At 43.7% G+C, this 288358-nt stretch overlaps 3 protein-coding genes across 6 annotated transcripts; 1 reads left to right on the top strand and 2 right to left on the bottom strand.

Moving 5' to 3' along the window:
* Positions 1 to 11467: 11467 nt before the first annotated feature.
* On the bottom strand, positions 11468 to 78231 carry Edem3 (ER degradation enhancing alpha-mannosidase like protein 3). 4 transcript variants are annotated; one of them, XM_052737172.1, is made up of 21 exons: positions 77845 to 78231; positions 73877 to 73922; positions 61339 to 61439; positions 60528 to 60567; positions 56471 to 56583; positions 54769 to 54922; positions 50039 to 50173; positions 47465 to 47570; positions 42226 to 42323; positions 39563 to 39688; positions 39309 to 39392; positions 36641 to 36724; positions 35877 to 36001; positions 31507 to 31672; positions 31113 to 31267; positions 30038 to 30134; positions 27959 to 28150; positions 27150 to 27315; positions 21289 to 21474; positions 20135 to 20182; positions 11468 to 15375 (listed from the first exon to the last, which is right to left on the bottom strand). In XM_052737172.1, exons 1-21 carry the CDS (start codon positions 78012 to 78014, stop codon positions 14969 to 14971), a joined length of 2799 nt encoding a protein of 932 aa, XP_052593132.1. In that variant the 5' UTR covers positions 78015 to 78231; the 3' UTR covers positions 11468 to 14968. The 4 variants fall into 4 exon arrangements, with proteins under 4 accessions (XP_052593132.1, XP_052593129.1, XP_052593133.1 ...); XM_052737169.1 differs by having other exon boundaries at positions 29981 to 30134; positions 77845 to 78230; XM_052737173.1 differs by lacking the exon at positions 20135 to 20182 and having other exon boundaries at positions 77845 to 78230.
* A 31799-nt stretch (positions 78232 to 110030) lies between these two features.
* LOC128109416 (transcription factor BTF3-like) lies at positions 110031 to 110426 on the top strand. Its single transcript, XM_052736583.1, has one exon. It carries the CDS (start codon positions 110046 to 110048, stop codon positions 110409 to 110411), a length of 366 nt encoding a protein of 121 aa, XP_052592543.1. The 5' UTR covers positions 110031 to 110045; the 3' UTR covers positions 110412 to 110426.
* Positions 110427 to 112581: 2155 nt separating this feature from the next.
* On the bottom strand, positions 112582 to 266590 carry Niban1 (niban apoptosis regulator 1). Its single transcript, XM_052737168.1, has 14 exons — positions 265112 to 266590; positions 194672 to 194802; positions 190496 to 190627; positions 187132 to 187246; positions 182482 to 182646; positions 143794 to 143909; positions 137335 to 137439; positions 136894 to 137056; positions 132612 to 132799; positions 128807 to 128968; positions 126913 to 127023; positions 123572 to 123679; positions 118473 to 118584; positions 112582 to 117010 (listed from the first exon to the last, which is right to left on the bottom strand). The coding sequence occupies exons 1-14, from the start codon at positions 265164 to 265166 to the stop codon at positions 115875 to 115877; spliced, it is 2799 nt and encodes a 932-aa protein (XP_052593128.1). The 5' UTR covers positions 265167 to 266590; the 3' UTR covers positions 112582 to 115874.
* Positions 266591 to 288358: the final 21768 nt, after the last annotated feature.

The following is a 288358-nucleotide window of genomic DNA, read 5'->3' as shown; positions in this document are numbered from 1 at the left end:
TAGGTCAATATTTAATAAAACTAATTTTATGTCTATATTTAAGCATTGGACAATTTGAAAATAAAAGGGATCAACTCACCAAAAGACATGTGAAAATTCTACACCAAAAGTTTCTAAATATTGTTGATAAACATCAAAGAAGGCATTTTTTGTTTGTTTGTTTGTTTTGGTTTTTTGTTGTTGTTAGGGTTTTTTTTGTTTTTTGGTTGTTGGAGCAGAAGACTTGTTTTTTTAAATGAACAAACATGCCATGATTATAGAATGTACAGTGTGGTATTGTCTGAGATATCCATTCCTCCCCCATTTAATGTCTAGAGTCAACATTTCCATATTCCAAAGCTAACCAGGCATTTTTATAGCCCCTCCCTTTTTTTTTTTTACAGTTTCTTGAGACAGGGTCTCTCTGTGTCACTGCCATGGCTGCCCTGGAACTCGCTCTGTAGACCAGACTGGCCTCAAACTCATGGAGATCTGCCTGCCTCTGCCTCCTGAGAGCTGGGATTAAATGTAGCCAGAAGTTTCCCTGTGTCCTGCCTGGCCTGCAGCAGCTTATAAAATAATCATCCAGAGGCTTAATATTAATTACAAACTGTTTGGTCTATGGCTCAGACTTCTTGCTAGCTAGCTCTTTCATCTTAAATTAACCCATTTCTATTAATCTATTAATCAAAAAGGAACAGTTATCAAGCAAGAATTACAGTTACAATATCTAGTATATTTGTATTTGACAAAATTAAAGAAAATACTCTATCATCTATGCTATATTTATGAATCTAAATTTTATATCTAATTTACCTTTTATCATAACTAAGGAAAACTATAACTATCTAGTCTTCAACTCCATCAAAGACCCCAGGAGAATATGGTATTGCCCTAGTAAACAGGAAGTGCATCGTAAGCAACTTCCAAAATTCTAGAAATGACAGAGACATCTGGCTGCCTGGACAGCCATCCAAAGTTCCTCTGTAACATTGGGGCATCTGTCTTCAGCCTACAGGCCTAGAGTCTCTGGCAGACATTTTAGTGAAGCAGGAAACTTGAAGGATTGTTCCACCTATTGGCAAAGTTCATCAGTCGCTTTTCTCTGCAGAATATCTGGCAGTTTCTTCTGTGAAGCACTAGGCAGGGAGAGGCAGAGATCCATGCGAATTTCTTTGAGTTCAAGGCTTCACTGGACTACATGAGATTAATCCAGTCTAAAAGAGAAACAGAGCCAGGCAGTGGTGGCACACGCCTTTAATTGCAGCACTTGGGATCACACACCTTTAGTCTCGGCACTAGGAAGGTTGAGACCGGAAGTGATATGACTGAGCAGAGAAAGGAAGATAAGGCAGGAAGGGACAGGAACTTTGACTTTTTCAGGCTGAGAAGTTGGTGAGGTAAGAGGTGGTGGCTGTGGCTTGCTCTGCTTCTCTGATCTTTCAGCTTTCACCCTGATATCTGGCTCTGGGTTTTTATTATAAGACCATTTAGGATTTGTGCTACACTAAAGGCATGTGCCACCACTACCCGGTACTAACCAGGCATTTTTGAAGTAACTGACAAGTCTATTCTAAGATTTATATAAAAAACATGAAGGATGTAGAACAGGCTGGAAAAAAGGCATAAGATTGAAAATAACACCTTGAAATAACAAGATCAGCTCACACTACCTGACTTCAATTCTTGCTAGGAGACTATGGCAATCAACACAGAGGAATACTTGAATAATTTACATGAGAATTTGTTCATTTGATGTAACTAAGTATTGTTTGGGGTTCCTTTCAATTTGGTCAATAGCTTCTTACTTTGGGACAATAATCAGCTATGTCTGCCAACAAACAAGACAGCTCATATGGCGTGTGTTCATTTCCAAATAAAACTCAGGCCTCCTGGCCTGAGGAAGAGTTACGTAGAACACAGAGACATGTGTCTGATTTTTAAAACAATCGTGTTTTTAAAGGTTACTCCACATTTGCTCTTTCTAAGACCTTGTTTCTTTTAAAGATGATCCTGTAGGAGTTAGTTGGCGAGAGCGGCTGGTAAAGTGTTTGCTATACAAATATGCAGACTTGAGCCTTGAGCACCATTAACAACATTAAAAGCAACAGGCGGCACATGCCTTTAATCCCAGCACTGGGAGGCAGAGCCAGGTGGATCTCTGTGAGTTCAAGGCCAGCCTGGTCTACAGAGCGAGATCCAGGACAGGCACCAAAACTACACAGAGAAAACCTGTCTCAAAACACCCCCCCCAAACCCACCCCCAAACAGGCATGGTTGTGTATACTTGCAATCCATGCTGAGGAGGCAGAGGCAAGGGAATTCCTGGGGTTGGCCGGCTAAGCTAGCCAAATCAGTAAACTCCAGGTTCAGAGAGAGAGACCCTGTCCCCAAAATTAAGGTGGAGGGTGTGCAAAGTGACTTTGGAGCACTCAGTGCTAAATGAGTCTTTACCAAACCCTTCCCCTCGAGGCTCGGGGATCAGCGAGGAGGAGGAGGAGGAGGAGAAGGAGGCAGAAAGATTTTAAGAGCCAAAGGTGGTGGATGACTCCAAGGATACATCGTCTTCTAGACACGAGGCTGATGAACATCGGAACTCAGAGGCTGTAAGAGTGTGTACCATACTTACACAAGTTTAAATCAGACACAATCCCGGCACAGAGAGGGGGAAGCAGACACAAAATGCCACCCTCAACCAGGAACTATTTGCAACTGATACCTTCCGAGAAAGGGAAAATTGGTTTTCTTCGATGGAGTTTCCCTGGGTACATCAACCCCGCCCCAGGGCAGGTCCCGTGCTGAGGAGTAACTGGGCCAGCACAAGATGCACTCTGAATTTTTTGTGTGTGCTTTTTGTTTTGGTATTTTTTTTTTTTTGGTTTTTCGAGACAGGGTTTCTCTGTGTAGCTTTGCGCCTTTCCTGGAACTCGCTTTGGAGACCAGGCTGGCCTCGAACTCACAGAGATCCGCCTGGCTCTGCCTCCCGAGTGCTGGGATTAAAGGCGTGCACCACCACCGCCCGGCTTGTTTTGGTATTTTTGTCTTATTGGGTTTTGCTGGCTTTGACCTTTTAAAATGGGTTTTTGTTTGTTTTTGAGAGGGAAAGAGCGTGAAGTTGGCTATGTAGGGAGGATCTGGCAGGAGTTGGGGGAAAGAATATGATTAAAATACATTGTATGCGACAGTGTTTTTAAACGTATACTTTTTAAAAGGTGAAAGGTTACTGAGACAGACACTCATCGCTGACTCTTACCTCCAAATGTCACATAAACACGCATGCTGGATGTTTACAAACACACACACACACAATACTATATCCGATGTCCTTCTGAAGTAAAGTGTGTTTTTTTGAAGACTCCGGATGCATAGACAAATCCAAGAGTGTTAACACACCGTTCTGGCATCAGGTAGATCCCTCTTCAGCCCCTACTCCGACACTGGAATGACAGAACACCCCGCCCTCTCTCACCCTCTTACCCTTCCCCTCGAGGGCTGAGACTCCATTTACCAGGCAGTGGGAAGTAAATCATGAGCAGTATTCTCTGCAGATGAGGAGGCTGGCTGGTGGAGAGGCAAGTGAGGCGTCATCTTAGAGAGGACCGGGTCCCTGTGGGAAATGGGGAGTAAGAAGTAAATGTCGCATATGCATACCACACATAGGCACAGACACCCACACCGAGAGCCTTCTTCACCACCATAGTATTCCTCCCAGAAGATGGAAGACAGTGTGCCCAACTGAAATAATTCACTTTCCATAAGGAGAAAACCAAGCCTCAGAGATAGAGGGTAACTTGCTGGGGCAGCACAAGCTATTCTGCTTCTAAAAATCAAATACTTTGTAAGAGATTCTGGGAATAAGACACACCAGGAATTTTATGTTTTATGCAGCAGAGGGGGAAAGACTGTAACAAGAGAAAAAACAGCAAAAATAAACAAGAAAGTATAGATAGCCCTTGGTAACTAAAGGGAGAGGCTGTCCCGTTGGGAATCATCGTCTCTGTGTGACCACATTCTCCAGGGAGACTAGCGACAACATCCACTTTTGATGGTGAGGTGAGAACCCCTTGGAAAGCTGTCTCGTTGGATTCTCTCGCGAAGCCAAAGCTTTATTCAAGTAACCGCCTTGAACTCCTCTCCTTTGCTTGTGTGTGGCTCTTAGCCAATTTTGAGCTTTCTCTGGTTTTAAAGAGTGTGCAAGAAACTCTCTCTCTGGACATGGGTTCAACACACCAAATACTGTGCGCCCTTTCCAAAGTGGAGCGTCTTCCCTGGGTGAATGCCGCTTTGCTCATCTGTACAAAACGGTGAGGCAGCAGCCTGAGGTACGGCCTTGGAGAGCTAACTGGTGTCCTTGCTTGGCTAGCTCATCCTGGGGACTCTAGGGATGACAGTTAAGGCCAGGAATGAAGCCTGCTGTCCTGAGGATTGGCCCACCTTCGGGTGGACCTTGTTTTATGCTGAGATTCAATTCATTGCTGTGGCCTCACGTTACTTCCCCGACGCCTGGCTTCCGGAAAGCTCCTCATTGTTTCGAGGGATCTTTTCCTGCCGTTCGATGAGAGTTCCAGACGGCAAGGCTGGTTCCAACTGGCGGGTTCCCCCCTACCCCTCTACTTGGTCCTGTTAGAAGTCAGGGGATCTGTCCCCCTGCCAAAGGCCACTGGTGGTGACACAGGACTGAAGATACAGTTAGGGTTTAGAGGCCACGCCCACGAGCAGATCTGCAGGGAGGAGGGAGCGAAGCCCGGTCCAGGGCTTTGCAGTGGCTAGTGCAGCCGCAACTGTACCGGGTACCGCAGCGGGGCCAACAGCTTGAAGACAGCCGTCCTGTGAAACCGGTTCTCTTAGCATGCCCACTTCACCGGTGAGGAAGCTGAGAGGCCCAGTTCAAGAAGAGTTAGTTAGAAGCTGGCCTGAGATTCTTACATCAGCAGTCTGGCTCCTGGGGCTGGATTTCTACTTTATAAATAATGAATATGGAGAACATCTCAAAACCCCCGCCCCTACCCTAAGTTCCATTGGTGCCTTCACTGGGATTCTCCAAGAAACGTCTCTCTTTCCATTACCAGTCTACTGTGTCTACTAACAAGCGAAACAGATCATATGGCATGTGTTAGTTCCCAAATGACTGTTCTGAGGATGAGTTTAAAAGCACACAGAGAAACATGTTTGATTTTTAAAAGAATTGTGCACGTAAATGTTACCCTACATGTAACATTACTAAGACTCGTTTTCCTTTGCAGATGGTCCTATAGGCTGGGGAGACTGCTCACCTGGGAGACTGCTCACCTGGGAGACTGCTCACCTGGGAGACTGTTTGCTGCACAGATACAGGCCTGAACTGGAATCTCAACAACCCTGCAAAGGCCAAGCACGATGGCACACACATTTGTGCTCTCAGAGCTGGGGAGGCAGAAACAGCAGGGTCCCTGGGGCTGCCTGGTGAGCCAGCCTATCCAAATCAGTCAGCTTCCAGGTTCAGTGACAGAACCCATCTCCCAGGCCCCAGGCCCAAGAATAGCCAGGCAACACAAAGCAAATTCAGTGGGATTCTTGGGAACTTTTTGTCTTATTTTGCTTTGTTTTGACATTTTGTTGTCTAATTGGTCTTTTGCTTGTTTCTTTGTGTGTGTGTGTGTGTGTGTGTGTGTGTGTGTGTGTGTGTGTGTGTGAGAGAGAGAGACAGAGAGAGAGAGAGAGAGAGAGGAAGGACAAAGTTTGGTGAGTAGGGAGGTGGGGAGGGTCTGGGAGGAATTGGGGGAGGGGAAATACGATCAAAATACATTGTGTGAAAATTTTTTCCAATAAAAAAAATACAGAGAAGGAAAAAAATGGTTGGCATTAGAATCCCAGCTATTAGCCTTCTATTTTTCTCATTGGTAAAATGAGAATAGCAAAGGTCTGGATCCTGTACACACCCCATAAATGAGCATCATTATTACAAGACATTCCAGAGCTTCCCAGAGATCTGTGCATTGGGAGGCTGGGAACGCAGGTCACTGCCGGAGTACAAGGAGCTGTGTTCTACCTCCAATACACACACGCTCTCACACACACATGTGCACAGGGTTTGTGGGAGGTATTACTATTCTTTCCTGCATCTGCTTTCTGTGTTATCCACAGTTTCAAATTTAGAAATGCCGCATTCAGTGATTTGAGTCTAAAGAGAACGGATTCTGCCATCCCCGCAAAGCCCCTGAGTTTGAGACCCACCCAGCTGAGAGTCTGAACCTCGCTCTTTCCACTGAACTCCGCCCACACATGAGTTAATGGGGATGAATGGCAGCACACAAAAAAAGCACAGAATGTATCTTTTATGAATGGATTTATTCATCAGGAAAGGAAGAACAGATACTTCCAGCGAGGAGAGCCAGTTTCTAAGGAATTAAATGACATTTCTGTTCGAATATGCTGTAAGTTTAAATAGTGAGCAACGCTGTCTACGTCGGTAGATGTTATGGCAAGGCGGTGGAGCCCGGCCTGGAAGGGCAGCTCGGAGCAGCTTTGAAGTTGGTAATGATCTCACTAGCTGGATGCTAACTTGCGAAGGAGGAATGAGCAAGCCGAGTCTGCCCAGTGAAGCCATGACCCCAAGGCACATGCGCAGAGCCGTCCTGCTGCAGAAAGCTTAGAAGGGGTGGGTTCCAGATGCGCGTGTCACTTCCCACATCTGGCCTCTGTGTTCAGCCCGTTGAAGAAGAGACCGGATGATAGGATGTTCTCAGGAACGTTCTGGCTCTGAAATCCCAAGGCTCCCATGTGAGCCATGTTCTCTTCCAGGGGAAAAAAACGCTGAAGCTTCTTCAGGGTTGTCGTGACACAAAGTTGTTGCATCATCTCTTTGACATTTCCCAGGGATTTCGAGCCCTTGTTCATTCAGGACAAATGTCACTCCCACATTCCAGACTGAGCACTCCAGTAGTGACTGCCCGCTCCTGGATGCCCCCGACTGGCCCAGACCAACCGGAAGCCAGTTGGCCAGGGCTCCCGGTCTAGTGGCAAGACAGAAAAACTGACTGCCGGCCGGATTTGTTTATAGCTTGAAGATGTCCCTTAGGTCTGGCGGTGTGGACCCCAGAGGACGAAAGAGCCAAAGATCGGTGAGATTGGCAGTTTCCTAGGAAACGAGGAGAGCTAGCTCGCTTGTTCACCATGTGAAGGGTCTGATAAATATCCCGACTCGGCAACCAGAGGCCCTAGTCTGTGAGCAGTGCCTTTCTCCATTCCCACCCTTTCAGCAAGAGCGAGGACCCTCAGGCCCCAGGTCCCCTCAGCAGCTGACTAGCTGGCCTTAGAGGCGCTTGTGAAGCATCCCTGTAAACTACAGTACAGCTTGCCATGCCACCACGCATGCTCGGTGTGTGTGGATGCCTGCTAAAAGGTACCAAAAAAAAAAAAAAAAAAAAAAAAAAAATGGCAGTCCTTTTTACCAGGCCTCTACGGAGGACCTCATTCACCATGCTGGATTAGCACTCAACCTGTTTGGGCCTCTCTGAGAAGTTGCTGGGACTGGAAGGAACCACTGTTGAGCTGAGCAGAGAATTATAAATGTACCCACCTGGGTTTGTAGCTCTCATAAGGCTGCTGGAGACTGTGAACCCCCAGGAACCAGAGAAGGAAGATGGTGGGTGAAACTGAGTCATCAGTCTGGCCAGACCAACTGGTAGAGGCACGATCTGAACTCAACTCGGGAGAGACATTTTCATGGCTTCCGATAGAAGAGCAGCTCTGATTGACAGAAACTTGTGGGAAAGTGAAAGGACAAGGAACAGTTTCCATTGACCTACCTGGCTGAACTGGAGCTCTGAATTAGAAAGCCACATAATCACTGACAGTGAGGGTGACTGATAGACCAGGGGAAAATCTCAACCTTGGAGGACGCCTTTGGTGTAGATAACTGATCTTGAACTGAAGCATCGTGACTGGTCCTCTAACAATGGGTTGGTGAATATGTAACTTGATGTCGTTGTTGGGAGGTGATGAAAACGTTGGGAAGTGGGACCACCTGATTGGAGGAATGTGCCTGTTCCCGGCACCTTCCTTCCCCTCCAGTACGCTGCTTTCTAACTACCCTGGGGCGAACAGCAGCATCACATGGCCTGTGAAGCTGATGCTCTGTCTCACAACAGCCTTAGCAGTGCAGTAAGATAGCCAAGGACCGAAGCCTTGAACACTGTGGGCCAAAATAAATCATCCCCCTTTAATTGTTTCTCTTGGTATTTGCCACTTTGAAATAGTCTAATACATTAAATGCCACCCAGGGGCCTATATGCCACCGTCTAGGTGACTAACTTGTAACACTATGTGTATGGGGGGGGGGCAGTGGAACCTTTAAATGGGACCCCAGGAGGAAAGTTATGTCACTAGGAGTGTGTCCTTGAAGGAGATATTGGGGCCTGGCCTTCTTTCTTTCTTTTTCTGCTCCTTGGTTACAACGGAGACAGTAGTTTTCCTGATCGCATGCTACCACGATGCTCTGCTTCACACAGGTCCAAGAACCACACAGCCAAACAACCCTGGATTCAAACCCCTCAAATATGAGCCAAAAGCAATGCAGTCTTCTCTTAAGTTGCTTATCTCAGGAATTTTGTCTTCACACAGAAAGCTAATTTAAAGGATGTTTTAAAATGAGAAGAATTCACCTGGGTTTCCTGCTTTTCTCAAAGCGTAGCCAGTGTATCCACTCTGTATCTGCTATCTGCCTGGCAGTCACTTAGTACCTGTATCAACTATTAGATGAATTAGTACTGTGGAGCAGTGCTTGTGTTTAAGTAAGCCTTACACAGTAGTATAACACTGTCTCCCAGTGCCAACTTCATCCTCCTCACCCTCACCTCACGTCTCTCATGGGTGTTACATCACTGCACATCACCACAAGAAAGGAACATGCAGTACAGGATTTTGAGAGACAAAGAGAAAGACTATATTCACACAACCTTTATTATAACCAAAATTATTGTTATACTTTTACTATGATTGGCTTAGAAATGAAATCTTATCCTAAGATACCTGTGTATGCAAAGAAAAGCACAGTTTATGTAAGGTTAATATCCTCTCATGTTTCAGGTATTCACTGAAGTGTTGGAAAATAGTCCCCATGGATTATGGGAGACTACTACACACGATAAGAAAAGAGCAATTGTCTATAATGCAGAGATAACCACAGATATTTTAATGTGTTAATATCTGTTATTTAAAATAGAATCTCAGCCCATATTGATTTTCACCATTCTCTAAGCACTTAACACACGTTCCCCATAAACTCTATTATTTGTTTATTCATTCATTTATTTATGTCTCTTCTATGGCCTTTCAGTTCATTGCTATACTCTCAGGTTTTGAATGTCCTGTTAGTTAAATGAGTTAAGATCATGACTATCTATATGTGCATTTGTGTGTGTGTGTGTGTGTTTAATTATTCATCAGAGTCAAGTTCACATATGATAGATAATTCTAGATTTTTCATTATTTATATTGAAGAATATTTTTATTATATCTAATATATGTATAATATATATTATACACACATAACACATGTATAATATACATTATTATATCTATTATAATTATATCATATTAATATTTATATATTATATTTATTATTTATTAATATATTTATTATTATATACATATAATACATTCACTTTTTTATCAAATGGTATTTTTTTTAACTTTTTATTCATTCTCTGTGGATTTCACTGTGGATCATGCACTCCAATCCCATTCAACTCCCTGTCACCTCGCTTCTGCCCTCTGCCCTCTGCCCTTGCAAACCTCCCCCACCAAAAAAAATTAAAACAAAACAAAACAAAATAAATCTTGGCGTGGAAGCGATAGTGTGGTCTGGTGAGTCATACAGTATACGCTTTCATCCATATACCTTTACTTGCAAGTGTTTACTGCAATGAGCCCTTGGTCTGGTTCAAGACCTCTGGCTTCTGCTGCACTGTGGGTGCTGGCCCCTCACTGGGACTCCTCTTGGATATCCTGTTGTTGATCTGTGTCATGGAGATCTTGGAGCTTTGAATCTGCAGGTCTGGCTCCTTCACGTGCTCCAGCAGACCATAGATGAGGTGAATGTTGGGGTAGGCTAACTCATAGCCTTGGTTCTGGGCCTGGGTGGTGGGTTGGTGAGCCTGCCAGCTTTCCCTCATTGACACCACCTGGGTGAGCTCTCTAGCATGCCCCCCCCCCCCCCAACTCACCCAATGTAGCCTGCAGCAGAGAGTGGGGCCAGTTCTCTTGCTCTCAGACCTTCGGGTCCAGCTCACCCACACTCACACCACCAGGGCAAGCTCTACTGTGTTGTCCAGGCGAGGTGCAGGGCCCACTCTCCCAAGTGCTGCAGTTGGTGAGGGGCAGGGCCAGTTCCCCCTAGTGTTTCAGCTAGTGAGGGGTGGGGCCAACTCTGTGCAGCCCTGTCCTCGTTGCTTTTGGGGGGACATATTAAGGCTGGACTAATTGCCCAGACACCCTCAGGACAGATGCTGTCACTCCTAACCCCCAATTTCAGAGGGGGAGACATGCCAAGCAGGAAGTGGGTGTGATTGATCAAAAAGCAAGCAGGAACTGGAGAGAATCAGGGCTGAGGAAGCCAGAAGCGGGTGACCCACTGGACCGATCTCAGGTTGGCCTCTGGAATTGAACCAGCGCTGCCCTCCACTGCCCAGTCACTAAATTTGGCACTGTAAGACGCTTGGAACTTGTTCGGGTCTTACAAACGATAAGGGTCATTATGTAGCTTTTAATGCATCTGCTCAGATCCTGGGAGAGCGAGGGGATCGGGGGCCACTGCCGAGTGCCACTGAAAGGAAATGGCCTCCTCGGACGAGCAGAGAAGGGCCACGGCTACTGTGGTGGTTTTAATAATGTGCCACCGCCACTCTCTGGCCGCCATAGGCTCTGGCATTTGAATACTTGATCCCATCGATCTGCAGTTGGTGACACTGCTTGGGGAGGTACAGGGGGTGTGGCCTTACTAGAGGAAGTGCCTCTGGGGACACGCTTTGAGGTTTCAAGAGCTTCCCGCCACCCCAGTTTCCTCTTCCCGTCTGCAGCGCTGGATGTGTGCTCTCTGCCGCTTGTCACTACATCCGATGGCCGCCACTCCCTGCCGTGATGGTGGTGACTCCGAGCCCCCAGAAACCAAAGCTGCTTTTGGCCACAGTCTTCAATACAGCAATAGAAAAGTAACTAACAGAGCTACTTTTGATGATAATATTAAAAGAGGGCAAGTCACTTTATTAAATGTAAGTAAATTCAAGACATAAATGTTACCAATATTGATGCAGAATTATTAGCATTTATTTTTAACTCTAGTTTGAACTAGGCACTATGAGTTTTAGAACTGATGTATGTCTCGGTTTCTATACCCCAAATGCCCCCAATTCACTGCCCTGCAGTAAAGAGAAACAAAAAGAAAAGAAAGATACCAAATTCTAGATATTTGCACAATGATTTTAAAAATTCAAAATTTAAAACTAGACCAGAATATTTACATGTTTTATTAAATTTACAATCAGTAATATAATCAATACACAATTATATACAAGGATTATATACATTTTGCCCAGACTTTGACATCACAGTACATAGTTTCCATTAGAAATATTGTATACATTTATCACCAAACGATAAAACCCAACAACAGTAGTGTTACAGCACCTGTTAGTACAGACGGCTTTTTCATAAATTACATCATAAGAAAATATACGGCTGTAAATTGGGCTTTAAAAATGTCTTTTATAAAATCTGAACATACAATGTTTCATTCACAGAATGTTTTTTTTTTTCTATGTTCTGACTGTAGCCTTGCGCATAAAACAACCAGTTGGAGTATTTCCTAAATGCTGCCCACCCTCTAAAATGATAAGCACTATCTGAATTACTTAGGCTGAGCTTCTTTATGATGAACCTGGCAGGGGTTTGGTGAGGGAACAAAGCTGGCTTTGCTGTAAGAAAGGTTTATCTGATGGTAATTTGAAACTAAAAGAATTCCCAAGAAAATCATTACATCAGTGAAATTAAAGTCAGAGAGTGCATAATTTTTCATTTAAAAATATCTAACACTGTAAAGAAAAAGGGAAAGGAAAATTACAAAATAATTTGTTCTGAAACAATTATACTCTTTTTGGAAGCTTATTACATAGGTTAAAAAGAAAAAAGGAAACCTAACAAAATATCCCACCTGAAACATATCTAGTAAACTACAGTTCTTTCACACTTAAATTTTATGGGGAAAACATTGCAAATTAGGGAATATAATTTCAATGGACTTTCTATGTGAGGAAAAAAAAAAACTATACCTAATTTTACTAGGCAAACAAGTTTTAAAACTTGAAAATACCTGAATTAAATACTTGCTCTAACAGGTAACTTTTAACTTTCAGGTAAGATCCATACTTGATTCCAGGTTTGTAAACATTATATAAATCTTTCTTAGTCAAACAATTTTATGGCTGTGGTGATCATTTCAGCTCGATTTCTAAGCAGTCAACATTTAACTGAGGTAGACCAGATGTTTCTAAACTCAGGGTCTCAGAATTCCCTGAATCTTCAGCAAGTAAATAAAATATCTATGAAAAATTTTTAACAAACAACAACAAAAAAAAAAACATTTAAAAAATCTATGCTGTTAAAATTTTCTAATGAACTTAAAGACTACCTGCGGCAGTTAAGTCAAATAAGAAAATGAATGTGGAATTAGCTAGAATGTGTTCATTCAGCTGTGTTCTGAAGTGGAACATATACCTCCTTCTTACGGGAAAAACTGAGGATTATTCCTTCTAGATAGTAAGAAAAACATTTTAAATTTATTTCTTTAAAGGATTTGGTTTTCTAAACAAATCAATAAGCTCATCTAAACCTTACTGAAGGGCAACAGCGCCTCCTAGTGGCCACAGGAACAGCAAGTGGCAGAAAGCTGGCCTTTCCTTGTATGTCATGGGATCCTTCATGCCATTAAGTTCTTGAGAGAAAAAAATGATGCTGCTTTGATAACTTAAAAGAGTTAGATTTAGACAACAACGGCTTTGAGCTACAAATCCAAAATCAATGCACGTAAGGCTTCTGCAATCAAAGCCTCAGAAGAAGAGTGTTCCTTTTCTCCAAGCCCCAGTCCTGTAAATCAAGTCAAGCGGTTAAGCTCCAGCTACCTGGGCAGCTTTGTAATTAGGACAACAAAGCACATCTGCCCTCTGTATGCACTACATACTACAGTTCTAGCCCCTGCACCAAACCGCACATGCAGAGAGACTAAAACTACCCACTTCGGTGACAGGTTCAACTACGAGCCAACAAAGGACTTGCTATACTACCCCGTCCCCAGTGAATTCTCTAAGAGTTATTACTCACTGACCCAATTATGCTTAGTCGGAATTTTTGAAAGCAGGTATTCATCCCCTTATGAAAGGGCATGTTTACCCTTTCATAAGGGACCTAAGACAAACTGTACACGAATATACACAACTACGATACAGCACTACTGTCTTTAACAGCTCCGTGTATAGTCTAAGTTATTCAGTACCTCAAAACCATGTTTTAGAAAAAGATTATGGTGTAATGCCATGGTAAAAAGGAATGAAGTCTCTCAAATATTCCTTTAGAAGTAATTAAAATAAGTTTAAAAATAAATAAAATGAAGAAAACCATGATTCCAATGTAGAACTATCAATAAGCAAAACCAAACATAATAAATGTGGCCAGCCCAGACTGCCGAAAGAAAGAAAGAAAGAAAGAAAGAAAGAAAGAAGGAAGGAAGGAAGGAAGGAAGGAAGGAAGGAAGGAAAGAAAGAAAGAAAGAAAGAAAGAAAGAAAGAAGGAAGGAAGAACTTTTTTTTTACTTATATGGCTATATAGTTTGTTTGTTTTTTTTACACAGGTCACCAAGGGCTAATTTTCAAGTCCACATCAGAAGGAGTATTTGTTAAAACAAAATTAAATAAACCTAAATCCATGATTCAACAGAAAATGTGACAGACTCCTTAGGTGTGATATTAGAGACCAGTTTCAAAGGATAAAGGTGGTGTCACCCCGGGATTGCAGACCACTACTATGGGTTCTAATGGCTCCATAAGGCTTGGGAGGAGCCTTCTGGCTCAAACTGGATACTAAACATGGGATGGAGTAAGGCTGATGGCTAGAGTAACCACCTTAAGAGAAATGAACTGGAAAAGACATAAATCCACCCCCCAAGGATCTACTGCTGATTCCCACTTAAAGTAGTCATAGCTTCCCCTATGGCCCAATGGGAAGTTGATATTGCAACATTATAGTTTCTCTTTCTCTCTATTTACCCCTGGTATCAAGCAACCAGTTCCCACTCTATCTATATGACCCTCTTCCTGGCCCCACAGTAGGTCTTTATAGGAAAACTCACTGAAAAAAGTACACTGGCTTCACCTTTGGTTTAAATGCAAGGACATTGTTGGGAGAGAAAAAGCAATCAAGTCATCTTTGACCATTTCTCACTGAATGAAGCAGGTGAAAGCGATGAGCAGAAACAGTTGTTACTATGGATGCCTCTGCTTCATAACCTGCAGGTCACTTAAAGTGTTCTTGTGAAGGCAGCAAGGCCAGAATACCACAGCACTCATTCAAATCTCAGCAGAGCTTCTGACCCCAAACCCAAGGCAGTGAAGCTCCCTTCAATTAGAAAGCTGCACTGGCCCGAGTCCCCACTTCCCATCAGTGGAATTCATTTCCTGTCTACCCAGGAATGGCCAGTCATCCTCCCCGGTCTGGGAGCTGCAGGGGACACAATACCATCATTTGAGGGGTTGTGAGTTTCCACTTTGGACAGGACAGTTTTGGTGAGGTCAGCTCTAACACAGCATGCTCCAGATTCCTACGGTAACTACTTACCCCAGTCAGAACGTGCTTTGAGCACTGCTCAGAGCCTCCCAGGAGCGCCTGCTTGGTATAGGGTGTCAAAAACCACAGTTTACCTCTTCTTTTTAAATGTCTACCACCAGAGAGAGTCCTTACAGAGTCAGAGTTCATCCTTCTCCATCATTTCAAATGCTTCTATATCTTCATTCCAGTCTGCTAATATGGAGTCTATAGGCTGGACCTTTTTACCCCAGCTAACATTAGGATTGGAATCTTCCTCAGTTTCTGATTGTTCTTGAAGTTGGTTATCTAAATCTGTACATTCACCATCAAGACTTGTAGTCTCAAGGCTTTCTGTGGAACTAGATATCTGTTCAGAAGGGGCAAAGCCAGCAGCCTCTTCAATGTCTGCTGGAGACGAAGACTCTGAGTGAGAATCGAGGGGGTCTTCAGGGGTCTCCTGATCAACCAGGTCAACTGTCTGAGGAAGGGACAGTATCTGTTCTGTACTTTGATTCTGAGAGTCCTTTTCAGAAGATGGCTGGTCTTCATTCTCCATTTCAGGATCTGCACAGGAAAAGAACAAATGAATCACTCTCCCTCTTAAAAAGCACACCTCAGCCGGGCGGTGGTGGCGCATGCCTTTAATCCCAGCACTCGGGAGGCAGAGGCAGGCGGATCTCTGTGAGTTCGAGGCCAGCCTGGGCTATCAAATGAGTTCCAGGAAAGGCGCAAAGCTACACAGAGAACCCTGTCTCGAAAAACCAAAAAAAAAAAAAAAAAAAAAAAAGCACACCTCACTTACAACTTTGCAACAAGATTAAGAAATAAAGCAGTCCTATCAAGCAGTAAACAGTGGCCCTGAAGTCAAGGTCTTACAATCCCATTTGCTGTGGAGTTAGTTGTGGAGAGAATGTGCTGGCAGGAAAGTAAACATCACTCCAAATGGAAAGGAATAATAATAACTCATAGCATAACGCTGACTTGGATGAATATTAGTGACAAAAGCACCAAACAGAAATGTTAAAATGCATACAAAATTTCAACATGACTAAAATGCATTAAACATCATGGCTAGAGATGGCTCAGGGGCTGAGTGTGCCTGCTGCACAATCATTAGAACAAGAGTTTGAATCCCAGCATCCATGTAACAAGGTGGTGTCTCAGAGATACTTCTAACTCCAATTCTGAAGCTTCTGACCCCAAACCCAAGGCAGTGTGTCACTGAGGGTGGGCTTTGAGGTTTCAGATGCTGAAGCCAGGACCAGTGTCTCACACTCTCCTGCTGCCTGCAGATCAAGATGTAGAACTCTCAGCTCCTTCTCCAGCACCATGTCTGCCTGCATGCTGCCATTTCCTGCCATGATGATAATGGACTAAACCTATGAACTGTAAGCCAGCCCCAGTTAAATGTTTTCCTTTATAAGAGTTGCCATGGTCATGGTGTCTCTTCACAACAATAGAAACCCTAAGTAAGACATAAAGCAACTCTAATTTTAAGAACTACTACCAAGACTGATAAAAAAATTGGTAAAGAAAATTCTAACTGCAAGTACAGTAACTCAATAGAAGCACCGACAGCTAAAAGTGAAATCACACATTTTTCATAATATAATAAAAACTACAAAACTAAATTATGACAGGTATAAGGCTCATATTACTTAATACTATATAATTATAATAAAAAGAAAAAAATAAGAGCTGATTAAATTTAGATATGTTCCAGAACAGGAAGTTGTCACATTTAACAGTTTTCTACTCTCTATTAAAAAATACGCAAATATATGATTCCAAAAAGAATCTCATTTCTCCTTCTTTTAATTTTTGAACTATACAAAATTGAATTCTAAAAAGATTCAGTAAGGGAAGAGCTATCATGTGAAATGTATTCCAAACAAAGCGTCTACATTACTGGTATGGGAATAAACAAATGGGTTAGAAGTACAGAAGTGCCAAGTGCTGCCCACTGGGCTTGTAAAGCTTGTGAACCCACAGAACAAGAAACAAAGGCGGCCGCAGCCAAGTCAGCCTGGGCTTTGAGAGAAACAAAGATTCAAAGGAGCCGAGGTTAGCCATCTTGTTACGTCTCCACTCTCAGGCACCTGTTGCCAATCTAAAGGTTCTAACACTGATCCAGATATGGCAAATCAGAAGAAACACAGAAACAAAAAGACTGGACAAGGGTCCAAAGAACCAGTGGGTCTTCCTAATCAAAGGGAAGATAACGTTGGTGAAGACTTAAGAGTCTGAATGTTATACAATCATTCATTCACCAGCACATTCTATGGTAAATGAAAGCAAAGCTCACAGGGTTAAGAAGAGCTATGTAATAAACAATCATGCAATAATCACTAAATAAATTGAAGACAAAAACTTACACTCTGTCAAGAATGGAAAAAAGTCATTCAGAAGGGGCATTTGAACTGGGTATAGAATGGCTGAACTTCTCAAAAAGGAAAAGAGCCACAGGGATGTGAAACAGAAGGTAAATCCACACAGAAACACAGCTGTTTAGAGAAGGGAGGGCAGGCAAGCATGGCTTCCTGACCACAACTGTGGTGGTATTTTACTTGTACTGAAATGTGATTTTAATTGTATGTTAATAAATAAAGTTGTCTGGGGGTCAGAGCTATTAGAGTCATAGCAAGTGCATGGCGGCGGTGGCGCACGCCTCTAAGGACCTGGAGGGCGGTACATTCAGGCAGTGACGAGGCAGTCACATGTTTGGGTTTACAACCAATGAGAAGGCAGAACAGGAAGACTTTAAAGACAGACACACAGGAAGTAGGTCCTTTTCGGAGAGCTCTCTTGGCTGGAGAGGATCCCTGAATCAGGGGCTGGAGAGATGGCTCAGTGGTTAAGAGCACTGACTGCTCTTCCAGAGGTCCTGAGTTCAATTCCCAACAACCAGTGGTGGCTTACAACCATCTGTAATGAGATCTGGTGCCGGCACTGTTGTCCTGTTCTGCCTTCTCATCCACTGGTTGTTGGGAATTGAACTCAGGAAAACCTCAAATTTTGAAGCAATGAGACACTAAGAGACACAGTGTTAAAAGTTTTGTTCAAGAACAGAGCGTGTGTTATAGCAGTGGCAGCCACCGCTGCTACTGTTTCTGGGATTGCCATTTCATAATTGGTTACTACAGCTGGCACAGTGGAGACCCTGGCAGCAAAAGTAGCTACCACAGTTAATTAATCTTTCATTCTATTGGGCATGATAAATTTAATTCAATAGTTATATACATTTCGATTGGCTTTGAAAGTTATAAATTTATAAACTCAAGTTCCATTTGCTTTGGGGATACCATCTTACAGGGACTCCAATTTGCAGTAAGGCTCGCTAAGGAAGGGAATGGCTCAGTTGCCTTTAGCCTACCGTCTATGGGTGGGATAGGACTTCTGTTGCTCTTTTCTGTGTCGAACACACAGATTGCAAGCCCAGTGCCACTTTGAGATCTTTGGCAGCAGTTAACTCTGCAGCTCACACATGATTGAGCCTGTATGATAATGAGTATTCAGAGACGGGTAATGCCTGGGGGGCGCTCACCAACCTAAGACAGAGCACCTGTGCGGCCTGGGCAGGTGTCTCCATGACCGGCAAGGCGACCTGCTGACGTCCCACACAACCCAAGTCAGAAGTTCATTATTTAATAAAAGGGGGACCTGTAGGGCCCTAGCCCCCGTTTTGGATAACTGTTGCCTTGCTTGCTGACATTGACCTTGATGTCCTTCCTCCCTGTGCTAAATCCCTCCCGGGTTCCACCCTCCTGAATGCTTAAGGGAAGTTACTTGTCTGTGTATCCTGCATATTGGGCATTAACAGCTTAGATGCAAGATTGTAAAACATCAGTAGCGAACTTCTGCCTTCCGGGGTTCTCCCATTATGCTGTAAGCCTGTATTTAAGACCTCCTCCCTCCTTCAATAAATGGCATTTGGCATTCAAAAAAAAAAAAAAAACACTAGAAAAACAAGCAGAGTCTAAGTTAAACACTGGAGAGAAAAAAAAAAAACAGAGCGTGGACAACTGAACTTTTACAAGTGTCGGTGGTTTCCCCAAGGAAGCACCTTTTCCGCTCAATAAACTTCTCGAGTTTCAGCTTCTGAAGGATGTGTAATATCTGAACACTGTTGCTAGCAGGTAGGAGGACAGTGTCAGGTATACAGATCCTAACAGTCACACTTATCAGACAAAAGGTGGGTACAGGAGGGAGCTTGTCTGGGGTTTCTATCTCCTGTACTGAAAGTGCAAAGGCCTTCTCCATCAGCAAGCAATGTGACATCATTGGAAGGATGGTCTGAAGACATTCTGCTGCCTGGATTAGGGGCTTATTACTGAGGGAAATTCCACAATTCTAATGCACGAGCCAGAGCTAGGAGACAGAAAGGGCTTCTGCGTCCGTCCCCTTCCATGTCTCTCAAAGTGCAGGTGAAGAGTCGCTGTGCTACAATGCCTGAGAGTGTGTCTAAATGTGGAATTCTGATCCCTGCTGCAGACTCTAACTCAGTACAGTGGAGAATGCGGGCGCCTCCTCCACTTCCTGATGCAGGTGAAGGGCATGATAAGGTGATGGTATGGGACACGTTAATGGTGACCAATACAGAGTCTAACTCCTTAGACTATTATCCTAAGTGAATAAAGTGGGTGATCTGATTGGACTAGTATCACTCATTTCTCTTACTGTGATAGATATTAATTATCATAACTTGTTGGCTTGGCTAACACAATTGTACATTTCTCAAAGTGCTATTCCATACACAAACCCTTCTATTAAAGGAGTACTGTAACATTAACAGCTTAACAAAGTTATGGACCATCAAAGTGTCATTTACAGAATGTCTTTTTACTGCAGTTTTTAAGGGAATGCTGCTCCTTAGCAACTTCTTTCTGGTAGAACTGTTTTTCCTACCCTTTTCCTGGTGTGGGGAGCAGGTTCTTTACTACTACCACAGTCTTGATCAACCCATGTGTGCCCCTCACCTCCACAGGAGCTTATACAACAAGCCAATGTGTTGAATATTTTACTTTGTATATAAACAACAAATGATTCAAAGGAATAATTTCTTATATAACAATGCTGCTGTTCAAGTGACTCCTGCAGGGGCCTGGACTAGTGAATTCATCTAGAGTATGGAATATATAATTAATAGAATTAGTTATAGCAGGATCAATAAAGAATATTATGGGACAACTGACTGAATATGGAAGTTATTAATTACATTAAGTCATATATTATCATGATACTCAGCGAAACAAAATTATATATGTATGTGTGTGCAATACACACACATACATATATAATTGATTTATGAATGCAAGATACTTACTACTGTTAATAATGTAGCTTGGAATCATTTTACCTTTTAATATTGCTGCTGAAATTCCAATGGTAGCAGAAAACAGGGAAAGCAAAGGCATTAAAGTGTTATACAGATTAATATTAATTTGCCTGTGTTGATGCACAGCAGAGTGGGAAAGATGGGAATTTTGAAAAAGGGCCCCAGGAATAAAGAAATCAAGTCACAGGCAGGTTTAAGAAGATCAGGACCTCCCTGTATTCTGTTCCAACTACACATCCTTCCACACGTGCCTCATTCACTCCACTGCTCTTACATAACTGACAGTTCAAAGACTCTCACAGAGCAAAGCCATACAAGAAGAGAGAGCACTGGCTGGGAGAGCACTGTACTGTTAGCCTTTTTCAAACACCCTGAGGGCGGGCGGGCAGGTGGGCAGTAACAACCCCACACAGATTATCCAGTGCCATTCAGTAAGGGGATGGGAGACACAGCTCCCTCTACAGGGCCTCCTCCTAAAAAGACTGCTGCCAGGAGCAGGACTGGAGCCTCTACCCCTCAGCTTTCCCAAATGCTCAGGCGTGAAAATGGCAGCCTTCACACAGTGGTCTCAAATAAACTTTCAAATTCCTAACACTTTAGCCTCGGGAAGATTATATATTCTTATGAGTTAAGGTCTCCTGCTCATCAGGCAAAGCCATTTGTAACTCCTGGAGTATAAAAATCCACGTGATAAACGCAGAGAAGCACCTACATTTCTAATGTCTTCGTCAAGAGCGGCCTGGAGTAGATGCTGATGAGACTGCTACTACCATATTGTATACAACACCCCATAGGTAAAAAACAGAGTTCTAAAAGCATTCTAATTCAGCCATCAAAGCAAATATTTTACTATTTACAATAAATTACTACTAATATTTTATAATATTAATAGTAAATTAAAAACAATTTATTATATATAATTTAATTTAATAAAAATAGTAAAAAAACCCAATAAATGCTAATAATAATAAAAAAATAATAAATTACTATTATTTCCAAAAGAAAAATTCTAAACAAGCTTCTAAAATTTTTACTTGTTTTACCAGCAAACCAAAACTAAAAAACAAAAGGAAGCCTACGTCACTTGGCGGCATCTTCGGCTACTGAGCTAATATGACTAGCACAGCAACCCCGGCTCTTACCTCGGTCTCTTGCTTTGTCAGAAAGGAGCACCTCCACCTCCTCATGCTCCCGGATGGCATCCAGGATGATGCTGCCTTCTTTACTGAACAGGAAGAGCATAGGGATCTTGATGTCGTCCGTGTCCTTGCCGTCGCCTGCCATCTGGAACAGGGGGGCGGTGTCGCTGCTGCTCCCCTCGTTGTCATCTGTCAGGAAACAGACAGACGTCAGGGGCCGTCCACGCAGAGACGGTCAGGAAACGGACAGACGTCAGGGGCCGTCCACTGCAGAGACGGTCAGGAAACGGACAGACAGAAGGGCCGTCCACGCAGAGACGGTCAGGAAACAGACGTCAGGGGCCGTCCACGCAGAGACGGTCAGGAAACGGACAGACGTCAGGGGCCGTCCACGCAGAGACGGTCAGGAAACAGACAGACGTCAGGGACCGTCCACGCAGAGACGGTCAGGAAACAGACGTCAGGGGCCGTCCACGCAGAGACGGTCAGGAAACAGACAGACGTCAGGGGCCGTCCACTGCAGAGATGGTCAGGAAACAGACAGACGTCAGGGGCCGTCCACTGCAGAGAAGGTCAGGAAACAGACGTCAGGGGCCGTCCACTGCAGAGACGGTCAGGAAACAGACAGACGTCAGGGGCCGTCCACGCAGAGACGGTCAGGAAACAGACAGACGTCAGGGGCCGTCCACTGCAGAGACGGTCAGGAAACGGACAGACGTCAGGGGCCGTCCACTGCAGAGACGGTCAGGAAACAGACAGACAGAAGGGCCGTCCACTGCAGAGACGGTCAGGAAACAGACAGACGTCAGGGGCCGTCCACTGCAGAGACAGTCAGGAAACAGACAGACGTCAGGGGCCGTCCACTGCAGAGACGGTCAGGAAACAGACAGACAGAAGGGCCGTCCACTGCAGAGACGGTCAGGAAACGGACAGACGTCAGGGGCCGTCCACTGCAGAGACGGTCAGGAAACGGACAGACGTCAGGGGCCGTCCACTGCAGAGACGGTCAGGAAACGGACAGACGTCAGGGGCCGTCCACTGCAGAGACGGTCAGGAAACAGACAGACAGAAGGGCCATCCACTGCAGAGACGGTCAGGAAACAGACAGACGTCAGGGGCCGTCCACTGCAGAGACGGTCAGGAAACGGACAGACAGAAGGGCCGTCCACTGCAGAGACGGTCAGGAAACAGACAGACAGAAGGGCCGTCCACGCAGAGACGGTCAGGAAACAGACAGACAGACAGAAGGGCCGTCCACTGCAGAGACGGTCAGGAAACAGACAGACGTCAGGGGCCGTCCACTGCAGAGACGGTCAGGAAACAGACAGACAGAAGGGCCGTCCACGCAGAGACGGTCAGGAAACAGACAGACAGACAGAAGGGCTGTCCACTGCAGAGACGGTCAGGAAACAGACAGACGTCAGGGGCCGTCCACTGCAGAGACGGTCAGGAAACGGACAGACGTCAGGGGCTGTCCACTGCAGAGACGGTCAGGAAACAGACAGACAGAAGGGCCGTCCACTGCAGAGACGGTCAGGAAACAGACAGACGTCAGGGGCCGTCCACTGCAGAGACGGTCAGGAAACGGACAGACGTCAGGGGCTGTCCACTGCAGAGACGGTCAGGAAACGGACAGACGTCAGGGGCCGTCCACTGCAGAGATGGTCAGGAAACGGACAGACGTCAGGGGCCGTCCACTGCAGAGACGGTCAGGAAACAGACAGACAGAAGGGCCGTCCACTGCAGAGACGGTCAGGAAACAGACAGATGTCAGGGGCCGTCCACTGCAGAGACGGTCAGGAAACAGACAGACAGAAGGGCCGTCCACTGCAGAGACGGTCAGGAAACAGACAGACAGACAGAAGGGCCATCCACTGCAGAGACGGTCAGGAAACAGACAGACGTCAGGGGCCGTCCACTGCAGAGACGGTCAGGAAACAGACAGACAGAAGGGCCGTCCACTGCAGAGACGGTCAGGAAACAGACAGACAGAAGGGCCGTCCACGCAGAGACGGTCAGGAAACGGACAGACGTCAGGGGCCGTCCACTGCAGAGACGGTCAGGAAACAGACAGACAGAAGGGCCGTCCACTGCAGAGACGCACTGTTGCCTCCCTATTGATGGAAATGACTTTATGTACTAGACAAATGAGTTAAATCTTCGGATCAACTATTTTTATGACTTAGCCTAAGGAAATAACTGAAAGCAGCAAAAAAACTAAACTCAAAAAAATTTGCTGGACTACACTATTATAAACGGCTCTCAATAAATTATAGCAAACTACTTGCACACAGGAAACAGTATATGAAAACCACAGAATACAAGTCTCTATGATTATGACTGGGATATTTTCATGTTTAAGGAAAAGCCTACAAACAAAAGATTTTAATAACCTGGATCACACAGCCAGAACTATGAATGAACTTTTAAATTTCCTCTAATGTATTTGTTAGCGTTTGAGTGTTCCTTTTCTCTCTTTTTATTAAACTTTTTCATTTACTTTACATATCAACCAGTTTCCCCTCTGTCCTCTCTTCCCGTTTCCTCCCCCTATCCCCCATCTGTCCCCCCATCTGCTCCTCCTCTGTTCAGAAGTGGGCAGGTCTGTCATGGGAGTCAACAAAGCATGTCATGTCATGTTGAGGTAGGACTAAGCTCCTCCCCCTGTATCAAGAATGGGCAAGGCATCCCTGCATGAGGAATAGGTTCCAAAAAGTCAGCTCATGTGCCAGGAACAGGACCTGGTCCCATTGCTAGGGGCCTCACAAACAGACCAAGCCACCCAACTGTCATTCATATGCAGAAGACCGAGGTAGGTCCCATGCAAGCTCCCTAGCTGTCGGTTCAGAGTCTGTGAGCTCCCACGAGCTTGGGTCCCCGTCATGATCTTGACCTCCCTTGGTGTTTGAGCATTCCTAATTAAAAAACTTAAAATGCGCTGGGCGGTGGGGGTGCACGCCTTTAATCCCAGCACTCGGGAGGCAGAGGCAGGCGGATCTCTGTGAGTTCGAGGCCAGTCTGGTCTACAGAGCAAGATCCAGGACAGGCACCAAAACTACACAGAGAAACCCTGTCTCAAAAAAAAACAACAAACAAACAAACAAAAAAAACCCACAAAAAACAAAAAACTTAAAATGCTCTGAAATCACAAATGTTTAGATCAAGGATTACTTAGCTGGTACTAAGCTGAATTAAACAGTACTATTTCACACTGTTTAAGCATCAGTTAAATCTCTGATAGAGTGTCAATCACACCCACTCGCAGTATCACACACCATCTCGTGAGGAAATGAAAATGCCGTCTCACAGCACTTGCTTCACAGGCCCAACAAGTGGCGAACACAGTGTGTCCTCTCAGTAAGGGATCAGACAGAGGACGGCTGTCTGACCCCAGTCCCCTAGGATCCTAGAACTGCCACCCAGAAAGACTGCTTCTGCCCGTGGTGGGGGACAGTCCATGCAAGTGACTCAGGCTGAGGGCTTGGCTGCCTTTGGGGAGCTAGGAACAGAGAGGGAGAGGGAGCAGGTGCACGAGGGGCTGAAGAGGAGGTGCAGCTGTAAAACACCCAAAGACTAGACAGCACTAGATGAAGAGAAATGTGGAACCTGGCAGCTCCGGCAGCTCACAGCTCACATGTACCCTGGGTCAACTCCGGCTGTACGACTACTCTTGAGCTGAATGAAAATTATCCCTTTCCATATAGTAAACACCCTCCCTTCTTAAAATAACAAGTAAATCATTACCTCCTGCAGTCTTTGTAATAAAAAAAGAAAGAAAAGAAACCCAAATTTATTCAAAGGGAAAAAAAATGCTTCATCAGAAAAAAAAAATTTACAAGTCTCACACACATGTTAAATTTCTTTTTAAAATAAATTTTCTGACAACAAAAAACATCATCTCATTCTTTTCTTTTCTTTTCGTTTTTGTTTTTGGAGACAGGGTTTCTCTGTGTAGTTTTGGTGCCTGTCCTGGATCTCACTCTGTAGACCAGGCTGGCCTCAATCAAACTCATAGAGATCTGCCTGGCTCTGCTTCCTGAGTGCTGGGATTAAAGGCGTGCGCCACCACCGCCCGACCATCATTTCATTCTTGTTCCACAGAATCCAGTGTAGGGTTCTGCATCAACAGATACTAGAGAAAATGTCTGACCTGACAGTCTTTATAAATCAGAGCCTCACAAAGACTCTTCCCAGAAACTGGGAAAATCTTAACACAGAACGGTATTTTCTAAGACTGATGTACACATCCACACTATATTTTACACTTTAAATCTCTGTTTCTAAGTCTTGGTAAGTAAGAAATGCTCAGAATCATAGTGACAATAAGATATAAAGTTCTTCAGTAAGAGTAGCCTCAATGTGAAAATAGCCAAAGATACGCAGGATGACTCAAGGAGCCGGGAAATGGCTCAGTTGGTACAATGCCCAGCACAGAGCAAAGGATCCAAATATGGATCCCCAGTAACCACAAAAAAGCTGGGCATGGTGACGCTCACCTGTAACCCTAGCACCGGGAGTTAGGGGGACAGGTAGACCCTCTAGTTCACCGGCCAGTCAAAGTTCTGGGCTCAGTGAAAGACCATTTCAAAAATAAGGTGAACAGCTGGGAAGACACTAATGTTGACCTGTGGCCTCCACACACGTGTACATGAATGTGCACACACGCACATATCTGTACACATACACATTTAAAAGGACTGAAGTCAGGAGTCAGCAAACATGTCCTGTAACTGGCCACACAGCGAACGCTGTCAGCGTTGTGTTCTCTGTTGGAACTATCCAACTCCGCATCTCGGAGTACTTGAGACATGTACACGAGTCGGTGTGGCTCTGTCCCAGCGACACCTACACTGAAGGACCTGATAGTTTGCTACATGTGGGTTTACACTATTAAACACAATTTCTCCTAAAACTCTCTAATTAGTGAAATCGATTCACTTAAACCAACATTTTAGTATTCGTATAGAATAAACAAAGGGAACAAATCCTAATACTTAAGTGTTCACGTCTTCTGTTTTTCATGATGCTAGAGTCAAAAGCAGGGTCACTGAGTGATCCTCTAAATGTCTTATGCATTCTCAATGTAGAAATGAATACTAATTAAGGAAATGGAAAAGAGAAGATAGACTTTCCTGGTCAATTCACAACTTTCTTTCTAGATGCAAATGCCTTTTTACCTTAAACATAGAAAAAATTTAAATTTCTGCTGCTAGTCATGGCTTGTTATGAGGGAAAAAGGTGGGGATTGGGAATAGCAAAACTCAGAGATTGAAATGCATGGATAAAGCTGGTAATTTGTAATTTCAGTGGAATAAAATGCCCTGGGATAAAATGTTCTAATAACCAGTTCTTATGTGTTGTCCAGTATTTGCAGCTTAAGGCATCGTTTTCAGAGAGAAAAGGTAACAAGGAGCTGAAGGTGGGCCAAGGCGGCACTGCCATTCTGTGGCAGGGCCACTAACTGCTCCCACATGGCTGCTGTGGTCCCAAAGCCTGCCACCCTGTGGAGGAATGGCGTCTCTAAAGGCTGCACACTAGAGGTGGCTGAGTGCAATTCTTACCTGGAGACTTCAGGTCTCAAGGGCACAGTTTCTTTCCCAGAGTGTGGGGTATTTTCACAACACTCCAACTCTACCCTCAGACCTTATCTCAAATATCTCCACTGACATTAATATGCAGACACCAGTTTCTGGGTTTTAGAGATAGATAAATATATAGAAATCATGTCATTGATCATCTCTATCCTTTATGTTGTCATAATAAAAATAACCTGACAAACCCTTGGATAAGATTTTAAAACATAAAGGGAAAATCCCCCAAATCACCTCCTCCTGATCAATACACTGAGACAGAAAATTACTCACCAATAACGATGCCGCCAATGGCTCCGGCATTCTGGATGTTGCGTGCCTTTTCTGCAAACATGCACTGTCCTCTTTGTATCAAGGCAATCTTTCCCATCACTGCCTCAGGGTTAGTGAGCTCTGAACAACCATTGTAGGGTTTACTGCTTGCCACAAATCCTCTTGTCTGTCGGAAAAAAAGGTAAACAAAATCATCTTTTATCTTCTTCAATTACAATCGAATCATTTCACTTTAGTATCAAGAGCTTTCAGGGAACTAGAATCCTCTCTCTCTCTCTCTCTCTCTCTCTCTCTCTCTCTCTCTGTACATGCAGAAGCTAGAGATCAATCATCAATCTCATCTATCATTCATCAAGAGCCATTCACCTCATTTTTTGAGACTGGGTCTCTCACTAGAAACTGGGGACCATAAATTAGGCTAGGCTGGCCAGCCAGGGCTCCTTGGGGATGCTCCTGTCTCTGCCTCCTCAGGGCTGGGATTAGAAGGGCACACTGACACGCCTGGCTCTTCTGTGGCTGCTCGGGGCTGAACTCAGGTGTGTGTACAGCAGCAAGCACTCGAATGACGGGGACATCCTGCCAGGCACTGTACACAAATTTAAGGACGCTTTCACTTCAATGCAGGAGGCTGAATGCTAAAGTAATGTTTTCTTGTGGGGACTGAAGCCAGAGTTTCAGCTGAGTGTGTGTTTCTACCACGGAAATGTACACTCAGACCCCAACTTCTAAACATAAAGCTACTTAATTAGAGACAAAGACATCAAATACTTACTATTTTAATTTCAGTAAGCTTACTGGAGTGCACATACCTCTTTATGTTTAGATAGATCCAGCCCAAACTGAGCTGGTCCAGCGGTTAAGACTACCCTGCCAAAAAACGGGTGGGAGATAATTTGTACAGCTCGTGGAGGCAGCTGCTGCTCTTTCTGTTGCTGACTCGACAGCTCAATCATCTCCTGCATGAACCGCAGCCCATCTTCAGCATCAATGGAACTAGCAGCCTACAGAGAAACACGAGTCAATTTACTTGGCTTTTCTTCCTGCAAACTCCCCTATCTTTCTGACTCTCTAAATTACAGACATCTGCATGGAATTTCTCCTTTTAGTTTAGGTCCCCACTAAATATTTTCCATCTAACTTGCCCTCAATACACTACTTTCGGGCATTGAATTTTCTGAAAAGCATTATCTGTAACTTTGATCAGTGTCTTTTTCCCACATATAAATACCTTTGATGGGGATCTGAAACTGTGCTGTATCAAATGCTCAAGTACCCTTGGCTGTTTACCTCTACTGGCTTCCCCTTTGAAGGAAAAGAAGCTTCTTGCCTGACCCCTGTATTTCCTCTTTGAAACTCCAAACTAGCAAGCAGATTCAGGGAGATTCGAAACATGTATTAAGAACTTATCCTCTCCCCACAGTGAGCTGAAGCACTGGGAGACAGTCTTTAGGTTTGTCTAGTGGAAAAAGACACGCAAACATTAACAATGTTTAAAAAAAGTCAGCACAAGGGAATAATTAATTCTGCTTGTGTATAACTAAGAACTAAGTCTCAACCTAGGAGAAACTGAAGATGTCCATCATAGGAAAAAGTTGCCAAAAAAAAAAAAAATAGGATTTGCTGTAGGGGGTTGGAGGACAGAGAGATACCAAGAGTTCAATCCCACTCTGAAATTTCTAGCGCTAGAAGAGCTCAGATAATGATGTGAGTTTACTGAATGGAAAACAGAGAAGAGAGCTGAGGTAAGGACAGGAAAGCAACAGAGAAGGAAAACATCATTCAATTCAGGGCAGATGGATGCTGAGATGTACAAATGCATAGTAGATATATGAAAGCTGGGCTTAGAATTTTTGGAATGAGTGCTATATTCATATGTCCAAGAAGTCACCTGTTAAAGCTAGTGTCAGAGGCAGAAGACCGGGGAGGAGGAGAACAGAGAGAAAAGACCATGATCTAGAGTCGTAGACCACCCTACACTGAGTGGGAGTGCCAGGGAAGCAGAGCTACAGAGGACTCTACAAGGCGCAGAGCGAGAACTGCAAAGGCACTACGTTGCTGGAACTCCCTTGGAGCCAAAAAGAAGGACATGTTTTTAGAAGAGGAAAATCAAGGGTTACAGAAAAGTTCAATTGTATTAAAGATTAAGAGGCCACTTGGTGGCCACTACTTCACGGGTAGCCTAAATAAAAATATGAGCCACGCTCACAATTCAGGACCATAAGGACACAAGGATACTCTTAAATGGAAGATGGAGATGGCAAGAAAATAGATACAAATCTTAAAGGAAAAGTAAGGTTGTGGGGTTGTGGGAAAGCTGAATTTGAGAGTAAATGGTGTTTGAGTGTGCATACAGTTTATAACTATTCAGAATATTCCGTTGTTCAGAATCAATGTGCTAATAAAGTAAATAACTTAGAGGTTTCATGTTATAAAATCTTTAGAGTAAAAACCAATAAAAAATGATCTAAAAGATATGTTATCTTTTTCAGGTAAAAACATACTCAAAGCTTGATTTCTGTGACGAATAAAATACCTAGATTTAGTACTTATTGAAAACTAAAATAGTGTGGAGTATTATCATATAAATATTAAAATTAACCACTAACTTGAATTAAAATAGTGGAAAGACAATAAACTGAGAGAAAAATTTAGATTTAAGTCCTATCTTTGACGGTATTAATATAAACGAGTTACCCAAATGATTATAGGGAATTAGGAGCTTTCCCAAGAGCTCTGTGTATGTCTACTCTAAAGTTTACACGGTCAAATGCCAGCACCCTCTTCGCACTAAACAGCAAAGACAGCATCTAGCCCATCCAGCAATGTCTTACTTGGATTGCATGTTGGACCAGCTGGACTCGCCCATCTTTGAGGTGAATCAAACTCACCCCCATCTTCTTCAGGATTTCTAAATGTTCAGGGTTAGTGGCCATAAAATCTCTGGCTCTCAGAGGAGGTTTAGCTCCACTTCTGAAACTCTCCTCTCTGCAGAAAGGAACCAGAAACAAGGCTTACAACTAACTATACATTACAAGCAGTGAAATATAAAAACCAAATAAGAATAATCTTAGTAGATATTGGAAATTGCTGATTTTAGAAATGGTGAAGCTGGAGTAATGTATTTTCCTACGCATGACTCTGATTACTAACAAACTGTGTCACTTTGTGTGTGTGCCTGTGTGTGTGTGTGTGTATGTGTATTTCAAAAACTAGATCATGTATGCTGTCTTTCTCTAAAAACGTATTTTTCTCACTTTTTTTCAGTTTTAATTTTTAAAAATTGTATGTGTATGAGTGTTTTGTCTGCTTGTATGTCTGTGCACCATGTTCATGCAGTACCCTTGGAAGCCAGAAGAGGGCATCAGATCCCCTGGGACTGGCATTACAGAGGGTTGTGAACTGCCATTTGGGTAGAGAAGGGACCCTGGGTCTCTGGAAGAGCAGCCAGTGCTTTCAACCGCTGAGCCACCTCTCCAGCCCTCACAGTATTTAAAAGCAAAACAATACTTTCATCAGTGGATAAAAATGCCCACTTCATTTTTTTAGCTCCCTTGTAGTCAATGGCCTTTCTAACAACTATATAGAAAAAATGAGCTCATTCTAAAAACAATAAAGCACAAACAAAACCAAGCAAAAACTGCCTTTCCACTATGCAGAAACTACAGACATACGGAGTAAAGTATTTTCTTATACATACAAGACATAATGAAATAGTTGACTCTTTTGTGCCTAAAAATGAGCTAGAGAAAATAAAAAACTGTTATATACTATCTGCTATTAAACAAAAATAGATAAAAGGTAACATAATTTTTATTCAATAAAAACTACATACCCCAGGATCTGGTTTAGGTGGAAGTCTTTCTGACTACTGTTACAGCTCCTTAAGTGCTCTGTTATTTATTGTGAATTAACTTAGTATAATTAGTAAAATTATAGTAACAAATAGAAAATAACATGTCTTACACTCTGATGATGCCTCTTGGACAGCTCTTATCCACCACATTTTTCAAGGGTTCACGGATGCTCTGAGCATACAATGGATCATTAGGAAAAAGAATCTGAGTGTTTGGACAAGTCCAATCAAAATTACTATCATCCAGTTCTGTGTATTCTGAGGTCTGAAACATAAAAAAAAAAAAAATGTAACTAATAATAATAGTGCTACTTAATATTATGAGTAAAAAGGAAATATTGTTTATAAACAAGAGTGACAACCTAAAAGAAAATGAGATACTATTACAAGCACTTTCCACTCACCGTGTACACATTACATGAATTCTAATTATGGGTTTCTACTTAGAAAAGGGAAGTGGATCATGGAAGTGGAAAGATGAGGAGGCATGAACTGAAATCTCACCGTGTTCTTCTTGGAGATGCTGCGATTTGTGGTGGAGAGCCAGAGGGGCAACAGATGAGCTTCTGTTGTAAAGATGTAATCTTCTATGTCAAAAATAATGTCCTCTTTGTCAGCAAATAACAGGTAGAGATACTTAAACATCTCGGCCAAGAAGAATGAATCCATTCTAAATCGAAAAGTCACAAATAAACATTTAAAAATCTAATACAATTAAAAAATAATATTAAAAATATTTTTAAATGTTAAAAATATTAATATTAAAAATAATATTTAAAAAGCCAATACAATTCGAACAGGTGTCTCAATCCTCCACTGTCAAAATAACCTGGACTCAAGTACATCACAATGGCATAGAATACCCGAGGGGTTGCCTCCCTCACAGGTACATTAATCTTATCAAAACTTCACACTAGACTTTCTGCTATGGAGAATCAACAGCAAGGAGGCAGTTCAGATGAAGTTGTTAATGAGTCCCACAGAAGAGTCTTCAAGTCATGTTAACACATGGATAAGGCACATCACTTTGATGACATTTGCTACACAGGCATTAAAGTGATGAGGAAGGCTTTAAAAGTAAAAGAAATCATTTATAAAAAGTTCCATGGAAATGAACACACAGCCACAGGACTGTAAACACAGTTCTGTAAATATTTATCTCCCGGACTGTAAGCATTTATCTATTTATCCACGTGGTTGAAGAGAGAAATAAAAGGGAAGGAGTGCCCATGCCTTTACCAATAGTTTAAATAAAATTACCTGTCAGACAAAGAGTATAGGGAGCAGCTGGAATTATAACATCAAATTTAAGTAAGCTGACTACCTCCCACAACAAAGCGCCCAAGGTTTTGATGGTAATAAATGGCTGCAGTTTACTTAACAGGTCTGCAGTAGGTACCACGCTTCCAGCCTAGCCCAATTCCTGGCACATCAGAGATCCTCAACAGAGGTTCACCAAATTGAATGCAGGCTGAAAGGATATTACTGAAAATTGATGGGAGTGGTAAGGGACGGACGTTGAAGACAAAGCTCCTCTGCTACAGAGGTCTCTGGCCACTGGGACATTACCTAAAGAGTGTTTCCTGTTCTGCAAGAGGAACAAAACGGTACGCTTATGTATGAGACTGAAACCACAGCTCTACTTTCCCCTATATCTGAACACTGTGGGTGTGCATGGGCTACACAGATGTGTGCTGTGTGTACATGTGGAGTTGATGTTGACCTCAGGTGCCTTCTATCAGTCTCCACGTAATTTCTTCAGACAGTCTTTCACTGCACCTGGAACTAGTCAATCTGTTACACCAGGTGCCCAGTGAGCTCTGGGCATCCTGCTTCTGCCCCTGTACCTCTGGGGTTACAGCCACATGTTGACATGCCTGGCTTCTTAAGTGGGGGCTGGGAATCACACTCGAGTCCTCATGCTGTGCCAAAAGCACCTGACCCACTGAGCCATCTCCTGCTATAACATCTGGAAACTCTGTGGCCCATGTTAGAAGTAAATCTTGTTAGAAAAAACAAAACCTGTCCTGTTAGTCTACAATACACTTATAGTTCATTTTCTGAATGCCACTTTGAGAACTGCAGACTGGTGGGTTGATTAGTGAGTAAGAAGAGTGATACTGAGCAAATCTGTTTCATAAACGTTTACAAAAGAAGAAGGCATAGTTGGATCACACATCTATAAGCTGTAGGTGATCTAGCTGTAGGTAAAGCCATAAACGCATACACACATGCAAATGTAAAGGTATTGTTACCATGTCTGATATGACCTCCAAATTGTTCAGCGTTATCTTAAGCACATTATGGCAGGATCTTAAGAAGATTTTCAGTTTTTCAGTCATTTGAATTATTTTTAGTAATCATATAGTATTAAGAAAATACAAATATTTTCCTCTTGAAAACGTATGTTTGTATGTGTGTTGCATGTGGATGCTTGTGACCTACAGGACCATGTCAGTAGATCTGTAGGGGAATATGCACCCCAAAACAGTCTGTCACTAAAAGTTCTCAAGTGCCATATATGCGGCACTGGTCACAATCCCAATCCAAAATTCTCCCTCATAATTTGGATGGAAAGAAATTATATTTTTCTAAGCTGCAGGATACTGAAAATTGGTGGTTTAGCAAAAAAAATTCCTGAGATGATATTTAACCCCACAATTTTGTCCAGGAACAAAAATGAAAATTCCTTAGGATAAATATAAAGTTCTAAATTTATGCTTTAAAAATTAGCTTCTCAAGATGAAGACAGAGAATATTTTTATTAGCAGCCTAGAGTTAAGTATCTGAGACTAGTGGGATCAGTCACAAATTCAATGTGAGTTGAACATAACAGAGCTAAAAACCAACAAACCTTAAGGGCAGTTAATAATACAACACAATGAAGACCAGAGTTTGGGCGAAATGCATGTGAGAGGTAAAAGGGTAAAAGGCTCCCATGTGACACACGAAGTTAATGAAACAGTCGTCTTCAGTCGGCTAGAAGGTACACACATATCAGCCCCTTGCTCCATCAGCAACACCCTGCCTGACTCCAGATGACTCCAGGGCTATTGTGCTGGGAACATCTTGAGCATAATGAGTGCGCTCTCTCTCTCTCTCTCTCTCTCTCTCTCTCTCTCTCTCTCTCTCTCTCTCTCTCTCTCTCTGTGTGTGTGTGTGTGTGTGTGTGTGTGTGTGCTGAGGATGAAATTCAGTACTTAACACAAGCTAGGTTAGGTGTTCTACCACCAAACTACATCCCAATCCACAGAATTGAAGAGACAGTCTATACACTGGAATACAGTCAGAAAGGAGCAAAGGCCGTGGGAAGAAGCCCAGCAACAATGCCATGAAAGAAGTAAGTACCTGGGAGTGAGGGAGAAAAGAAGGTTGGTAAATCCTGAGGGATGAAACCTTTGAACAGACTGAATCACCGACACCTCTAATTCCTCAACGTGTCCATTCTGTACTATAGCACCTATCATGTCTGCTCATTTCTTTACACAGCTACCTGCTCACCGACTGCAAAGCATGGCAGGGCCAGGGGTGGGTCTCATCTATCAACCCTAACACTTAGGGCAGCACCTGGCATAAAGTAGTGCTTTAACTACTGTTCACTGAATAAACTGCAGCTATATCATGGTTCTCTATGCCAATGTCCTGATTAGGATTCTCAACTAGCCTCATCAGATGCCTTTGAACAAGTCCTCCAATTACTTCTCCTTGGGTTCTTCATCTCTAAAATGAGGATTGGAATGGAATTATACTCCCAAGGGCTGCTGGATCAAACGAGGTAAACATATAAAGTGCTCAGAGGAGCACCTGGAGAGCAGAAGTGTCAGACAGGCTTGGCTTTCCTTTTCTGCTGTTATCTGTAGGTCCACTTCCAAAAGTCCAGCTTTTCCTCATCAGCTGCAGTCAGGGGAGGGGTCCCAGGCCTAAGGAGCTCTCTCTGAAACACTCTGAGAGAAGGACTGAGGCCAGTCTTGTGAGGTTATGAGTACTGTGCTCCTCACGTCTTCAGTGCTTTTGTCTAAGACCATTTTTACCTTCTCTTACTCATCTGTGAGGACTCAGGATTCTCCAGAAACATTTCAGTGAGCATACCAGCTTACATGGTTGCAGCACATTTGAAAAGTCTGTTTATATATGCTTGTCTTCACTAATTCAGTAGCTCAAAGGACACGACTTCATGTCTAATCTTTAAAACTAGTATAATGTCAGTGCATAACGGGCCTCGTGAATATTTACAAAACGGATGTTTGCTAGCCAAGTGCAAAAACAAGCTTTAGTGGTCATTCAGAAATGTGAAGACTACATAAGTGATCTTTGGATAGCAGAAACGTTAGTGACGACCACACTGATCAATGTGTGTGCCCTTCATCACGTGAGCACTTCATGGTACCCACATTTATCTAGTATCCAGTGAAATAGAAACCACCACTGCTAGGGACAGAATCAGCACACACACTGATTATGATAAGGTTGTTGAAGAATTATTGACTGAATACAAACTACAATCCAGTTCTTTCATTATTTTGATAAGTTCTCTTACATAATGTTTAAAAAACCATTACAGCTCAGGAGACAATGTTTCTAATGTCCCTAATAACAGGTTCTGATATATAATATTCACATATCTACTTAAAAATCATTGGAGTACCTACTACACACCAAGCATTATGACAAAAACAACAACAACAAAAATACACACACACACACACATCACTTTTCAAACAATTCAAATGCAGTGGATCCGAGAGTGTTTACAAACAAGCACAGTGAACTAAGGATTGCACCCTCCAGTACACTACACTGTTTCTCTGAAGCCTCCCAAGCGGCTGTACCTTGTGCTGTGTGGTGGCTGAGGAAAGGGAGTAGTGCTTGTTTACCTGTCCTCATGGCTCCCAGTGCGAACATCCTTCATGGCAGCAAATCCACAAGGCACTCGAGCATACTTATTCAAATTCTCAATAAGTGTTTTTCCTACTTCAAGGTAGTAAGGGTCTCCTGTAGCCTATTAAAAGGAGAATATAGACATAACACATGCTGCCTCACACCCATTCACTTCTCCAGGAATTCCTGAGTGCTGACCAGGTGCCAGGCCTTGTGCTAGGCACAGGAATATATGATATACAGGACATAAATCTGAAAATACACTACAGCTTTGATCACAGAATTCCTTAAACAATTGAAACCATAGACCTCGGCCTTTAAGTTACATTTCTAAGTGCTCAAAAGAGCTCCCTGACTGAAGGGAGGCGGCTGCTTTAGGACGCAGATCCATAAACAAAGCCTCCCTTTAGAGAAATCTTCACAGAAGTGGTTGTTTTGGTTTGGTTTTTTTGTTCGTCACCCCTTTTCCTTACAGCAGAGTGTTCACAGTGGTCAGGAGGGGCCTTACTTATAGAACAGTCAGGATCTCAATTTCCTGTGTCTGCTGCTTGGAGCTGCACCCTCTATCTAGATCTTCAGAAGCACTTTGGAAAAGGCATCAGCTTACAACAAATCTTCCATCTTTCTATAATTTCATGGGCTAGATGAGTGCAAATAATGATATATCCAACCATTATAACAGTAAATACTCATTTTTATTATAAAAAAGCAAGAGAGCCAACACAAAGTAGGGGAAAGCCAAGAACGTAAGTTATCTTACTTTATATAAGAAGTAGGTACTTTCTGCAAACTCTGGCCTTAGAGGGTGCTGAGCCCAATGGACCCTGAAATCTGTAGTAAATGCCTGTAGAGAAATCATATAAGAAAGCATAAAAATGTGACTGGGAATCACACAAGCAGTTCTAGACTAGAAAGCAGTATATGTAAGAGGGAAAAATCATTAACATGAGCCATGGTAAATTTTCATTCCCAATATACCGACTATTGTTGCTAAAACACCAGCTCATTTTTAGGAAGACCGTTTAACCAAGCTTATGAGGTACTGTTACTGTGTGTCCATGTTCATGTACGTGTGTGTGTTCACACATGTCCGTGTGGAGGTCAACCCCGAGTGTTGTCCCTTGGTGCTGTCCACTTTGCCTTTTGAGACAGAGGGTCTCGCTGGCCTGGGGCCTGCCGAGTAGGTTAGGGTGCCTGGCCAGGGAGTCTCTGTCTCCCCAGCTCTGGATTACAGGGGTGTACTAATATAGGGTCTAGGGACTGAACTCAGGGCCTCAGAGATGCAGAGCCAGCACTTGGCCAACTGAACCAGCTCCCCAGCCCTACATTACCTTTCAAATCACCAACTGGACCAACAATAAAACCAGAAAAACCCAGTAATGGCACTGAGTGATGCCAATAAACCCATCCTACATTGTCTGATAACTGCGTTTTCTGTTTGGTTCTTTCCTTTTCTCTCTGAATTAGTACCTCTCTGGTGTTCTGATTTCCTTTTCGTTTATTTAATTGACAACACTGTGTTTATGGACAGTCTACTGTTTTCATGTACCTACACACAGTGAAATGTTAAATCAAGTCAATTAATATATATTTTATCTAACACCATTTTTTGAGGATATTTAAAATTTACTCTCTTCTATTTATTTCCTATTCTATTTTCATCTATGCATTTTCTACTCTATGTATTTTCAAGTATGTATATTTTATTGTAGTCTGTTTACTTTTATAATAATGTCAAATCCTCAGTAACATAAATCAAGAAATTACTTAAAATTAAAATTTGTCTATCTAAAATTTAGTCAGGAACAGCCAAGAATGTTCTTCTTAAATTTTTTATTTAAGTGTATGGGTGTTTTGCCTATGTGTATGTCTGTGTTGAATCCCCTGGCACTGGAGTTAAAGATGGCTGTGAATGGTCATGTGGTGCTGGAATGAAACCTAGGTCCTCTGGAAAAGCAGCCAGCCAGTGCATTAAGCATTGAGCCATCTCTTCAGTTCCAACAGCTTTTTTCTTTAAAAAAAAAAAAAAAAAGAATAAAAGAAAACATCTGTGATCAGTGTATCTAGTTGAAACCTCATGTGATTCAACATGAACATAAGTTGTTCATAATGCACAGCCTTGCACTTGAAAGTTAATAAAACTACACTTTCCAGAGTTAACGCCTTAGGAAACACCTGTGTTAACAGAAAGCTTAGGTACTGCACTGAGAACAGAAAGAAGGTGGCTATCAACATGTTACAAAATTTGTAAAGGTATATTTCTGGAAAGCCAAAAAGCATGCTATCAGTAACTTTTCAAGTCAGTGTAGCAAAGACATCTATTATGAATGTAATATTGTTTTAAAAGAAAAGTAATTTTCAGTCAGTATGAAGACATTCTCAAAATTTTTAGGATGAGTGTATGATAACCAAAATTATATCTAATGTGCATAACTTTCATCAAACAAGCTTCCGATTATAAATGATAACAAGATCTCCCTAGATGGTGTGCATCGTCAGTTAAAATGAGGGCCAGCAAGATGGCTCAGCACGTCAGGAGGCTTGCCGTGCAGGCTGACCACCTGAGTTCAATCCCTGGAACTCACATAAAAGTAAAGGAGAAAAGAGACCACACAAATGTAGTCCTCTGAGCTCCACACGGGCATTGTGGTATACACACACTCCCCCAGTCACCCGCTCTGCACACGCACATTGCACACAATCGTAAGAAAGTCACACAAATGTAGTCCTCTGAGTTCCACACGGGCATTGTGGTATACACACACTCCCCTAGTCACCCGCTCTGCACACGCACATTGCACACAATCGTAAGAAAGTCACACAAATGTAGTCCTCTGAGCTCCACACGGGCACTGTGGTACACACACTCCCCCAGTCACCCGCTCTGCACACGCACATCGCACACAATCGTAAGAAAGTCACACAAATGTAGTCCTCTGAGCTCCACAGGGCACTGTGGTATACACACTCCCCCAGTCACCCGCTCTGCACAGGCACATTCGCACACAATCACAAGAAAGTCACAGCTGTTCTGAAAGTCAGAATGAGACAGGTTGGGGCTGGGAATACAGGTCAGTGGCAGAGCACTTCCTGGCCTGCACAAGGGCCTCCGTTTGTTCCCCAGGGATGCACAACTGTCTAAAAGAAGCCAAACCACAAGGGGTGGTGGTGACGAATACTACAACGGCCGGAGTTGAAACAGGCTGAGAAACAGTAAGCTTGGACTTTTATAGCAGTATCATCGTTATCCTAAACTAGACCTCTCAACACAAAAAGAAAAGCAAGAAGATACAATATCTATAATAAAAAAAAATCAATCTAAAGGAGTAGCCAACATCTTCAGGACAACACTTTCTATCTTTAAATTAGAAATTATAAATACATACAGATGATATAGATAGATATATAAAAATATATTATTTGCTTACCTCTGGTAGAAAATTGTGTTTTTTAATCACCTGGTATAACATTTCATGAGTTTCAATAGCAGGTCTAATATCACCCTTTAAAACCTAGATGTCAACAATAAAATCACTTAGTAAAGCATGAGCTAATTTCATCTATAACCATCACATTACAAGTTAGTACAACCTTGAAATGATAACTTTATCATTCGATTTTAGAGATCACAAACGCACTTAATTAAAATAATTTTATCCTAATATTAAGAAAATGGGTTTACCTGCAAACCTGGAAAAAAGGCAAGCAACGAATCCATCCAGGTCCGAGCATTCAGCATGGGTTTATGGATATGCACATCAAGTAGGAGAGGTGGCTGGCTAATATACCTCATTATGGCATCATAATGCTGAAAGATCACAACAAAGTGTTCGTGAAAGTATGTAAAAAAATACTATGTGGCACAGTAAAGAAATTAAGTCTGAATATAGATAGGTATGTAAATTCCTTATATGTCAATTGATTATGTAAATATTTAGATGGAAAGAAATTATATATACTGCTATAGATTTTCTCAGTCAGATGCAGAAGTATGAGTTTAGTTCAGTGGAAGAACATTTGTCTAGAATGCCCAAGGTTTCAAACCTAGGGCATGTGCACACACCATACATGGGTGCAGAGAGAGAGAAGGAGAGAGAGGGAGAGAGAGACGGAGAGAGACAGGGAGAGAGAGACAGAGACAGGGAGAGAGAGAGAGACAGAGACAGAGAGACAGAGAGATCGACCAAATATCTACTAAATGCTGAACGGATTTAAAGGAAACGAGACTAGGTGCAGCGGCATGTGTCCACAATGCCAGCACTGAGGCTGAGGTAGGAGGAAAGAGTTCAAAGGTGTCCTAGCTACATACAAGATCCTCTATCTTTAGAAGGCCGCATATTAGAGACAACAATTAATAAGAGACCTTCTGGAGCCAGGCAGATCCCTCATTCAGTAAAGTGCTTGCTGCAAGGAATGAGAACCTGAGTTCGGACACCCAGGCCCACAGAAGAAGCCAGGTGCAGCAGCACTCTCCAATCCCAGTGCTCAGGAGGCAGAGACAGAAGACCCCCAGGGCTTGCCGGCCTGGCAGTCTAGCCAAACTGGGGGGCTCTAGGTCTGATGAAGAGATTCCATCTCAATAAAGTAAGGCATACAGCAACTGAAGACAACATTCAACATCAGCTTCTGGCCTCCACACACATGCACACACACGTGTGCACATATATGAACACATACACATAGTAAAAGCAGGGGTAGAGTGTTCTGAGAAACAGATCTGAGCACCTCTACCATTAGGTCAGGATGGTTAGGATGCCTGTGTGGCCCAGTGATGTTCTCTGGTCCCCTCAGAACAAAATCACAGCTTCCATCTTACAGAGTTTAGTTTTTTTTTTTCTTTTATCTAGGGAATACGGTCCCTTCTCAGCTAACACACTATTCTGGTACTCATAACTACCCAAACTAATGCACACAATCATATTACCACTCTTATGGTCTGCTAGCTCTGCTTTTTCTGTTCTTGGAATCTCCCTTTTCCCTTCGTTTAACTGCTTTTCTTATATATGTCTCAGCTTTGAAAACAGGACAAGTTGTATTAATTAATGACCCATCAAAGAGTTACCTGTCCTACTTCATCTCTAAAAAGGAAAAAAAAAATCGTACTATCAGCAAATATATAGACAGTTTTCTTCTTCTTCTTCTTCTTCTTCTTCTTCTTCTTCTTCTTCTTCTTCTTCTTCTTCTTCTTCTTCTTTTTAGTATTCAAAAATTTACTAGGACTTAAAATGTTTTATTTACTTTTACTTTATGTGCATGTGAGTGCCTATACGCATATTTTTGTACCACACACCCATCTGGTGCCTAGAAAGGCCAGAAGACATTGGATCGCCTGGAACTGGAGTTAAGGGGGTTGCGAGCTGCCATGTGAGTACTGGGAACTGAACCCAGGTCCTCTGCAAAAGCAGCCAGTGCTCTTAACCACGACGACGACATCTCTCCAGCCCCAATTTAACAGGACTTTAAATAAGCTGTTTTGCTGGCTCATCTGGTATTTAATCCCTATTACTGACAATCTGTCACCTGTTTAGCTATGCTCTGATCACTCTGTACATAAAAACTCCTGTAGTCTCCCCACACACCTGGGAATAAAAGCACTGGTATTCCCATTTTGTAGATGAGAAAAAGGCAACCAGAGATGCTCACCCATCCCACAGTGACACAACCGGTATGCTGTCCAAACAGGATGTAAACTAAGGTCTCTTTCCTACTTTTAACTACAAGATCAAAACATATCACATATGTAATGTGGGTGAACTGATGGGTGGGGAAAACAAACCCAAAAAGGTAAATTGCTGAAATGAGTATAGTGACAGCTGATGAGTTTGCTACGCTAATCTTAGCTTGCTTCAAATCACAAAAGCAACCCGAGGATGAGTCCGACCATCTCCTTTCCCAAAGCTTCTATCTGTGCTTCTTGTGGTCCAGTCTTAGGACACCCACCTTTGAAATGAATACACACTACCCAAACCTGCTTGTCTGGTATGATCAAAGACGAGGTCAAACTTCCAACCTTTCAAATAGAATTGGAACCCCAAAGTGAAAGCTAGCTCTATCTCATTCCAGTAATTGTCTTCTGTGTCCAAAACAAGAATAGGTAAAACCCAAATGTACCCGTATCATACACTGCCCGATTTACAAATTTTCTGATAAAAGATGAAGAGGAAACTTTTTTGGAGTGTATTTCACTTACCTATTGCCCTGTCCAACATCAGAGAGTGTTGACAAAACACTACGACACATTTAAAGACAGACTTTTAAGAATATCATTTAGGTTGTTAAGTTTTCACCAATCTTGGACTCAAATGAAATTAGCTATCAAATTAATAGAAAAATAAATCAACTTACTGTATTAAATCTTTCCAGAAAACTGTCATCTCCAAGCAAGACATAGGCTTTCAACAGATACTCATAATATGAATCAATCCCTGCTCCAACTCCACTATCTAGAGGAAACACACATAAATGTGGTCCTTTATTAATCATGTCTGAAAATTCATATGGTACAAATGAGGACCCCAGTAAAGCAGAGTGTAAATTACATTGTCAACATGAAACCTGAACATAAAAACTACACCTACAGAACTATAACCTTGTCTGCTATACGGATAACAGTTAGTTCCCTTGCTGCAAATAGTTTGTTTTTAAAAGTTACTATATGAAACTGGTTATAATTTTTTCTTATTTAGAAAAATTATATCAGCATGTCTAAGCTATATGGAGGACAAGTTAACAGTGATTTAGCCAACCCAAACTGAAAAACTGAAATCTCTAAACAATAAAAATAAAAAAATAGAAATCAAGTTTTAGCAATTAAAAGCAACCATTTTAAATTTAAAAGACCCAAAAACTGCTGAAAGGAAAAAAGAAAACTTATACCTAAAATTGTAACAACATTTTTCTAAGCTTTTCTTTGTCTTTGATATTTATAATCTTCCAGAAAGAAAAAACAGATCACATATTAGGACATAGAAATAAGAACAATATCACATTTTTAACAGGATGTTTGAAAACAAAGAGTCGTCTTTTAAAAACTTGATGGAAAGTAATTTAAACCAAGAATCATGTACAGCTAAACCATCACTCCAATGGTAAAACAATGAACTATTAGGGAAATACAGCTTCGATACCCAGGGAAAACTCCTGCAAATAGTTTGGTATGAAGTATATTATCTCTGTTATCTGCACAACACTACTTTCAAGACTCCTAGAGATGCCAGAATGCAAAGATGCCCAAGTACCATTTTAATGGTGTAAACTAGCACAGCCTCATGTGCTTTAAGCCATCTCCAAATTCATTTTAATACAGAGCACAATGTACAAGCTATATATATGTTTATTATACTGTATTTTTTAGAGACAATAAGTCTATATATGTTTAGAATGAATGCAACACCCCCCACCCGCAAAACTTCTCCATGTGCAGGTGATTGAGGAAGCAGAACCCATACATACAGAGACTAGTTAATTAAGCGACAATCTATTGAAGTGATATGCAAAGTCCAAGCAAGCAAATACCTCAATGAAGTTTGCTGTTACTGCAACAATGAGGGAGTGAGCAAAAGAGAGGAGAGGTGGGGAAAGTGGGGAAAGAACAAGACCGAGACTCCAGACAGTCAGTCAGTCAGAAATACTGAGGTAGTAATATTGATTAACAGAAAAGGGTCGGAGAGGAGCAAACAAAGGGATAAGAAAGCACACTGAGTGTTTTTAGAGACATAGGTATCAATCAAAAACAAAAGGATGAAAAAGAACAGAAAAGATGCAACACACTGAAATAACATAAATAGTACAAACTACATGCATAAAACAACCCACAGATTAAAATATGAAAACCAATCCAATCCATCTAGATATGTGCAGATACAAGCACCTGCAGGAAGCGAGAGGAGGAGGATGGGGAGGTGTATCCGCAAGCCCCATGAGGTAAGTGCAGACAGCGCACTGGACTAAGAGAGAGGGTCACTACCCAGTGTGACCGAGGGCTCAGTGCACCTGCCATACCCAACACAATAGATATAAAGCAAAAATGGAATGATAGAAGAAGCATTGCTAGAAACCATCTACTTTAATTCTTGACAGGTCAAGCAAACAGAAAATCAGTAGGGTCTCTACATTATTGATAATTGAGTAGAAATGGAAATTAGCTCAACCACTGTGAAACTCAGTATGGATTTTAAAATTTTAAAGATTCCGTTCTTCTGACCAGAATATCTTTCCCTTAATAGGCCCCCAATACCACCGTTAACATTCTCCTCTCTAAAGAGGTAACCCTAAAATCATTTAGTAGACAGTTGAAATTGGGGAGCCCATTTTCACCATGAAAACTCAGAGATACAGTTCCAAAGCTGTTCACAGAAGGGATGAGTGTCTGGACTGGAGTTCCAGCCCCACTCTTGTGTATAGTCTATAGACAGAGCTCCCTTCTGACACGTCCCAGCCAGAAAAACAAGGGTGTTACTGGAAATGCTGCCTCTGGGTTGGTTTCCTGTCCTGAGCTGCCTGGGCACAGTCTGCTCCCTTAAGAGTTAATCCAGTTGGGTAGGTCAATCACCCAGGGAAGGCGCCATCCCTTAGGAAGGCTGATTTGCCCTAAGTCATGCTAAAGAGATGGGAGGGATAATTATCCCTTTAATGAGATAATGTGCCCTTCCCAGAATTCCTGCCTTCTGTACAGCGCCACAGCCATGGAGCTGTGTGAGTGTGCCTGCTTTTTTGAGTTCCTTTTCTTCTGTCTCTTTTTTTTTTTTTTTCGTTTTTCGAGACAGGGTTTCTCTGTGTAGCTTTGCGCCTTTCCTGGGACTCGCTTGGTAGCCCAGGCTGGCCTCGAACTCACAGAGATCCACCTGGCTCTGCCTCCCGAGTGCTGGGATTAAAGAAGTGCGCCACCACCGCCCGGCTCTTCTGTCTCTTTTAAGCATGCTTTCCCTAACACTTTGGACTTCATTCTATCTCCGAAGCTCCCCTCCCCACCATGTGGCTGACCTCCATGCTGGCTTAACTTAAATGGCATAGCTTTTTCTCTTTCCCTTCAAAAATCTTCCTCCCCAGGCAGGTGCTAAGATTTATAGCTCGCCTGCCCTGGGGTGTGGTGATATTTTCTTTGTGCTCTAACAAATAAAACTTGCTTGAAGATCAGAGGGCAAAGCCTGCCACTAGTTAACCATAGAGGCCAGGCAGTGGTGGCACACACCTTTAATCCCAGCACTTGGGATCTCATGCCTTTGCTCCCAGTACTTGGGAGGCACACACGCCTTTAATCCCTGCACTAGAGAGGTTGAGACAAGAAGTGTTATGGCTAGGTGGAGAAAAGGAATATAAGGTGGGAGGAGACAGGAGAGCTCCTCTCCCTTCCAGGTTGAGGATCTGGTAGAGGTAAGAACTCTAGGGGCTGGCTGCTCTGCTTCTCCGATCTTTCAGCTTTCACCCTGATATCTTACTATGGGTTTTTATTATTAAGACCAATTAGGGTTTGTGCAATACTGGGGTTTTTCTTTTAAAAACTCTAAATTGTCTACAAGTAAAAGAAAGAAAGAGAAAGGGGGGGGAGAAAGGAAGGAGACAGAGAGAAAGAAGAAAAGAAAGAAAGAAAGGAAGGAAGGAGAGATAGAGAAAGAAAGCAAGCCTTAAAATTACATTTATTTTAGCTGTCAGATTAATAATTATATTTTTATTTATTTAAATGCAGGTAATTCCTTTTTTTGTACACAAACAAGATAAGTCTGGGTATATCAACCACTCAGGGCAGGTCCCAGATGTTCAGGAGTAGCTGATCAACAAATAATGGACTACACAGCTTTTGTGTACTCCGATCTGGCTACAGTTCTCCTTCTTTCTTTCTTTTTGAGTGCTGTTGTATTTTGTTTTCTAGCTTTTGTTCTAGTCTTGGACTTCTGGTTTGCTTTTTGAGAAAGAACTTAAAGTTGGGTGGGTAGGAAGGAGAGAGGAGCTGGAAGAACTTGGGGGAGGGGAAGAGTATGATTAAAATATATTAAAACTTAAAAACTGTTTCTAATATTAAAAAAGAAAACACATCTAGAAAAAAAAAATCATTCAAGCCCAACAGTGCAAAGATACACATTATAAATGTTAACACAGGAATAACAATGGCATATTTGTATGTGGGTGCACACTTCCATAACTGCTTCCTGCCACCTGTCTTTGGGTTCTAGGAGATCAACAATGCGGAGTCTGCTAGCTCTTGCTACAGCCTGCTGATGCAGCATTTCTATGCTAACAATCATTTACAGCTCTCAGGAGGGAGTTTATGAGACACCTCTCTGCTTTCACAGCCCCCAGGAGCTCTCCAGGCATGGGACCCTGGCACCACTCTATAAAATATTACAGTGTGCATATTCTGTATACATTTTGTTATTAATTATTCTTCACAATAAAAAAGTCATCTGAATGAGGTAACCAGTCTTGAAAACATCAAATGGAAATATGGTTTGTGTTCACTTAGATATGGATGTTAGCTGCCAAGTCTTCCACAGCAGGCTGCAATCATATAACCACTGTGGTTGAGCACCGAGTAAGGGACTGGGGGAAGAACTGGATCACCCCATTAAGGGGAAACGGAATAGGTAGTTATGGGGGAGGGGGAGATGCAGGAGGCTGAAATGGGAGGACCAAATGGGGAGGGGGACAGAAGAGGGGAAGACAGAAAAGAACAAAGAAAGAAAATGTGTATAATAGTAAGTATAAATATTACATTTATTTTAATTGTCATAGATTGATAATTACATAATTTTATTTATTTAAATACAGGTAACTCTTTTTCATTTATATACAAGATAAGTCTTTTGGAAAACAGGAACATAAAAGATAACCTCATTAGGAACATTTCAGTGTACGTCCATCCTTCAGTGCTTGTCTTAAAGGGGAGTTTTAAAACATAAAATATTCTTTATGATACCCTACATTATCCACTCATAACAATGTTATATTTCTTTCCCTAATTCTAACTATTTTTAAAAACTTAATGCCACAACACTTAGAATATAATTTTCCCAGCTATTATGTTATTATCACTTAATTCTGTTTTCCAGTATTGTCAATAAATATATGATGATATCTTAGAAACAAATTTCCCGTGGTTCACACTATTTCCTCAGGCTAGAATCCATGAGTAAAGTCATTAATCAGGAGGACTAATAGCACTAGCAGTGACATTTCATAGTAAGTATGCACTGCACGCAGCCAGGGCTGTCCTCAGGACTCCAGTCAACTCATGGAACCCTCACAGTAACTCTGAAGCAGTCCTAATGCCTCATCTTTAGACATGGAGCAGATACAAACATAGGCTACACACACACACACACACACACACACACGGAGAGAGAGCAGACTGTGACAACATTATTAAATATATGTGATAACATTATTAAAAATATAAACTGTGAAGTGAAATGAAGTACTCTGATCCCTAGTCCTCAGAGAAATCAACCCTGGGGTCTTGTCTCTCTATACCTGCTAACGCTACATGACTAAGGCATGAAACAATCTAGCCCGGTGGTCTTCACAAACGCTGGATTCCCAACCATCCCAGGGATGTGACGGTCTGGGTTGTAAAGCCCAGCTGGCATACCTTTGCGCACCCAGTCTCCAGTGTGGATATTGATAGTCACGCCTACTAAATTGCTACTTCGTTGTCTTTTTTCCCAGAGAAAATCAAGAGCTTTTCTTGCATATTCCTATAATTAAAAAAAAAAAAAAGCATATTTGAAGAACTTTGTCTCTGGCAAAGGGGGAAACTACAAATCTAAGATCCATAGGATCTTTTAAGAACTAAGCAAAATTCTTAAGACAACCACTTATAAATTTCCTTAAAATCTTGCCTTGGCTCTTTTCAGCCACTTCATAGTAAGAGATTTCACCAGAGAATATCCATGGCCATTTACTCTTGCAGCATGGTTCACATCCATACACAGATTATTATATTAACTGACATAATTAATGCACTTGTTAAAACAATTATTACCACCGAAGTGCAAAGTGGGTATCTCCTAAAGTATTCTTATTTTGCAAACTTGAAGAGAATTCACAGCTGACATGCTATCTTTGAAAGTCATTTCAGATATTTTTTTAAGTGACACATAATTTTATCAGTGAAAAATTAGCAAATAACTAGGCTACTGAGGACTTATTTGTATATTAATGCACATATACATATATACATACATATGTATATATAAAATTATAACCTTATGACCACTTCTTTATTTTTATCCACTGGATATTAAATTGAAATTATTTCTGACAAAATTCTTAGCTTTGAGCCAGGCGGCGGTGGTGCACGCCTTAATCCCAGCACTCAGGAGGCAGAGCCAGGCGGATCTCTGTGAGTTCGAGGCCAGCATGGTCTACAGAGTGAGATCCAGGACAGGCACCAAAAGCTACACAGAGAAACCCTGTCTTGAAAAATAAACAAACAAACAAACAAACCAAAACCAATATTCTTAGCTTTAGATAAAAAGATGTTATAAATGGAATAGCAAATGATATCTACTGGTAAAATTCTAAATTTTAAGGCATGAACTTATTTAGTAATGCAAGCAAAAATAAATCATTAAACCTAATTTGTTACTTTGTAGGTTTGGCAATAGAGTGCAAAATCATTTACGTTCTTGATGCAAATGATGAATGGTAATTATACTGCAACAAAGTAGACCACAGCTATAATTATATGGTGAATTTTCAAATCTGTAAAGTGTGATGCTGATTATATTTCCCTACTTCTATTTTACAGCTTAAAAAAATAGGAACAGTAAAATTACAAACTTAATCAAAGCTTAAAATTGAATTATAGGACACTAATACAAGTATTCTTATTTCTTTGTATACTGGTCTCCATATTCTAGGGTCAGCAAAATTTTTCTGACAAGGGACAGATAGAAAATAGTTCAGGCATTGTGGGTCATACTGTCACTGGTCACAATTTCTCATGAAGTAGAGAGAGAGACAGAAGTAAGTCACTGAGCAGAGCTGTGGTTTCACATCAACCTTTAGACGGCAACAGACAGCAGCTCAAAACCTGTGACAGCCAGCGATGCCCTGTCAAAGGCATCCTAGAAGTTTTTAGATCATGATTTTTTTCAATAGATTTATTCAGAAAAACAAAACAGGCCAATGGAAAGAGTAAAGACATGGACTCTAAATCCAACTCCATTCGTTCACCCACAGACTGCAGATTTACCTCATTGAGACTCATTTTCACCTATAAATGCATCAATATTTCAGAATATTAAGAATTTAATATTTAATTACATGTAATATATTAAAATATTTAATATTTAATTAATATTATATTAAAACATGTACAAGTACCTGTACTGTTTAATGAAGGGAAACTACTAGACAATAAGGTATTTTGAAATGTAAGTTTAAACCATTAACCGATCACACCTGATAAATCTGTCCTCAAGGCATAAGAATGTATCCTCCATTGAGACCCAGACGAGCACAGCACAGGATCTTCTTGCTGGCTTCGTTCACATCCTTATCCAGTATCTGTATGGTGCTTGCTATGTGTTCCCTACTTCCGCTCTGTCCATGTGACCATCTTATGACTTTAAAAAAAGTCACCTAAGTCATGTGTCTAACAAAGTGGACACCTAAGTAACTTTGGCATTCCAATGATAATTATAGCACCATATATACTTACATCAGACTTCTTTAATGAAAGACAAAGATAGACCCCAATAAAATATGCAGAGTGATATAAGTCTTTTGAATAACAAATAACTTTTTCCTTGAAGTAAACAGATTATTCTTGTTCAAGCTTATATACAAAAATTTCACGATGGGTTTAAGCGATCTGTGAAGGTTTCAGAGATATAACCAACCATTTGGAAGTCTAACAAATAAAACACAGATGCATGGACATCTGTGCTATAAAGGAGTCATCAAATTTACCTAATGTAGCTAAACACTCCTCTAAGGAGAAAGCTAAAATGATCCTTGATGGTCTGTGAACAAAAGGCAAACTTGTATTTAATACAGCTGCTTCACAATGACTTCCATGCCTGTAACACTAAAATTTGATTACAGGACATCAAAGTAACAGTAATCCTACAAGGGCGAGTCCTAATCCTTAGCCAAAGGAGACAAACAGAAACTTAGCTCTTCCCAAACCCCAGATGAAAAGCCATGAGAATCACACCTCAAATATTGTCGCTCCTGTGAACCGACTCAGTGCAGCGAACTCCAGGATCAAGGTCCCCGCACAGGCTGTACAGGTGTCTGTCTCAGTTCCTGTCCGGGCTTCTGGCTTTCTGATGCCAAACTTCAAATTAATCTAAATACAATGGGAATGTTATCATGAGCAACGACCAAGAGACAAGTGAGTTTCTGATCAATCACTGTCACAAGACTATCAGATTATGAAAAGAAGTCATGAAGTATATGAACACTGAACTCAATCTGAGGATCTCTGTAGCTTACCAATGAACTTCTAGAAAAACATATTCTGAGCATATAGGATTTATGGGGTAAATAAGTTCTCATTTTTTCTTGATGATGTAATAATACAACATCATTATAACAATAAATCGTTAAAAAGGTAGATCAGCCTTAGGAGAAATTAAGTTTGAGAATTTATGAAACTAGTACAATGTTAAGTAGTTCATAGAGAAAAACTTGATTGTAATGGTATATATTTAGAAGAGATTAAAACTTTGTTTTATAAGTTTTTATAAATTAATTTATTCTTTGGCAATTTGATACATGCACACTCATTACTCCACCCTGATCCTCCCTCCCCCCATAAAGTCCTCTCCCCACTATCACTCTTTCTTTTATTACATTCATTATTTATCTGTGGAGGCATGTGCATGCCACATCATGCATGGGGCAGTCACAAGACAACTTGGGAGAGTCAGCTCTTTCCTTCCGCCAAGTACACCCTGGGGACCAAACTCAGATACTCAGGCTTAACGGCAGGGGCCTTTATGTGTCCCGAATCATCACGAGTCCACACGTCCTTTTAATTTTGCTCTGTGACTCACTGAGTTTAACTAGGGCTGCCCACGTGAGTGTGAACTATCCAGCGGAGCAGGGGACTCCCTTGTGACTACATCACCGAGGACACTGACTCCCCACCTCCAGTTCCTGATCAATATTTGTTATCTAATGTAGAGTAGATATCATAATAAGATACAAGGAAGTAGACCTTTGCCTTCAAGGAGTTTAAAAGCCAGACAGAATAAATAGGATAGGTATGAAAACAGAGAATAAATAATAATGAAAGTCACAAATAAGTGCAAAAAAATCGAGGAACTGATAAAAATAATGCTAAAACCAAGGAAATAAACTATCACGGGGTTGGGAGTAGCTGCAAATTAAGAAAGGTGGCTGATCAGGTCATGGACCCTAAAGGAGAACCTATGACTGCCACTTTGCTAAACCAATATAAGTCCCAGCTGCATTCTAAATGCTTATGATTCTTCTGAGCAAATGGAGACCATGACAGGAGCCACAACTGGTCAAAACGCAGAGAACAACTGACCGTGGGGTGCCCAGCCCCAGTGGGTACATCTACAACACAAGCCTACACCAAAGAAGGTTCAGGGAACATCACGGAAGAAAGGCTGGAAAGACTGTAAGAGCCAGAGGACGAGGGTGTCTGCTGTGAGATAGTGTCTTCATATATGACAGGGAAAGGCAGCTATGAAATCTCAAAAATACAGCTGACTAAACAAGACCCACATATCTGCTGACATTCCAACAAAGATGGGAAAACTCTGCCAAGGCTATATCCCTGGATGAAGAACTCTAGAAATTAATACCTGCTGATGGCGGTTATTCAATCCAAGTGGTCAGCCCTAACCAAACACACATAGGAACAACACTAAAGGGACTCCACAGGCTCTCTCTAGACATGTAAGAATAGTTTAAAAGGTCACGAATTTGAGAGGGCGTAGAGGGCCATGAGAGGAGTTGAAGAGGGCAGAAGAGAGGTGGAAATGATGCAAAAAGAGTACTCGTGTATGAAATTCTCAAAACAATTAAATTAAGAGAAAGGTGATTAGCCAGCAGTGGTGGCACACGCCTTTAATCCCAGCACTCTGGAGGCAGAGGCAGGCGGATCTCTGTGAGTGCAAGGCCAGCCTGGTCAACAGAGTAAGTTCCAGGACAGCCAGCAAAACTACACAGAGGGAACCCTGTCTCAGGAAGAAAAGAAAAAAGAAAAAGAAAAAAAATGATTAAATCCAAGTCATAGTCAAACAATGAGATTTATCTGAGAATTAGCTTTGAAGATTTAAGAAGTGTTATTACAAAGTATGAATAAGGTTTATATATGAGATTTTAATATGACCATGACCACCATTGCACTCAGGAACTCACAGCAGCTGTAGTTACCTGTACAAGACTGGGCCTGTCAACATTTCATCATGGGGATGCTGACAGGTCCACACTCCAATAAATAACCTCCTACCCATGCTCATAGAAGCTACCTTAATTAAACCTAGTGGGACACACACACACACACACACACACACACACACACACACACACACACACGCACACACACGCACACACACACTCAATCATATGCATACGGGCATGTGCTCACACTAACATACACACAATGTGCATACAGAAGAAAAAAAGGAAAAATAGCCAAACTGGAAATTTAAATAATAAAGGGATTAATTCTAGTCTTCAGTAAAGAAAGAGTTTGAGTCATGATATACTAACATGGTCGGGAAATCAATGGATATGACCTCTGCTTTGAAAAGCACCTACCTGTGTCATGCTGCTGAACAACTACCCAGTCAACAATGACTTCCTAACTACAAAAAAATGAGCCTAGCTTGCCTTAAACTCTCAGAGAAGTTATGCCAGGCAGTAGAGATGGTAGGCCTGAAAAAAAAAGCAATTAAAAATGTCCCTATCGGTTTGTGAGAGCACTATCTACTGTTTGGGGTGGAAAAGTCGTTTCACTGGGGTAGAGGAGTGTGGTTGTTTGAATGAGAACAGCCCCATAGGCTCACATTTGAATACTTGGTCCCCAATTGCAGGCCTTATCTGGGAAGGATTAGGAGGTGTGGCCTTGTTGGAGGAGGCACGTCACAGGGCCGAGCTTTGAAGAGTCCAAAGCCTCCTGCCATCCCAGTGTGCTCTCTGCTGCCCGCCTGCAGTGCGGGATGGACGTGGGCTCTCGGCTGTTCCTGCTGTCTTCCCTCAGACATCATGGGCCACGCACGACCCTTTGAAACCATAAGCACGGACCTCTTTCTTTATGTTACCCTGGCCAGGGCGTTTGTCACAGCAACAGAAAAGTAACTAAGGACTGTCAGAGGACACTAGATAGTCTACTGCCACACTGAAGATTTCTCAATGTTAAGGAACAGTCAGTGAGGCAGGGAGAATGCACGAGTTTTGAAAGTAATTCAATATAAAATATGTTTTAGTAATACTAAAATAATAATAAGCCTGAGCAAAGAATAACCACACTAAGACACTGTAGTCTGCAAATGAAATGAAATTGGCTTGAACATCAAAGCAGCAAATGAAAGGAAAGGTGGCAGACCTCGTGTCTGACTTGGACAAACAGGACAGAAACAGTGTTACTATAGAATGAGGTGGTCAGGAGAAAGCTCACTCCGTCCTCCACAGTCTCCTTCCCTCTGCTTTAGAGATAAACTTTTCTGGGAGGACAGAACAATCGCAAAGCTCCTTCGACCAACTACTGCCAGGTCTCCTTAGAACCAGCAACGAAAGAACCCCAGGGCCAGTGACCCACACCGCAGCCTCCTCCCTCAGTCTGCCCCACTGAGGCTGTAAGGGTCACACGGAACCCCAGGGCCAGTGACCCACACCGCAGCCTCCTCCCTCAGTCTGCCCCACTGAGGCTGTAAGGGTCACACGGAACCCCAGGGCCAGTGACCCACACCACAGCCTCCTCCCTCAGTCTGCCCCACTGAGGCTGTAAAGGTCACACGGAACCCCAGGGCCAGTGACCCACACCGCAGCCTCCTCCCTCAGTCTGCCCCACTGAGGCTGTAAGGGTCACACGGAACCCCAGGGCCAGTGACCCACACCGCAGCCTCCTCCCTCAGTCTGCCCCACTGAGGCTGTAAGGGTCACACGGAACCCCAGGGCCAGTGACCCACACCGCAGCCTCCTCCCTCAGTCTGCCCCACTACAGACTGTAAGGGTCACACGGAACCCCAGGGCCAGTGACCCACACCGCAGCCTCCTCCCTCAGTCTGCCCCACTACAGACTGTAAGGGTCACATGGAACCCCAGGGCCAGTGACCCACACCGCAGCCTCCTCCCTCAGTCTGCCCCACTGAGGCTGTAAGGGTCACACGGAACCCCAGGGCCAGTGACCCACACCACAGCCTCCTCCCTCAGTCTGCCCCACTGAGGCTGTAAGGGTCACACGGAACCCCAGGGCCAGTGACCCACACCGCAGCCTCCTCCCTCAGTCTGCCCCACTAAGGCTGTAAGGGTCACACCCAGACACATCCCTCCTTCTGGAGCGTCTCTTAGATTTATCACTCTGCCCACCGCATGACAACCGCTCCTGAATGTCTGAATGCTTTCTCCTCAGCAGCTCCACTTCCTCCTCAGCCGCTCTGGGAGAGTAACACCTTCCTACTCACAGCTACTTCAGCACCAACAGCTCGGGCCCACGCTGCAGTCTGTCTCCTCCTTCTGCAGCAGAATCTAGTCTGACACACTGAGGCTGAGGAGAGCTTATGCTAATCTAATTTCCATGTCGCTCAAATCTAAGTTAGCCACCACATTAATATAACTTTGCTGTCAGCTCTGACACATCTCTTTCCAGGCTCATGAGGGAGAGGAACACCTCTGATCACAAGAACTCATCCTGCAAACAATAAGGAAGTGTCAACAAAGTCGTCCTCGTTCACAGTGACTTACTCGGGGATAAGGAAGGCCGCTGGTAGTGTTGAAAGCTGGCAAGAGCTTGTAGCCCAGCTGCTTTGCCATTTGGAGAAGTTCATCATTGTACCACTGCATGTATTCACCTTTTTCCTTCAGCATGATCGCCAGTGAGTGTCCACCTAAAAGACCCCTAGGATCACAGAGACAAAACATTACCTGAAATTTAATTAAACACTTATTTACAATTTATTTACAAGCTATACACGAGAGGGTATGAGCATTTACCCCCCACAATTTGTAAACATAAGGAAAGGCTACAGAATAATTTCTGTGATGAATAATAATAATAATAACAGAATAATTTTGTGATGAATTCTTTTTTACTGGCTACTCATTTTATAACAAACTATTATAATCACATAGCCAACATATTAAAAATAACAACAACAACAAAAAAACCCATCAGGGACTAGAAAGAAGGCCCAGTGGGTAAAGGCACTGGCTGCCAAGGCTGCAGGTCAGAGCTTGAACTCCAAAACACACTCAGTAGAAGTAGAGAACTGACTCCTTCCTACAAGTTGACCTACATGTCCTTCCCCCATATATACAACAAATAAATAAATGCAAAAATACACAATCTATTGTAAAGTACTTGACATTCTTAAGTATCTTAAATTTTCTTAAACCAGGGATCATCCTAGATCATGTATTCTAACAAATGAGCTAAATGTTTTTAAAATAAATTTAAACTTTTAATTTTATCACCATGAAATCTTTGACTCTTATTATAACATTTAAAAATTAAAAACATCTTTTATCTCATTAAAGGATTAATAATCTCTAAGAGCTATCAAGGACTTCTTGCATTTAATTGAAGAGTAACTGACTTTGACAAGAAAATGGAACAGAGAATTACAAAAGCTATTAAACATAAACTTACCTAACGTTGTGATGAATTATTTTTATAATCTCACACTTTTAGCCCTCCAGGGTATTTCTGACTGTCTGAGGAGCAAGCCTGTTAACTGAGTCTCATCTGGCTTCTTTCTCTACAGAGGCTCCTAGCTAATGCTGGCTGACTGTGGAGGGTCCTGGAAACCTCTGATGTAACTAGCAGTAAAGTCACTCAACCTTTCCATTTTCACTCAGGGATCACCTGTAGTCTGGGTCTCTCTCCAAGACTGCTGTGTGTGTGTTACAGCATAATCCAAGGTCATCCCCATGGCTGTTTCAAAACACCCCAACTTTTATCTTCTTCACAGGGGAGGGTGTTGAGACAGGGCCTCCCCCTAGCTCAGGCCTGCATGGGACTTACTGTGTGGCCAGGCTGCTCTTAAGACTACTTACTCCTACCCCATCTTTCCAGGATCACAAGCCTCAGCCACCATGCCCTGACTCCAAATTTTATCCTCTTTTTTTTTCTTTTTTAAAAACTGTAACTTTTGGGTGTTTCGGCTGCATGACTGTCTGTCCACACATACATGCAGTGTCCTCAAATGCCAGCAGAAGGCATTAGATCCTCTTGCACTAGACTTCCAGTGGTAGTGAGAGGCCATGTGGGAGCTGGGAATTGCACTTGGGTCTTCTGCAAGAGTAGCCAGTGCTCTTAACTGTTGAGCCATCTCTCCAGCTCCCAGATTTTATCTTTTAAGCATAAGAAACTCCTTTACCGCCTTCAGTAAACAATCAGCCTGAAGCTCTTCTACGTTAACACTGCAGCTTTGTGCTGCATACTTACCCAAGAACTCTGATGTTTGTTTCAAAGACTGACACAACCACATCATTATCTAAATTAACATCTCGTAAGACTTTTCTCACGGCATCTTCAAATTCCTTAGTTTTGTTTAAAACCTAGGAGAAGAAAAGAATGAGATAAAAGTCTTTTCTACCATGCCAAGAAAAAAAAACTATACTCAGAATGAGACACTAAATCAATGTTAGCATACTTTAAGACTCAGAAAAATGATGCACACAAAATAATATAACCCTTAAGTATATTATAAAAAATATGATAATGTCTAAAACTGAAAAGTTAAGTGCAGACAACAGAGCATCTTTGCACACTGATGTACGTTCAGGGCTTTAAAAGACCCATCAAAGGAATTCAGAGTAGACTCAATACAGGCTGAAAATCTCTAAGCCCAAAATCTGAAATCCAAAATGCATCTATCTAATATTTTGTTGGCACCACTCAAAATGTTACAGATTTCAAGTATTTTAAGTATTCAAGTATTTTGGATTGCTGGATTAGGAATGCACAGCTTGTAAAGCCTAGGTCACGTTCCAAAATACAAACTTCCAGAACTGAGTGATTCAGGTAAAAAGATTCTTTTTCATACTTCGATGACAGACAGGGCTACATAGAGAACTTCTCCTTTTGCTACTTCTAGTCCTTCTTCCTCCAGTACTGTACATGTCTGTATACATGCATACACTGTCCATGACCGGCAGCTAGAGCCACGTCAGTGAGGTGTACTCTACTGGGATCTGGCTTCTCAGTCAGAACAAAGTAAACAGCCATCCTGCTCCTCAAGCACCATCTTAGAAACTAAGCTCTCTTGGGCTGTGAGATGGCTCAGTGGGTAGAGGCACCCGCTGCCAACCCTGGGTGCCTGAATTTAATCCCTGAGACCATAGGACAGAAAGAGAGAACCAACTCCTGCAAGTTGTACCACATACATACACAGAATAAACAAATACATAAATACGTAATATAAGAAATTGCCGCCGGGCGGTGGTGGCGCATGCCTTTAATCCCAGCACTCGGGAGGCAGAGCCAGGCGGATCTCTGTGAGTTCGAGGCCAGCCTGGTCTACAGAGTGAGTTCCAGGAAAGGCGCAAAGCTACACAGAGAAACCCTGTCTCGAAAAACCAAAAAAAAAAAAAAAAGAAATTGCCCACTCCAGAAGAAATCACAGTCTTCACCCGACTGAGCCCAAGCCTTCACCCTATGCCACCCTTACCCCCTTGGTGGCAAAACAGGCAGTGTACTATTATGGTAATATTAGGGTGTAAAACAGGTCCTGGTTTAGTTCTGGCTCTTTCCCTTTGGTCCCTTGTGATTCAAGTCAAGTTACTTCAACTCTGAGCACATTCCTTCATCTATAAAGGAAGGAGGACCGACTCTGTAGCACTGTTTTCTCGAATGTGATCATGTGTGTAAAGTACTTTAACCAGAGTGTCTGACTTAAGTGCTGACTGTCAAGTGTTTAATATCATTACTGTTATAATCATGCAAATCTCTACTCGTGACTCAACTGAAACCTCAGTGAGTTCTTGGAATGAGCTCTATGAAGAGGGGTCACTGTCATTACAAAGGAGGCTTTCTTCTTTCCATCTAGGGACATGATTAAATGTTATTTAGAGACTAGATGAGTAAAAGAAGTTTGCCTTTGACTGTTCAATCTTTTTGTTTGATAATACTTTGCAGTACTTTCTGAAATTTGATCTGATCCTAAGTATGAGAGATTCCCTAAGGGTGTGTGTATATGTGTGTGTGTGTGTGTGTGTGTGTGTGTGTGTGTGTGTGTGTGTGTGTGTGTGTGTCTAAAATTCAAGTAAAATTTAGGGCAGCCTGAAATCAAAGTCAATGGGAACCTGATTCTGAACTGACCAGTTTCCCTTCCCAGTCTCATAATGCACAGAAGTCCTACAGCAGCAAAAGCCGAGTATATGCCCTCCCATCCCTTGGGAAGGAGACACAACTGCTCTCTCCCACTGGCGATCCTTTTTCTTATCACCTTGTTAATCTCTGCGGTCTCCTCTTGAGAACTCTTCTAATTCACAGCCACACTTCCCTCCTGAGAGGCCCAGAAGCTTCTCCAAACACACCACAGGAGCACCAATGCCAAACTTCCAAAAAGTGGCTATCGTTGCCCATGATCAGCTACAGAATGAATTCTAACAGACTCACCATTTTATCTGTCTCTTTATCTCCTACCAAGTAACAAAAGGGCCTCTCCTTCCCTCCATTGCTTCTAATCTGTTTCGATAACTATTGCCTGTTCAGATTTCAGACTTAAAGGGGCCTGATTCTACAACAATAGGTCGAAACTAGTGTTTTGAACAATATGCATTTAAAAATCAAACTACAACAAGAAAAACTGACTTAACATATTATGTTACAAACAAAATAAAAATGGTTGGGTTCTATAAACTAATCACTATAAGTGATATGCTATGTTAGTATTTTCAAATTGCTAAATCATGAAAAATTTTTTAAAAACCCACCATTTAAAAGGCAAATTTATACTTGCATTGATTAAAAAAACATGCAAAATAATATCCCCACACTAAATGCAGGAAAACCTTTGAAAGTTCTCTGTTTCTCCAACTCTTCTGCTTAAAATCAAAAGAAAATATTTAAGATAATGATTAAAAATTCAAAATGAATTTGCTCATTTCCAATGCTATGGTGATCTGTAGCTACTTTGGTTATTCCCACTTGAAAAGACTGAAATTAAATATTTTATAAAATGGTATTTCATTTCTGGTGCATGCCTGTGCTTGTGTGTAGGCACACTTCGGCCGCAGTGCCCACGTCCAGGGCAGAGGACAATCTGCATAAGTCGTTCTCCCCTCTTCTACCAGGTGGGGCCTGCTCGTCAGGGTGTCCCGCTCGGTGAGCAACGCATCTCCTGGGCCATCTCACCAGCCCTCAAAACTCTGTGTTTCTAACAAGATCCCAAAGAATGCTGTTATTACTAGTCTAGGCTTCTTACCTTGAGAACTAATGCCAAACTCTTTAAAAAGATACAACCTAAAAAATATTACCTTGATAATAATCTGTGTTTACCCAATAAGAGAAGTTGACAGATTTCTAAATGTAGGAACATTATGCAGCCTAGAACCACCTTAGCTCTTTATGTTTGAGAGTATTTTATAAAACAGTAATGATAACTAAAGTCCATAGTCATGAAAATAAATTAAGAACCTAAGAGAGAACTGAGAGGGACTCTGCTATCTGAAGGAATAAAGCCAGAGTGAGGGAGAAATGCCAGCGCTCCTCCAGAGCTGTCACTCACTGCTCCTGGTCCTCCTCTCCCCATCCCAAAGTAGCCCTGTGGCTCATTCAGTTAGTTACACATAAACCGCATCCTTCCGTCTCCTAGGTGACAGCTGTACCTTCCCAGAGACTGTACAGCTCCAGAACATAAGCTTATGTCTGCCAGGATATTTTGTGTATCTTTTCTCTTTCTTCCCTTATGATATGCAAAAAACCAGGGACCACTAAATCAGAAATACGACATCTAACAGTATCTTTTTCATGGTTCTCATATAGCATACTATCATGGAATAAGAAAAGCAAAGCATTTTTCCAAATTACCTTCTTTAAAAGCTTCAACCACCTTACTCAAAGGCAGGGCAGACATCTGAGCCGACATCTTGAGAAGTCATTTGAGTAGCTCTATTATGCTACATGATTGTATTTGACAATAATTTGACATAACTCAGCAATATAAAGTTCAAGCTTTATCGAGAAGCAAAGATTTGAACATCTTAAATTCTTTCTTTCTCTTTTTTTTGGTTTTTTGAGATAAGGTTTCTCTGTGTAGTTTTTGGAGCCTGTCCTGAAACTCACTTTGTAGACCAAGCTGGCCTTGAACTCACAGAGATTCATCTGCCTCTGCGTCCCGACTGCTAGGATTAAAGGCGTGCGCAACCACCACCTGGCAAACATCTTAAATTCTTACGGCTTCTACTCTGTACATAGTATGCTGATTGCATTTATATTACTTGAGCGTGGATATCATTAAACTTATAAAATAAGCAATTCCAGGAAAAATGGAACTTACCACAAGAGTATCCAAAGAATCGATCAGTGTTAGGGAAAACCTAGGAAACAAGTGTAACAAGATATATAACACTAGAGCTTGAAATGCTCATCCATGAATGTGTAAGCAGAATGATCTACAGCCTACTGTAGTGTCTAATAAGCAGCTCCTCCATGGATCTACAGTGTCACGTGATATGTAAGACAACCTAACAATCTGAAACATCCTAGGTATCTTTGAGGATGCATAGAAACTTCATTGGCTCCTTTTAAAAGAAACAAAACATTAAAGCCCAATGCTAGGGGGCCAATCTCAGCATCATGAATAAATTAGTAATTATCAATCAAAATATATCACATCCATGCATATGCCGTGGCACCTTAGAACATGGTGATGCCCTCAGGTACAATTTAAAGACTACATCAAAGTTAAATAGTTTTTTAATGTCACATCCAGTTTAATAAGCTAATTTTTCTCAGATATAAGAAATAAGTTACTTTTTTAGAACAGGGAAGAATAAAAGACCTAATAGAACATTGAAGGCAGACTTCTTTGTCTTTCTTTTTTAAGGCATTCTTTAAAATCTTGTCCACTGTGCCTGTGAGAGGACTCAGTAGGTAAAAGTGCTTCAATTCCCAGGACCCACAGGGTCAACAGAGAGAACTGACTCCTGCAAATTGTCCTCTGACCTCCACCTGCACCACGGCACATATGTGAACACGCACACACAATAAACAAATACATGAAAAAAAGAATGGAAAGTTGGCAAAGCCTCTCCCAGTGGGACCTGGCTACTCTGAAATGCCATGCTATGCCTTATGCTCATACTCACTTTCCCAAGGCATCGTCTACATCACCCCGGCTCGGCTCCTGGCCTCTGACGCGGCCTCTACAGGTTAAAGGCATGAGTTCGTCAGCTGGGTAAGCATGTTCCTGCAGAAAAACCTTAATAAGTCACTAAAGAAAGTGAGAGAAAGCAGATACCATTTAGAGAATAGGACTGGTACTTAATAGGTGGACTAGTTACACAATTTGTAGACAATTTAAAGTGTAATTCATACTTGAAAAAAAACATACTAAAATTTCTTTTAAAAACTGATAATCTGACTTCCCTCCTCGAATCTCACTCTCTAGAAGTTACCACCATTAAAACCAGCCTTTAGCCTTTCAGATTTATTCATGTATTAATATACTAAAATACAAGCACATTTATCATTTAAAACATTTCTTTTGAGAGAGTCTCACTATATAGCCTAGGCTGGCCCATTACCCACAATTCTTCTGCCTTAGCCTTTTGAGAACTGGTATTATAAGTACATACTGCCATGCCCAGACAAGAGCTGGGACTTGAACAAAACTCAGATCAGTTTAATGGATCTTACGGAACACAGTCTTTTCTCCTGGTAATGAACAATAGTAGGGATGATATTCCAGTTTCTCATGCATATATGTGCACATACTGTTTTGTGTGCCAACCCGGGGCCTGAGGCATAGAGGCAAGCCAGCACTCTACCAGTGACTGACCTACATTCAGAAACTGTATTGCCATCTATACTCACTGGTCTCTGCTGTGGGATGGTCTGTATGTAAAATTGCTCTGATTGGTCAATAAAAAAAAACACTGATTGGCCAGTGGCTAGGCAGGAAGTATAGGCAGGACTAACAGAGAGGAGAAAAGAAAGAACAGGAAGGCGGAAGGAGACACTGCCAGCTGTCACTACGACAAGCAGCATGTGAAGATGCTGGTAAGCCACAAGCCATGTGGCAAGGTATAGATTTATAGAAATGGGTTAATTTAAGATATAAGAACAGTTAGCAAGAAGCCTGCCACAGCCATACAGTTTGTAAGCAATATAAGTCTCTGTGTTTCTTGGTTGGGTCTGAGTGGCTGTGGGACTGGTGGGTGACAGAGATTTGTCCGGACTGTGGGCAAGGCAGGAAAACTCTAGCTACAGGTCTCAATTTTGTTTTATATTTTACTCAAAACACAAGGTACCCCTGTGGTGGTCTGAATGGGAATGGTCCCATAGGCTCATATATTTGAATGTTTGGTCCCCAGTTAGTGAAACTGGGAAAGATTAGGAGGTGTGACCTTGTTGGAGGAGGTGTGTCACTGGGGTGTGCTTTGTGTCTCAAAAGCTCACATCAGGCTTGGTCTGTCTTGGTTTCTGTCTGCATAAAACTTTCAGAAAACATGTGAACTCTCAGCTACTGCTCAAGCCCCATGACTGTCTGCCTGCCTGCCACCATACTCTCTGCCATGATAATAACCCTCTGAAACTGTAAGCAAGTCCCAATTAAATGCTTCCTTTTATAAGTTGTCTTGGCCACAGTGTTTCATCACGGCAATACAACAGTAACTAAGATAACCTCACCACTCCAGCATGTTGGAATGCTTTAGAAATACTTTAATAACAAAGTGAAATTATAACTCATACTTACTGAGTACTTATTTTTCTACCCTCTATTCTATACATCAAAAAGTTTAATTATTTCAACAATCCTCTGAAGGAGATTCAATTGTCTTCATTTCACAGGGAAAATTAGGACCCAGGAAATCAAGTAAACCTATATTGAGCAGCTAACATGATGAATTCAGAATTGAAAGCCTGGTCACCTGACTTAGGAGCCCATACCCATATAACCAGGACTGACTCCTCAAAAGGTTGCATAGTATGGATACACTTATTTATTCTGGTATGGATGAACATGACGAGTGATCTAAAAACATCTGCAGAAATATTCACCTTTCATACATGTGTTATCTCTATGGATGACTTAACAATAGATATGAGTCAAGGAGATACTGAATTTTTTGACAGTTACTACCAAACAGGGTATCAATTTACAATTTACTTTACTCTTAGCATTTGAGATGATTGATGCTTTGTATTTTGCCAATCTCCTGGGTTAAAAAAAAAAGTCTCAAGCTCCAGCACTAATAAGGACACAGGCCTTCTTACATTAGCCACTCTGGAAAAAGGCCTGTTTATATTGCTTATTGTTCTAATGGCTACTTCTATTGCCAAAAGAGACTCATTAAGTATGGTCTGTAATATATAAGTAAATATCTTTTATCCTTTCTCTGTTTAGTTTTTAATTTCTGTTTGTAGTGTTTTCATTATAAGTTTTAAGTATGTAGGTAAATCTATTCATTTCTTCCTTCATGGTTTCTGGTTTTCAGGAATGCTGCACCAGGCTGCTCTGGGCCCTAGAAACATCTCGCGCACGCGCGCACGCACGCACGCACGCACTCGCACGCACCCTATAATTGTTTTTTTCTATTTGGAATTTATTTTGTTTCTAATGTTTAATGCTTTTTGTTCCCCAAAGGCCAATTTCCTAAAAGTCCACTTTTTAGAGAACTCATTCTTTCCCAATTATATGAAATACTGGCCAAATTATTGACGTAACTTAAGAAACTGGTTGTGACATAAGGGCCAAAGATGTCACAGAGAAAGTAATCCTGCAAAGGAAATTCTGGACATATTTCACGACACTAAAAGAACGAAGTATCAAATGCCTGCCGTTCATCCAGAATTAGAAAGGAATGCGAGGCCTCCGCACGCCCAGGAAGGTGCTTGTCCTGTGTTTTCAGAAACCCAGCACTGTCCATATCTCCTGGCCGCTCTTCATACAAACCACAAAGGCCTCAGTTTCCATTTTCAATACTTTAAACATTACACATACTAAATATTAGATCTACTATTTTTCATTTTTATCCATAGCCAGATAATTTTGATAAAGACTGTGTGCTCGGTGTTTCTGATCTCTAGCTTTTTCTTCTGCTACATGATGTGAGTTTGGAGTCTAAGTAACTGAGTTGTATGAGAGGTGTACAGAGACTCACACATGCAGCTGGGAATATTTCTGATGAACTTTAAGAATTAAGAACTAGCCGGGCGGTGGCCTTTAATCCCAGCACTCGGGAGGCAGAGCCAGGCGGATCTCTGTGAGTTCGAGGCCAGCCTGGGCTACCAAGTGAGTTCCAGGAAAGGCTCAAAGCTACACAGAGAAACCCTGTCTCGAAAAACCAAAAAAAAAAAAAAAAAAAAAAGAATTAAGAACTATATGGGCGCTGGGCAGTGGTGACGAACACCTTTAATCCCAGCATTTGGGAGGCAGAGGCAGGTGGATTTCTTTGAGTTTGAGGCCAGCCTGGTCTACAGATCTAGTTCCTGGACAGCCAGGCTATTACACAGAGAAACCCTGTCTTGAGAAAACAACAACAACAACAACAACAACAAAAAGAACTATGGGCAACTGAGTAAAAAACAAGTCACACAGCACACACATCAGACTACTCCTGGAACTCTGCACAGGAACACCCAGCAAGTGCAAGAAGACTGCAGAACCGTGCCTTCAAGTTTCTGAAGGAGAGAAAACATGGCTGTCTTAAGCATTCCAGGCTGCTCAGATGTTCTCCAAGGAGACAACGCAGCAGAGAAATAGGACACCTCTGAGGTTTTCAAACCCAGGAAACTTCCTGAGGAAATCAGCCACCAAGATGAGACTCAAAATCAAACTCAAGAATGAAGGACTGAGGCACCAATCAAAACTCAGGGGAGAGGGAGAGAAAAACGACGTGCTCAATCCCCTTGAGTAGAGCTAACACTGACCACAACACAAGTGTTAGGAACCTTCAACGCTCCTTGTCAAGAGTCTCCATTTTGGGAGATGGAAAGACCGATCAGCAGTTAAAGAGCACTTGCTGTTTGTCCTGCTTAGTTTTCTGTCAACATGACACAGTCTGGAGTCATTTGGTAAGAGGGATTCTCAACTGAGTAAATGTCTCCCGAAGATTGCCTGTAGCAAGACTGTAGTACACTTTCTTGATTACTGATTGATGAGTGGGCCCAGTTCACTAGGGACAGTACCACCCATGGGCAGGTGGTCCTGGATGGTATAAGGAAGCAGGCTGAGCAGGCCAGGGGAGAAGAAGTCAGTAAGTAGCACTCCTCTGTGACTTCTGCATTGGTTCCTCCCTCCAGTTCCTGCCCTGACTTCCCTGGATGACAGACCACTCTGTTAGGATTAAATAAATCCTTTCCTCTACAAATGGCTCTTGGTCATAGTGGTTGTTTGTTTGTTTGTTTGTTCGTTTGTTTGTTCGTTTGTTTGTTTGTTTGGCTGGATTTCAAGACAGGATTTCTCTGTTTTAGCCTTGGCTGTCCTGGAACTCGCTCTGTAGACCAGGCTGGCCTCGAACTCAGAGATCCCCCTACCTCTGCCTCCTGAGTGCTGGGATTAAAGGCATGCGCCACCACCGCCCGGCTTGATCATAGTGTTTTATTACAGCAATAGAACCGGCCTAAACGGCTGCTCTTCCAAAGGACCCAGGTTCAGTTCCTAGTTTGTAGAAGGAGGCTTACCACTACCTCTAACGCCAGTTCCAGGGTTTGACACCCTCTTCTGGCCTCAGAGGACACTGCATGCACGTGGTGCATTTAAATATACGCAGGAAAAACACTCAGACACATAAAAATAAATAAATCTTTTTAAAAATTCTCAATTTTATATACACTTGAGTGCATCGTTGCAGTCAACAACCCTGAATTTCTTTTTTTTTTTTTTAAGATTTATTTACTTATTATGTATACAGTGTTCTGCTTGCATGTATCCCCTGCAGGCCAGACGACGGCACCAGATCTCATTACAGATGGTAGTGAGCCACCATGTGGTTGCTGGGAATTGAACTCGGGACCTCTGGAAGAGCAGCCAGTATTCTTAACACCTGAGCCATCTCTCCAGCCCCAACACTGAATGAAGTTCTTAGCCTACTTTTTAGAAAAACTGAATGTTCCATAAAGACTCTTCCTGAGATGATTCTAAACAACAAATATTTTGACATAATTAGAATCCATATACAATCACCATATTCTTAATTTCAGACTGTATTTTAAAATTTTTAATAATATACATTTTCAGTATAAATTCCTAATTATTTTTGTATATCAATGTCAGTACAACTGATTCCCCAGAGTGCTTATAATTTTATTGCTTTGTTTTATAGTTAATACACATAAGTTATAAAAGTTAAAAAAAAAGCTCAAAGTTGCATTAATATTTTGAAAGTTCTTTTGGAAAAAGACAAAATGTTAATTTGCTGGTAAAAAGTTCCTTACTATTTTAAACCACTGTTTCAAAACCTGAACTCCAAATTAAATATGAAAATTCAAACCCTGAACCCGTCTAGATAATATAAATATCCACAGCAAATACAAAGAAGAATAATCAAAACAACTTTGACCTAAGGTGCAAAACTACTTCATGCTCTTTGTCTCCTGATTAAACATAAAAATAAGCCATTGCCTTTCGTCAGGTTAACCACAGAGCACACACTCCACAGAGTCTGCAGAAGGCCAGAGCAAGGCCTACGTGGCAGCGGCTGCCACAGGCTTCCGACGGCTGCCTGTGGACAGTCACTTCTCTCCACAACGTGCCGCCAGAAAAGGAGAAGCGGTCATGTGGACACACCAAGAGTCACGAGAACATCAATAACAGAAATGAAACTCAGGTGACAAGAGAGCCTTGCACAAACTAAATAGAGAATGTTCCTGACGAAAAGCAAAGGAGAAAAAATAAGTTAAGCTAAAAGCTGGTAGATTCTCCATATTAGATCTCAACTTACTCTGACTTTGGGGTGACAAACTCATGTACAGGGTCAGGTCAAAACACCAGCAGAAGACTTTTTAGTAACACTTATTATATAATTAGGCAAAGGGAAGACATTTCCGCCTACTAAAAACAACAACTAAAGTCATTAATCATATTATTGAGCCTAAGTAAGTGGTCAGGGAAACAATATTCATGGATTAAAGACTTAGTATTAAGAAATCAGTTTGCTACAAAAGCTGGTATGAGGTGTGCCCCTGAAATCCCAGCACTTGGAGGATGGAAGGAGGAGGATCAGAAGTTCCAGGTGGTCTCTGGTTACACAAGTTCAACACCCTGTCTCAGAAACAGAAAAAGAGAAAAAAAGAAATTCAACTAACACCAAAGAGAAGCTGGTGATGGCTTGAATAGAAGCTGGCAATACAGTTTTGAATTTTACATAGAAATACAAAAAAATCTAAAATAGCCGAAAACAATCCTGGAAAAGAAAAACAAAGCTAGCAGATTCACACTGCTGGAGCTGAAAACTCACCACAAGGTAACAAAAATTGGGCCAACATAGCATTGGTCTCAAGGAGCAACAAAGAGAACACAGGGCTTCGAGAGACCTATCTACCTACCTACCTACCTACCTACCCACCCACCCACCCACCTACCTACCTACCTACCCACCCACCCACCTACCTACCTACCTACTTATCCACCTACCTGCCTACTTACCTACCTACCTATCTACCTACATATCTACCTACCTACCTATGTACCTACCTATCCACCTACCTACCTAACCACCTACCTACCTATCCACCTACCAACCTACCTATCCACCTACCTACCTACCTATCCATCTATCTATCCATCTATCCATCTATCTATCTATCTATCTATCTATCTATCTATCTATCTATCTATCTATCTATTTATCCATCCACCTGGTCAACACATGTCCTTCACACAGGTGTGAGAGACCTATCTACCTACCTACCTACCTATCTATCTACCTACCTACCTATCTATCTACCTACCTACCTATCTACCTATCCACCTACCTACCTACCTACCTACCTATCTACCTATCCACCTACCTACCTACCTACCTACCTATCCACCTACCTACCTACCTACCTACCTATCTATCTACCTACCTACCTATCCACCTGGTCAACGCATGTCCTTCACACAGGTCAAAGCAGAGACAAGCCATTCATCCCAACGATGGTGTAACTAAACACTCACACCTTTATCTCATCATATGCAAAAATTAACTCAAAATGAGTCTTAAGTCTAAGAATAAAGTAAAGTTATAAAAACATCTAGAAGTTTTGTGACCTTGGACTAGGAAAGTATTTTTAGGAAACTATAAAAGCATGAATCTTTTTTAAAATGAAAGATTAAATCAGTGGGGCTGAAGAGATGGCTCAGTGGTTAAGAAAACTGGCTGCTCTTCCAGAAAACCCAGGTTCAATTCCCAGCACCCACATGGCAGCTCACAACTGTCTGTAATTCAAGTTCCAGTGGATTCACCTGCCTCACAAAGACATGCAAGTCAAACATCAATGCATATAAAAATTTTTAAAAAAGATTAAATCAGACTTGGTCACATTTTAAATTATTTCTACTTCAAACATCACTGTTAGAAAAATTAAAATTAAAAAAAAGAAAAATTAAAATTCAAAGTACAGACTGAAAAAAATATCCATAAGACATGATAAAGGTCTCTCATCTAGGTTATAAAATAACTTTTACAACTCAGTAATAACAGGACAAAGGACTTGATTCTAAAATGAACAAGAAAACTGTAACAGATGCTTCATCCATAAAGATACACGAACATAAAATAAATGCATGGGAAGATTTTCAACAGCATTAGTCATCAGGAAAAATGAAATTAAAGTCGCAGTGAAACACTACCACACACCCACTAGAATGGCTAAAATTAAAAAGACTTAAAAATATCACTCTTTGAGAGGATGTCTAGTAACTGAGCGCATATATTGCTTGTGGGAAATGCAAAATGAGAAGTCTGGCAGTTTGTTCTAAACTCACACTTACACTTACAGATGATCTAGTACTCTTTCTACAACATTTTTCTTTCTAGATTACTCTTTTGATGAATAAATGATTACAAAGAAAAACCTAGTGTAGAGTTTCAGATGGGAAAGATGATGTCCTAGTGGCAAGCATCACAGAACTGTACTCCTAAAAATGACTAAAATGGTAAAGTGTGCACTGTGAATATTTGTAAAAAAAAAAATTTTATTTATTTTTAACTAAAATAAATTTTAAAGGGGGAGGGACAATATTAAGTAGATGGACACAAATCTGGAAATCCAAAGTAACTGCATTTTAAAATAGCTCTCGTGGCTTAAAGAAAACTAGTCATCTGGGTGTGATGGTGCACAGCTGTAATCTCAACACTTGAGAGGTTGATGCAGGAGGATCACAAATCTGAGGTCAGCCTGTGCTACATAGTGAGTTCAAGGCCATTCTGTGCCACATATGGAGGTCGTCTCAGAACAAACAAACAAACAAACGAATGCAGCCAAAGTGACTATAGTACTGGGAAGATTCTACTAGTTGAAGAAATTATACTTTCCAATTTTATCTGTAATACTTAGGGGTCTAAAAAGTACACTTTTTTGCTAACAATTTGATTGCCCAGAGTAGCCAGGATAAACACTGGAAGACAAATATCATAATCATCATCACCATCATCATCCTCCCCAGGTTCGCAAGGAATTGCCCTGATACATATCATGTTATCATCTGCATTAATTTGGAAACTCAACTGAGCACAGATAGGCAAAACCCGTTACCAGAAGCCATAGAGTGACTATGGTCTAGGGTTAAGTAAGATTATGCAAGAACTGCCAAAACAAACATCAAATTCCACGTGATGTGGGGAGAAGAGAAAACCATCTGTGCAATTAATTCACTGAGAATAGACCACAGTCTTCTGGGGACCAAGATGGGTCACACGATCATTATAATGTCTATAGCCATGCCAATAACACAGAATCAGAAAATCTCTCAGAGTAACTCCAGGGATGGCAGACATGCAGTAATCTACCTGGAGCTGGCAAGACGTTCTATCAAGAAACAGTACACAGAGAACCTTGTATTTCATTAGCAGACAGAAAAATAAGCTTGATGAGTACATGCCCTGACAACGATGTGTGAGCACTCAGCAAGCTCTCTGTTTAACCTAGAGATACACACGGGGTTCAAATCTACATGAACTTTAGGACAGAAATTTCTTCATTTCTGGTTGTGGTTTGGTTTGGTTTTTTTGAGACAGGGTCTTAGCCCTGGTTGGCCTAAAACTTGATCTATAGACCAGGCTGACCTGGAATTTGTGGTGATCCTCCTGCCTCTGCCTTCTAAGTCCTGGGACTAGAGGTATGTGGTACTACATTCAGCTTACAGAAAATTTTCATCCCTGGCAAATAACACTTAATAATAACAGTTATACTTCTCAGCAGTAGTTATACACAGTGCGCCCTACCTGCCAGACACAAGCTCTAACTAGGCAATCTGTGTAAGATGACGACAGTCGGACCTGCACAACACTGTAAGGCAGGCAAAGGACTGACTCCATTGTATACAGAGGAGAAAACAGGCTCTGGGATCAGGTTAGCCTGTAGTGGGTAGCCATTCCAGCTTTGATCTGGAAGTTCCAATCCCCATTGAGACTTCGGCAACTGTCACGCCTACAAGGCAAGGCCAAGGGAGGCGCCTGGAGACCTGAGATCTGGATGGGCTGCGCTCGCTCTCGGTTCCGGGACCTTGGACGGTGGAGGTGGGCCAAGCAGAGCTCCAGAGAACACCGCTGGACTGTGATACACCTCCCCAGACCCCGTGACCTACCTATCTCTTAACTTGTAAGTCACGCCATTAAATAAATCTCCTTTTAACTACGTGGAGTGGCCTTAATAATTTTACCAATATTAGCCCTCCTCTTTAACCAGGTTAGTAGGCAGAGCTCCTCAGGGTATCCTCTTCCAGGTCCCAAGTTCATGGTCATAACTACACCATACTGCTGATCTTTGGAAAATGCCATTCTCCCCGCCCTGTGGGAGCCAAGAAGTCCAAGAAACTGGTCTAGTTGTAGAACAGGCTGAGGAAGAACACTGCCAACAACTAGTGAGAAACAAGGACAAGCTTTTTACATTATTAAAAGCCTATCGAGTAGCAGGCCCTTTACATTTAGCACAGGCCACCAATATAAGGAAGTCTATAGATCCTGAAATCCTCCATAACTTTCTATTTTAAAAGGTTACTAATTTTTTCTTTTGTTTAGAAGGCAAGATGTATCAAAATAATCAAATGCAAAAAACATTTGATTTCATTTTCACTAGAATTCAATTTAATTCTTTAAAAAATATTTAAATAAGCACTCAGGTGTTCAAGTACCATGCTAAGCACAAGACATATAAAAGCTGACTTTACTAAAAATTAAAAATAAAGAAGGGTCTCTGTTTTTTAAAAAAATCTTATGGTCTACAATAATCCTTTGCAATTGTCCCCATTTTACAAGACCTGACTCAAAGGAGTTAACTGATCAGTAAGGATCTAAGTGAATAAAAGCCAACACAGCCGGGCGGTGGTGGCGCACGCCTTTAATCCCAGCACTCGGGAGGCAGAGCCAGGTGGATCTCTGTGAGTTCGAGGCCAGCCTGGACTACAGAGTGAGATCCAGGAAAGGCGCAAAGCTACACAGAGAAACCCTGTCTCGAAAAACCAAAAAAAAAAAAAAAAAAGCCAACACAGAATTTGACATCTAAGACATCCAACCCTAAAACCTACATTGAAATCCCTCTCACTTCAATCTTATATGTAGTTACTTAGAGCAAAGTTACCCAGTTGGGTCACATTAGCAATAGGGGCGGAAAATCTTGGGGGGATGCCTTCAGTACTCACTCTGCCACAAACCCCATTGAGTGTGTAGTGATAGAACTTTCCACTATTTACCTGAAAGGGGTAAAATATTAAAGAGAGGTTCCTAAGGACCGGGGAGACGACGGCCCCATCAGGAAAGGGCTCGCCCCACAGCAGGAGGCTCTGAGATCTGATTCCCCAGAACCCACACAGAAAGTCAGACATGGCGATTCATGCCTATCCCAGCCCTGGGGAAGCAGAGACAAGACAGTCCCTGGAGTTCCCAGTCTAACCCAGTTGGGAGCTCCAGGATTAGTGAGAGCCTGTCTCAAAAACCTAAGGTGAACAGTGACTGAGGGAGAGAGCCATGCCGATCTGTTCTCCATGCACACACACGTGAGCACATAAACACAAATATACACACACAGTAAATAAATAGAACTTTTAAAGAGAGAGCTGTATTTAGAACAAAATGTGGCACATTCATCTGGCTGTCTATCATGTTGCTCAACTTTAGGATCAAAAGTTGACCTGTCAGAGCTGACTGCAACTTGAGGGTCTTGTAAGGGTCCATGTGGCTATCTCTACACCACTAGCCTAGACTTGCTGGATGAAGCTTCCCCCAAACAAAACTAACCAGGGGTAAGGGATTTCAAAGAAACACTAAAAGAACAGCTACATCACACCGAGTAGTAAGTTTAAAACCGTGTTTTCAATGTTTACATCCAAAGCTTCAGAACCATCACATTCTAGAAACATTTACCGAAAAGTCAAACCTCACTCTAACCAAGCAATAACAAAAGAGAACAAGAGTCAACAAATATGAAACATGTTTAAAACAGGGTCTGGAGGTAAGTGAGTGGTTAGGAGCCCCTTTGCCCTTCCAGACAACCCGACTTTTCTTCGAAGTACCCACTCTGCATGTCTCACAACCTCCTGTCTCTAACTCCTGCTCCTGGGGATTTGAGACTTTCTCCCGGCCTCTGCAAGTACCCACACATGGCATACACTCACACAGACATATAAATAAAGAAATATATAAAATACAAAAATATATAAAGAGAGGACTAATGATATGGATATATAATGATATCTGCCCTATACAAATGAACATGGATTTACTGAATCAGGTGAAAAGAATCTTAATAAGAATTAAAGTTAGCTCTCTGCCAAATTTTCCTAACTATATTTAGGCTATAATCATAAGAGACGTTCTCCTGGCATATATTAAATGTAAAAACAAGGAAATGAGAAGAAATCCTCAGCATAGCTTGATTAAACTCTTTACAAAATTACAAAAAATTTATATGCAAAACTTTCTTTTAAACTCTTAAAAATTTGCTTGCTATTTTATCTTCTTCTTTGTGCACTAGATCCCTAGAACCTTTTATCCATACCATTTCAACCTTTCCAGTGGAAACGGCTACCTCTGAAATACCTTGAAACAATGGATCAGCAGAATGCAAATGCACTCAATTCAGAATCCATATCATAACATCTGGACAGAGGTTAGGTGATAGTACGTCTTATGCAATGGCTTGTTTCATAGGGTTGTAAAGTAATGTAGTTTTTCTTAAAGGGCATCCCTTAAAGCCAGAGATAACATCTTTTCCCTGTTTACCTATGTATGTTATCAATTGCTGCCAGCACCTAAGTAAACTGCTTAAATACAAAGTTTCATGATCTGGTTTCAATTTCTTCCCTGTTCAATAAATTGATTCCCTAAGACTCATCACCAGGAATATTCTGCTCACTTACATTTGTCCTGCTTTTGAAACGCTTTCTTTAAAAACATACATTAGTAATTCAAGTTCCAAAGTTCCCAGCTGTGTACAGTCAGCTCATAAACAGTATGCACAGACAAGCTTCATACTTACCATATAGTTGCCATAAGCATGATCAAACATTTCCAGGACTTGATTTCTAATAGTGAAAAAACAGAGAGGGAGAAAGGTTATGTATATTCTATCTATTATACTTCAAGAACACAATTCTCCTTCATAAAAGCACACTAATTAAAAAAAAATACTTTAGATAGAAGGATACCACAAAGTGAGCAGAGAAGTCTTTATTACCTCACCATAAGCTGCGGAGCCAGACCTTTACCATCCCCAGTCCTAGTAATTTATATAAAACTGTTGGGTTTTTTCTAAGAAAACTATTGAATGACCCATGTCATAATGGCAGAGAAAGAGAGCTGGTCTTGAACACTACAGCTATTAACATAATTATGTAACCTATTCTTGGAGTGGGATGTTTCCAGACAACTCCTCAAAGCAACAATTATTAGTACCATTTATTGTTTGTTCTATATATTCTATTAAGGATGGGGTGGGGTGTGTTACACTAATATGAACTAATATTTTCTCAAGCCTGTGCCCTTCCCATTAAACTGAGTAAAACCACTAATGCCTAGTTTAAGTACATACTATGTTTGTCTCAGTTCCAAAAGATACACTTTCTGGCACACTCTGCTCTCTTAAAAACACTCTCCAAAAGTGGAAACGTTAAAGCTCAAAGGGAGACCTCCAGCTTTCAGGGAGCCGAGGCTAGACGATCACAAGTTTAACATCAGCCTGAGCACAAGGAGGCGCAGAGAAGAGAAGAGAAAAGAGGATTCTTTCTCTAAACTTCCAATACAGTGGTTTAAGACGGAGGTTTCAGGCGCCCAAGCCAGATTCACCAACTCAGACCGCAAAGGTCTCAGGAACTAAGGACCGAGTCTCACAATGAAGCGTTCTCATGACCAGGCCTCGAGTGCTATTACAAAAGTTAATGTGAGAGCCAGACAGAGCCAAATCCAATAATCAGCAAAGGAAAACAGCAAGACAAGTACTTACTAACTCCTCTCCCCAAAGTTCCACTTACTAAAATCAGGACTAGGAAAAGAAGTCAAGAAAATGACTGGTTATATTTATTTTCCTTCCTATTATACTATATTGTCAATTCCACAACAACGGGGGATGAAATACTGATAATAATAAAGCTAGCAGGTAGAAAAGCCTCTAATATCCAGCCCTGGCTGTAATGACCAACAAGGTCAAGTACACTTCATTTTAAGACCTAAATAGTCCTGACAACTTCTTATAATCATTTTAAAAATGCCTAGCCATTAAAAACAAGACCTTGGCTGGCAAGACAGTTCACTGGGTAAGAGCACTTGCCCCAGAGCCTGGCAATCTGAGTTTGATCCCAAGAACCCACATGATAGAAGGAGAGAGTTGATTCCTGCATGTTGCGCTGACTCCATGTGCCATGGCAATAAACACAAATGTAATAAAAAAAAAATTTATAAAGGTCTCCCTACTACTGTGTTAGAACATTGTAAATTTACATAGGTCCAGAGGATTTCAGGAAATTAAGGAGTTACTTACAGAATCCCTCTAGACACTCATGGTGCAAATGATAACTGTCTCTCAAACAGCAGCAAGGCCAGGCCCCACAACCTGCAAGCACTATCATAAAATGGGATATGCAGACTCTTCCTTCCTTGAAGCAGGATAAACGATTACTGTCAAGAAGAGAACTTTCTTGTCACTGGGAATGCGAGAGCCTAGAAGTGCATCACAGGTGAAAAATTCTAACTTGCTAATTCAACTTTGAGAGCTATGAATTTTCCAAATTATGGGTAAATTATGATTGCATATGAAGACACATACAATCAGCAAGTTCCACAATATAAACTTTAAAGTGGGTATATCTATAGAATGGCACAGTGACTATATGGAACAGTTTAAAAGTTTTTATAATTTTATATCTATTTAACAACTGTATAAGATATATTGGAAATCTGACCCCCCCTTTTAAATTGTTTTTATTCTTAAATAATTTCTATAAATCAATTGTTTTCTAAAGTCACACTGCCTCCCAATATCAGCAGTAACTGCATTGATCTATACTAGCTGATAACCAAAAATATTAGCAAAATCTCTTGTCCTGAAAAAAAATTCCATGAAAGACAAGACTATATATATTCCAGTGTGTGTCACACACACACACACACACACACACACACACACACACACACACACACACAATCTACACCTTATTGTTTGAGACAGGATCTCTCTCTGAACCTGGGGCTCACTGATTTGTCTACACTGGCTGTCCAACGACTCATATAAAATTTTTAATAAAAAAGTCAAATAAAATACTTGCAGCCATACTAGAATACTTTCCCCCAAATCTTAAGGAAGTACGGCACTGTGCATACATGAGCTATGAGGTCAGACATAGGCAAAAACAAAAACAAAACAAAAATCTGACTCTACCTCGTATCAGCTTTGAGACTCTATGAACAAGTTAACCTTGGATCTCAATTTCCTCATTTGCACAGTGGAGATAACATCCACCTTGTGGTGCAATAACAGTTTTAGATGTGGCGTGAGTTAAATGCCAATGGAGTGGGGAAGTCTAATAATACATTAAACTCATAAAGATCATTGGTAATTTGTTTGGACAGCTGACACTTCATCTTCTTGGCCTCAGATTTTCATTGCTCTTTTATTAAAAAATTAATACAAGTCTTCTGCAATGACTGAAATAAAGAAGCAAATATATTAGAACCTAATGGCTCCACTTCCCTTCATCCTAACATTATGGGATAAGTTACATTTTATTTTTTTCTAAATTTGGGTAACTTTTTTTCTTATGAAATGGTTCAGCTACTATTTATATATTATCCTTCAACTTGCTTTAGTTTTTTTTTTTTTCCTTCCTTATTATCGTGGTAATAGGTCCTGGATAGACTTCTAATTACAGAACTCTTTCTAAATGTATGAACATTATTCCACAATATAGAACCAAACAGCATATTCAACCATTTCCCTTCCAGGAACTGTTCTGTTCTTTCAAAATGCACTCCTTTATACACTTATCTCTAACAGTGCTTTATATTTCTGTAGGTAGATCCCCAGAGAAAGACACGAGTCAAAGAAAAAGCACAATTTTTTTTTTTTTTTAATTCAGGAGTTGCTGTCAATAGGTCACACGAATTTACACTCCTACCAAGCCTTCTCACATCTTCACTAACCAGTGCTGCATCCTGGTGGTGTGTGCTTATTAACCAGACAAGCAAAACCCACCCACCTCACTGTTTTAATAAGCATCTCTCACAATTAACTCTTTGTGCTACTGACCCGCACCCATTTCCTCTTCTCTCACTTAACTGTTCACGGTTTTGCCAATTTCTACAGATTCTCCACTTTGCTCTTACTCATCTGTGCCGCTCCGGATGTATGAGCATTACTGAATTAAATGCCACAAATAGAGTACTGCAGCACTTTCGAGATTCATGAAACTACTCTAAAGGGGGGTACACTCAACCGAGGCCTTTGAATAACATCAAACCGCCTGCCCCAGGCCCAAATGCCCTGTAGGAAGAAACCACAGCAAAGGGATAGAGGAATCGGAAAAGTTCAAGCTCCAAGTGAACGCCCCTTTTCCTTTAACAGGTGTAAACAGCGCAACATTTTCCCGCTGGGAGCTCGCTCGGGCTGGGCGAGAACTCCAACCCTCCTCCGCCAAAAGGCGCCCCTGGAACTCCTGCTACCCAGGCGGTAGCCCCTCCACCAGCCCGGCACGGCAGGGGCGCTGACACCACACGGCACATGTCACGGGCGGCCCAGGAGACGCCCGACAGCCCCCCGAGGTCACGCCGTGGGGCTCGGCTCCCATCCTCCTGGACCCTGTCCACCGCACCGAGGTCCTCCAGCCTCACCAGCTGTTCCAAGTCACCACGGGAAAAAAAAAAAGTCCACGGCGCGCCGGAGGCGCAGTGACAGGCACCTCGACGGCTGCTGGCAGCCTCGCCAGGAAACCCACCCGGGCAGCCACGCACCCTTACCCAAGCTTCTGCTTCTCTTCCCTACTCATGGGCGCGGCCCTCGCCGTGCACACGGACGTGGCCAACACCAGGCAGAGAGAGGCCGTCGCTGCCACCAGGCTCCATGGCGCTCGCTGGGGGACCCGGCACCCACAGCCCCGACCGCCGCCGCCGCCGCCGGCTTCGCTCATGGCCCCGCGGTTCCGCGCACGCGCAGCTGCTACACCCGCACGGTGGGCCACATTGCGGGCTGCCGGCGGCGAGGAGGCTGCGAGCCGTGTCGAGGGCGAGCTGCGGAGTGAGGCCGGCGGCCGCCGGCGCCAAACTGTTTGCCGAAGCCACCGAGCCGGTCCCCAGCGCCAGCGCTGCCACCACCCTCCGCCCTCCACGGCCCAGAGCACCGCCCCCAGCTTTCCGGTGTCGTAGTCTAGGAAACCGCCTCCCCCAAGGCTACTTCCGGGTAGGGCAGCCGTGGGATAGCCTCAGGACCAATGGAAACAGCCTCGGAGAGGGGCTGGCCACAGCCACAGGACGGGACATTGGCCAGGAGAAGCGGGACGTGGACAAAAGGCGGGACTGGGCAGGGAGCTGGCCCTTCGACCCACCTCCGACCCCAGGAGTTGCCACCTAGGGACTACTAGTCCCAAAGTGCACCGCTTCCTTCGCCCTGCCTACAGCCCCATGCGCAGGCGCCTTGCTAAAATTTCTGCCTGGTGGCGCACTGCGTTCTGGGACTTGTAGTCCGGTCCTGTAAAGGCCACGCAGGTTCCTGGCGTTCTGAGTTCCACGGTCCCACCAGCGATCCTAGGTGGACCGCACAGTCCCGGGGAGTCCTCAGTTATTTGCCCTTCTCTCCCTGAAGATGTTTCCCTGAGAGCTGACAGAATGAGACTTGTCCCCAGGTCGGTACCCTATTCCTTGAGGAACAGTGGGAATAGTCTTCTGCCCTGGGGGAAATAACAAAACAAACAAGCAAACAAAAAAAACAAAAACAGCAAAATGAATGGGACCTTTGACGACAGAACCACGTGAGGGTTTTACTTTCATTAGCGCACTCTTCTCCACTCTAATATGTAGATATCAACGTTCCCCCTTTTGCATACGTGGAAACCTAGGCTTGAGAAAGTTGGCAAACACTAATCTCACTCCTGGGTTACACTCCAACCTCCCTCTGATTCAGAAGTCCCAGCAACTAAGCAGGACCACAAAAATGAAGGAGGGCAAACAAAGTTGAGGACATGATTAATAATAGTTATCTAAAAAGCCTGTGGAAGGAAGGAAGTGTAGGATGCAAATGATTTTTTTTTTTTTAAAGTTTAATGAAGACTGGATGTTGTAATGAGTTGCAATGGCTGATTCGCAGGCTAACCGTTGGTAAAACGACAAGCAGGTTTGTCTTGCAAAAGCCCATTTCTTTCTCTTGTGATAATTCAGCAGGTGGCTTCAGAATGGAGGGGCTTGGGTGTGACCTCTGTGGCCACAGTAAATTCCGTATTTGTTCAATCAGCAGTATGCGGCTGTCCTGAAACCTCTTGATTTGAATGCCTTACCAGTTATGTCTTATCTCTCTGACCATTCGGGTGACAAAATAACCTTTCTTCCTTCACGCCTCCTTCTCTACTTTCAAAAATGCAGGTGTTTCCTGAAGGTTTTCCTTTTACCCCTTTGCTCTTTGTACTCTGGGTTATTCTTCAGTGATTTCTGGTATGGATTCAGCCGCCTTATCTCTCTAGTTGATTTCTAGATTTATATCTGACCTGATGATCAGACCTACATTCCCATCCAGTTTCCCTTATGTCTAGTCCAAGAGAAACTCGAGTGCAAAATTATTTAATATTTCAGAACCATGGTTACTCATCTTCTTTCCTAGTGTCCAACCAGTTGCCAAATAACATAGATTTGTATCTCTGCTACCTTCCAGACCATTGCCTTTCCATTCCACCTTTGCTCGGCCCTAGATCTCATTATCTCTTTGTTAAGCTATTGCAGCAGCTAAGTGATTGCCCTACCACCCTGTTCTCTTCCACACTATCACAGAGGAAGCATTCAGGCACATCTGCAAACACTCCGAATTCTTCCTCTGTGGAGTCCATCTGCCCCGGCCCTCAAGTTCTACGCAACAACTAAAGAAATTCTCACACCATCTCCTTTCTTTTTCTTTGCTCTGGTATCTCCTCTGTTACCCTGTAATCTTTGTCCACCAGTCACAGCCTGTTAAGACTTGGCTTAGATGCCATCCCCACAAAACCATTCAAAACCTTCCGGAGAGCTCCAGTCACCCTCCACCCTGTGGACTAAGCTTTTTTGGGGGGCCACCAACCAGCTCCCAAATCATGACACAGGGACTTATTATTAGTTGTGAATGCTCAACCTTATCTTAGCTCTTATTTTCATCTGTTTCTCGTTATCTACTTTTTGCCTCGAGGCTTTTTACCTTCCTTCCTTCCTTCCTTCCTTCCTTCCTTCCTTCCTTCCTTCCTTCCTTCCTTCCTTCCTTCCTTCCTGTATGTCCTACTTTCACTGCTTCTTGTGTCTGGCTGGCTGGTGGCTGCCTGCCTTCTGGCCCCAGGCATCTTCCTCTCTTTCTCCCTTGTTCTCTTCTCTCTCTTTTGTCTAGATTTCTCTTCCTACTTATTCTCTCTGCCTGCCAGCCGCCTGTCCCTCTTCTGCCTAATTATTGGTTGTTCAGCTTTTTAGTAGACCAGTGAGGTGCCTTAGGCAGGCAGGGTGAAACAAATGCAACACATCTTTAGAAAATCAAGCAAATGTAGCACAAACAAATGTAACACACCTTTACACAGTTAAAGGAATAGTCCACAAGAATCCTGTTCTTCCACTGTACTCTGTGTCTTTCTTAGTGCAGTGCCCTGTGCACTGGATTGTGACCATTTGAAGGGTGTTAAGCAGCCTGTTCTAAAGAACCAGTTTATTCTGAAATGCCCGGTGCTGTGTCCCTCCACTATAGATGTTCAGGAAGTATCGAATGTATTCATTTTCTCATTCCTTCAGTTTGCTCACTATAAAGTGGGAATAATAAGATCCTTCCATGTACTCGTCTAGGTGCTGTGAAAACACATGAGCTCATTTCTGAATGATGTTTATCCCTTTTACAAACCTGCAGTCCTGTGTTGCTGCCATCCCAGATCCTCTTTGGCAGCCTTAATGATGAAGTTAGCTAAGTAAATAAATATCCCGGAGTTGGTCTTGGCTGTGGCGTAGAGAACAGGACCTGCCAAAGGTCAGCGCCAATCATCTAGTATTTGAAACTAAAAACAAAGACAGTATAAAAATACTCAGTGTCTTTCAGATATATTTTCAAGTCAGTTATTTGGTGTGGCTTATTGACAGTAACCCAATTTTTGTTCTTGTTGTTGTTGTTGTTGTTGTTGTTATTTTAAGTCTTTCTGATGTTCTAATCCTAAAGACTTCCGAGCCTTTGGCTTTCAATAAGACATTAGCCATCTTGTTAAGAAACAATATACTGAAGAGGAAGTACTGGCCTCAGTGTTCATCATTTGCTGTATTTTTGCTTGTCTCCAAGCTAACACTGCATTTTTAAAGGGTGTAATGAGCAGCCAGAACACATTCTTTGTTGACTTGCTGAATAATAAGCATCCTTTTCTCCCTACTGTGATTCAGTTTCTAGCCAATAGTTGAGTCCATTTTTCACTAACCTCTGCAAAATCATAAATAGAAAAATCTGGTGTGACCTAAAAAGTATTGGAAGTTAACATCTCTAAGCTGGAACCCATATTCATGACAGAAATACACTCACAAAATATATTTCAAAGTAGATCCCATTTTAACCCATTCATTAATGGAAACAGGAATTATTAGTTATTTGGCAACTTATGGGGTCTGGAGAAAATTGACATTCATTAGTTTAAAAACTTATACATTAGTAATTTTTTTAGTTTTTAATTTTTTAAAAATATGGGAGTTAATTCAGAGAGCTTGGAGTTGTACATAAAAAAATATTAGTGAAAAGCACCAAAGGGAAATAAGAGAGAAGGATTTTTTAAAGAATATAAGACAGATTTTTAGATGCATAGAGCCCATTAAAAACGATAACAAGGGTAATTTATAAAGTGGTGCCCTTTAACCGGTTAAGAGTTTGTTTACACAGCCTTGTATCTTATGCAAATATATGTTCCCTTTCCTGCCTGGATGTGTCAGAGGTTAGGAGGGATGGTGTGTAGAAACCATATAGACACAAGGGAGAGGCTTCACTTCAACTATTATGGCTCAGGGAGAGTCCTGAGAGGCTGAGACCAGATGTACGAGACTGGTCACAGAACAACAGTTAACCCTAAATTCTTTAACTCTACAGGTCTCGTTACCCCCGAAATGGAATTTGGATGTGGTTATTTTGCCATTCTTCGAATGACTTCCCATTGAGTTCCTCTTTCAAGATTCCCATTAGTTGATAATGTGGAATTTACGGGGCACTTTTCTTCTCGTGAACCCAAGCCTATGTCCATTAAATCAAGGCAACATTTGTTCTACACTTACATTCTGGGACTCTACGGCTCCAGAAGGGGCATTTCATGAAAAGTACTCAGTAAATATTATGGATTGTCTCTCCCAAATGGCTGACTGGCTTATCCAAATTCCAGAAAGGGAATGAGGAATTCAGATGACTCATTCTCACTCATGATTTTAAATCTTCAGAACTTCAGATTATTCTCATCTGTTTCGTGGTCACCAGTCCCAGCTCTCATATGTGAACACTTGTTCCTTTAGTAACTATTTGCCATTTACTCTCTTTACCGGAAGCAAAGCCCAGTTTTTATTGCTTCCACTCTGGGCCCTAAAGCCTCATTGGTCCCACCAACATAGTTCTCACTTACAGTTAAGAGTAGCCACGATTTTAAGTCAGTACTGCTCAACCGCCTCCCACACAGGTATCCTGGAGGCCAAGAACAGTGGTTCAGGGCCCGCGCTGCTACATTTCACCCGTACTCACTTGTGCTAAGTGTTAAATCCTTGTGTCTCAGCATCTCTGTTTGTAAAATAAGGCTGACTTCACAGCTCTTCAGGAGGGGTTAAATGACTTGGTATTGGTACCTTTCTTCTAGGGCCTTTGTGACGGTAACAAAATTATGTGCGTACACAATATGTAGAAACTTCCAGAACAGATCAATAAGTAGTAGTTACTGATATTTATCGTTATTATGGAGTAGAAAGACAAAGTTGCCCATGATGAGAGTAGGTGTCAAGGGTGGGTGTAGGTGCCCACAGCCCTGGTTCCAGTCTTACTCCACATCTTATCCACTCCCTTGTTCTGCTGACCGCAGGTGGCTACTGCAGCCTCCCTCTCCTAAACCCTAACCCTTCGGGACCTCATGCTACTCAGTGAACCACAGATTCTGCCATGGAGACCCCCCATGAGCTACAGAGCCTCACCCCTGTTTTGGAGTGACTGTGCATGTATGCAAATGTACAGTACCCTTCCTTCCTCAGAAAAGGGGGCCTCACCTGTAAGGCATTTAAAGTTGGAAGAGGAAGAGGGGTTGGAGAATGGGTATAGTCAGAAAGTCTTGTAAGCTTTTGGTCTACATGATTTTTTTGGGTTTTTTTGTTTCTTTTTAATTTATTTTGTGTGAATGAGTGTTTGCCTGCATGCATGTCTGTTCCCATGGAGGTCAGAAGACGGCATGGAATCTCCTGGAACTGAAGTTACTGATGATTGTGAGCCACCATACGGGTTCTGTGAACCAAACTCAGGTCCTGTGGAAGAGCAGTTAGTGCTTTTAACTACTGAGCCATCTCTCTGGCCCCTATGTGAATTTTTTTTAGTCTTGTATGTATGTATATGTTGCTTGCTTGGGTATGTGTTCATGTGTGTATGTGTATGTATATACAGGTGTGTGTGTGTGTGTGTGTGTGTGTGCAGGTGTGTATTTGTGTATACAAGTGTGTGTATGTATACAGGTGTGTGTGTGTTCATGTGTGTGTACAGGTGTGTGTACGTGTGTTCATGTGTGTGTACAGGTGTGTGTGTGTTCATGTGTGTACATGTGTGTATGTGCATGTATGTGTATGTGTGTATACAGGTATGTATGTGTATGTATTTGTGTGTATGTGTATATACAGGTGTGTATTCAATCACATGCAGACCAGAGGTTGACATCAGGTGCTTTCCTCTGTTGCTCTAAACCTTATTTTCTGAGAGAGCCCACTGACTGATGAAGACTTGCAGACTAGTAAGCTCCAGGGACCTATCTGTGCCTGCCTTCCCAGTACTAGGATTACAGGGACACACACAGCCAGGCACACACCACAACCAGGTACACACCACAACCGGACACACACTCCAGCCATGCTCAGTCTTTTCCATGGGCACTGGGCACCTATACTCAGGTCCCCATGTTTGTGCAGCAGCTGCTTTACCGACTGGACTGTGTCCCCAACCCCTGCTTTGTTTTTATAAAAGCACATCATGGGACTGGAGAGGTGGCTCAGCAGTTGAGAATTTACACCGTGCCTGTCAGGTCAAATTCCGTTCCCAGCACCCACAGCAGGTGGCTCACAACCTGCTGCAACTCCAGCTCCTGAGGGACACACACACACACACACACACACCACACACACCACACACACCACACACACACACACACACACACACACACACACACACACACACACACATACCACACACACACACACACCACACACACACACACACACACACACACACATACCACACACACACACCACACACACCACACACACACACCACACACACACATACACACACACACACACACACACACACTAAAAATAAGTAAATAAAAACAAGTCCTGATACTTGTCAAATTTTGAAGCTTAATATTTTTTACTTTCTTCTTCAGCTTAAAGTTATATAAAAACAGTACTTTTTCTATTTCTTTTCCAAATATATTATTGAAAAGTTAAGTTACTTTTGTCAGCGTTTAGGTTTTTGTTTTTAATATATAAGCAAAGCTTTTAATATTTTAAGTGATAGCCAGATATGGAAGATTAGTTAGGATTTAAAAAAAAAAAATAGCAGGTCTTGGGTGTGGTGACTCACATCTGTAATACCAGCGTTTGGAATGCTAAGACAGGAGAATTGCCATGAGTCCAAGTCCAGCTTGACTACATAGTGAGTTCCAGGATAGCATGGGTATTGTATTCCTGTTTGCTGGGGAGATATGGGCAAACAGCTAGGAATGATTCTACCCAAACCCAGCGTAGGGAGTTTATTGGGCTTACTTCCAAGTGCACGAGTGACCCCCAAACAGCTGTAATACTTACATTACAGCCCAGCATGGGTGGTGACCTCCAAACACCCACATAGATAGAGGCCCTTCTTTAAGCTTCCACCAGCTCCTCCCAAGACCATATGCAGCTGGGGGAGGTATGCAGGAGGGAGGGAGCGACTGAAATCACAGGTGAGGGTGTGATGACCCCCCAGCTTTCCTGTGAGGGACCTCTCTTTGGGGTACTGACACCTGCTTTCACTAAGATGGGAACAGCCGTTATGGTGTCAGCACAGCATTCCACAACACTGAGCTACAGAAAGAGACCCTGTCTCAGAAAACAAAAACAAAACAAAAGCTCAGACATAGTTCTCAGTCTCTTTGCAGGCTAATCTCCTTGTGGAATCAGCCTACCACTGAGATACAGGATCGCATTTCAGACTTGGAGAGGTGTGGTTTTAGATACCACACCCCCCTTTAAAGTTCATCTTTTTTTTTTCTTTGCATCAGGTATGAGCTTGGCACTGCGGCACGAAAAGATATAACTGTCAGCTCATCCCTGAAAACTGGGAGATTTTATTGAATATTTGTGCAACTAATCGATAAGCAAATTTTACCTTCAGAACCTTCTTAGGCCTTCTGTGGGGGCTTGCAGCTAGTTTTGGTGGCAATCGTTCCTAGAATCCTGCTTATCCTATGCCACGTGAGATCATTTCCAGTTTATGTGGCATGCCTGTTCATACACCTGTACATTGGGCCTACTCCTAAGTGTTTAACTTTGAGTAGTGTGTGAATGAGATGTATTGTAAGTCTAAGACCTAGGTATAGCACTTATATTGTGTATAAAACAGTTTCTCAAAGATTCAGTTACAAGTTGTATTTTTTTCTCAATGTAAATGATCAAATGAAGTGAGCAGAGGTTCCAGATGTGAATCTGGTTAGTTTAAAAGCAGGGAATAACTGTTACCCACAGTTTGTGCTGACTAGTTTTCTATGAACTTGACATAAGCTAGAGTCATCTGAGAAGAGGGTACCTCGACTGAGAAAAAGCCCCGACCGAATTGGCCCATAGGCAAGCATGTGGAGCATTTTCTTGATTGATGTGGGAGAGCCCAGCTTATTGTGGGTGGTGCTGTCCCTGGGCTGGTGGTCCTGGGTTCTATAAGAAAGCAGGCTGAGCAAGCCATGAGGAGCAAGCCAGTAAACAGCACCCCTCCATGGCCTCTGCTTCAGTTCCTGCCTCCAGATTCCTGTCTTGAGTTTCTGCCCTGACTTCCCTGGATGATGGACTTCAAGCTGTAGGACGAAATAAATCCTTTCCTCCCCAAGTTGCTTTTGGCCATGATGTTTTATCACAGCAATAGTTATCATACAAAACTACTAGCTTGCTTTCAGCCAATAATTATAGTGGTCAAATTACAGGAGTCAGGAGAAAAACAACTACTACCTGACGACCTCATCGCCAGTTAAGACAAATCTCAGGCTGAATTCTCTTGGCAAGCAATGGCAAGGTAACACATACAGCCCATTTGAGTTTGGTTAAATCCCAGGTTCTGTACTTTTAGGGTCTGCAGCTGTGGCTCACATGAAACATTCACTTGAGGCAGGTAGGACACACAGCAGCCTGTAATTCCAGCTTCAGGGCTCCTCCAACACCCTCTCCAGACTTCTTCAGGTACCTGTGCTCACACGTACACATAATTGAAAAGAAATCTTTAAACCGGGTAGCGGTGGCATTTACCTTGAATCCCAGCACTAGGGAGGCAGAGGCAGGCGGATCTCTCTGAGTTCAAGGCCAGCCTGGTCTACAAAGTGAGCTCCAGGACAATCAGAGCTATTCAGAGAAACCATGTCTCGAAAACCCCAAATAATAAATAAATCTTTAAAGAGAGGGAACACTGGGAAAGATAGGCAAGATCAGCTGGGCAAGCTGGAATGCGCTGGCTGTAATATTTTACCTTGAACCTTAGGTTTGGCTAGACCTGTTCTCTTTCCATAAACTACAGGAAGGTTTTGGGTGGTGGGGGATGAGCCAGGGAGTAGAGAGCAGGGGAGAATCACTAATCAGAATTAGCATGATCTGCAAGGGAAAATAAGTTTCTTCAGCAAAGAATGCTAAAAATATAGAGCACAGTATTGTGTGAAATTTATGCCTATTTGACTCTAAATCACAAGTCTCCATAATAAAATCCTTCTCAAGGAACAAGAAGTAAAAATCATTTTCTAGTAAAATTGCTTTCTACAGTTTAATGAACAATACGTAATAATGAGTTTATTATTCATTTCAGAGGATCAGAACTCACCATTAAAAATAAAACTTTGTGCGGGGCTGGAGAGATGGCTCAGAGGTTAAGAGCACTGCTTGTTCTTCCAAAGGTCCTGAGTTCAATTCCCAGCAACCACATGGTGGTTCACAACCATCTGTAATGAGATCTGGTGCCCTCTTCTGGCTTGCAGGGATATGTGCAGACAGAACACTGTATACATAATAAATAAATAAATAAATCTTAAAAAAAAAAAGGGCTGGAGAGATGGCTCAGCGGTTGGGAACGCTGACTGCTCTTCCGGAGGTCCTGAGTTCAGTTCCCAGCAGCCACATGGTGGCTCACAACCATCTGTAATGAGATCTGGTGCCCTCTTCTAGCCTGCTGTTATATATGCTGTATACATAATAAAAAAATAAAATCTTTAAAAAAAAAAAATAAAAAAAAAAAAATAAAACTGTGTGCAAAAAAAGATTACCTTATGGAAGACCATGTAAATAGTTGTGAAAGAGCAACTTTTTGTTATTTTTTGCTAAAACAATATTCAGTGTGCATAAGTCCATTTAATAAATACTTACTGAGCCAGGTATGATAGCTTACACTTATGATCTCAGCAGTCAGAAGGCAGAGACAGGAGGCTCCCCACAAGCCGGAGGGCAGGCTGGTCCACGTAGAAGTGAGTTCTAAGCCAGCCAGGGCTACATAGTGAGATCCTGTCTCGGTAATCCATAAATAAATAAATATTGATAAAATGAGCCTAACTTGCATGGTGAAAACAGCCTCTGGGTATTTGCAGTGTCATAAACAAAGTGGTAGTCATGGGAGTGTTTTTTCCTGGGTAGATAGGAGAATTAGCTTTCCACATTTTCCATTCTTTCCTCATCTAGGCAAGAATCCCCCTTACCCTCTGTTCTCATGTTTTCTTCCTGTAGACTAATAAGAAAACAATGGTTTGTGTCTTTTGAACTTTAAAATGATTCTGTGCGGGGCGCTTTGTTTTCATCCTTTAACAGTATCTTGGTGAGCACTGTTTGTTAGGTGTCTCCATTCCAAAAGAAAAAGGTAAGGTACCAAAAAGCCCTCCTCTCCCACAGTGGAGCTGAGTCTCAAATCCATGCACTCCAGCCTTGAAGCAGCCTTCAGTCACCCAGTACCTGGCCTCATCAATCCTTCCTGTGATGAGTTAGTATCCCCTACGCCTTATCAACTAAAGCAAAACTCTAAAGTTCATGTAAATACTGAGATTGCTGCTCTCATATTTAAAAAAAAATAGAAGGGGGCTGGAGAGATGTCATTAACATTAGTTAGGGGACATTTGTTCTTGCAGAGCACTGGGGTTTAATTCCCAGCGCCAATATGGCACCTCACCAACCATCGGTAATTCTAGTCCCAAGGGATCCAACACCCTTTTCTGGCCTCTGGGGGCACTGTGTACATGTGGTGCACAAAATACATGCAGATGAAACACCCCCACACATGAAAATTTTGAAATCAACATAACTTTACACCATTCGTAATATTTACTTGACGTATAGGATATTTACACTATCTCTAAATGAGTTTTTGTAAATAATGAAATACGTTTCATTAACTCAGTTATGAACTTACTCTCTTCTTCCGAGTTATAAGGCTCTCCCCGACCTGGAGCAGGGTCTGGGAGAGATCTCTTTGATAGGATACAAAGATCACAAAGCAGTCAATATCTGCCACCAACAAAATGCAAATAAGAAGCGAAGAGAGTGCAGGGAGGCGACGCCGCCGGATTTGATGACCTAACGCTCAAAAGGGCATCCCGCCTTCCTGAGCATCCTTTAATAGCTGCTGTGTATAAGCCGTGCTGAGCTCTTTGAGGCTTACATAAGGAGTGAGATATCAGAGAAACTATTAATAATTGAGCATGTCTTATTCATGTGGTAAATTAATAAACTTCAATAAATTATATTTACATCACTTGAAGCAGTATTTTCTGACCAACTCTGCTCCGTGATTTCAGGAAAATCACGGAAAATGATTATCAAATTTCAATTTTTAATGAAATCTGTACTTAGCATTGTCCCTTAAGGTAGTAAATACTCAACAGTGTGCAGAATTGAAAATAAGCTTGCTGATATTACTCTCAATAGTGATTATTGTCTTCATTATATTTGATTAATTTTTCCATTCATTCATTACTTCAGATATTTAGCAAGCATTTGTTAATAAGTAGCAATTTGGGATGAATCCCTTACATCTTTATTATTTAGGCGAGTGATTAAATGGTGTTGCCACTCACTCCAATGGAAACCATAGGGAAAAATGATGTCCATGTGACTCTGGACACCAAGTGAGGCCAATTATAAAAGACTTGAGCATTACCAACCACCACAAATGGTACTTATAGCCACAAGAAAATGGTTCTTGCCAGGCAGTGGTAGCACATGCCTTTAATCCCAGCACTTGGGAGATAGAGGCAGGAGGATCTCTGAGTTTCAGGCCAGCCTGGTCTACAAAGCTAGATCCAGAACAGCCAAGGCTATGCAAAGAAATCCTGCCTCCAACTACCCCCTCCCCCCAAAAAAATGGTTCCTAACCTGAAGATTGGGCACTCCTACGGAAGTCTATCAGTTGCTTCGGGATGTCCATGTCACCCTAAAATTAATGAATTAAATTGATGTCTGCATTCACAAATTAAACACATAGGAAATGAGACAATGCTTTATTAAGTCATTTATAAAGTTTCTTTTATGTAGTACACTGAACCATTCTCCCAAATAATGAAAGTGAACTCTGTACACAGGCAAAGTCGATGCCCACTTCCGTGGGGTGATTAAAGATGTCTCTGCCTCACTGTCTCTCCTGTCATGGTACACTAGTGCTCTAAGGACCAGTCGTTCTGGAAGCAAGTACATGTCACCTGGGTTACACTTTTTGGGATGTAAGCCACACTGGCTGTGTAAATTACTACAGAAATATTATTAATCCATATGATAACTCTTTCTTCTTTCCTATTGAAAGTAGTTTTTCTCATACAATATATTCTGATTACAGTTCCCTCCCAACTCTTCCCAGATCCTCCCAGAACTCCCCACCCACGCAAATCCATGCCCTTTTTCTCTCTCTCATTAGAATACAAACAGGCTTCTAAAAGTAATAAAAGGATAACAAACTGGAATAGGATGAGACAAACAAAAGAAAAAGACCCAAAGGAAAAGAATGAGAAACAGACACAGAGACACACACACACACGTTCGCACGCACAGAAATCCCACAAAAACACAGCATCAGAAACCATAATATATATGCACAAGACCTGTAAAGGAAAGAAGGGAAGGAGGGACAGAGGGAGGGAAAATTAAAGTAATGCCCAGACAAAGCAGTATGAGGCAAGGAACCTCCAAAAATACCATTGAGTTTGTTTTGTGTTGGCCATCCACTGCTGGGCATGGGGTCTGTCCTTACAGTAGTTGTATACCCAGTGAGACTCCACTGGAGAAAACTCAGTTTTCCTTTGCGGGCAGTTATCAGTTGGAGATGGCTTCTGGGTTAAGGATGGGGGCTTGTGTCCAGTTCCCCTCTCAGTGCTGGAACTCTAGCTGGCACAGACCCGTGCAGGCCCCGTACACACGGCCGCGGTCTCCATGATTTTTGACGTGTGTCGGTCCTGCTGTGTTTACAAGGCCCTGTTTCCTTCATGTCCTCCATCTTTCTGTCCCCCTCCCTCGCATAGCTCCCTGATTCCTGAGGGCAGGGAATTGATAGAGACATCCCATTTAGGATGAAGTGTTGCAAGGTCTCACTCTCTGTACATTGTCCTGGTGTGGGTCTTTGTTTTTGTTCCCATCTTCTGTAGGAGGAAGCTTCTCGGATGATGGCTGAGCAAGACTCTGATCTATGGGTTTAATAGAATGTCACCAGGAATCATTTTATTGCTACATTCCTTGGAACAGTTGTATTTAGGTTTCCTCTAAGTCCCTGGCCTATCTAGTCTCGTGTTCTTGGCCACCCAAGCAGTGTCATGCATGGGTTCCATCCCAGGGAGTGGGCCTTAAATTCAATCAGATATGGTTGGTGACTCCCACACGCTTTGTACCACTACTGCATCAGCGTATCTTGCAGGCAGGTCACCACTGCATTCTGCAGGGTTGGTAGCTGGGTTGGTGTTTACCTTTCTCCCTAGTAGCATGCAGAGTTACCTTCCAGTATCATGAACACTAGTCAGTAGGGGTGGAAGATGCTAGGTAGACACCAGCTTAACTTCATATTCAACGAGTTGTGTAGCTGTGATGACTCTTTGACAACTCTTTTTAATTTAAAGAGATAGATCTTAGATGCTCAGTTGCATCATTTAATACTAACAATCTGCTCAGAGCTGGTAGTCATAGGAGCTTTTTAAAGAAAAAAAAAATGTCCTGGAAGAAAGAGACCCCAAAGATATCAGCTTGTACAAGATGGTGAGTGTCTTGATTTATTTTTCCCATTACTGTGATAAAATGCTCTGACTAAAGCAATTTAAGGGAAAAAAAGGTTTGTTTGGTTCACAATTCCAGGTTACAGACCATCGTGGCAGGGAAGTCACAGCCGCAGGAATTTAGGGAACTGGTCACATTTCATCCACAGTCAAGAGCAGAGAGCAGAGAATTAATGCATGCAAATTCTCAACTTGCCTTTCCCACCTTATATAGTCTAGGATCCCCCCACCCAGGGAACTGTCCAACTCCTCGTTAACGTGGACCTTCCTATATAAATTAGTGTAACCAAGATAATCCCCAATAGACATTCTCAGCAACTAACCTTAATCTAGACAACTCCTCACAAGTGTGCCCAAAGACAATTAGTATTAACCATCACAGAAAGACAGTGTTTTAGCTGTTTCTTTTTACTTTTTAAGTGAATTAAATTAAATTTGAAGTTACATTAGATTCATTTCTGTTGGGCAGTGCTGATTTAGAAGCTACATAAGAGAAATGATAGATGGCCACATTTACAAGCTTGAATTGGGCTATGCTACGGCACTTTTCTTATCCCACAGGCTATAAAGATTCAAGTTTCACCACCCTAAAATCCTTTAGAGTCCAAACCAGTGTGATGTTCAGAAGTGAGTGGGCAATCCAGGGCTAGTGAGCAAATCTATCCTTCGTTCATCTAGGAACTCAGGTTGCTGTCCCATCCACTGAAAGGCCCCATGTGACTGGTTCACCAGTGTCATAAACACCCAGGTGGCCTGAAGGCAGAAAGGGGAAGGAAGGAAAGCAAGCAGCCTCCTTTGGAAGGGATGTGAATGGGAAGTTGAACAAGTCTCTTTCCTCACGTCCTTTTCCAATGGAGTTATGAATTGGTCACACCTAGTTACAAGGCTTGGGATTTGATTCTCAGTGAGCATACATGTGCCCAGCCTTAAACTCAAGGGATTCTGTAACTTGAAAGGAGAACAGTAGTTGCTGGCAGTACTTGGTAGTCCACGCCAAGTCCTTGTTGGGTGTCCTTCAGTCATGCTTGCTTAGTGAGGTGCAAGTAGGAATTTTTGGTAGATTCATAGATTTTTTTTTTAAACCAGGTGAATTGTGAAAAGCAATCCCATTAAAATATTATCTGCCGGGCGGCGGTGGCGCACGCCTTTAATCCCAGCACTCGGGAGGCAGAGCCAGGCGGATCTCTGTGAGTTCGAGGCCAGCCTGGGCTACAGAGTGAGTTCCAGGAAAGGCGCAAAGCTACACAGAGAAACCCTGTCTCGAAAAACCAAAAAAAAAAAAAATTATTATCTATAATTGGTTCAGAAAAATAACGAGGTTCCTGGAGAAGTAATAGTACATATAACACTCATTATTTTCTCTAGGAAAACCGAATAGTGGCAAAAGGGTTCATTTTTATCACCATGACCTTCCTTTGCTTTTTCTGTCTGCACGAGATGTGCAGAGATAATGTGTTATTGAGAGTGCAGTGAGACAGCTTCCCTTGTGAGTATCGAAGTCCCATGGTGATGAGCGAGGCGGTGAGCAAACAGTAAAAGCTGTGTCAGTAATTGCAGGGGCTCCTGGACTGGCGTCTTAGCCTCAACAAGCTGCAGGACCGTTATTTACTGTTCCACCTTTGGAAACGGGGACTCTGTTAGAAGTTGATAAGAAAGCTCAATAGTTTGCAAAATTGGTTGATACATTTAATGAAAGGTTTGGTAAGGAGGCACAGAAATTATTAGTGCTGTCGGCCAAGGAAACAAGGACGTGTATTTGTTAAATGGAACTCTTTCTCCATCATATCCATTCCCCCAGGATGCCAGAGAACCTGGAGTTTAGAAACCATTTATACAGATTTGTGAAGGTTTTTTTCCCCCTACTCCTACAAAATTGATTAATGGTTTCATTAATGGTGCATGCTAGAACTGTGCAGACCAGCACAGTGGCACCAACCACATGCGGCCAGCGAGCACTTGAAATATAGTTCATTTGTAAGTGCAGATATACTTTTTAGATTTTCTTCCATGATACTAGGTTTTAAAGGCTTATTAAAAGTGTAAAATAAGGCCATTGATATGGCCCAATAGGTAAAGTCACCTGCTTCCAAGCCCTGTGACCTAAGTTCGATTCCCAGACCCCACATGGTAGAAGAGAACTAGCTCCCGAAAATTGTCCCCTGCCCTCCACACTCACGCTGTGGCAGTGCATACACACACACACACACACACACACACACACACACACACACAATGAGTAAATAAAAATGTAAGTTTAAAAAAGAGTAAAATCATGATTTTTAACACTGATTAAATATCTAAATGCCTACTTTAAATAGATTGGGTTAAATAAACTATCATCACTAAATTTTACCTGTTTCTTTTTTTTTTCATGTGAAATTAATTAAATTTTATGTAAGACTCGACTCTGTTGGGCAGTGCTGATTTAGAAACTACGTCAGAGAAATCATAGATGGCTCTATTTGCACGTTTGAATGCCTGTTCTACAGCACTTCATCTTGTCCCAAAGGCTATAAAGATTTAAGCTTCACCACCCTAAAATCCTTTAGACCCCAAACCAATGCAAGACCAATGCTAGCATTTCCAGGATTATTGGTGTTGGGGTAAGCCTTCCCTGATGGTGAATGTTTTGCTATTCTGCTTAATACTAACCATTTATAACTATTCTAATGATCAGAAAGCCCTTCCTCACACTGGGAAGAATTTTGGTGGTTTTTTTTTTTTTTTTTTTTTTTGGTATTTTGAGACAGGGTTTCTCTGTGTAGCTTTGCGCCTTTCCTGGAACTCACTCTGTAGCCCAGGCTGTCCTCGAACTCACAGAGATCCACCTGCCCCTGCCTCCCGAGTGCTGGGATTAAAGGCGTGCGCCACCACCGCCCGGCAGAATTTTGTTCTTTGTACTTTCAACGTCTGAGACTTTTTTTCTTGAGCATAACTAAGTCTAATCCTTGCATTATTTAGACTTTTTGTTGCAAAGACAAATACCCATGAGAAGCAATTTAATGAAATGAAGTTTTTTTGTTTATTTGTTTGTTTTTGGCACCTGCTTTTGGAGGTTTCAGTCAGTGATGTCTGGCTTCGTTGCTTTTAGGTCTGTGCCAGTCCTTAGGGACTTCCTTCAAGCGATGAACTCTATAGGAGATGACCTCTTAAGATTATATCTCCAGTCTATTTGTGGGACTCCTAACGCTGGGAGCAGGGGCTGTCCCTAATGCTTTGGCTGGCCTTTGGGAACCTGTTCCTCATACTGGATTGCCTGGCCCAGCCTGAATACCAGGGGAGGGGCTTGGTCTCACCACAACTGACTCTGCCATGCTTTGTTGGTTGATATCCAAGGGAGGCCTGCCCCTTTCAGTCTGGACAGAAACAGAGGAGGAGTGGGTGAGGGGGGTGTACAAAGGGGAGGTGGGGGGAGGGAATGGGAGGAGAGGGGAAATTCAGTCAGGATGTAAAATAAATAAATAAAATAAATGACACCAGCGAGGTCATTTGCTGCTGTTTTCTGTCTGAGTCAGAAAGCAGCCACTTTAACTTTTCTTCCCCACTTAATAAAGGATCTCTCTGTGAAGAAGAAGAAAAAAAGATTATATCTCTCCATAAAGTTTTATAGCTATCCATTTATTTTGTGGATTGAGGGCATTGAGCACACTCTACCTATCACCTTGCTGTAGGAGTGTTGTGATTACAGATGTGCACCGCCACAGCTGTTTTTTTTTTACGTGGGATTGGACACAGGCTGTCAGACGTGCTCACCTAGTGTCTTCTCCAGCCAGTGTGTTCCCCATAAGAGCTACAGCCAGACGTGCTCAGCTGGTGTCCTCTCCAGCCAGTGTGTTCCCCATAAGAGCTACAGCGAGCTGTGCATTTATCTTTTTGTACTAAGTTTTTGTGTTCGACAGTACTCTTTCTTTGTTAAAAAGAACCTTACTTTATTTTTAATGGCATTTGTGTGTGGGTGTGTGTGGTGCACATGAGTGCACGTTCCTGCAGAGGCCAGAGGTGTCAGGACCCCTGGAGCTGGAGTCACGGGTGGTCGTGAGTGCAGTATGCGCTCGCACACCTCCTGAGGTTACTCCGTTTTGTCCCTGATCTATCTGCTCTAGTTGATCCAATGATCATCTGGTAGAAGGAACCAAGGGAATTGTTTGAGTACCTGGGATCTGGACTCTAAACTTTACATACTAAATTTTCTTGAAATTCTGACATTTTCATTTCCAGTTCTTCATCTTAATTCAAATAAATACTTTTTCAATCTTTCCTCCTTGCCACCTCTGCATGCTTTTAGGAGCATTATATTAGTGTGTGTGTGTGTGTGTGTGTGTGTGTGTGTGTGTGTGTGTGTGTGTGTGTGTGTGTGTATTATAGAAGTACTGTATTAGGCCTTTGTGGTGGTTTTAATAGTGCCCACCCCCACCCCCACAAATACGTCAGTGCTCTCTCCCTATAACCTGGAAATGTGGTCTTGTTTGGGTAAAGAATCTTTGCAGATATGACTAAATGGAAGACTTCAGGATGAGATCACTCCAGATTGTCCCGATGGCCTTAAAACCCTGCCGAGGAAAGCAGAGCTGGGAGACGTGCAGCCACGTGCGCGCGCGGCCAGGGCTTTGACTTCAGACTTCCTTCTGGTCAGTTTCCTTGAATTAGAAAATACAATATGATTAGAATTAGAGTGAAGCTACAGTGTCATCTTCCTCGGGCACAAAGCATGCTCTTTACTCAGCCGTTATCTTGGCAATTTGAGCAAGTTATTGTACCTCTTTGGGCCCATGTTTGGTTACTCTTTAAAAGTAGTGAATTAGACCAGAGCATCCCAGACTGATATCTTTCTGATGTGAAGGATATAAATGAATGCCACCTTCAACTTCTAAAAAGCCAAGAACTTGCCAGGCGGCGGTGGTAGTGGTGGTGGTGCACACCCTTAATCCCAGCACTCGGGAGGCAGAAGCAAGCGGATCTCTGTGAGTTCGAGGCCAGCCTGGTGTATGGAGCAAGTTCCAGGACAGCCAGGGCTGTTCCTTTCTCAAAAAAAAAAAAAAAAAAGAAAAAGAAAAAAGAAAAGAGAAAGAAAGAAAGAAAGAAAGAAAGAAAGAAAGAAAGAAAGAAAGAAAGGAAAAGAAAAAGAAAAAGGAAGAGAAAAGAAGTCCAGGAACTTTGACTGTTGTTCTGAGTTCAGATAGGTTTAGAAATACTGTCACCCATAGCATTTTCCTCTCACTATAGCTAATTGGGGATCAACGCCTGCTCCAAATGAGACCTCACAAAGTCTCTCTCACAGGGATTTTAAATTGCGATTTATTTACTTCCTGTGTATGTGTACGAGAGAGGCTCAATAAGTGTGTATGTGCCACAGCTGTGTACACGTGGCCGTCAGAGGACAGTTTGCAGGAGCTGGCTCTCTCCCACCATGTAGGTTCTAGAGATCAAACTTGGCTCTTCAGGCTCCGTGGCAGAGCCTTTTTTAGCTGCTGAGCCTTCTTCCTGTCATCCCAAGTCTCCTCTTTTAGCCCAAGCTTTAAGTAGTGTTTTGTTACACCCAGGGTCGCATTGATGGAGACAGATTAGCCTCTAGTATATTGCATTTTATCTGGGCATCTGAAATAGGCAAGGAGAAAAGTGCTAATAAACAAGCCCCGAGGCCTGGGGTGGAAATCAAAGATGAGTGAGGTAATAGAGACGAAAGCAAACTTTCGTAACTTCACAGCTCCCTGACGTCCTAGTGCTGATAGGCTAGCCAGCGTGTGTGGCTTGGGTCATCAGCACAGGAATAAAAGGGAGGGCTTGTTTGGCTCTTAGTTCCCGAGGTTGCAGGTCCATGGTTTGTTGGCTCTGTTATTTCGGGGCGTGTGAGGCAGTGGCTGGGAAGTGGGGTGGGGCACAAGGTGCTCACTTTGTGGTGTCAGGAAAGCAAAGAATGTAAGAGGAGGGGCTGGGGTCAACGATAGCCCCCTCCATGCCAGGCCCTCCGATATCTCCTCCATGGCAGCCCTCCCCCCATATCCCCTCCATGGCGCCCCCCCCCACACCAAATCCCCTCCATGGCAGCCCTCTGATATCCCCTCCATGGTGCCCTCCCCCTCCATATCCCCTCCATGACAGGCCTTCCCCCCATATCCCCTCCATGGCAGACCCTCAGTGACCTAACTTACTCCCAGCAGGCTCCACATCTTAGAAGTTTCACTGCCTCCCAGAATACCACAGGCTGAAGATCAAACCCTTAATACACGGAGACACGAGCCTTTTAGGGGACATTTCAGATACAAACTATAACAAGGAGATAACCCTAACATGTGACAGTCTCCTTTCTCAAGGCTTTTACTGTAACGTTATTGCTTCTGGATGAGTATTTTTTCAAAGAAGATTCTCAGTGGCAGCCGTTCGTAAAGGATGACGAGTTTTAATTAAGTATAATCAAGTCACTGCTTCTATGATTAAATATTCTGTAAGTAGGAGGAGAAAGAGATTTAGAGGCATATCCTTCCAATTTTTATGGGTTTGCTGAATTAGAAAGACTATCTTTGAACCTATTCTGCTCCTACAAATGAACTTAAATGCTTTTTGATTACATGTTTTTATTTTATTTGGTTTGGCTTTTTATTTGTTTTTTATTATTTATTTATTTTTGCTTTTGGCTTTTATGTTTAAGCCCATCTCCTTAAATAGGGTCTAGTAACTTTATCTTAACGTAACTTTTTCCCTAGCAAGAAGAAATTTCTGGTTTTGTGGCTTTAAATATTATTTGACATAAAAAGAATCATCTGGACACCAAAAGACATGCAGGTGAAAAATTTTAAAGTCGATATGTTTTTCAGACTTCAAATGCCATCTGTGTGTTTTCACAGCATGGCATGGCACACTTTCCCAGTAGGAGTCCTCTCGCATTCTTAATTTCTTAAAGTGTATCAAGGAATGGAAATGGGCGAAACCGTCTTTCAGGGCAGACCTCTTGAGAGAGTTCTCAGGAGTACACAGCTGAAAACACAACTCGGGCATTTCTTCTTCCCACCTGGGCAGTCTGCCGTAGCTTGTCATGTGCATGTGCCTGGCTTCCCACGGTAGGAGGAGAGTGCCAGCAAAGTGGTTGGAAGGTGCCATAGAGAAATCTTTATAGGAAAGATTAGAGGCAACATCAGAATGTCATCCACATTTTAAAAAGTGTATTACTCGTTTCTTGAAATTTTCATAGTTGTATACAAAGAATGCTGATCATATCTACCCTGACTTCCCTCCTCCAATTCCCCTGTGGCGGCTCCCCCTAACACATCTCCCTCCCAGATTCATGTCCTCTTCCCTTCCTTCCTTCCTTCCTTCCTTCCTTCCTTCCTTCCTTCCTTTCTTTTAAAAAGAATTATCTGGTCGGGCAATGGTGATAGACATGCCTTTAATCCCAGGGAAGCAGAGGCAGGTGAATATTTGAGTTCAAGGACAGCCTGGTTTGCCTAGCAAGTTCCAGGACAGTCAGGAGCTACACAGAGAAACCCTGTCCAAAAAAAAAAAAAAAAAAAAGGAAGGAAGAAAAAGAAAGAAAGGAAGAAAGAACAATAATTCACTGAGTCCAATTAGTGCTGTCCACATACATGAACATGGTGTGAGACCACCTACTAGAACATGGACAACCTACTCCCAAAGAAAACTGACTGTGCTCCCCCCCAGAAGCTACCAACTGTAATAGCTCCTCTGCTAAGGTGTCCCCTCATGAGCTCCTCCCATCTATGCAAGAATTTTGACTGGCTTGATCTTGGGCAGGTCTTGTACAAGTAACATCAGCTGCCATGAATTCGTGAGCACAGCAGCTCACGTGGCATGTCCACGGGATATTTTGCAACATTATTTCTCATCTTTGGACTATTACAGTCTCTCTGCCCCTTCTTCCAAAAAGCAAGCAGAGGAGGCCTTCCAGAATAGTATCGTCAAATGATCCATCATGAAGCCACATGTCCATTCGTTATTTGTTTCTGTGGTGCTGAGCATCTAACACATGGCCTCATGCATCCCTAGACAAGTGTCCCATCACTAAGCTGTATGGCCACCCCCAGGAACCCAATTTTAACTTGTCGAAGCCTTCTTCTTGCTTATGGGTCACTCCTAGCTATGTACTGTTGTTAAAGGGGCTGAATGTAAGTAAATGCACCAAAAGAATCCCTTAACCTATGGAATTCTGGGGAAACAGGACAATTTTGCAAATTTTATATTTTAATTATTTTTGAATGTTCTAGTTTGATATTGCAGTGTATATTGTATTGATAAGCTGTGTTTGTTTGAGCTCGCTGAGAAGTGGGTTCTGGAAGCAAGGTTGCACACAGCTTCCCATCTCACACCCAAACATGGGTGTCTCAAAGTGTCCTTCTAAACCCTTTGTCTGGGGACAAACTAGCCCCCCCCCCAATCCCAAACTCTGTATCAGGGAGGAAAAAGCCCAGGAGTAAAAATATTATATCCTTGAAACTGGCTAGAAGATAAGGCATTTCCAACAAATGTTACTACTGTTTATCCCACGATTCAAAGATGTTTTTAGTGAAAAGGAGAGTGCTCTTTTTCAGAAAGAAATCTCCGCTTCCCTGGTCCTCCAACAACTTCCGCTGATGTCGGGATCCAGCCTGATGATGCTATCTCTACCCGTTCTTATTTGTTCTTTTACTCGGAAGTCTCACCTCAGGAGACACTGCTCTGCCAAGGACCTGTGGAAACTCCAGCTGGCTTCCCTACAAGGGCTTCCTCAGGCAGAAACTGCTGGATGTCTATAAGCTCCTGATTTGATGGTGCGAAGTTCCTGATATTTTTAAAAGATTTATTTTGCTTCCTGTGTGTATGAGTGCCTGCATGGATGTTTGTGGACCATGTGTGTGCCTGATGCCTACAGTGGCCAGATCCTGGAGCTGGAGTTATCGGTGGTTGTGAGCCACCGAGTGGGTGCTGGGGACTGAACCCAGGTCCTCTGGAAGAGCAGCCAGGGTTCTTAACCACTGAGCCATCTCTCCAGCCCCTGCCCTTCTGCCGTTACTTGTTCTTTTCCTTGGGAGCCTCACCCAAGGGGACACCAGCTCATTGCCTTAACAGCCTTCCCCCGTTGATTCCTGCCGCTTATTTTGAGCACTTGATATAATAATATTTTGATATCTATATCTATCTATCTGTCATCACTATTTATTTTTTTATTCTGGCTTACTATACGTCTAATAAACTCCTCACTCATTCAAAACCCAAAGTATGACTGTCATAACTCCCTGTCCAGAACAGAGAGTAACACATCTTCATCGTGAGGTACGGCATAGAGTGGCAGCTACAGAAAGCAACAGCCGCCATTTAAAACCTCTCCCGTCCAATCTGCCCTGCCCACGTCACCTTCAGCTTTCTTCAGCTTTCTTTTTCATGTATATATTTAATCTTCTCGTGATGGTTCTTAAAACATACCCGCGGCTTTCCCACATTATTAAAATGTGTCAGCACATCTTTCTAAAGCGGCTGCACCCAGGGTCGCTACACGTTGAAGATAAAATAGCTCAGCAGAGATTCAGATGGCTTCTCTTGGTGTTCTGAAGCTTGGGACAGCTGCGAGGTTGGAGAGCGCAGGCAGAGATGACAGTCATCTGTCCTTCCTCTCTTCTTGTGGTCTGGATGGAGACTCAACCCACTTCATATAGATGAGGGAGTCAGGCTGTACCTTAATGCGGGTAAGGACACCCTCTCCTCTGTGCAGTAGTGAGGCGAAGGGTATCCCTAGGACAAAGCCACTAATCTCAGTGATGGTCCAAGGCAGCATATCCGTGGCGTAGTCATTATCCAGAAGGTAAGGGTCTGGAGGAAACACGATTTCTAATGCTTATTCTGTCAGTCATTGTTCTTGGCTGTAAACAGTTGGATAGTTTAAGAAATTAATTTCAAATTTAAATGAGTGTAAACGTGCTCTTAGAAAGCCCAAGATCCTGGCTTGAAGAGGTTGCACTGTCAACTCTAGAGGAGGAACACTGCTGCTGGACATCTGTCACTGCCACTGTGAGGGCTGGCTGTCACTCTGCTCAGCAACCACACGCCGCGTGGATTTGCCATAGGTAAGCAGCACCTGATTCCAAACAGTTTTGGAACTGGACTTTTATGAGTGTGCTGACTGTTAGAATCCACCCGTGCCCTTGGATGTGAAGGACAATGCCAAAGGAAGCCGGTGGCTTCTAACTCAAGAACAGGTAGACCCATTGGGTATGGAAGCACATTTAGGATCCCAGAACTCTGGAGGCTTGGACAGGGAGATCCAGAGTTCAAAGCCAGCCAGGACAACATAATGGGACTCTTTTTCAACAAAACAAAACAAAACAAAACAGAAGAACAAAAAAGAAGGTGGATTTTTAAGGTAAGTTCTTCTCCCTCACAAAGAGACTATTCATAAGCTGCTGGGCAGACGAAAAGTATGATGAAGTTCAATACAGCTATGTATTGCCAGATTACATAAACGTTTCGTAATATATTTAACAGTTCCTTATTAACAATTGTTGGAGCACGTAAAACTGTTTTTACAGGGAAAGACTTAAGAAAGACTAAGGAGTTACTGGCAGCTGATCACTGTTGCAGAAGGGAGAGTCATTTTTCTTTGACATTGTGGCCACCATAGATTGACCATGCTCCCATGGATGTCTCGAGGAAAAGAAGTTGGGGGGGGGCCGGAACATGGTGGGTCCAGGAGGATTTCGGGGGAATGGGTGGTGGATTTGATCAAAATACATTGTATACATGTATGAAATTTTCAAATAATAAATTTATTGTATACTTTATCTAAAACATTTTAGATTGCCGGATGTGGTGGCACACACCTTTAATCCCAGCTTTCAGGAGGCACAGGCAAGTGGATCTCTGTGAGTTCGAGGCCAGCCTGGTCTACAAAGCAAGTTTTAGGACAGATAGGGCTGTTACACAGAGAAAGCATGTCTTGAAAAAAATTTAGATTTATTGAGGTAAAATGTATATATGAAAAGTGGATACTTTTATACCCTAGCCTTCTTAATAAATGGTTTAATGAGTATTGACAACTGAATACATTCATAGTGCAGCCATTATAATCAAAATATAGAACAGTTCAGTCATCCCCTGAAATTTCCTCATGTGCCCCTCACAGCATCCCAGCTGCTGGCAACTAGTGATCTACACTTTCTTGCTATATGTGATGCTTTGAATGAGATGTGTTCCTCACAGGCTCACGTGTTTGAACACCTGGTCCCCTGCTGGTGGTGCTGTTTGGGGAGGTCATGGAGCCTTTAGGGGAGGTGCGTCCATGCTAGAGGAAGTACATCCCTAGGGGTGGGCTTTGAGAGTTTATGACCTTACCTCACTTCCTGTGCCCTCTGCTTCCTGTGTGCAGTTGAGATGTGACCTCTCAGCTTCCCGCTCCTGTCGCTTTGCCTTCCTTACCTTTATGGACATCTACATCTCTGGAAACGTAAGTCAAAAGAAAGTCTTTCTTAAGTTGACTTTGGTCAGGGTATTTTATCACAGCAACAGAAAGGTACCTACTACACTGTATACTAAAATTCTTGGGGGAATAAGAGGAAAGACTCGTTTGAGTTCATGGACTGAGTAGCTCCAGTCCATCATGACAAGGGTGTGAAAGTAATGCAGCTCACCTCATGGCTGACAGGAAATAGAGCCACAACAGGAAGGTGGTATGTCAAGTTCTAACTCCCAAAGGGCATGCTTCCAGTGGTCTTCTTCGTGCAACTTTTTCCCACCTTCCACATTCCACCACCTTGTAGTCAATTCAAAATTTTCATTCATTGAGGTGTTAAGATACTTATTAGATGCTGGGAGATGGTGGCTCATGCCTTTAATCCCAGCACTTGGGAGACAGAGGCAGGCAGATCTCCCAGTTTGAGGCCAGCTACACAAAGAAACTTTGTCTCAAAACAAAACAACAACCCATGTGTGTGTGTGTGTGTGTGTGTGTGTGTGTGTGTGTGTGTGTGTGTGTCTGTCTGTCTGTATATATGTATATGCATGTATTTAGAGACTGCACAATCTAATCAGTGTCTCTAGATATGCCCTTGTGGACACACCCAGAGGTGCAATTTAGTAATCCCCTTTGTATGTCTCAATTCAAGGAAACCGACAATCAGATTAATAGTCAGATTTCCCCACACCATATAAAAACAACCACATAGTATATAGGCTCTGAAGTGGTCTAGTGTTTCTTACTCTTCCAAGTTACTCTGAGAGTCATTCCGGTAGAACATTCCTTTTTCTTGTTGTGTAGTGTTCCATGATATGGATGGGCCTCAGCTTCCTTGTCCATTCTCCAGCTGAAGGACATTTAGGGTATTTCTAGCTCTTGGAAGTTACAAAGACAACAGCCACAGGCATGTGGGAACTGGTGTTTATATGAACAAGAGTATTCATCTCTCCATAGATGTGTAGGGGGGATAGTACTAGATCAGATGGTAACGGGATGATTACTCCGGTAACGGTGAACTGTCCTCCACAATGGCTGTGGCATTTGCATTATCACCAGTGAGGACTGAGAGCCGTGGTTTCATCCTCATCGGGCCTCAGTTTTGTTTTCAGTTTTAGCTGTAATATATGTTCAAAATAATATGGGTCCCAAGCCAAGCACTGCTGCATACCACCATAATCCTAGCACTCAGGAAGTAGAGGCAGGAGGATGGTAAGTTTGAAGGACGGTCAGGGCCACAAAAGCAAACCCTGTTTCAAAAAACCAAGGGCTTGAGATGTAGCTCAGAGGGAGAGTGCTCACCGAGCATACGCAAGGCCCCAACTTCAGTCCCCAGCACCATGGTGCTAATCCTGGATGGAAAGGAAATCCCAGGATGGAAAGGAAAACTGGACTATGACACAGGATACCAGGGAAGTCAGACCCTGTCCTTGTGACATATCATCTGCTTGAAAACAGGTGTGGAATAGGAATGAAATAGAAACAGGTAATGAGGTGAATTCAGAGTTGCTTCCCTGAGCACCCACACAAAGGTCATAAAGCCCTTAGAAAGGAGCTAGGAGACCTGTCTTGTATCATGCTTTTCTTTATCCAAAAGCCTTTGGAACTGTGAAGGACTCGTGCCTTTGCATATGGAGAAGAGGACATCAAAGCCAGTGGAAACCCCAGAGGTCTACCAGCTGGTTCAGTCCCTCCATTGAGCCTGCTGTCTGTCTTTGGATGATTCTTTACTTTCTCTAAATTCCAGCTCTGTCCTTTGTATTAAGTCTGTTCATCCAGGTAGTGATTTGGCTTTGTTCTGAGGTTCCACACCATTCCTTAGCCATTGCCCTTACCCTCCTTGAACAACTTCTGCTCCAGACCTGCTAATATCAGCTTTTTGATACTTCTTATTGGCGCCTCCGACCCAGCCATCCACCACCCCACCAAGCATGGGACTTGACGTTATCACTATCTTGGATAGAAACGGGAGGTGAATCAAGAGAGGTGAATCAAGAGTATGGACAACACGAAACCAGAATAGCTAATATACCAGATGACAGAGTTATGCCAAAGATTGCCATAAGCTGGAACAAAGACCAAAAATGAACCAACAGAAACTGTAGCTGGTAGAACTCTGAGCTTAGATCTCTACTATGTAAGCACAGGATGGGGAGTCACGAGTTTCTGCTGCCATCGATGGAAGTGTCATGCAGGTGACAGGAAAGCAAATTCTACTGCACGCGAGTCCGTTGAGTGGTGTACTAAATAGCACTGTCCCCCAGAAACACAATAATTGAAACAATCCTCCTCCCTGACCTTAGCAGGGTACGACGCTCTTGACCTCAGTTTACTGTATCAGTCAGACTACACATAGCACTTAGAACATGGTAACTCAACATGTAACACACTCCAAGGCAGATAAAGAGAAATGAATGTGTCTGCCCTCATCTCCTATTACAATCCAGATGCTGTCCTACCAAGGCACCAATGACTTTTTAGAATAAACGATGGACAGATTTCTTCACTTACCAAACCCAAGCTGTCCAAATTACTTGGAACATTGATTGCTTCCTCTTTCCCTGGCTTTTCATCCTTACACAAAAACAAAAACCAACAAACAGACTTTTGTCTTTTTTCTCTCCTTAGTCCACAAATGATGTTACCAAAGTGCCCTGGCTCGCTTGTCTATAGATTTTCTATCTATTCCCCAAGAGCTTCAATCACCAAATTCTTATTTCTAGACTGACCTTTTTTTGAACTCTTGAACTCCTGTACTGTTTAATTTATGGAGTGTAAAGAATTTGGTCAATAAACGTCCATTAGAAAACAAAGAGGTCTCAAAGGGGATAGGACAATGTCAGAGGAGATTGACAGGACAAACCTGTAGAGAGTTAGTGTGTTCTGGAAGCCTTTGTAGATAACAGCATGAAAGCCCTGGGTTTGCTCGAATTGCATTCTGGGGAGAATTATTTTCTTGAAAGTAGATTCCTACACTCTGAGTTCAGCAATAGAAGGTGGCAGGGCTAGAAAGCAAGCTTGAAGCTCAGTTAGGAAAGTGTTTGCTATGTAAGATGTAGACCTGAGTTTGACTCCCAGAACCTACAGAGAAAAGCCAGGTGTGTTGGCACAAGCTTTTAATCCTGACCCTTGGAGTCAAAGACAGATCCCTGGGGCCTCCTGGCTAGCCTGCCTAGCCTAACAGGCAAGCTCCAGGCCAATGAGAGACCATGTCTCAAAATCGGTGTCTGAAGAAAAGAAGTTGAGATTGTCTTCTAGTCTCCACACTCATGTGTTTACATGTGCATGTACCTGTACACATAAACACATAGAAAAAAATAATAGTAGTGGTAGTAGTAATAGTAAAGAAATGGAAATGTGTGTTTGGTGAGTTTAGAAGTAAGCAGTGGGCTGACAAGCAACAGTTATTTCCTCGCTTTCTCAGGAGTCAAAAATGATAACCTTGGAAACATACATAAGTAAAAATGTTTATTCTTGTAATTTCAGAGTTTTTATCATTTTTATCTGGGTTATCTTCCCATAGTGTTTGGAAACAAAAGCTACAACGAGGAGGAGGAGGAGGAGGAGGAGGAGGAGGAGGAGGAGGAGGAGGAGGAGGAGGAGGAAGGGAGAATTGTTTGCTCCCTGCATTCCTGTGATGTGGAGGAAGCCAGGTGTGTGGGGAGCTGAGGTTCCAGAGCAAATGACTTAGCCCAGGATACAGAGGCCACTGGAGGGATTGTGGTGTTTTGAGGAACTTCAAAAAGGAAAACACGAGGAATTCATTTGTCTAAGAGAGAGAGAGGGAGTAAGATCCTTTCAAAGCCACAAAGAGAAAGAGGACAGGAAGGAGGGAGGGGAGGGGAGAGGAGGTGTGTTGTAGAATATTATTTTAAGATATGTTACATTTGTTTATGCTGTGGAACATTTATTTAATGATGTAAAGATGTGCTGCATTCTTTTATGTTGCATTTGTTTAACTCTGTGAAGCTGTGTTACTTTGTCTAAAACACCTGACTGGTCTAATAAAGAGACGAACAGCCAATGGCGAGGCAGGAGAAAGGATGGGGGTGGGGGTGGGGGGGCTGGCAGGCAGAGAGAATAAATAGGAGGAGAAATCTGGGAGGAAAAGAAGAAAGAGCAAGAGAACAAGAGGAGGAGGATGCTAGGGGCAGCCACCCAGCCACCCAGCCACCCAGCCACCCAGCCACCCAGCCACCCAGCCACCCAGCCACCCAGCCACCCAGCCAGCAACGGAGTAAGAGTGAAAATAAGAAATACAGAAGTAAGAAAAGGAAAAAGCAAGCTGGGCGGTGGTGGCGCCCGCCTTTAATCCCAGCACTCGGGAGGCAGAGCCAGGTGGATCTCTGTGAGTTCGAGGCCAGCCTGGTCTACAGAGCTAGTCCCAGGAAAGGCACAAAGCTACACAGAGAAACCCTGTCCCGAAAAAACAAAAAACAAAACAAAACAAAAAAACATAAGAAAAGGAAAAAGCCCAGAGGCAAAAGGTAGAAGGGATAATTTAAAGTTAAGAAAAGATGGCAAGAAACAAGCCAAGCTAAGGCCAGGCACTTATAATTAAGACTAAGCCTCCATTGTGTGATTTATTTGGGGGCTGGGTGGTGGGCCCCCCAAAAGATCTAAGAACAAGAGTAAAGAAAAGAGCCAACAGCAGAGGGGAGAGGAGGAGAGGAGAGTTGAGTTAGGGGTACTCAGCCATTTGGAGGTGGCTGACAGCTGTCGTAAAGTAAGGTGCAGATTGGTGAGTACAGCCCTGACGGACAGAATGGGCCAGAGGCAGAAATTATGGCTGTGAAGAGGAAAAGGAGAGGATATCTTTGTGTTCTAACTATAGTTGTCTGGAAACAGAATGTGCTCCTTGAGGAGGAGACGGGGCATTTCCCATCCCTCCCAGGTGACCACATAGCAGAAAAGCCCAAGAAAGGAAGTGCGGGCACAGTGGTGGGACCACACTGGATGGGCCCACCCGGTGAGTGTGTGGCCCGCTGTATGTCGTCACTAGGCATTTATAGAAAGCTCTGTCCTCTAAAAGCTGTCCATCTGGTGATGAGTCAAAGCACACAGTAAATCACTAACATTTTCTTGGTAGCACATATTAAACACAAAACCAACGTTGTCAGCAGTAACAGCTGAGAGAATGTTCCGACAGGAAGCTTGAAGGTGTTGGAGCAGCGCGTGTCTTGCTGCATCCTTATGGAAAGGGAAGAACGTTCCTGGTGCATAGCATGTTCAACATGTGGAATTAGGGCTAGGCCTGTAGCTCCATGGTGGAGTGCTGGCCTAGTGTACACAAGGCCCTAGCACCACAAAAAAAGTGGAATTGTATAAGCCTCAAGACCAAGCTTTAAACAGTAAGGAAGGGCAGCCTCTGCCTGAGTGCTTTGAAGACTTGGGACTCACACTAACGGGTGAAGGGGATGGGCAATGGATATTTGCAGATCAGTGACTAGGGTCACAATAAAGGATGATAACCATGCATAAACGTTGTAAGATCTCTGTTTGGTGGCAGCAAATTGAGTTTCTAGCTAATTTTTTTGGGCCAGGAGGTTGCTTCAGAGCAGCAGTTCTCAACCTGATATGAGACCTCTTTAGGGGTTGCATATCAGATATCCTGCATGTCAAATATTTAAATTACAATTCATAACAGTAATAAAATTACAGTAATCAAGTAGTAATGAAATGATCTTATGGTGGGGGTCACCATAACAAGAGGAACTGTATTAAAGGGTCACAGTATTAGGAAGGTTGAGAACCACTGCTCTAGAGAGAAGAAAGGAATTCTCTTTAAAAGTTGGTACATATTTAAAGTTCCCCTCATGGATGGCAGCCTCTTCTAAAGACTATGATTAGATGTTATAGAAAAAACATGTCCGAGTCTGAAATTATAAAATGTGTTTGTCTGTCCCTCATCTTGAGAGGATAAACATGTTGGCCATGACTCCTGGTTGTCTTGTGAGTAACCTCACAGTATATAAGTAATGTGAATTTTGTTGCTTAGTTACAGAGGGAAACCTCTTAGTTTTAAAATATTTTGGGCGACCGAAGAGATGACTCAGTGGTTAAGAGTAAGTCGTGCTCATATAGAGGACCCAGGTTTAGTTTCCAGCACGCCACATAGGAGCTAATAGCTGTCCCTAACTCCAGTTCTGGGGATCCAGAACCCTTCCTGGCCTCCACCTGCACCAGGAATGCATACAGTACACATATATCCATGCAAGCAAAATACCCATCCAAATTAAAAAATCAAAATAAGCCAGGCGGTGGTGGCGCACGCCTTTAATCCCAGCACTCGGGAGGCAGAGCCAGGCGGATCTCTGTGAGTTCGAGGCCAGCCTGGGCTACCAAGTGAGTTCCAGGAAAAGGCGCAAAACTACACAGAGAAACCCTGTCTCGAAAAACCAAAAAAAAAAAAAAAATCAAAATAAGTACATCTTTAAAACATCTTAAACCGTAATCAAGCAAAGTATCTTTTCATTTTTGTTGTTTATTTTTAAAATCTTTTTTGTATAGACAGGGTTTCATGTGCCTCAAGCTGGCCTGGACCTCCATATGTAGCTGAGGATGACCTTGAACTTTTGACCCCCCTGTCTCCATCTACCAGGTGCTGGGATTACAAGTATAAGCCACCATGACCAATTGTTTTTGTTGTGGTTCTGTTTTCTTTTCAATTTTCTCTTTTAAGATAGGAGGTCTCAGTCACTTCCGGCCTCCCTCTAGCTGCCATCTTGGGTCCCAGCGTGTGTGCGCCTTATCTCAGCTAGTCTGCCTGAGACCCCCTGAGCGGAGGGCACAAGTGTGCATTGGTGGGAAAGGAACTGCTCGCAGAAAGGAGGTGGTTCACAGAACAGCCACAGCAGATGATAAAAAAACTGCACTTCTTAAAGTTAGGTGTGAACGATATCTCTGGTATTGAAGAGGTGAACATGTTTACAAACCAAGGAACAGTGATCCATTTTAACAACCCTAAAGTTCAGGCGTCTCTGGCAGCAAACACCTTCACCATTACAGGCCACGCTGAGACAAAGCAGCTGACAGAAATGCTTCCCAGCATCCTAAACCAGCTCGGGGCAGACAGTCTGACTAGTTTAAGGAGACTGGCTGAAGCTCCGCCCAAACAATCTGTGGATGGAAAAGCACCACTTGCTACTGGAGAGGATGATGATGATGAAGTCCCAGATCTGGTGGAGAATTTTGATGAGGCTTCTAAGGAGGAGGCAAACTGAATTGAGGCAACTTCTGAAGACGGTTACAGGAGCTGCTATTTTATATCATGACTGCTTTTTAAAATTCTCTTGTTTATGGATCTGATAAACTCTAGATCGATAATACTTTTAAGCCCAAGCCCCTTGGACACTGCAGCTCTTAGTTTTTGTTTGAACACAGTTCATTCTTTGCAGCAAATTAAGCTGAAGAAGCCTGGGAATAAAGTTTGGAAAAGGGTTAATAAAATTCTTTGCCTAGTTTAAAAAAAAAAAAAAAAAAAAAAGATGGGCGGTCTCACACTGTTCTCCAAGTCCTGAGCTCAAATAATCTCCCTCTTTCGGCTTCCCAGTATCTGGGACACCGTCATGCCTCACTCAAAAATCTCATTTACGTCTTTCTTATGAGATTTAAAAAAAACGGGAATAACGCATTCCCTTCCCACAAAGTGGAGACCCAGCTGAGTCTGCAGAGGGTCTAGGGCAGAGTCCATGGAAGACTCCAGCTTCCTGGAAAGAGCTGAGGTAAGGGGTTGGGTAAAGGACTCCTGGGAAGATTTCCCCTCTAAGTCTCTGCATTGTCTTCCCTGCCCAGCCCAAGAGAGCTGGCCTGATGGCAATGGTGCTCATGGTCATCTGCTCGTGTTGTGTGGACCAGATTACACTGCAGGGGAACTTCTTTTTGGATAGTTTACATCCGAGACCTTAGGAAAATCTAGTGGTGACTGCCTGCTACCCTGAAAACTGGGTTTATAGTCTTTAGCATGATTTTTTTTTTTTAAATGACGTGGCTCTTCAGGACACTTCCAGAGACGTGAGTGTGCAAAACACATGGTCAAGTTTCATTACTACAACAGATGTAGCTCAGAAAGCTAAGGATGCAGGAATAAACTTGCTAGCATCCCAAGCCCTGTGCTGAAGGGACAACATCCACCCTAAAGCCTCTTGTTTCCATCCGGGATGGAGGGTGTCTATCAATTCATTCATTCAACTTGTGTTGAGCATTTCCTCTGTGCAAGGATGCTGCTCTCCTAGAGACGCAAGGATTAAATACTGGAGGATCCCTTCCCCAAAGGCATCAAGGTAGATGGCTGCCCTGGAGTGAGATGGGATGACCAGAAGTAGGTAAGTGAATTAGGGTGGTTCAGAAAGTGACCCTGGACCACAGAGTGGAGGGTATAGCCTCACTTGTCCTGACTCTTCCAGGAAAACAATGGGAACTGGCCAGCTGGAGAAAGGGGAAATCAGATGCTTTGGATGGGTGAAGATTGTGGCAAAGATTCTGAGCTGTTCGGAGGCAGATCCACGTGACTGCTCCCAAGACCTCCGTGTCCTCCCTAAGTCACCCACAGCCAATAAGGACATCTAAGAAGGACCTGCAGAAGGGTTTGAAGTCAAACTCCTCCACCTCCCATCTAATTAGTGTCTCTACCTAGAACTCCTGGAGAGGCCACTCTAGATGACCTTTACACACCGGAAACCTGGCAGGCAGGCGGAGGGAGGGAGGAAGTATCAAACATCTTGAGTGCCTCCCATCCCTACTGGACTTGCTATTTCCACTGTATTCTTTTTTTCTCCTGAGTTAGGTTGTTGGTACAGAGCTAAAACTGACATCATAGATGAAGTTGATGTCATTAGAGGAATCACATGTATGCTATGGGTTCTCCCTGGCTATATCCACCCCGAGAATTTGAGAACGTCAAGGGTCCTGCCCACTGCAATCACTACTACACTCTCCTACCATTCACTGCAGTGTCTGCCTCTAAGAGACACACAGTAACTCTCTGTGGATGTGTGAATTCACGGATAAATGAGCAACTGTGAGTGTTGGTAAGTAAACAGTTTTATTTATAATTCCAGCAGGGAGAAATGTTTGACTCAATCTCGCCCACTGAAAATACACTGAAGTTTGAACAGCCGTTCAATTATATCGAGAGTAATTGCCCATTGCTGGATTATGGATGCAGTCCAATTCGCTGAAAAGTAAGCTTGTGTGTTATCAAAGCAGAATTTCATTGGGCATTAAGTGGTGCCCCAGCAGATTTCACCCTGACAACAGAGAGAGTTAGTCTCCGAAGCCAGCAAGAGTGACTCACCTTTTCACTTTTAAGGACTGTTCCTTGCAGCTCCAGTATGGCATTTGCTTAAAAGATGAAGCCAGCCCCGTCCCAAATAAAAGACAGCTGGACAGCCCTTCAGGGATGAATATTTTATTGGAATATAGGCACTTGGCAGAGTAAATACATGGTTACAAAGTGTTTTTAGTTTACTTGCTTTATATAATGAATGCAAAAATAAAACCACAGTGTAGAATTCTTTTTCACAAAGTCCCAGACTTGAGAAAGCAAATCCCTAGTCACGTACGTTTATGGTAAAGAAGGCACAGGGCACCAGAATTCTCACATAGTGAAACTATATTATGGTTTAAGACTGAATTAATAATGTCATTTCTTCCCCCATACTGAAATGACTAATGACTATTTAGCGCATGTCACATAGCTTCCCCCGCCGCCCCCACTCTTGGGTTAAAGTGGGACCTCCAGCCTGCTAATTGAGTACTGTCTCTGAAACCATACCTGCAGGCCACACTTTACAAAAATAACAAATCCAATCACTTTTGTCTGGGAGAACTGTAAAATCCTCTGAAGCCATTGGCTTTAATCTGAAGAATTACAAGGGCAAACATGATCTGCATAATAAAATCTACAGAAGGACAGACCTAATGACCCACCATTCTTCACACTCAACCTCTTTGAAAACAGCGACCGGAACCTGACTTTGTAGGGGTGTGTGTGTGTGTGTGTGTGTGTGTGTGTGTGTGTGTGTGTGTGTGTGTGTGTGGTTACTGCATAATTCCATACACTGTGCCAAGTTACACAGGACAAAATGACAAGTCTTTTTTTTTTTTTCAAGGAAAATCTCTTAGTGAAAGGTCAATAAGTAGTTTATTAACTGGTTTAAAGTCCTGGTGTTTTGGCCAAGAACCAGGAGTCCGTAACAGCTTTGCAAAGGCAGAAACTGCCCATTCAGATTACCAGCACCTTGCTCCCCTGTGGAAACACTAGGCCACACACAAATTAATTTAAAGCAAGACACTCTTTCAACATGTTACCACACATACAGACTTTTTCAATGGGCTGCAGGTTCCTCATCCATCCTCCAGTGTAACAGCTGCCTTGCCTATTGTGGAGAACTTGGCTGTGTGAAACATGCCCAGAAACGGTTCGTGGTGTTTTCTAGAATGTCTTGCTACTTAGTGCCTATTCCTCTCTGGCCTTCCTGATTGGCACTACTTCTGATCCAGCTAATTCAGTGACATGAACTCTCATTTATACTTAGCTTCTCACAGGGTAAGCAAAAGCAGGGCAGATGGAAGGTTCTGGAGTGGGGTTGGCATGAGCTGGGACTCTGTGATAGCCATGGCTCTCCCGAGAAAGAAGGGCAATGTTTGTGGAGCTAGACACTGTTCTCTTGGCTCCCTGCCTGACTGGGCAGTGCTGCGGGCCATTTGGCCATCTGCCCCTTCAGCGTTGGACTGTATGGGGAGATTCAACATGGTCAGAAAGGTAATTAAAAACCTCTCCCTGTCTAAGAGCAAGCTCCAAATAGGCCCTGCACAGTAGTGTGCCAGGTGTTCAGTTCCCACCTCTTTGGAGCAGCTTCTCAGTCCTTGTGCTAGACCCTGGGATGTTAAAGTTACTTGGCATGCAGGAAGTCATTATTCAAGGCTGTGGGTTTCCAGCAGAAAGAACAAATGATGAGTAATCCCTAGTTTCAGTCCTTGAAGAAAGGAGGTTGTGGAAGAGACAGGAAGTAAACACAATTTTGGTACAGCATGCTGAAGGCCAGGTATAAGGTAAGCAGGGACCATGGGAGATTGGCCATAGCTTCCTTACTTAATGGTGGGATATCTCATGGACACCGAGGATACAAATGTTCTAAGGAAAGGAGCAATGATTCAATATGAGACCATGCTGATGTGATTATTACTCATCCTTGATGACTTAGAAATCACAGAAATTCTTTGTGGGAGAGGTGGGGAGGGAAAATAGCTCGATTCCTGCTTAAATGGCTGAAGTGTGGGATAACTTCTCTGAAGGAGATTCTTGACAGTGCTGAGTCAAAACAAACTCGGAAGACAAAGTGTGAGGTTCTGATGTTAAAATGTGAAAGGAAGCTTTGGGCCCACTGCCGGGAATGCAACTTTCAGGGAATGATCTGAGCTTTTTCTGAAACCCAATAAGCTACGTTGTTTGATTACACCCGAGTCCGCTCATTTCTTATACTAACAGTTACACAATCTCCTCTCAAGGTGAATTCCTTCCTGGCTCCTTCAGAAAGGAGGAGCAGGGGGTCTTTTCTTCATGGTATCCCCAGGCTTGGTACCTGACAGGGTACCTAAGGAATTAATTTGTTGAATGATGAAACCGTTTCTACTTTTGGTGATGTCTTTGGTAATGACATAAACTTGACTGACTTCATTCATTCCTGTGTTCGTTCATGCATTCTCGTTCCCTTCTGAGACTAAACCAGGACTGTGTGAATGGAAGGAGTCAAGGCTGTCACTGAAACTTAAAAACTGGAAAAAATATTCTTTCCTTCTAGACTAAATTCTTATGAGCCCTTTAATGTATATGAAGCAAAACACCTGATCTTCTATTTCTTCCTGTGCCTAACAGAGCACACACTAGCTGCTGAAATAATGTCTGTGTGACTGGCAGGTTTTGAGCTAGAAAATGTAGCCACCAAGCACTTTGCACACTCTAAGGCTAATTTGTGCCAATGAAATCTCTTGCCCCATCTGAATTTCCTGAAAAGGTGATTAATTAATGCAAATCAACAACATGAATCAACAAGGAATTGATAGCAGGATTAGGAACAGGGCTTCTAGATGGTTCCACAGACCTTCTACCTTGGATTTTTGCTCCGCCTCGCCTGAGATCTACCAGCCCTGACTGGCTCTGGGGCACTTCACAGGGCAGGGGTGCCTGGTGTTCATGACTTCCTCTTTCTTGTGCCCTGGCAGTGGACAGATGCCACTAAGAGGCAGTAACACTGACAGAGTGGGGGGCGAGGCTGGAGTCACCGCAGACCTTTGCACTCTTGCTAAAAATACCTTCAAGTGCAGTACAAAATTTGCACCACATTTCAGTGAAGAGACTATTGAGGTGCCAGTTCCTGTTCTTTTAGTCTCTGCTTCAGGACTTCTCCCTCTCTGGAGCCCCTTTAACTGCTTTTCACCCCAACACTCCGGTTCTCTTATCATTTCTATTAAGATGCTAAAGGAATCATTCACAGGAAGCAGGTCAGATCCCCAAAGTTGGCCTCAGTGTTCACACCCTGTATACATTCCCTTTGGCTTTATCATTCAAATTAAGAAAATATTTCAAAATTTTTATAGCAACCCACATGCACTCCCCTATGGATACCCATAACTAAAACCCTTTGACTGATAGTTTTAAAAGAAAAACTACAGTCAAATTGTTTCTAGCACTCCTCTGAGGGCTGTTCTGGAGAGCTCACAGCATGATCATGCACATCTGGGCTGTCAGTGCCTGGAGCATCCTCTACCACCCATTGGCACCCATGCACAGGGGTAGCATTGACTTGCTCTGTAGCCATAGCAAGGGCTGGGCTATCATTCCCTCCCAGCACCTCTTGATCCTCAGAAACCTGGGGCACCTCATTCCTCTCCATAGAACAGATGGGATTAGAACTTAGTGTGGCCTCTTCTTGCAGTGTGACCGCCACAGCATGCCCGGCCTCACCTCCTGCATGGGTGGTGGCCTGTGTGGAAACCATGTCTGGGGGTACCTTCTCAGTGGGCTCTGGAGCCTCAGATGGCTCCCCTGAGGGACCTAGACAGCTGGTGTCCTCCGTGAGCCCCCCACCAGTGGACTGAGAGGTAGGGCTGCTAGCCTCTGGCAATGCCCCTACGTCTACTCCAGGAGCCTCGACTTCCAAAGGGGTAGGGTGAGCCCCCTTCTCTCCGACCTCACTTTCTTCACGGTTGTCCTGCTGGCTGGCAGCTGGCTGGCTGGCTTCTGGGTAGATCTTGTTTTCTTCTTCTTTTTCATTTTCTTGGGGAACAGGTGTCCCCTTGTATGTATCGTTTTCAGTCCCTGGGGCAGACTCCACGGACACCGTCACAGTCAGCAACTCTTTCAGCTCCTTCAGGGACCCTGGGATGGTGACAGACTCTGGCTTTTCACAGGTCGGTTCTTCATCTTTAAGGGTCTCCCCACCTTCCACCTCGGACAAGTGTGAGCTGAGGGGTCCTGCTGTGTCCCCTGCAGTGAGAGGACTCCCAACAGCGTTATCCACACTGGACACAGTCACCTGCCCATCCCCACCTGAAGGAGGACTGGACTCAGGGATGGGAGTACTTTCTTCTCTGGCCAGTGAGCCCAGCACCCCAGGCTGCTGCCTCTTTTCCTCTGGCTCCAGGAACACTTCATTATCTGGAGCTCCTGGTTGAAAGGCAGACACTCTTCTGGCTGGGCTAGCTTGATTCGACCCCATGGGGGTTTTGAGATCTGTCAGGCTGGATACGCTTTCACTGGGCAAGGCCATGTTGTCTTCAAATAAGTTGTGTTTCTTCAAGATAGCCGCCTCCGTTATCACTGAGAGAGACCAGAAAACAACACACGACATTAGCACTCTGCCCAGCAAACCTGGATTTTCTGATTTCACCTAGAAGGCAACCTTCCTACCAGCTCCTCTGGCTCTCCAAATTCTCAGTTTCAAGATCCAGCTTAGGACCAATCTCCTCCAGGTAGCCTTTCCTGATGATCAAAACCTGTGAACGTTCCCGACTCTGAATCTCAGGAGTGTTCATTCATAAATGTCTTTAACCAAGAAACCCTTGCTGAGACCAGCATCAATCCAGGAGAATAGAAGAAAGCAAGCCTTGGCTTTCAAAGAGCTCAAAGTCTACAAGGATATCATCTGCATCGGTGTAGTGGCTCGTTTGGAACTCCACTACGACAGGGGCAGGCTGTCCACTTCCTTGTCTTGTCTGACAGTGTGGTCCTGGTTGTGTAGTGGGTATTCAGTGCTAAGCGTACAGCTGAGAGAGGGCTTGTGTGGCCTGGAGTGTTCCAGATGAGCACTTATTTGCACCTATCTCGGTCTCAAAGGCACGGAGAAGAACACAGACAGTAACAACAGAAACAATGGTGCCTGACCATCTGACCACAGACCTCTGTGCAGGTTTGTAGTGCCCAACAATGCCACCTCGAAGAGGGTGTCACTCATGACGGAGACAGAACCGCTAAGAGCAGTGAGCATGATTTTTCAGCAGGCAGCACTAGTATGTGCTCTGACTGATGGCATGCTTCAGGCAGAGGGCAGGGTGTGGAGGGGAGGAATCTTCTGTAGCAGGCTGTCTGTCCATGACCTCTGTGCGGATGCCATGTTGACACCTTTGCCGTCCTCCTCTGGGACCCCCTCTGATTAGCTACCGTGACCTGAGGCTCGTGCTGGCCCGGTTCTCTCACTGGAGGAGGTGTTTTAGTAACGGACACTAAATAAGTTTCACTCGCACAGACAGATGGCAGCCTCCTCCAAAGTATTTTCAATGTGTATCTATCCACACTGTAATCCTAGACAGGGCCCTGTTACACAGTGCGGTGGATGCCCGACTCCTAAAGAGGCTCTCAGAGTGCCTGGCTGAGCGGAGGGGAGGAATGTGCTGAGAGCGCAATGGTTGGGCCTGCGGCCGGCCGGAGTCACCTCTGTTCAGCTGTGAAAGCCTTTTGTTGTCCTGACACAGAGTGGCAAAGACAGATCTTCGGGACGGCCTCTCAGTTCAGCCCCATTAAGCCTCAGTTTCTTTCCTCTCCAGTGATAAAGCGTGGACTCTCACCCTGCAGAATTCATGCTTGCTTTGAAAGGGGACCGTCACGACCACAGGGTGCATCCCTCATGGACGCACAGTCGAGGTTGGTCCTGCCTGCCTGCCCGCTCCTGGCTGTCTCCCCGGCACACCCAAATCAGCTGCAGCTCTTCCTCACTCTGAGTTCTGTTTCAGGAGTGCGTCCCACGATGGAGCATTCCCTCCAGTGCGGGGCAAGCCGTCCTTACCTTTCAGGGTTTCGTCAAGGAGGATCTGATACAAAATCTCTTCGTAGACGTTCTCCACATGGATCATGTTGGTATGATCTGCGAAGATGAACTGCTCATATTTCTGAAGCTCCTGGGGAGTGAGAGAGAAAAGGAGGAAGAAGAAAAGGCACAATGTCAGAGGAGTGCAACTCAGAGCTTCATCGAAATTCCACCCACACTATCAGAATGGCAGAGACCCAGTGCTGGTGGGGATGTGGAGAGGAGGGAACCTTTGCACATGGCTGGTAGGTATAGGAGTTAGCCGAGGAATTATTTACATTAGTATGGACCTTCCTGGGAAAACTAAAATTAGAACTACCATATGATCCAGCTACCACTCTTGCATCTGTATCTGAAGGAAACTATTCTAATAGCCGAGCTATAGAGCCAACCTAGGTGCCCATCAGCAGATGACTGAATAAAGAAACTGTGGTCCATACACAGAAATGAAAGTGTGTCCCATGCAGGGAAGTGGATCAAATGGAGATCAGTGGAATAATCCAGACCCAGAAAGACGAATGTCACCTATTGTCTCTCACATGCAGAATCTAGATTGAGGAATGATTAAAAAAGACATAAAAGCAGAAGGAAGGCTATTTGGAAAGATGATTGGCAGAGAGAAGAGTGGGGACAAGAGAGGCTGATGGGGCGAGAAGAATCAACATGCATTATGGACACAGATGGAAATAAAAAGAAATCCATTGTTTCTTGCAATTAATGTATAATACTGAAAACAAAAGAAGAAAACAAAACTCAAGATGCCTATTTTCAAAAGAGATAAGGAAAGGGTGACTCCCACTCGCCTCCTCGTAGAGGAGCGTGGGAAGACAGCATCTGGTCCTGCAGGCTAAAGATGCTGGGATAAGAGTGCAGCCACTGTCTCCTGGTGTTCCCTTTGCCTCCAGCCTAAGCACTAAGCACCTTGTACCTGTTAACTGTGGAAAGAGGCACTCAGCCATTGGTCATCCCCATCCCTTTCTGTGCACTGGGAATCCATATATGGATCAGCAGCTCATTCCTCTTTATGGATAAATATCATTCACTACATAGTTAAGTTGGAATTGATCGCCCAGACTAATTTGACATTGGCTGTGGTGATGTGAATAAGAATGGCCCCCATAGGGTCATATATTTAAATGCTTAATCACCAAGGATTGGCACTATTTGATAAGGATTAGGAGGTGTGGCCTTGTTAGAGTAGGTGTGGTCTTGTTGGAGGAAGTGTATCTATCACTGGGGGTGGGCTTGAGGTTTCAAAAGTGCACACCAGGTCCAGTCTCTGTGTCTCTGTCTGTCTGTCTCCCCAACCCCTTGTATGTCTGTAGGTAAGGATGTAGCTCTCAAATACTTCCTCAGCACCATGCCTGCCTTGCATGTTGCCATGCTCCCTGCCAAGAAGATAATGGACTAAACCTCTGAAACTGTAAGCCAGCCCCAATTCAATGCTTTCTCTTATAACTTGCCTTGGTCGTGGTGTCTCTTCACAGCAACAGGACAGTGACTAAGACATTGACTTTTCCACTAATGGACATTTTTGTGCACATTCTATTCTGTATGGACAACTTAAGAACTTGTTTCTCTTAGGTAGATACCTAGAAGTGAGGTCGCTGGATCGGGTGTAGCTATATGTTCAACATTATTAACACACAAGTCCTTTTCCAGTTGAGAACCAAGGAGTTTTCCTTTTCAATGGGCACTGATGGTCTCCAATTCCAAGACAGCTCAGACATGATGCAAAATCCCTTGACTTTCCCAGCCTCCCAAAGCCTTCCAAAAATGCCTTATTACCAGCATGAAGACCAGGCAGGGATAAAATGCTGCTAATTATACGCCAGAGATGAGTTTAGTTATTCAGGCACGTGACAGTGCTGGGGGTGGGGCTCCCTGTTATGCGGCTTTTAGAAAACCAGGGACTTGGCAGTGGGCACTGATGCCTTTTGCTATGATGGCCAGCATTTGTAGCAGGCGTTAAGAAACAACCACATTCAGACAGCTTTCAGTGCTAAGACATGGGGGTGCTGTGGCCCAGGGTTTTATACTACCACCAATGGGTGGCAATGGGGCCTATTTATGTCCACCTGAGAAGGAAGGGGAAAGACCGAAGAGACACAAGCTTCAGTGATCTCTAGAAGGTCATAAAGATATGGAAGGGGTACTGTCCAGGAGACTGGACACTGCTCACGGGAGCCTCGGCACGGGACACCACTCTGAGTCTGTCTTTACTTCTATTATATGAGGGGTGCAAGCTCAGACCTCAATGGCCCTTGTTATTTCTCACTCCCCTGTCACTCATCCACTGGCACCAAGTGCAAGCATGACTCTGGGGAGTCCCCTGAAGGGCCCGAGCTCAGCTGTGGAAGTTGCTACCTTCCTTAGCTAGAAGCTGCTGCCCTTGGCGGCCACTGCAGTGTTGCTCACGTGGCAACGGCCTCCATACTGGGAACTCCAGGACAGCAGGGACGGTGACCTGGATCATGTTTTATGCATGCCACAGTACCTGGGTCTTGTTTGATACACTTTTGAGGTGTGTTTGCTGAATAAATAGAAAACAAATTCCCATCCAGTTAAGTAATTCTGTGGGAAGGGAACAGAGGAACATTTATGTTGCTGGGATGTGTCTGATTTTACAAAGCACATCTTCCATGATGAGACAATTGAACGTAATTTTCAGATGCTTAATTTTCTGGATCAACTAAAATGGAATCCTGACATTGGGACTTGGAGGGTAACTAAGAAAAAGAAAATGCCACCATAAGAAATTCTAATGCGTAGCTAGGGTGGAATGGAGTGTCATAGATCTGGGAAATTGCTACTGAAAGAACTGAGAAAAACTCTCTTTAGGAAAATAAAGACTTCTAGGAAGCAGACAATCCTCTAATATATCTGCCTATACACCTGGGGTTTCCAATAGCTCTTGAGACCAACACAATATCCTTTATCACTGAAAAGTCAGGGTCATGGGCTCTTTTGAAAACAACCTCTCTCAAGTACAAATGGCAAGAGCCATGGCTGGGGGATGGCTCATTGGATAAAGCATCACTTTTGCCTATATTCAGGTCTCTAACACCCACATAAAGGCAAGGGAACGCGGAGGGGGGTTGGACTGCCTGTAAACCCAGTGCTTGGGAAGCAGAAACAGGGTCCCTCGGCCCAGTTGTCTAGATGGACTGAATGGCAAGCTCCAGGTTCAGTGAGATGGAGGTAAACATTCTGTGGCAATCTCTGGCCTACATGCACACAGGCATACATACCTGAAAACATATATGCACCCATGCATGCAGAACACATGTATACATCTCACACACACACACACACACACACACACACACACACACACACACACACACACACACACACGCACACACACACGCACACACACACACACACACCGGCAAGAGCTGCATAGATTGGGCACAGGAGGAAGGGGAGCCCTCCTTCCTCCCCCTCACAGGGGGAAGGAGGCAGTAAGGCCTCCACACTTCCCTTGGGAGTGAAAACACATTTTAAGCAGCCTATCTGTGTGAAGACACATTCTAAGGTAGATTAGTAATCCCTCAGGCTGTCCATCACGTTCAGCCAGGAGACACTCAGACAGACAAATTCCTTTCTCCTGTGGTTTTCTCAGATCCTTTCTACCAAAGAAATACTCCAGGAATAAATAAATGCAAGACTGAATATGCCAATGACTATTTGAAGAAAAACAACATTTATAGAATATGAAAACAACCAGAGAAAATTCCACAGTATAATAACCCACACAAAGGATTTTAATGTTCAGTGCTTGGAGACTCTCCAAACTGTCAAAAAGCCATTTAAAAATTCTATGATGCTCTTTCTTATTGACTCCAAGGGGGAATGGGCCTTGCAAATGGCCAGGCTCCTAAGTCATTGGTTAGAATGCGGGAGCAGTCATTGTAACAGTTGGAGGAGAGGCTGATGCCATTTGCTGAGTGCCAGCTGGGTCATAGGTAAATACAAACTGGATTCAGCTGGTGGTAACTGGCTTTGTGACCTTGGGCTTGCTATTCAACCACTCAGCCTCCCTGAGGATGTGAACAGTCTCTCTCCTCCTCCAAGGACTGTTGGGAAATTCATTTTGATGACCGACCGATAGGAAACGTTTAACACCAGGCTTGCTATATGATGTGAACTCCATCAGATGGAAAATGTATCATCTGAATTTTCTCGTTCTTGAGACAGGTGTGGAGGTGTAATTTTAGCATGGTGTGTGTGTGTGGGGGGGCGCTAAGCCAGATGGATCAGGAGTTTAAAGCCTAGCCTGGGCTACACAGCAAGATACTGTCCAAAAAAAACACCAACCAAACAAACAAAACCGAAAACCAAAAAACAAAGGAGAGTTGAAAGTAAAAGAAAAAGAAAAAGGAAGATACACATTATTCGATGAATTTCATAAACGATGGAAATTGATCAAAACAAGAACAGGGGCCCAGAGCAGAGCACAGGGGACCTACGACATAGACACAAGCCTGGAAGAAGCCTCCAGCTGCTTCTTGTCTATTGCTCTGCTCACACCTCATAATCATGGCTGTCCTGCAGCCCCATGCTCGCAGCAGCTTATGTCAGAGATGTCAGCAAACTGAAGTTACAGAAGGTAGCAGAACAAATCGGCCTGTGATCACACGCAAGATCTTTCCGGGCTATAGCGGTCAACTTTGAGTGCACATGCTGAACGAGACGACAATAAAGGGAGACCATCTCATCTCCTTGGGCAATCTACGACAACCCTTAGAGCTTGGCTCAAGTCTGATCTTTAGCCTTTGAGATTTCCTGTAGTTCAGGAGTCACAAATCCTGGGCTGCATGCCTGCATGCGTGTGTGCAGAAGTGTACTGATACGTAGACTTGGTCTATATATTTCTGCACCATCCGTGGCTGCTGTGGCACCACACAGCAGTGCTGAGTGCTTGCAGCAGAAATGCCCACAAAGCCTAAAACATCTCCCTGACCACTCAGCCCTTCTGGTTTAGTCTAACATTTGCCAATGCAGGAGTGCCAAATAAAGCATTTGAACTTAAGAGTCAGCGGGAGCAGGCTTCTGGGAGCAGCCCAGTTCCTTACTGGTTTGCATGTGGACGCCAGTGCCTTCTGCACGGTGGGCAGTGTGATTTGGATCAATGCCTCCTGGAAGATCTTCTTCCGGATGGTGCTGCTGTCGTAGTCATATTGCTGTGAACACAGAGACACAGGCTAAGGAGCACAGTTTCAATCCGTAACTTTCACTTAAACAAGAAGACAATACACCCACCCGGTCATCTCCCTTCCTCAGGCCCCACTAATTTCTGAGGACTCTCATTCGTTTAGGGTCTCAGAGACCTTTTTCTGGAACTCTTGCATAAACTGGGTATTGGGCTGTGAAGTCATGACCCATTTCACCCACCCCTTTTACAAACATAGAAACTGAGGCAAGATCGAAACCAAGAAGTGGTATGTTTTATAATGATGCAGCTCAAACTAGAGAGTGAGTTTGTGCTTCATTGTTCCCAGCTGGGTAGACACGGAAGCCACAGATAGCAATTATTCTCTGTCCTGCAAGGTGTGTGGGTGGGTGGGGGTGGCTTGTAATAATGTCCAAGAGGGGGGAAGAGAATGTTCTTAAAGCTTCATCAACACAGCGAGTGCACTGGACATCCCAAACTGGAGACTACATTGCGGGCCGCGGAGACTAAAGCATCTACTACCTGTCACTTACAAAAGAGTTCACCCGCCGCTCTCTGGTTTAGTCTAGTGCTTGCGAGTACAGGAGTGTGAAAGAACACATTTGAACTTAAGAGTCAACAAGAGCAGGCTCTCGGGAGCAGCCCAATTCCGTCCTCGTTTGCGTGTGGACACCGGTGCCTTGTGCACAGGCTCTCTGGAGAATTGCTGTGGGCATGTAAACACTTTGGTTCAGCCAAAAGAAGAATGGCCGGAGAGGAGAGCGCTTGCACTGGAGATCATAAATGCGAGCAAAATTACATCCCTAGTCAACCAAAGGCCCCCAAGTGGAGAAGGCTACGGAGGAAGGTAGGAGAGGTAGACTTGTCAGGGCCAAGAACCTGGATCTAACATCTGCAGGCGCGTTCTTGCAGGCAAATTTGTGAGAGACAGAAGCGGCGGTCTTGGGAGGTGGAATCAGTTCTGATTTTGAAGGTGTCTGAGTACTTGTGGGACCACCCCTGGCAGGAACATTTTTTTTTTTTTTGAGTAGCAAATAGTTTATTGGTAAATTCATGGTTTTAACTGCATCTATAAGTTCGTTTGAATAAGAGTATGGCCCCCAAAGGGAGTTGCACTATTAGGAGGTGTGGCCTTGTTGGAGTAGGTGTGGTCTTGTTGGAGGAAGTGTGTCACTGTGGAGGTGGGCTTTGAGGTCTCATTTATGCTCCAGATACTGCCCAGTGTCTCAGAACATTTTCTGTTGCCTGTGAGTCAAGATGTATATGAATTCTCGGCTCCTTCTCCAGCACCATGCCTGCCTGTATACCATCATGCTTCCTGCCATGATGGTAATGGACTAAACCTCTGGACTCTAAGCCAGCCCTAATTAAATGTTTCCCTTTATAAGAGTTGCCATGGCCATGGTGTCCCTTCATAGCAACAGAAACCCTGACTAAGACAAGGGGGACAATAAACAAGTCAAAATAGTGAATGGTTGTAAACTATCAGAAAATCTGTGGCCATTCAGGCTTCTATAGAAATCCAAAATCACGGAAAGGCCAAATCTTGAAGATCTGCCCTCTTCTTAGTCCATATGATATAGGTCCCTGGTACCTGGTGTCTGTAGAATTCTGTAAGTTATCACCTTCTAACCACACATATAACTACGGCTTTCACAGATTCTAGTGGGGAGGATTTTGTCTCCTTCCAAACCAACTGCTCTTTTACAGATATTTGATTTTCGGATCACTTGAACTTTTCTGCAGTTACAGTGTCGCCGCCTCTCTAAACAAAAGGGAGGCTGAGCTGAACACGGCGAAATGTCGCCAGTAGACCCCGGATGTTCGAGTTCAGGAATGCAACACCATCAATAGCTAGACTCCCACCACCCAGGTCTGTTCTACAGTTCATCCAATGTTTAGGATGGTTGCAAGGTTTCCAGGAAACCCCAACTCTAGAGCACGTGTCAAAGGGTACGTGAGTCACCCACAGTTGTGTGTTCCTGTGGCCCCAAACACCCCCGGAAGTTCCTGGCCCAGGACTCAGGGGGGCCCCGTTCACTGGGCAGGAACAATTGAGCACCGGCTATACGGTCGACCTGGAGGTATTCAAAGTGCCTTTCACCCCAATGCCTGGAGACTGGGACCCCTTTCTGCTCCTTCCTCTCCTGTCTGCCGAAGCTCGTGATGGCAGTAGTTTGACCTTCCCCTCATTGCCAGTGTGCTAGTGTTCGTGTTGCGAGGATCAGCGTTTCCCAGAACCTGGAGGTAGCAGAGATGAGTGGGCCATGTGTAAATACAGTTTCAGCTCCAAGCTCATGGTGCACCAGCCTGCTGGGCTTGAGTTAGGAAGTCCAGCTTTCAGAGCACCAGCTTCCACGTCTGCCATGGGGGCGAAGTCTAATGAGCTCAGGGAGAGTCCAAGGAAATGGTACACTTCTGGCGTCTTTTTCTTCAAGGCTTTAAGCAGGCCTGAAGAGATGGCTCTGTGGATAAAGTACCTCCTGCTCTTTAGAGGGCCCAGATTCTGTGCCCAGCAGCTACACTGGATGACTCCCAACACCTGTGCCTCCAGCTCCAAGGGCTCTGATGTCGTCTTCAGGTCTCCATGGGAACCCACATACAGGTGGCATATGTTCACACAGACATGTGCAAACATGCATAAATAATAAAAACTAAAAATATAAACCTTCCGAGTGGCAATTTAGGAACAACAAATCTTAGGAACGTGAATTTTTAAAAAGGCTTTAAATGAGTACCAGATACATGTGAGCGCCTATTATCGAAACGAAACAGTGTTATCATGCACTTATACATAAAGCTCATTAAAAACGATCCCATGTGGCAGGTATACTTTCCCTTGGGATGGTTCCTTGGCTCTAAGTTTTGGTTTTTATTTAAAATGCTGACTAATTTAATGAATTTTATTGTACTTGGAATGCTAGGCTGCAGCCGACCTATATCACATTCTATGCAATATCTGTCACAGTGTTTGCAGTGGCCAGTCAACACACATTTGTCAAATTGTGAAAGTAAGCCCACAGGTCACTTCTAGCTTGTTAGTGCTGAGGACATGTGGTTCCTGAAGCAGCCACTAGATGGCAGGAGAGTCACGCTAGGGAAACTGCTGTGAACAATAGTCATCTGCGCTTGGGAAGAGGCTGGACGGGGTGGAAGGGCGGTCGGGGTATTTCCCACCCAGGAACAGGACAAGGGTCACAGTCTTGTCAGATGCTCCCCCCCAAATGAAGACAAAGCTCTTACCTTTAAGACACGGAGCTTAACCTTCTCGATGGCAGCTGCTGTTCTGGAAGCCTCTCCTTGGAGATGTGGGGAGAGCAGCTGCTCAAAGGTGAACACTGCGTTCTCCATGAGCTGTCCATCAAGCCAACACAGAAACAGACCACAGTCAGGGGCTGGGAACATGGGGCCCGGCTGCCTGCCTAGGCTCTGGCAGGAGGAGGTGAACAGAGTCCCCCATGCACAAATGTGGGGTGACACGGGGCACATCCTACTCCCTGGATGGTGAAGCAAAAACCTAGTGGCCACTATGGGATAGGAAGAGGGTGGACAGCACCCTTCTCTATACATATATGCATGTCTGTCTGTCTGTCTGTCTCGTAGTGGTATCCTTTTTTTCCTTTCTTTTACCCATCATTCTTAGTGGGGAAAGAAACCCCAGTAGAGAAGGACTCCGAGCCACGGCCCTCTGTAGTTATTCTCCTCCATGCTCTGGTGATGCAGACACAGATCCCATGACATGATGGGAGAGGCTCCACATCTAGAAGGACCTAAGTCACTCTGTGACACTTAATCCCTCCATTGTTCATCCCATGAGCCCCGCACCCCCCCACCCCACCCCACCCCCACCTCCACCCCCCCCCACCCCCCACCCCCCCCACCCCCACCCCCGCCTTGCCTCTGAGAGGCTAGTGTTCCGGTTGGAATATGGGATGGTCCTTGGCTGGATGACACTGTTTGGGGAGGTTATCCAATCTTCAGGATGCGGGACCTTGCTGGAGGAGGTGGGGGCTTAAGGACTACAGCATCGCCCCACCTCCAGCTCGAGCCCTCTCTGCTAGGTGGGCACTAGCCACATGCGCCTACCTCTATGAAATCCACCATGACCTCTTGCCTTGATGGCCTGTCCCCTCTCAACCCATAAGCCCAAAGGAATCCTTCGTCCCTTACGCTGTTCCTGTTGGGTGTTCTGTCACAGCAATGGGGAAGGACATCAATAGGGCTTGAGAGGAGAGGCGGGGCCAGGGCGCCATGGCAGGAGTGGCTATCACACCGGGACAGGGCTTTGTAGCTCAGGAAGCTGATCCAGCTCAGATGTCTTAGTCTGTAATTGTGCCTGTGTCTCTCCAGGATCCAGAATTATCCAAGGGACTGTTTTTATATTGTCACATAATTCTGCCATTTATCCCTCATGGTTTTTTTAAGGCAGGGTTTCATTCAGCCTAAGATGGCCTTGAACTTGCAATATAGACAAAGAAGACCTTAAACCCCTGATCTGATCCTCCTGCCTCTACCTCCCCAATTCTGGAATTTCAGGTGTTAACTCTAGGTATCTGACACCCTCATCTAGCCTCCAAGGGCACCTGGATGCTCACGGTACACATACAGGCAAGCAGGCATGCACAAACATACACGTAATCAAATAAATTTAAAAAACAAAAATCAAATATGAAGCTGTAACAGGTCTCCTTGCAATGAGGTAGGGAACCCAGCCAGTGTTTCTGGATCCTGGCTGCATATCAGAAACAGTGGGATAGAAGTAGAGGCCATCCTCTAAGAATTTCAAATATACTATAAAACATACCTATTTGAAATCACTAGAGGTGGGGTAACACATCAGTAGTTGTTAAAATTTCCCCACATGCTTCTAATATGCAGCCAAAGTTTGGAGCCTGACTCAACCCATCAAATAATTACCAACTAATGTTACTTTATTTCCCAGATTCTTATTTTCTGAGGAAAGATGAAGCCAACTGGAAGGACAGTGTGTGTCCTCAGTCAACCTGACCCTGGGAACAGGCCTCACTTTCCTGAGCTGCAGAGCACGCCCGCCGCCGCATCTGCCAGCATGCATTTCTCCTCCTCTCCATCTTTCCCGCCTCATCCTCATCCTCCCTCAGTTCCCTTCTGCTCCCACCTCTTGCATGTAGTTCTGTGTCCTCTGGACCACCAGATCAACGTGCGGGAATCGGAAGCGGCTCTGGAGATCCAGCAGGCGCTCTGGAAGCAAGGTGACTTTAGTATAACAAGGCTCCATCTTCACAGAATCCAGAGGAAGCTTCATCAGCTGGTCCAGACGCTGCATTTTGGTGAAGGAGAAAAGCAAATGCCCTTAGATTTAGGAATCTTTCCTCGATGTTATGTAATACTAAGACCTACATTTGCAAATGGTCAAGTGTGTATTCTGAGGATGAATCACTACTTGCACACTCTATCTGAGACATCCTCAATTGTCTTCTTTCTTTCTGTGGTTCCCTGGGGCGGCTTTACTGCTGGGAAAGAAACAGATGAACCAAGGAGGTATCAGGAAGTCTCAGAGGCACACCCAAGCAGGGGCTCTTGTCTCCTTAAGTCCTTAGTAGCTTCCAAGTCCCCACTTCCGGAACTCAAAACCCAGCCAGGCAGGCTCTTTGGCAGTGAGAACTGCTGCTGAGCCCATGAGTCTGCATAAGATCCTTTAAGGAGTGGAAACTTGTTCCATTTTCTAAGCTTAGCTTAAAATGGTTTTAAATTTGAACACTGGAAGCTTAAAAAAAAACCAGGAGACTGGGTGAAGACAGGGAAAAAATTGCTGACATTGAAAGCTATTGAGAGAAGCTGTGCGAAAGACAGGTGAGTGTGAATAACACAGGAGACCCTGTGTGATGGGAATTTTCAAAGGGCCCGTGCCATTGTGCTTCAGAGGGAAAAGTATTCACTTTAAGAAGTGAACAATGGCGAGGACTACTGAAGTGGAATTAAAGATTAGAAGGGGGAAAATCACATTGTTACATTTGCTTTTGTCCTACAATTATAGGACAAAATGTATCACTTCTTTTTTTAAAGACTTAGTATATTTTTAAATATGAGTGTATGTGTATGTCTGTGTGAGTATATGCATGTGAGTGTAGGTACTCATGAAGGCCAGGAGAGGGCATCAGATCCCCTGGAGCTGGAGTTTCAGGTGGTTGTGAGCCACCTGACATGGGTGCTGGGAACTCAATTCAGGTCCTGTGGAGGAGCAGCAAGCGCACTTAACCAGTGAACCATCACTCCAGCACCAGGAATATATTACTTTAAACAATGAATTGAATAGGCAAGAGAGGAAAAATGAGTGCCTACTTTATTACTATCAAATTGTTGAAAGCTTAAATAAGTGATAACGCCCCTCACAGATGGTAACATGGGGAGAAGGCTCCCTGCCACAAACAAATCAGTATAATGCAAAACTTAAAATTCTTTCGAAATTGAAGGGAAACATCTGTTAACATGAAAATGTATCTTTCAACCTAGGGATCTATCCCATTGAAATAAAAGTGTCAAGATATAAGGAACGTGCATGTGTACACACATACGTGTAGCTACAATATGATAGGATATATGTACAAGGTTATTTATTATAACTTTGCTCATGGTGTCAGCAATAATGGGATGGCTGAATAAATCATGGCATTTCTAAACATGGAATATCATGCAGTCATTACGAAAAGTGGCTCAGAACCAGATCAGTTACCTTGGAAACAGTTTCATGAAGTCATTTTGAAGACGAAACCTGATAAGCAGTTTAGTATATAAAATAACTCTATTTTTCTAAAAGTGAGCAACATAAGACAACAGCTCTGAAATGTGTGTGTTTTCTCTATCTTCTAAGAGGGAGAGAGCACAGAACAGCACACGCCGAGGCGGTGCTTCTATTTATGTGTTTGTTTGTTTGTTTTCGCAGAGAAGTGAGTGGTACCAAGAAATGAAGAGGAATAAAGACAAGTTGAAACACACACACACACACACACACACACACACACACACACACAAATACCTGCACACCCATACCCATACCCATGCACACGCACCACACAGGCATCTATATACACATAGCCATACATACACACATGCACACACATACTCACATGCTCACACCCCCACACAGGCGTGTGTGCGCGCACACACACACACACACGCACACGTATGGCTGTAATAAGAAGCATCAAGGCATTTATGAACCGATCTTGGTTTTGTACAATCACACACGTGGGTGTGTCCATAAAGAAACGAGAAAACGCAGCACAGGAGGGTGGCTGTGACTTACAACAATCTATCATGTATTTTATAATGAGCTCGAGGAGCTGCCAACCCACAGAAATGAAAAATGTTTAAGGGAATGGAAGTGGTGATTACTTCCTCGATCATTCCACACCATCTGCACGTATAAACTGCTGAAGCAGGCATGTAGAAGCTGCTTGTGCTAGAAAAGCATGGACTCCTCCAGCAGGTCCACAGGTAACTGCAGCAGAGTAAATAAAATGCTGGCATCTCCACCTCCACTTCGGAACTGTCTGGCTCCTTTACTTTGGCTGAAGGCACAGAGGTAAGTCATTGTCCTAAACCGACAGTCACTTTGGATCCTAGGAGGAGCAGAGCCTCCCAGGATTAGCCACTTATAGATGAGGGCGTTACCCTTGCAGGCACGGCTAACCCTGGAGCAGAAGAGATCATCCTGCAGGGATCAGATGGATCCCCTTCTGTGTTAAGATAAGAACTATGTGGAAACTGAAGAGCTAGAGGTGGAGCGGTGGTCAAGGAGACCAGGAGAGCTGATCAGGTCCCCTCCCAGTTCTCCCTCTATTGAAACCTAAAGCTCACGTCAGCCCTTCGGAGACTGACTTGGATCTCTGGACTCCTTTATCCGCTCCTCTCCCAAAGTGGGCGCATTAAAAAGACCTGTTGGGGATTTAGCTCAGTGGTAGAGCACTTGCCTAGCAAGCGCAAGGCCCTGGGTTCGGTCCTCAGCTCTGGAAAAAAAAAAAAAAAAAAGACCTCTTTCCTCTGCCTGTCACCATTACTCATGTCTTTTATTGGCATGTTGTGACAGGTAACTGAGCAGAGCCTGTTGGGGCTGCTGGAGCCAGGCTTCTGCCTTCAAAGATCTGGGTAACACTGTCACACTGCAGCCCATAAATGTGTATAGTTACAATGGACCGATTAAAATGAAAACCCTTTTAACTGATATCAGGAAGGAGGGAGAAAGAAGCGATCACCCTGACAAATCCTGTCCTTAATGATATGGTAAGTGCAGGCAAGCTGCCCGTGTCTACGCCAGCAAATCCCTGCTGGCGTTCTATTAGAGCAGATCACACACACACACACACACACACCCCTTACTTCCTGATTCAATAGAGTGAGGGGTCACTCCTGCTTGACAAGCATGGGTTTATTATCAGGAATCTACAGCTGTGGAAACAAAGCGGCAAGTGTTATTTAAAAGGAGGAGACAGGCTTATATATGAACAAATAAAGCACGCAGGTAAACACACACTGGACTATTTCTATCAGTCAATTCCAGGGCTTGGGAATGGAAGCAGAGGAACGAAGGGCAATTGATATCAGTTCTGGTTACTAATTTTGCCTCTTTGTGGACATAGAATTATATATTTGAGCTGTTTCACTTGTACAAACATTATTTTTGCAACTTAAAGACCATTAATAAGGAAATTAGGTGGATTTACTTATGAATGGATGGGTGAATGAGTTAGTTGGATAGATAGTAGAAACACCAGATAAATGGACAGAAGGGAAAAGGAAAGAGGAGAGAGAAGGAGAGGTTAGAGGGGACTGAAAGGGGAGAGGAGGAGATAGGAGGAGACAGAGGGGACAGGGTAGGATCAAGGTTGCGGGGAAGGGAGAAGAGAGAAAGGCACCATGGGAAGGCAGGCCAGCAGCTATTGGGAACTTGCTGGCTCTCCTACCTCCTTCAGCTGGACACCGTCCTGGGTGGCATGGAAGCTCTGGCTGAGTTCATCTACTTCTTTTTCGAAAAGGGCACGGACTTCACTGAAGCCTGAGCTCACTGGCCCCATCAGCTCCTCCAGAATGGACGCCAGGAACGGCTGCACACTCTCCCCACAGCTCTTCTCAGCCGGCTGAGCCACCATTGCTGAGGAAGGAAAAGGTCAAAAGGAAGCATGACTTAGGGCAAAATTCGATTCAGGGGCCACGTCGCAGCTAAATGGCCCCACGGGCCAGTTCAGATGGGCAGAGCAGACTAGCATAATGGATCCTTTGCCAGCACCCACCAGGCTGGAAACCCACTGAGTGCTGTGAGACCTAGGGTGTCTCCAGGATGTCTCCCCAGCGCCATCCTGCCCTGGGAAGAACGGAGTTCTCTGTTTGGTCTCCACAAATGTGCAATGGCCAGATTCCCTCCCCACGTCATCGTCACAGATGAACACCTTGTCATCTAAAATAGAATTTATCAGTTTCCATTCACTTCTCTGAGCGCTCACTCAGTGTAACTCCACCACCTTCTACTACCAAAGAGACCTTTAAAAAACTCAAATACAGCCTCAGGCAAATGGCACCAGGTTCCATTCAGATACACACACACACACACACACACACACACACACACACACACACACACACAAGAAATGGTGTGAAAAACTAAAAGGCCTCATAAGACCAGTCAACATTCTCACAGGTAGCACTGATTGGACTTGGTGATTTACTGAGAAGAGAGAGAATGAAGATGGGGGGGGGGGGGGGGGGGGCGGGGGACATGGAGGGTGGAAGAGGGGATTTGTGAGTGGGTATAATCAAGATATATTGTATACATGTATGAAATAATCAAAGAATAAATAAAAGACCCCTTTGATGACAGATTTGAATACGGAACAATTTGAGTTTTGTAAAATTTTAAAGAGGGACTCGTTTGAAACCAAATTGCAAAGGTGCCTGCCAAGAAAATAAACTGTCGGTTAATTAACTGTCAGAGGAACAGTTTGAAAAGCATCTAATTGGAGTTTCGGGATAATCCTGAGCATTGACAACACCCAGCGATGGTCTGGCAGTGCTGGGGATGCCATTTGTGAGGTGAGTAGAGATGCCATATCCCTCTCCTCAGCTTTCCCTGCCTGCTACTGACGGCCCTGCGCTCCAGCCCCGACTCCACCCCCCCATCCAGTGTCCTTTCACCCGGCTCTTCCTTCCTCCACTCCTGCATGTCAACATCCTCTTCATCATGCCTACAGGGTCCAGTTCATAGGGCACATACTTGGGACAGCATAATGACTCGACCACCACACTTTGTGACCTGTGGCCTGCGGGGGTTTCCTTACGGGCAGAGTCAAATTTGAATCCCACATAGACACACGGTGCCCTCTTCCAAGTACACAGGGATGAGGCTGCGGTGCCTATGGTGGTGTGACACTAATTCAAGAGTCTCCCTGGTGTCGGGCAGCTGTGGAGAAGCCTAGACAGCTAGGGCTGCTGGGGCTGGAGTCAGAGCCTGCTGAGCACCAGCCCCGGGGAGTCAGGAATATTCTTAGCCGTGGTCTCAGTTTCTTATCTGTTAACCCGAGATCATAGGAGTAATGATTCTTAGGGTTATGGTAAGGAGAAAAAGTTTACTATTTTCCAGAGTGCTTAGAATAGTTATGACACTCGAGGAGCACAGGACTGCGGGCTTTCTCATACTTTCTCATCACCTAATACTAAAGCGGTACCCTCCTGAAGAGGCCCCCAGTTTTCTGAAATTGCCCTTTTTATTCTGGCTTCACTTGGAGCATTTAGCACATTTTCTTTCTGTCTCGGGATCTACAAAACACTTCATGTCTTCCATGTGTAAAAGTGTGTTGACTGGAAGCCTCTGGGTCCTTACACTCAGCATGAGCCGAATAAGTTCTTATTGAACAGATAATTGTGGAGCAGAACTGAAAATGAATGGCTTTTCTCCCAAGTGCCATATGGGTAGAAATGAAGAGATGACCACTGTGGTGGTTTGAATAAGAATAGTCCCTATAGGCTCATATATTTTAATGCTTAGTCATCAGGGAATGGTACTACTTGAGAAGGATTAGGAGGTGTGGCCTTGTTGGAGGAAGTGTGTCACTGGGAGCCAGGACCAGTGTCTGTTTCTTTCAGCAGCCCGTGGATCTGGATGTAGACCTCTCAGCTAGTTCTCCAGCACCATGTGTACTCCCATGCTCCCCAACATGACAATAATGGACAAAGCCTCTGAAACTGTAAGCCAGCCCCAATTAAATGCTTCCTTTTATAAGAGTTGCTGTGGTGATGGTGTTTCTTCACAGTAATAGAACACCGACGAAGATAACTACTTAATGCTCCCAAAGCTTTCCCAAAATCCAATAGCCTTCATCAATGCAGTTGGCTTCCTTGTTTTAAAGGTAGACAGGCAGAGGCCCAGTTACAATGTGTCTGATGTTTTCCTTGCTCTCTGCCTTTCCTCCTTCCTCCCCTGTCTTCCTCTTTTTTTCTTTCCAATGTCACACTTTCTTTTCCAGCCTGGAACTCATCATCCTCCTGACCACAGCTCCCTGAGTAAAGATTACCGGTGAGTCCACTGCACCTGCCTGATACTTGTTTTCAAAAAGGTTTGCCCATTACTTCCTTGCAAGAGTTATTTTAGGAAACAACTACTAGTCTGGGAGCTACAGAGGATCAGGTAAAGGACACTGGTCTAATTTCAGCCTGGGTAGCTAGGCCTGGATGGGTCTGAGAGAACAGAACATTGGCAGTTTTAGGTATACATAGAATTGCAACATACACTCCCCCTGTACGGGCTGTGAGGCGGGACAGTATCAAACAGAAATCACTCTGATGCTAATCTGTACCTGGCTTTGGAGGCAATGCAGAGACAGGCCACAAACACCACACACTTGCACAGTTAAGCCTCTTCTAACCTCCTCTCAGGAGGAACCACCCATCCTAAGAGCTCTGGAGCATGTTGGGCTGCAGTATGGAGAAGGTATGAATTGCAGAAGATAATCTGCCAGGCAGACCACCCCCTTTTAGACAGGCTACCAAGCTCTATCACTAGCTCAGAAAGCACTTAGCAAATGTTCAGTGTGTGAGTAATCATCGGTGCACTGACTATCCAGAAATACTGCTGAGAAACAATAGCTGGGAAGCTTCCACGCCCTCCCTCCGCAGAGACATTAGGCACGCTCTGTGCATTGGGTTCAGGACTTAGAAAAGAATATGAAAATACCGAAAGTATCCTATAGACCCCTCCAAGGCTACCTAAGGCCTCTCTGGCCCATCTCTCTGTGGGGATGGGCCAGCCATTTTCTGCCAAGGGCCAGACAATAAATATCTGTGGCTCTGCAGTCCTTCAGGTCCCTCTTAAGTTCTAATGTGGCAGCACGAAGCGGCTTAGACTGCGAACTCATGAACGAGCATGACTGTGTTCAATACGACGTCATCAACAAAATCAAGTGGGACCAGATCCAGCCTGAGGACCACAGTTGGCCAGGCACACTCTTGTCGGCCCTTCCCATTTCAGAGTAGGAGACTAAGGCAAACAGAGGCAAAGCGACCTCTTCAGGAACACCTGACTGGCTCATATACACATTGACTTGGGGCTACAGATACAAATTGACTGACCCTCAGCAAAAACAGGAGGCTTTTCTGTCAAAGAAAAGTGCATTCTTTACCACAACACACAGGCACCATCAGCAGGCAGGAAGCAAGATCCCCTCCGCCTTGAGTCTACAAAGCATCCAGGGTAAGTTGAGGATCCTTAATAATACGACAGCATGCTTCTACTACAGCTGCTATTGTCTCCCCTCAATTCCCTCAGCTTCATCCTTCTTCTCTGAAGGCAGATATACGATCTGAGGGCAACCGGTTCTGGGATCCCCTACCCCCACCTTAGAGGAGGCCAAAATCCTTCGACACTAAAATTCCTGCTATCAAATGATAGAGTCTCTTAACAGAACCTTGCACATCCAACCACAGGCCTCCCATGCTTTAAGTCATCTTTGGTTTACTTTTCATACTGAATACAATGTAGATGTCACATAGCTGCCCCACTAATTCCATTGGGGAATAATTGGGAAGTCTACACTTGATTATTGCAGACATTTTTCTCTGGGCATTTTCAGTCTGTGGTCGGTTGAATCCATAGATGTGAGACCCCCCAGGTACAAAGGATCAGCACATTCTCTCTCTGTGTGGATCTCTAAGTGGACAGCTTATTTACTAGGAACAGCAAGGGGTGGTTCTACCAACCTCGGATCTTCCCGGCTAGAAAGTTCTTTGAGTTCACAATCTGATCCATGTCCGAGCGGATGGTCCCTTCCAGGCCCTTGGTCAGAGCTCGGCACTCCTCCTTCAAGGCACTTAATCCTTCCGAAACTTGGTGCTGAACCAGAGTGTAGGCTTCCTCCAGGAGCTGTAACACAGAACAGCACAGGACCCATGACTAAAGGGGTCACAGGGAGAGAAGCAGGCCCAGCAGACTCCCACCTAAACAAGACGGAGCGCACATTCAAACTTCAAGTTCAACTCTGTTTGGATTAGTTCTCAGGTCAGTGGGATGGAACAGGCTTGAGGTAGACAGTTTTCTACCTAGGAAGGAATTATTTTAAAACGACACCAAATGCCCTAAAACGCAGAGAGATGGGAACGTCCACTTCGACAGCACAGTGGCAAAGCCACGTCATCACTTACACCAAACCAGGCCCTCTTCCTCTCGTTCCTCCTCCCCTTCATCTTGGGCAGCAGGTCGGTCTGAAGGGTCGGCAGGAGCTCCTCCATCACCAGCTTACTCAGGACCTGCAGGGGGAAGGGGAATCCCGCAGGATGAAGGCCAGCTAGAGGTCTCCTGACAGTGTCCCTGCCCTGGGCTACACGGGCTCAGAGGTGGTGGGGGGTGAGGAATGAGAGAATATGAGTGTGGATGCTGGGGATGGGACTCATGGCTGTGCATATGATGAGCACCTGAAATCTGGGTTCACAATCTCAGAGGTGAATATTCTTCAACATTCACAGGGAACAGAAGTGTGGCTATTGCTGTTATCTCAATGGGAAGAACCTTTTCCTCAAATTCAAACTCTTATGTTCATGCTAAAAGGACTTCATGCATTTAGAATGAGAGGGGAGCTTGCTTTCTTTTTTTTTTTCCAACATAGTATTTATATTGATTATTTGGGAGTTTCACATAATGCACCCCGACCACACTCGCTTCCCAGTCCTCCCAGGTCTACCCTCCCCTCCCTTGTGATCTCCCTCAAAGAAAAAGAAAAAGAAAAACAAAGAAAAAAAAATATCAAGCCCAATTTGTGTTGCCCATATACTCACTGAAACATAGTCAACCTCCTGGTGGCCAGCCCCTTAAAGAAAACGGAGTCCTTCCCCACCCCAGGCTCCGCCAGAAGCCATCGACTGTGAAGAGCTACACTTCAGCATCCCTATCACAGTTTTTAAGAGTTGAGAGGGGAGAGCTTTCAATGGCCGACAAGGCATCCTTAAACAGGAGCATCACGTTTGAACGTGATGGCATGAGCCTGGTCTGTCTTCCTAGGACGATCGCTCTTTCTCAAGCCTCATGTCTCAATCTCCTTATTCCTGCTCTTCCCAAAGACGCCTTCCATCCTCCAGTGTTTACATAAAGAAGGAAGGGACAGAGTAAAGAAGAGGTGACAACTGCCAGACCACTCCAGGCTCACACCACCCTGCCCGGCTCAGTACTCCTGTCCCCCATCACGGCTAGCTTGTCCAAGGAAAGGGTTGGAGTTGTAGGAGACAAAGCCAAGGTAATGCACAAAACTGGAGGCGCTCTTCAAGGTGGTTGGCAAAACCTCCTCCAAAGAAGATCAAGCCTTGGAAAGAAGGAAGAGACTGTACCAGAGGGACAAGGGAGAAGCTGGTGCTGGCAAAAATGGGAATCACCTGCAGGAAACACAGATGTCCAAACAGACCAGGCATGGAGAGCTGAGGGCACTGTTGATGCCAGTGTGTGTGTGTGTGTGTGTGTGTGTGTGTGTGTGTGTGTGTGTGTGTGTGTGTGTGTGTGTGCGTGCGTGTGCGCGTGCATGCGTGTGTGTGTGTGTGTGTGCGTGTGCGTGTGCGTGTGCGTGTGTGTGTGTGTGTGTGTGTGTGTGTGTGCGAATGACTGTGCATACCTGGACACTGCCTACTTTAAAATAGTATTTTTAAAGGACGTTTTGCCGGATGTGGTTGCATGTGCCTATCATCCCAATACTTAAGAGGTTGAGGCAAGAAGATCAAACTTGGGGTGGGGGGTGTCAGTGTGAGCTACATGGTGAGATCCTGTCTCAAAACAAAACAACCAAGACCAAGCTGAAGAATTGTTTTGCTTGTTTTTAAGCTTACATTGTTAAGCAACAGAATGTTTCATTGTTTCACTGTGTTTTAAAGGGGAGGGGCATATGTCATTAATAAACGTCTCCCAGGCTGGATTGCCGTGGCAGAAATATTTTTGCTTTATAGTTTGGAAGGACTATTTTTTGGCTCCCAGGAGAAGGGATTTCCTTCCAGGGACACACAGCCATCTGGGCTAATGTCTAGGGCACAGAAAAAGCTAAACCTCTTTTTTACGGTCTCTTCTCCCACACTGCTTTCTGTATGCAATGTCATTAAACCCAGAGGCCTGTGAAAGCCAGACTCCCGAAACCGGCTACTGGTACGCCGACTTTGCAGCAATACCGTGAAGATGGAGTCCCCTAGGAGAGCAAGTGGCTCCTTTTCTTGGCTGGAGAGCATCAGATGGCTAAGTCTGCCACTTCCCTGTCATTTCCTGAGAGCCAAGGTTGGCTGATGAAAATGTGCTCAACGAGGCAGGAAGAAGTCGCAGCCTTTGTTCTAAACGGGTCCCTGTTGACCGAATGAAGACAACATTGTGTTCGGACAGCAGCTTTCCCTGCAGTCATCCACTAAAGAAGGGAGCTGCAAACTTGCTCCACACTTTTAATTGTGCATGCACTGGCTGGAATAACATGACTGCTTATGAAAAGTACCATTAAGAAACCAGGACCCTGCTAGGCAAACAATAGAAAGATAAATTAGCACCCAATACTATGAAACAATCTGACAATTGTGGGCTAAGCAGCATTAAGGGGACACTGAAAGTTTTCCGAGTGCTTTGTGGGAATGTTCCCAAATCTATCCTAAAATTTTGTGCTCATCAGTGCACATGTTCCCTTGGATCTGAGCAGTCCTCCACACGTCCACTCATAACGCCCCCACCCTTTCTTCTCTGCTCCCAGACCCCGACTTGGGGTATCTCTGCTGCTCAGACTCACTTAACCAGGAGTCTTCTCAGGGTCACAGCTCGGCTGCAACAGCAGCCTGCAGACTAAGGTCTGCTAAAAGGCGAGGGCATCGCTGACTAAGGTCTGCTAAAAGGCGAGGGCATCGCTGGGAACGGCAGCAGGCAGCAGAGCACACGACCACGCGAGACATCTGCTCTGTGAAGTTGCAATAATATTTACCCAAAACAACTGACCTCCTCCTTCTCATAAAAATTAAAATTACATTGGGAGTTAAGGAAGTTCTCTCTGAGCTCACGGGTCAGCCACAAGCCAGTGGAAATCCTCACCAGCTCACTGGACTTGGCCTTTCTCCAGGGCTCCATTATGGCTCCATTATGGCAGGGTGGAACACGTTGGACTGAGCAACAAGCAGGCTGCTCTCCTGGGCCCCTGGGCTCCTGGGAAAGGAGCTGCTAGGCCTGAGGGGCTGCAGTGTGGATCTACCTCAAGTGATGAAGATAACAGAGACAGGCCTTGAGAATTCACTGATGGACAGTGTTTGCCTTTCTTAACCACTCTCTGTGGCCAACTAGAGATGAATTGCCTTTTTGTTTAAAGGAAATTATAAGAAACTTGACATAGGTAAACATCGTGGAAATCAGCAGATTCAACAATTCGATTCAATGGGTAACTAGTGGTGCCCAGGCCCCCTCCTGGGTAGGTTCTTGTTTGGAACCAATGCCCTAGAGTCATCCAGTGAGACCTGAGGAGACAGAGCTAAGAGGTGTAGAGACCAAAGCAAAACTGAACAGGAAATGCCACCATGACTGAAAAGCCTTAAACTCAAGAGTCACAGTTATCCTGATTTGTCCTTCTGCAGAGACTGGATTGATTTTGAGCGTGAGTGTGAACAGAGTTGAGAAGACACAAATGTCGTACACAAAGGCCAAAGAAAACCAACATTCCATTTGGGTGGGCTTGCAGTTTTCTGGTCTTTCCCACACAATGTTCCAAGAAATTCGCTTCTATTTTACAATTCAGGGACTTGAAAAGAAAATATGTCTGGGAAGAAAAGAAAGAGGGGAAGAGAAGCGATAGGGTGGTGAGCGGGTGGGGGCTGGGAGCAGCCTGAAGCTGGGAGAGCCTGTGGTCCCGAGGCCCAGCCAACCTCATCCCAACATCATCTTCCTCAGGATGCCTGCTCCACCCTGACACCACTTTGTCTCTCTCCTGCCCACTCAGGGTCACCTGACCCGGCCAGCTCTCCATAAGCAAAGTCCTAGGCTTTTGGAGGGAAAGTAGCTAATCTAATAAATACAATAGTGAAGGTTCTCTGACCTCCCCATCAAATAGGACATAATGAGTTTATACCATAAGGAACCTGAAAATATAATTTTCATAATTTTGTATTTTAAAAAGGAGAGAAGGTGGTCGGAAATTTTAACTGCTGGGACATGGAGACTAAAACTTCATCACACATATAAGAAGCCAAACATGTCATCAGATTAATCAAAACGAATAAACCAAGCAGGGCATGGTGGTGTAGGCCTCCAATCTATGACTAAGGAAGCTGAGGAGGGATTTAGGCAAGAGTTTGAGGTCATCCTGAGCTACATGCTGAGCACCCTGTCCCCCAAAGCAATAACAACAAACCCCAAGCCACCCACAGAAGGCCACACCACTGTGTCCTCAAACAACCAGGGGGCACACACTGAAAGGCTACCATACTTCCTTTCAGACCAAAAGCTGCGAGGAAGGGTGAATCCGAGAAAGGATGATGCCCCTACCAAAGGCAGGCCCCATGTCTGACTGGCCCCTGTGTTACTGAAAGATTGTAGGTGAGCGTATCTATTTAGAGGACGAGGACCACACTCCAGATCATTTGAACTAAGACCAGTCTAGAAGGAATGGGCCAGACCTCCGCTGTGGACAGTTTTCTGGTCACAGAGTCAGGCCGCTCTGTGGGAAGCACGAGTCAGTCTCACCTCCCCAGCTGATTAAAGGCAAATGATCAATGCACCTTGTGCCTGCAGCTACTCGACATTTTTGCAGATAGCTTTCTCTCATGATTTCAGTTGGCAGTGCTTGTAGCTCATATTGACAAATAGAAAATACGTTGATGTTTTTACCAGCATACAAATAGTTTCACCTTAAGAGCCTGCCAGGCATGCTATTCTGAGACACTTCTCTGCCTGGACCTTTGCCTAAAATAACCATCACCATGAAGGCCTGCCATACTCATGCGAGTCATTACTACGAAGAGAACAACGTAAAAAGTGTCATTCAGCTCTCTCACACTCTCTGTAGCACTTAGCACATGTTAGCCTAGAGGATAAAGTAGACAGAAAACACAAAAACCCTGAAAGACTCAAGCCCAGAAAAGATCTATTAAATATTTGTTTTCAGTGTAAAGGAAAGTGAACTGACATACGATTAAGATTGTGAGCAGAATAAAATAAGAAGCGAGGGGCATAGCCCAGGCCCAGGCGATGATAAATACCAGCCTATCTCCATGGTTAGTGTTAGGCTCCTGGATCGGAGCAGAAGAAAGTCTTCCTTTGTCATCTGCCCACTCACCTATAACCCTGAGACCATCATCCACACAGGCAGGAACCAGTACCTCACGAGCTCTGAATTACAGGCACCCAGCACAATGCCTGAGTATAGAGTGGGCCCTCAAAGTTACGGTATGCGTAAGACTGCAAGGTCACTTAGCTATTCCGTACCTCCCAGGTCCCTCACTCAGACTTCCCACTCCCTAAGACTGTCAAGACAAAGAGACTCAGGATTTGAACATTATCAAATAGCACACACAAGCATTTTGATACAGGTCTCTCTACTAACTATCTGTTAACTGTTAAATGCGTTGTCTATTTGCTAGGCTGGTCAGTATCAAATGCTTCCACTTCTTGTACTTGGGGTTTTCTTTGGGGCATAAAGTCTTGTAAATCTTTCATCTTCTCAAAGTTTTAAATGGATGCACTTCCGCAAAGTATCAGAGACTAAGAACTGTTGGAAGTTCTACAGTGTTCTCAGGTTGGGAATACACAAATACGTGTGTGGCTGTAGTGATGTGTAAAGTAGAGCCTTTATGTCTGGCTTTAAGTGACATGTATAATAAAGACTTTGTGTCTGGCTTTGAGTGAAATGTTTCAGCAAAGCCTTCGCTATGTTTGGGTTAATAGTAGAGGCTGAGAAATTGTTTTGAGACTTGTTAAACCTTGAAGACATGTTGACTCTCTGGAGAATCTGCACTTGGTGCTACGTGAGAGCTTGCAGCTGCACCGATCTTGGTCCTAAGACATTTCTGGCAGACCTGGGGTTCTTACTTTTGATTACAGCTAGGCATGATCAAAAGGGACTGAGATGTGTGTGGGTTGTCTGCTCTCACGGGCAGCAAAAGCAAGATGACTTTGGTAGTTGGAACCTTTCCCATTCCCTATTAACCTTGTATATGTTTCAATAAGTAACTGGAGTGAGCTAGCTGGTTGTCAGTCTTTTCCAAGAAGGCTGTGTCCCCCTGCTCCTTTGGAAAATGAAGGCTTAGCATCTTGGTGAGCGTCTCTCTCTACTGCAGCACCCATGACCCATCAAACAATATGTGGATGTGTATAAACATACTCAACACAGAGAGAGGGGAAGCCTTTGACTCATACTCTTAAAACAACCAAGAGCATGTCCACTATTGTAAGCAAACATCTGGCTTTGCACATTTATTGTGGGCTACCCTGCTGAATGCCAGGTCTGCTGGTCTTCATGTTAGGTACCCAACAACTTACTAACAAGATGCTCTTAGACAACAGGGGGACATAGCTTGGGACCCACAACTTCTATTCATGCAGCTTTCTGAGGCTCACTCGTTAAATGGCCTCCTACTCCACAGATAGAGGATCCATAGCTCGGAGCCCCATATTACCTGGACTTCATCCCCAGTGATCATCTCCCAGGAGCCATAGTGACCCTTCTCCTGCCGGAAGAACTGCACAGCTTCTAAAAAGGCTTGGGCTTCAAATGTCGTCTGCTTCATGTAATCTAAAAAAAGAGAAAGAGGGGCATTGAATGAAGAGAAATGCTGTTTTGCATTTTTCTGTGGTTCTTCAAGTCCAAGGAAAAACCATTTTTTATTACAAGGCACAAAATTATGAGAACACAGAAAGCTAAGTAAGTCGTCCATTAGCTACACATCTGCAGTTGTAGATCACACTGCTTACTCACTGTCCAAGCTGATGATTCCATCACTTACTGAGCAAAGTGATCAGGACCACCACCACCTTCCCCCAACCTCTCTCTCCCTCTTTCTCCCTCCCTCGAATGCCTCAAATGCTTCCTCCAGGCACCCAGTGATTGCATGCCACCAATAACTAACCCTCGTATGACAATCCATTAGCGGTGCATCTGAACCCAAGCTAACGTCCCATTTCTCTGTGAGCTGACATCAGCCCTTTCTGTCAAAAGCACGTCTATATAGAATGCTAATTTATGTAAATGAAAGTGCTAATTGATGACACAGAGCAGGATGCTGTTTATTTAAGCACATCACCTATTTCATTGAGAACTGACAAAAATCCCAGAGGAAAGCATGGTTATCACCTCATTTGACAGACGAGGCTGACAAGGCACAGAAAGCTGAACTGACTGCCTGTGGTCATACAGAGAGTGAGCAGAGGATCCAGGTAAACCTGGGGTAGGCATCTGACTTTAAGCCTGCTTCTAATCATTACATTACATGTCCTAACTTGATGAGCTTGTCCCTTAAAAAATATGGCTTTTTTTTTTTTTTTTGGAGACAAGATTTCTCTGTGTAGCCCAGGCTGGCCTAGAACTCACAGAGATCCGCCTGCCTCTGCTTCCCAAGTGCTAGGATTAAGGGCATGTGCTACCACTGTCTGGCTAAAATATTACTTTTTAATGGTGTTATAGCTGATAAATAATATATCACCAGAAAGGAGTGACTGTTCAGTGGTAGGATTTAAGATATGGAGCTGGGACCTGGGACTGAATAACCTACCCAGAATTCCATAAGTCATACTATGTGTCTTCTTTCCCAACACATAAAACTAGCTTGTGGTTGTTTTTTTCTTTTGGTTTGTTTTGAGGTTTTTATTGTTTTTTTTGTTTGTTTGTTTTGTTTTGTTTTGTTTTTGTTTTTGTTTAGGGTTTGCTGAGAGACTCACTCTGTAGCCCAGGCACACTTAGAACTCACAATCCTGTCCCAACCTCCTGAGTGCTGGAATTACAGGCATGTGTCACCACACCAGCTAAAACTAGCTCTTGGAGGAGGAAATGTAACAGAATTGTAGAGATTTTCATGTGGGAAATGAACTTTAAAAATAATCTTGGACCAGCCAGATGGTTCAGAGGGCAAAGGTGTTTGCCACTATGGTAGTTTGAAAAAAAAATGGCCCCCCAAAGGGAGTGGCACTATTAGGAGGTGTGGCCTTGTTGGAGTAGGTATAGCCTTGATAGAGGAAGTGTGTCACTATGGAGGTGGGCTTTGAGGTCTCATATATGCTCAAACCACACCCAGTGTCTCAGAATCACTTCCTCTTGCCCAAGAGTCAAGATGTAAGAATTCTCAGTTCCCTCTCCAACACCATGTCTGCCTACATGCTGCCATACTCCCAGTCGCTGTGTCCTACCATGATGACAATGGACTAAACCTCTGACCTGTAAGGGAGCCACTACAATTAAATGTTTTTCCTTTATAAGAGTTGCCACGGTCATGGCGTCTCTTCACAGCAGTAGAAACCCAAACTAAGACAGCCATCAAGTTTGATGATCTGAGTTCAATCCCTGAGACATATACATGGTAGAAGGAAAGAACCAACTCTTACAAGTTGTCCTCTGTCCTATACCATGGCACACATACCTCCACAATCAATCAATCAATCAATGCATATAAATTCAAAAATTCTCTAACCAGGCACTTCTGGGAGTACAACTCAGTGGTGGAGAGTTTACGTAGCATGTATTAGTCCTAAATTTGATAAGTTTCATGACCACACACACACACACACACACACACACACACACACCCCTAATCAAATCATAAAGAAATCCACTCCTAGAAGGGGGAAATACAGGGTGGTTAAAGGGCAAGCTTCCACTACAAAATGGCTCACAGCTCTCTTGCTGGAAACTGTAGTCTCTATATAATCTATAATCTGCAAATATGAATGAAGGCAGCTGGCTCTCTGCTGGGAGGGGTGGCACCTTAGCGTTAGACCAGCAGAATTACTCAGTCGAGGTTAAATGGTTGTTTTGGGGACTGGGCATGACTTAAGAGACTCAGTCTGTCCTGGCAGGTGGCAGCCAACTGGCAGATTGAGGATTACCTTCTGTGAGGTTGGTAATCTAGCTTATAAAGCACCAGGCACTTACAAGAAGAAACACAGCATCTACAAGAGTTAAAGAGTCTTCCTAGTCAGGGTGCCACAAAGCCGAAGAGAGACACCTTCAAGATCACAGAAGAGGAACCAACATTTCTAACATCAACACAGAGTTTTGCTCCAAAGGGAAAATTGGAAAAATGGCCTGCCCCACAAATCAAGTTTTCAAACTGAAATATCTTCTTTCTTGTTATTTTTCTTGGCTTGGCAGCTCATTCAGTGTTTAGCCTCAGAGGATTAGAAAATGAAAATGAAGGTCGTCCTATACAATTGCCAGTGCCAGCTGCGGGGCTCTCCCCACAGTGGGACTGTGATCCCGGGCTCAGCACGCTGGGAAGGACTGGACCGAGTGAAATGGAAACTGTAATTATCATGTGGAGGCTCGAGATGACTCATGTGCTCTTATTTTTAACAGCTGTTTTCATTTCCAATCTCAGGAAACAAAGAGATGGGGAGAAAATGTGACTCTGTATTTGGATCGGGTGAGTATGGCCAGATCTGCCCGCCAAGGAACGAAGGTTTAGATTCCTCAGGGCTTTACAAGCAGCCCAGCTCCTCTTACTTCTTCCCCCAGCTGACCTCAGTAACTGTGGGAGATATTTCATAAACTGTCCACGGCCTTCTGTGTCTGTATCAGAGCAAACTAACATGTGTACCGATAAGTATATGTTAAAGGTCTTTAGGGGGGAAATGGAAGGAATTAAGCTTTGGAGACTATGATATTAGCTTTAGACAAAAGTCAAAAAAGGAATGTCATAAAGCAAGCATGCAACAGTGTGAGAATGACACCCTTACCTCAGGCAGAGAAGAAAGGGACAAGGACAAAATGGGCCACAAAAGAAGCCACAGTTGGCCAACAATGGAATCCGGGAGATAAAGAGCTCTCTCGTCATTAGGACAAAGGAAAATTTTAGCTTTCCCCTTTTTATAGTGCGAGAAAGATCTATGCTGCCTATTTGTCATTAGATTTTCAACCGATAAGCTAATTAAACAAGTTGATTTATGAAAAACTTAGAGAAGAAATCTGCCACAGAGTAAGATTCTCTGTGTCTGTTCTGGTGATCATAAGCAAAACTCCAAAAGCAATCGCCAGCTCACTAAGCAAATAGAGAATGAAGTTTGCCAAAGACAGAGCTGTGCGGCGCAGTTGTAAAACGACCTCCGTTTCTGTCGGGCTGTTTCAAGAGGCAGAGCTGAAGTCAGTACAGGTGTTTAGAGAAGGCAGACGACCAAGTTGTGTGGTCAGCTTCCTGTTGGCCTTCTCCAGGGAACACACTGCAGCTGCGCAGCTGCCCTCTGTCCCGCTCAATGAGCAAGCGAGAGTTTAGTTCCCTGGCCTCCAGCGTCAGTGGCTTGGGCTCTTCCACAAAGCTTTCCCTCTGCAGGAAGACTTATGGCAGGTAGCAAGCAGGCCAGAAACTTCCTTTTCCCACGAGCTGTAAGGCTATACAAGGGGCCAGATGTACCAAGGAGCAACTGAGGCAGCATTTGTTGAAGCCAGATGAAGAAACTGGGGGTGGAGGTCCCCCACCACTGTAGGAGCTTTCTTAGTTGAAGGTCATACAGCTGGTCAGAGTCAGAGCCACCAGCTGAAAACTCGGCTCTGGCGGGTCCTGCGTGACCTTGGCATTCACACTTAAATCGTAGACTTCGAGAAGCAGGAGTGATCTCACTGGTCCCCGACCATGAACTCTAGTGCTGAGAGCCTTCAGAATGCCAGAGCTGTGCTCTCAAACAGTTCTAGTGACGGAAAGCTCAAAATTTAATGAAATGGTTCTTTCTGCTTCTGAACTGCTCTAATTATTTTAAAATTTAAATTTGGCCGGGCGGTGGTGGCGCACGCCTTTAATCCCAGCACTCAGGAGGCAGAGCCAGGCGGATCTCTGTGAGTTCGAGGCCAGCCTGGGCTACCAAGAGAGTTCCAGGAAAGGCGCAAAGCTACACAGAGAAACCCTGTCTCGAAACACCCCCCCAAAAAAAAAATTAAATTTTTTCCGTCTTTCAAGCCATTATGTTTCCATGCACACCACCACCACCACCACCACCACCACCACCACCACCACCACCACCACCACCACCACCACCACCAAATTCCCCTCTTTCAGAGTCAATTAATTGCCATTACTCCTTTTCCATATGGCAGGGCTAAATGCCAGGCATCCACTGAGTGGACTGATTTTCCTTTGACCACTCTTTAAAGAATTTACCCCTTGGATCTTTTGAATCTGACCCTCTTTTCTCCTCGGTGAGCAACTCTAATTCATCATCCTCTTGGCTCTAGAACTCACCCCAACACATGGGATAGTCCCCTGCCCCTTTTCTGGTTTCTTCTTTAACGCAGCCACAGCATCCGGGTGACTCATACCTTTCTTGACATCCAATAAAATCCATAAATGTTTTTCATCTGAAACTTTTGCCAGCCTAAGCGTCTCCTAACTTGCACTTCCACTTTTGACGTTAGAACGGCCTTTAAAGCGTAGCCATATTAAGTGACAACTTGCTGTGATCAGCCACACTTGCCAAACCATTTAAAAATCATAATTCTGTCTCATATCCCCTTTCATCCAAGAACCAGAAAATTGGCTAAATTTGCCTTCTTTGTTTCTATCCAATTCACCGGTAAAAATGTTCCTAAAGTCCAGGGCACAGACAAACCCTGGGAAACTATAAGCGTTTTCGGAGACATGTGGGAGACACATTGCAGCCATTCATTCAACACTCAGTATCCCCAGGGCCAAAAGACGTCTAGGAAGCACGGCCCTCCTTGGTCTCTGCCTAGGTCCTCATCCATGCAGCTGCATGGAAAACTCGTATGTGAGAGAAATGATTGAGGATTTTGCAAGGGAAGCTGTGCTTTTCTAGGCCTCTTGGGGATAGTTATTCAGGGGGCCAGCCAGAGAGACATCATTTTTGTTTTTTTCCACTTGTACAGATTTATAACATGCCTGAGTTAACCGAAACCCCAAAGCTCCCAGGCCTATGGAGTCGCTATATGCTGTGTCTCCGGCCAGGCTGGGCCAGATCTGGGCTTGGAAGCTGCCTTGTTATTCTATTTTATGGATAACCTGTTAACTGATCTGCCTAGCGATTTGGGCAAGTTATGTAACAGCGTTACTCCCGGGCTGCTATGGTTCCCCTTACCACAGACACTTTAAACTAGCCTCGGTGCCCGTTCATAGTGCCCTCCTGGGCCAGCTCCTTGCCCTAGTGTTCTTCCTAGAACAAGGAAGAAAAAGTGTGCAGCCAAGATGACCAAGATCTATGGAGTCACTCCCCTGGATTAGAAACTGTCTCATAAAATCCCCACAAAGGGATTTTTTACAAAGATTAGGGCCTGAGCTTCTGAGTTAGCTCATGGACAAGCAAGGCCCGCTCACCTCCAGACACTTTTCTAACACTTTGTGATTTAACGCTTCCAAACCACTCTGAGATAATTCTGGATTCACACACCATGATGTAATGTATGTTCTATATAATATATATTTATACAAATACAAATGATACAGGAAGAGCCTTGCATGTTCTTTTCCCAGTTTCTATCCCACGAAGACACATTTTTTGATTATCATAACATGAAACGGATGTGGATGCAACCCAAACTTCTCATTCAGATTTTCATAATGCTGCATGCATTTCACGCCCCACCGTGTGTGCGCACATGTGTGTGCATGTGTATGCGTGTGTGCATGTATGTGTGTGTGTGTGTGCGCGCGCGCGCGTGAGTGAGAGAGAGAGAGAGAGAGAGAGAGAGAGAGAGAGAGAGAGAGAGAGGGAGAGAGGGAGGGAGGGAGGGAGGAAGGGAGGGGGATGAGGAGGAGAGCCCCTAAACTATACCTTTCATATAAGAAAGGAGATTGAAGAGCCAAGTTAACAGCACTCTTCTCCATCTCACAGCTCTTGTAGTCTTCCAAGTCTGTGTGTGTGTGTGAGAGAGAGAGAGAGAGAGAGAGAGAGAGAGAGAGAGAGAGAGAGAGAGAGAGATTAATGTTTGAAGTTATTTTCAAGGGGTGTTTCGTCCAAAGTTTAGAACCATGTAATTCAGAACTTTGATTCTATGGCAGGTTTATCTATCCTAGACTTCTCACTTTGAAACTGATCTAATCAAGATCTAAACAGACCACGAACAAATATTGCTAAAATTAAAGCAAAATAAACATAAATTTCCTTACTAGAATTAATAATGGTTGGTTTCCACTCTAATAAAATGGGGGTGAATGTTTTTTACTTTAAACACTATTTCTATGTGACTAACATCCTTTATTACATTATAGGGGCTAACCCCAGGGAACAAGAAGAAGATTGCTAAATTACCAGACATCCCTGAAAGACATCTTAGAAAACTGTTAGACTAAAATATAAGTCAATTACTCACATCATCTGTGTGCTAGTTAGTGGACATGGGCCCATTAGGCATAGAAGATGAACACATCAGGAATATATGTACACATTTCAGAATCCAGTGTCAGTTGATCTGGGTAAGAATACAAAACCTCAGAACTCCCTCAGAGGAGATGGAATACTTCTCAACAAATGCAGGGGAAAAAAGTATAGTGAAGAAAAATTATTTTGAGACAACTTTTAACCACACAGAAGAAAACCACATAGATGAGCCATACCCAGTCATCTCGTGAATTCTTGACTTGTCAATAAAACCCAAAAGACTCAACAGCGAAAAGGAAATGGCGGTCTTTAGAACAAGGGAAGGCAGACTGGCCTCCCTTCCTTCAGATTGGGTGATTAGAAGGCTGTTGAAGACATCCTGCGTCTAGATTTTAGCAAGGCACTTGCCAACAGCTTGCATGATTTTGATTGGCACACCCAAGATAATGCAAATGGACCAGCAAAATCAGTTAAAATAAATGACGGGTGCTTGTTAAAGAGCTGAGATTGTTGACTTCCTGGAGGGAAATCTGTCGAGCACCCTAATGCAATGTCAATTCCTTGGAAATGTATACATCTATCTAGCTATCTTATACATCAAATATCAGATCTTATTTACCTATCAACATACCATAAACTGGGGTAGGCCCTGAGGATATAAGACAAAATGGAGAAAGTTTTTAACTCCAAGGTCTCCAAACCTCTACTAGGTTACAGAATCTGAATCTAAAATAAAATATGGATAAATGAACTTAGAACTTACACCAAAACCACAAGCACAAAATTAAGTGCCACATGCCCCACACATTGTAGGTTCACAACAAAAGACTGGTAAGTCAATTCTTTTTTGTGAAATTCTAATCTTTAATTTCTTCTATGTTTGTGGCATATAATGGACAGTTGTATATATGTGCACATTTGAACATTCTACAAGCAGAGGAAATCCTATCCTCAGATGCGCACTTAAGGTAAGACAATTGTGAAGAATAAATTTTGAAGGCTGCCCCTAAGCCTGGGTTTCTGAGTATCTATGAGAGCAGTGTGAGAGGTCTAACACGGTCATCCACAAAGCGAGGGAAGCTGGGCTTCAGTCCTGTGGGAAACAGCCAAGTCATTAGTAGACTCTGAGATTTGCTCTTCCAAGTTTATCATTCTATACTATCCTCTCTTGCAGAGCACCCAAAAATATGTTGCAAATATTTTTAAATAAAGAAAGAAAAGGCAGAGTATTTCTGAATTTGACTGAAAGAATGCAGAATCTCACGGCCTTAGAGAGTGAAATCCAGAGTGAAGGAATCCTGGTGACTGTGAAGATTTGCTGTAAGAACTCTGGCCTTGCTCCATGTAGATTCAGATCCTCGAGTCAGGACGGGCAAGAGTTCACAGAGCATGGCTGACTCTAACTCAACCTAAGGAATGAATTTCTAACACCTAAACTGATCTTAAAGTCAACTGGGTCCCAGCAGGCTGTCAAGAATTCTCCAGTGGGGAAATGCTCTGTCACGGCTCAGTTACTTTGTAGAAGATTCACTCAGATCCCTTTAGTAAATCCTCTGTGGCAACACAGTCTCCCCATCATGGCAATGATCACTTCATAGCTAGTATGATCATGTCAGGTATGTCTCTGTAAGCTCTGGGAAGATTAGGGCTGCTCTCTGTATTAATCTCGGCTTCCTCAGTTCCCGGTGCAGAGGATTTATCAGATGATCAAAGAAAGAGGAAGAGAGGGATTAAAATGGTTGAATGAGTATTAGACTAAATCTCCTATAAGGTTCCTTCTAATCAGAAGTTTCAGGTTACAGACAAAACCCAAGAGATGCCAATAATGAGAGTGTCTTAATGAGTCCCTCCCTTACTGCTTTAAAGAGCCATGGAAGGAATGGAGCTCCACCTGTGCCCCCAGATGTCAGTGAGCATCAATGTACCCTAATGACTTGTACCCTAATACGTTGCTGGACACTCCACCCCCACAGGTTCTGACTTGGTGGACCCAAGATGGGGCCCAGAGTTTGCATATCTAATATGCGTCTAGGTGGAGCTCACTCATGCTGCGGCTCAGGGACACACTTAGAGAAGCGTTCTGCTGCAGCACTGGGAGTGTGATTCTCACACATTAGAAGCACCAATGGATAGAATTCCCAACAGTGGTCCAGCAGGTCTGGGACTGGAGCCAGGGTGATTCTGTTGCGGTGGTTTACAGACACATATGAGGGGGGAGGGATGAATAACAGAAGAAACAGGTATAGAAAAATCTGATGCTTGAATATTCAGGGTCTTAATGACCTTGTTCCCTCATCAGCATCAAGTTAAGAAATGTCCTTTTTGGCCAGCTGTCATCCATTTAATACAAATGAAAACTTACAAATTAGTATTTAAAATTAGTATTTAAAAAATGGTACAAGGCCGGGCGGTGGTGGCGCACGCCTTTAATCCCAGCACTCGGGAGGCAGAGGCAGGCGGATCTCTGTAAGTTCGAGGCCAGCCTGGTCTACAGAGCGAGATCCAGGAAAGGCGCAAAGCTACACAGAGAAACCCTGTCTCGAAAAACCAAAAAAAAATAAAAAAATAAAAATGGTACAAGGCTGAGATTTATCTGAGAATATATGGACAAATGGTAACCACTTGGGAAAGGTCAAAAGACACCATTTTAAACCCATGAAACTCCCCCACCACCACCTCAGAAGCAGTCACTGACTAGACATAAATCCTCAGCTATAATCCTGGTTAATTTCATTTTCCCTTTTTGTGAGTGCTGTAGATATGCGGTCACGATCCCGTATGTGACAGCAGCCTACTCTTCTCTAGGATAAATGATCTCAGTTCCCTTTGCTTTAACTTTTTTTTTTTTACAAAGCCGTAAAAAATAAAAATGGCCCATGTCCAGCCTCATCCAAACAATATGGGTGCTGTCATAGTTTCCTCTTTCTGAATTCCATGAAGCCCGCTGTGGTCTGAAGGTGAGATGCATCACAATGCTTTCCATGGGCATGAGTTCATTTATCACACTATGGGACTTGACTACCTGGACGGAGCAAAGCCAAGAGGAAAATGACAGAATCGATGGCTTTCTGTGGACACACAAAGATGGCTGCGTGAGCAGGTTTGTGGAAGTTCAAAACCGGCACTGGAGACTCGGACAGTCACTCGGGAGATGCCTCCAAACCCCAGCAAAGCGAATGAAAATGATCTCATTCCCTTTTGAAAAGGTGACTTTCAAAGTGTCTACCATCAAATGTGTTTTCAGGCAGGTGTGGTGACGCACACACTCAGGTTGCCTTTCCGCCCCAAACCACAGAAACTGAGTCATCCGCTTCTCTGTGACATTGTGGAAAGTGGTGTGGCTAACTCCCTGCAGGCAAACCTTTACCATACAACCTGGACAAAATGTAATGCATACCTGTATTTTTAAATAAACAGGGAAGATTCTCTCCTGGCCACGGACTGGTCTTTATCCATATTAGAACTTTATCTGGTTCCTGGAAATGGCTACTTACAAACTAGTATAATGTATCACAATAGCACAGGAGATGTCGGACGGAGTCTTCCCAACCAATTCTAAGACTTGTGAACCCAGGACACTGAAGTCTTAGCCACACTCATGAGAGCACACTTTTCACAAGCAGAAGCCGGCAGTGCAGTGTAATGACTGGACCAGGTTGATTTCAGAGAATGGATCACTGGCATGAATTGGCATCGCTCCATCAAATCCTAGCCCGACACACCCACAGGGCCCAGCACAGTCTTTTGACGCTATCTGGCAGTAGTCAAGCATCGTCATTACCGATGATGAATAGCGGCATCTACCTTGAACTTATCAGATTTTACAGTTTACAACAGCTCATTTGATTCCCATAGCAATCTCATGAGGCAGGCCAGCCAGACGTAATCATTCTAGGGAAAAAATGGGAAAATCTGAGAAGCAAAGAAATTTATATCCCTGCCCAGGGTCATAGCAATAAATAACTCATTCTATCAAGCCATCAAGTGAGAATAAAAATATTAGGCAGACAACGAATTTCTGGCCTGATACAGACTCAACTTCAAAATGGACCTAACCTTACTTAAAACTTGTAACCATGGTCCACCTTATCTAGGGTAATATATTTCACTTTCCTTATTTATAACTTTCTCCCAAAGACCTGAAAACTTCAATCAACCCATCCTCTCCTTCCTTCTTAAGAAAAAGGAAGGAATGATAGCCCTAGTGCCTGGGAACCCATTGACTGCCCTGGCCATGAAAGTGAGAACATGGGCTCCTTTCTGGTGTCCTCCTTAGGTTTTGAGGGGTGGTAAACTATTTGGGGCTTAAGTTCTTAGGGACCAGGTCATTTAAAAATAATGGGAACCCCAGCAAGCATGTATCAATAAAAATAGTGTCTACATTCCTGACCCATGACGAGGAGCAGTTTGTGTCTAATTTCTGGGCTAGCTGATCCCACGCAGCATACCAATTTTCCTAACTGCTTTAAGCCAAAGGACACTTGGCAAGCATTTTGCTGTTGGGGTTTTGGAGGGCCTGGGACTCTGTATCTATGTGTTGTCTCACAAAGTAGTCCCCTAATACGACTTTACAATTGGGCTCAACTGTGTGATTTGTGAAAACTTGAAGCATTTATAGTTATTTTCAGGAAAGGCCAAAGACATCTTGTTAAATAACTAGCTTACAGCAAGTTTATAACAAGATAGAATTCCTGACTGGGACGGAATGACTCAAGTAAGAGTTGAGCTAGGAAGGTCATGGAAAAGTAGTCTACGATTGTTTTAACTGCAAAAGTTATAGAATGACATACCCATCCTGAATCAGCAATGTGCAGTGACTGGAAGGGAAAAGGTAAGAAATGAAAAGAGTTATGGGGAATTTTTATATTCCGGACTTCACATTTATGAAATGTATTAATTGTCCTTTGGGAGATACATGTCGATTTAAAAACATTTAAAATATGCTAGGCACCCTCAGGAGGCTGAGGGCAGAAGACAGCTGAGAACTGGGAGGCCAGGGTAGGATACAGTGAGTTCTAAGTCAGCCTGGGCTAGACTAGGACCTGTCTCAAAAGAACACAATGACATTGATGATGATGGTGATGATGATGATACATATATACATACATTTACTTATCTGCATGATCATGAGCTATTTTTACATCTCCAGAGTCAAAGTAGTCCCATGGAACTTTGGCCCTTAGATTCTAAGAGAGTACCCATGAGCACATTCTAGGGTCCCCACATGCAGGGGCTGTGCCCAGGAGCCAGGAAGTAATTAGCATTAGTGGGTGGGATGTCACACTTAAAGGATGGTTTTCTCGCCCTGGAGGCAGGTGGAGCTTGGGCCTGGCTCTCCCTTGAGCCCTCCTAGCAGTTACCTAAGGAGGTGGCTCTTGTCTCCTCTCCTTAAAGACACCACTTAGTGGGGTTCACTCAGAAGGCCCCACTGCTTCCTTCCAGGGCTTAGCTCTTCTTGAGCAGAGAACAAACCCTGAGGTCACGTAGTACTCTGGGCTTCTTACAAAAGTCTGTCAAAGTATGATGATCATCCGCTCTTCACCAAAGCTGAGCGAGATCAGAGAAGAGCATGTCTACGTGCATCATCTGCAATAAAACTGGGAGAACTTATGTGCTGTCTACGACTGCATCCTTAGGGGCAAGGTCTGCCCTATTTATATAGTGCCCTGAATCAGTAGTGACTGCCGCTTCTACTGTGGGGCTTAAGGCAAGTTACTTTGCTTCTGGGGGGTCTAATTTCAAATGAGAGGCTGACTAAGCCTCTTAAAGGGCAGTTAGTTTGTCATCATATAGACAGTGATTGCCATGACTGTATTCTTATTTGGGGACAGAACGTTCTAGACTCGAGGCTACATGCCCCTTTTCTTCCCCTGCCTTCTTGCCCACCCCACAAACTCAGCTGTCTCTGGGCTGTAAGAAGTCACCCGGGTAGCTATAAGTATGCACTAAGTGACCGGTGTGCCTTCCGTTATGCTTCTGTCAGACAGTTGGTGTCTGCTGATCTCTCCTCCGCTCCTGGAACAACACTTCATGTTATTTCCTTCTCCGAGCTCATCAAATGGGCAGTCTAATTCAATGAACCCATAAAACGGTGAGAATATTCCAATTTGTCACTTTGCGCTCTATGTCATGGTTAGAGTAAATCTGACACATAGGGCATTAAATCATTAACTTAGTCACACGGGCTTGATGACTTAAATGTCCTTTTTTTTCTTTTTTCTCTGCAAAAAAAATAAACTGCCTGAGAGAAGTCATTCAATACCCATTCAAAACACTGAACTTTATAAATTATCCAGTTCTCAGAAAAACTGTCATATATGTTGACATGTAACTGTAAGGCCATTAGACAGTCTATCTCAACCAGAATTTCCTCACTACTAAAATGTTATAGAACCAAATGTATTGTAACAAAATGCTACAGAACCAAATGCACTTTGTCCAAATCAAGACTATCAACTAGAATATATAGGTCAGTCTTTGATCATCCATGTTAACCAAGGAAAGTGATGGCAATCATTCTTTTTTTTTTTTGGTTTTTTCGAGACAGGGTTTCTCTGTGTAGCTTTGCGCCTTTCCTGGAACTCGCTTTGGAGACCAGGCTGGCCTCGAACTCACAGAGATCCGCCTGGCTCTGCCTCCCGAGTGCTGGGATTAAAGGCGTGCGCCACCACCGCCCGGCAGCAATCATTCTTAAAACTTCTTGCTTGGGTCTGTGCTGGAGCTGTGTGTGTGTGTGTGTGTGTGTGTGTGTGTGTGTGTGTGTGTGTGTGTTACATTTGAATGCTGCTGATTCCATGCTTCCGGGGACCCTATTTACTTTAAAACAAAGAACAGATCTGCCCTATGGGAAGCCAATTTGTGCTTAGCTATGCTTTGTTCTTTACTTAAAGTGACAGGTGGCATCTCAGCCCAAACAACTTGCTTCTTTTCCCATCCTTTGCTCTTTCACTCCCCATGCAGCTTTTTCACACACACACACACACACACACACACACACACACACACACACACACACACACAGACACTTCTCCAGGCTGCAGAAGATAACAAATACTTGGTTCTAAAGACTTCCTGCAGGAACTAACAGAGGAAATGGAAAAGCAAAGAGCTTCCAGTCTACTGTCATTCAATAGACAGATGATGGGAACTACATAGTCCATTTAAAATTTATTAGTAGCCACATTAAAAATAAAACAGATAAAAGTTAACTTTAGTAACACATAGCACTAACCCACAAATATCTAAAACATGTAACCAGTAAATAATGTTTTATTCACTCATTCATTCATTCATTTATTTAATTTTATGTGTGTGGATGTTTTGCCAGCCTGTATGTATGTGTACCATGTGCATGTCTGGTACCTGTTGAGGTCAGCAGAGGGTATCAGATCCCCTAGAATTGGAGTTAGGATGGCTGTGAGCCATTACATGGATGGGTCCTCTATAAGAGCAACAAGTGCTCTTAACCTCAGAGCCATCTCTCCAGCCCCCACCATGTTTAATCTTGATTGTTACCTTGACTGACTTGAAAAGTGCCTGGGATGTTCATAAAGTATCTGTGAGGACATTTCCAGACAGGATTGACTAAGGCGGGGAAGACCTGCCCTAAATGTGAGCAGCACTAACCCCACAGACCAGGGGCCCACATGGACTAAAAGAAAGGAAAAGGACAGGGATGATGTACACTGGCATGCTCTCTCCCGGCTTCCTGACGCCATGATGTGAGCTGTCCTGGCCCAACCTCCTAGCCATGATGGACTAAAATCATGAACAAAATGAGCCCTTCCTTATTGTTCCACCAACTGTTCTGTCACAGAGAGAAGCCTGGTTAACTGTACAAGTGCTATCAAGGAAACGTCTCACACCCTTTTTCAGTACTAAGCCTCTGGTATCTGATGTAACTTTCACACGTACAGAATATCTCAATTGGATATTTCAAGTGCTCAGTGACCATGGGTGACTAGTGTCTGCCTTATGGATCAGGAAAACTCAGGGTTTAAGAGGTAGTTGCTTATCCCAGCGGGGACAGAGGCAGAAAGACCACATAACCACTGTCCACTCCGGGAAGTTCAAACAACATCATTAAAAAAAGGATCTATTCTCTATCAATAAAGGAAGCTCTGATCCATCATCACACAAAGAGCACAGCTCACCTCAAGGGTCAACAGGAACTTGACTTGTAACAAGTCCCTGTGCGGGTTAAGCTTGGCTCAAGTTTCAGACGTTGACTGTTGTCTCTTACAGACCCTCCTGGTGGCCAGTGAGGAGTCGGTGCAGTTTACTTTGAGGGCTTTCCCCCAGTGCTGAATCATAGCAGGCCTGCTCCGGGTGGTAGAAAATTGCTAACTACCAACGGACGTAGTAGATGAGCTCATTTCCAAACAGGATACAGCCTTACAACGACCTGCTTCATTTATAGAAACAACTTGTTCACCCAACTCCTACCCTCTACCCAAAAGAAAAACAGCCCAAGGGTTTGATAAATTCGGGTGCCTCTGGCACCTAGTGTCAGGAATGGCTAAAACTTTGGGTTATAGGATGTAATCACATCCCATGGAACTATATAAAGAATTGGTTCAGTGATCAGATTCCCTATGGTAAAACAGAGAAAGAGGAAATTAAAAAACAACCAACCCTCCACCCCTGCTGGATGGGTCAGAGGCTTGAATAGATGAACACATGTGATTTGCTTCCTATGTGAGTTTCTATGTCAGTAAGCCAGCAAACGCCTCTTGTGTATTCATAGTTCCTGGTGGTATTTTGTGATTAAGGAAGACACAGTGGAATTACAGAACTAAAATGGGCTCTTAATGTCTCCTCAATTACCCTACAACACAGCAGTGTTTATTTATTGAATAACTGTAATAGCATATAAATTATTCCAGGCCTATTATCATTACTGATAATGGCAAAGACTACTGTGTATTAAATAGTGTGGGTTTACAGATCAAAACTAATCAAATGGAAGTTGTTCAGAAGACGTTGCTTTAATTTCTCCACATTTCACGTGTTAGAGCATGGGGCCTCTCATTATCAAGCAGTTCTCCTTACCACACCGGGTGTCGCTGGGGCCCCAAGTGAGGGCATTTCTACGAGTAGCATCTTGAAGGCAGGTGGGTGTATCATTGGGAAATCATGATGTCTTCCCAGGACTCTTCTCTCAAGCTGAGTGCTATGGTTGGATACTCTTGGACTAGGTCCCCTGAGGCTCCATACGGTGGAGTTCAGGCCCCACTATGAAGAAGTGAGGTGGAACTCAATCTGACTACAGTGCTGAACTGAGACCTTCCGGAGACAATCAGGATTGATAGGGACAATGGTTAAGAGCACCGACTGCTCTTCCAGAGGACCCTGGTCCATTCCCAGCACCTACATGGTGACTCACAACCATCTATAACTCCAGTTCCAGGGGAACTGACACCCTTTTCTGGTCATTTTGAGCACCAGGCACACACATGATACCCTGTCATACATGCAGGCAAAACTCAAATACATACAAAAAACTAAAAAATTAATTAGTAACACAGCATCTCTACAACCCGACATTTCTTTCTAGTTCTAGGCTGGGCACAGTTCCCCTATTGAAGTTTGTATGTTTAATGCAATTCATTATACATTCCAGCCTGCCACCACTCCTTTGCCCCCCAGCATGACTTGGACTCCCTTAATCTATTCTTTTTCACAGTATTTATTACATTAATCTAAGTGAATCATTTGTATTTATATTTATGGTTTATTTTCTACTTCTGCCCTTGGCCCCTAATTAGGCTTGACATATACTGTACACTCAATAAATATCTGTTAAATGAATGTCGTTCTGATCAGTACAGATTCTGAGTTTCTAATTAAGACAAAATTAGTATGAAACTTTTCATCTAAGCCCATATTTCTAGTTGACCAGTGAGTGTACTAGGCAAGACAAATATTTAATTCTAAATTAAAAGCAAATATTACTACAGTCAAGGAAGCAACCCAGGAATAGCAGTGAGAGTATGGGAAATCAGCCCATAGATGTTCACCACTGGATCCCCAGCACCCTGAGCAAACACAAAGCAACAGCTTAATGTGTGGTTGGTAAAGGAATGCACAGCTACTTACTCTACAGGGCATGTAGTTGTGGGACAACAAGATAGGTTGAGCTGTGGCAGGTGGGAGGCACTCAAGGCAAAGGGAGGGCTGTGCCCCAGCACACAGAGGCCCATGCCCCTGCTCGCCAAACAGCATTTCCTGCTTCAGACACCCAAGCTGTGAAGCTCTCAACCCACCTGGAGTAGAGATTTAATTTATGTCTGGTTCAGATGCAGAGACCTCCAGCAGAGTTCCATGGGGCGGGTTCCCGAGCTCGGAAACGACCTAACTGTGATCGCTGTGGGGGTGTAAGGTGACACACCAGGAGTAAAGGACCCAAGAGAGCCTGGCATTGGTAGTCTCTCTACAGCCACTCATACTTTCTTCCTCTTTTACTCACATCCAAACTGCAGCCTCAGGCTCTACCAGAGCAGGGAGAACGTCCATTATGACAGGTCTAGCCCACGAGCATGAGTCTGGTCTTTAATGCAAATTTCTAACATCACCCGTAGACTATGTCACATGATCATTTGGATTGTTTTCAAAGATAATTTATAGCTTAATGAGCTTGCAATTAGAATCTCAGCAGGCATTAGGAGCTAATTAGCTACAATGAGTTAACAAATAAGAATCTATGCTTAATATTGTCAAGAAAGAATCAATTGTAAGGGGAAATTTTTCATATCAGGTGTAATATTGCACAATAAATACCTATTATCTACCAAATTATCTATCAAAATTGCAAGCACATGGTAAAAAAGAATACCCAGTTAACCTTAAGATATAGGCTTATCATTTTAATATTCAATGGGAAAGCTATATTATTTCATAAATGGTGCTGATACAACTGTTTATCCACTTAAGGAAAAACAGTAGACCACAGGCATACATCACATGTGAACATGATTTCTGCACAGATGAGAGACTTCAGTGTGAAAATCTAGCACTATAGGGAGCTGGAGAGATGGCTTAGTGGTAAAGAGCACTGGCTGCTCTTCCAGAGGACCCGGGTTCCATTCCCAGCACCCATATACAACTTACAATCACCTGTAACTCTAGTTCCAGGGGATCTGATGTCCTCTTCTGTTCCCTACAAGTACCAGGTACACATGTGGTACATAGACATACGTGTAGGCAAAGCACTCAGACACATAAATCATACATGTAGGCAAAGCACTCAGACACATAAAATCACTTTAAATATATATATATATATATAAAAATTTTTTAAATAAGCAAGAACATTACCTATATAATCTAAGGTTAAGGAAAATCTCAGCAAAGTCAGGAAATCAAAAAAACATGAAAGATAGACATATTTGACTATATAAAAATTAGACATCTTCGCATGGCAAAATATATTCTAATTAAAAGCTAATAGTAGCATAATGAGTTAATGGTAACAGATAAATAATGAACTTGAAAGATGTCATTAGTGGAGATATACAAATATACATATAAATATAATGGTTAATATATACATTTTCATAGAACTCTGTAAAACAATAGGAGAAAGAATGAGTAAAAATGAAAATGGAAAATTCACACAAAAAGGAAGTCTAAATGTTGACAACTACTAGGTAAGATGCTCAGATCCCGTGGCAGCCAGGGAAGGGCCACCAGAATAAAGAAGAGTCATTTTTAACCTGGCAGCTTACCAGGGCTCAAAAGGAACAGAAAGTCTAATGCCAGGATGCTGTAAAGAGTGCTCTTGTGTACTGTAGAAATGTGAAGCTTTAGAGTCCAGCTGAAAATTGACCTGGTAGCTTCTATTAAGTTAAAAATTCCTTTACTCACCAACCATACTTCCTGGGCACATCTTTATAGAAATAGGAACATGAGGACATATTACAAGGGTGTTAATATAATCATAGGTTTTAGTCACTGTGAGAAAAAAAGGAAAGGCTATTGATAAGAGCATGGCTGACCAGTGTAGAATACAAGCCATGGAATATTATAATCTGCTGAGCAATGAGTTAGAACCATGTCGGTTAACCAGAAGAAGTTGCCAAGGCTGCGCTGGTTAAGAACAACAAAGGCAGAAGAGTAAGGATCAGATGATGATCTTACTTTTAAAACAGCGGCCAAACAACAAGCCTTATCATGTGTGCATGCACACGGGAAAACATGCAGAAGACACAGAGTTTAATATTGCTTGTGGAGGGACGGAGAGAATGAGGAAAATAGCCTAGCTTTTATGATATGGTCTGAGTTATGTGTTCACATAAACTGTGTGGATGTGTGTATACTATATGGCACTTTAAAACAAAACAAAGAAAAGAAATCACTTGGCTTTGTACTTCTTACATGCACACCCCAGCCTTCTGCGGTTACCAATGCCCCTCTTCCTCCGCGCCCCTGGGTAAGCCACTCAGCCTCCCCCCTCCCGCCGCCATCTCTCAAATGATGGGTATGAAACACCATCTGTAAGATGAGTTCCAGCTCTGGTGCCCTTATTCGATGCCTCCTCTTCCACAGTCACTAGGGTGAGAGAATACCAGCTTGATTTCTGTTTCCCTAACAGCACTGTAGCTGGTGGAAACTAGGCAACGGGATCCAAAACAGAAACCGAGCACATTCCACTACCTGTTCTCTGTTTCACCCACTCTGGCTTTTGTTTTCTCAGCCTGGCCGTGCTTCTTTTCATGATGCTGTGACACTGTCACAGTGCATGAGTCATGTGCTAGGCACAGTTGGTATACCCCACAGGCAACTGGGAGGCCTGGGTGCCTGCTTCATGGACAGAATGGTGGGAATGCCTTTGCTATGGAAATTGAGGTCTGGGTAAGGAAAGGGGCCAGTTAGCAATGGGGTGCAAAGCAGTCAGTCTCCACCACGGGCCACCCAAAACCCTCAGATCGAACCCATAGCTTTTAGAATCATGATCGATCAGCAGCCACACACTTCTCCAAGGCAGAAATCAAAGTCAGAACTTTAGGAGAGAGTGGGCTGAAGGAAGAGGACGGTGCAGTGCTCAGATCAATGACTGTAGGAAACAAAGTGACAGAAAATTAGAGAAGACCGGAAGAACAGAGTCCCCTGAACCAGGTGGAGAGGACCCGAGAACTACCGTGCACGGTGGGGTTGGACTTAAGCTGCAGGATTAGTTCAGGGCTGCAGCCTGAGACGGTGACCAGGCAGAAGACATGCATTGGGGGTCACCCAAGAATGCCAAGGCTGGAGGAAGAGGGGAATAAATGTAAGATTTCAGTGGGAAGTGTGCATCCCTGCAGAGAGCAGGGAGTGGGAATGGAAGAATTTACAGAGAAATAAAATTTTGTAAACATACTAAAATTTTCAAAATATTATGAAATCACCTTCAAAAGACTGAGGAGTCGTAATTTATATCATAGTTAGCTTTAATTATCAACTTGTCCTAGCAGGGTACCATCTGAGAAGAAATCCTCACTTCAGAAACTCCCTAGATCAGATTGGCCTATGGGCATTTGTACCGACAATTGTTATGACTTATGACTCGATGCAGGAGGGCCCAGGCTGCTGTGGGTGGTACCAATCCTAGATAGGTGGTCCTTGGGTATATAAGCTATATAAGCTACCTAAGCATGAGATTATGAGAGAGCCAGCAAGCCGTGTTTCTCCATGGTTTCTGCTTCAAGCTCCCGTCCCAGCTTCCCTCAGTGATGGGCTGTGACCTGGAAATGTAACCCAAATAAACCCTTTCCTCCCCGAGTTGCTTTTGGTCAGTGTTTTATCTCAGCAACAGAGTGAAACTAGACCAATTTACAAGCTACCACTTTTATTTGAGATTAAACATCATGAAAAAAAAAATATGTTGGGCTAGGATAGAAAATGAAGCAGAGCCGGGCGGTGGTGGCGGCGCACGCCTTTAATTCCAGCACTCGGGAGGCAGAGCCAGGCGGATCTCTGTGAGTTCGAGGCCAGCCTGGGCTACCAAGTGAGTTCCAGGAAAAGGCGCAAAGCTACACAGAGAAACCCTGTCTCGAAAAAACCAAAAAAAAAAAAAAAAAAAAAAAAAAAGAAAATGAAGCAGAAACAATGGTCCTTTTTGTAAGGTGATATGAGGTGTTATTTCATAAAATTATTTTTGTACTTAGTAATAATGCCTATGACCTATGGGTCAGTCAGGAGTAATGATTTCCTTACATTAATCTTGTATCATTTGTGAAGGCTCCATGTGAGTGGGCACTGAGTGTCCCTGTCCTACCCACAAGGACATCAAAGAGCTAGAAGAATAACACAGGTACTAGTGTTAGAGTCAAGATTTGAATCCAAGATGGCCCGACCCCCCCCCCCCCCCCACACACACACACAGCTTACATCCACTGTGCCCGACACTCCTCTCCCCACAGAGAACATCCCTTTGAAATACACAATCTCGCTTCAGAAGATGCCTCCGCCTGCTTCAGGTCCACTTCATGAGGAGACACTCACTACCACTTCCAAATGGGTTTTTGTTTTCCACATCAATGGCTCAGTCCCCCTAAGTGTATGACTGACTCACTGTGCCCCAAAATGCCTGGGTCAAACTAAATACTGTATGTCTTCTTCTTCTTTTCTTTCTTTTGTTTTGTGGTAGGGTCTCACTCTGGGGCCCAGGCTGGCCTGGAACTTATGACAACCCTCCTGCCTCAGACTCCCAAGTGCTAGAGCTCTAGTCATGAGCCACCACAGCTGGCTTATAGCTCTTCCTCTCAAATGTTTTCTGGACCTAAGGTAAGCAAGCTTTTTCTGTGAAAGGCACAACATTACGTTTCAGGCTCTGCCAGTCCTGAAGTTTCGACCATGACTATTTGTCTCTGCCCTTCATTCACAAAAGCAGGCAAGAACACCCGGGCAGATAGTGTGGCTGAGTTCCACATCCAGGTTGGGCCTACAGATCACATATGTCGACATATGTTGCCCTAGACCACATGGTTTTCAGGCGAATATTCCGTGTAATTCCTTCACAGATTCCTTCTCTAGAGCAGTCTAAATCAAACCCCTCTCGAAACTTCTTGGTACATGGTTTACACACACCTCAGCTTGTAATTAGTTTCTCTTTGTTATTAGTAGCTTGTAACATTCAAACTGGATTCCCAACACCTCGCAATTGCTTGGGATAAAAAGATGCCCAGTCAGTATCTGTTGGCGGAAGACTCGGGCAATGGAGGAAGAGAGGAGGAAAGGAGGGAGGGGGAGAGAACGGAAGGTAGGCAGGTCAGTCCTCATCCTGAACCTGTTCTGTGTGCTGCAGTAGTTCGTCAGAAAGGCACTAGTACCTCTCCCACTACTACTGTGCATTCTTCTTTCTTTCATTAAAAAATTATTGTATGTGTATGTGGGTTTTGCCTGCAGGTATGCCTGAGTACTGTGCGCATGCTTGGTGCCAGCAGAGGCCAGAACTGGAACTGGAGTTGCAGACAGTTGTAAGCCACCATGCGGGTGCTGGGAATGGAACTCTAGAGGGGCCAGAGCTCTTAACAGCTGAGTCATCTCCTCAGCCCCACTACTGTCCATCCTTAAGGTACCATTAGAAGTCAAGTGTCCTTCTGTCAGTGGCCAGGGATGGAAATGTGACTCTAAGCTATCACTGGCCAGTCCTCAGCAGCCTAAAGAGTTCCCTTAATCTTTTAGGGCCTCAGTTCCAGTGAAACTGCATCCTTGGCTTTGACACACAAAAGAATTTCAGGACATGCCGGTAGGAAGCAAGAATTAGAGTTTATTAAAAATAGAAAGACAGACCCAGGCAAGAATGGAGCATAGCTGTGGCCTCTCACAGTGGCGTTACGAGCAAGTGGCTGAACCTTAGCCATAGTTACCATTTGGGTGGCTCAACTTACATCTCTAAGCGTTGCTAAGAAACCTTTGCTCTCTCTTTGTGAAAGTAAGATTATAGGGTAGCTTCAGAGATGCCTTGGATGGGACTACAGTATGAAACCAGAGCCACTAGGGTTACACAAGAGTTCAAAAGGGAGATTTCTGGTGAGATCCACGATAACTGTGGGTTTATAGCTGGAGGAGAAGCCTTAGGTGACTGCTGATAACTGAGCCAGCATTCTTGATTGTCAATGACCTCCCTCCTCCTCTAGGCCTCTTGCCAGCGAGTGCTCCATCCCTCACCAGGTTCTATCAGTGTAAGAGCACCTGCTTCCTCTGAGGAGTGACAGGAACTTCCTGTTTGGTGGTGCGATCCCTCCTCTTCGTGCAGGTGTTATTAGCTGAGGTGTCCAACGCTGTCTGCTTTGTGGAAGCTTTGAACATGGAGACCAGTCCCCCCCTCACACCATTGCTTGACCTTATCTTCCTCCAGAACAACTGACACTATGCTCTAAAGTGAATGTAAAAGAAGGACTGTTCTGGTTTTCACCTGGCACATTGAGGGCCAGCCCAAGGCTTTACCTCTAGTGCTCAGGAAGCACTAGTCCTTGAAAATGTGTGTGACAGAAGCCACCCAAGGGCTTTAACTAAGTTCATATTTGGTTTTCTCCACTTTAAATGGTAGACCCAACTTCTACTTTTATTAAATAAAATTCCAGGAAGCAAGCAAGTACACCAGTAATTTCAGAATCTAGCTTGCCTACAATTATAAGGGACACTTTTTACCCTTTGGATCCTTCTAACTAACATGATATTTGAAGATTCCTCCCTGCATAAATCATCGCTAAATCAAATATTCTCAGTCTTCTCATCCCATAACCTGGTTTCCAGACCCCACAGAATTCAACCTTGTCTGAACACATTCTAGAAAATAACACAAACATGGATCTGGGTCTCAGTCAGCTTACCCCTAATAGCTTATGGTCCTATTGGTCTCAATTTCCATGAGACTCATTTTGTCTGTAAAATGCAGGCTGACGTTACCTCTGCAGAGCACTGTCAGGGTGATGGAATGAGTGTATTAAGCACCCAGCACGTTCAGTGAACATTTAGTAACTGGCTGTTCGTATCCTTACTTTCTGAAATCCTTCTTAAAATGTGTAGAGGAAAATCAAATACAATCCTCCCGGACCTGAGCTCTTTAACAAACAGCAGAGAGGAGCCCGTGTTTCAGAGCCAAGCACTTCGGCTTGAACTATGAACCCAGCACTTGGTGACCACGCCATCTCAAATTCTCTTAGCTGCCTCCACTTCAGCTCCTGCAAGACAGCAAAGCTCTCTCCTGAAAAGACTAGCTGTCAACAGCGCGTGTCCCATAACAAGTGCGCAGGGAAGAGTGACAGTGTTAACGAGTATGCTGCCGCTAATTAGGTCATCACCCATATGGCAAACCGTGAGGTACCAACCATTTCATTTCTGTTTTGTCCCTGCGGGAAGTACAGAGATACAAGCAGATATTTAGTGTATGTGTTGTGGTGGTCTATGAACTGGTGAGATTACACCTCCAAATACGGAAGAATTAGTGGGAGCTGTTATCTTCCCTGCTCTAAGGACAGTCTGAGGCCACTTTAGTGCGAGGATAAAAGTTTGCACGTGTGGAGAAACACTGTCTGGTTTCTTTTGTTGTTGCTGAGGTCATTCATTCCGAACCAACAGTAAGTTACAATCACCGAGTGACTGTGAAGAATCATGTGGAGAATGGCATCCAACGTACAAAGAACAATAATTTTTTTTTTTCACTTGGTAGGCAAGCGCTCTACCACTGAGCTAAATCCCCAACCCCACGATATTTTTTTTTAATGTAAGGAAGGAATATTCCATGTGATACAGCCAAGAAAATCAGTAACTTAAAAGATGGCACAATGCAAATATTCCACTCTGCCTGCTCAATCTTGGAAATCAATTTAAGTGGATTCTCATGAGTTAACCAAACAAGAATGCAAAAGTATTGTTTGATGTAAAAAAAGGAGTCTAAATCGGAAGGCTAATGGGTGATGAGAAGCATGAAAAAAGGGTACAAGGCGATGCACTTTTGGGAAAGTCAGTGGTAGGGTGGACAAGTCACTGTGCAGAGAGTCAAGAGAGAACTCTGTCTTCCAGAGAGCGTGTGCTGGTTACGAAGTAAAGCAGGACTCTCCCACAGCCGGTGGGATTACACCAGGTTAAGAGCTCTTGCTGCTCTTCCAGAAGACCCACATTTGGTTCCCAGCGCTCATGGCAGGCTGCTCACAGTTCCCTGCATCTCCAGCTCCAGGACAGCCTTCTTCTGGCCTCTGCAGGGACCCACATACAACCCACATATGGCACATACACACACATGCATGCACACACATTCACACTCACACATATATAATTTTTTTTAAAAAAAATAAAGACTTCTGAGGAGATCACATAGATCCTAAGGCCTTTGGAAAATTAAAGAACCCCAAAGTGAGTCTGGACTAAGATTTGGAGAAGAAAGCAAAGAGTAGTGAACACAGCAAGTGAGAAGATAAGAAATACACTTGAGATTATAATGTGGTCCAACCCATTTAACACAATTGTCAGTTCCCTATTATGTGGTATTTCCATTTCAAATATGCTCCCTTCTTTTCAGCTATGAAATTTTTATTTCCAGAGACATCTTCATTAGTCTATAGGCTGGCAAAGGGAACAGTACAATTTGATTTTAAATCATCAAATGTGAAACTGGAAATGGGAAGAGAAACTAGACATGGCCGCTGGCAAGTACTTCACCATCGCTGGGGATTTCCCTGTACTTCATTACGACCAAACCCAACTATAAAAATCAATCAAGCTATCAGAAAGCCAGTGATAGTCAGAACCACCCTTGGCAGGCTACCTTAGGAAACTTTTAGCTCATGAAATATCTGCAGAAGGAAGAACAGGAGTTTGACACTTCCTCCAGACAACCAGCCTTCAATTCATCTCTGTTCTCGTGCATCTATCAGCACCCGCGTCGGTAGTAAGGCGATTCATTTTAAACGCAAACACCAAATATTGTTGCCCTGTCTGTTCCTGGTCTGTTTTTCTTTTCCAACCCCGCCCCATGCAGGGGATTGAGCCAGAAGAAGGCTCCCATGGAGGTGGAGAAGAAAGCAGTTGTGAGCTGCCTGACATGGGTGCTGGGAACTGAATGCCAGACATCCTCACAACTATGGGACACAGTACCTAGACTAATGCCACGACATTAGGCAAGGCCAACCAGAAGGGTAATTTGTAACCCCAACAAAGCACACACACTCAGAGAGTGTGCATAGCAAAAGTTGCCCTCCTGCCACACTGCATGCCCTCAATAAATCGTCTTGCTGCAAAATGTTGCAGGTTACAATTAGAGCACACAGTTTCAGAGCGCATAGCTCATACTTCATTAAGGCTCTTCAGGCAAGAAGTACTGGCCAGATGCAAACAACCTTGCTCTCAGTGAGAATGACTCACTGTTGGGGCCAAAGGGAGTCTACAGCTTCATGGAAAGGCTGCTGACTTCTCAAAATTTTAAATGTTGAATCCACTATCTTAATGCTTGGAAATGCGACCTGGGAGCTTAGTTCAGTCATAGAGCATATGTTTATTATGCCTGAGGCCCTGGGCTCAATCCCCAGCATGGGGAAGGGTCTTGGAAAATAAAATCAAAAGGGTCCCATCAACAATTATCCTCCTTGCAGGGATCCAAGAAGGACAAGGCAGTGATCAGAAATGTCCCAGGAGGACATCTGGCCTGACGCAACACGTTCTTTGGAACTGAACCACTTGGGGTTGGCCAAGTGTTAACATGAAGTGGGATGGAATGAGCTTAAGTGACATTCCTATTTCATGTTTCTTTTATTCCACTTCTTCAGCACAGGAGCAAATAATCCCCCCAATTCTCCGCTGCTGATAGAATGGGCTAGCTTCACAAACACAGCCTTGTCTACCGGCAATGCCCTGGTGTTTCTGCTTTGGCCCCAGAATTTAAGACAATGGTCTTGACACAGTACACCCTTTGTAAAAAGTTCTTTTGTTCCAACTTTTGCCTCTCCTGGAACTTGAAGGACATATTTGCATAATGCTAGTTGGAAACTGGTGATGGCCACCCAAGTGAACGGGGAGTGTGAACGGTCATCCAATTCCTTTGGGGAGTTGAGGAGAAACAGAGAAATAAAAGGTCTCAGTTCGTCTCACAGCTGGTCCTGACAGAGACCATGCCCGAATCTCCAGCAAAAGAGGAAGTTGGCAGGGAGTGTCAAAGTGACTATTAAGATATGGCTTCTCGCCGGGCGGTGGTGGCGCACACCTTTAATCCCAGCACTTGGGAGGCAGAGCCAGGCGGATCTCTGTGAGTTCGAGGCCAGCCTGGGCTACCAAGTGAGTTCCAGGAGAGGCGCAAAGCTACACAGAGAAACCCTGTCTCGAAAAACCAAAAAAAAAAAAAAAGATATGGCTTCTCTCCAACTTTGCTCCCTTTTCTAAGCCCCATAAAGTAGGAGTGTCTCACTAACTGCTAAATGTTGGTGATTTTAAGCATGACTTTTAGTTTCCTGAAGAAATCACTAAGAAAATCAGGTCACAGCAGGATTCCTCTCAGCAGTAGCCAGGAATCTATCTATTTAACAAGCCAAATATGGTGGCTCAGACAAGTAATTCCAGCACTCAGCAGGCTGAGGCAGGCAGATTAGAAATTTAAGGCTAGCCTGGACATCATAATGAGTTAGAGGCCAACCTGAGCTATGTGAGATCCTGTTTTAAACAACAGTCCAGTTAACATTAAAAAAAGTTCTGAAGGGAAAACAAAGAGGAGCTATTAATAGTGGGTCTCGACCACTTCGGGAGTCAAATGACATTCTCACAGGGGTTGCCCAACACTCCTGGAAAACTCAGATATTTACATTATGATTCATAACAGTAGCAAAATTACAGTTACAAAGTTGCAACGAAAATATATATTTTTTTTGGGTGTTTTTTTTTCCCCGAGACAGGGTTTCTCTGTGTAGTTTTGGTGCCTATCCTGGATCTCACTCTGTAGCCCAGGCTGGCCTCGAACTCACAGAGATCTGCCTAGCTCTGCCTCCCGAGTGCTGGGATTAAGGGCATGCGCCACTACCGCCCAGTATGAAAATAAATTTTATGGTTGTGGGTCACCACCACATGAGGAACTATATTAGGAAGGTTGAGAACCACTGATTTAAAACATAAAGAACTAGAAATACATAAGCACTATGAGTTCCCAACTCCATACCTGCAATATATCCCACAACATTATTCTCAGCTATATATTTATACAAGCAAAGCAAGTTCTAGCATTGGAGAGCAATTTTATAGCATGCAGTTGACCACAGAAACACCCATTTGGGTTAAGCTACAACTTCATGTTTCCAAGTGAAGACTTCTGCATCTCAATTGCCACCCGAATTTCAGCAGATGTACAGCGATTTGCTTCCTTCTCAAACCAATACTAAGAAATGATCCATGTCAAGCTTAGTATGAAATGACTAACCGCAAATCACCAGGCCCCAAAGAGGAATTGGATTCGATTTTTCATAAATAGCAGCTAGTCAAATACTGGCTTACAGTAGGCGCTTAGTAAGTACCTGGTGATAAAGAGTGTCCATAAGAACCACGGCTCTCAACTCACACGGATTAAGAGTTTATTCTTGAGCCAAATATGAACAACTGCGACTGGGATTCAGGTTGCCCCCGCTAGCAAGTTCCGACATGGGAACAGTTTCATCAGGCTTTCATAGAGACAGAACAAAAGAGGTCATAAGTCAACGAATCTTTAAATGTCCTGGGAGCCAAACGTCAGTGAGGTGGGCTTAAGCAAAGAGAGGTTTCAAATGCCACCCCACAACATTATTAGTTTTGGGATGGAGGAAGCTAGTGTCCTGTTAATACATTCCGGAAGGTTTCTCATGGCAGTCACAAGGTTGTTAACCTGGACTCAAAGGTGGAACAACAAAATGGCCACGAAGGAGCCTAGAGCTAGCTCAAGAGGATATGACTCTCTGGTCCTGCTGCATTCCGACTCTCCACAAGATCTGAATCAGTCTTGGAAAACTTTAGGCAGGGGTGTGGCTTTTCTCTAGAAGCTTCACTTGAAGGAATAGGAGCATAAACTTTAGCTCCAAATGGCCTGGGTTTAAAACTTTGTGTTCAGAGACCTCGTCTACACCATGAGAAGGATGCAGTTAGCACAGCACCCACCTCCCAGTCAGGCCCTGGGGCATCAACAGAGTGCTTTCCCAAGCACAGCACCCTACGCCAGAAGAGACTTTATCTGGAAACAAAGTCCTTGTAGACATACTTAGTTAAGATGATGTCATTCCAGAGTGGGCTGGGCCCTCATCTGGTGAGACTGATGTTTTTCAAGGGAAAGTTCCGGGTCAGCAAGATGGCTCAGTAGGTCACCTGAGGTCCATCCCCAGGACTCACATGGAAGGAGAGCACCAACTACTACTGTCTTCTGACCTCCACACTCCACACACAAATAAATAAATAGATATGTAATAAATGCAGGTGTCAAAGGTGAAGGAGGGGGACTTTCAGACACAGACACAGTCATGAACATAAACACAGAACCAGGGGAAATGCCATGTGAAGACAGACAGGTCTCAGGGGAATGCCTGAGTGCCAACAAGAGAAGCCTGCAGAGGGTCCCCTCTCACTGTCCTCAGAGGAAACAGCCCTGCCTGCATTATGAGTTAGGACTTCCCAGCTCTAAAACTAGAAACACGTCTCCAGCCACAGCAGCTCTGGTGCACTACCACAGAAGTCCGAGCCAAAGTGGTCCTTGAAGCAATTTGAAAGTGTTATCAGCACCTAAGAAAATTCACAGCTAGAAACGTTCTTATAAAACTCCAAAATACCCAGGACAAAGAGAGACAGGCTGGCCTCAAACCTGCTATGTACCAGATGCTGGCCTTGAACTCTTGCTCTTCCTGCCTCTAGCCTCTCAAGTGCTGGGATTACAGGTATGCATCTCCACACCCAGCTGGGAAAATGTTTTTGAAATAAATCAAATTATCCCCAAAGGAGCAACTGAACTGACAGCCTCAGTGATGGAAGCTGGACACTCACAGAGGGCCGACCGTCTTCAGTGTAATGGCGGAAAAACAATGGCCGCCCCAGAATCTCATAGGCAGTGAAAAGAAATGGAACCTTGTCATAGTCCTAAAACAATTTACAAATAGAAGTCACTGGTTTCAAATCTGCCCTCAGAAAGAGTTCCAAGAGGGGCTACACTGAGGCCCACCCTGGCTGAGGAGCTATTAGCAGCTAATGGCTTGCTGAGAGGGAGTTTGCTTTCTGGGGTTGGGTAGAGGATGACCACTGGTGGATTGCACATGCAGCCGTGGATGACCTCACACCATGCCCACATGGGCAGCACTAATCAGACTCAGTGGATTAAAATAAATAAAAAGGGACAAGAAGTTGGGAGAGGGATATTTTGGGTGTGGCCCTGGGAGGAGGTGAAGGGGGAGAAGAAGGTGGATACTATCAAGACATAGCACCCATGTATATGAACTTGACAAAGAGAAGCTTTAAGCTAAGATGCATGAATGTGCAAGAGCCACCAAATACTAAATACATGAATCATTCCAACGTTACCTAAACTATTTCCTACTATAAAAAGGGGGAAAGAGAAGCAGGAACATTCCCCAATTTTTTTTAGAGAGTACAGTTAGCTCAGAATTCTACCCAGGGCCCATGCATGCTAAGCATGTGCTCGACCACTAAGCAATAAGTCCAGCCTTCCAATCTATTTTATAAAGCATAAATGACCTTAACAGGTAGATCTAAGAACGTCATTAACCAACAGGAAACATACATACCAAATACACTCGCTAACATAGATGAGAAGATCCCTTAAGCTTTTAGTAAACAAAATAAAAATCAAATTCCTATAAACAAGCAATACACAGAAAGTACTCACAGTGGTACTTTGAGTAACAAATGCTGGAAACAGCCCAGGTCCATGTCAACAGCCAGTTGAGTCTTAGTAATTACAGCATATTAATATGATGCAATAGATTTAGCACTGAAAGTCAGTGGCTTACAATTGCAAGCAATAACACAAGTGAGGCACCGGAGCAGAATATTAATAAGGAAATTATGGGAGAAGACGAGGTCAGAGTCCATGAGGAGAAAGTCTTAGGGTATGCTGGATGATCACTGATCCACGACAAGGCTATAAAGAAAAGCAACCCAAAAGCATCCAGGATGGCCTGACTTCAAAAAACAGGATGGACGAAGGACAGTGAGAAGCTTCAGAGGTAAGAGTAATGCTCACTACACCTAATAAATATATCATAAGCATTATTTCATATCTACTCAATGTTTAACTTTCAAACCCCCACACAACTAATAGAATGAGCCACAGCTCCTGATCAAGGCTCTTCCCTCTCACACCCTCCAAATCTATTCACAGCACGGGATGAAGGATACACAGCTCACCATTCCACAACCCAGCAGAATTTCCTCCAAATTCTCCTAAGTGCTGATTTTTAAAAGAAACATATGCCAAATAGAATCCTTTCATAATTCTACCTCGTCACATATTAAAGCAGCCATCACATAATCTCTCTCACTAGTGTTTTCGAACTTTACATATCCCACTACAAGTTTAAGAAAAAAAAAACTTGAAAGCTATTCAAATTATCCCACAGGCAATAATATATACTTAAAAAAAAACAGTGATTTTGGAATATACCCAATCTTAATGATACAGATTTTAAATTCTTTCATGAATTAACTCAATTCTTTGCTTGCTTAATTGTTTCCATTATTGGTCTAATTGGTGACCCTTAACTATTACAACTGCATCATTTTCAGACCTCTGTGCCAAAATAACTATTTAGCTCAGCAGAAGTGGGAAAGGGAGTGGGTGCTGGTGTCACTGATACGTCATTGTTTGGCAAGAAGTATTCAAATGTAGTTCCCTGGCAACAAGGCTTTAGGCACCAGGAAACCCAAGGCTGTGCTGGGGTAATGGACCGAATGCCTGAAAGGCATGAGCTCTATTATTTCAGCCTCTGGGGGAGACCCGTTTTCCACTTCCAGCTCTTACATTGCTTTGAGAACACTAAGTAATTTAAATAGAATCAAAAGCATAAGTATTATAAAGGCATATTTTAAATCAATGACGTCTACAGTGTTCCAGCCCATGTATTCAAATGCAGAAGAAATTTTTAATTTAAATTATATAAAATCATGTACATTTGCATTTTAACTATATAAAATTTAACTAGCACACAGTCCACACTATCAAATACTTTCTATTCCAGGTCTATCTAAGCTAAATGATCTGGTCGTGTTTACCCAGTGGACAGAATACTAAGGCCAGCTTAGATAGCTCCACTAACCAAGAAACCCACACATCCCAGGTCTCCAAGGGCCTTAGATGGCAGCTCCAGATCTATTTCACTGTGGGTCATGGCAACAGATCATAAGAGTAGTTTGATTTAAGAATCATGTGTTCAAAATGTCCAAAAGATGGCTTGTTTTTGTAAAGTAATGTTGAGAATCAGTAAATCGATGTCAGGGGCCAGGAGTCAAGGCATCGGGTTCTCTTCATTGACAAGCAGTGTCCTACTTAAGCTTTACTGTAAGTTAACTCTAAGGCATAGACTAGGGGACCACGAACTTCCTTCCCAAGTCTAGGGTCTTATAAATAACCAGCAAAGTCTAGAAAAGGACAAGTAATGACTTCAGAGGAACCCTCACATCCACAGAAGGGCAAAGAGAAATAGTTGCTATTTTAGAGAATTAGCCTAGTCACACGATAAGCACAGGTGAGCTCTTGAGGTGGTCTTGGTGAAGAGAGTGAGTTTAAGGGATTTTCTTTAAGATCGTTCCTTCTAAAACAAGAAACTGGCATCTCATTTTTAGGGAACAGTAATTACCAAGCACTTTGTTCCCAGCTCATAAAGGGTGTGTGCTTGTGTATTTGGGGCGGGGGGTTCACAGCTGTGTGGGTGCATGTGTTCATGCACACACATACATGTGGAGGCTGGAGGTGGACAGTGGGTATCTCCTGTACCATTTCACCACTTTTGAGATAAGGTCTCTTGCTTAAAGGTTTTCTATGCATTGCAAGAAAAGGAAGAAATTTCTATAATTTCTACAAGTAAAAGCATTCAAAGAGCATTTATAAAAATTGTGTTTTTTTGTTTTGCTTATCTCCCAATATTGTTTATTTGTAATACATGGGCCAAAAATGATTAGGCATGAGTTAGAATTTTCCAATTCATAGGTCTGTTTGTCCATAAACATGTGTGCCACAAATTCAAAACTGTGCCCTATTACATAATAAAATTCACTCAGTATTTTCAGTTAGAATTGACTGGTGCCCACACCAGACAATCCCTCACATAATAAACTTGCTTTGTAGGTATTACTAGACTGTGTGAATATATTAAGTTGGTGAAAATAAACCTGAGATCTGCTGCAGAGTGCTAAAGAACATAAAACACCATGTGGAAAAAAACACATTAAAAGGACTGGCTGCATCTCATTTGAATTGTAAAGTCCTTTTCTGTTTCCAAAATCTAATTTAACTCAGCAACATGTATTAAACGCCTAAAAATGTGAAGTGTCAAAATCAAATCTAATGAAAGTGTTTGCTTTCACCTGGGAGTTCTGGCTAAGAGTTCGAGACACACGGCACTGTCAAAGGAACCAATTCTAAAATGCAGTCACTTTATAACATCCCATCCAGCCGGCTCACCCCACCACCAGAGCCCTTGGAGGTTACAAGTGTGAGTGAATCGCTTTCAGGGTGTCCTTAGTTACATCACTGTGATCTCTTAGCCTAAATCCCCTGGGTTCTTCTAGATGTTCTCAACCCGCTGTCCTCATGTTTCCCAGAGAGTCTACCATCCCTCTTCCTGGGTGTTCCTAATGATGTAAATAAACAGCACTTGCTCAGTGGAAGTACCGGCTGTCCTTCAGGCTAACGCAGCGTCCTTCAGGACATCACAGCACCATTGAACGAAGGTGTCAGCATTCACTTCCATGGCAGAGTCACCACTCATGCAGTAATACTGTATCTTAATAGCTACTCCATGTTCTCTTTTTTCCTGATCCTTTAGGGCAAGAACTATGGCTTTCTATTGATGAACTTCCACTAACTGATGCTCTCTGGTGCAGGCTATGGCCATCTGTTGTTGCTAGCCCAAACTTCCTAAGTGGCCTCCTGGCACCACAAAATGCTATTCTCCTCTCCATGCTGCTTACACTGCAGCCACTGTGACCCCTTGAAAGTAAACGAGGGGCAGGTCCCTTATCTACTTACAACTTTTAGAAGTTCAAATTCTTAATATGTAATATAAAGCCCCTTTCTAGTTGGGATCTAGTCCATTTCCCCATCTTTGCTTATCTCCTCTTTCTGATCTATGCCCTCCAGCTTACAGAATTCCTTCAGTTCTCCTAAGAGTCCATAATCTGTGTTGCTTTCCAGCTCTCAATTACCCCATTCCTCCTGCCAGGAACACATTCCCCCTGTCCTGCGTCTCCTGAGCTGGAGAAGCAGGTACACACTGATAATGTCCATTATCCACATAGCCTGTGTTCAGCTCTGTATTTGTGAAGCACAAGATGGAGTTTTGGAGAAAGCTGCCTCAGAACATCTTGGAACTATAAGTCCCACTTGGTGGCACCCGACATGGTCAGGGACTGGGAACTGCCGTGTGAATTCTAAATGGACAGGTGGAGGCAACTGCTATACACAGATGCCATGCAATAAAATTGAGTTGGAATGTGATGTCCTATAAAGATTAATCTTGTGAGATCTTCTTCTTCTATCTACTCAAAAAAGAGGAACAAAACCAAACCAGACATATGTCCACTGCCCAGTACAGTTGGAGCTCCTTGGTGAAAATAATCCTAGCAACTGCGCTCCCTTTCTCTGAAGGATGAAGGATCATAGATCTCTTCACTTGTCCTCATCTGTCTTGAGACAGCCATACTATATAAAAAGAGGGTATAGACAGGACCTTTGTCAAGGTTAAAGAGGAAATACATAGACATCTTAAGTACAACGGCGGTGCTTCTGGATTCAGAATGGATATGAATATCTAGAACAATTAGGACCTAACATCTTTGGGACAAATGGGTTGGGCTGTTGTTGACCTGAGCACTAGGGAATGTATCTTAAGAATCCCACATAGGCAGGGCAGTGGTGGCACACGCCTTTAATCCCAGCACCTGGGAGGCAGAGGCAGGTGGGTTTCAATGAGTTTAAGGCCAGCCCTGGTGTACAGAGCAAGTTCCAGGACAGCCAGGGCTACACAGAGAAACCCTGTCTCGAAAAACAAAGCAAAAGAAGCAGCAGCCCATGTGGGATGGGCAGAGGCTGATACCAAGCACTCAAACATGTAGGACCCCGTTCTCAGCAGAGATGTACGGTGGCCCTAGAGTCAATGGAGCGGTGACAACAGCAGACTGGGTCCTTTGGCTTGCTTGTGGCAGAAGACGACAGTGGCAGCCCCTTCAGAGTTTCTGGCCCTAGTTACAGCCAGTGTTTTGTGGCCCTTTTGAACAACTCTGGTAAATACAGTGAACTGGCAGCTTGAGAAACCCCTTAATGGCTTATTCAAGACCACACAATGAATAATAGGTAGAGACTTGGGACAGAAAAAGTGATTCAGTAAAAACAGTGGTACATTGTGCCATCAAATACAAGGGGAAAAAAATCAGGGGGTGGGGCAAGATGGGAAAACCCCCATGAGCTCATTGGCCTGCAACAACCAAGGACTGCTCTCTGTAATGCTATGATGGCCCATGCCCAGTTGTCTGCACACAGACTCAGTGGGGGAACAAATGGTCTTTGGTTTGAAGAATATGCCACAGACCAGGGAACTATAACTAGACTTCATTGTCTTCGTGCCTTGACAACATCCTAGAGAGCAGAGCTGGGCTCTGAATTGGCTGAGATCTTCCATAAATGGTGTCTAAATGCAGGCTCCACATCATCCAAAACTCCCCAGAGAAATTCCTATTATGTACAAGGAATGGAGAATGCAGCAAGTCCCTTGACTGGTCAGAACACATCCTCTGTTCAGTGCAGCTCTGTATTTCCTGGGTCCAGTGCCAGCTGTGTGTTCTTACTAGACCAAGATCCGAAGTGCAGAGGTTCTAAGTATACTGAAAACTAAGCTGGTCCTAGGAAGACACAGGCATGATATTAAAAAGGCTCTAGTTAAGAGTCAATATTATGTTACCTGGAGTTGCTGTAGGAAAAGTTACATTTTTTTTTTAAATTAGCTTCTATTGACATACACATTAAAACCAAGAGTTGGGAACTGGCTCAGCAGGTAAGGGCACTTGTTGCCAAGCCTGACAAAGTGAGTTTGGTCCCCAGAACCCACGTAGTGGCAGGAAAGAACAAACTCCCAAAAGTTATCAACTGATCTCCACATGCATGCTCTGACACATACACATCCATGGACACACATCCACCATCCATCCACCCATAGATACATAACCAAGAACTGGCTGAGATGTAGCACCAGTGACGGTCAACTCTGTGGAACTGATCATGTCAGGGAAACCTCCAAACATGAAAATAAGTGTGTTATAAAATTAGTTGCAGTGTGTGTGTGGTGGGGTACTTTTTACTATGACTCAGATCAAAACTCATCTGTTCAGAGATCTCCCTGCAAAACAAACTTAAAATTCTGTACAAGGCTGGAGGTATTGCTCAAGACTTGACCAAGTGCTTACTTAGCATGTCCACAGCACTCCACATACAAGGGCTCCTTGACTTACTGTGGGGCAGCATCGTGAGACGCCCACCGTAAGTTGAAATTGCAGCTGATACACCTAACCTGCATCCCAGCTTAGCCTAGCCTGCCTTAGACAAGCTCAAATACTTACCTAACGCTACCCTTGAGTAAAACCATCAGCAGCAAAGCCTATTTTACAACAAAGTGTTAAATTCCTCCCGTACAGCGACAGGGGGTTGTTTCGTTGACTGGTAGACTGTGAAACCACAAAACACAATACTCAAAATGCTCTGGTGACCGAGCAGAGAGGGCCCTTGTCAGCATCAGGGAAGGGCAGCACACTGCACACAGCCCGCCCGATGGGTACCACTTTTGCCCTCTCGTGATCTACAAGATCCTTAAGAGAGGGCTCTTGTCAGCATCAGGGAAGGGCAGCACACTGCACACAGCCCGCCCGATGGGTACCACTTTTGCCGTCTCGCGATCTACAAGATCCTTAAGTTAAGCTACTTTGGGGTTGGGACCCTCTGTTATACTTTTTCACTCGGCAGTGACTTCTAGCTGCTCTCTACCACGTTAACTTTGCTAGCTATCAAATTAGACTTGTGGCTGTGCTCCCTTCCTCCATCCCGTTTGCGTTCAGACTCCCAAAGAGAGCAAATGCTTCATTAGTCTACACTTGTACAGGGTTGGCACAGACTAAGCCCCTCTGTGACATTTGACTGCCTGCCTTTCTAACTGCCAAAGAACACAGTTCAGTTATCTGCAAGCCCAGACAAACCCGCATTCATATTAAAAAAATGTCAAAGATGACACACTGGAATGAAAAATCCTTTTAAAATTTTTACTTACAGATGGATTAGTAAGTAAATCCATACCTAAAAGCAAAATAAAGCTATCTAAAGCTGTGCCACTTCAAGTGTGGCCAGTGACATCACTTGGAAACTTGTTAGAAATGCAAAACCTGCCTCCCACCAATCGCATTGAATTGGACTGTCTCGGGGTCGAGACGAAGCCCCTGTGTTTTAGATAAGTTTTAAGATGTGTTTTATCTTAAATCGCATGTGTGTGTCTATGTGGGAGTATGTGCACATGGGTACAGGTGTCCACAGAGGCCAGATGAGGGCATCAGATCTCCCTGGAGGTAGAGTTACAGGCAGTTGTGAGCTCCCCAAAGCGGGTGCTAGGAACTGACCTCTCGTCCTTTGCGAGAGTAGCAAGCACTCATAACCACCAAGCTGTCTCACTGGCCTTCAATCAGGTTCTCCCCACAGTTCTTATGCCCCTTCAAGTTTTAAGAACTGCCTCTGTGGTTTGGGTAAGTCCTCCTAAGGGCCGTGTGTTAAAGACTCAGTCCCCAGCTTTGGGCTTGTGGCAGTATTGTCAAGGGCAGCAATTGTTGGAGGTCTTGAAGATGATTAAGGACCTTCCCTTGAAGCAGATTATGGGACCCTAGCCCCCTCCTTTCCCCTGCTTCCCTCTTGATGAGATGTGCAGCCTCATCACAGGCCCAGAGCAACAGGTCCAGTCCACCATGGACAGCAACCTCCAAAAACGTAAGACAAAATAAACTTTATCTGCCACAGCAATAGGAAGCTAACCAACATGACCGCTAATTGAAAAACAAGTATTAGGCTACAATAAACCTTCTCACTGATCTTAACTGAATAACTCTTACACAGAAATAAACGAGGAAATAAATGAAAAAATGATAGAGAGATTACAGCTTTACCAGGGTCAACTGGCACATTCTTGCTGACGTATAATTAAAAGTACCAGGAAAGCTGGGCATGATGGTACATGCTCATAATCCCAGTGCTCAAGAGACTGAGGCAGGAAGTTATTGTGAGTTCAAGACTGGGCTGCACAGTGGGTATCAGAGCAGCTAGTATTGCATAGCAAGACCCTGTATTCAAAATCAAACAATCCTCAAAAACAAACAACATAAAAGCACCAGGGAAAAGGAACAGGAAGAACGATATGATTGATGGAATGGCCAGGATAATGAATCACCAGAAAGCAGTCTAGAACAGGCCTGCACCCGCCAACATGCTCTGCGCTCTGTTCCACCAAGACTTTGGGTTCCTTGTTTTCAAGGCTCACTGCCCATGGTTCCTCTTTCCTTCCCTAGGGCAATGTCCTCTGAGGCTCTACGAATTATGGTAGCAGATGGCTGAGCGAGGCAGTTCAGAAAACGTGGCCACGAGGGAAGCAAGTCGCTGAGCCTACCGTGATTCAGGTGTCTGATGCAGTCATTGAGAAGAGCGCTGAACTTCTGCTGCTCAGCGGCCTCGTGGAAACAGAAGTAGCCATGCCTGAGGTAAGGCTGCCACAGGTACACCGGGAATGCCTTGGGCAGGACCACGAAGGGCTGAGAGTTCTTCTCACTGGAAGCTAGAATGGAAGCATAGAGAGTTTTAAAGCATGAGTCTTGTGTTTTAAATACTTCAGTCTGTGAAAGTATCCAGGGCAGACACAGGATAGCGAGGTGGTAGGGAAGTGGGGGATCACCTCCTCTCCATCCTACTGTCCACACAGTCTGTCCTTCCCACAGGTACTGCCTACTCCTCCACAGAGAGAGACAGCCAGCCAACACATCTTCCTCGGCTCCCTACTGTTGAAAGCATCTCCAAAGACCCACACGCAGGGCCCCCTTCTCATGCATCTCTGGGCCTCACCTGCTCCTTGCAGGCTCTGGTTCCCCCAGGTTTCTTCCCCCTCTGTGGTAAAGCTGAGCAGCACTCACTGACTGCACAGCCTACTCCTCTCCTCACTTCTGTCTGCCTCCTGCCACACCAGCTCCTGGACCCAATGGCTGAAGTCACGAATGTCACCGGGGCCACCAGCCCATGGCTTATCTACCCACTGTCCTTTTACTTTGGTCTGTGACATGTGTTGCTGCCGGCATCCAATTCTTCAGACAACATTCCCTCCCTGGTTGAATGTGAATCTCTCCTGGTTCTCATCGTGTCTACGTTTTCCCCCCCAAAAGTGTCATCTCTTGCACCCATGGCTTCCTTTGCCACGTCTCTCTCTCCCTGTCAAGTGTTGGCACTTGTCCAGTTGTGTGTTTGGCTCCACTCCACTTTTGGTCTTTACCCCTCCAAAGGGTGTCCATCCATTCCACAACTTAAAGTGATTCCCACAATCCTTATTACCTTGCTTCTTTCCCATCATGCCCTTTCAGAGAAAAATCATTTCACCTTTCACTAGGTGGTTCAAAGGTCACCTCCTGTGGTAAGCCTTCACTGGCAGACAGAACTTTGTGATCTCTAATGTTCTCCGAAAATACGACATAGCCTTTATGTGTGTGTGTGTATGGACATATGGAGTTGTAGAACCTAGAGGACATTCAACTTCATCATGTTGAATGAACAGATATGCTCTGTTGATCTAAAAAAGTTTAGAAGCCCTGAAAAGACAAGACTAGGAGGCTACAGGTCTAGCTCAATGGTAGAGTAGCTGCCCAATATCTGGGTTCAATTCTATCAACACATGAGCAAACACACAAACACACACGTGGACACACAAAGATATATATATATATCTATATATAGATATATAATAGATATCTATATATAGATATGAAGAGAGGTCTAACTATTTCTTCCAAATCAATCCCAGAAAGTCATGTGAAACCATGCCTCTCTTCAGAAACCCTACCCAGCCTAATCCTTGCGTCCCTATCACATGACATCACATTGGTTAGAAGATCCAACTTCTTTCTACAGCCATGGGAAGCACACAGAAGGTACAGTGTGTCCTGTGAGCACAAATCTCTAAGAAAGGAAGGAAAGTGGAGCCCTCTAAGAGGCTGGAGCATGCTGGGCATACCAAGAAATGGATCAGAACCATAAGGGAAGCTTTCAGAACTAAGTCAGCTCTTGGAAAATGAATAATCCAAGATAAAATGAGATTTGGTTACAAGTACAGGAACCTGGTTTCGACGGTCCTGAAATCTAAAGGCAGGAGAGAGAATGGCCTGGGAACACAGGCTGAGCCCACAGTACCGGCACAACACCCAGAACATAAGAAGGAATCAACGCGTGTACACACAAACAAACGAACAGTTACACCCGGAAGAGACTCCCCCTTCCTGCAGTTGTGAGCTCCGTCTTAACAGAGCAGGAAGTTTTGAAGAATGAAAACTTCACATACATTTCAGCCTCCCTTGGAGTATGGCAGTCCACTGTTCCTAAGCTATAGCCAATGGGAAATAACCTGAACTGCCATAGCAGACCTCCTGCAGGCATCCTTAAAGAAAGCAACCCCCGCCCCCATTTCCTCCCCTTTCTCCTTCTTGCTACATGGAAGGAGCCATAGCTCCAGTATCCATGCTGCTGTTAGAATAACAAGTGCTAGCCGGGCGGTGGTGGTGCACGCCTTCAATTCCAGCACTCGGGAGGCAGAGCCAGGCAGATCTCTGTGAGTTCAAGGCCAGCCTGGTCTCCAAAGCAAGTTCTAGGAAAGATACAAAGCTACACAGAGAAACCTTGTCTCAAAAAACCAAAAAAAAAAAAAAAAAAATGCTAATAAGTACCTAAACTTAAAAAAGGAGAAAGCCCAAGTCCTTGACAAATACGTGGATCTGCCACACTAACCCTGGATTAGCACTCAAGTACTTTATATGAAGATAATAAAACCTTGCACACTTAACTTGAATTTCATTGTGTGCAGCAAACCAGATTCTAACTAATAAAATGCCCAATGATTGACTCACAGTAGTAAAGCATGGGGACACTTTTGACAGATCACGCTGGCAGATCATGCCACAGAGAACATACACTAATCCATTAATTTCCAGTGCCTCCCCTCTAGCAATGTTAGTGCCTCCCTTTTTAAACGTGTTTAAATTTGTTTTTTTGGGTAGAAGTAGCATCGTGGGATAAATCTGATTCACGTGGTTTATGAAGCAAGTCTTTGTGCCCTTTCTAAGATGTCACAATTTCATACAAACGACAGAAAGTAACACTGACTCTCTATATTCAAAAGCTTCAGCAATCCCTACAAAATCCATTCCCTCTGACCTCTAGTTACCTCTCGTTAAACCTTCCATAACAGTTTCCTAGATTCCATCCATCTACATTTTTGTCTGAGTTGATTTACAAGAATATCACAAATGAGCTATTGTGGAATATTCTATTTTTAAAACTCAGCAGGCCACACCATACAATAAAAATAGTCACTGAAATGCTGTGTGTGTGTGTGTGTGTGTGTGTGTGTGTGTGTGTGTGTGTGTGTGAAGCCTTGGGCTATCTAGGCATGAGTCACACAAGCTTTATGCTTTTCATTCCTTCTGATATGATTTCATCAATAAATCCATAAGTGTATTGTCTGTTCTGACAGATTACATTGGAAAGTTCTGGAGAGAGTCAAGAATCAACATGCTGGTATTTTCATTTTTAGGTACGGGTACACAGCCAACGTAGCAGACAGGTAGATGTTGGGAGAAAATTTCATGTATTTTCTAGGTAGTAAGCACATAAAACATTGCTTTAGCCTGAATTACTTAGTAATAATTTGATAATCTAGTTTTATGGTCCGTGTACTATCTATAATTGTATTATTAAAAACACCACACTAAGCAATCTACCCCAGACTAACAACTGATGGCATGATTATATAGTTCTCCATAAATTCTGATGAAATGATGATGCCTATTAATAAGATCCAGGGCTCTCTTCAAGAAAGCAAGTAATGAATGTGCGAGGTGATTTACATAAAGGCAGATGAAGTTATTATATTATGCACAGGTCATGAATTTCTATGAAATGCCCTATTTAGCCTATATAGTACCCGTCATTTTCTCCACATAAAAATAAGTAAAATGAATGAGAATCAAAGAATTTTAAAGCTGGAAAGAATCTTCCAAAAATTTCAAGTTCAAGACTCCATTTTAAAGCAGAAGAAGGAGAAGCCAGACATGCTCTGGGCCTGCTACCCTGAAAACATCTGCTAAGCCTCACAGTGGGAGCTACATCCACATCCACGGCCCCAGTTCTCAGCCCTTGCTCTTTCTACAGCAGCGCTCGGCGTTATTTATAGACAGGTGAACAAAGGCAGTGCTTTCTTTTACTCCATAGCTAGGAGTGCCTGTAGCATTTACTTAACATGGGCTTACTTTTCGACAACTGAGAATATTGTATTGCATATCACTATAAAAATGAGGTAATAAAGCGGTGGTGGCGCACGCCTTTAATCCCAGCACTCGGGAGGCAGAGCCAGGCGGATCTCTGTGAGTTCGAGGCCAGCCTGGTCTCCAAAGCGAGTTCCAGGAAAGGCGCAAAGCTACACAGAGAAACCCTGTCTCGAAAAACCAAAAAAAAAAAAAAAAAAAAAAAAAAAAAAAATGAGGTAATAATCCCTAACAGGTCAAGTCTTGTTTACTGAAAAATGAAATTGTACCTGCCGCACAGAATGCCTGACCTGTGTGTTTCTGCTGTCTTGAGTGTTATTATCAAGTTCTATAGTGTATCCCTAAAGCTCTAAGATATCTGACCGAGAACACACTTTCTAACGCCAGAAGCACAGTAACTGCCTGCGTGACTCAGTGGATGTGAAGTAATAGAAACGGTACAATGTCAACCTAGAGTAAACAAATTCCATTATCTAGCCGACTGTGGAATGTCAGGGTTCAGCACAGGATTTCCCCACCATAGCATTACTACTGGCACCTTAGGCCACTCATCTCTCTCTTTGGGGTTGCCCTGAGAATTGTGTGTTGTTTAACAGAATTGCTGGTCTAAATGTCTATATCACTCACCTTCCAAGTCTCCAGACACTGCCCAATGCCCCTGGAAGGGGACTATTCTCCTCCCTCATTGAGGACCGCTGGTCTAGCTACACAAAGTAAGTTCAGGGAAAGACAGGGGAACTCACCAATGGGGTCTGGGAAATGCTTATCAGATAAGAGATTATATTCCTCTTCTGAGGTTAAAACCTTGCCTCCTGCTGGAAGAATTCGGCTTTTAGGAACAGCTCCTCTCTGATAGGCCTAAAAAGAAGAGACACGAATGAATGATTTCCCCCAATACATATATTTTAAAAATGTCAGAAATCTTAAAAAAAAAAAAAAAAAAAAAAAAAAGACCAAACAAGTCCAGACACATACATCCGGTGATAGACATCCCACACTATGTCATTTATTTAATTTTTTTTTTGGTTTGCATTCTTGCTGCTTACAGGGTGGTATTTTTTTCTCTTCTGTTTGATGGTCACTCCCGGAATGGTAAACCAAAGTCCCTAATCTCAAGGAGACTCCCAGGAGGTGTTCTTAAATGGAAAAACGGAATATCAGTAACATCTGTGTCTTTATCATGTTCACCACTTCAGATGCTGACATCTCTGACTCATTCTGATAACCACAAGGTTGGCAACCTTCTCTCTCTTTCTCTCTCTCTCTCTCTCTCTCTCTCTCTCTCTCTCTCTCTCTCTCTCACACACACACACACACACACACACACACACACACACACACACACGCACACACACTACACGAAGTACTCAGCTGTCGTGGGCCACGTAAGATGCTGAGCGACACTGTGGAACATGTAACTGCAATGATGGTTACCATAGAGTCTCACCAAAACCACAAAGATGTTGTCATAATAAACGTGTAGTCATTTGCCTTCAGATATGGCTGGATTGTTTGCAGTGAAGTCATTGGGACGGCAGTGCAGTTTTAGGACATCAGAAGACATTCTGGCCGGCAGATAAGACATTCTGCTGCCTGAGAAACCCAAATGAAATCCAGTGCCCTGCTAAGTGCCTAAGCTGACACCCGACCCCCAGGGGCAAACAGAGGAGATGAAATGCAAGTGTGTGCATCCGATGGGCAGGCTGGTTGTCAAGACAAATTATTGAAAGTAGTAACTTGGGGGCTAGTTGAGAATTGAAACCAAGAAGCTGTGGGACCCAAAATCTAAAGTGTGCCCTTGGGAATAACTAAAATAACATTGATCTGGGCAACAAACTCAAAATAATAATAACACATTCTCCATCTGTAAGACAGTGCCCGGAGAGCCACAAACAAAACTTGTTTTAATTCTTGGAAGAACCACTAATCAGCTACTTAACCACTAACCAGCTACTTAAACACACTGGGGACCCAGAGTATAACAGAAGAATCATTCTTTGTATCGTTTTGAGATGGTGTGAAGCAATTGATTCAGACAGGACTCAGCTGTGAATTTTGTTGGGGATTATAATAAGCTTCTAAACACATTGTATCATTTGGTCCTCAAGACGGCACTGTGAATTAAATATTATCTCCATTTTACAAGTGAGAAAATTAAAACTCACAGAGGCCCAATAACGTGCAATGACCGGGTGGTGACAGATTCCGGACTGATCCTTGCATCTACCACATCCCCAGCAAATGTGAGGGAAACTGGGATGAACTATGAAATGAGAATGCTTTGGTGCCCCTGTGCTCACCACCAAATTGGGCTCTCAACAAAATAACAAGATATTAACAAATAATGTCTAACTCTTTCCAATGATTTATATTTGCTCTGTGTGCATTGATGTTTTACCTGCATGTATGTCTGTGTGAAGGTGTCAGATCCCTGGAACTGGAGTTACAGACAGTTGTGAGCTGCCATGGTGGTGCTGAGAATTGAACCCGGGTCCTCTGTAAGAGCAGCTGGTGCCCTCTCTAAACTGCTGAGCCATCTCTCCAGCCCCTAGTTAATGTCTAACTCTTACATGTGATTTTAAGAAATACTTCTATAAATTAACAAACAGGACCTTGTTATAATGTCCAGCAATGACGACAAATTATGTGGACTTCTCATTTAAATACCCAGGTGGTCTTGAGAACTATTTAATCATTATCAAATTGACTCATATCTTTATAACCTAAACAAATTACTTGAAAATAATGAGCAAGGAGAAGAAAGAATAAATTTCAAATTGAGGGAGAACATCTTTAAAAGTGAAAAAAGGAGGAAACCACCAAAACTTAATTCACAAAGAAATTTCATTTACTGTTAAATGTGGGTGAAAAGCTCAATAGATCTGATAACAAGCTCTCTCCGTTAGTAGCAATCCTATCAGCATTTGCTCTGTGCTGGACTACACCATGGGCTGGTTATACTCTTGGTGCCTTGGTGTTTATTGATTTCGTTCTAAGGGGCTACACTTGCCATTCTGAGAAGAGAAAACTGAGCCTAGAGGAGATACATAACTTAGCTAAAGACATGTATCTGGCAACTGTCAAAGGTGTAATTCAAAGCCCATAATGTTAACTACCCACTGAGATATGGTACGTCACCTCAGCCTTCCAAGAGGACATAGTAGGAACTCTATGAAAAGCCTATGGTAATTTGTTACTGTTGTCTGTAACATGTTGACAGTTGGGGCTGTGGATTGAATGAAATCCTAATATAGGTGAGCATTTCAGGGCACTTGAGACTGAGTCTGGATGAGAAATGCATATAGTATGGGGTTTCCAAGGATCTGCTGGGATCATTCGAGCTTACTCCTCAGTTCAACTGAGGCTCGGGGACAGGTAAGTCTCTTGTCCATAGTTTACTTCTAGCCTCTGGCACAACTTGATCTAAACTTTAGATTTCCAAATTCACTGCTCAATGTCCTTCCTGCTCTAGCTGCACATAACCTCTCTAGGAGGGAAGGAAGCAGGAACATTCAAATCTCAAGTCCTCCAAGTCTAGACGTGTTACACACCTGATCTCATTTTCCCCTTTGTACAGACAAGACAAATAATGAGGGGAAAGTCTAACTGAATAAAAATCCCTAAGTCTAAGTGGAATGAAGCATTCGGAGTGCTCTAAATCTGTAGGAACCCCTGCAAATGCAGGCACTATCTCACCGAATAACTAACTCCTCAGCCATGTATCGTATGTGATGCTTCAGGTGGAAAGATACTGAGACACAGCAGAGGGAACAGCGGCAAGCCAGTGGCTGAGAAGAACCTTGGGGTTGAATGAATGATGACTGAAAATGCTCCTACACCAAACACAGGTCATGTAGTACAACCTATTCCCACACTCATCCACCACCACTTTTCCCAAGCCTGTCTTTCCCCTAGACTGCAAGCATGTGTCTAATCAACTACTATTCATTCAGATCCATATATTGGCATACAGTGGATATTCAACAAATATCTATTAATTGAGATGAATACCCAATCAATAAATTGCTAAAGCCAGGGCATGTCAATTAACACATCCAAAGTTTTAAGGAGATTGAAAGAACTGGTGGTAACATGGGCATAGCTTACCTCTTTGTTCTCATAGCTTTCCACAGCAAAATCATTTTTAACTACAACATATCTGTCCTTCCATTTCCTGATGTCTTCAGCAAACTGGGAGAGCTCAGCTTCATACAAAACAGTTCCTGGTTCCAATGGGGGCTGAAAGAAGATGAATACGATTAATTGTCACAAGAGATAATATACCTTACTAACACTACATTATTCATGATATTCAGGGAATAATTTAGGAAATTATGGTGTGCAGTAATCCTGAGGAAATTGTTACTTTCTTTTAGATATCACAAATCCCTCTTTCCTGTTCCTTCAAAGAAAATGCAGACACTTGTTACATGGAATTTTTCTGACTTTTATTTCCCTCTATATGGATTAGGAATGAGAGCATATGGTAGAAAGACTATCTTTTTCATGCATGTGGCACTTAATACAAGCTTGATAAACTGTAGGCAAGAATGAGTGAGGCAGTGTAATGAGTTCCCATACAGCTGTCTACTGTAACCCACTGACATGCCTCAAGGTTACTTCTAGAATCAGACAGCTGTTTTCATATTGTCCTAGCTTCGTTTCTGTTGTAATAAAAATACCTTGACTTCCTAAAGTAACTTTGAGAATAAAAAGGTTGTTTGGCTCACAATTCCAGGCCACAGTCCATCACTTCAGGGAATTCAAGATAGTAATTCAAACAGCTAGTCACATCAAATCCAGTCAAGAGCAAAGAGAATAAGTACATGGATTCTTGCTTGCTTGCTTGCTTGCCTGACTGATTGAATGATTGATTGCTCTCTCTTGCATAGCTCAATGGTGCTGCCCACAATGGGAGGCTGGGTCTTCCCATATCAATCAACAACTAAGACAATCTCCCAGAACCGTAATGTAGTGGTTTGAATGAGAATGACCCCATAAACTCATACGTTTGAATACTTGGTCCCAGATTGGTGGAACTGCTTTGGAAGGATTTGGAGGTGTGGCCTTGTTGGAGGAAGCATGTGGCATTGAAGTATGTTGGAGGGGAGGCGAGTTTTGAGGTTTCAAAAGACTTGCACCATTCCAAGTCTCTCTCATTCTCTGCCTATGGCTGTATCTCAAGACTTGAGCTCTTAGCTACTGCTCTAACACCATGCCTACCTGCCTGCTGCCATTCTGCCTGCCATGATGGTCATGGACTCTAGCCCTGTGGAACTGTGAGACCCAAACAAACTCTTCCATAATTTGCTTTGGTCATGGTGTGTTATTGCAATAATAGGAAAGTACCCAAGACACATGTCCACAGGCCAACTTGATGCAGATAATTCCCCATTAAGTGTCTCTTCCCAAGTGATTCTAATGTATCAAACTGACGGTTCTGCCAGAGGTGGTGACAAAGGCCTTTAATCCCAGTACTTGGGAGGCAGAGGCGGGTGGATCTCTATGAGTTCCAGGACAGCCAGAGAGACCCTGACCCAAACAAATAATGACTGACAGTTCAATCAAAGCAACCTTCTATACATCTCATCTTCTCCAAAATCAGTGGTGACCTAGGCTATGAACACTTTACCCATCTGCCTGCTTTTTAAGGAGTGCATGTTTGGTTGAAGAACAAGGCGAGCCAGCAGCAATCAGTTCTACCTCTTGTATTCATGAGCATCTCTCATCAACTTTGATATATGTGCTGTAGAGGAGGTCTTTATTGAGTTTTCTGTATAAGGAGAACACTCACCCTACTTTGCTACACAATTTCCATGTTATTGTAAAATATAGAAATGTGCCTCTTGTCTTACCTGTCACTGGCGTTACATTGATTTCTCCCTGCTAAACAAACATGCTGCCTTCAAAATTTATCACTATACTTTAAAGCAAGAAAATTATAGGATTAGGATGGAGGAGACAGGCCTATTTCTTTTAAGACTCATCTAAGGGAGAAAATAAATTCCATTCCAAATTCCAGGGCTTAAAGACTGTCCTGACAGATAATGAGGCAACCTCCTATCTCGCCTCATTAAAAGATAAAAAGGACCTTTAAATGAGGCTGAAAGCAACTTTACAGTCCTTCTATGCAGCTTTTCTCAAACTTGGGCCACTTAATCAAAACTATGGTCTCCTGCTAGACTTACTGTGTCTGAGTCTCTAGATTCAGGGAACAGAATTTACATTGGTTTTTTGCTTAAGGCAGGAGTCTGTTGCCCAGGCTGGTCCCCCTTTAAATTTACTTACGTATATAAGTGTTTCGTGTGTGTGTGTGTGTGTGTGTGTGTGTGTGTGTGTGTGTGTCTGTGTCTGTGTCTGTGCATATGCACCACGTGTGTGCTTAGCACCCACAAAGGACAGAAGAGCATCAGATCCTTGGGAACTTGGGCTCTGGAGTTGTGAATTATGTGAGTCACCATGCAGTGCTTGGAACCCAAGTCTTCTGAAAGAGCAACAGGTGCTCTTAATTGCTGAGCATCTCTCTAGCTCCAGAATGTGCATCCTTAACACGCTCCCTAAATTCTGAGACTCTTTTGTGGGATCCGCATGCTGTTAAATTCTCAGGTTAACTCCCCATCCTCTCAGCAGTCACTGGCCCATTCGTCACTCATTCTCTCTTGACTCATTTTTCCTACTCCTCAGGGTGTTCCCTCTTAGTGTTTTTGTCTGGACTCTCTCCTCTTCAGGGTCTGCAAATGTTGCTGAGGCTGGCGCTTCTTCCCTCTGTCTCCATCCTTCCTCCGTCATACCTCAGGATATTGCTCTTGGTTATAAACTAACAATCCCAGCCTCCAACTGTCTGCTGGGCTGCAGGTCAGAACAACCAACCACCTGGTCAACATGACCACAATGCATGTAAAAATCACCACCGCCGCCGCCGCCGCCATCACCACCACCATCATCACTACCATCATCATCTTCACCATCTCAAGGGCTAGAGAGCTGGCTCAGTGGTTAAGAGTGCTTGCTGCTCTTGCAGAGGATCCAAATTCAGTTCCCAGCACCTATACCAGGTGACTCACAACCACCTGTAATTCCAGCTCTAGGGAACCTAACACCATTTCTGGACTCCCTAAGGCATCTGCGCATGCACACACACACACACACACACACCACACTTAAAATTCTGTGTAGATCTATGTGGTAATTTGAATAAAAATGGCCCCCATGGAGAGTGTCAATATTAGGAGGTGTGTCCTTGTTGGGGTAGGTACAGCCTTGTTGGAGGAAATATGTCTCAGTCTTTTTCCTGCTGCCTGCAGATCAAGATGTAGAACTCTCAGCTCCTTCTCCAGCACCATGTCTGCCTGCATGCTACCATGCTTCCCATAATGACGATAATGGACTAAAACTCTGAACTGTAAGCCAGCCCCAATTAAATGTTTTCCTTTATAAGAGCTGCTGTGGTCATGGTGTCTCTTCACGGCCATAGAAACCCTGACTAAAACACTCTATATACTGTACCCTGTCCTGGGACCTCCCATCACACTAACATCAAGCCCTTACAATAGACCTACAGTCTCTGGTCCCTACCGGTCTCCATGCAGTTCCTGCCCACCACTCTCCCTCACTCACAGAGCTCCCAGCAGGCTGGTAATCTCAGGACTGAAGGTCTTCCCACTTCCTGCTTCCTCTTAGGATGCTCTTTCCACAGCTATTTACTGTCTCTTCCTATTTTACCATCAGATGTAATGCCATCTCTACAGAAGGCTCCTTCCCAACCAACTTCCCCCAAAGGAGACTCCTGCTTCACACTTTTCTCTGTAGCTTCTAGCATTACCTCACCATCACCTGCTATCAGTTTCTCCCATTGTTTATTGTCTGTCTCCTACATTGGAACACAAACTCCAGGAAGGTAGAGAGTTTGTTTTGAAACACACATACCAGATCAAAGACAATTCAGAGGAAATCATGTTTGATCATTGACCAAAACAAATCTAATCACGATTTTTTTTTTTTAAACTGAACCTCACAACAGCAAGCTAAATTTCCTGGTATCAAAACATCAATGAAAAAAATATATAATGAGATTTAAACCCTTCTAGCTTTGTTTTCATATAAATCATACAATAATCAAGAAATCATATATATTCTCATATCAAGGTGGTATTTTTTAATTAATTTAAGCATGAAATGATTTTAGTGTTGTTTGAACAACTGTAATTTGAATAATGGAAATATTAGCATCTCTATCCCTTTCTCTAGTGAGGGGAAGATGCAAATCAAATGTCCTTGGATTACCTTGGTTTTCAGGAATTGTGACGTTAAATCCCTTTGCTGTTCCACCTCACTGCGCACATGATTACAGAAAGCCACGGAGAATTGGCGGCTGTAGTAGGGACTGAAGTTTTTGATAGAAGCCTCAGTTTTTCCTGGAAAAATACGAAAATCAGAATGCCTCACAGAACACACAAACTACCTTGAATTATCCCCCCCCCCACACACACACACCCTGTCATCTCCCAAACACCGCTGTTGACTGGGGTACCAGGGTTTGTTACCAGCCTGTGTTCCCTGGGAATGTTGCTACCTGCTGCACCTGCTTTGAACCCTCTCTCGCCTTCTAGCATCACCCTGAAGAGCTCAGAGTCCCCAGGGACCACTCGGAAGTAAGAGAAGTCTTCTTCAGTGTACATTTTACTCTCTCTGCTATGACCGTAAGAGTAATCTATCTTGCTTCCTATCCAGGCTAGCTTGTTGTTTATTCTCCTACATAACAGTAATCCCGGCGTCCACCCTTCCAAACCCTGTATACCCAACTCTCCTTTTTCTTCAGCACCTGAAAGTTGAGCCTCTAGTCTTTTTGCCTCCACAGCCCTGGATGAAAACACAACACTGAGGTAGGAAGATGGCTCAGTTGGTCAAGGGCTGGTTATGCAAACCAAAGACCTGAGTCTAGATCCCAACATCCATGTGAAAATCTTGGCGATGGGGAGATGGAGACAGGGGGATCCAGGGACTTGCTGGCCAGGGGATGAGCTAAATCAGTGAGATTTGGGTTCAGTGAGAGACCCTGACTCAAAAAGACAAAGTGGAGAGTGACTAAGGATATCCTTTGTCATCAGCCTCTGGCCCCCACACACTTACTGTATGTGCACACACACCAAGAGGGAGGCTTGGGAGGGAGGGGGGGGAGAGAGAGAGAGGGAGGATGAGGAGAGAGAGAAGTGCTCTTCTTCTCCTAGTTTAGGAGACTTTTGTGATACAAAGTGTCATATGATTGCCATGAGGTAGAAGGAGGAACTGATTTAAAAGTCTAGAGATCTGGACTGTGAACCCCATTCTGACTGTGTTAGAAATCACCATCTAACCTCAGCCAACTCCCTCAGTTCTCCAGACCTACTGTCCCTGATACTGAAGGGAGGTAGACTTGGGTCCACATTGTTCTTTGAGTTCAGGTGACTCTGGGTGACTCTGAAGCATAATCCTGAAGGTACAGCTACATCATCACACTAACCAGCAAGGATACTTTGGTCTCTTGGTAACAGGGGTGAAATTTGCTGTCAACCATGTAGGACCTGGAGTTGGAGGAAGCAGAACATTTCAAAGCCTTGCTTGGCATGGGGAAGTACAGGAGAAGGAAGAGTAAAAAGTGTTCTGCGCCGGGCAGTGGTGGCGCACGCCTTTAATCCCAGCACTCGGGAGGCAGAGCCAGGCGGATCTCTGTGAGTTCGAGGCCAGCCTGGGCTACCAAGTGAGTCCCAGGAAAGGCGCAAAGCTACACAGAGAAACCCTGTCTCGAAAAACCAAAAAAAAAGTGTTCTGCATCAGATTAGAAAGCCTCTTGGCATCCGGTACTTCTTCCCAAGTATCAGGATTGATTTCACCATCTATTCAGACAAGCAGTTACAACATGGAATAGGTAGGAGAGGAGCTTGAGGGAAAATAAACCAGACATAACTTTTCCAAAATAGTTTTAAATACTTCACGGGAGGCTTGGCTTCACTTCTGTTTTTCAAATCTGATATTTTAGCTGACAGATAAATATTAAAATATAACTTGCTGGCAAGATTTGCATAGAGCTATTATGCATGTAAAATTTCAGAAATACATGAAGAATCTGAGTCATGTATACAGAGATGCTCAGTAGGAGAACCTTGAATCCCATAGCTGTCTGGTTGTATGCCTATGAAATCACAGCTAAACACCCATGTGTCCAAATACCCTCTACAGACAGAGACGCTTACTTTTGCTTGGGCATTTTTTGTTCTTAAAATGTGTATGAGAAAAGAGAGTTCTTTTGTATTCCCTTAATAAAATGACATTTATGGGTTATATTTATGGGCTTTAGTAATTATTACTTGTAAGGTCCTTTGAGACCCACTAATAATAGATTCTGTAGAAATGCAAATAAAAGCCCCTATAATTTGAATCAGGCATGCTTTTGCTTGCTCCCTGAGTTTATGGTATTACAATTAATCAGTATTTGCATAATACTTTAATATACTCGGGCTTAATGAGCATCTAATTGGTTATTATTTTATTAGCTTTTATTACAACGCATAAGTAGTAATCCTATATCCTTGTCTATAATTTTCTTACATAGGAGTGGGACATCTTCGAGGATTCCCACAATGAGAGTGAGTCTCACTTTATAGAAACATGTCAATGATGAGCAACATTTGCCCTTTAATTCCAGGCAAGCCCTGTTTGGTCTGTCTGAAGAGTGCCATGCTAATTGTTGATGCTAATTTTTGCTCTCCTCCAAGCACGCTAATGAAATGAAAGGAGGTGGCTTGTCCTTTTATGATGACTTCTGTGAAGCTATTAAAGCTGATTTCCTACTACCTCACCAAGCCTCCTGCAGGGATCCCCTGCTCCTACCAAGATGCCTCAACGCCACCCCTCCTAACATATGAAAAAAAAATGTCTCTGGGATTTGAACATCTGCACATGGCATCATCAACACACCACCACCAAGTCACACTTACAAAGAAAAGATTGCAGATTTCTTGCATTCTCTTAATGACTGGTTCAAATGTAAATAAGTCAGCTAATAGCATCACAAGATCCAAGAAGAGAAGAAACCAAAGCTGATATCCAAATGCATCTAGACATTAGATTAAACTTGTCTAGACCTACATAGGAGCACCCAGTGTAAAAACTTTGCTGTGGGATGTTCTGTATGTCAAATATGTTGCTCTGATTGGTTAGTAAACAAAACACTGATTGGCCAGTAGCCAGGCAGGAAGAATAGGTGGGACAAGCAGAGAAGAGAATTCTGGGAAGTGGAAGGCTGAGTCAGAGAGACACTGCCAGCCACCACCAGGACAAGCAGCATGTAAAGATGCCGGTAAGCCACAAGTCATGTGGCAAGGTATAGATTTATAGAAATGGATTAGTTTAAGATACAAGAACAGTTAGCAAGAAGCCTGCCACGGCCATACAGTTTGTAAGCAATATAAGTCTCTGTGTTTACTTGGTTGGGTCTGAGCGGCTGTGGGACTGGCGGGTGACAGAGATTTGTCCTGACTGTGGGCCAGGCAGGAAAACTCGAGCTACAGATAAAAGCAAAGTCTGGGGTTGGGACAAAATACCAGTGTGGCAGTAAGACTCTGGAGTCAGATAGAGATGGGCATAAGTGTTTCTGCCAATTGCTGGCTACGTGACCTCCTAGGAGTTACCTTTTCCTCCTTCTCATGTGAAAAACGGTAGTGGCTTCACTGAATTATTATAACGATCACACAAAATAACTCAGTAAAGTACTTGGTGCCGTTGCTGACACACAGTTAACTGAAAGTGACTAAACTGTTGGGGATGCTGGCAGTGATGAAGCCCCTAGCCAAGTACCAAGACAGAGTCTTCAGTCTGAACTAATGAATTAAGAAAAAAAATAAAAAGCAATGTGTCTACTGTACTGTTGAGTGGATACATCTTGGCTTGCAGAATTGAGAATAGCAAGCCTCAAACAAATAGTACCCACCTGCCCATAGATGTTTTAGCTTAGGGTGCCCTCCGTGTATCCCTGAGGTAAAAATCAACTACATAATGCCAGATGTAGTGGTGCATGCCTGTAATTACAGCACTTAGCTGTCCAATGCCAATAAGGGCTAAACAGTGAGGCCCTGTCTCAAAAGGAAAAACTAAATTGAAAAAAAAAAATCTCAGCTCCATAAAACATCAGCATCAATCAACTGAAGACAAAAGCATAGTCCGTATCTGTGACATTGAGCCCCAGTCCTCCTGTCTCTAAAATACAGATAAAGAGGAACCCCAGCACAGGATTTTATGAGGAGTAAGTGAAATACTACACATGTTAAAAAAAGGTATCTGGAACAGCACCTGACCATTGATTAACTGATACATTTTAAGCATTATTTAGTATTTCTTTGTGAAAACATTCAAGTAAGTGGATCAGCCCATAAGCGCCCTTAAAAATAAACTGTGGAAAATAGCTCACTTTCCAGTTTTCAAGATTCCAGAGTATTGAACCTCCCTCATCTCCCTGCCCCCCAATTCAGTGTGATATCCTCCTTTCTGAAAGTGTTGTAAGCCACATTGCGTGGGCTTCCAGCACAAGGAGGCCAATGGGTCATAGAAAGTCGGGATGCAGCGGAAGGGCTTGTTCTCCATTTCGAATATCAACACTTTTGACACAGGCACAATTCTGCTAATCCTACTCGGTGGCTCCAGCCTGTGCTGAGCATCATATTGCAACAATTTACTCCCTTGGTGCAAAACCAAAAAAGGCCTATTCCACAGCTCTAGCCACAAAGCTTAGCTTTGCTTTGGCTTTCTACCAAAAAGGCATTTGTGGGCCCTTCCAAAACCATTTCTTTTTTTTTTTTTTTTTGGTTTTTCGAGACAGGGTTTCTCTGTGTAGCTTTGCACCTTTCCTGGAACTCACTTGGTAGCCCAGGCTGGCCTCGAACTCACAGAGATCCGCCTGGCTCTGCCTCCCAAGTGCTGGGATTAAAGGCGTGCGCCACCACCGCCCGGCCCAAAACCATTTCATACACAGAAACTCAAAATCTCAGTGCCCATTCAATTCCCTTCTCTCTGACTCCTAGGTTCAATCAGATCCTGTCACTTTTATTTCTATAATATTTTGAGTTTTATTTTTATTTTTTTATTTAAGTATGTTTGTGTGAGTATATGCCATGTGTGTACAGGTGCTCACAGAGACCAGTAGAGGGCACCAGATCCCCTGGAGCTGCAGTTTAGACAGTTACCAGCTTCATGGTATGGGTGCTGGGATCTGAACTTAGGTCCTGTGAAGGGCAGTGAGTGCTCTTAACTGCTGAGCCATCTCTCCATCCCTTTACACTATTTCTTGAACCCATCCCCTTTTCCCCACTTCAACCCCCATATCATCTATTGAGCCTTTGTTAAATCTCAACCTCATAAGAATCTCTTAATTTGCTCTGCGCAAGAAGCTCAGAAAGGTTAAATCCTTAGCTCTCTGCTCTAAAACATGAACAAAAAATATGCAGAGCAGAAGAGGGGAATTCTGAATCAGAGACACAGATCCCTAAAGACTGTGGAGACACTTCATTCATGGAGTAGCAGCAGATTCTAAGAAGGGATAGGGTCTAGGATGATGGGACAGGAGAGGTAAAGACAATAGAGCCCCTGGGACCCATTCATGTTAAACTGAGGAGAACAGGCTCCTGGCATTGAGACGGTCGGGACATTCTTTTGAAGGGTAGAAGGGACAGACCTCATTAGTTACAAAGGTCACAGATTTCTGGGTCCTGGCCTGCCAAGCTCCAGTGACATGGAGCTGTGGTCACACCATGTCACTTCTTGTGTGTGTGTGACATCCCTCAATAGCTCCCCGCTGCCTGTAACTTCCCCATCTGCCACTGAAGGAACCCAACGCACCCGTCTTACAGCGTAGTACTTCCACGCGTTTCATCCTTGCCCAGTGCAAACTACCTATTCCACACCTATTTCTTTCTCCCCATAAGAGTTCCATCGTTCGTTTTCACACTCTTCAAGCCCACAGGCTGATGCCAGCCCCAAACAGACCCTTTTCAGATCCGGCCAGTTGGAAACAATCTCACCACCTTTAGCATTCTGCCACTTTTGCTACAACTGTGTAAATATGGCCTATCTCTCCTCCAAGGGCAGACTATATTCCTACACTCAACCCATACTTGGGGAAATGGATGGGAGAACAGCTGAGTAAATATTCAAGACTACAGAAAATCACAATACATAATAATAATGATGAAACCCATGACAGAATCCCAGGAAGAAAGGTCTGGGGCTTGATTACTTATTATTAAAGGTATGCATCCATGAAGCCCCATGCATATTTGTTTACAGAAATCTGAATCTTACAGGTTAATTCCTTTTAAGCTTTTAAATAAGTTTTGCCCACGAAAATCTTTGAAATGATTAACAATCACTTCTTGGTTTGTTTGATTTGATCAGTCTAAAAAGATGGAAAACATGTAACAGGCTGGCTGAAATTTATATGAAGTCTCAAGAATCTGAATTTGCGTGTTTTCTCATTCCAGAACAGTGGTTCCCAATCCTTGGGTTACAAGCCCTTTGGGGGTCCAAAGACCCTTTCACAGGGGTTGCCTAAGACCATTGGAAAACACAGATATTTACATTTACAATTCATAACAGTATCAAAATTACAGTTATAAAGTAGCAATGAAAATAATTTTATGGTTGGGGGTCACCCCAACATGAGGAACTGTATTAAAGGGTCGCAGCATTAGGAATGTTGAGAACCACTGGTCTAGAAGGTTCTTTGAAAGATAGTACCCACAGCCACAATGGTTCACTCAAATCCGTTTCCCAGTTCCTTGGTCTCCGCTATCATACTGCTCATGTGCTTATGGTAGATTAGTCTTTGTTCCCCATTATTCCTGCTGTTACCTCAGGAACTATAAATACGCTAAAATCTGAAATCCTCTCAAAGGGGGAGGTTCCTCTATTTCAATTCCTTTTAGAAAACTAGCTCATAAGAAAAAAGATACAAGAAATTAAAACACGATTGTGTCGTGAAACACAAAACAATTCCAACACTAATTTTGTTGAATTCCTTCCTAATCTTTTAAAATTATAGTACAGTTTTTATCCAGTGTTATTTAGTTACCAATTGATCTGTGACTTTTCCTGTAACATGGGAAAAGAATTATTGTTTTTAAGATGTTAGTTTTCAATTATGAAGGATAAAAGTATAGATATCAAAAAACCTTTGAACAAGATGGCCATTTCGCTGGGAACTGAGGTGAGGCACATGGCAGAAAGAAGACTAAGTGGGCTTTGGCACAGTTTCTTAAAATCTGCTAACGCTGCAGGTGACAAACAAGAAAAATGCCTCCAAAAATTTCGATAATTTTAAGATATAATATATGCCAATGTGTATTTCTCCTGGGTTTCTGAAATTGTAGAGATTTATAAGTCCTCATGAATTACAGCATCAGCCATGATCTTGGGTGGCTAAGCACCATAACTTTACACCTTAGGGTGGAAAATTGGAAATCCCAATTCACAATACAGAGGTGCAGAAATCTAATTACATACAATGATGCCCAAGGACTCTCTTTCTTCAAGTAAATGCCTTAGAGAATGAGGATAAATTGGATTCTCCATAATTGAAGAAAAGACAGGGAGGGAGGGGGGAGAGGGAGGGAAAGGGAGCATGTAGGGGGGAGAATGGGAACACATTTATTACTGGTGCTAGGTGACAGGCTTTTAAGCGGCTCCACCAGGAAATGGCAGAATGATTCATGGGCGGCCTTGAGTCGGCAGATTCCACGGGCTTCTTGCAAAAACTCCACCATGAGGTAAAAGGTGAGAGGTGTATAAACCAACTTAAGCTCTCTATGATTTACTTTGGGTGTTAATCCACAGAGAAACACACAAATATGCATGCTTCCAGGAGCTTACATCAAGCATATTAAAGTCACCAGCAATCACTCAGGGCTCGGTACACATCTGGATTAAAAGCAGGCATATCAGGAATAAACAACACAACCCAGTTTCCTGGGTTTCCAAACTCATACTCAGAGGTCCAAAATGGTGAGGACAGTTTGCAATGAACCTGCCGTCAGTCCATTTAAATGTTCCATAATCCCTGTCCATAGAGCAAGCCCCCACATCTTGGAATGTGGCAGCAGAGCTCAGTCTTTTAAAGGGAGCAAGAGCCTGTCTCAGTAAGCAGACAGAAGCAAAAACGATACTTTCTGCAAAGGACCACCCACAGTCACTGAAGTAAACGAAGGTCCCATTGGCACAACATGTTTGCAAAGCAATAGTTCATGAGTTAATATAAATAAGCAAAGCGGACGCTAATATGAGTGGGCACTCCACCATTTAATGAGTTTCAATCACTACCTCATTCTACAGGAAAAATAAAAGCCTCACTATGGCCAGCTTGCCCGGGTTAAAAGAGAATCTGGGACAGATATATAAAACTAACCCTAAAGTCTGGTCTGGTCTCTGGTTTTGTTGTCTTTTAGTATTGTTAGAAACACACATGCACCGGAACACACACACACACACACACACACACACACACACACCCCTTTCTTTAGCCATAGTTAGGTAGAAGTGATAAAGTAGCCCATTTTTCCCCCCTCTCCATTTGGATAAAGTACTTGGAAATTTTCAAAATTACTTTGCCATTTCTCACGCATGCTTCTAGTGCCTTGTGACCCAGCTGAGCGAGAGAATAAATCTTTTTTTAACTGGCCACTTCTCTAAGTTGCCTAATGTCCTCCAAGGAGTGAGAAAGAATGTAAACTGCTCTGACAGCTGATTTTCCAGACACTACAAGGATAATTATGCTTTTGTCTATCAGACAACTTCTTCTGGACTCAGGACAATGTTGCTGAAAATCAGGAATGGAGAGGATGAGATTCACTCGGCTGTTTGGGAGGCCTAATCATAATTATTAAGTCCTTTATGCACATATTTTATCATAGGCTTTCAAAGTATTCCAAAATCATTACAAAATTCCTTGCAAGTGAATGTAACGTGCACAGTTAAAAAAGTCAGACCCAGTTTAAAACAAACCAGAAACCAAGCTGAGATATTCCCGATTTTCCCGTCTAACACAGGAAGTTCTCTGCTACCTCTTGTAGGTTTCTCATTCTCTTTTTTCTTCGCTTTTCTTTTATTTATTTTTTTTTTTTTGGTTTTTTTTTTTTTTTTTGGTTTTTCGAGACAGGGTTTCTCTGTGTAGCTTTGCGCCTTTCCTGGAACTCACTTGGTAGTCCAGGCTGGCCTCGAACTCACAGAGATCCGCCTGGCTCTGCCTCCCGAGTGCTGGGATTAAAGGCGTGCGCCACCACCGCCCGGCTTTTTTTTGTTTTTTTTGTTTTTTTCGCTTTTCTTTTAAACTATGTCCTTCTTTTTCTTATTTCACTTTTCTTGTCTCCACACAGAAGTTTATCGGTTTGATACACTCCATATTTTCTGTCTCTTCTCTCAGGGATCTATGCCGGACTGGCAAGATGGCCAATTAGGAAATGCCTCTTGTCCTATAAGGCTGGGGACCTGAGTCCAACCCCCAGAATCCATGAAAAGGAGGACGGAGAGAAGTGAGTCCACAAAGTTGCTCTCTGATCTCCACATGCACCATGCCATATGCAGAACCCTCAGCACAAAAAATATATTTATTATTTATTTATTTTAAGAATCCATGTCATTAATGTGAAAAAAAAATCTATAGGTAACTGTTTGGGGCCCAGATATGCTTACATTTGCTCATCTAGGATAAGGGTGGCAATAAGAAGGTGGCACTAAGCCGGGTGGTGGTGGTGCACATCTTTAATCCCAGCACTCAGGAGGCAGAGGCAGGCAGATCTCTGTGAGTTCAAGTTCAGCCTGGTCTACAGAGCAAGAGCCAAGACAGCCAGTCCTACACAGAGAAACCCTGTCTCGAAAACAAAACAAAACAAAAAGGTGGCACTAACAAACGTCATGAAAAACTTTGTAGAACATTCAGCCTTTCTGTGTGCCAGCCAACATTCTGAAACTATTTACGAGGCAGATAGGGTACTCGTTAATAAAAATTATTTTCGCGTGCCTTGATTTATAAGATTTGAGAGCTGCCAAAATGATTCAGACCTGCTGGCTCCTTAGATTTAGCAGGTGCCAAATCACTGTACACAGCTTTCTTGATAGAAACCCAAACGTCACCCAAAATGGAAACTGACTGATGATAGTTTGTGACATAGCACAGCACAGAAGTCAAACTTGATTTTTGGAGAACTCAATAGATGCTTGACGGTCACTTGGCTTTGCTAATCACTAAACTTGAAACTCCCTGAGTGACACACAACTGAAAACCACACAAAAGTGTCACGTGGGATGCTCTAAAACTAGACAGGAATTGTTAGAATCAAACTCCTAAGCTGTTAGCTATTTAGATGGCACAAGACCATCCAAGATCCCCCTTTTCTTTGGAAACTGTGAACTAAGATCACAGGGCATTTAACAACTGTGCTGAGACCTCAGGACCTCAGTCCTACTTGGAGCCCAGCCCTCACAAGCGAACTTCACGGACTTCTAGAACTCAGTGGATGACGATGGTAGTCTCAGATACTCTCCTCTTTTCAAGTAAAGGACTTACCCATCCTGAGGTCACAAAACTAGTTGGTAATAGCGCATTTGTGAAATTTGTAAAACTCAGTGCCAAGATGTTAAGAGCATTTTCCTCTGTTAATTCCTACATTGATTTTAATGGAGAAACTCAAACATTTTTATTACAGAAGAAGGTAAACAGTCCTTGGTAATAAAGAGTGTGCAGTCAAGGAGCCTTGTGAAAAGATGTGAAAGCTAATTTTATATTAGCCTGACCCAGATGCTACTATCGTGAATGTCTCAAAGGGTATCTATGCATGAGCTCTTCTCTCAAGTGGTAAGGCACATTTCTTCTGACTGACTGCTCTGAGCTTGGACATCAGTTGTGGTGGTTTGAATCAAAATTCACTCCCCAGAGGCTCATAGGGAGTGGCATTATTAAGAGGTGTGGCCTTGTTGGAGTAGATGTGGCCTTGTTGAAGGAAGTGTGTCACTGGGGATGGGCGTTAAGGTTTCAGATGCTCAAGCCAGGCCCAGTGGCTCACTCTCTCTTCCTGCTGCCTGCCAATCCAGATGTAGAACTCTCAGCTGCTTCTCCATTACTATGCTTGCCTGTATGCCAACATGCTTTCCTGCCATGGCAATAATGGACTAAACCTTTGGACTTGTAAGCCAGCCCCAATTAAATGCTTTCCTTTATAAAAGTTGCCATAGTCATGGTGTCTCTTCACAGCAAAGAAACCCTAAGACGTCCTTTCCAGCCTTTGGACTCTTCCAGGATCTGCAACCTTTCATCATTTGGACTGAAAATACCCTATTAGCTTTTCTGGGTCTCCAACTTGCCAACTACAGATTTTGAAACTTGTGAGCCTCCACAATAGCATGGGCCAATTCTTTATACTACATATATATTCAATCAGATACAACTGATTGAACTACATTATTGAATTTCAACACAACCCTCCATTTATTTTACTTAATAGACACCACACTTTAGATCAATAACAAGTTAAAAGCTATGCAAACATCTAGTGCCCAGTATTAAGTTCTAAACATCATCAGTTTAAAAAAAACACTCTGAAAAACAGGGAATCTATACTTACAGCATTCCAACAAGTCATCTATGAAAGAGAATTAAAGCATTCGGCTCAGCTTTATTCCAGTTGGCAGAAGTTGGCATAAAATAAGGGCAGAAACCCAGCAAAGTTCTGGGTACCAGGGAAACCAGCTAGCCTTATCTGAGCACACTTTAATCCTATTCAGGTGTTCCAATTAAGTGGCATCAGCATCTCAATTAAAGCTGCAGTCTTTGCTGGCTGGTGCAAGAAGGTACCCTGGGAAAGGCACTAATTAAGTCAGTTTTCTTATCTAGTGATTACAAATTTGTTTTGCACAAATCGAGGTTAAGAGGTATTAGCATGGGCCAACTCTGTCATCTGAATATTTGAAACGGACGTTAACCAAGTTCCTCTTGTCTCTACCCTGCATCCAACTTTATATGCTCAACGGGGTGGATATGTTGAGCAGCCCACTAGCACGGTGTTTGTGTATCTGTGAGTTTTCTTTATTCATGAGATATTTCCAATATAGAGACTAATATGCTGGGTATTACATATGTAAAGTCTCCTTGATAAATAAAATGCTAATACTACACCAGAGGGAACTTATTTTTTATACAAAATGTTGTAGGTGATAAAACCTACAGGTAGACTTAAAACTTCACCTGGCACCATTATATTGAAATAAGTGTTTATTCCTATAAATTATTTTTAAACTCCAACAACTTATGTGGTACCTATGTATAATTAATAGCATTGTTATGTATACTCTCAAGCTTGACTCAAACCTGTCATTTTGCTGCCTCATTTCTGACTCATATTATATTGTGTGTATGTGTGTATGTGTATATAATATTAAAATATAATTATCATATAAATTACTCTACCACTGTAATAATTCAGACAGTAATGTATTACTATTTCCAAAATGGACATCAGACCACTGGAATAGAACAGAAAACTCAAAACCACCAATTCACAACTGGAAATTTGATATGCATCAGAACACACTATAGACAGACACACAGACCACAGACACACACACACAGACACACACACACACCATGATTTAGCATGTTCATTTTAATTGCAATATTTAACAGCAGGGTTTGGTTCCTTTTGCCTCTTACTTGTTTCCTCTTTGACCCTTACAATCAACGCTCACGTGAACATTAGTGCATGACGCTCCCAGTGCGTACATGTGAGTTCCTCTTAATGTGCATCTAGAATACTGGGACAAAGTGTGAGGATCTCATTGGCCCTCAGTATTGCCAAGCTTCCCACCAAGGCGGCAGCAATTGATATCTCAGATCCTCAGAAATATTAACATGGTCTATTCTAACAGGTAAAAATCACACTTATCAGGAAGTTGAGCAGCTCTTCAGGTGTTCCTTGGCCATTTGGTTATCTGTCCCCGAATGCACACCCTCTCCCCACAGGGCTTTCTACTGATGTACAAGCATTGTTTATACAGTTCAAGAAAGAATCCTCCTCAGACATAAACATGAAATATCATTTCCCAATCTCTGCCTGTTTAGTCACCTCAGCTACGGCGTTCTGTTGAGCAAAAGATGCAGAGTTTAATGAAGTAAGACTTGAGCCGTGTCTACGTTAGGAAACCCCTCCTTCCTCTTTTGCTCACAGGGCTAGTCTCCTGCACTTTCATTTAAAAGGGCTTTTACATGAAAGTCTTTCACAATCTGGAATTTGTTTTCTCTGCTGTTTGGGACTCCATAGTTTCCATATGTAACACATACACACGCTTTCCATACTTGAGTGTTTTGCTTGGAGTTCTCTGCTCTGTCCAGTGGCCTAATGTTGACTTTGGAACTATCGGTACCACACTGTCTCAATTATTATACTATTAGACTAATTTCTATTTCTGGAGAAGAATGTCTTCCCATATGTCTCTGAATTTTTTTTTTTTTACATACTTCTCATCCAGTGACCTTCCACATGAATTCATGGCAAATTATGTCAAGTCCAATGGAAAAGCATGTAGGTATTTTCATCAGAATATCAGTGAATCTGTGATTATTAAGAGACTAATGGTTTTAGGATACATGTGTGAATGAGCAAAGCGTCTCCCAGCCCCACATGAATGGAGAACACATCATGGACTGGGCTTTAACTCTTCTTACCCTTGAGCCCTAAATCTACTGAGTGGAAAATTCTGGAGATGTAACTTAGCAAAACTGTGCTTGAAAGAGTCCTCCAGGCCACAATGATGGGGTCCAAAGTGAAAATCCAGTTTACTCAGTCACCTGCTGATGATGCCTGTAGTCTGCTGTCTGTTATAAGGGATGCAGGTTATAGGTACCTTTTGTCCCCGCACACAGGTATGTAGAAAAACATAGGATAAAATTGCAGAATGGAACGATAATCTGTAGAGCAATTGCATGCCATTTTAATTAAAGTGGACACATTACCCTCATAAGAATTATACCGTTGTTCAATGCCACTATATCATATGAGATTGTCATTCACCCATGTCCTCAAACTCCTATAAACCTTGTCAACAAGAGAGGTGTCTGCTATGTAGCTAGAGGGTTAATGAAGAATCAAAAATATCATCCCAGCTACCTGAGATTGTGCCTGCCATTAACGATATATACTGACACAGACTGAGAATCTTTCCAGCATAGGGACTTGAAATGTATATTTATAGTTACCACAGAAGAGTTGTAAGTGGCCATTACATATAACTAATAGTGTAGTCACGATTGCATATTATTAATTCAGGCATACTATTCCACTTGGCAAAAAGTAACATTTAAAAATAGTCACCTATGAGAGTAGATGAGGCTTTATGGTTGGATATAGAAAAGAGCTGTGTCGCTTTTGTGAAATTTGACTTTCTATGTACTCTCTATGTAGATTTCTGAAATGTGACTTTCTGTGTACCCGATCTCTGGCTGTCACCTTCCTCTGAGTAAGTCATCCCAAGATGCTCCATGGAGCCTCTCTCTGGGAGCTCATGGGCTTGGGCACCAACACACTCAATGGGAGGTTTCAAAGGCATCACAAAAGGACAAGTTCCTTCTTATCACAGGATGGGGCCTTAATCTTCAATCTAGAGCAGATTCAGTCCCTGCTGGAGGAGCTGGGCTTACTACGCCCCAGAGTTTACTTGAGAAAGGGGTAGGTCCAAATCTCATTATGTTGGTACCACTGCTTATTAGTAATATGACCTTAAGCAAGTTATTTTATCTCTAGAACATGTTTTGCAGATGTGGAAGCCATCTGCTCATCCACCTTGCTAAAGGGAATATACTGAAATCCTTTCAGAATACATGAAACTCTCCAGCTAAAGGGTACAACCATTACAAGAAAAGTAATTACTTACAGATGAAGCAATGTCCTAGGCTTATAAACGTGTTATCTAATAGAAGTATTGTCTGTGAATCAGGTTAACGATATCGATCATCTCATCAGTTACTTGCTTGAGATTGATAGTCTACTTAGTTTTCATTAACTTTTATCTTAACAGCCTGTAGAAAAACTTTCACATTTTCACTTTTAAAATGAGGACACAGACCACGTATCTCAGTGTTTTCTTTTCTTGCTGCCAGTAAGGTTCTCCTCAACGGCTTGATAAAAAAGTAGAAAGCTCTATTATTACCTACTCTGAAAGTACCTGAGAGGGGCCAGAGAAGCTGTGGATGGTGTGGTTCTCAGGTGAACTCTTAGGATAGAGCCAGTTTGGTGTATTCAACAGCACTGTAATGAACCACAGACATGAACGTTTATAAGCATTAGCAAGATGCCTGAAAACATACATGCCCCGGTGGTCAGGGCTCTGACCTAACACACCCAACCATTAATGTCCAACATTCTCTTTAAGACTCTCTAAAGAATAAAGAAGCACTCTGGTGCTCCTAGAGGGGTGTGTGTGTGTGTGTGTGTGTGTGTGTGTGTGTGTGTGTGTGTGTGTGTGTTTTAGGGTGATGGTCATGTTCCATGTTCCAAAGCACTAGGCTCCTTTGTTTTGAGTGTGGGCACGCAAGTGCCATAGCATGCCTCTGAAGATCAGATTACAGCTTGGGGGAGATAGTTCTCTCTCCCTCTACCATGTGAGCCCCAGGTTTTGGATTCAGTTGGTCAGCACTGGCGGCAAGCACGTTCACCGACCAAGCCGCCTCTTCAGCCTGCAAACTATTTTTGAAATCAGGTGAGTTGACTCAGGATGGGAGGTAAGAGAAAACTGCCCATGTGTAGCTATGCCATAGAGGTGTAAAAGACAGACAAACAGACAGCTGCTGGAAGAAGAGCATCCTCCTTGATGTCAGGTTAGCTGGCTTTATAAAACAGAGGAGGAAAGACCTCAACAGGGCTAAAGGGCAGTTTTGGACACACGGTCTGCATTCTAGTCCATTCCTGAGCCTGCCACTGCTCCAGGGGTGTATCACACAACATCCCCAGAGAATCCCAAAGCTCTGGAAACCCGTGGGCATTCCCATTCCGCAGATGGGTTCTTAAGGGATTATAGTGGGATTCTCTCAAAGCTCAGGAAGCCCTCCAACGGAAGGGGCAGACAATGCAGGAAAAGTGACCCCTTGCAGAGATGTCCTGTGCTAATGCTTCTGTGGCCTTTCTCATCCAGAAAGTCGATCTGAGAGTACAAATAAACCCTGCTGCCTCTGCTTTATACCAAACAGGGGGACACAAAAATGGTAAGAGAGAAAGTTACAGCAAAAACCCTATTTCTATGCAAATCTAAAAAACAAAAAGAAAACTAGGGCTAGGAACTTCACTTGAACTTTGAATTTACCATTTTTAATTTATTTAATCGTAACATTTGCATGGTACTGTTGGTCTAACTCTAAGTGCTACTACAGTAAATGGAAGATAAACTAGATACACGCAAAATAGAAAATGGCACATTAACTTCCTTTTATCACCCTTGTATAATTAATATATACATCCATACATATATACATCCACACATATGCTGAAGGTCTTCTTTTTAAAGCACACTATTTAATTTTCAGGACAAGACTGAAAGTTGCCTTTTAAATTCTCCATTTAACACAACAGAAAATTATATTTGTAAATATCACAAAAAGTGATGCCCTCTGCTTCTCCCTTAGATTTTGTAAGTTTGTTGGTTTGGTTTTGGTTTTTGACTCAGCGTCTCTCTACGCAGCCCCCATTGGCCTTGAACATGTAATAATTACGATCTTTCTGCCTCCGGCTCCTGAGTGCTTTCCGATCACAGAGATGAACCTCTCCCCCCACCTCCCCCCCCCCCCACTGGCTTATCTTTTAATATCAGTCACAATTCACTTCAGTCTCTTACCGCTAACTACGTTTGTGCCGATTTTCCCCAGGTTGGAGCCCTGTATCTGCCTAGCTGCCCGCTGTTCTCCCAGCCTCCCAGCTCGCCCTGCAAAGCTGTGTGCTGGCTCCACAAAGAAAATGAGCTCAGCGTTCGCTGGGCCTTCACCATTCCTCAAACCGTTTCTCGTCCGTCCCCAGTTCCAGTTCCACTTTTCAAAAGCGGCATTACGTCTTCACAAGTGCCCTCCACCCCCTTAAGCACTCTCTCTTTACTCTCAGAAGACTTCCTCATTTTTATTTTGAGGAAACTGAAGCTTCATTTCTCTCCTATCCAAGTTCATCTCCCAATCAGCTATATCCTTTCTTCCTTCCCGTTTGGCTAAATGGAAGTGCCACCCCCCTGATCATCTCCTCTGTCGGGGATCATTACTCCCAAACAGCTTTCCTCCCATCCTGAAGGAAAACAAAGCAAACAAAACTCAATCTCCCTCTCGGTCAGCTGCGGCCCTTTTCTTCTTCCATAAGTAAATCTTTGAAACAGCGCTTCTAAACCCCCTGTTCCCATACCCACCACTTACATCATCATCTTCTCCGTCCTCCACTCTTTCCCTGAGAAACACAAAGGCCAAAGGGCAGGCTGCACACTCAAATGACCCCCAGACTCTCTAGAGACCTCACATGTATGCCCAACTCTCTCCTGCTAATTCCACATGAAGTCCGGCAGGCTCTTCAAAATTGTTCTCCAACTCAATGAAAAGTAAAAGACCCTAACCCTTCAGGCTTACACCCCCAAACCCCAGGAAATAAGGAACTAAAAAGAAAACTAGTTCCAAGGGCAACCTGACTCAGCCACTACTCAATCATCCCTGTAACAATGTAACAATGTAAAAAGATTTCTGTTAAGAGATGTGCTCAACTGTGACTGGGATAGTTGCAGGTGTTCCAGGAAGGACCACTGTGACCTTTGTGTAAACTCCACTCCAGCCCTGATACCCACCTTGAGGTTTCAGGAAGAATGTACATGCTGATGTGACTGTACCCACTCTGTGATCAGATCATGATCTTGTGAAACGAAATTGTATGGGAACTGTAATCTTATGGCTTTTGTGGGTTTTTCCTTTAAAAGCCCTTATGGGGCTGCAGTAAGGTACGACTCTTGCTCTTGGGAGCAGAGAAGCCCTTCTGTACAGAAGCCTTAATAAATTCCTCGTGCTGTTGCATCAACTGGACTGGAGTCTGGGTTCTTGGGGCGCCCACTTGGGACCCTAAAACTTTAGGGTCCAACAAAAAGATCCACCCTCCCCTGGGTATCTGTGTGGAAACCTCAAGTTTTTCCTTTATTCTCTGCCTTCCAGGCCTGTACTCATCAGATCCTACCATTTGATCTCTTGTATGTCTCTGAAATGCAGCCTTGCTACCAACTTTTGGTACAGACCTTCATCTATTCCAAGAAAGGTCCCAGCAGTGAGCTCCTGCCTTCCTGCCTGCCTCTGCTCACTCCCCCTCAAATTTAATCTCCCAGCTTATGATCGCAGCACTCCGAAGGCTGAGGCAGGAGGATTGTTGCATCAGTTTGAGGTCACCTTGGGTGACATATGAATTCTGGGCCACCCTGGTCTACAGGGTGAGACCCTGCCTCAAACAACCCAACTCACTAAATCTGAGCCTCACCCCACCAGCAGAGGCAAAAGGCATAGTGCATAGCTAATCAGGTCCCTCTTCTAGTCAAGATCACTTCAGACTCTTCCAGGATCTTTAATTTGGCCTCAGCTTTGGTTTTTCAAGACAGGGTTTCTCTGTGTAGCTTTGGAGCCTATCCTGGAACTCACTCTGTGGACCAGGCTGGCCTTGAACTCAGAGATCTGCCTGCCTCTGCCTCCTGAGTGCTGGGATTAAAGGCGTGCGCCGCCGCCGCCGCCGCCGCCGCCACCGGCCTCAGCTCTTATCTCTAGCCCCTCTGTCCACAGAGCAGCACTGGTGATGTCATCTCCCTTGGATGCACCAACGACGTTACCTTGCTCAAGGCTCTCAAGTACAGCAAATTCCTGACCTCCTGTGGATACTGTTCACTTTTTCTTGAACCTAGAGACTCAGAGAAGCTCCAATTCATCCTCAAAATCAAACTGAAAATCTTCCCGGAAGGTTCTGCTAACTTCCTGGCATCCACCCACTTGAATTGCCATGAATGGCTCTCTCTCCTGTACTGCCGCATTCACATAGCCCTTCACCTAGACCCCCCAGTGTATCTACTTCTACCCTGCAGCTGGCGACAAGTCTGGGTCCCTCTGATACAGCAACTATTGAAAATGCATCCCTTTTGTCCGTTTCCAGGAACTAAAGGTCAGCACAGGACACATAAATAAGACTTCATAAATATTTACTGGTTTGCCATTTAGATATTAGCTCTATATCATGTACACTTTCCCTGCACACCATCCCAGCCTCCCTCCATAGGACTCCAGAGAAAACAAATGCAAAACGAATTTTTCACCCAAACGGAACACATACGCCAGTGTTTAAACTTGGAACTCATACCTCTGAAATTCTCTAGGAAATTCCAGTTCAAAACTGCTATTTTTTTCATAACCGGACATTTATTTTCCCTTCATTAGAGAAGAGTTCAAATAAATGATAATTTCTCCATAGCTTCTTCCTAAAGGAATGTGTTTAATGACGTGGTCACTCAGCATGAGGAAAACTGGGGAAAGGTAATCCATAGCATGACTCTTTAAAAATCTAGAACAAAGAGACTTGTCCTGAGGAGTAGGTAATCACACTAAGCCACCGGCAGCACCCTGGGGGTAATGAGAGGTGATGTGAGGTGAACAATTCCCTTCCTTTTTGCCCAGTCCCAGCTAAAGCTCACACTTCCTCTGGGAGTAGCTGAGGAAGCATCCGCACTACACATTTAGAAAGGTGATTTCAAGGTGAAATGTCCCCAGGACCATGCTTAGGAGGCATAAAAATCCTCAAGTGACTTAATCCAGCTCAGTGTGAGGCAGGAAAAGTCAACTTTAAGCGATCTGGGTATCAGGAGTTATTTACTTACTGGAAAGAAAGATAAGACTCAAATTTACTTTGGAAACAATTTACAGAGAGCTACCCTTGAGAAGACAAGAGGTGAGTGGCCGTCTTATCATAGTGTGCTGGTTTTCACTGGGGACCTCTGTGATGCTGTGACTTGCCTATATCTGGGTAAGGGTAGCAGGTGAGGACTGAAAGGCAGCTGTTTGCTTATCATCCAGGGAGCAGGCTCTGTAAACATCCTCAGTACTGAGCACAAAGTGCACACGAGTGGACAATCCCTTCCACGGTGAGTCACAGGCTCTTCAACAATCTCCATGCAAGTAACTAAACACACAAAACACAAATAATATCCCAAATACATGTTCATGCTACATACTCCAAAACAATCTTCAGACTGAAGGAAATGTCCTTACATGGAAAAAGGGTGAAAAGCCTTGTCTCATTCAAGTACCTAGGCACAGAAAGAAAAAGATGTATAGCTTCGCTGTTAAGATTTTAAGTAAGACGTGCCAATCAAAGAAAAGGAAATGAGGCAAACAATGGAAAGGAAGTGGGTTTGAGTTTTCATCCACGGGGCATCAGGACTAAGACACTACCATGTGCAGACTTGGAGGATCAAAGGCATTGTCTTGAGGACAAAACTCAGAGCCTCTGCGTGGACGATCACAATGACATCAATGCATCCCAAGTCGCCTTTTGTGGCCATGTGAAAAAGTTAAAAGAAGGTGATCAAGAGAGGTCAGGAAAAGAGAAAGAATTGTATGGAGAGCCCTTTAAATTTACCATCAAATGCATGCACATCATTAAATAATAATTAACATTTTAAATTTGGAAAGACAACACCAATGCTTTTGCATATACGATCATCTAAGACTACCTAACATTCAGTAGATCGATCTTTTATTTCTTTTTTTAATTTATATGTGTGTGTGTGTGTGTGTGTGTGTAAGTACATGTAGAGATCAGAAGACAATCTGTAGCAATCTGTTTTCTTCTTCCACCATGTGAGTCCTGGGGGTGGAATTCAGGTGGTAAGGTTTAGTGACGGGCACCTATTATATCCACTGAGCTATCCCATCCACCCAACCTTAATTATCTTAGATGTAAAAGTTGATCATTTATCTGCTGCTTGACTGTTGTAATATAAAAACAGAAGCAAATAAAAAGTTTATTACATCAAAAATATATCTCTTGATTTAATAATGCATAATAAAGTACAAAGTATAGTTATGTTAAATTGAGTGTAACTTATGGAAAGGTACTCATAAAAAAGGGTCAAGATATAAAAATGTATCAGTAAAGAAAATAAAAGCACCACGAACATTAACTTTCCTCTGCAGAGTGATCACAAAGATATAGAAAGGCAAAACCTACTGAGTAGACAAAAATGAATGGAAAGAGATATGTCATAACCCATAGGTGACCTTTTCTATTTTCAAATAGAACTATACACTTCATAACATACTTCATCCTATACTAAGAAAGATTTTTATTGAAAAATTAGTACCAAAGCATAATAATCTGCTTAGAAAATACAATATTTACCTAAATAAAATGGTTATATAACCATGTGATCACAACATAAACTATTTGTCACACCAAAAATCCAATCTGAAATAAACAATTCAGGGTATCTAACATACCAATTATTTTTCTTCTCATTTAAACACTTAAGTACCCTAAAATCATAATGTTTTAAATACTTCCAAACAGTGCTGTCCTTTGACCTCCTAAATGATAAACAGTGAATCCGGTCTTCTAAAAGACAGGTAGGTATATACCAACTTGATATTTGTGAACAGCAACTCACTGAGAGACCTTTTTCCTACACACACACACACACACACACACACACACACACACACACACAAATGCTTTGAGACACTCTTTTTAGTAATCAAAACTTGCTTTTACAAGAATGTCCATCTAAAAGTAGGTCTTATTTTTTTTAACCCATCAAATGGATCATACATTTACATTTGAGGTGTATTTTTCCCTTAATCCAACAGCAAAGCAAGCATTGGCTGTGTTAGCTCTGTCAATGCATAGTTGGAATGTTGAATGTGATATCTAATTGATAAGTTATCTCAAAACGCTAAGAGGAAGATGTCTGTTGCTGAACACTGTGCTTGGGGCTTTAAATATTGTCATATTTCATCATCTGCCAAGACTGCCCCCACCCCCACCCCCGAATTAAGAACTAGTCCACCCAAAGGAATTCCTGAAGGATCAGTCCTCTCCTTTCCACGGTGAAACTTGTCCTGCTCTTGTGCCAGTGACCCTGGTGCCACAAACAGAAGCAGCCAGGACGGTGATTATTCTTGCACAGACTTTTCAGAACGACCTATAGTTTGCTGAGCTTTTCTCTGCCTCCTTCACAACTTCACTCTGCCCTTTTGTAGTCAGCAACTGGAGTGAAAAGGATGACATAAAACCCGCAACTACCATCTTGCAAGTAATGAGCAAAGAAGAGAGAAGTCTGCAGAGATTACACTCTAGGCACTACGCTGAGGAGAAAGTTTGAGATCTGCTCAATTCAGAGTGATGGCTGCCAAAACACAGATGAAACACAGACTGCTTCAGCCGGCAAGATGAGAAGATTGACAGTTTAATTTCCTTTGGCAGGTTTCCCACATCTCTCTCTATTCGTAGGGTGCACTCTGTAATAGGGGAATTCCTGAAATGAGCACGCTCCAGTGGCAATGAATGAAACTGACTCACGGAGGGTGTTGAGTGATTTCAATTCAGAAAGATATTAATTATGAAATATGGGACATCAGGAAGTAAAACCAGACAAAAACATTATGAAATAATTCATTAAATGGACTTCTAACTGGTGCATATTACAAACAGGTAGAAAGCAACAACAGTCCTTGCTTCTTCATGGACCAGTTTGGAGAAACAGAGTTCAAGTGTGTAGATGTTCTGCGTCTGCCTCCCACCCGGCACAGCCCTTTGCTGAGGTGAATGAGGTCAGTGTACATGCATTTTAGCAGGAGGGCACGTGTTAGCATGCATCAGGAAACCAGAACCACAAAGGGATGCAATTCTAGTGCAAGCGACTTAGTCTTGAAAAGAAAAGAGCTGGACTGTTAGTGCACAGCTGTGATCATAGCACCTGGGAGATGAAGCAGCAGGATTAAGAGTTCCGGGCTGTCCTTGGCTACATAAGCCAACCTGGGCTACATGAAACTCTCCCTGCAATGAAGAGGGGGAGGGTGGTTCTGGGGAGACGGCTCAGTCTGTAAAGGGCCTGGAGAGCACGCATGAGGACCTCAGCAGACATGCCCAGCAGGACACATCCATAACTCAGGCACTTGGGGCCGGGGTGTGTGTGTGTGTGTGTGTGTGTGTGTGTGTGTGTGTGTGTGTGTGTGTGTGTGTGTGTGTGTGTGTGTGTGTGTAGAGAGCAGTGAATGGCAAGGCTAACTGAATTAATGAAATCCAGGCTTAGTGGGTGTCTCAAAAGGTAGGGGTGGGTAGAAGTAGAAGGTGGGTAGGGGGGCGGTAGGAACTAGAGAGGTGACTTGGCAGTTAAAGGGCACCTGCTGCTCTTGCAGAAGATCTGACATTGGTCTCTAGTGCCTATGGGGGCAGCTCCCACCTCTCTAACTCCACTTCCAGCAGATCTGATACCCACTTCCGGCCTTCACAGGCCACAGACATGCATGTGGTACACACACACATAAAATAAACCTTAAAAAACAAAATGAAGTAAGGTGAAGTGATCAGGGAGAGACACTTAACATGAACCTCTGGCCCCCTGCACGCATGTACAGTATGCACGCAACCTGTACATAAAACACAGGGGACAGGGCGAGAGAGGAAGACAGGGTGGGCGGTGTGGGGAGTCTTCAACAAAAGTTAGGCTGGCCCATGGTCATAGTTTAGCTAACATATTTCCATTATGTTTCTTAGATGTACGTTTTCTTCACATTTTAACATCTATAAATTTGGAGTGTGCCTTTAAAAGGTGGGGTCTCGCGTACCCCAGGCTGGCCTAGAAGACACTATGTAGCCCAGAAGGACTTTGGACTTCTAATCCTCTGCCTCCCGCCTCTGTCTCCCGTATGTGCCACCAAGCTACAACCGCTGGCCCCGGAGTGTGTCTAATAAACAACGAGACTGTCTAGCAGCTGCCACTGGGATGTGCTCATGCGCGTACAGACTTGGTCAGAGCTGTTCATTGTACTGCCACTCTGGCCTTGTTTATAGTTAGTGTTTAACTTAATGGCCACTTCACATGTCTTTCAAAATCACAGATTCCAAGCTGAAACAAAACAACAAAACAAAACCTATGGTGTAAGCAGAAAGGCATGAAACTGGGGTTGCAGGGTAAGTTCAGTACTGGTGGACAAGTTTGGAAGGCTGTCTGCCTGCAAACCCTCATTTTACTGTCTAAAGTCACATGCAGTTGCTTTTATCATACCCAAATGATAGGGAAAGGAAGCTGAGCTGCCTTTCACTGCAGAGAAACAAATAAAGGACTGCCTGTCTCATGCCAAGCAACCCAGGAAAACGGACAACGGTCCCAAGTCCCAGAAGGGATGCAAGAAATGGGGAAGCCATGAGAAGCCAGGTGACCCATCCGGATGTAGTACAGGCTGACCACTGCGCACAAGGGGCACACATTTTCCTAAGGGCTCATGAATCGATGGAGGGCTTGCAGCTGAGGTCACAGTCAAGTCCATGAAGCCCCATGGTTAGTTCCCTCTTTAGTGCCCCCTCCACGGCTCTCTCTTCCTTCAGATACAACAATGGCCCAGCTATTCCTGCATATGCATCCTCTCTCCCTGTCTCTCAGTCTCTCTCTCTCATGTGTAACAGCTAATTATAAAAGAAGTTATGAGCCGGGCGGTGGTGGTGTACGCCTTTAATTCCAGCACTTGGGAGGCAGAGGCAGGTGGATCTCTGTGAGTTCGAGGCCAGTCTGGTCTACAGAGTGAGTTCCAGGACAGCCAGGATTGTTACATGGAGAAACTTTGTCTTGAAAAACCAAAAAATAAAATAAGTTATGAGCAAGGTTAGTTGATGCTGTAAGAACTGTATTTTTTAATTCTCTCTGTCTCTGTCTCTCTGTCTCTCTCTCTCTCTCTGTGTATGTGTGTGTGTGTGTGTGTGTGTGTGTGTGTGTAGGTGTGTGTAGCGTATGTTAGCGTGAGTGTGTGTAGAGGTCAGGGAACTTGTGGGAGTCAGTTCTCTCCTTCCCCTGGGTCCCAGGGATCAAACTCAGGTTGCCAGACTTGATGGCAAATGCTTTGATCCATAGAGTTTCTCACTTGTCTATTACTTTAATTAAAAAAATAATAATTTTGAATTATTTCTTGGGACAATCTAAAATGCACAGAAAACCATGAGTTGAAGTATATTGGTGGATACAGTGCATACAATTCATCCAAATTTTGTGATTTTCCCCCCTTCTGGCTTACTTGGCTTTTTTAAAAATTTGATTCCTGTGGTTATTTTTTAAAAGCTTATTAGCCATCAATAATGTTCAGTCCAATACTTGAGGAAAGGAGAATTTGGACAAGGAGGAAAACTACCCTGCTTCTATTCTTTCCAGGGTCATTGTCTTAGTTAGGGTTTCTACTGCTGTGATGAAACACGGTGCCCAAAGCAACTTGGGGAGGAAAGGGTTTATTCGGTTTATGCTGATCACAATTCATTATCAAAAAGAGTCAGGACAGGAACTCAAACAGAGCAGGAACCTGGAGGCAGGAGCTGATGCAGAGGCCATGGAGGAGTGCTGCTTACTGGCTTGCTCACCATGGCTTGCTCTACCTGCTTTCTTATAGAACCCAGGACCACCAGCCCAGGGATGGCTCCACTCCCACATCAACCACTAATTAAGAGGCCCTGGTGGAGCTCTGGGAGTCCAATTGGTGAGAAAGAGGAGGGTTTATATGAGCGAGAATTGTTGAGACCAAGGTTGGATAAAGCACAGGGACAAATAGCCAAACGAATGGAAACACATGAACTATGAACCAATGGCTGAGGGGCCCCCAACTGGATCAGGCCCTCTGAATGGGTGAGACAGCTGATTGGCTTGATCTGTTTGGGAGGCATCCAGGCAGTGGGACCAGGTCCTGCGCTCATTGCATGAGTTGGCTGTTTGAAACCTGGGGCCTATGCAGGGTCTCTTGGCTCGGCCTGGGAGGAGGGGACTGGACCTGCCTGGACTGAGTCTACCAGGTTGATCTCAGTCTCCGGGGAGGCTTTGCCCTGGAGGAGATGGGAATGGGGGGTGGGCTGGGGGGAAGGTGAGGGGGGCGGGAGGGGGGAGAACAAGGGAATCCGTGGCTGATATGTAGAACTGAACTGTATTGCAAAATAGAAAAAAGAAAAAAAAAGAAAAAGAAAATGCCCTACAGGCCGATCTGATGGAGGCAGTTTCTTAAATGTGGTTACTGCCTCTCAGATGACTCTAGCTATAAAACTATACAGCACAGTCAGTCTCTTTATTTCTTTTTCTTTTCTGTTTTTGTTTTTTCAAGACAGGGTTTCTCTGTGTAGCCCTAGCTGTCCTAGAACTCGATCTGTAGACCAGCCTGGCCTTGAACTCACAGAGGTCCACCTGCCTCTGCCTCCAGAGTGCTGGGGCTAAATGTGTGAGCCACCATAACCCAGCAGTCAAATCTCTTTATATCTGGGGTTTTTCCAGGAAAATAGCAGAGAGAGAGAGAGGGATGTTGATTGTTACCGTACAAAAATATCTTCTTTATCCCTGCAAGGACTGCCAAAAGTGCTTTCAGAGAGAAGGTGGGACAAAACACACAGAAGTACAGCCATAAACTCTCAAGTCTAGTGGAGACAGAAATTAAAGAGACTCCACTGGATTCAGCACACACCCGCTAGTCCACCACAGAAAGTCCCGTTAGTGCTCTGGTGACAGCCAGATCACCGGTGCCAATGTGGTGGCATTGTGTTCCCCCAAATATTGTGCAATCTAATAAACTTATCTGGGGTCAGAGACAGAACAGCCACAATATTAAACATAGAAGATAGGCAGTGGTAGCACACGCCTTTAATCCTAGCATTCCAGAGGCAGAAATCCATGTGTTCAAGGATACAGCCAAGCATGGTGACTCACACCTTTAATCCCAGAAAGTGAGCCTTTAATCCCAGGGAGTGGTGGTAGAAAGCAGAAAGGTATATAAGGCGTGAAGACCAGAAACTAGAAGCATTTGGCTGGTTAAGCTTTTAGGTTTTGAGCAGCACAGTTCAGCTGAGAGCCATTCGGATATAAAGACACAGAGGCTTCCAGTCTGAGGAAACAAGATCAGCTGAGAAGCTGGCCAGGTGAGGTTAGCTGTGGCTTGTTCTGTCTCTCTGATCTTCCAGAGTTCACCCCAATAACTGGCCTCAGGTTTGATCTTATTAATAAGAACTTTTAAGATTCATGCTACAGGTGCCACATAATTCTACCTCTTCCCTGACCTGTCCAACTGCTCTGCCAGTAAGACCCATGCTTTCCCAGGTCCATGCAGCTCCCCATGGGAATCCAGCCCATCATCCAGTTTATTCAGTCAGCAGAAGGGGATCACTATCCAGTTGCTGCCCAGAGGACCCACTGTTCCGGCCGCTCCCACATGCTGCATCTTCCATGGCCCTTTTGGATCCATATGACCACTTTCAGTCTCCCCTTGCCTTGCACTGCCTTCTCTGACATTGAAGATAACGGGAGGTAATGTTGGGCACTTCCCATACATTTGTATGATTTCGTGCTCACATTCTCAAACAGGAGTCTCCACAGGGCCTCTGGGCATATGAAAAAAACTAGTGCTCATAAATTCACATTCATGGCAAGAGTTCCACTCAAGAGTATAGCCTAGATTTATTAACTTTTGCATCCGGGGCTATTTCCATCAATATTTCAGCAGCACCTATTTAATGTTATTATTATTTATATCTCTATTACATTGGGACAAGACTTGAATCATACTCTACTTTATGTATAGTTTGAACACCAGCTACAGAAATGTCTGGTTTAAATATGACTCAGGTATGTCACTCTTGGGCATATATCCAAAGGACTCTAAGTCAACATGCCACAGAGATACTAACACATCTATGTTTATTGCTGCACTCTTCATAATAGCCAGGAAATGGAAATAGCCTACATGCCTATCAGCAGACAAACAGATGAAGAAAATATGGTATATATGCAACACATAAGTTTATTCAGTGGTAAAGAAAAATACAACCATGGCATTTCCAGGAAAATGGATGGAACTAGAAATCATTGTGTTAAGTGTAATGAGCCGGACAGAGGAAGACAACAAACTTTGCTCCCATGTGCCGAACCTAGATTTAAAGTTAAAGTGTGTGTGTGCACATGCGTGTGTGTGTGTGTGTGTGTGTGTGTGTGTGTGTGTGTGTGTGTGTGTGTGTGTATGTGTAGGTTATGAAACTAGAAAGGAGATCAAGATTACTTTAGGTAATAAATATAATATAAATAAAAAATAATTTTACTTATTATTACTGTGTGTATGTCTGTGTGTGGTGTGTGAGTGCACATGTGTGTGCATGCACATGTGGAGTACAGAGGTCAATTCTGGCTATTGTCCTCAACCACTCTCCACCATATTCTTTCAAGACAGAGTCTCTCACTGAATGTGGAGCTGGCTGTTTTAGCTAGATTTGCTGGCCAGTAAGCTCCCGAGATCCACCTGTTTCTGCCCCCCCCCCCCAATACTGGGATTTTTACTTAGAAAGAAGTCAGTTATGAGCCAGACTACATCATTATGAGCCAGACTTGGACTAGGATTTCTCCTAAATCTACTGTGACTAGGCTCACGTTGAGCTCTGGACACTCACAGTTCCTGGGGAAGGAGAAGCATGCTTCTTTTGAGAGCTTAGGTTAACATTTAGAAGACTCTGGATTCAGCTGGTGTGCCTGGATTTGGGTCTTGGAAATTACCCGACCAGGTTCCCTTTTGAGCCCGTGATTAGTCCACACACACTGTGAAGTATTTCACCCTTCTCATCCTCACTCTCCTGGTTTCCAGTAAGAGTTTAGCACAGGCCCACTTCACATTGGTCTTTAAGACCACCTGAAATGTTGGTTTGCTTTGGCCTCTGTACATAATATTTGCATCTTCTCAAATCCATTCTCACCCTCACGCTCAAAATCAATCCAGTCTCTGCAGAAGGACAAATCAGGATAACTGTGACTCTTGAGTTTAAGGCTTTTCAGTCATGGTGGCATTTCCTGTTCAGTTTTGCTTTGGTCTCTACACCTCTTAGCTCTGTCTCCTCAGGTCTCACTGGATGACTCTAGGGCATTGGTTCCAAACAAGAACCTACCCAGGAGGGGGCCTGGGCACCACTAGTTACCCATTGAATCGAATTGTTGAATCTGCCGATTTCCATGATGTTTACCTATGTCAAGTTTCTTATAATTTCCTTAAAAAAACAAAAAGGCAATTCATCTCTAGTTGGCCACAGAGAGTGGTTAAGAAAGGCAAACACTGTCCATCAGTGAATTCTCAAGGCCTGTCTCTGTTATCTTCATCACTTAGATCCACACTGCAGCCCTTCAGGCTGTACTGAGCCTAGCAGCTCCTTTCCCAGGAGCCCAGGGGCCCAGGAGAGCAGCCTGCTTGTTGCTCAGTCCAACGTGTTCCACCCTGCCATAATGGAGCCCTGGAGAAAGGCCAAGTCCAGTGAGCTGGTGAGGATTTCCACTGGCTTGTGGCTGACCTGTGAGCTCAGAGAGAACTTCCTTAACTCCCAATGTAATTTTAATTTTTATGAGAAGGAGGAGGTCAGTTGTTTTGGGTAAATATTATTGCAACTTCACAGAGCAGATGTCTCGCGTGGTCGTGTGCTCTGCTGCCTGCTGCCGTTCCCAGCGATGCCCTCGCCTTTTAGCAGACCTTAGTCTGCAGGCTGCTGAGAAGACTCCTGGTTAAGTGAGTCTGAGCAGCAGAGATACCCCAAGTCGGGGTCTGGGAGCAGAGAAAGAAGGGTGGGGGCGTTATGAGTGGATGTGTGGAGGACTGCTCAGATCCAAGGGAACATGTGCACTGATCAGCACAAAATTTTAGGGTAGGTTTAGGAACATTCCCACAAAGCACTCGTAAAACTTTCAATGCCCCTTTAATTCTGCTTAGCCTATACATGCCTCTTCGAAAGCAACTCAGACCATGGTTTCAGAGTTGAGAGGAACCAGGGTATTGGTGAGTTTTGATTGTCAACTTAGCACAATCTAGAATCTCCGGGGAGGAGTCTCAGTAAGGGACACTGTCTATATCAGTTGGCCTGTGGACATGTCTGCAGGCGATTTTTCTTAATTAGATTAATACAGGTGGGGAGGCCCACACAGCATGTGGGCAGCACCATTCCCTAGGTTTGTATCTGGACTCTGGATGTGGTGAGAGGGCTGAGCACAAGTAAGCATACATGCATTTATTCTCTCTGCTCTTGACTGGCTATGACTACAAGTGCCTGCTTCCTAAGTGCCTGCCTCCTAAGTGCCTGCCTCCTAAGTGCCTGCCTCCTAAGTGCCTGCCTCCTAAGTGCCTGCCTCCTAAGTGCCTGCCTCCTAAGTGCCTGTCTCCTAAGTGCCTGTCTCCTAAGTGCCTGTCTCCTAAGTGCCTGTCTCCTAAGTGCCTGCCTAAGTGCCTGCCTCAAGTGCCTGCCTCAAGTGCCTGCCTCAAGTGCCTGCCTTGGCTTTGTTGCAGTGATAAACTGTGACCTGGACTTGCAGTCAAATCAAACCTTTCTCTTACAGTCGCTTTTGTCATAGTGTTTTATCATGACAGAAAGAAACAAGGACACACAGTTATTGTCTACTCCCACCTAGTCCTGTGACTGACACACAGATAGGGAAGTTCAGTCTACTTAAAGGTTTGCACTTGCCCTAAATGAATTAGATCACGTGAGCTTGTCCACCAGTCTTAACCAAATACAGCTATGTTCCCAGATTCTGTCACCAGATGATGAAAGGCAGATAGTGGACACTCTAAAGGGATGCACGCGTGCTCTGCCTGAACTGTGATGGGGCTGGAGTCTGAGGGTCCTGAGGAAAAAAGAATGACGGGAAAGCTCACAAATTCCAACCAGATACTCTTCCTCATTTTGATCCGCTGAAGATTAAAAACTGATAGCTTTCCAGAAGTGGCAATGAAGAGCCGTTGAAAGGATCTTCCTAATTTCTGGACCTCATATTGACCATACAGACTGAGTATCCCTAATTTGGAAATGTAAAACTCAAACACTCTAGAATTCAGAACTTCTTGAGAATCAATATGACCACAAGTAGAAAATCCCACCCCCCAAAACTGTTTAGGCAAAAATTAATAAAAATACCAAATTATTTTCAGTCTTTATGCATAAAGCATATATGAAACACAGTGAATTCTGTGCTTAGATCTGGGTCCCATCCCCAAGGTATCTCATTATGCATCTATAGATATTCCAAATCTAGACATGCTGGTCCCAAGCACTTCAGTCAAGTGACACTCGACCTGTATTCACATACTAGTGCGTCTTGGTGCCTGTTTCCTGCGGCTGATGTAATAAATCACTACACATCTAGCTGCTTAAAGTGACAGAAACATACTCTCCCATTGCTCTGGAAGTCAGGCATCTAAGCCAGTATCCCTGGAATAGAAATCAAGATAACAGCATATTTAATGCAAGGGTTGACCTATTCCTCACATCTTCCATATTTGGTGACTTCTGGCACTCTTTGGCTCATGAGTGTCTTACTCCACATTGCCTCAGTCTTCATGTTACCTTCTGTGTTCACCGAACATGGGCACAGGTCTGTCTACCTCCCCTCTACCTTTCTGTCATCAGGATTCATGTGGCTGTGTGAATAACCTCAGGTTTAATTTGTTCTGGCTTTGGGGGCCTTGATTGTATGTCACCCAGGCTGGCTTTGAACTCCTCATGTAGCCAAGGATGCCCTGAACTTCTGCTCTTCCTGCCTCTACCCCTCAAGTGCTGGGAAATGCATGCATATACTAGTTACGACACCCAACTTCCATCTCAAGATCGTTCATCAGAACTGAAGAGGAAAAACAAAAACAAGAAACCTTTTTCCAAACAAGGTAATATTGGAAGGACCTGGGAACCAAGACCATCTTTGGGGGATATTCTTCAGTCTATTGTATTACAGCAACATCACTTGTGCCCACTGTGAATAGAAAAAATATTCTCAGGTAAGGAAACCAAGGTTCTCAGATGGAGCTATGGAGAAAGGCACTTCATTGTATCTCTCTCCTCTTCCTGTTTCTCTGTTCACAGCAATGTTTATTTACAAGGAATAAACCATATTCCTCATCCAAGGAAGCAATAAATGTTAAGTAATACAAATGTTCAAAAATGATCTAATAAAAACATCTAGCTGTTTGCTCCCGATTTCCCTAAGAAGTTAATTTCCCTACGAAATCCATCTTTAACATGATTCTAGAGGTCACACAACACTCATGGTCCCACTTCTGCTTAAGAAAGTACCCCCATGACTTTTTTTCTTCCTCTCCTCCTTCACACAAAGAAAAAGCCAAGGGGAATTAATTAATTATTCCTTTGCAAATGGGTAGTGTTTGTATACTGTTCCATTTACTCATTGGCCACGTCAATAAATACTGCTTAACTCCTCTCACGAGCTAGCTAGACACTGTGGTCATCCATGGAGCCAGCCGTAAAGAGGGAAAGGTGGGGCTGACCCCTCTCTGTCACCGTGTAAACGGAGAACAAACAGGACCGATGGAACCCCATGGTGAAGGAAACTTGGTGGTGGGGGGAGCTGACGCAACTGAGCAAGGTGATGAGATGAGAGCTCAGGTTCTCCAAGGACAACGAATGTGGTCCCAATCCCAGTTTACCACTTGCCACTGTGTGACCCTTGGAGTATCGTCTGAGCTCTTTGAGCTTCTTTTTTTTCCTTACCTGTAAAGTGGAGCGAAAGACTGCTCACTCTAAACTACTGTGAGAGCTAAGCAATAGGAGGTACTATGTACATCCTGTTGGACACTGCAGGTACCAGGAACGTCTAACTCTGTGGGGGCCCGAGGCAGTCTGACGCAGAAAAAGAGCCTGAACTCGAATGCTTCAAGTATGTACGTGCTGGTGAGCAGTCAGGAATGGCGTAATCGGGGTCAGGAGATGCGGCTAAGGAGGCTGACAGGACCCTGTTTAGTAGGTTCATAAGCATCCGTTTCTAATGGGGAAGTCACGTACTCAAATGTTACAGACATACCAAGGGTGGTCTGGGAATCACACACACACACACACACACACACACACACACACACACACGCACGCACGCACGCACGCACACAAAATTAGTGTTAGGGAGGTCAAGTGCAAAAGGAAAGATACTATTTAGCACAAAGTTGGGCAGTGACATAGAAACAGATAAAAGAGGAGTCAAATAAGAGAAGTTCTGGAGTTAGAATTTACCATGAGTGGTGGGTGGTCTGGAGAGGAGGGAAGAGATAGGATGGCCTAAAGAGCCTCAAGTTGTGGCTGGATTAAAACTAGCTAAGAGAATCAGTTTCCCTCCTCTCTCTCTCTCTCTCTCTCTCTCTCTCTCTCTCTCTCTCTCTCTCTCTCTCTCCCTCCCCTCCCCTTTATTGTCTCTATGCCTTTTCTTTCTTTCTAATTAAAACCAACCTTCCCTTGTAAATCTAAAAAGAAAGCCACGCTGGTACACAAACAGTAGCATACGTCCGACATATTTTTCTGCTTTCAAGTGGTTGCTCTGGCATCAGGAAGCCACTGTAAAAATATTTCTAAGTCCTGCTAGGCTTTTGTGTTCATAAAATGCAACAATTCTGATGGACTTCTCAAATGAAGGCATCCTCCAGGCCAGTAAAAATTACAGAGTATCAAGAGGACTTGGATGCCAATACACATAAAACTTTAAACACAGAGTTTTAGGTTCTGCCCAGTAATCACAAACAGCATCCCAAGACCAGTGGCTAAACTGAGGCAGTTAAATCACTACTTGGGTAGGTTACATCACTGAACCACCAATGGCTAATTTGCCATTTCATCCAGGAAGCATTATGGGCTGTTTTGACTTTATGAGAAGTTTGCGTGTCTCCTGCAGACTAGCGTCAGTCATGCTCAACCATGCAGGGAATGTGTTGAGCTCACGTTATGTGCAGTGGGACTAGAAGCCACAGGATTCTTAAGAAGAGTTTAGTTTAAAGGTGACGTACAGCATGTTTGTCCAGGGCACAATACACTGGACACCACGTAAGTGCTATAAACAAGATTAGAGTTCAGAGGAAAGTCGCCCAGGTGCCAGGGGAATAAAGGAAGGCAAACACACAAGGAGAAAAAAAATCTTAGGCAGACAGAACCTCAAAGTAAAAAGCAGAAAAAATGACAAGGTCAAGACTGGTCTCTTTACTGACTGCACCCAGAAAAGCATGTTCCTCTCCACCAAGCTCCTTTCCCTAAAATATTTCACCTCCTTCCCTGTTCTCTTGACCTCTACCCCTCCTCCACACCCCACTGGTCTCAACTCCAAGCTTACTGCCTCCCTGTCCTTTTTAGGTAGAATTTCAAGTTTCCTTTTGGAGAATTCGCAAAGCCCCTGGGTGGTGTGTGCACAAAGCCATGGACTAGACTTCTAGCACAAAATAAATCTAAGCGTATTGGCACACTCCTCTAATCCTAGCACTTGGGAAGCATGGGGAGTTTAGGCTACCTGAGACCCTGTTTCAAAATAAAAAATAAAGTACATTTATCACTGAATATTTCAGAATGATTGATAAAAGTTACTTATCTTCATATTTCTACACTTGTCATTGCACTTGGGAGATGCTGAATCAACTAAAATTGGTTGAAAGTTTCTTGGAAGGGAAATAAATTAGGAGAAAATAACCCAATAAGTGAATGACTTTTTTAAGTTAGGTTCACAAGAAAATCATGCAGGTAAAAGCTTCAAGAGTTGAGTGCACAGTGCAGATCTCAGGAGTGAGACAAAAAGACAGAAGGAATGTGCAAGTCATGGAGCCTACAATGACCTCACACTTCCCACTCTGGCGAAGGAAAACCAGAGACAGCCTGAGGAAGAGGAAAACAGAACCACGGGAAGAAAGGGCTTCAGGTGAAGGTTTGACTCCATCACAAGTACTGTACAGAAGACGAAGGAAGTCAGAGAAAAGACATGTCATGAACAAAAGCTATTGGTAATACATGAAGAAACTGGTATTTATACTCAAATGACAGAGCCAGGCACACAGGGTGACGGGTAGTGAAGCGAAAGGAATCAATATAAAATCCTTATCTGGCCAAAAGGAACATGGCGGCCTCGGGTGGTCCTGTAGAAGGAAGGAATGACTCAAGGAGAAACCACAGTTCGACAACAACATCTCCAGACGTGAACGAAAGGTAAAGGATGAAGATTCATGCTGATTTGCTTTAAGAAGGAGCAGCATGAGAAACAAGGGACTATTTAGAGGCCATTCTGGCAAGAGACCCTGGCAGCCCATCCCGCAGAAGCGTGGCTGGACCCCAAGGCTGGCCAAGAGTCCGCCATCCACGGCCAGATACCTAGTTTTGAAGAAATGAGTGATCCATACGAGAAGATATATTCTAGCGAATAAATTTCCTCAAATAACTTTAGCGGGCCCAGCCGTCACTCAGAACTCTTTAATTTCTTCAAATTGTGTAAAACCACAAACTTCTCCCATACCACTCAGCAATGTGACTTTAAAATATAGAAGAGAAAGCAATTTCTGATTGGTTGTTTTAAAATGCTTTTCTGCTGACCACACAGTGATTATTTTATGTTGTCCTAATTAGCATAAATTAGCATAGCCTCCTTTATTGTGGTAGGGGCCTGGAGAGAGGACTCCCTATTGTCTTAAAAATCCTGTGACGGCCGGGCGGTGGTGGCGCACGCCTTTAATCCCAGCACTCGGGAGGCAGAGGCAGGTGGATCTCTGTGAGTTCGAGGCCAGCCTGGTCTACCAAGTGAGTTCCAGGAAAGGCGCAAAGCTACACAGAGAAACCCTGTCTCGAAAAACCAAAAAAAAAAAAAAAAAAAAAAAAAAATCCTGTGACAATAATGCAATTTATTAACTTACAAAGCAGGTCATTAACAGGTTAAACAAAGCTGTTATATAATAATATAACGTTTCTCATTCTGTGAGGAAAAATGCCCAGACATATATATTCACATGTTCAGTTAATAGACAAAATAATCTTTGTAAAAATGTGTCAAGTCCTTCCTCCATATGAAAAGGAGTGCTGAAATCTCCAACATTCTGGCAGCTCATTCTGCATGAGGCCGGCTGAGAGGGTGGACTTCCCTCATCTCTCAGCAAGCTAAAGAGCTCCGTAAGGGCAGACACAGCAGAAAAGGCATCCAAACACCCTTTGGAAGAGCCTTTCTTCTGCCTCAATTATTTTCTGGGAAAATTATGGGAAACCCCGATACAGAGTTTATCAACATGACATCACTTATAATAATACCCAAACCACTTGGGGATTTGGTGCACTGGAGGAGGAAAGGGAGAGGGCGGGGCTTAAGGAATGGAGAAGAGACAAACTAACACCATTGGAAGGTATTTGGCATTTCTCCCTTCCAACTCCAAGGCTTGTTCTAAATTAGGAAACCTACATGTCTAAAATATCAACACTTTCACTTAAAGAGTCTGGGAGAGAGTCCATGGGTCTCGTGGATTCAGATCCCAGAGGGAGGGGTATAAAGGAGCAAGGCACATCCCTTTTATACTAGTTGCTTTACTCTGGTTGCTAAAAACTATGCTAAATGGTATCACAGATGGGGCCTGTTGCCCACGCTCCTGAAGGATACCCAGAGACGGGGCTACAAGTAGGTTGAGCATCACCCCAGCCGCTCAGAGATAAACAGAGGAGACCACATTTGCCTGGATTGGCAGCAAATCCTTCAGCTGCGGCCCTCTGACCTCCAAGCACCTAAGGTCTGGTCCCCACAATTGTGTGGAAGTATTAGTCTGTATCTCTAGGGCCTGGAAAGACAGACAAGAGCGTCAGTAAGCAGAGGCAATTCTGAAGTCGAAAGTTTGAGGTTGCTTCCGAGTTGATGGATTTGGCTGCTCTGATAGACATACAGAGTTCAGGTGCGTAGATAACAAGTAGGTGTTCACAGTTCCAAGTAGAGGGAGGCTTTTTTTTTTTTTTTTTTTTTTTTTTTTTTCGAGACAGGGTTTCTCTGTGTAGCTTTGCGCCTTTCCTGGGACTCACTTGGTAGTCCAGGCTGGCCTCGAACTCACAGAGATCCGCCTGGCTCTGCCTCCCGAGTGCTGGGATTAAAGGCGTGCGCCACCACTGCCCGGCTAGAGGGAGGCTTTTAACCCCAGGATGTGCAGACACTACCTAGACAGGTGAGACAAAACAGAGGACACACCTTGACACAACGTCCATGCCCGTAGCTTAACAACGAAAAGCAAAGACAATGCACATCATCACAACATACCTTACGATAAAATAAAAGACCAACTCGGGAAAAGAGCTTCAAGCTCACCAGGGTCTGGAGCTATTTATTCAAATACATACAAACTACCCAGCTGTAGAATTATTTCTGAGGAAGCCAGGAGAGTTCATAATGAAAACTGTGTAGGCCGAGAGAACAGAATAACTACTCAACTTCTACTTCCTGTGTGGACAAAAGTGATTTTTAAAGTCCTTTTAGCTGTTTCCACCTTAAAGAAGAGATGCATGTGGTAAGTTTAAAAAAAAATACAAGAACATTTAGCTTGGGAGCAGATCTTAGCAAACAGGAAAAATACAAACGAAATTGACAGGAGCCTTGAATTTCATCACCTGCTTGCAGAAAAATCTTTACAAGCGTATTTAATGGAAAACTCGCATCTCGGATATATAGGCCGTGAAAACACACTGCTGACAGACAGCCATTTTCAGAAGAACTCGGTTTCTCTGGTAGGCTGTCTGCTGATGCGTCTGAGGGGCGGCTCACACTCAGCTCTGGGGTAATGACTGATGAGAGTCATCCTTCACTCTGTAACTGTGTACTGACTGGCACCCCAGCCTGACCCCACCATTAGTCATTCTGAGAATGAAAAAGGCACCTCCACAAGACTTGGAAATCAGCGTTATTTTAGAAAAATCTTCAACATGGACAAGAAAATGTCATACGTCAAAATAAGAATATCACCGAGAATGTAAGCAATGTGTTTTGCTTATCTTGGAGAGAAAGTGATCCCTTATAATCTAAGAAAATGGGTATGAGTTTTGACTCGTGAGCCACTTTATTAACTTGATGAAGGCATTGGACACTAGGGGGGAAATGTGCTACAGATGTAAAATTCTGCTATGTCAAATTCCCTGGCCCCAGATACTTAGTGAATTCACTATGGTGAATCCTTCTAAAGCTAACAAGACTGATGGTCTCAGCTACAAAATTAGATCAGGGTGAGCCCCCCCTCAGGAGCCTGTTGTTATCATTTGAATTTCAAATATCAGCCAAACTTCCAAAAGCTCACATTGGAGGCTTGGTCTCCACCCAATGGTCCACTGGAAGTGGTCCCCAACCCGATGGTCCACTGGGAAGTGGTCCCCAACCTGATGGTCCACTGGGAAGTGGTCCCCAACCTGATGGTCCACTGGGAAGTGGTACACACTTCTGGAGATGGCCCTAGTTAAAGGAAGGCTATTGGGGGTGTGTTTCAGGTCTTTCTTCTCACTCCTGTTCCCCTCCCCCACTCCCCTTCTTGATCTCTTAAGAACCTTTCCTCCATCTCATTCCCATGATGCTTCACTGCCTCACCACAGACCCTAAAGCAACCAGGCCCAGACTAAGGACCATAAACTTCACCTCCTCTATAAACTATTTCAGGCATTTTGTCACAGTGACAGGAAGCTGATGGACATGTCTGTGTGGCCAACAAATGGAAAAATAGTGAGCTCGGCCAGGCAATCTGAGGTGATTGCCTCAGAATTTTATTAATTCTTTCATTCAGACCTAAATTTAATTTTTTAAAATGACAACTCTTGGGATTGATATAGGCACTTGATCCCTAAAATTTTTTTTGTTTGTTTTTATTTTTTTTCAAGACAGGGTTTCTCTGTGTAACAGGCCTGGCTGTCCTGGAACTTACAGAGATCCACCTGCCTCTGTCTCCCGAGTACTAGGATTAAAGGTGAGCGCTACCGCACCTGGCAAGCTCATCATTTAAAAACATGCCATAAGATAATTTTCCTAAGAAAGGTATTTGGAAAAATCATGTATTCATTTGCTCCTGAAGCTGGAAGATGGTTCAATGGTTAAGAGCACTTACTATGCTTGCAGAGGACCCAAGTTCGGTTCCCAGCACCCATGTCATATGGCCTATAACACCAGCTCCAAGAGATCCCATGCCCTCTGCTCCATGGGCAACTGTACTCACATGAACATACCCATCCGCAGACACATACTCATGTACATACTTAAAAATAAAAATAAGAGCCGGGCGGTGGTGGCGCACGCCTTTAATCCCAGTACTCGGGAGGCAGAGCCAGGCGGATCTCTGTGAGTTCGAGGCCAGCCTGGGCTACCAAGTGAGTTCCAGGAAAGGCACAAAGCTACACAGAGACACCCTGTCTCAAAAAACCAAAATAATAATAATAATAATAATAATAACAATAATAAATAAAAATAAAAATAAAATAAGTCATTTGACCCTGGCACACTGGGCAGCAACAGCTATGTAGTTCTGGACATCCTTGACTGCTGACTTTATGTGCATGGAGCTTTGAGAAGTCACATCCAGAAGACAGCTAAGTGTCTCAAGTTTCACTAGTGTCATGGAGATAGGGGATGGTGTGAGGAGTTCTAGGCAGACAAGAGATGATCAGTTGGATCTTGCTAGTAATTAGTTCTAGACTATAATTGTTACAACACACAAACCACTAACCCATGATCCTAGCATCAGGCCTTCTCAAGAATGTCTATACTGCTAGAAATAAGAGAAGTGTTGACTTTTAGGAAATCATGGGCTGGAGACTCAAGTCCCAGAATTGCAGTCTGGTGGCCTCTTCCTCTCCATGTGTAGGGCTGTGGAAAGAAAGACTTTAGGGGAAGCAGCAGGCTGTAAGGAGGTGAACGGTGAAGGGGATGTCATTTCCTGTTTGGTGCTGTTGGGTAATTCAATAGTGAACTGGAGAGAAGGAAGTACATCTCACAAGGACAGTGAGGCAAGCCTTAGAGAATATTAGCTTGATATCTAAGTTGGATTTAAAACAAAAAGCAATGATCATATAAAACCATAAGGCCAATTGCCACGAAAGTCTATAGTGATGTCCTGGGAAAAAGAACGATGTAGGTGAAGCCCTGAGATTCCTACAATGGAAGGATTCCAAAATTATACTCTGGGGTTGGGGGATTTTGACAGTTATGTAGGAGCAGTACAAAGCATGAGAACTTGAGGAATCGATTATAAATACAGCCTCCCGATAAGTCCTGGAGTTTGATTAAACTACAAAATATCATATACAAGCAGGAAAGGTAAGTTACCTGTGTGAAAGTCCGTGACCTCTGTGGTAAGGATGAAGAAGAGGCATTTGAACAAGAAGTAAGGGGGCAAATGCAGAAAATACACCACAGATGAGCTCGGTATGAACAGACCATCGGGCCAAAATGGAAGAACTGGGTGATGTGTTACTGATTTAGTTTTCAGTGCTGGCCCAGAAGCAGGAAGCAGTGGGATGGGAAACTTCAGTTACCTTTGATTGCAGACTCCACGCCAAAGGCAGAAAGTCTGGCAAAGTTAAGGCTTTGGGCTGAACAACAACTTTATGTTTCTTTAGAGGGGAAGTAACCAAGGGAACTGCTACTTGGGAAAAAAACCAGCTAGAGAAACTTGAGTGAAAGCAATGGCATTATCATAGCCATGGCAGGGCTGTGCCAACCTCACAGCACCCCCACACCACTGTTCGCTACCTCCGTAAGGCATGCCCACTGATACCCAGAGTGCAAAGGGGCAAGTGCAGCCCACTTCTCTCAAAGATCTCTGTGCCACTTGCCACTTACCAACCACCAGGAGTGTCTCCTTCCAACCTCTGCCAGTCCTGGATACAGCAGATACACTGTTTACACTAAATATTTCCAGCTGAATAAATATTAGTGCAACAAGAAAAAAAGCTGCTATAAACTGAATGTTTCAGCGTTTGACAGCTACTAAAAAGAACTGCTGTTAAATTCTGTGAAGGCAAGACAGCCGCATGGGTTGTTCGAACATTTAAAATCTCCAAAGAACATAGGTAGAGTCTGTTGCAACGTTTCTTCATGAAGTCTTGTTAAACTTAAAAAAAAAAAAAAATGGAGATTTAAGGTTGACTGTGCTCCGGTGGATGCCTCGTACACACGCGTGTATGGGCAGCATGACTTGGACTTAGTAGATTATTTTTACAAAGGGGAAGAAAGGAAAGATGGGAAAAAAAAAAAAAAGACTTTTTTTTTTTTTTTGCTTCTTCAAAACAGGGTTTCTCTGTGTAGCCCTGGCTGCCCTGGAACTCACTCTGTAGACCAGACTGGCCTTGAACTCAGGGATCTGATAGTCTCTGCCTCCTGAGTGCTGGCATTAAAGGTATATGCCACCACCACCCTGCAAGACAGAATATTTTATCTGGGAGGAGCTAGAAGGGGAACTGGCATTGGGCATAATTAAAATATTTTGTATGCATGTATGAAATTCTCAAAAAATAAATTTAAAACATTATATTAAAAAATCTAGATTGAAGGTAACCTTTCAAAACTTACAACATGAAACTTGAATTCTTGTAAAAAAATTTTATCCCTATACTAAAAGATTGGTAGATAAATAAATTTGTTATATCAATATATTTTTTTATTTTATTTTATTTTTTTGGTTTTTCGAGACAGGGTTTCTCTGTGTAGCTTTGAACCTTTCCTGGAACTCATTTGGTAGCCCAGGCTGGCCTCTGACTCCCGAGTGCTGGGATTAAAGGAGTGCACCACCACCACCCAGCCGTATCAATATATTTTAAGTTAAAATAAACATTCAAAGCCTGTGGCCTAACTCCACAGCAGAGCATTCATGGTCTCCACTGACACCAGGACTGCACATGGTACATAGACATCCACACAGGCAAAACAGCTACACATATAAAATAAAAATATATAAATCATTAAACACACCACAGACACACACGCAAGGACCATCACTGAGATGACGCAGCATTGCATGTAACTCGTGAACCTAAGGAGTAGACTAGCAGTCATGAGCGATCAGCAACCAGGTGGAAGGGACGGAGAGGCTGAGTGTGGGGGCGGGAGCAGGGCTGGGATGTGGTGGTTACAGCCAGCGCACACTGTATACATGTGCAGAAATACCACACCAAATCCCACTGACACACACAGTTACTGTGTGATAATAAAAATAAATACAAAGCACAGTGGGGAAAACAGTTATCATCTAGCGCACTTTAAAACGTACAAGGAAGATTACTAAGCTGCTGTCCACCAACAGAGATACTGGGAGAGCTGAATGATCGGGTTCAAGCCTGACTCCCCCAAAGACGGGAAGGAGTAAATGGAGAGTTATGCATAATATACTTAAGCCTTGAGCTTATTTCTAATGCCAGGACGGCTTAGAGAGTTGGCGCTAATACGTGGCTTAAAGAAACACATCCTAGGTAGTGTTTCTTCCTAAGCTAACAGCTGCTATTGGATTTATTAGAGAAATAATAGAGACATTTACTTTCAAAGCAGCATGGAAACCAGAATGGCTGCTACAGGGTGCAGAGGAGCACCGTTGTCTACTCTTGTATTTTTTTTTTTTTTTTTTTTTTTTAAGAATGTGGCCGAACTGGAAGCAGAAATGGCCTAAAAGGAACAGAGAGTTCAAAGCAGAGGAATGCACGGCTCCTCCTGCCTTGCTGTCTGTTGGATCCGGTGATGGGTAGCCAAAGCCCTTGAGATCTCTGTACAAGTGTGGCAACCCTACGCATTCGTGACAGAGGGCAAAGCTCCTGAGATGAGGTGTTGCAGGAAGAAGAGGTCTGATAGGAGACGTATTGGTCTCTTCCACTTACATAAGGTCCTACAACAGTCAAACTCCCACAAAAGGCATAGGAGAGGCTGCCGGAGGCTGGGAGAGGAGGGTGGGAAGTTACGATTTACCAGCTTTAGGGGTCGTGCTTTTAATTACTGAGATTAGGGTATGGTTTGAATGTGTCCCCAAAGGCTCATAGGCTGGAAACGTGGTCCGCACTGTGGCAATGTCAAAAGGCAGAGAAGTCTTTAGAAGGAGGAGCCTAGTGTGAGGTAGTTAGGTTATTAGGGTTATCAGCCTCAGAAAGGACTAATGGAGCACCTGGGAGACTGCGATGAGCTCCACTAGAGAGGGTTCTTATGGGAAAAAAGCCTGGCCCCCAGTCTCTCTGGCTTCTTCTGCCAGATGGTGTGCTCAGTCTATATGTGCTCTGGCTACTGTGGTACCATCCAGCTTGAGGTTCTTACCAAAGGCCAAACAGGTATGGCTGCTTAAATCTGGACTTTCCAACACTGTGAGCTCCATAAATCTCTTTCCTTTACACACTGCATGGCCTCAGGTACTTTGTTATAGCAACAGAAAATGGGCTAAGACAAGGATAATGAAAAGGTGGGGTGTAGACAGTATAAATGGTTTTACAATATTGTGAATCATTTAATGCCACTGAATTGCTCACATACAAACTGTTAAAATGATACATATTGTGTTGCTTATGTTTTCCCACAGTAATAAAACAGAAGGCTTGCTTTTGACCAGAAACCATGAAGACTTAATGTGAATTCCAGATTCTCATCATTTGGACTATCTTCCTACACAGACAGGAGCCTTGGCACTGACTAGGGGCTCATGACCAGAAGCAGCTGAGCCTGGGCAAGACAGGGTGGCAGAGGACTTGGCATGGGAACCAAGTGTGAGAAAACTGACAAGGGTGGGAACTAGGAAGAATTCAGCCCTGGCACAACTCACGGATGAAATAGCTTCCTAAATATGGATTCACTGGCTGCAGGAGACACGTGCTCCTACTTCTGGGGACGTGAGAAGATATGGATTGACTGGCTTCAGGAGACACGTGTTCCTACTGCTGGGAACGTGAGAAACTGCTCGTGTCTTTGGTAAGAGCATTCAAGCATGGGGTGATTTTTAATGACTTTTAAGTTCCCTCCCAAAAGGGCAAGCAAATAGTGTTTATTCCTCCACCATGATCTCCTAGAACCATAGGACATTTTCAGAAATGTCCCCACTGGTGAAAAGTAAGGGAGATGGGAAAGGGACTCAGGTGATTTCGCTACTCCACCTACTCTTTGAAGAACAGTTGGGATATTACAGAATTATTACAGATATAAGCAACGAAAGGAAAGAAACCTTAGCAATGAGAACTGCCAAGCATGATGGTCATCACGTCACAAACTCATGGGATTGGTTTTCCAGAATCCTTCAGTTACCCAGAAAGGAGGTTTGGGTAGTTTCTATCTTAGAAAAATCTAAACGCCTCGGGGGATGGCTCAGTCAGGAAAGGGCTTGCTCGGCAAACATAAAGACCTGAGGTAGATTCTCCAGATCCCCTGTAAAAACAACAACAAACAGATAAACAAAGGACAAGGACACAGTCCTGTCACCCAGCACTGGGGAGCAGACAGATCCTAGGACTCTGGCCATGGAGTTCCTACTTGTCCAGCTCCAGACCAGAGAGAGAGAGAGAGACCATGTCAAAATTAGAAAAAGGGTGGGCAAAACCTGAGGAACTATATCTGAGGTTGCCCTCTGGCTTCAGGAAAGAGAGAGAGAGAGGGACAGAAAGACAGAAAGACACAAAGCTACCTCAACCCAGCAGTGCTTATTTAAAACTACTCTATCATGCCTGTACTCCAGTGCTCAGGAGGTTGACATGGAAGAATTCCAAGTTCTAGGCCAGCCCGGACTACATACTCCAGGCCAACCTGGAGTAGGATATATTATGAGACCCTGCCCCCTCCCCATCCCCATTCCCCCAAATCACCTTATAGTGAATAAGAACCTTTCCCAGTTCCACCCCAGATGAACTATGCAATCCTGCCATGCCTTTGCTAGCTACCTCACAGGCAGGTCTCCAGACATAATAGAATTGGTCTCAATATATTATTATGGCGGAGTCTGCTGGTGAGAAGGTGACTTTACCCCCTAGGCATCCACGATTGTTTAGCCCACTGAGATGAAATTTACAAAAGGTAACTGAATGATGAGAAAGAGTTAATATAATTTCTTCCGCCAGAATAATTTACTTCCCATTTTCAGGCAGACAGGCCCTGGCCACACGGTCTTTTCACTCCATCATTCTCCTGCAGTATAGCAGGGGCCATTAAGCTAGGTAAAAAGATGAATTGCTAGAGATGATTATGCTTGCCTCCAGCAGCCCAGGAAATGTACTCAAGAACAATAAAAATACCCGATGACCTGTCAGGGAGATGCTTATGCAAATGAGAACATCACTATTGAACGCGAGCTTGTTCGTCGAAAGCCCGTCCTGAAATATAGATGGAAAAAAACTGCAGCACTGCAAATAAGAAACTGTTTTCACATTAGGATATGCTAGAAATGAAAATTCATGTCCAAACGCCTAATTCAGCTCTAAAAGAAGACAATGACGGACATAGATCAGCGCCCAGGCTCATTTCCTTTGGAAACAATAACTCTACAAGATGACAGTCCTTGTTGCTCTCATGAATGATACCACTGGATGCTGAAAATTCTTTGTAATCCTCAGATGTAAAATACATTGTAAATCTACGTCAACAGAACCTTTCTGCTCTTAAATAGTAAACGGTATTTCTGACCCCAGATGCATTAACCTTCAAGGGATCTGTGAGAACTAAAAAAAAAAAAAAAAAAAAAGAAGTCGAGGTAACTGACGTAAAGCCAAGCAGCGAACCCCTTATGGAAACTGGAGCTGAGCTGAGGCACCCTGCGGCCCAGCCTCCTCCTCTCAGAGCTGGACGGTAAAGAGCACCCTAAGTAAAAGCCAGGCTTCGTCTTCCAGGAGCGCTTTGGCGGTTACACATGAGACATGTGGTCTTTACCACAGTTTCCCCGGGGCTTGGGCTTGCCATCTGCAAAAATAAGCCTAACAGCACCTATCTCAGAGGGCTGTGGTGAGAATTTTAATGAGGTCCCACTTATAAAGTTCTTAACATAGTGCTGGCAGGTAACGAAGGCCTCGTTTAACACACGCAGTTGCTAGCAGATGAGACACCCACCTGGCCACCTGCCGAATCCACTTGAATCTCTATGAGTGTGATAGAAAAAGAACTTGTCACTTGCACCTCCAGTGTGCCCCCCCCCGCCATCTCCCCACTTCCATAAGCTGTTCAGATCAGAAACTTCAGAATTATCCCCCCACATACATTTTTAATTGAAAAATGGATTTTTTTTTCCTCATCCGGTATATCCTGATTACAGTTTCCCCTCCCTCTACTCCTCCCAGCTCCTCCCCACCTCCTCTTCCATCCAGATCCACTCCCTTTCTGTCTCTTGTTAGAAAGGGACAGGCTTCTAAGAGATGACAATATAACAAAATAAAATATAATAGGGTAAAATTAAAAAAACACATCAAAGTTAGACAGACAAATCAATAGAAAGAAAAGAGTCCCAGAAAAGGAACAAGAATTAGAGACTCACCTGTTCACACGCTCAGAAGTCCCATAAAAATAAAGACTAAGCTGAAAGCTACCGTATCCCTAATCCTTCTTTAGCACATCCTGCAGGCTCTGCCTCTCAGATACACTATAACCCCACTCCTTTCCGCTGCCTCCAGCTCCCACATAGTCCAAACCACCACATCCCGAGCACCCGATAGCACTCCCACGGTTTCCTAGCTGGCCGGCTTCTTCTTGTCCCATTAAGAATCTGTTCTCCACTCAGCAGTTAGGGGAAAAAAATCATTCTACGACATTCAGAACTCCCCGTGGTTTGCCCTGCCATGCAGGGAGAAGGTTCCAGTGCTTGTCTAAGCCGACAAATCCCTCTGGGTGTGGCTGCTCCTCTCTCCATGTCCCCCCACCCCCATGCTGGCTTGGCTTCATGATGCTTATTATCACACGCCATCTCGCTCCTTCTACATTTCTCCCTACCACCGCTTTCCCGATGAGAGTCCCACAAGGGTAGAGGCTTGGCCTTTTGTCTTCACCACATTTCCTAAAGCAGGGCACGGCCTACGTTGTGACTACAATGAACGACTGACTGGCAGGGAATGCCTCACTCAGGAAATAAAGCATAGAAATGAGTACCAATTCATTTCTGCTTCCAAATGGCTGAGGATTTTTAAAGAAAGACGTTTTATATAATGTAAAATGAATTTGCAATCTTTGAATCTGAGGTTGGAGAGAGAGTTCAGTGGGTAAGACGCTTGCCATGGCGTGAGGACCTCAATAGGATCTGAAGAACCATGTCAAAAGCTAGTCATCCCAATACTCGGGTGGCAGACATAGGTGGATCCCTGCCAGCAGAGCCTCTCAGTGGGCACCAGAGAACAAGAAACCCTATCTCAAAAAAAAAAAAAAAAGGCTGTGTTCTGGCACACACAGGCACACACACAAAAAAAAAAATGAAATAATAAAATCTTTGATTGTGGTTAAACGGATAAGGTATGCTAATACAAATGGTAAAATAACAACCAGCTACTAAAAGTTCATGCCCCACTCACAGGGTTAAATACCTTACAAGGACTGGCACCATGGATCTCTGCAAACACCTTCTGAGACAGTATTATGTCCATTTTGCAAAAGCGGGAAGGCTGCACTTGTAGCCAGTGACTGAACATGGGAGGTCTGTCTACAGAGACAAAGCTCCATAGTGAAAGAAACCTCCACAGTGAACCATGCTGATAAATGCTTTCTAGGGATTTACCTACTCTGTAGGGTTCTTATTTTTTTTTTTTGTACTTTTCTGAAAATGAAATAGATACATGTTGTAAATATTATTTTGAAAATTCTTAGTACAAATCTTAGTAAAATATAGCATATGTATAAATTTCTCTTTTTAATTAACAACACAATTTTAAAAAACTCTTAAGAAGAAATGATGAGTTGGGATTATCAACACATTTCAAGGATGTGTGTGTGTGTGTGTGTGTGTGTGTGTGTGCATGTGTGTGTGTGTGTGTTTAAAACAAGGAAAGTATCACTATATGACCCAAGCTGGCGCAGAACTTGAGATTTTCCTGCCTTAAACTGTTGGGATTAAAGGTGTATGCCACCATGCTCAGCTTCATATATTTTTTACAAAACCACATCCTAGGAGGGCTGAAGGGACAGCTCAGCAGTCAACAGCACTGGCTGCTCCTCCAGAGGACCAGCGTTTGGTTCCTGGCACCCATGTCAGGCAGCTCACCAACACCTGTAACTACAGTTACAGGTGACCCAATGCCCCTCTTTTGGCTTCTATAGACACCCATTGTATTAGCGGCCTCTAGAGCAGTGATTCCCAACCTGTGGGTCACAACCCCTTTGGGGGGGGTGAACAACACTTCCACAGGGGTTGCATATCAGATATCCTGCATATCAGATATTTACATTATGATTCATAACAGTAGCAAAATTAAAAAAAACAGTTATGAAGTAGCAATGAGGAGTATATATATATGGAATTTTTTTTAGGATGGCTTACAGGATGTGGTCCAGCTAGCCAAACAATAGCTGTCTATCAATGGTAGGTCCAAGAATCAAGTAGTTGTTCAGTCCACAAGGCTGGATGACTCAGCTGGTCTTCAGTCTATGCTGGAATCCCAAAGAAGTTGGTTCTAATGACAGAGAAGGAATGGACTTGCCATTGAGAGTGAGGGCAAGCAGGCAAAGAGAGCAAGCTTCCTTCTTCATGTTCTTTACATAGGCTGCCAGCAGGAGGTGTGGCCCAGATTCAAGGTGGATCTTCCCACCTCAAAAGTTCCAGGTTAAAAAGTGGGTCTTCCCATTTCAAATGATTTAATTAAGAAAAACTCAGGTTGGGGATTTAGCACAGTGGTAGAGTACTTGCCTAGCAAGCGCAAGGCCCTGGGTTTGGTCCTCAGCCCCGGAAAAAAACAAAACAAACAAACAAAAAACAAAGAAAGAAACAAACAGGTATGTGCCACCATACCTACTCAATCATCTTGCCGGGCAGTGGTGGTGCACGCCTTTAATCCCAGCACTCAGGAGGCAGAGGCTGGCGGATCTCTGTGAGTTCGAGGCTAGCCTGGGCTACAAAGTGAGTTCCAGGACAGTCTCCAAAGCTACACAGAGAAACCCTGTCTCAAAAAAACAAAAAACAAAACAAAAAAAAAAAAAAAAAAGAAGAAGAAAGAAAAAGAAAAAGAAAAAGAAAAAAATCCCTCACAGGTGTGCCCAGCCACTTAGGTTTTAGTTAATTCCAGGTGCAGTCAATTTGAAAACCAAGAATAGCCATCACACCCATAACACATGTGGCTGGCACACACACACACAGACACACACATACGTGTGTATAAGAATAATCTTTTCTAAATGAACCATGTGCTGATATGAAAGGTTTGGGCCCCTTTTTTCAGACATCCATGATGCCAGGCCCTGAGATGATCTATAATGAACAGTCAGTTTACAGGAAGTAGAGAGGTCCTCATCCAAGGGTCAAATAACAAAATAAAAAGAACAGACACCAAGATGTGAAGCAAGTCAGTTGTGGTTCACTGACATCATCACAGGTCAAGAGGCATTCCTCATAGCTCATTTCTGCTGTGGGATGTCTTTCTGTATGCTGTGAATATGTGTTACTCCCATTGGCTAATAAATAAAGCTGCATTGGCCTATGGCAGGGCAGGATGGAGCCAGGTAGGAAAATCCAAGAGAGATAGTGAAAGGACAGTGTAGAGTAAGGGGAGACACCAAACCGCCATCCAAGGAGCAACATGTAATGGGGTGCAGGTAAAGCCACGGAACATGTGGTAATACATACATTAATAGTTATGGGTTGAGTTAAGTTGTAAGAGCTAGTTAGCAAGACGCCTGAGCCAATAGTCCATAGAATTTACAATTAATATTAAGCCTCTGAGTGACTATTTTATAAGCAGCTGTGGGACCGTGGTCAGGGTGGGACCAGAGAAACTTCCAGCTACATTTCAGAACTTACAGAGCTTTCACAGTCACTCTGAGAAGACAGGATAGCCCCAGAGTGTGAGGGGACATATGATCTTTCCAAAGAACACTGAGTAAGGTGTTGATGCTATTTCAATTTCAACAGCATTTTACATGACTCAGAGCACATTTCTATTATATAAGATTTCTGGGGGGAAATTATAAGCTGTAGTGGCAATGCAATGCTTAAGATAAAGACCTTACTGTCTGTATGCCTGTGGTAGTTTGAATGTAATTGGCCCCAATAATCTGATAGGGAGTGGCACTATTAGGAGGTGTGACTTTGTTGGAGTGGGTGTGGCCATGTTGGAGGAAGCGTGCCACTGTGGGGGCGGGCTTTGAGGTTTCCTATGCTCAGGAATCCACCCAGTGTGTCAGTTGACTTCCTGTTGCCTGCAAGATGTAGAACTCTCAGCTCCAGCACCACATCTGCCTGCTCACCACCATGCTCCCGACCATGATGATAATGGACTGAACATCTGAAACTGTGAGTCACTCCAGTTAAATGTCAAATGCTTTCTTTATTAAGAATTGCTGTGGTCATGGTGTCTCATCACAGCAATAAAACCCCTAAGACAATGTCTTTACCTTAACTGTTATCTAAATACACCATTGCTAATGTGGTCCTGTGGAAATCGGGGTGCCACAGTGGGGAGTGAGAAGGGATTGGGAAACCCACGAAGCAGGCTATGGCTGTGTGTGCCTGTAATGCCAGCACTCAAGAGGCTGAGGCAGGATGTCAAGAGTTCAAGGCTGTGTTGGTCTATACAACAAATACTAGTTCAACTATATCACAAGACTTTATCTCAAAGAACAAAACAACCCCACCTCACTCACATGAGGAAATATTCTGGGTCCAAAAGGCATCCTCCTAGATGTGACTATAGAACTTAACATGGGATAAAAGGGGGGGGGGGAATAGATAGAAGAAAATGAAACCTTTTTTTAAATTGCTCTGGATTGCTATCTACTTATATCTATTTTGCCATTACCTGGCTAGGAGAAAGTCATGTTAAATACTATTGGTCCACACATTTCTGTCCTCTGAAGATAATAATCCAAGAAAGATAAAGATAGCTTATATCTTGGGCTTTTTGTGGGGATGGGTACAGAGTTAGAGGTGCTTGTAAGTTTTCCAGTATGGGTACTTGGAGCTGAACACAAGTCTTCTAGAAGAATAGGAAATACTCATAACCACTAACCATCTCTCCAGTCCCTACACTTTTTTTTTAGCTTAAAGCATTCAACAAAGGGAAATGCATGAGACCGGGGGGTGAAAGAGCCTGACCTCAGGCCTCCTTTATCAGGGTTGAGAGAAGTCATGTTCCACCAGCCTGCCTGCCCGTGCCTTGGATAGCAAGGAACTATAGCAGACTTTAAATCTAGGACTGAAGAATTTGCCAGATGAGGGGAAAAAAGAAAAGGCTTATCATTTTAGAGTTCAAATTTATAGCTCTGAATTAGAGTATCATTCTGATCTGGACTGGAAACTTCATTTTGGGGTTTAAGGTTGGGTTTGGTTTGGCTTGGCTTGATTGGTTGGAAACCACATAATAGGAAAAGGAGCTGAGAATCAGAAACATGGCAACCCGGATTCCAGTCCTGTGTCTGCCATCCCCAGCAGTGTAGGTAGGGACTGCTCATTCATCCTCTCAGCTTACAATAATTGAGAATGCTTGCCCTGGAGACTATTGGCAGCACTGTGGACCCTCTGAATCTTTATTCAAGTACAACACCACAAAAGAAATGACAAGTGAATGATAGATGTGAGCCTCAAATGTAATTTAAATTTTTTTTTAGATTTTACTTTATTTTGTGTATAGAATATTTTTTGCCTGGATATATGTGTGTGCACCGTGTGCATGCCTGGTGTCTACAGAGGTCAAAAGAGGGTGTCAGATCTCCGGAACTAGAGTTATGGATGGTTGTGAGCCACCATGTAAATACTGGGAACCAACCCTGGGTCCTCTGTAAAAGCAACAAGTGCTTTTAACCACTAAGCCAATTCTCTAGCCCCTTAAATTTAATTTTGAGTCTTCCGATAGCTGCATTAAAAAGTTTTTAAACTTGTTAATTTCATTTTAACATACTGTGTTTGATTCAATAGTGACAACCTTGTATGACTTCAATGTGTAACTACTACCGATGACATAATTTAAATTCTTTTCTTCATTTTTAACACTTCAAAAATCAATGTAGCTTGGCATTACAGCTTCAAAATTTATAGTAAATCATCAAGCTGGCATCATGTCCTAATAATTTCAGCTATCCCCATTTCAGGCTGCTCAAAGCACACCTGCTTAGACACTGTAGACTTGGAGGCCTAAAGACACAGCAAACCTTTAGCCTATCTTCTTTGTGGGAATCTACTCAAAAGCGCAAAGACTCTACATAGAAGGTTGAGTTCCACATGTTCAGGGAGACATGCAGGGAAACGTGACAAAAGAAAAGAACACGTCTCTGGACAGGAATTTCCAATGGTAAGGTACAAAGGGATCTGGTGTGGTTGTCAGAGCTGGGGAGGTGGCTCAGTGGGCCAAGCGCTGGCTGCATAAGCATGAGGCCCTGAGTTTGATCCTCGGCACCCACAGAAGAGCCAGGCACGGTGACACACACTTCAGTGCCTGTGCTGCAGAGGTGGAGAAAGGAGGATGCCTGAGGATGGCTGGCTCGCCAGTGTAACCGGTTAATGAGCTCCAGGTTCAATCAGAAACCATGACTCAAAAGAATATGGAAAAGGACGAATGAGGAAGATATCAACGTCAACCTTTGGTTCTCTCTCTCCCTCCCTCCTCCTCTTCTCCCCTCTCTCCCTCTCTCCCTCTCAATTATAAACCATGACTCAAAATAATATGATAAAGGACGAATGAGGAAGACATTAATGTCAACCTTTTGTTTCTCTCTCTCTCTCTCTCTCTCTCTCTCTCTCTCTCTCTCTCTCTCTCTCTCTCGTTAAATAGAAATGATATGTCTTGCCTTCATGCCTGGCTCACAAAACATAACCACACAATCTTCCACTTCCCTTAGCTGCAAACCCATGCACAAGGTCCATCTAAAGGTTTTTGTGGTCCTGAGAATAATGGATCCAGGAAAGCATGGGTTCTTAAATTGGGATCTAAGAAGCACCATGGACTCTGTGGGTAGAATTCAGGAGCTCCAGAAGTTGAATAGGGAAAGACAGCATCTTTATTTCTATTAAGCACCAACTCCAATTCAGCATCCCGCTCAGTTATGAATAAAGGCAAGATGCTCCATGGAATTAGCACATCTTGTCATATGCACAGATCACACGTTTTCACAGCACACTTTAATTCTCACATACCCTAGAATAGCTCTTGTTCAAAGTGACAGTCGTTATTAAGCCCACATAAGACCTTTGTCATTAAATAAATGAACAAAGAAGTACATATCTTACTATAGCACGGGATTTTTAAAATATTTTGATTTTAGCATTTTAGTAAAATTGGTTCCTTTTTTGATACTGTTGGTTTCTTTTTGTTTGTTTAAAAATGTCACCCTGATTAAAAATAAATAAATAAAATGTCATTCTGAGAAGCAATCTAAGGGAGTTCATGTTGCATTTGTACTAGTGAAAAAAATGTTTGTCCCCAAACAAAGGCAACTTCCATCCACCTGGTCACACTGGATCACTGAGACCGGAGGGTGCTTCCTTCAGCTCTGAGCCCATTCTAACTAATGTACCCATGAAATGCAGCTTCAGGCCACTGCCCAGGGTTTCCTACTTCCAGCACATATGTGCTAAAAAGAAGGGGATTAGCATGGTAGTGCACGCCTGCAATCTCTTAGCACATAGGAGCTGGAGGCAGGAAGATCAAGAGTTCAAAGTCACACTTAGCTATATAGTAAATTTGAGGCCAGTTTGGGGTACATGAGATTCTGTCTCAAAAAAATAAAGGAGTATAGAAATGAATAATATAATGTGCCCCTCAGATCTCTCATCCCTACAATTATGCTAATTAATTTATTTTCCTATCAGTAATGGCATCTGGCCTTTGCAGAATAAATAACTAGCTTTCCAATTCTGCCATATAATACCTAGCTCACACATTTGTTCTGTAGACTAATTAATGTTTGAGTGTTTAAACACAATGCCTCTGTAGAAGCAATGGCATTATAATGTGTTGGGACACTACTATTGTAATTAGTACTAATTAGATTCTTTTCAACAGCTTGTTGAATTTACAAATTACTGCATGTTAGGTATTCTGCTTTACTTGTTCATTATGAAAGAATCAAACACAAGAGTTGAAACAGAAACCTTTAAGTAACTATTCTCAACCAACCACTCCCCTAAAGTCAGGAAGGGCATTGGGAAGACACCTTTGTAGGAAGAAACTGCCAAGTCTCTGCAGGGGTCTGCCAGGAGCCAGCTCATGTTTGGTGGCCAACAATGCTCTGGACTTCCCCTTCTCATCTGGAGATCAGCGATCCCATATTGTGATTGAACCAGCCATCATAGGAGTGACCTCTGTCCATCCTTCCCTTCCTTCTGACCTCTCCCTTTCTTCTTCCTTTCTCCCATTCTCTCCCTCTCACTTTCCTGAAACTCCTTTCTATCTCACCAGGCATTAATGCTGTCCCGATTTTATATATGAGAACCTGAAGGCAGTCTGTAGCTTGAGTTTTCCTGCCTGGCCCACAGTCAGGACAAATCTCTATCACCCGCCAGTCCCACAGCCGCTCAGACCCGACCAAGTAAACACAGAGACTTATATTGCTTACAAACTGCATGGCCGTGGCAGGCTTCTTGTTAACTGTTCTTACAGCTTAAATTAATCCATTTCCATTAATCTATACCTTGCCACATGGCTCGTGGCTTACCGGCATCTTCACATGCTGTTTGTCATCGTGGCAGTTGGCAGTGTCTCTCTGACTCAGCCTTCCACTTCCCAGCTTTATTCTCCTCCTTGTCCCACCTATACTTCCTGCCTAGCCACTGGCCAATCAGTGATTTATTTATTGACCAATCAGAGTAATTTGACATACAGACCATCCCACAGCAGCAGTCAGTCAGTCCATAGACCAAAAACTTACCAAGAATTCAGCTTCAGACTTGATAAGTCCTCAGTAGAGTGTCACACGTGCTTTTCACATTTGATAGCTCCATTAATGCCTTGCTCTTCAAATATACCTCCCTTTATAATGAAGAAGTTGACTAAAGTCATCATTTTTTTTTTTTTTTTTTTGAGGGGGCATGGTTTCAAGATGGTTTCTCTGCGTAGTTTTGGTGCCTATCCTGGATCTTGCTCTGTAGACCAGGCCGGCCTTGAACTTACAGAGATCCGCCTGGTTCTGCCTCCCGAGTGCTGGTATTAAAGGTGTGGGCCACCACTGCCCAGCAAGTCATCATTTTCTTTACAGTTAAAAAAAGGGGGGGGGGGGAGGCTGAAATGCTTCTTTCACCTGTTTGTAAATTTCACAACGTCTTACTAGCATTTGGAAGAATTTTAGTTTCTGGATTAAGCTACTTATGATCTACCATCTCATCTATTAAAAATACTCATCTCAAAAAAATAGCAGATCAAGCTGTGAGGACTTGAGTCTGAATCCCAGCATACGTGTACACATGCTGGGCCTGTGTCCCTGTAACCCCAGGTGGTGGGGTACAGAGACAAGAGGATCACTGGACTTGCTGGTTGTCAGTCTAGCCAAAAAAAAAACCAAAAAACAAAAACAAAAACATAAGCTCCAGGTTCAGAGAGAGACTCTGCTTCAAAGGAATAAGGTGGAGAGATAGAGGAGGACAGCCAATGTCCTTGTACTGGTTATTTTTTATACAAACTAGAGTCACCTCAGAAGAGAAGACCTCAATTGAGGAATTACTTCCATCAGACCGTCTTGGGGGCACATCTGTAAGACATTTTCTTAATTGCTAATTGATTGCCGGAGGGCCCAGCCCAGTCTGGGCAGTGCTACCACCTGGGCAAGCGGTCCTGGGTTGTGTGAGAAAGCAATCCGAGCAAGCAATTGGACAAGAAACAATGTTCTTCTATGGTCTCTGCTTCAGTTCCCACCTCCAGGTTCCTGCCTCGAGCTACTGCCCTGACCTCCCTAAGCAGTGGACTGAGATCGAGCCATGTAAGCCAAATCAACTCTTTCCTCCTCAAGTTGCTTTTGCTCACGCTATCATAGCAATAAAAAGCAAAATAGGAGCTGGGCGGTGGTGGTGGTGCACGCCTTTAATCCCAGCACTCAGGAGGCAGAGGCAGGTGGATCTCTGTGAGTTCGAGGCCAGCCTGCTCTACAGAGCAAGATCCAGGACAGGCTCCAAAGCTACACAGAGAAACCTTGTCTCGAAAAACCAAAAAAAAAAAAAAGCAATATAGGACACCCCCATTGCCTTCATGCACACCCATCCATGTACACATACACACATGCGTAAGTGCATAAACCACACACACACAGAGTACGGTCATACATGTATGTGTACATATACATCTAAAATTTGTTTCAATTAAAAAAAAATAGATCATTTAGGATTGAGATATAAAACCAAAGGCTCAGTAAATGTTTTAACTTCTACCCTGGAATAAGTTACAGGAATGGATTTATACAAGACAGTCTCAGAAATCTAGAAGAACATTAGCTATCCATTTCTTTTCTTCTGAGATGTTTACTTGCTGGGCACATAGGCACTTAATAAATGTCAACTTTTACTATTGCCTTTATCATGCCACACATGGAGAGTTATTCTTAATTAGGAGCTGACATCTCAGTTCGTTTGCACAGGTCTTAGTCATGCTTGAAAATTCTTATTTACTTTTAAATTTAAACAGGACATTTCAATTCTTGTTACTCATTTAATCCTGCTCTCCAACACAGCCATTTTAAATATTTATACTCCAGATATTACACATTCGCCATTGTTGCTAATAAAATCGATCATTATTCTAACACTAAGCCTGTGTCTCTTTGCTTGGGCAATTACTCAGACAGATCATCTCATACATTCAGCATGACTTGCATAGGAAATCATTCTTTAAACAAACACATTCAATCCAAATTTGGAAAACGCTCTGGATTCTCTTGAGCAAAACAAAAATTATTCCCTGCCTTGTGTGGGTCCCAGAGTCAAGGGGACCTGACCACTACAAATGATAACCTTTCAAAAGAGAATTCATATTTTGCCTTCATCTCTGGACCGACCCCACTCATCTGCCCAGACCCAGACCAGCTCTGGGGCCTCAACAGCTACTCCGCCCTGAGGCCCCAACAGTCCTCTACAGAGGAACAGAGAAGGTTGCCAGCAGGTGGATACAGCTTTGTTCTCCCCAGAGGTTCCAACAGGGAACAGAAACAGAGAAGTCATGTAATCTCCCAAAATACTGGCAACTGAAAATATGCTTTTCTCGTTTCCATTTCTCATGGCATTTATGTCTTCCTGTCATATGGAACATGTTCCTCATTGCTGCCTCAATGTCGCTGTTAAATTTACCACACCTGGAAATCCCAAATCACTCTCTCTTCTTGTAGTTACGGATGTTTCTCTGTTTCTTCAGTTTGCCTCGTGATTTTCAGATGGATGTTGACCTTTTCAGATTGCATGCATTGAAAGGGTGAATGGCTGAGTCCTATAAGGAACCAGGCATTTGATGGGGCCCGAAGTTAATTATTCAAGCCAAGCTTGATTCTTTTCTTTGCTTTTGACGTTGCATTAGCACAGGTCCAAAGGTCCAGAGTGGCCTGTGGTTTAGGGGTCATTTCCGTCACCAAGGACTCTGCCCAGTGCCTGTGTATTACATGATCCTTCTCCCTTACAAGGCGGGAGCATGAACTGCCTCTCCCTCCGTCAGCCCCAGAAATTGTCTAGCCCTATAAATCCATAAGCACGTGGTCTTCTGTTCTAGAAAACAGCTTTCAGTTATTTCTTTGGTAATTTGCCTCCTTTGTCTTCTTTATTCTCTAGTCAGATGCTAAAATTCTTTTTTTTTTTAAGATTTATTTATTTGTGCTTACAGTGTTCTGCCTGCATGTATGCCTGCAGGCCAGAAGAGGACACCAGATCTCATTACCGATGGTTGTGAGCCACCATGTGGGTGCTGGGAATTGAACTCAGGACCTCTGAAAGAGCAGCCAGTGGTCTTAACCTCTGAGCCATCTCTCCAGTCCAGATGTTAAAATTCTTATTGACTCTTTTTTAATACTGTCTCCTTCACTTTTCTCTCTTTTGATATTTGTATGGTTTTCTGAACTATTTCAACTTTATTACCAAGAAACAATGAAATTGATTTTTGATCACAGGATTTGTTTTGATTTTTAAGAGTTCTTTCTTTTTTTAATATTCTTTTATCATATATGTGTATGATGACGAGGTGGGGGTTGGGGTGGCTCACACTCATGCACATGCCCAGCTGCCATGACGTGCGTGCAGAGGTCCAAGGACAACTTTGTGGAAAGTCATTAGTTTATTAATTTTTCGCCTTTCTTTCGCTCATGGAGCTAACATTTATCAGTAAAGAACCATGCCCCAGATACTGACCTGGCGGCTCCAGATGTCCCAGTGAAGCAACGTCAAGACCCTGCTTTTATGGTGCTCACACTCTACTGATGCTAGGAGAGGAAAAACTCTGACCAGGAACTTCCTCCCATCGAGTCCCGCCTACTTCTCGCTATTCTGAACACATCAACACACCACCCTTCTTCAGCTCCTTCAAGTCCCTCCCTCTCTTCCCATCCTATGGGAACCCAACAGCTTGTTGCCCTAGTTTTTGGGTAGTCAGCAACTATGATCTTCTTTCTATTTTGTTTGTTTGTTTATTTGTTTTTCAAGACAGGGTTTCTCTGTGTAGCTTTGCGCCTTTTCTGGAACTTGCTTTGTAGACCAGGCTGGCCTCGAACTCACAGAGATCCACTTGCCTCTGCCTCCCAGTGCTGGGATTAAAGGCATGTGCCACCACCACCTGGCTAACTATGATCTTCTTAAACACCATATCTAACACACACCTCATCCCCACCTCAGCACCATTATGGATCCGGTCATAAGCTCCTTTTATTCCTTTCGTGACCTTTATCAAATGGGTAATCTTATTTATCTACCCAACTGCCACTTCCTTCTTGTAATCCCACCTGATTTTGTTCGGGAATCCCATGGCCATGCTGCTCACCTCGTGCTGCAGCAAAGCACTAAGCCAGGAGTGTTCTTGACTGGTTTAGCCAACCATGCTAACTCCACGCTCTTGCCAGTGATGACTTAGGAAGGAATGTGTGACTTGCCTCTGGCCAGTGGGGCTGTTAGTAAAGTCTGCTAGAAGGCAGACTTGAAGACTTAGCCATCTCCAGTGAATGAATGAGTCTGGCAATGAGTGCCCATGGATTCCTGCATTATGTAAAGAAAGGCAACTACACAAGCCAGGAACCAGCCTTCTTTCTGGTAGAGAATCCAGCGCCATCCATACTCCTGACTCAAGAACTGACTCTTAGGCTGACCTAAAGCCTGCTCCTCTCTGTTGTAGAAAATACAGAGGAATGTGTGGAATTGTACCATGAGCAAACTCCAGACAATGGAAAACTCCATCTGTTAAACAGATAATTGGCAAGAAAAGAAGACAGACTTAGGAGAAAACTTTAGCTTATAAGAGACTTGAAAGAAGACATGTTTAAGTGTATAAGACAACAGTGATTAAAACCACAAGGAAATATGAAGAAGTCATTACAAAATACAAAATTAGGTCTACTTGTGGGACTCCTAACACTGGGAGCAGGGGCTGTCCCTAATGCTTTGGCTGGCTCTTGGGAACCTGTTCCTCATACTGGATTGCCTGGCCCAGCCTGAATACCAGGGGAGGGGCTTGGTCTCACCACAACTGACTCTGCCATGCTTTGTTGGTTGATATCCAAGGGAGGCCTGTCCCTTTCAGTCTGGACAGAAACAGAGGAGGAGTGGATTGAAAGGGGAGTGGGGGACGGAATGGGAGAAGAGGAGGGAGGGGGAAATTCAGTCAGGATGTAAAATTAATTAATTAAAAATTAAAAATCTGAGATGAGTGGCCTGGTAGAGTAAGATTGAGTAGCCCTAAATAGCCTGTGTGTAGTCCCTCCTGGAATCTGGGATGACTGAGTTGTCCCTAATCATTATAATGCAGCAGAATAATGTGATGCAGCACGTCATAGCCAAAGGTTCTAGCTATGAATTGAACAGCAGGAACATGAGGCAGCATGTTACAGCCACAGAGCAAAGAGATGAGTGCTGATGCTCAACTCACCTTCTTGTAGTCAGGCCCACACTCAAGGGGACTCTTCCCTCTTAAACCTTTCTAGAAACACCCACAGACACTCAGAGATATGTTCCCATGGCGATTCTCAATCCAGTCAAGTTGACGATGCAGGTTACCCATTGCAAGGCCTAAGCCATATGTGATGGCTTTTTTTGGTTACCAACTTGACTGCATTGACTAGAATTAACTAAAACCCAAGCATCTGGGCTCACCTGTGAGGGATTTTGTTCTTAATTAAATCATTTGAAGAAGCAATTAATCCTATTTTGGATTTTTTGAGGTGAGACGATACATCTATAATCCAGATCTTCTGAGGTGGGAAGATCCACCTTGAATCTGGGCCACATCTTCTGCTGGCAGCCTATATAAAGGACAGGAAAGAAGGAAGCTTGCTCTCTCTCTTTGCCTGCTTGCTCTTACTCTCACTGGCAGGTCAATTCCATCACTGGCACTAGAACCTACTTCTTCAGGAGCCTGGCATATACTGAAGACCAGCTGAGAAATCCAGCCTCATGAACTGAACAACTATTGGATTCTTGAACCTTCCACTGGTAGACAGCCATTGTTGGACTAGCTGAACCACAGCCTGTAAGCCATACTAATGAATCCCCTTTAGATGGTGGGTGGATGGATGGATGGATGGATGGATGGATGGATGGATGGATGGATGGATAGATTAGATAGACAGACAGACAGACAGGCTCTAGAAGTTCTGTTCCTCTAGAGAACCCTAACATACCATAAGAAGTCCCAGCAGCTTCTAGGGCCTTGAACATTCTAGCAAACCCTGGCTTACTATTTTAAAAGTCTGACACTCTACTGAAGAGACCACATAGAAAGGTCACCTGGAGAGAAAGAGCTCCTTAGGTAAGTTCAACCACCAGCTGACATGCCTGCTAAACGAAGCCACAAGAATAACCACCACTGAAGACAACCAGAACCCCCAGCTGGGTCCAGTTGAGATAGCAGCATTATAAACAAATGAATGTAAGTGCCAGGATCTTTAAGGTAGTTTGTTGGTCGGCAACAGACAGCTGAAGACAGTAGCTGTTTCTGGAGAGACAAGGGCACATGGAGGTTTCTGTAATGGCCAGTGTGGTCTTTCCCTCAACCTGGGTGATGGCTGCAAGGATGTTGTGACTTACAATGATTTGCTGAGCTATGCATCTGCTTTGTGTGGTTTTCTGCATCTGTGTTTTATTTTAAAATAAAAAAATAGTGTTTAAGAAGGAAAGGGAAATAAATGTCCACGTGGCTTGGCAAAGAGAAACAGGCTTTTCGTCCAAAATTCCTTCAAACTTTTTAAGCATCGTTCCTGGGATCCTAGCAAACTCTGTTCTTTAATTCTGACCTCATAGATTCATTCAACACATCAAGCACAGAAATACAAGCTTTTTTGGGTCCTCCTGGTCCTAGCAATTTGCAAAAACAGAATTAATTGCTTTCGTCTCACTAAACCTTTTGTTCTTCCTAAGTGAGAAAAACCACGAAGTACCAAAGAAAGGGCACTTCTAAAACGTTAAAAGCTGGCTTACATTTTTCCTGTTGGCAGCAATGTGCTATTCTCTTTTAAATGTGTTTCCCAGTTTCAGAGAACAGAATCTGTATTGCATTTGTGTGGGTGCTTGCACATACATGCGTGTGTGTGCGCGCGCGCATGTGTGTGTGCATATGTGTATGTCTGTGTTTTACATATGTGTATGTGTGTGTGTTTGTGTCTGGGTATGTCTGTATATATGTGTGTGTCTGTGTATCTGTGTGTGCGCATGTGTGTGTGTCTGTGTGTGTGTGTAGCATTTTAGTAGAAAACTGTAAGAATCTTAGCTTTCATGTCCTATATTTTCTAAAAAGGCCTTAAGCAGACTGTAGCAGATGAACTGTGCTTTATTCTCATCTCTCTATTCTCCTCACTTCATTTCCCACTGCAAAGTGTTGTCGTGTGTACTTTACCTCTTAGAGTGACAGTACCTTGCTTTACTAACAAAAAGTAACCAAAGTTTCTGTTTAGGAGATTAAAATTCTCCGCCATAATTCACACTGCATATTTTAGAAAGCTTTCACGGTGCGTGTATTTTAATTAAATCATAAGTTCCTGCTAAACTTGTGTTCCTTCTGTTGCATTTTTCCACCTGTGAGCTCAAGTCAGACACTTCCAAAGATTGCAGTTGACTAAAACTACCATCAGTTCACAATCCTCAACAAAAATCAAATAACTGAGGCTGGAGCTCAGCTGGTAGGGTTCTTTCCAGGCTCGCAGAGAGCTCTGGGTCCTACCCACACCACCTCACAGACTTGACCTGCAGGAAACACCTGTAGTCCCAGCACTTGGCAGGTGGAGGCAGGAGGATCAAGAGTTCAAGTCATCTACAGACACAAGTTCAAAGCCACCTGAATACATGAGAGCTTGACTTACTATAGAAACCATCAAATAATAAAAATTGATATTGTTGCCTTGGTAGTTATGATTACTAGAAACTCTTGTTCATGTGGTCCTCTCATAATTGATGTCTACATAAAGGGAAATGTCTTATGAAGACCAGACCTTACGGATCTCTGGGAGTTCCAGGACAGCCAGAGCTCCACAGAGAAACCCTGTCTTGAAAAAACAACCACAAAGACCAGGCCTTAAGTTTATTTATTTATTTATTTTAGTGTGTGTGAGTGTTGAGTGTGTGTGTGTGTGTGTGTGTGTGTGTGTGTGTGTGTGTGTGTGTACATGCACTTGGTGCATCATACTTGTGGAAGTCAGAAGACAGTGTGAGGAGTTCTTCTCTTCCACCACGTGGGTCCTAGGGACTAAGCTCATGTCATCAAGCTGGGCAGCAGGTGCCTTTATCCGCTGAGGCATCTCACCTGCTAAAAATCAGGTCTTGAGTCAGCATTGTGCTCTATGGAGTTCCAGGCTCATCTTAGAATTCATGGGGAAAAGTAAAGATTTTACTGAATCAAAAATAAATCCTTCTCAAGTCACAGAATCTTTTCTGATTTTGAACATTAGATTTGGGTTTGTGCTTTTTGTTTGTTTGGTTGGTTTGGTTTGTTTTTTCCAGACAGCTGTCTCACATAACCTTGGCTGTCCTGGAACTCACTCTGTAGACCAGGCTGGCCTCGAACTCACAGAGATCCTCACAGAGAAACCCTGTCTCGACCAACCAAAAAAAAAAAAAAAAAAAGCTAACACTAACTTATTACCATTTTCTAGAGTCTTTCAATCATTTTTTCTTAAGAAAACCCAATTGGCTGGGATACTTTGGGCCACAGATAACAGAGACAATTATATTAGCTAGAATGAGGCTTCTCCGTGTACAATAACAATTCCACAAATAACACCGGCTTCTATGAGACACAGTTGATTCCTCTCTTGCTGAGGTCCAAAGGAAAGTAGTCCCAGGCTTCTTATGGAGATTTTACTCATGTGACTCCCACGGGAACTGAGGCTGTTCTCATCCCTCAACTCTGCTTTATAAAAACTCCCTAGAGGGATATGTCATTGTCCAAAATGGCTGATCCAGATAAGGCCACATCTAGACAGCATCAAGAACAGATTAAAAAAACAAACAAAACAAAGCAAACAAACAAACAAACAAAAGCATAATTTCCTACCCACTTTGACCTCTGGACCAGTAACTTCCTTGAAAGATGTGACACTTTTACTTAGATCCCACTGACCAAAAGTCAGTTGCATATCTCCATCTTAACGCAAAGGAGCCTGGGAATATCTTTATTATGAGGGTTCATGTGGACACTAAAAAAAACTGTATGTCCCACTATTGAAGACAGAAAGGAAAGCACTAGTTAGGAGATTACTAGTAATCTTTCTCATCTCTGGTTGGCTTTTTTGAGACTAGGTCTTATTGCTGAGTAGCAATTTCCTCAAGCTAAAACCTTCCATCTTGGAGGGAACCTTCTTAAAATATAGACATGAAAGGAGCGTGAAGCAACAGGCTATTTTAGGACAGGATTTTTACAAGGAGGTAAAACAACAGGATGTTCTGGCGGGAGGTAAAATGCACTATCCTTCAAGGAAGTGCCTTAAGACGGGAAAGCAAACAACTCAAGATATTTCAGGAAATCCCTGAAACTGACCAGATTCACTAGCCCCGCCCCCCCCCCTTCACAAGAGTATACAAATAAGCAGTAAAGACTGATGAGAATCACTCTCAGGCAAGACAAGCTCCACAGAAGACTGCTAGACAAGTCCAGCAGCCAGCCAGGAAGAAGTACACACTCCCTTAACTGCCTAGAAGAAACAAAGACCAGCCAAGCAGACTAGAAGAGACTCACACAGCCACCTGGAAAGGACACACTCCAACCTGTTGACCTGCCCGCAGGCTGTGCAGTGTGCTCCAGGTTCCCAGCTTTTGCGAGCTGTCACCCATGCTGGGGTGGGCTTTGGGGATGCAGCTGTCTTTGAGTCATTTCTGCTCCTGTAAGTGACCCCTCACCCATCTTCCTGTAAGTAATCCCCAATACGACTTGTTGACCCGCCATGTTGGAAATTGGTGGAATCCACACTTCGGTCTGTCATGGGTTCCCTATGTGGTGTGAATAGAGGCTTGCTCACATCTCCCCAGGAATAGTGTCACACAACACCTATGCAAACCCAGGATGGCTTCAAATTCCCTATGGAACTAAAAATGGCTTCGAACTCCAGTTTCTCCGGCCTCCACCTCCCAGATGCTGGGACTGAATAAAGTCAGCAATCTTCACTACTCCAACTCCAAGAGGATTTTGCATCTCACACAAGAGATAGCCAAGGCACGTTCAAGCAGGCTGTTAGCAATTTGACGGGGTCCTGTCTCCCTGAGACTTCTTCAGCCTTGCAGTTCCAGGTACAGTGAAATTGAAAGGAGAGAGTGTCCTCCTTGTCTCCCTCTGATTTTATGTCTATTTTCGTTTTTTACTTTATTTTTATTAATTTTGAGATAAGGTCTCTCTATGTATCCCTGGCTGGCCTGTAACCATGTAGGTCAAGCTGGCACGTGGCAAGCATCCTGTCTCTGTCTCTCTAGTACAAGGATTGTAAGAACTGGCCCAGCCTTCTCTTCCTTTGTATCTTTGTATGTATGCAAATCTATGTGTGCTCACATATGTATGAGTACATATACACATGCATGCATGTGTGTGTGGAAGCCAGAGGTCAATGTTGGGTGTTATTCTCTTTTTTTTTTTTTTGGTTTTTCGAGACAGGGTTTCTCTGTGTAGCTTTGCGCCTTTCCTAGAACTCACAGAGATCCACCTACCTCTGCCTCCTGAGTGCTGGGATTAAAGGCGTGCACCACCACCGCCCAGGTGTTATTCTTAAATCACTCTCAACCTTACTTTTTTGAGACAGGCTCTCTCACTGAACCCGGAGCTCACAGATTCAGCTAGACTGGCCAACAGGCCCCTGGGAACTCTTCTGGCTCCACTGAGTAACAAGTGTGCACCCCAGCACCCAGCTTTTTACATGGAAGCTGCAGATCAAGGTCAGGTCCCCCTGGTTGAACAGCAAACACTTGACCAACTGAGAAGAAAAGGAACTCCTAGGAGCCAGGAAGCTTCCCCTCCAGCATCACTGACCAGACTGTATCACATCATCCTGCCTGTGACACAATCGCTGGTGAGGAGAACCCGCCACTGTGATGAGCACAGAAAAATCTCACCCAGTCTTCAGGGTCCATAATTTGGACTAGTCTCTGGAAAACAGTGCTACACCAAGAAACTTAAATCCGTAAACAACTGAAGGGTTCTTTCAGGAAGTGGAATGGGAAAGGGATGTTGGGTTGGCTTCTGACAGTGGCTGCCATAATCTGTATCCTAATCGTCTCATTGAAGATACTGCCGTTACTAATGAGAAATTTCGACTCTGAGGCCACACTGCCATAATTATCAAGATAAACCAGATCTATTAAGATGTCCATCCCTCAGCCAGGTGGCGGCGGCGGCGGCGGCGGCGGCGGCGGCGGCGGCGGCGGCGGCGGCGCACACCTTTAATCCCAGCACTCGGGAGGCAGAGCCAGGCGGATCTCTGTGAGTTCGAGGCCAGCCTGGGCTACAGAGTGAGTTCCAGGAAAGGCGCAAAGCTATACAGAGAAACCCTGTCTTGAAAAACCAAAAAACAAAAAACAAAAAAAGATGTCCATCCCTCACCAACAACTGAAATGAACAAATGTGTCCATAGGTCCTGAACAGGCACTGTGGGCAGACCTCAAACAGGAGCCACTCCCCGCTCCTCTGCCCAAGGGCACTTCACTCCAGATAGATCTATTATCAGCTTCGGTTTGAGACACGGCTCAGTGTTTAAGAGCACACTGCTCATGCAGAGGACCTGGGCTCAGTTCCCAGCACCCTAACCAGGGGTCTCACAACTACCTGTAAGTCCAATTCTGGGGGGCACTACTGCTTTCTTCTGGCCTTTTCTTCTGCTTCTCTTCTGTGGCTTCTGGCCACACATACACTTACACAAAGGCACACAGACATACACCTAAATCTTGAAAATGAACCTGAAACTCATTAAAGGCATCAACTAACTCATTGATGGACCGTTTCAAAGAAAGTCATTGAGCCCTTCTCAATGTGTAACAGTGAGTTCAGGAAAAGATCTCTCTCTCTCTCTCTCTCTCTCTCTCTCCCTCCCTCCCTCCCTCCACCCCTCTCCTCATACAGCCGACACTGGCTTTGAACTCTTGCCGCTCCAGCCTTCACCTCCGGACACATGCTCATCCCTGCACCCAACTGAAGAACAGTTTCCTCAAGCACTTGCTTAGCTGTTTCCTCCACTCAGGTTGGTGGCAGGCAAACCTTTAACCACCAAAGCCATCTTGCGGGCCCTAAGTAGGTCAGGGACAGTTTCCTTAACTACTTGCTGGTAGCAGCCCCCCCCCCCCCCCACACACCGTGTCCTCCAAACCCACGCTGCACTTTCCAGGACTTTTCACAGTCCTCTAAGGACGCCTAAGGTGGAGGAGTTCGGATTTGTTTCCTTTCTCATTCTTTAAAAAGCAATCGTATTTTTAGTTCTTTACATGTGTTTATCCTCTGTAGAGGTGGGAACATGTCATGTCACAGAAGAGCGTAGGCTAAAGAACATTCTATGGGAGTTGTCTCTCTCTCCACCATGTGAATCCTGGGACTTGAACTCAGGTCACCAGGTTTAGCAACAAGTGTGTTTCCCTGGTGAGCCATTTCGCCCGGCCTTCGTTTAAGTTTTGTATTACATTTGTTGGTTTGTTTTTGGCGGGGGGAGCATGTGTACCACAGTGTGGAAGTCAGTTCTCTCCTTCATCAAATGGATTCTTTCCTTTTTGGTTTTTTCAAGACAGAGTTTCTCTGTGTAGCTCTGCCCATACCTGGAACTCACTCTGTAGACCAGGCTGGCCTCAAACTCAGATTATTAGGATCCAACTCAGGGCCTCAGGGGGTGCTTCTACCCACTGAGTTATGTCATCAACTCTCACTAGTTTATTTTAAAAGGAGACGAAGGTACTGTTTCAACAAGAAAAAACATCATACATGTGTTTTTTTTTTCTCTTTCATCTCAAGTTACAACAATGCCAGCAAAATGTCTCAAAAAAGGCCAGCAAGATGTCTCAGTGGGTAAAGCAATATTCATGCAAAGCCTAGTGGCCTGAGTTCAGCACCTGGAACCCGTGTAAAAGGAAAAGGAGAGAGTCAACTCTACACAGTTGCCCTCTGACCTGGGTACGAATGCAGTGGCACACCCATACTCACACACAATGCATTTTTTTGTTTGTTTGTTTTGTTTTTCAAGCCAGGGTTCCCTCTGTGTAGTTTTGGTGGCTGTCCTGGATCTCGCTCTGTAGACCAGGCTGGCCTCGAACTCACAGAGATCCGCCTGGCTCAGCCTCCCAAGTGCTGGGATTAAAGGTGTGTGCCACTACTGCCTGGCAATCGTAAATGATTTTAATGACATAAAAAAAAGAGCATCTTAGGGCCGGCCACTGATGCCTAGACTGAGTGAGCTTCCTTCCTGATTCAAGGAAAATGCAATCATTTTATACAGATAGTAAAACAGTCACTAAAGGCTACCAGGTAGTGTCCTGACTACAAGTCAGTCTCCGCCCTACTTATCAATAAAAATGTCCTACAGTTCCTCTAAACCATCCTAAAATCAATCCCTTTTAGGAAACATGAGGGTGTTGGTAATCCTCAAAACTGCCACCTTTAGGAACGAAGTAATTCCTTCTTGACACACCAGGCATCGCATCGCTTTACTTGAAGACTGACTGAATTCTAAGGCAGGAAGGCTTTTCAAAGCATCCACAGGGAAGTTTGGAGGCTCACAAACCAAATGGTACTTGAGCCACTGGCCTGGAAGTAAGCGCAGACAGAGCGCTACAGGGCGCTAGCATTCTAGAGGTAGAGCCGCTCCAAACAGACACAAACTTAGCAACGCTTGAAATTTATAGACTAGTTATCCAGAGCCCTGGCAAAGGATACCAGGGCCCAAAGAAAGTTATTGCCTCCGTAACAGAAGCTTTCAAATCCACATTTCACTGCGGCTACTTTATGAGGAGTGGATCATAAAACCGTATTTAAACTCGACCTTCAACCCTCCAATTGTTTTACTTACAATTAAGTCAGAGCTTGAGGGTATTTATGGGCTAAAGGGTGGGCAGAGGGATAAATGTAGGGGTATGGTTTTCTTCAGGGACCTGAAGCTTCGAAACCGCCGGGAAATCAGAGCCCTGTGATCTTCGTTTGCTCATGCGGGAACAATTCCCAGCATTTTTCCAAGGCTCCTTTCCCTTCTGGCGAGATCACTGCTGTCATGTGAAGCAGAGGCTCATTATCCCTGGAGGTATTTTAACTCATTCCTTCCCTCTACAGTATACACACACACCATGAAAGCCCTCTTCCAAAGCAGAGAACACTGACAAGGGCATGTCATGACTGAAGTTTTACTCACTTAAATATGTTTATTGCTTGTGCGTTACATATCGATTTTGATAAAGAGGGTAACACGTTTTCTTATTTGAGAACAATACTTGCATCAATCACAACAAAGATCCTGACCTTGAAGTGTGTAAACCAGCTTATCTCCAACCTTGCCAGGGGTCCTGATACCTGTAGATGGCTATGCATCAACTTTAAGTACTTCTAACTATGGTGAAGCATCTTAAGAACGCAAGCCCCTATTTAGTGTTCTGTGACATCTCTGAGCCCCGCACTGGGGAAAACAGCAAATAGCAGAATTCTAAGAGTAAGGCAGGGTTAGTCTTTAGCTAAGTAAAACATCCATGTTTCTCCCTTCCACAGAGGGACTAGTGACTAAGTTTTATCCCCCACCCCCACCCCCAACATTGCCAGTTGCTGATGATTCTCTATGTCGAAGTACAGAAGCAAGAATCTGGAAAATCAATTATAGCCTCTGCCCGTCATATGGTATCCTTTAAAAAATGTTTTGAAATGTCGTGACTGAGAACAAACACGAATAAAGAAATGGATAAATGCTTTCTTTTTAGACATAACCTAACCTCAAGGTCCAAAAAAGGGGCATCAAGAAAAACTTCACTGTGTCTTTTAAAGAGTTACAGTAAAACTTGGAGCTAAATACATATTTTTAAAGGTACTGCGGAAGCCAGGAGCAGGACTCACTGGATTCACAAGCTAGCTTGAGTGTCAGCGGCTGAGGGCAAGATTGGGGTGGGTGGGGTAGGAGCCCCACACACCGATAGATAAGGACTCAAGACTTCCTGCAGTTTCTGCTCTGTTTGGTTTTGGTTTCTTCTGCCTGCCGGTCTTCACTGAGTCACTCCTCCGTATCTCAAGATCTCCAAAAAAGACGAGTTTCTCCCCGTCTACAATTTTAACAACTGTTTCAAAACACGCCAAGCTTCCCCTTTTGCTTTCCTCCCTCTCTGGGGAAGGAAAGGGAACCATCCAACCTGAAAAGGTGAAGACTTCATCCTTTCTGTTTCTGATGAAATCGCCCTGCAATTGGTGTGAAGTTCGGGGGAGGTGTGGCCTGCGCTGCACTTCACAAAACCCGGCCAGTATGACCACAGGGAAATTCTCCTTGATAGGCCAGGAATCCCCCGCAAGGAAATCTCCGAGGGGATATCCCCGGCAACCTCTGCGGCCACTTTTAGAAACCACTCAGAGCCAAGTACGAGCAAGAAAGATGTTTCCCCATCAGTGAAAGAACAGATCCTGAGGGGAGAGGGGCGCGCAAGTGGGGAGACGAGGACTTGGGTGGGGGGGACGACAGAGTCCTCTCCAGCCCTCCTGAGAGGACCTGCCTCTCCCGTGCGTCCCTGGCGAGTCCCGCATCATCCCATCCCGAGGACCCTCCCCACCCGAACCGCGCGGGTGCTTGAAACAGGACACCGGCTCCCGAAGGCGCGTGCGTGTCTAGGAGCCCAACTCCCGCGAGTGGCACCCGCTAGCCAGCGCTCCCCCGGGGGACCGGTGTGCAGGTGACCAGGCTGGCCCTGGCTCTGCGCTGCCCTGGAGGTGACTAGGCTAGCCCCGGCTCTGTGCCGCCCTGCAGCTCCGGCGGCCGTACCTCGGATGTAGGCGCACTTGCTCTCGTCCAGCTGGCTGGAGGCCGAGCCGCCCATGGCCGCGGTGCCGCACCGGAGGCAGAGGACTGACACCGACTGGGTCTGCTGCTCGCTGCTGAAGGTGGATGCGACCGGGAACTGGCTCTGTAATTAAAGGGCCAACTTCCTCGAGAGGCGTCGCCGGCGCGGGCGCCTCCTCCAGGTCCGCGCCCTCGGAGGACATGTGGGCCGGCCCGGGGGCTGTCTTCCCGCCCTCGCTGAGCCCCGGGGGCTGTCCAAGGAGCTCCGGGGACTGGAAAAGGGACTTACCTCCTTCCTGCTCTTGGCTGACTTTTCACCAGTTTGGGGACAGCCCAGGCACATCGTAGAGGGAGTGGAGAGAGCGGATCACTTCCAGGTGACTGTAAACGTCTGCCAGCTGGAAGCTTCTTTCCCCCTCTCCCACAGGTGGAGGTCAAGAGCCCATTTGCCTTCCTGTTCTCCGGCCACCTGTCCAGGGTCTGTTTTCAGGGCCTCCAGAAAATTCCCTTGCCCCCAAGTCTGGGAACCAGGGAGAGCCATACCTTCCTGGAACCAAGAAGTTGGACGTAGGCGGTGGGAAGTGGAGGGAAAGCCAGGCAGTCGATGGAGAAGCCAACACCAAGGCTGGGGCTCACACACTCTAAGGTCTGCCTAAGACTCAAGGATCTGTCCTTGAGGCTCTTGTCTTCTTACCAGATGGGAAACAGCTGGTAGGAAACCGACATTGGTCCTTTCCCCACAACTGCTCTTCAGCTTGGCAGCCTCAGGCGAGATCAGCCTGGGCAGAGGGGTCGCCCTGATTTCTTTCTGTTCTTAGTTGGTCAGATTGTTAGCCATTCCTTCATACCAACTTAACCAGGCCTGAAGAGGACTTTAATTAAGTGTTCTCTACACCTGTCTCTGAAGAGAATTCTCCAGAACTTTAACACAAATATTTCTTACAACCAGTCACACACACACACACACACACACACACACACACACACACACACACACACACAGTCTCTCATACCCTACATACATCCTGTCTAATTTCAAAATATGTCCAATGCCCCGCGAATTCTTTCATCTTGCACTACCCTCATTTCCCTAAGGAGAATCACTTGTGTTACTCTCTGGGTGCCCGGTTTCCTTAAGACAACTCTGAAGTGCTAATATCTCTGGGCCAGAGAGTAGAGTGCTTGGCCCAGCATTCTGGAAGCTCTGGGTTGGAGTCTCATCATTTCAAAAACGAGGTGTGGCGGTGCACACCTGTACTCCCAGCCTTTGGGAAGTAAATGCAGGAGGAGTGAGCCACATAGAGATTTGGGGGCTAGCTTAGGCTACATGGGGTGCCTTTAATCCCAGCACTCGGAAGACAGAGGCAGGTGGAGACCAGCCTGGTTTACAGTGCGAGTTCCAGGACATTCAGGGGCCAGAGATACACAGAGAAATCGTGTCTGGAGAAACCACTGCATGCATGTGGTGGCCAGACAGAGATGTGGACAAAATACCTATACACATAAAATAAAATCTTCCTAAAATATTCTGGCTGGCTCTGGAAGTTTATTTTTTTCTGAGTAGTACTAATTCCTTCTAATACATAAATTGATCTAATTGCATCTCAGAAAGCAGACTTGGATCTCCTGCCAAAAGCAGTTTTCGTTTGTCTCTACTAGTGTAGTTTATCTGAGTTTGAGAAACAAGTAATTATTCTGATCCTCCATCACTCTTCTTTTTTGTGCATGTCCAGGTGGAAAGATTTGTGTGGAGTAGAATGAACAAGTTTGTGACCCGTCCGGTTCAGCTTTGTATCACTGATTGGCCACGTGACCTGGTCAGATTGCCTAACTCCGGGGTTAGTCTTCTCACTGTGAAAAAACACTGAGGATAATCGGCTTAGCGGAATTAGTGTTTATTTGGCCACAGTTCAGAGGTTCAGACTGAGGCCCGGTGGTCACAGTGCCTACAAGCTTATGTCAGCACAGTATATCATGAGGTGGTTTTGGTTTCTTCATTTATTTATGTAGGGTTTTTCCTACCCCACCCCATCCCCACCTTGGTTTTTGGAGACAAGGCTTTGCTCTGTAACCCAGGCTGGCTTGGAACCTACAATCCTCCTGTCCTGCTTCCTTAATGCCAGAGATGCACCAGGTACCTGGCTCAACATTACATGTCATGACAGGAACGTGTAGCAGAGTTGCTGGTTGGCTCACAGCAGCTGGGAGCCAGGAGGGGGCAGGAATCTTAGTATCTCCTTCAAAAACACACTTCAGTGACCTAACTTCCTTCACTAGACTCTAGTTCCTGAAGGTTCCACCACCCTTCTACGGCACTCGGGATTGAGGACTAAGTTTTAATACATGGACATTTGGGGAACATCCCTATGTAGGTTTCTCCATCAGTTATATGAAGATAGTTAGAGTTGCCTTATGGATTGTCAAAATCAATTTTCATCAGGTCTTAAAACACCTAATGTACTCCAAGGGGCATAGTAAGAATACAGTGGGTGGATGCTGGGATTGTCATCAGCAGGAGCAAGACTTGAAATGAAAGACATTTCTAGAATTTTTTTTTATGTTGTTGTTTGAGACAAGGTTTCTCTGTGTAGTTCTGGCTGTCCTGAAACTTGCTCTGTAGACCAGGCTGGCCTTGAACTCAGAGGCCCACCTGCCTCTGCCCTCCGAGTGCTGAGATTAAAGGGGTGTGCCATCACCTCCTGGCCATCTCTAGAATTTTAATTGACCCTTCTGATCATTCATGCTACATCAAGAAAGAAACAGGTGTTTTCTCCCCTCCTGCCCCAAAACAAAGATATTCTTCTCTCAATGGTTTATAGGAAAAAAATAAGAAATTCATTATTTTGATCTTTTTTACACTTATTTGCTTCAGGTGTGGAGCGTACGCGACACAGTGGTCATGTGGTGCACAGAGAACAAGTTGCCAGAGTTAGTTTCCTCCTGATCTACCATGTGATCCCAGGAATTGAACTCAGGTCATCAGACTTGGCACCTCTACCCACTAAGCCGTCTAGCTGGCCCCCAGAATTCTTTTTTTTTTTTTTTAATTTCAGTCATACTATCTAACATTTGCAAATCCTGTGGGAGCATCATTTTATTAATTACACTTTAAAACGAGTTTCCAAGCAATTCAATCACTTTATGAATCCAGCTCAATTTCCTACGACTCAAACCAGCTAGTTTAGAAATCTCCTATGCAGGGCTCTGTTCCTCCTGCATCAACACATTTTGCTTTGAAGTATTCTCCCCCCCCCCCCCCCCCCCCCCCCCCCCCCCCCCCCCGAGCTGAGGACTGAACCCAGGGCTTTGCACTTGCTAGACAAGCGCTCTACCACTGAGCTAAATCCCCAAACCCCGCTTTGAAGTATTTTTAAGGCCACCTCTCCCAGACCAATATCACAACCCAATATCACATATTAAGATATGATTCATATACCATAAAATTCACTCGTTCGGATTATCCTTTTAAAGAGGACAAGATTTTAATAGGCATTTAATACTCCTTTGTGGAGGCAGATTCTGAGACAGGGTTTCTCTGTGTGGCCCTGGCTGACCTGGAACTTTCTCTGTAGACCAGGCTGGCCTGAAAGTGACAGAGATCCACCTGCCTCTGCTTCCTGAGTGCTGGGTTGAAGGCGGACTCCACCACTGCCGGACCTATAGTTAATACTCTTAAAGCTTGTATGCTTGAGGATTTCCTTGCATGTCATGGAACTATGAACCCCTCATTTTCTGTGTTCCCATTGAGACAGAGGGCTCTGCCACTGGTATGTAATTGCTTACACAGCAGGGGAGGTGACAGGCTTTGTATTTCTGCAAGTACCTTGCTCTGCTCGGTGAAATTGGAGCTGGAACTCTGTAGTAACATGATTTCTAAGTTCATGAGATGCTACATCAGTGATCGATCTGGTTTAATCCTCACAAACCCACTAAAGGAAGTACTATTTTTATTACCATTTTTGAAGATCAGACCAACAACAGTAAGGAGTGTGTCTAAGGTCATCTGTGTTCTGGGTTATCTGATATCACAGTTCATCTTTTTAAACCCTGTGCTGGTTCTTCTGTCCTAAATCTTGATTTTTGCCTGTTTTTGTGAGTAACCTAGGTTTTACTACAAAAAAAAAATTAAATGACATAGTTAAATTTAAAGAAAGGATAAAGATCACCCACCCACAAACCAGTATCAGTATCTTTGCATAAACTCAATTATCAGCTTGATGTAAATTCTTACAGATTTGTGGATTATGAGTGTATGTGCAGCTATGATTTATAACTATATAAACTTACAGTGGTTATTTATCCAAGTGAAATAGTGGGTTTTTTTTGTTTGTTTGTTTTGTTTTGTTTTTTCGAGACAGGGTTTCTCTGTGTAGCTTTGCGCCTCTCCTGGAACTCACTTGGTAGCCCAGGCTGGCCTCGAACTCACAGAGATCTGCCCGGCTCTGCCTCCCGAGTGCTGGGATTAAAGGCGTGCGCCACCACCGCCCGGCGAAATAGTGTTTTAATATATACTTTTAAGTATTTTGCTCATAATTTTATCCAGAATATTTCTATTTAAATCAGTGTCTAGCTCCAGATCAGTGGTATTCCACTGTACAAATGGAGTTTAATTCAGCCACTCACCAGCAATGTGTGTGTGCCTGTTTCCCTGTGCCTCCGGCCCATCATAGACTTTCATAGCATTTATTATTATTTTATCAATGTTTTTTCAATATTTGTCAATTTGGGCATCCAAATAAGGATGATATCTTGTTGTCCAAACTTGAAGTTCCTAGAGCAAGGCTTGATTTTTTCCCCATGGACTTTCTAGCCATCCATGTTCCTTATCGTGAATTTGGAAAGTCTTGACTTAGTAGTACAAGCATCAATCCCCTTGCGGTAGCATACACTGTCCGTTAAGCACATCCTTCTTACTGCAGCGGATTTCCCCTGGCTTTCTGTTGAATTTTCTCCTTTGAACATTGGGATCTCCATAGGCAGACCAGTCAATCCACTAAGCCTGTCTCTGGTGCCATCACGTTTCCCTTCTCTCTCTCTCTCTCTCTCTCTCTCTCTCTCTCTCTCTCTCTCTCTCTCTCTCTTTTCTTTTTATTTCTCTAATTTATACTTTTAGAGACTATTTATTTAGCTGGTTGGCATCTACCTGGCTTCTGGTCCTGGTGCGTCTCCCTCCTCCCCTCCTGCCCCACCCTCCTCCCCCTCCTCCTCCTCTTGTTCCTCCTTCCATGTTTCCGTAACAGTCGTCTTCATCTTTTCTTTTTACGTAATGTCCGGTGCCTAACCTCTTACAGTCTGTGGCTCCTGGGGCTTTATACAAAATGAATTGATGATTGAAAGTCACTTTATGAGTTTTTTAAGTATTCCTCTGTTTATCAGAAGCCTTACAGTTTGTTGAAATGAGTCAATTTCTTCTGTCAGGGCCCAAGCTTCAGGGTGGGGGAAAAAAAACCAACAAACAATGTTTTCTATCCTTATTCTGATACTAACTTGCTTTGTGGTTTGGGGAAATAACTCCAGTTATCTTTTTTTATTTATTTATTTTATTTTTATGTGCATTTGTGTTTTTGCCATGGGTGTCGGGGTCCCCTGAAACTGGAGTTTCAGACAGGTGTGAGCTGCCATGTGGGTGCTGGGAATTGAACTCAGGTCCTCTGGAAGAAGAGTCAGAACTCTTAACCCCTGAGCCATCGATCCAGCCCTCCAGTTATCTTTTGTAGGGTGAAGTTTCTCCGATCCTGCCTGGCCACGAGGTCCAGACAATCTCTCCCACCCCAGTCGTGCAGCCGCTTATAAAATAATTACTCAGAGGTTTAATATTAATTATGAACTGTATGGCCTATGGATCAGGCTTCTTGCTAGTTAGCTCTTATAACTTAACTTTACCCATTTCTAGTCATCTATATGTACCACATAGCCCTGGTGTTACCGGTCTGCTGGCATCTTGTTGCTCCTCGGGCAGCAGGCTGGCGTCTCCCCATTCTCCTTTTTCCTCTCACTATCTCTTTTGGGTTTTCCCGCCTGGCTCCATCCCGCCCTGCCATAGGCCAATGCGGCTTTATTTATTATCTAGTGGGAGCCACACATAGTCACAACATACAGAAAGACATCACCCAGCAATCTTTCTTCTTTCTTTTTGTTTATTTGTTTAGGGTTGTTTTACTTTATTTTGAGTTTGGGGTTGATTTGCTTCTTGTTTGCTTGTTTGCTTTGGATTTTTTTTGTTGTTGTTTATTGTTTTTTCGAGACAGGTTTCAGGCTGTCCTGAAACTCACTCTGTAGACCAGGCTGGCCTTGAACCCAGAGATCTGCCTGCCTCTGCCTCCTGAGTGCTGGTTGTTTTGGATTTTTTGAGACTCTCTTTAGTAGCCCAGTTTGGCCTCAAACTTACTAGGCAAGGATGGCCTTGAACTACTGATCCTCCTGCCTCTCCCTTCCAACTGCTGGGATTAGAAGTGTGTGCTACCATAAGAACTCACGGAGACTGTGGCAGCATGCACAGGGCCTGCCCAGATCCAAGACAGATGGGGTCCCAGCACTGAGAAGGGGAGGTAGACACGAGCTCCCATCCCTAACCAAAAAACTATCTCCAATTGACAACTATTTGCAAAGGAAAAATTAATTTTTTCCAACAGAGTCTCACTGGGTACACAAAACACACTTGGGGGAGGCCCCGTGCCCAGCAGTAGATGGCCAACAAAAAAACGAACTGAATGATATTTTTGCACGTTTTTTTTTTTTGGTCTCATGTTGCTTTGTTTGGCATTTTTTTTTATCTTACAGGTCTTCTGCTTGTATATAATGGTTTCCGGTTTTGTGTTTTTATGAGTTTTGTGTTTGCAAGTATGTGGTTTTCATGCTTTTCTTTGTTTATCATTATAACTATTATTATTATCTTTTTGTTTCTCTTACTTGCTTGCTTGCTTTCTAAAGAGAGCGAGAAAGAAGCTGTATAGCTGGATGGATAGAGATGGGGAGGATCTAGGAGATGAGGGACGGGAAACCATGATCAAAACGTATTGTATGAAAAAAATTATTTTCAGTTTAAAAAAGAGAAAAAAGTATGTGCTATGCCCAACAACTCCAGTTTTCTAAGGTTCATATTTCAGGCCTTTAAACTGAGGATATATGAAAATTAAAAATCATATGTACTGCATTTTACATATGTTAGCACATAGTCTCTAATTGAAGCTAGTGTGATGGCATCCATGAAAAGGTAATCTAGCTGGTTTTGTTGTTGTTGTTTTTGTTTTTTATCAATGTGGTTCTTTCTCTTCCTGAGTTTATTACAGTACTTATGTGGCCAGCGTCTAAGGCTAGAGGGAGAGCCACAGCACTTAGATGGAGGTCGGAGGACAACTTAATGTAATGAGTTCTCTCCTTCTACCTTTATGTGGGTCCCAAGGGCTGAACTCAGGTCTCCAGGCTTACATGACATGTGCCCTTACCCACTGAGCCATCTCACTGGGCACTATATTTTATATAATATATATATATGTTTTCACAACATAGAAAGCCAAGCTGACTAAAATACTTTCTGGATGATTCTGCAGACAGGACTCAGCTGGAGCTCCAGAGTATGCAAAGTCTGGCTTTTAGAAAGATATCAGATATATATATTGTTTTTTTTTTTTTTGCTTTTTCCTTTTTTGTTTTTATGGGTGAGTGGTGGCATACACTTTTAATCCTTCGCTCAGAAAGCAGAAGCAGAGGCAGGTGAATCTCTGTGAATTCAAGGCCAACCTGGTCTACATAGTGAGATCTGACCCAGCTAGGATTACATAATAAGACCTTGTTCTTTTGGAACTCACTCTGTAGCCCACGTTGGCCTCGAACTCACAAAGATCCACCTGTCTCTGCCTCCCAAGTGCTGGGATTAAAGGCGTGCGCCACCACCGCCCTGCGACAGATTAGTTTTGAGTTAAGAAACATTTATTCAAGAGGCAGGTAGATCTCTGTGAGTTTGCCAGCCTGGTCTACAGAATGAGTTCCAGGAGTCAGGACTCTTTCACAAAGAAACCTTGTCTTGAAAAACCAAAAAATAAATGAATGAATGAATGAATGAATAGAAAGGAAGAAAGAAAAAGAAAGAAACATGTATTCAATGTGCTTATGAATCATGGAAAATAAAGACCAGAGACGCTGACTCTAGAACAAGACACATTTAAAGGTGCTATCACATCTTCAAACGCAACAAGACCAGAGTAGCTCAGATCCCTTTGGGAAAGCTCTAGGCATGTTGCTCTGCCTGAGGTAACCAGATTCTACTGAAGGCCAAGCTCTAACCCATCTTGGATTGGGGGGTAAAAGCTGTTACCTTTAGTGCACAAAGGGAAGAGCGCCACCTGCCGGGCTGCTAATGATACTCCGGGCCTGGGCGGGGCCTGCAGGCAGAGAGAACCGTCAACACCAGTCCTAACCGGTTTCACCTAGCCTACACCCAGCCAGAGCTGTTTAACAGTCATCTGACACTATCGTGGGCTTCTTACAACCATTTCTTTTTCTCAGTTCACAAAAAGAGTTACTGTCCTAGAAGGACGTTTCCCGGAGGTCCAGTCTATTATTTAATAGTGCAAGCTTGTACGCACCATGTGTAGCATACATTTAAGTATTAATTTTAGCCGGGCGGTGGTGGCGCACGCCTTTAATCCCAGCACTCGGGAGGCAGAGACAGGCGGATCTCTGTGAGTTCGAGGCCAGCCTGGGCTACCAAGTGAGTCCCAGGAGAGACGCAAAGCTACACAGAGAAACCCTGTCTCAAAAAACCAAAAAAAAAAAAAAAAAAGTATTAATTTTAATTCAGTTTATAAAGAGCAGTTCCCTGTGCTCTTTATAGTACAAATCACCAACTCATATTAATTCTCCTAGTCAGGTATCAAAAGTTGCTGGAAGGTGGCTTGCCGGGTTTGTGACTTTGAGTCTGATGTGTTTAAATCACTGGGAAGAAGCATTGGTTGGGGACCCTTGAGGACACTTAGAACCAGAGGGGCTGGTACCTCGAGGTGAAGAGGGATATTGCAGCAGTAGCATTGTGTGGAAGTTCTCCCTGTGGTGATTTAAAAATACAGAGTGAGTTTTACTATTGCAGACCGCATCCTCCTAGCATTCTCCCCCATTAGACTTGTGAATAGTTGCATTCACAAATGGAATGAGGAGCAGCAAAGAGATGTCCAGATATTTATGACATCTGTATGGAAAGAATATACCCATCCCTAGTTGGCATGGCTAACTATACCTGATTAAAATTGTCTTCATTCACACCTCCTCTTTAAATTCTGTCTCCTGTTTGATGGTGGGCCACTTACTTCCCTTAGGGCTACACATGACAACAATATCATATCAAATATATTTCTATTTGATCAGACTGCTTTCCACTTCAAATTTAGCTAAGATCAGCTCACTGCCAGAATAACATTTGAAGGGGAAGAATGAAGGAGTAAACTTGGAGTATTTACATATGGATATTATGCTAATTTATTCCTAACCCAGGCCAATCACGATCTTGACCAGGATTATTTAAGGAAGATTGGCATCCCCTGAGGTTGCTAGGCTGAGGATATAAATCTTGAGCTGCCAAATGGGTATTTGTCAACCAGAAGGAGAGCCCCTGCTTGAAAGAAGAGAAATGTTCTGATGACGTCTCATTAGTTTCATCCTGGTTTATCCAGTTCTACAAAACAATAAATCTGTCTGGGCTTTTGTTTGTTGTTTTGTTTTGTTTTACTTGGAAGTGGATTTCTGTCTTCCTTCCCATCCTTGATAAATACGGGGCTTAAATAGTGCTTATTTGCCAGATAAAATCATTCTACAGCTATATTATATCCTTATATATGGTTGGTTAAGACAAATATAAATGGACGTCCTTTTCTATGACTACAACAGCATATGCCAACAAGGGTCAGTTCTCACAGTATATGGCCATTCATTTTTCTTAGCAATTTGTCATTCTTTATATTCCATTTGGAAAGTGATTTTCTTTCATCCAAGGCATTTGATTGATTATCGACTGCATTATACACCGATTCCAGCTTAGATTTAAAGGTAGCTGGCTCAAATTTTGGCAAGAGAATCTCTCTACGAGTAATGACCTCTGCACATGAGCATGCATACACACACACATACACACACACACACACATTTCCAACTTACATTTTACTTCTTTTTAAATTAGATTTTAAAAAATTGTAAATTTTAGCTCCAGTCATGATACAATTAAATAAGGAGGGAGGCACTGCAGAGTTTGGGTTTCAGTTAAGTCAGACTGGCAGAAATTCTGACGCATTAATGGTTCTGCTTTACACGGTATTATTAAAGTTAGAGTCATATAAGTTACATAGCTTCCTCCTGGATTGTTGGAAATTACTACTGCAAGAGCTATAATAACCTTAATTCAGAAGGTGCCTATGTGGAAACGCTAAGCAAAGCTCCTGTAGGTATTAGTAGAAGCCCGGCTACAAAACTAAACAGCGTCGAACTACCAAGCCGCCTGCATTTCGTTGCTGCTGGTGGTGATGTCGTTGTTTCTGCGTGCTTGTTTGCTCCGTTGAAACACACGCACCATTATCTAAACGATTATTAATAACACCAGGCGTCTGTTCGGCACTCAATAAAGGTTTGTTGAGTGAATGCTTTACACTGGCTATAGACTGGTACCACATTTTGTTTTTCTGTAGTTGCTCAGATTCTAAGCCACAGTACTATGAATGGCGCTGGAAGGAATATCAGGTCACTTTTTTCCAAACTTTGTTATCCTGACAGTGAAGAAATTGAGACCAGAAGAAGTGAAGTGCTGGTCTGATGCAGAGCTAGAGGTAACAAATCGGGCAACAGACATTTAATGTATTCCTCTAACAGCAGAGGGGAACGTGTGCTGTTTCGGATAACTGAGCAGAGCAAAACCCTGCCTTCAAAGGGCTTCTGAGCTAGTGATGAGAATCAGGAGAATGAACAAACTAGAAAAATACTAACACAGAATGTTGGGGTGAAGAATTGCTGGAACATGGAAGAGATACAAGCAGTTTGACTGGACCCTACAGCCCGGAGCTGTCCGAGAGACTGAGTGACATGGCAGTACCATGCACAGACACAGAAGAAAGGTGTTCGAAATACAAGCCCGGGACTTGGGAGATAGCTCAGTGCTTGTCACAAAAGTGTGAGGATCAGATTTCAGATCTCCAGAACCACAGAGAAGCAGAGCAGCCATGGTGACTACTTGTCATCACGACACACAGGGACAGAGAGACTCCCCAGGGCAAGCTGGGATTGGTCAGCTTTGGGATCAGTGAGAGAACCTGCCTCAAAAAATACGTCAGATGGATGGAGAAAGACTCCAGAAATCAACTTCAGGCCTCCCTATGCGCGCGCGCGCACACACACACACACACACACACACACACACACACACACACACACGTGTGCATGCCTGTACATACATGTACCTACATACATGCAAAATACACATTTGAACATGCACTCACATCACACACATACACGCACAAAAATGATTATTATTAATAATAATAATAAGTGCAGAAGAGAGACGGGAACAAGTGAGACGGGTTTAATAAAAGGAAAACCGGCTAGAGTGCTTCGGCTGGAGTGAAGAGTGGAAACAGACAAAGAGGAGGGTAGATGAGACACCACCACAACCCGTCACGCGCTGAGGTCAGGAAAAGGAGCTCAGCTTTATTACAGAATGTGTTGAGAGACTGTTAAAAAGATGTGGAGGCAGAGCTCGAGGTGTGGTTCAACTGGCAGAGTGCAGGTTTACCATGTGTCAGGCCCTGGATTCCACCCCAGCACCAGATAATCCCTGTATGTGGTAGCCCACGCCTGTAATCCCAACACTCAGAAGGTGGAGACCGACAACAGGCAGGTCAGAAGTCCGAGATTATCGTCTGCTATGAAGGGGTGAGAGCTTGGGCTGAGAATACCGTCATTAGCAGATAGAGTGAGAGCCTCCACAGGGAGGGGCAGAAGGTTATGAGAGGGAGCTGCTTGCAGGAAGGTGTGGAAGAAGGAAGGACTAACGTAGAATGGACCTTAGACAAAATTCATTGTTTCAGGCATTGTTAAGTGGACAAGTCACCATACTGTACAGCCATCGTCACTATTCAGTGTTCCCCCACGGACCCGAACAGAAATGGTGTCATCATTAAGCAGTAGCTCGCCGTTCCTGCCTCTCTACAACCACTGCTAACTGCGAGTCTCCGTGCTGTCACTGTGAATTTGCCTAGTCTGGGTTCCGCATCAGAGCAGATTCGGAATATTTCTCCCTTTTGTTTCCATAGTATTTCTTCTTGAATTAATTTTTAATTATGTGCATGTGTGTGGGTATTTAACTGAGTGTGGGCGCTGGCAAATGCCAGTGGAGGGGGTCAGAGCCTCTGGAGCTGCAGGTACAGGTGGCTGTGAGCTGCCTGACGTGGCTGCTGGGAACAGAGCTCAGATCCTCTGCAAGAGCCATACAAGCTCTTCACCACTGCACCATCTCACCAGCCCCACCTTTTCTATCATGCTATTTCACTGAGAATAACACCTTCAAGTTTCACATGTAGCATGTGTCAGAGTATCATTCCTTTTACATACTGTTTCATTTTGTTTTGCTTTAAGACAAGGAGGTCTCATGTAGCCCAGCCTCAAACTCATTATATAGCTGAGGATGACCTTGAACTTCTGGCCCTCCTGCTTCCATCTCCTGAGTGCTGAAATTACAGGTCAATGTCCCACACCTGATTTTATGTGATACCAGGGACTGAACCCAGGGCTTCCTTCCTAAAAGGCACTTTACCAACTAACCTACGTCTCAAGCCCCCATATTGCACTTTTTGTGATCAGGAAATTGAAGCAAGAGGGATAGTAATTGTGGATACATCAGGACTAAATCCAATATTCCAATCGCAGTGTGTGCTGGGGGAGGAAGAAAGGAAGGATGGAGGGAGAGAAGGAAGGAGGGAGAGAAGGAGACAAATGAACTGGAAGGTTAGAACTGATGACTGAGTGCAGGAGCAGAGAAGTCTAAAAAGAGTAGCAAGGCATCTTGGAGTTGGAAACCAACAGACAGTCTGAGAACCAGAGAGAAAAGCTGCATTCCCAGCCAGACAGTGGTAGTGCACACCTTTAATCCCAGCACTCGGGAGGCAGAGTCAGGAGGATCTCTGTGTGTTCGAGGCCAGCCTGGTCTACAGAGTGGGTTCCAAGACAGCCAGGGCTACACAGAAAACCCCTGTCTTAAAAAAAGAAAAGGAGAGAGAGAGAGAGGGGGAGAGAGAGAGAGAGAGAGAGAGAGAGAGAGAGAGAGAGAGAGAGAGAGAGAGAGAGCACTGCATTTCCACTGATCGCAAGGCCTGGCAGGCATTAGCTTTGCCTGAACAGGGGGATGAGGGATATGGATAGCACCTATGTCTATGGCCTCTTGTTTCCTTACTGTCTAAAGAAGAAGGGCTAAGAGAAGCTAGAGAGGCACTTCAAGAATAGGTCCCTAAGCACGGGAAGATGGAAAAGCTGAAGGGCAGGCTCAGTCCACATGACAGATGGACATGCAAATGGAAGGAGAGAATCCCAGATTGTGTCCAAACCTAGATGTGGTGAGCCTTGTTGAGAAAGGCAGCTTCATTTAGAGACACCATAGGGATGAATTCAAAAGAAGTAAGCAATTGGAACTAAAGTAACCAGGATCCTGTGCATACATGACCGAGGCCCCCAAATCTTAAAGGCAGTTGAGGAACCTAGCTATCACTTCCCACTGCTCCTATGTTGATGTTCGTGCTTCTGAAACCTCAAAAGACATCAGTACAACTCTGCTCAAAAGAAAAAAGTATTCCGGTTGGCTGTAGAGATGTAAGCATAGTACCAGCATGTGGGAGGCTGGGGTAGGAAGTATGAGTTCAAGGCTTTCCTGTATTACATAGCAAGACCCTGTCTCAAAACACAATGAGACATTCTGAATGCTTTCAATTTCTTTTTTTTTTTTTTTTGGTTTTTCAAGACAGGGTTTCTCTGTGTAGCTTTGTGCCTTTCCTGGATCTCGCTGTGTAGACCAGGCTGGCCTCGAACTCACAGAGATCCGCCTGCCTCTGCCTCCCGAGTGCTGGGATTAAAGGGTGCGCCACCACCGCCCGGCTGCTTTCAATTTCTACAGGTGGATGTAAGATGAATTGATAAAAAGTCTTACTAATAAAAAACCTGGAGCCAGATATTGGGGTGAAAACTGAGAGATCAGAGAAGCAGAAAGAAGCCAGCCATGTTTCTACCACTAGGAAATCCTCAGCCAGGAGAGAGCTACTTCCTGTACACTCACGCCTATAAACTTTTCTGTGTTCTGCCATCTTACTTCCTTTTCCGCCCAGCTACATCACTTCCTCTCTCTGCCCAGCTCTATCACTTCCTGTCTGTCTGGACAGACCTCCAGACTTCTGTGGTTAGTGCTGGGATTAAAGGTGTGTGCCACCACACCTGGCTGTGTTCCCAGTGTGGCCTTGAACTCACAGAGATCTGGATGGATCTCTGCCTCCCGAATGCTAGGATTAAAGGTGTGTCCTACCATTGTCTGACTTCTATGTTTAATATAGTGGCTGGCTTTGTCCTCTGATCTCCAGATAAGCTTTATTGGGGTGCACAAATAAAATATCACCACAGGTGAACCTTGTGAATGTCTCTTTGAACAAATAATTAAGTTTTAAACAAGAAACTTGGCTCACTAAACAGCAGTAACTACCCACAATGATTTTGTCTTGTAGTAAATACATCCACTAAGCTCCTACATCTTAGAATTGACTACTTTTGATGAAAACATCCAAGAACAGGACCAGCAATATGAATCAACAGACACAGGCACTTACCACAGGCCTGACAATCTTAGCGTCATTCCTGAGACGCACATGGTGGAAGGAGGGAACTGACTCCTGAAAGTTGTCCTCTGACCTCCAAATGTATGCAGTGGCATACCCACAACACCCCCTACACACACATACACACACAACATATAAATAAATAATTAAATTGAAGTTTTTTTAATCCAAGAATATAAAAAAGTTATAGGGCAGTGGTTCTCAACCTGTGGGTCGTGACACCTTTGAGGGTCAATATCAGATATTTATATTATGATTCAGAACAGTAGAAAAATTGCAGTTATGAAGTAGCAATGAAAATAATTTTACTGTCGGGGGTCACCACAACTTGAGGAACTGTATTAAAGGGTCACAGCATTAGGAAGGTTGAGAACCACAGTTGTAGAGGTTATTTTACACGATAACTATCTTCAGTCTTTCAAATATATGGAGACTTAACTTGAGGTCTGATATGTGGGCTATCCTGGAAAAGTCTCATGCTTTGGGAAGAGTGAACAACTGTTGTGGGGTAGAGAGTTCCACACTATGATGGTTGATTTCAGGTGTCTATTTGTTTAGCTATGTGTAGGAGATTGGTGAAGCCAGCTCCCGGGTACATATATGAGAGTGTTTCCAAAGAGGATCAACCACAGGGGAAGAGTTGCCCGGATCATGTGTAGCACCATCCACACAAGTGGAGGACCAAAATTGGACAGAGTACAAAAAGAAGAGGGAGCCGGCTAGTAAAGACACCCCTCTGCATACTTCCAGTCTACCACAGGGCGAGGGGACAGCCTCTGCATACTTCCAGTCCATCACAGGGCAAGGGGGTAGCCTCTGCTGTATGCTCCTAGCACTATAATGTTCTCTCCCCCACCCCCTATGGTTTGATAAACAGCAAATTCTTTCCAAAGCATCTACGTGGTCCATTCTTGTAACCCCAGGACTTGGAAGACTGAAATGGGATTGTAGTTAGAGGCCAGCCTGGGCTATCTGGTAAGAACCTATATGAAGATAACTAAATAAGGCAGCCTGAGCTACATAGGGAGAGAATTCCAGTCTAGGCAAGGGCACAGAGTGAGATCCAGCCTCATAAAAAGAGTGTGTGTCGGGGGGGAGAAAGCTTCTATTTCAATGGTTGTGGGCTCTGTCTGCTGGTACCAAGAATCGGCCTGAGATGAGCACTTAGTGTTGACTTGGGTCTTTTCTGAGCTTGGTCCCCGGTCTATTTTTCCTTTGTTTGTTGCTGCTTTTGAATAGTCCAGTCTTCAAGGCCTGGCTCCTAAAAGGAGAAAAAAATATTGAGAGGCTGAGGAAGAGGTCTTATCCCTTTCATCCTCTACAGGTCATTTCAGCCAGACAGGAGGGCACCCTGGACACTAATAACTGCTACCTCTTCATAAACTGTGATCAGTAACAACAATCAATGTCCCGAGCATTTGATATGGAGAGATCAGAGCCCTTTTGCCCATCTTGGGGCCTAGAAGTTGTGCCTGAGCTTTTCCAGACAGGTGCACAGTGGCCTGCTACAGGGCTAGAGCATTGAGGTGGCGAGTGCTACCGTGCTGAGAGCTGAGATGGACTGAAGGAAACCTAAACCGCTCTTCTTCATCTAAGCCTCTCCCTAGACGTTACAAGTCTTCAACAGACTATGGATTTCCATCGTAGTCTGTTGTGGAATGTTCCTTTACACTGTGTGAAGATATGTCACTCAGATTGGTTTAATAAAAATGGCCAATAGCTAGGCAGGATTTTGGGGGCAGAGAGAATGCTGGGAAGAAGAAGGTGGAGCTGAAAGCCAGATGCAGAGGAAATCAGACTTGCAGGATGAGAGGTAAAAGCCATGAGCCGGCCGGGCGGTGGTGGCGCACGCCTTTAATCCCAGCACTCGGGAGGCAGAGCCAGGCGGATCTCTGTGAGTTTGAGGCCAGCCTGGGCTACCAAGTGAGTTCCAGGAAAAGGCACAAAGCTACACAGAGAAACCCTGTCTCGAAAAACCAAAAAAAAAAAAAAAAAAGCCATGAGCCACGTGGCAGTACACAAATCAATAGAAATGGGTTCATTTAAGTTATAAGAGATAATTAGAAACAAACCTAGAATGTGGGGGTCCCGGAAAGCATCCCGGCTAGAAAGGAAATGATCCGTGTGAGGTAAGAAGGAAACTCATTCAGCAGGACTTAATTAGCTGGTGCTGGTTCAAACTTCTTGAGTCTGACATTAAGCCAGTTTATTTTAGACATATTTAAGTCCAATTATCCCAATCCTGTGTGCACAATAAAGCTTAAGGCATGACGACATCGAAACTCTTTTGCAAAGTACATGTGACCTCCACTGTGAAGATGGATTCTACAGCTTAAGGGCCTAGGATCTGGTGTGGTCTCTGACCAGAACGGCATAGAGGTCAGCAGGCTTTGAAGTGCTTGTGACAGCTCCCCCGAGGATGGGTTCTACTGACTGAGAGCTGAAGATAAAGGGCTAGGGAGGGGAAGTCTGGAACGAACATTCCAGGGTATTTGGGTGGGGCCTGGCCCTACAGACAGATAGCAAAGGTCACCGGGTTATTAACAGCACCTGCTCCCAGCCTTCTGGGTGAAAAACAGGTATCCATTTCCTCTACTGAGAAGACAACCATAATTAACATTCCTGGGTCCTCTAGTGCTAGTCTGTGAGCACTCATGCCTTCTATGCCAGAATCCTCTTATCTATGCTAACACTTCTGTTCTCCTGTCTCCCATCAACCCTCCAAAGAATCTCACCACTCTAAAATAAAGATATGCTATCAAATTATTTTCCTCAAGCTATTTTTATCCCTAAAATAAATTCTGCTACCACTTGTAAAGACCATTTTCTTCACCTTCCTACATCTCATAAGACTTCATATTTATCTAGTCACAGACCATCATCAAGCCTGTGGTCATTATGCTCATTAGAAGTCTATTGTGATTTGAATCCTAGATGCCCCCCCCAAAGGCTCTCATGTTCACAGTTTGGTTGCAACTGGTGGGCTTTTGGGAAATCAGTGGGTTCTGAGAACTTCCTTGATGGAGTCATAATATGATAATTGTATTGGGAGGTAGGACTAAGAGCAGGAAGTCACTGGAACCATGCTCTGGAAGATGTATCTTAACTCATTTCCCCCACCACCTTTCTTTCCCTCTTGTCTCTTTGTCTGGGACCTACGGCACGCTTCCCACAGTGGTGTTCAGGTCTACATCAATGTAGCTGTCTGACTGTGGACCGGAGCCTCTGAGACTAGGAGCCAAAGAAAAATGTTGCACCCTGGACCAGTCTACTCTGGTGACCAGTCTAGCAAATAACCTAGCTGTCATCATAGAGTCTTTGTCCAGTGATGGAGGCAGATGCAGAAATCCACGACCAGGCACCAGGCTGAGCTCTGGGAATCCAATTGATGAGAGAGGAGAGATTCTGCAGGTGAGGGACACCGAGATCATGATGGGAGGACGTGCAGAGATGACCGGCCACACTAGTGGAAGCCCATGAACTGTGGACTGGTGGCTGTGGAGCCCCCATGGGTCTGGACTAGGCCTTCTGGATACAGAAGACAGTTGTTTGGCTCGAACTGTTTGGGGGGCACCCAGGCAGGGGGATCGGGATCTGTCCCTGGTACATGGGAAGGCTTCTGGGAAGCTGGTGCCTGTGGTGTGACACCTTGCACAGCCTTGTTGCAGTGGGAAGGGGCTTGGACCTGCCTAGGCTCAATGTGCCCAGCTCTGCTGACTCCCCATGGGAGACCTCAATTTGGGGGATGTGGGGATGTGGGGTGGCTCGGGAAAGAGGGCTGGGGGCGTGGGGGAGGGAGGAGGAGGGATCTGTGGATGGTATGTGGAGTGAGTAGAAAATTTCTTAATAAAGAAAAAATTTGAAATAAAAAAAAGAAAAATGTTGCACCTTTAAGTTGTTTTAGCTAAAGAGGAAAAGTCTGACTAACTCAAGATGATAAGCTGATCAAAAAAAGGAAATGCGCCGGGCGGTGGTGGCGTACGCCTTTAATCCCAGCACTCGGGAGGCAGAGCCAGGCGGATCTCTGTGTTCGAGGCCAGCCTGGACTACCAAGTGAGATCCAGGAAAGGCGCAAAGCTACACAGAGAAACCCTGTCTCGAAAAACCAAAAAAAAAAAAAAAAAAAAGGAAATGCAACCAGGCAGTGGTGGCACACACCTTTAATCCCAGCACTGGGAGGCAGAGGCAGGCCGATCTCTGAGTTCAAAGCCAGCTTGGTCTACAGAGGGAGTTCCAGGACAGCCAGGACTACAGAGAAATTCTGTCTCAGAAAGAAAGAAAGAAAATGCAAAATGAAATTGTTGTATTTTTAAAACAGCAGGAAGGAGTCACACCGTACAACAGGGCCCATGTAAGAGGGGAGGGGAGAGAGAAGGGGCAGAGGAGGGGGCAGGGACCGGTCCCTGGGGATGAGAGTGAAGGAAGAGAAAGAGAGAGAGATGGAGGGTGTACAAGGCCAGCCTTTTATACGGAAACGTAGTCGTGGCTGCAGCTGAGGATACATCCTGTCAGGACCCTAAGGGAAGGCCAGTACAGATATCTAAATGCTAACAAAAATAAGAAGGAAGAGAGAGAGAGAGAGAGAGAGAGAGAGAGAGAGAGAGAGAGAGAGAGAGAGATTGAGAGAGAGAGAGAGAGAGAGAGAGAGGAGAAGGAGCAAAGAAGATGCTCAGGGAGGCAAACCACCAACAGACAGGAAAGAGATTTCACTGAATTGAGAACACTCATTACTGGAAATTTGAAAAGATGTGTTTCACACACCAGAACACTTAAGGAGCTGGGAGTGCAGCTCAGTTGGTAGAGGCCTAGCCTAGCATGCACAAGGCCCTGGAATCGATCCCCAGCATCACATAAACTGGGCATGGTGGTTCCTGCTTGCAATCCTAACACTTGGGAGATAGAGGCAAGAGGATCAGAGGTTCCAGGACAGCCCGGTTACATAGGGAGTTCAAGACCAGCTTGGCCAGAGATTATGTCTTCAAAAGAAAAAGGAAGTCCACTACTACAGGCAGTACTCCACTTACAGCCCAGCCTACTACCCTCTTACAGGGTACTCATTGATCCTTGGAAACCATTTAAAGGTGGGAAGGGAGAGCCAGTTCCACAAAGCTGTCCTCTGACTTCTCCATGTGCACCGTGGTGTGTTTGCCCTACATACACAAATGCACACACACACATTGCACACATAACACACAATGCCCAAACACGAACATGTACACATGTTCCTATACACATGGGCATGCACACAACGAAGACAAGTGTTTTTAAAGACATGCACTTAAGTAACTATTCATTTTTGCTGCATAAACTAGATCTAAATTAGATCACCGAGCCATTTAATAGATTGTGAGAGCATCAAATGAAATAGATCCAAGGCTTTGGTATTTAACCATGTCTATTCAAGACACAAGAGTCCCTGATCATAGCTAATACTGTTTCTCATTTTCAAGTCAATGTCAGTCTTGAAACTATCCATTGTCTCTGAGGCCTCCGAAAGTTACTCCACATTCCAGTGACCTTGGACCTCCGGGCTCTGTTTCCTTTTGTTCATCTTCCGGAGATTGGCTTGGAGCAGCATTTGAAGGAAATAACAAGCTACAGACTGTTTATTTCACACCTCATGGTACCCCCAACGAGAACGACAGCTTGTAATAACTAAACAAATTAAATTACTGGAAGGTCAGCTTATGATGAGGCCACACTAGCTAGATAATTAACAGATATGGGTCGCCAGCCTGTCTGCCAAGAATACACTTAATAATGAGTTAAGTAACACTTATTAGCATCTACTATGTATGTCTTACCATTTCAGATAGATGCTCTCCCTTAACCCTTACAGCCAGGCCACAAGGTGTGTCTAAATATCTTTACTTTGTAGTTTAGAACATTAGGCTGGAACAAGTCAATAATGGTTCCCCCCCCATATACACACACACCCCAATTAAGCAGCTAGAAAGCCAGGCAGAGTGGTAGTCAGCTATAACTCCAGCATGTGGCACAAGAGGCAGAAAGATTGTGAATGAAGGCCAGCCTGAGCTACAGAGCAAGACAGAGATTGGGCTCTGGCAAGATGGCTCAGTGCATAAAGGCTCTTCTGCCAAACCTGATAACCTGGGTTCGACCCCCAGAACTCACATGGCAGATAGAGAGAACCAACTCCTGCAAGATGTCCTCTGACCTCCACACGAAGACCATGTCACACATCTGCCCCCACCCCAGTGAATAAACAAACGTGATTTTAAAAACTGCTTAAAGATCAAGGTATGCCTGGGCTACATAACGAGACTTGTCTCAAAATAAATAAATAAGAACTAAGAAGCCACAGAACCTTACATAAACTTAGTATTTTTTTCTGACTCAAAAGTCTATATGGTTTGTTTGTTGGTAAAATACTTTTTGTTGTTTTTTGTGTGTAGTGCTAGGAAGGGCCTTGCAAATGCTAGGCAGAGATTCTACCATTGAGCTAAAATCCCATCCTCTGTACACTGGGAATACTATGAAGTTTTGTCACATGGGGCTGCGTTCATTTTAATATACTCATTCACAGTATTTCATCTGAAATTGGGAAATAGAGCAACTTCCTCATTGATACCATGGCTCCGCTGAGCACATACAAATCAAGCTGCACTTGACTTACTTTTAAATTTGTGTTTCTAGCTTTTTTGTTTTGTTTTGCAAGACAGGGTTTCTCTGTATAACAGTCCTAGCTGTCCTGGTACTCACTTTGTAGACCAGACTGGCCTTGAACTTACAGAGATCTGCCTGCCGAGTGCTGGGAGTAAAGGCATGTGCCACCATCGCCCGGCCTGTGTTTCTAGCTTTAAGAAATTTAAATCCTTTCAAGAAAACATTTTAAATGTTTTTCAAACCATAATCTTATTTGTGTTTGAGATGAGCCTTACATATTTCCTGAAGTATTTACTTAATCTTGGCAGAGGTTTATTTTACTCAACAGATAAAGTAAAATTACACAAATGTTCCTTTTTTTTTTTTTTTTTTGGTTTTTCCAGACAGGGTTTCTCTGTGTAGCTTTGTGCCTTTCCTGGAACTCACTCTGTAGCCCAGGCTGACCTCAAACTCACAGAGATCCGCCTACCTCTGCCTCCCAAGTGCTGGGATTAAAGGCATGCGCCACCACTGCCCTGCTACACAAATGTTTTTTAAAGTTATTTATTTATTTTTATTTTATTTTATTTTTGAGAAAGAGTCTCACTATGTAGCTCAGGCTGGCCTGGAACTCATTATGGAGACCAGGCTGGCCTCAAATTCACAGAAATCTACCTGCCTTTGCCTCCTGAGTGTTAGGATTAAAGGTATGGACCACCATAACCAGTGGAAAAAAATTCCTTTCTTATAGTTATTATCATAAAGTATGTTTTCACGTTCGTCTCTCGTTCAGTCCCCCAAATCTCATTTAAATTACACAGCTGCAATCTGGCTTCTTCCTCCTGCCAAGACACTCACATACCCATACCCAGAACCATAGACAATAAACCGTGATGATTTCATGACTATGAAGAAGGTTAAAAATAATGACTTTTGCCGGGCGGTGGTGGCGCACGCCTTTAATCCCAGCACTCGGGAGGCAGAGCCAGGCGGATCTCTGTGAGTTCGAGGCCAGCCTGGTCTCCAAAGTGAGTTCCAGGAAAGGCGCAAAGCTACACAGAGAAACCCTGTCTCGAAAAACCAAAAAAAAAAAAAAAAAAAAAAAAAATGACTTTTTTCCTCTCCCCCATAAAAGGAATTTTAGACATAGATTATAGTAGATTTAGTTATAATGAAATTGTTTATATTCACCCAGCCATGGTCACATAGGTCTGTGACCCCTGTACTCAGAGGCTGAAGCAGGGAGAAAAAGTAAAAAATCTCCATATAAGACTCGGGGACGGGAAGACTATGATCAAAATATGCTTAAATTTAAAAATTGTTTTAAAAAATATAAAATATTTTAAAAAAAATCTCCAAATAAGCCGGGCAATGGTGGCACATGCCTTTAATCCCAGAACCCTGGTAGAGGCAGGCAGATCTCTGTGAGTTCAAGTCCAGTCTGGTTGACAAAGCGAGTTCTAGAACAGCAGAGCTATATCAAGAACTCCTGTCTTGAAAAACAAAATAAAATAAAATAATAAAAATCTCCAAATTGGGGCACCAAGATGGCCCAGGAAGCAAAGGTGCTTACTGCAAAGCCTGAGGACCTTTGACTCCCAGGACCCACATGGATGGAGAGAACTAATTTCTCCAAGTTGTTCTGTGAGTTTCAGACATGTGCCAAGGCGCGCGCGCGCGCGCGCGCGCACACACACACACACAAACACACACACACACACACACACACACACACACACACACACACACTCACACACACACACACACACACGTCCCC

The sequence above is a fragment of the Peromyscus californicus genome, unplaced genomic scaffold (genome assembly GCF_007827085.1).
Source record: "Peromyscus californicus insignis strain IS unplaced genomic scaffold, ASM782708v3 Scaffold_14__1_contigs__length_90479793_seg_2, whole genome shotgun sequence".
NCBI classification, from domain to species: Eukaryota; Metazoa; Chordata; class Mammalia; order Rodentia; family Cricetidae; genus Peromyscus; species Peromyscus californicus.
The sequence above is the reverse complement of the archived record's forward strand: the minus strand, read 5'-3'. Positions and strand labels throughout refer to the sequence as shown.

Excerpts from the sequence above, each read along its gene's own strand:
- Edem3 (XM_052737169.1), bottom strand. The coding sequence starts at position 78,014 with ATGAGCGAAGCCGGCGGCGGCGGCGGCGGTCGGGGCTGTGGGTGCCGG. Across the intron at positions 50,174-54,768 it reads GCGGCCTTCCTTATCCCCGA|ATTAATTTGAAGTTTGGCAT; the intron begins GTAAGTCACTGT and ends CATTGTATTTAG. Across the intron at positions 39,689-42,225 it reads TTCTGGAAAGATTTAATACA|CATTATGATGCCATAATGAG; the intron begins GTAAGTTGATTT and ends GTGATCTTTCAG.
- LOC128109416 (XM_052736583.1), top strand. The coding sequence starts at position 110,046 with ATGATAAAAAAACTGCACTTCTTAAAGTTAGGTGTGAACGATATCTCT.
- Niban1 (XM_052737168.1), bottom strand. The coding sequence starts at position 265,166 with ATGGGCGGCTCGGCCTCCAGCCAGCTGGACGAGAGCAAGTGCGCCTAC. Across the intron at positions 187,247-190,495 it reads AAAGCTATGAGAACAAAGAG|GCCTATCAGAGAGGAGCTGT; the intron begins GTAAGCTATGCC and ends TCTTCTTTTTAG. Across the intron at positions 118,585-123,571 it reads TGGCGTCCACATGCAAACCA|GAGCTTCAGAAATATGAGCA; the intron begins GTAAGGAACTGG and ends CTCACTCCCCAG.